This window comes from Ascaphus truei, chromosome 1, assembly GCF_040206685.1.
Source record: "Ascaphus truei isolate aAscTru1 chromosome 1, aAscTru1.hap1, whole genome shotgun sequence".
In the NCBI taxonomy this organism is placed as follows: Eukaryota; Metazoa; Chordata; class Amphibia; order Anura; family Ascaphidae; genus Ascaphus; species Ascaphus truei.
In genome coordinates this window covers 164,530,078-164,766,241 of record NC_134483.1, presented here as the reverse complement: position 1 = coordinate 164,766,241, position 236,164 = coordinate 164,530,078, and the positions used below count along the sequence as shown (strand labels likewise).

The following is a 236,164-nucleotide window of genomic DNA, read 5'->3' as shown; positions in this document are numbered from 1 at the left end:
TAATGCACAGGTTAATAAGAATTTATATTAGTGTTAGGGACCCTTGAGATGTGGTCTGCTGTGTAGTGGCTCAGGGGCTTACAACACTTTGGCCAAAATGTTAAACTAAAAGACCATTTTGTTTAATAGATATCTATACATATATATTTAGGCACTGTACCGTGTATAGGTTTCACTGGATGTGCACTGAGCTCTGTCTGTTTCATGTTCTGTCTCTGGTTTTAAATATATATCGCCATGCTCAGTAGCACTCCTCTGTGACACCTATATGCTTATATATATGTTGTGGTTATTTTGGGGTTTCAATATGAGCTTGCAGGTGTCCTGTATGTTTTACAAATCTTGTTCAGCTGGTCTTAGCTGATTGGAAGGTGGCTCTTCATATCTTGTTGAAGCTCACCCCCTCCCACATTTAAATGGTTAAAAGCTCACTCCATAGCATCTCCCACTCTCAGGGGAACTTGCTTGCTTGCAGCATGATTGTGACAAATCTAATACAGAGTGCTTTTCCTGGTAATGTACAGGTTAATAAAAGCTTCAATCAGACTTAGAACTATATAAACAACAATGATAACCCTTAACAAGCGCTAATCTACAATGTGCAATTAAATCACAATAATGTGAAAAAGCAATAAGTGATAAGAATGTGAACACTCAATACAAGTGAACACCACTTCTGAGTGGTGTATGTGCTGCCAAGGGGACTAATAAACAGATTTTCCAACCTGTGAAACAAATGCAAATACAAAATATAAGTCCCGGCGCTATAAATATCCAAGATACCGTGATCCAAATGAAAGTCCCAGATGAAGGTTTCTGATGGATGGTATAGGATTATACACAGAGTCCCAGGGTGTTGTTAAATCCCTTTAGCGATGTCCGCAGTGATTCTGGGGAAACAGAAGAGATACACACCAATTGCGCAGTATGCAACTACTCTTGACCCCACTCAGAACCAACGGACAAAGAAACCCTACTTACAAGATGTTAACTTGTATATTCGAGGGAGAGAATCTGTAACTGTGTCTTTACTCCGCCTCAGTACACTGGCGACACACTTTATTCAAGCTTGGCTAGTCCCACGAATTCGGGTATACCCGGGTGTATTGAGGTTTGTGACTGTTTTCTGCCCGAGTACATTGGGTTATTTTCCAGGCAGGGATTGAAGCATTTTATTCCTGCTGGCTGCAATACTGCACAGTATATATATATATACTGCATTACAATTCATGAATTTATGCCATCTGGTAGACACGCGAAGCATTGCAGCCTATTAAATCCTAATCATTATCATTTAACAGATCAGCCGCCCGTCAGCCAGGCATGAACCCAGGCTGGGAAGGCAAATGCAACGGGGCTTGTCAGAGGTGAGGAGCGGCGCATTCCAGGTATCTGCCAGGTACATACTGGGTATTTGCTCGAATAAAGTGTGTCGGTGCAGTAGTTCACGGATCCCACGTGACCGGCAGCAGTGATATCCTATTCCATGCAGCAAACAGCACTCACAGGGGACGCAAGCAAGGCATGTTCATGCAGGAACAGAGAGATGACACAATGGTGTAATACGTACACACTTTAATAAAAAACTTTAAAACACAATTCACCCTCACTTACAATATAAGGGGGATGACAATAAGACTCACGAATGCCGTCCGCGACTTGTCTACAGCCTAATGCACACTTGGGAGCCCTCCTGAATGGCGTTCTCTGCAACTCCCAACCGATGACGTCAGCGGTAGGACAGTGCAGGGCGCTCTCACAGCATCAGTGGACTGTGGTGGCTGGACCGGCTCAAACACTAAGCTCCTCCTCCCTACGCGTTTCGTGACTCTGCGTCACTTCCCCTGGTTTATTCAGTCCCCGGCACTGAGACTGCCACAGTGCATACAACAGAAACACAGCAAAACAAAAAGCTGCTCACCTGAGCAATAACTTAATTTAGGTTTTCCCTGACTCAGGGTTGAAGTGGCTTTTCCACTTCCAACAACAAAACAAGGTACTTTGCAGTTTTAGACAAAAAGGAACAGAATGGTTTAACCTGTTTGGGGAGAGGCTTTCCCCCTCTCTGCTTCCAGCAGCCTTCCTGTCTCCAGGCTCTTGGGGAGAGGGAAGAGGAACCAGGAAATGAGTCTTAAATACCTGATTTCTAATTAGCATGACAGGTGACAGAAATCAGGCAGCAGACAAACTCTGGTCTGGATCCCTCATACCTCAGTTCCAGCACTTGCCAAACTGTGGGATTGAGTGCATGTATTATGAGGCTGCACTCCCAGGCCAAACAGGATAGAAACTGTTCAGTATCCTGGGAGCCCTATATATGGAATTTATTACCATCCCCTGGTTTCTGTCACATATCCTCCCACCCAGCTCAGACCTCGAGGGATGAGCGACCATGGATATTAGGGAGTGCATCCTTGACAACCCATCAGCATTGCCATGTTTGTGCCCTGACCTGTGTTCCACAGAAAATTTAAAGGGTTGTAGGCTTAGGAACCACCTGGTCACGCTAGCATTCTTCTCTCTGTTTTGACAAATCCAGGTGAGGGGTGCATGATCCGTGACCAACCGGAATTTTCTCCCCAACAGATAGTATTTGAGCGTCTCTACAGCCCACTTTATTGCGAGACACTCTTTCTCGATTATGGAGTAAATTTTCTCCTGGGGATTTAGTTTCCTACTTAAATAAAGGATGGGATGCTCCTCACCTTGAGACTCCTGGGAGAGTACAGCCCCCAGGCCTACCTCAGATGCGTCGGTTTGAACTAAAAACTCTTTAGAGAAGTCAGGTGTGACCAACACTGGTTGGGCACAGAGAGCTTCTTTCAGGCTTCTAAAGGCCTGTTTGGTTTCGGGGGACCACTTTACTATTAGCGTCCCTCTTGCTTTTGTGAGGTCGGTTAGTGAGGTTGCCTTAGTTGCAAAATTGGGAATAAACCTTCTATAATAACCCATTAATCCCAAAAAGGTCCTTACTTGTTTTTTTCTAACTGGCCTTGGCCAATTTTGTATCGCCTCTACTTTGAGTGTTTGGGGTTTGAGTAAACCTCTGCCAATAGAATACCCCAGATACTTGGCCTCCTCCAGACCAATAGTGCATTTAGCGGGGTTGGCAGTTAGTCCAGCAGACCGAACTGCGTCAAGCACAGCTTGGACCTTTGGAAGGTGGGATTGCCAATCTTCACTATGGATTACCACATCATCCAGGTAGGCGGCAGCCTACCGAGCATGTGGTTTTAAAATGTTATCCATCATTCTTTGGAATGTGGCGGGAGCTCCATGTAAGCCAAAAGGCAGCACCCTATACTGAAAGAGGCCATCTGGGGTTGAGAAGGCTGTCTTTTCTTTTGCCCTTTCTGTGAGAGAAACCTGCCAGTACCCTTTTGTTAGGTCTAGGGTCATGAGATATCAGGCTTTGCCCAGTCTCTCTACCAGTTCATCAACCCTGGGCATAGGATAAGTATCAAATTTTGACACAGCGTTTAGTTTACGGTAGTCATTGCAAAACCTTGTGGTACCGTCTGGCTTTGGGACTAAAACTATAGGGCTGTTCCACCCACTTTGGGATTCCTCAATTACGCCTAGTTTTAACATTTTTTTAACCTCTAAACTTATAGCCTCTCTTTTGGCCTCTGGGATTCGGTACGGTTTAAGGTTAACTCGGACCCCCGGTTCAGAGACTAGGTCATGTTCAATTACGCTAGTTCTACCTGGCTGTGTAGAGAAGACTTCTTTGTTTCTTCTCACTAAATTCTGGACCTCTCGTTTCTGATGAACGGACAGGGTTTCAGCTATGCTAACCTCTGGGTCAGTTTCTCGATTCTCTGACGGACGTGGGGTTACTAGGGTTAACAAGACCTCTCTATCTTTCCAGGGCTTAAGTAGGTTTATATGGTAAATTTGCTCAGGTTTCCCCCTACCTGGCTGTCTCACCTTATAATTTACTTCTCCCACTCTTTCCAAGACCTCATATGGCCCATGCCACTTAGCAAGGAATTTACTCTCTATGGTGGGAACCAGAACTAGTACCCTATCGCCTGGAAAAAAAAATCTGACCCTAGCACCCTTATTATACGTATTCCTCTGTGCCTCTTGAGCTTTTTCCATATGTTCCCTCACTATAGGTAGGACTACAGCTATGCGGTCCTGCATCTGGGCAACATGCTCTATTACACTTCTGTAAGGGGTAACCTCGTGTTCCCAAGTCTCTTTGGCTATATCCCGTAAGCCCCTTGGTTGTCGGCCATACAATAGTTCAAACGGGGAGAAGCCTGTGGATGATTGGGGAACTTCGCTAATGGCAAATAACAGGTATGGTAACAAACAATCCCAGTTTTTCCCATCCTTATCGACCGCCCCGCGTAACATGCTCTTTAAGGTTTTATTGAACCGTTCCACTAAACCATCTGTTTGTGGATGATAGACTGAGGTTCTGAGATGCTTGATTTTTAGTAGTTTACATAACTCTTTTGTTACTTGGGACATAAATGGTGTTCCCTGGTCAGTTAAGATCTCTTTAGGAATTCCGACCCGGGTAAACAGAACTATTAACTCTTTTGCTATGTTTTTAGCAGAGGTGCTACGTAGGGGAATTGCCTACGGATATTGGGTGGCATAATCTAATATTACCAATATATGCTGATGTCCCCTAGCAGACTTTATTAGGGGTCCTACTAGATCCATAGCAATCCGGTCAAATGGTACATCTATTATGGGAAGGGGTACCAATAGGCTACGATACGCTTTGAACGGGGCGGTGATCTGACATTCTGGGCATGAGGAGCAATAATTTGTAATTTCTGCCAGAACCCCAGGCCAATAGAAGCTTCGGAGAACCTTTTCTTTTGTCTTTTCCACCCCTAGGTGTCCCCCCAATGGGTGACTATGTGCGAGGTGTAATACTACATTACGGAATGTCCGTGGTACTAACAATTGTTTAGTTATAATTGATTTCCTTTTATCAACCCGATATACTAGGTCATTCTCTACCTCGAAGTAGGGGTAGGCAAATGACCTATCTAGTTGGCCCGGAGTACTATTCTGGTCCCGTATATTCACCCTTGCTTCCGCTAATGTGGGGTCTTCCCACTGGTCCTTCTTAAAACTCCCAGGACTGACGTCTAGGTCAGCGAAGGTCTTATCCTGTTCTGGGGTGGTAAGTGCCTGTTCAACATCTTGATTTGGGGTATTCCCTACGAAGGTAGCCATGGGGAAGGGAATTGTACAGCACTCATCATCTTTCCCCTTCTTATTTAGGCCCTCGTCTACCTCTATTTCTGAAAAAGGGAAAGGATTTGTTTCTTCTGTTACTTCGTTATGGTCCGCTATTGAACTAGGGGCGCTATTCTGTGAGGATGACCACATTTTTAGAAAATGGGGAAAGTGGGTCCCTATTAACACATAATGTGCCAGTTTGGGTACTATACCCACTTTGAAATCTAAAGAACCAAACTCTGTTTCAATAAGAACCTCAACAGTGGAATATTCGTGATTATCCCCATGTATACAACAAATTGCCACTGTTTGTGAACTGTTTACCTGTTTTTTCTCAATGGGCAACAGGTATTCGGACACTAGTGTGACCATACTCCCAGAGTCAAGAAGTGCCCGAACCCTCTTACCATTTACCTTTACAAATGCCCACAGAGGGTTATTCAAGGGGTCCTCTGGGCTAGGGCCCATACATTGGGACCACAGCGAATAAGGTTCAACGCTGTTGAATTGCATTGGTTCAGCATTTAGTGGGCAGACTTTCGCGGTGTGGCCCCTCTCATAACAATGTACACATTTAGGTACATAGTCTGTGTCCCACTTAGAGCCCTTTTTCGGCTCCCCATGTTGGCTGTCGCCCTTAGTGTGCGAGCCACTGTTGCTGGTGCTGTGTGAAGGCGGTCATCGCTCTTCAGCCCCCCTTAACCCTGGTACCCTTTTACCGTTTCTGGAAGAGTCCTGGAACCTTGGGTAGTGGGGATGCTCCATGCCTATGGGTTGCGGGTGCTCTTCTGCTGCATTGTACCTTTCTACGAGGGCCACCAGCTCGTCTGCATTGTGGGGGTCACTCTGACTGACCCAACGGTGTAGGGCAGAGGGAAGTTTCCTCAAGAACGGTCCATGACCAACCATTCCACGATGTGGCTTGCTGAGTTGATCTCGGGTTGTAGCCACTTCCAAGCGAGGTGGATGAGGTCATACATCTGGCTTCGGGTGGCTTTATCCAACGTGAAGGACCATGCATGGAACCTTTGGGCACGAACAGCCGTGGTTACGCCGAGGCGGGCGAGGATCTCGAACTTCAATTTTGCATAGATGTTAGCTTCGGCTGGCTCTAGATCAAAGTAAGCTTTCTGGGGTTCGCCGCTTAAGAAGGGTGCGATTAGACTGGCCCACTCAGCTTCTGGCCATCCCTCTCTCTGTGCCGTGCATTCAAACGTGAGAAGATAGGTTTCAACATCATCCGAGGGCCCCATCTTCTGAAGGTAGTGGCTTGCCCTGGTCATTCTCGGGACTGGGGCTGCCTCTGCCAGTGGGGTCTTAATGATAGTCCCTCTCAAGATCTCGAGTTCCTGCTGTAAGCCCTGGGCGAACCGTTGTTGCTCCTCTCTCAGCAAGCGGTTTGTTTCTTGCTGGTTTGCATTCGCGATTTCCAGAGCAACATTCGCCTCTTGCAGGGCTGCATTCGTCTGTTGCTGGTTTGCATTAGTCTGTTGCTGGATTGCATTAGCCTCTTGCAGGGCTGCATTCATCTGTTGCTGGTTTATTAACAGTTGTTGCTGGGTTTCATTCGTGTCTTTCTGGGCAGCAACATTGCGTACCAGCGCACTCACCACGTCTTCCATCTTGTTTGGAGAAAGAAAAAAAAACTTCTTTTTTTTTTTGAAAGTTCTTTAACTCGCAGACCTTTTAGTGTTCTGCCCGCATTCTCCACCATATGTGACAAACGGCTTACTCCGGGGTCCGCCGTCTGTCCGGGACTGTTAGAACACGGTCTTTTAGGTTAGGTTAAATGATGAGGCGTCACGTACTGTTCCTTTAAACAGGCTATGCCTGGTTTATTCAGTCCCAGGCACTGAGACTGCCACAGTGCATACAACAGAAACACAGCAAAACAAAAAGCTGCTCACCTGAGCAATAACTTAACTTAGGTTTTCCCTGACTCAGGGTTGAAGTGGCTTTTCCACTTCCAACAACAAAACAAGGTACTTTGCAGTTTTAGACAAAAAGGAACAGAATGATTTAACCTGTTTGGGGAGAGGCTTTTCCCCTCTCTGCTTCCAGCAGCCTTCCTGTCTCCAGGCTCTTGGGGAGAGGGAAGAGGAACCAGGAAATCAGTCTTAAATACCTGATTTCTAATTAGCATGACAGGTGACAGAAATCAGGCAGCAAACAAACTCTGGTCTGGATCCCTCATCCCTCAGTTCCAGCACTTGCCAAACTGTGGGATGGAGTGCATGTATTATGAGGCTGCACTCCCAGGCCAAACAGGATAGAAACTGTTCAGTATCCTGGGAGCCCTATATATGGAATTTATTACCATCCCCTGGTTTCTGTCACAACATTTATATTTAGGCACTGTACCGTGTATAGGTTTCACTGGATGTGCACTGAGATCTGTCTGTTTCATGTTCTGTCTCTGGTTTTAAATATATATCGCCATGCTCAGTAGCACTCCTCTGTGACACATATATGCTTATATATATATGTTGTGGTTATTTTGGGGGTTCAATATGAGCTTGCAGGTGTCCTGTATGTTTTATAAATCTTGTTCAGCTGATCTTAGCTGATTGGAAGGTGGCTCTTCCTATCTTGTTGAAGCTCACCCCTATCCCACATTTAAATGGTTAAAAGCTCACTTCATAGCATCTCCCACTCTCAGGGGAACTTTCTTGCTTGCAGCATGATTGTGACAAATCTAATACAGAGTGCATTTCCTGGTAATGTACAGGTTAATAAAAGCTTCAATCAGACTTAGAACTATGCAACTAATTTTGACAGATATATTATAAATCATTCTTCCTGGTAATGCACAGGTTATTAAGAATTTATAATAGTGTTAGGGACCCTTGAGATATGGTCTGCCGTGTAGTGGCTCAGGGGCTTACAACACTTTGGCCAAAATGTTAAACTAAAGACCATTTTATTTAATAGATATCTATACATATATATTTAGGCACTGTACCGTGTATAGGTTTCACTGGATGTGCACTGAGCTCTGTCTGTGTTTCATGTTCTGTCTCTGATTTTAAATATATATCGCCATGCTCAGTAGCACTCCTCTGTGACACCTATATGCTTATACATATGTTGTGGTTATTTTGAGGGTTCAATATAAGCTTGCAGGTGACCTGTATGTTTTACAGTCTTCAAATCAACCTAGAATGGAATCTGAGGGAATATTAGTGATAGAGAAAGAATATGATCAGCCGCTCAAGCTTAGTAATATTCAAAAATATGTGAGTACAGTAATTTAATCATGGGGTGCACAGGGAATATATGTAACATGTATACAGAAAATGATCTAGAGATGATCACAAGAGATCCATATAGTTGCACTCAAACCATAATAAATTGATATAAATAGACTACATGTCTGGTAGTTATATAAATGATCAGGATTGATTACTGATTCCGAGAAGGGAGATAGATTAAAATTGATCAAAGTCTCAACCCCTTAATGAGGGTTTTATATACAGTATTCTCCATTTATTTGAAATATGTAACAGGGAGTAAATATGATAATTTATAGATCTATGTATCATCCGGTTTGAATAAAGTTACAATAGATCTTGCACCTGACAGCCCCCCTACATCCATCCGTTTTGTTTCTCTTCCCATTGTTGACTAATATTTAGTTATCATGATACAGTATCCCTTGCTTATGTCAAGCATAATTATGTGTAGGATGCCCAAGCGGTTGTGGTATTATAAATGTGCTTGTACATTTTGTCATCTTAGAAAGAAAGTTGGATAATTCTAGTGGACTGTATTGACTTTAGATGCAGTCCCTATAGATAAAGGACACTCCTACATATAATACATCAAGATAGAGAGATGTTATACCTTAGTCGGACGTATAGATCTTATGGGCTGTCCATCTAGAATTAGGTCACTCCTTAATGCACCTTTATGCACATTTACAACTTATTACCCCTGAGACATCCATACACATTTTGCGGCTACTATATATCTGTACACTATATATTTTACCTATACACGATCCAACATTATATATGTGTAAATTGCTATTTTATGTAAATAGGTCCGACTATTTTCAGACATTTCCTAACTGTATTGTTGGATATTTGACTGTCCTAGTCATCAGGCTGGATATGAACATAGCTTTAAGCATATTCTATTTACTTACTATGAGCAGATTTACAGATTAGTTAAATCTGTGTGTATCCCTATGAACCAATAGGAGACACTATGGAGTTGAAACCATTATGTTGCACATCTATGCATACGCTTCCGTTCCACCTCTGAGAAGGGGTATTTAACTATCACTCCCCTGCATTATCTACAACTCCTCCCCCATGAAGAAACGCTTGTGTGGCGCGAAACGATCGTCAGTGTATTGCCGACGTCACGACAATGACGTCAGACGAAGGGGACGGATGCTGATTGACACAGACACTGACGACTGAACCGGGTTGTATATCGATAAAAAAAAAATACTTTTCCTCCTTTGGGGTGAAACGCTCACCATACTTATCTCTTAGCATGTATCACAGTTTCAAGATATAAGCCGTGACTGAATTTGGGTGCAGCTAACTGAGCATAAGACAAACTAGCTCTACGGATACAATAGTTGCAATTAGATACTACAGATGCAGCGGCCGTTATTCGAACACTTCACGTGTTGTATACCTCGGAATACCCATGTCATGGCGCATGATTTCTTCCAACCTTATTGTATTGTGGGGTTTTTTAAATAATATATTTTTTTAAACGGCAGTTTGAACAACAGCTTTAAACTTAATACTGTACTGTACATTATATTAACCTCCATTATAAACTTTGCCTAAAGGGTGGAGATGAGCCACTGTCACTCCCGTAGTCTGCATTATAGTTGACAGGTTATAGATGGCCTGCTACACTTGTAGTTGACAGCTGATGAAGCTGGAAATCTTTTTGATACACGCAAGCTTGTTTGTACCTGTATGTGAAATCAGGCTGTAAATTTTGCAGGTATTCTGGCGGGACAGGTAGCAAGGATTGCCATTCACCAGGTTTCACTGACGGTCGGACCGTTATTGTAAGCCGGTGCTGGCGCTGTTACATTGCTGGTTTGGGATTGACAAATCTTATATGGATTAAACCAGACCTTTCTCCTTTTGAAGTTGCCATGATCAAACATACTGTAAAAATCTGGGACCACATCCCAATACCCTCTTGTATTTCCGGCAAGAGGGGCAATGCGAAAAAAAGACTGATCACTACTTAAGGTTTATCGAACGCTTCCACCCATGGACATCAGGTGAAAATTTGTAAAAATCGTAGTTCAAAATGAAATATTCATATATTTCTGCTACAGTCGCCATGTTATCTGCGGCAGCATTAATTGAAGAAAATATTAAAAATGCATAACTACAGTCAGGGTTTTTATACATGTACGGTGTCCAGTCCAGTCAGCAATTGAGCAAGGATACTGTGGGAATGTAGAAAAAAGCACACAGCTTTGAGTTTTATACGGTTTTAATATGAAGCGCCTAAATTTGATAACGTCTTCAAGGTTGAATCACAATGGACCACTGGGGTACTGTAGACTTGTTTTTTATCTGTTTTTTAAACACCTGCAAATTGACACAATAGCACAGAACTGTACACATTACAATTCATTAATTTCTGCCACCTGGCGAATACGCAAAAAATTGCACCCAAAGAAACCTGAAACCGTTAAATTAAAACAGATCAACCGCGGACACCAATATCTTTATACATTATAGCACTGTAATAGTACTATTGTAGCAAAGCAGTGTTACATCTGTGATGGCACATTGTTTCATCTTGATGAAACTCAGTTTAGGTTGACTAAGTATTTCTTTTTCTATCCATACACTGAGCAATATATTATTATATTGCCAATATGTTTAACTATATAAATGATACTTCTTACAATCCATCCTTTTGTTTTCAATTAAGTTGATCATGGTTTCAATCTGTATTTAAAAGACCGTTTATCATTTCTACTTATGCTGATACTTGATTACATCATTACCATCAGATGTCTCTATTGGAATAGGAGGAGCTATATAATCTACCTGTGTCTGTGTTCAAGCATACCCCTTGAGAAAACGCTGTTTAAGCATGCTATCCCCCTGTTTTTGTCCTATTATGTCTTTTGTTTTTATCATGTAGTTTAATAAAAAATATATATTTTTATATGATCCCGGTGAGTTGTTGAGTGCTTTCATAGGAGTTTGTAGTCCAGCCCATCCCTTGCTACTTTTTTACAGTGCTTGGTCCACTGGAAGGGTTCTGGACCCGAGGAGAATTCATGGATCAAATCCAGGGATGTCCATGCTCCCAACCTGGTCCGGGCGTTTCATCGGAAATTTCCTGCCAAACCGGCTTAGATTGCCCGGAGGTCTCTCCTCAAGAGGGGGGGTACTGTAAGGATTCTACTCGATCCGTGCCGGGTTTTGCTACGGTTCGGGTTTTCCAAGTTGCCTGCCCTTTCTGCTCACTCTGGCCATTTTGGGTACTGGCAGCCTGCTATATACAGGTGGGAGGCGGCTACTGGACTGACGTCATGACGTCTTGACGTTTACATGCCGGGTAGCAGGTGAGAGGCACTGAACAGTGCCGGTTTGTTTGCGAGCCCACAGTAAGGTATCCGATCGCTATATAATGCACTAGAGGCTGTCATTTATATCATTTACCTTAGATTGAGCAAGCCTGAGCTATTATTGCCTATTTAGCCATGACGATGGCCTTATAAGCTTAGCGATCATTGATGCAATGGTTGGTTAATACAATGTATGTATGATCACTTCCATCTGTATGTTATATGTATCTCACCAGCAGCTGATTGTATCCAGTGCATTGGATACGCTTGCGAACCACCCTCTATTAACATTTGTTTGGACTCCTACCAAGTATCCTCTATGCCTGTCATTCTCCTCTGTGTATGAACTATGCATATTAACTAGGGGGCTATAATTTGATATGGACTCGATCCGTGCCCTAGAGCCATTCAACACATTTTAACCATTTCATTGCTGTACTAGGGGGCTATTTCTCACCAATTGTGAGTTATTTTTCCTACTATTTAGCAGTTTGGTTCTATCTCTCCCCCCCCCCCCCCCCCCCTACGTTTCAGTTATAGTATTGAGCACTTTAGTCTGTCTTTTATGTTGTGTCACCAATGTTAGTTGTTCATTATATTTATATCTTCACCATTTATTTTATATAAGAGAAATAAAGCATTATGTTTTAATTTATTCATCATTACATTTCAATGACAATGAGTGCTGTCAAAAGTGCTGTCAAAAGGGTGTCTTTGTGTCCCAGTTTACAGCCTGCTATATAAGGCTGCAGTTCCTAGTGGGAGTTGCCGAGCAAGGTTCTAACGTTTGCAGTTCCTGTTGTCTACACTGTTACGCCTTACCCTTTTGTCTGTTTGGATTCCCCTGTTGCTGACCCCGACCTCAATGCTTTCTGCCTGCCCTGACCTTTTGCCTGTTTACTGGACTTTGCACCACTGCCACCTGCCCTGACCTCTGCCTTCTTACCGACAATGGATACTCTGACAGGACTCTGTCCCTGGGCTCTGCTCAGTTTATTTGCATCCCTACCTCAGCCCTGCGGGTCCGCTTCCTGATTGGAGACGAGCACCGTCACACAAATACAGAGTTTTTATGTTTAAAACTGCCTCTGTCACAAGGACAGACCAAACTGTTGTGTATATGTCTTATTGTATCGCCCATTCATCAATCTCGTGATATGTACTGTATGTAGGGTGACCATTTGTCCCGGTTTTGCCGGGACAGTCCCGGTTTTTGCTGGGCTGTCCCGGTTGCCCGTCCGTCCTGGGAATGTCCCGGTTTTTCTCCCTGGTGCGCGGGGGAGTCGGCGACGATGCGTGGGGGGGGGGATGCGCGGGGGGAGCGAGCGGCGGCGCCGAGGAAGAGGATGCGGCAGCCGGGTAATATTTTTTCCATGTTAGTTACAATGCCGGGGGGCTGGGCTTTAGAGAGTAGAAGCAGGGGATTGGTTGGAGGTCAAAGGATCTCGGGGCGGGGCTTAGTACCGGGGCCGGATGGAGTGAGCTGCTTCTCTGTATGTGTGTGTCCTCTCTGTCTGTCTGTGTGTGTGTGTTCTGTCTGTGTGTGTGTCATAGGAGGAGAGGAGGGAAAGGTATGAGGAGGGGGAGATATGAGGATCTGAGGGGAAGGTATGAGGAGGGGGAGATATGAGGAGCTGAGGGGAAGGTATGAGTAGCTGAGGGGAAGGTATGAGGAGGGATGGGGAAGGTATGAGAAGGGGAGGGGAAGGTATGAGGAGGGGAGGGGAAGGTATGAGGAGGGGAGGGGAAGGTATGAGGAGGGATGGGGAAGTTATGAGGAGGGGAGGGGAAGGTATGTGGAAGGGAGGGGAAGGTATGTGGAAGGGAGGGGCAGGTATGAGGAGGGATAGGGCAGGTATGAGGAGGGATGGGGAAGGTATGAGGAGGGGAGGGGAAGGTATGAGGAGGGGAAGGGGAAGGTATGAGGAGGGGAAGGGGAAGGTATGAGGAGGGGAGGGGAAGGGAATGTATGAGGAGGGGAGATATAAGGAGGGGGGAGATATGAGGGGGGAGAGGGTAGGTATGAGGAAAGGATGAGCAGGGAGAGGTATGAGGAGCGGAAGGTATGAGGAGAGGAGAGGAGGGGCGGTATATGGAGAGTTGGGGGAGGTATGAGGGGAGGAGAAGAGGGGGAGGTATAAGGAGAGGGGGAAGTATGAGGGGGCAGGTATGAGGAGAGGAGTGGGAAGTATGAGGAGGGGAGGGGCTGTGTGTGTGTGCATGTATATTGGGGAGGGAGGTTGAGTGTGGGGAGGGGAGAAAAATACATGGGGGTAGGGGTGTAAGAGAGAGAGGGGAGGAATGGGTGACTGGGGAGTGTGAGGTGGGGTGAGAGTGGCGAGGTGTGTGAGAAGGGGGGGTTTACGCAAAGCCGCCGAAACGTGGGTAGGGGGCCCCGGTGAAAACGTTCTTCCTGGGCCCCGGGAAAGCTGTCTGCGGCCCTGCGTGGCAGTGATGTCACTGACTGCCACGAGAAGAGCAAGAAACCCTATTTTGCAAAGTGTAATGTACATACAAGGTCGGGAATGTCACATTTTTAAAAGTTTTAATTTTAATTAATGCCTACATTTTTTTATTTAATTTTAATTTGTCAATTAATTATTTATTTAATTTTAATTTGTTAATTATTTGAATTAATGTCTTCATTATTTATATACACACAAACACACACTGCAGGGCCCACCTCCTATACACACAGACACACTGCAGCCCCCACCAACGGGACCCATTATGGTGCCGAGGCATCACGTGATGCCACATTGTCATGGCAACATGTCACCGCCTGACGTCAGTGTCTCGTTGTCATGGCAACGGGGTGCGTCACGTGATGTAATTTGTTTTATAAATAATTTTTTATTGTGTCCCGGTTTTTCATTTTGAAAATCTGGTCACCCTAACTGTATGACTGTAATAGATAATGATTTCATAGACAGAAATTAATCTGTGAGTATAAGATACCCTATGGCTAGGCATGGTCTAAGGAATTCATATGACTGTTTGTGAAATTACAAATGTCATACCAGGTCAATTTCAAAACATTGTTTTTCATTGTTTTATTGACCAATAAATGCTCAGGCCAGGTAAATCCAGATGACCTTATAGGAGACACAGAAAAATAGGTATCTTAAATACAAGTTAACACATTGGTTGCTGTATTGTTATTGTTAACACAACTGAGCAGAGTAAAGGCATTAATGTGAAACTCAATGATAAATTACACCAGCCAGTGCAAATTCGGGATCCATTCTCTCTATGGTTCTTTCATCAACTCTTAACCCGGGAAAAAAGAAGAGAACGTACATGCCTCTTGGAGGACAGATTTCCCTGACTTAGTAGACCGGGGCAAAGTATTAAGTAATTATGGCACTAATATCAAAGCTTTAAAGTAGAAATTTATAAGAAATACTGTACATATATAGTGTATTAATAGGGCATATATCCCCCCTTGGCAAAAAGCATTAGCTATAGGCAAGAGAAACATGATACATAAAGCTTGGCCCCCTGCAGACGCACTTACTAGAATTCCCTCCTACTGTCTCTGTACGTTCTCCCTACCTACCAATTAAATTAACAAAACACAGAACCCCAGCAAGCTCTTTTTGGAAACCCCTGAGCCCCACAAAATATATATATGTATATGTGTCAAAATGGAGTGCTATTGAGCGTGGCATATGTATACAACAGACGACAGAGAAGCCCAATGCTACATCCAACATGACAGAAATACACAGTAAAATACTTATATATTCTCTTGAAATAGGGTCATTTAGTTTAACCCTTTGGCCAAAGCGTTGTAAGCTTGCGAGCCACATCAAGGCAGACACCTGTTCGCAAGTCCTAACAGTACCAGATAAAATACTAATATACCTCTATTAGGATTAAAATTCTCATTTAACTCTATTAGGAGGGAGAAAGACCACAGTGGGTCTATATCCAGCAGAATGAGGAACTTGCAAACTAGGGAAGTGGGGAGGGGCGGGCTTAAAACCTGGGAAGGAGGAGCCACTAACCTCCACCAGCTGGAACAGCTGAGAATGGGTTAACAAAACACAGAACCCCAGCAAGCTCTTTTTGGAAACCCCTGAGCCCCCACAAAATATATATATATGTATATGTGTCAAAATGGAGTGCTATTGAGCGTGGCATATGTATAGAACAGACGACAGAGAAGCCCAATGCTACATCCAACATGACAGAAATACACAGTAAAATACTTATATATTCTCTTGAAATAGGGTCATTTAGTTTAACCCTTTGGCCAAAGCGTTGTAAGCTTGCGAGCCACGTCAAGGAAGACACCTGTTCATCATGTTGGATGTAGCATTGGGCTTCTCTGTCGTCTGTTCTACCAATTAAATTGTAAGCTCCTCGGAGCAGGAACTCCTCTTCCTTAATGTTACTTTTATGTCTGAAGCACTTATTCCCATGATCTGTTATTTATATTATTTGTTATTTATATGATATGTATTACTACTGTGAAGCGCTATGTACATTTATGGCGCTATATAAATAAAGACATACAATACAATACAACTCTGTAAAATGTCATCTACAAAAAGCAGGGTTTTTTTGCACTGTATGTGGAGTTGTAGAGAGATTTCAAGGTTGTGGGACACAACTATTCAATAAATAAAAAAACACCCTAGGTTTCAAACTGAACAAATCTTACAAAACTATCCTTTTTGGAGACCTCTCTGATGGCGAAAAGGGAACTAAAAGGCAGACTCCACAAGCAGTTACTGTAATAGTCACAGTAGTGGGAAAAAAAGAATCCTAGGAAATTGGATTAAATCCAGTACTCCTATGCTAAAAGAATTGAAACTATAGATACAATCTATAATATACTTCGACAGATTCATACTTTGGAATTAATTTGTTTAATGCTTATGTACAAGTACAAATTTTGATTTATGTATTTGTGTAACTTTGTTTCTTTTCTTTATATTTATTTGAGTTGGATTTGAGTATGATTGATGGATATAGGATTTATATAATTTACTGTTTATTGACTGTAAAATTGATACTACAAACTACAATAAAACGGTAATGGATTTTTTTTTTAAAAAGAGTCTTAATTTCATAAATAAAGTATGCAATCTACTTTCTTATTTGGTGCACACACAAAATATTAAATAGCATGGTTCTGCTCAATATCTTTTAGTAAAGAACTTCTCTGCTGAGGTTGTTGAGCATACGAGGACTTCTGTCATTTAGGGACTTAGGCCTCGTTCAGGGTGGCGACTTCGGATGGAGGGCGTGCTGACGTGCGTGAGGCTGGTGGTTGAAAGAGGAAGGGGATATCACCTGCCATGCAGGAAAACAGGCAGGGAGAGACCAGCAGGCAGGGGTCCTGGATCATACCACTCAGCCTGTGGAAACGTTATTAGACAGCAGGTTGAGAGCAATTAGAAAGTAGCATTGTTGCAATGTTACTCTGAGCAGTGACAGGGATCACAGGACAGGGATTCCAGGACATCATTGGTGAACATTTTGTTATCTCCACATCTGGTGCCAACTACTTGTGGGCAGTGGTGTTTTTCTTCGGAAAACAATCTATGCTACAATAAATAATCTACCATTAAAAAAGCAAGTGGGGCAAAAAACAACAACATTTATACCCTCCCAGTGAGTATTCTAGTCCTATTTTTCATAATGTATTACTATATGAAATATCTTGTTGATATCTCTAAAAAAAGGGAAAGGGTCTGGAACTCAGTTCCTGTAAGGTTTTCCACAAAAATAGTCCTGCCTGCGGGGCAGGGAAGCTTCCCCATGTATACAGCAGCAATCCCCATCAATTAGAATGTTGTTGTTTAGTTCTCTATAGCAAGTTCCAAATGCAGGGGTCCCACAAAGCAGGGCTGCTCTAATCTTACTAGATTTATTGCAGTGTTCTTCATATCTTAAGAAAAGGAGCTCTGTGCCACACAGCAGGAGATAGCTGCAGACCATTGGCATGCAGGCTGCAAGGGTCAGGGTGAACACAGTTGTAAAGCATATCAACATATCTCAATGTCTCTGAATCAGGGCCTCCACATGAATTGCTAACCTGGCTCTATATTATCATGAATCGTTGATCCAGTCCTTGTTTTCAAATCTGTGATCCTGGTGCATTCTGGTTCAAAATAAAAAATAGAGACATGGAGAATCTAGATCGGTTCACAAATGTGTGGTGAATGTGAAGGTAAACTGGTGATACTTAAATTAATGCATTCCTGCTCCTGACACCCACAGTTCAGGTATGTTAAAAAAAAAAAAAAAAAAATATATATATATATATATATATATATATATATATATATATATATATATATATATATATATATATATGCAAATATAACTGTATGCTCATCTGCATGTCTTAGGCAGGTCTGCAACCCCGCCTTTCCCCATTATCACCCAGCATACAGCACTTCCACTGCAGCAAGGGATTCTGGGAAATGACATGCAAATGAGCACACAGTGTCACTTTTTGCCTCAATAACCATTTTTAACATGGTTCCCTATAGGCTTAAGCTTGCTGCATGGTCACAGCTTTGAGCACAGCCAGGGTCAAGGTGCATACCCAGAAAACCACCCACAGACAGCCGTTTCAACCTTGATGGGTCTCATCAGTGTGGGGTTGATTTTACTGGGAATGCAAGAGAGGCTATGGGATAGGCTAAACCATAACACTGAGTTAAGTTATGGTGAGTAAAAAAAGTGACAAAAACCCTCCACAGGAAAGCAAATATGCAAATATAACTGTATGCTCATCTGCATGTCTTAGGCAGGTCTGCAACCCCGCCTTTCCCCATTATCACCCAGCATACAGCACTTCCACTGCAGCAAGGGATTCTGGGAAATGACATGCAAATGAGCACACAGTGTCACTTTTTGCCTCAATAACCATTTTTAACATGGTTCCCTATAGGCTTAAGCTTGCTGCATGGTCACAGCTTTGAGCACAGCCAGGGTCAAGATGCATACCCAGAAAACCACCCACAGACAGCCGTTTCGACCTTGATTGGTCTCATCAGTGTGGGGTTGATTTTACTGGGAATGCAAGAGAGGCTATGGGATAGGCTAAACCATAATAATGAGTTAAGTTATGGTGAGTAAAAAAAGTGACAAAAACCCTCCACAGGAAAGCAAATATGCAAATATAACTGTATGCTCATCTGCATGTCTTAGGCAGGTCTGCAACCCCGCCTTTCCCCATTATCACCCAGCATACAGCACTTCCACTGCAGCAAGGGATTCTGGGAAATGACATGCAAATGAGCACACAGTGTCACTTTTTGCCTCAATAACCATTTTTAACATGGTTCCCTATAGGCAATATATAGGCTATATATATATGTTGTCTATATATATATATATATGTTGTCTTCTCAAATGGAACCCTCTAATTCAAATTGTATCTTAATTTATTGTCCTCAAGCCTTAGCTATTTCACTGATGATTGCACCAGGAAATAACTAGTTACTAGTGTGTGACGCTGAGAAAATTCTATGAACACTTTATAACTTAAAAGTCTAGATAAGGATCATAATAAAAATCATATAAATCCAACGTATTTGGTAACCAAGGTAAAATAATAAGAATGTTAAAAAAAAATCTTTTACATTGGTGATTTATTTTATAAAGAAGGATCAAACACCACCATTCAAATCTCACTGACATTGGTTAACTTCTGTCATAGGTGAGGCTGTTTCGTTAAAGCCCACACACATGCCTCAAACAGCATTATCTCTCACCTAACAGACAACAATAAAACAATGCAGTGACCCGGCGCTAGAGATAACAACAATACCCCAGTCCAATGTAACGTCCATATAGAATGGGAAAGTTCTCCTAATGTTCCAATTGCAAACGGAGTGGTGGATCAATTGCTAGCTGGTGTTTCAAAATTCCTCCTGCAGTGGAATATATAAGGGAAAAGAAACCATTGCGCAGCCACAAGCACCAACAGACGGCTCAAAAGGGTTTAAAAGTAATCAACTTACAAAAGTTATGTTGCTATGTTCATTTGAGAGAATCTGTGCTTTTACCAACGTCTTCTCCTGGACCTCACGAATCCCCCGTGTTGTCAGTCTTAAGTCAGCTCGCTCTCCTGTTAACTCACGGCCTGATCACTCAATGGTAATCTCTGTGGGTTCCCAGAAAGGAAATGACATAGGAGATAATGGTGCAGATTGCTAAAAAAAACTTTAATAACAGTAAAAAAACAGCCAAAGGCTTACTCACATAAACCAGGCTGTTGCAGAACAACTGACAATGTGCCGTCCGCAGCTTGTTACAGGTGGGGGGTGATGTACACTGGGCTGAACGCGCTCTCACTGCTCTCAGTTCCAGTGCCTGACGCCGGTCTCAGCGCAACTAACTGACGTCACACGATGGCGCCCCCTCCACTCACCTTGCTACCGGACACCTCAGTCTCTCATCTCCTCCTTCCCCAAACGCGTTTCGTGACTCAAAGTGGTCACTTCATCAGTGGTATGGGGGAGTTCCTAACTACTGGTGTTATTTATACCATAAAGGGCGTCGTACACCCCCCTGGACAATTTACATAAAATACAATAAAATGCACCCATAATTTACAGCACGATCACTGCCACTAGGGTAACAAACCCCTGGGATTAAGTGGCAATATATCTGGCAAGAATAAGTGATATCATTTCTTTTCAACTCATAATTGGATCATGATTCAATTGAATCATTATTAAACAGATGTTAAACTTAATACATGTTAATGAATATGCAAATGAACTCAGATTGGTTGATCTGATGGGGATGGAGACCACTTAATCCACCAAAAAGGAGGCCAGATCAAATTCTATATTTAGGCCATGGGGTGACAGAGTTCTCAAAGTATAGATCCAAAAGGTCTCCCTTTTGGATAAATAGTTGAGTCTGTCACCCCCCTCCAGTTGGCTTTTGGGCATTCTATCCCCCTACAGACAGGCCCCTCTGGGTTCTGATTATGTTTGATTTTAAAGTGGTTGGAGACACTATGTGTCTCCAAACCTCTCTTAATATTGTATACATGTTCTGCCAGCCTGCGTTGCAGCGCTCTCCCAGTCCTCCCCACATACTGTAGTCCGCAGGGACATTCCAATAGGTATACACAAAATCTGCTTTTGCAGTTTATAAATGTATCTATATCATACCTATCGCCTGTTACAACTGACTGTAATTGACTACCCTTAAGGCTATGGGAACATCCTATACATTTTCCACAAGTGAAATAACCCTTTAAATTGGCTAGCCACATCGTGTTTTTTTGTTTAGGCCCACTAAGGGGAAAACTGGGCGCTAGTTTATTTTTCAAATTCTGAACCCGTTTATATACAATCTGTCGATGATTTGGTAGATAAGTGTTTAAAATTGGATCTCTAAGGAGAATCCCCCAATGTTTACTAATAATTTTCTTTATTTCAGGGGCCATACTATTAAACTTAGTAATAAACGGGATGAATTCTCCTCTGTGGTCCGTTTTGTTTTTTTGAGGATTAATGAGAGATGACCTATCAACATCTCTAATAGTAAGAAGAGCTTGGTTGACTTTATCCCTATTATAATCTCTCTCAATGAATTTATCTCTGAGAGTATTTAACTGTTCAATACATACATGATCTTGTGAGCAATTTCTTTTAATTCTTAGGGCCTGTCCTTGTGGGATATTTAGTATCCACTTAGGGTGGTGGTGGCTGGACGTCAAAAGGTATGAATTTACATCCACCTCTTTGTGGTATGTTTTAGTGTGTACCAAGCCATTTTCCACATACAGGGTAAGGTCCAAGAAATTTATACTCTTACAGTCACTGCTAAATGTAAATCTAATATTAAAGGGATTGTCATTTAAATACAATTTGAACAAATCTAACTCTTCCATTGTGCCCCTCCAGACACACAGCACATCATCGATGAATCTTTTCCAGAGCACCAGGTTTGCACCATGTGGGTTGTTGTTCCATATGTGGCTTCGTTCCCACATTGCCATGAACAAATTAGCATAGCTGGGTGCAAACCTGGTGCCCATCGCAGTGCCGCATGTCTGGAGGAAGTATTCTCCATCATAGTTAAAATAATTATGCGTGAGAATGTGGTTTATTCCCCCCAGAATGAAAGATTTCAGATTCTCTTCAACATTAACATCCCCCTCTAATGTTTGCTGAATCGCTCTCAAACAATCACTATGTTGGATGGCGGTATATAAGGGCAGCACATCACATGTGACTCATACCAGTTGTTCATCCCATCTCAAGTCCTGAATTAAATTCAATACATGGGAGGTGTCTCTTAAATATGAAGGAATTTCTAACACATATTTTTGTAATATATGGTCCAAAAATTGACTTAAATTGGACGTGAGAGCCAATGCCTGATATGATTGGGCGGCCGGGGGGTCTGGTTGGATTCTTATGGATTTTTGGGATGAAGTAAAACACTGGTATTCTCAGATGTTTGACCGTCAGAAAATCCAGTTCTTTTTTAGTGATGACTTCATCCTCCAATCCCTTTTCTATAATAATGGACAACTCCCTCTGGAAGAGCTCTGTTGGATTACCAGTTAGTTTTTTATAGGTCAAATTATCACCTAGAATTCTACTGGACTCCTCCCTATAAAAGCTAATGTCCATCACAACCAGACCCCTCCCTCCCCCTTGTCCGCTGACTTTATTACAATGTCTTTATTGTCAGTTAAGGACTGTATGGCCTCTTTCTCTTCTTTGGTCAAATTTTGTTTTTTACATTTAAAGTTATTCCCTGCCTTCTCAAGGTCACTTAAAACCATATCTGTAAATGTGTCGATGAAGTTGCCTTTAATGGCTCTAGGGTAGAATGTTGATTTATTTTTAGACGGTGTTAGAGGAGTTTCTATGTTCCCCTTTGGGATTTGACTCCCTGTGTTATAAACTCTGCTCATAGGATCTTTCAAAAAGATTTTTTTCAAAGTGAGCCTTCTCACGAATTTATGTACATCAACATAGAGTTCAAATGGGTTTGGGCCACGGACTGGGGAAAAGTTAAGGCCTTTTTCCAGGACTTTAGTTTCAGCTTGTGTTAATATATGTGAACTAAGATTAAAAATGCTAGTTTTCTTTTCTACCAGTTTTTGCTTTCTTACCTTTTGACGTCCAGCCACCACCACCCTAAGTGGATACTAAATATCCCACAAGGACAGGCCCTAAGAATTAAAAGAAATTGCTCACAAGATCATGCATGTATTGAACAGTTAAATACTCTCAGAGATAAATTCATTGAGAGAGATTATAATAGGGATAAAGTCAACCAAGCTCTTCTTACTATTAGAGATGTTGATACAGTAGGTCATGTCTCATTAATCCTCAAAAAAACAAAACGGACCACAGAGGAGAATTCATCCCGTTTATTACTAAGTTTAATAGTATGGCCCCTGAAATAAAGAAAATTATTAGTAAACATTGGGGGGTTCTCCTTAGAGATCCAATTTTAAACACTTTTCTACCAAATCCTCCACAGATTGTATATAAACGGGCTCAGAATTTTAAAAATAAACTAGCGCCCAGTTTTCCCCTTAGTGGGCCTAAACAAAAAAAACACGATGTGGCTAGCCAATTTAAATGGTTATTTCACTTGTGGAAAATGTATAGGATGTTCCTATAGCCTTAAGGGTAGTCAATTCCAGTCAGTTGTAACAGGCGATAGGTATGATATAGATACTGCACCGACACACTTTATTCGAGCAAATACCCGGTATGTACCTGGCAGATACCTGGAATGCGCCGCTCCTCACCTCTGACAAGCCCCGTTGCATTTGCCTTCCCAGCCTGGGTTCATGCCTGGCTGATGGGCGGCTGATCTGTTAAATGATAATGATTAGGATTTAATAGGCTGCAATGCTTCGCGTGTCTACCAGATGGCATAAATTCATGAATTGTAATGCAGTATATATATATGTACTGTGCAGTATTGCAGCCAGCGGGAATAAAATGCTTCAATCCCTGCCGGAAAATAACTCAATGCACTCGGGCAGAAAACAGTCACAAACCTCAATACACCCGGGTATACCCGAATTCGTGGGACTAGCCGAGCTCGAATAAAGTGTGTCGCCAGTGTACATTTATAAACTGCAAAAGCAGATTTTGTGTATACCTATTGGAATGTCCCTGCGGACTACAGTATGTGGGGAGGACTGGGAGAGCGCTGCAACGCAGGCTGGCAGAACATGTATACAATATTAAGAGAGGTTTGGAGACACATAGTGTCTCCAACCACTTTAAAATCAAACATAATCAGAACCCAGAGGGGCCTGTCTGTAGGGGAATAGAGTGCCCAAAAGCCAACTGGAGGGGGGTGACAGACTCAACTATTTATCCAAAAGGGAGACCTTTTGGATCTATACTTTGAGAACTCTGTCACCCCATGGCCTAAATATAGAATTTGATCTGGCCTCCTTTTTGGTGGATTAAGTGGTCTCCACCCCCATCAAATCAACCAATCTGAGTTCATTTGCATATTCATTAACATGTATTAAGTTTAACATCTGTTTAATAATGATTCAATTGAATCATGATCCAATTATGAGTTGAAAAGCAATGATATCACTTATTCTTGCCAGATATATTGCCACTTAATCCCAGGGGTTTGTTACCCTAGTGGCAGTGATCGTGCTGTAAATTATGGGTGCATTTTATTGTATTTTATGTAAATTGTCCAGGGGGGTGTACGACGCCCTTTATGGTATAAATAACACCAGTAGTTAGGAACTCCCCCATACCACTGATGAAGTGACCACTTTGAGTCACGAAACGCGTTTGGGGAAGGAGGAGTTGAGAGACTGAGGTGTCCGGTAGCAAGGAGAGTGGAGGGGGCGCCATCGTGTGACGTCAGTTAGTTGCGCTGAGACCGGCGTCAGGCACTGGAACTGAGAGCAGTGAGAGCGCGTTCAGCCCAGTGTATATCACCCCCCACCTGTAACAAGCTGCGGACGGCACATTGTAAGTTGTTCTGCAACAGCCTGGTTTATGTGAGTAAGCCTTTGGCTGCTTTTTACTGTTATTAAAGTTTTTTTAGCAATCTGCACCATCATCTCCTATGTCATTTCCTTTCTGGGAACCCACAGAGATTACCATTGAGTGATCAGGCCGTGAGTTAACAGGAGAGTGAGCTGACTTAAGACTGACAACACGGGGGATTCGTGAGGTCCAGGAGAAGACGTGGTAAAAGCACAGATTCTCTCAAATGAACATAGCAACATAACTTTTGTAAGTTGATTACTTTTAAACCCTTTTGAGCCGTCTGTTGGTGCTTGTGGCTGCGCAATGGTTTCTTTTCCCTTATATATTCCACTGCAGGAGGAGTTTTGAAACACCAGCTAGCAATTGATCCACCACTCCGTTTGCAATTGGAACATTAGGAGAACTTTCCCATTCTATATGGACGTTACATTGGACTGGGGTATTGTTGTTATCTCTAGCGCCGGGTCACTGCATTGTTTTATTATTGTCTGTTAAATGAATTTGTGAGTTATTTGTTAGGCAGGGACTCCACGGCAGCTATCACTAAATCACACACAGGTTTAATGTCACCACTTTTATATTAAGATTTGTATTTATACTTATTAACGGTCACAGCGCTGAGCTTTAGGGTATTAATTCACCACACATTCATTACCTCTCACCTGCAACATATCTGCTACAATGAACTAATGGGGAGGGAGTAGTTAGCTTTTTCAATGCCAGAGGAGCCTGCAATGCATTACAAAGATAAATATAGAATCAATCAATGTATAGTGTATACAATGCCATGCATAATCTATATAACTTTGTGATACAATGTGTTTTAACCAATATACTGTACTCCCAACAAGACCTAAACACTCTTGTGTTCGTAAGGCCGTGTTTGTAGTGGTGACGCACGACCAAATGTGCGATTTTTGAAAATACAGTTGGATTTGTTCTTGCAGCGTGACGGCCAAGTTACGTGAGCGATTCAGCCAATGAGGGCTAACCACTCACGTGACGTCACGCCTCCCTGTCGCCTCCCCGAGCGCCTCCAGCCTAGTTCATGTTTCGCGCACCGTCATGGGCTCAGTTGTTGCAGAGCTTCCACGAAAGCCGAGCACCCCCTGAACTGCGGGCACTGTGGTGACTGCGTCCGGACTGTCGGCTGCCAGCGTCGCTCTGGCTAGGGCTCCCTGGGGAAGAGGTGGCTGCGGCCGCTTGACACTCCTTTACGCTTGGAGCAGCTCTCGTGGCCTCTGTTCTGGTGCCCAGACTAGGGTAGATAAGTAGGCTTCCACCGGGTGGGGCTTCAGGAAACTGCAGGTACTGTGGGGCACTGTCCACTGGAATATTACAGCGATAATCAACCAGGAGCGTGCTCCACTGGATATCTGTTCTTTGCTGTTTCCCTGACACTAATGAGATAATGGGGCCATGTCCCTGTCTAAGGGCCTGTCCCTGTAGCAGCCACAAACTTTACAGGGAAGTCGGAGCCTAGCTGGGGCCTATGGGGGTATATGGTCTAGTGCAGGGGCCACAGACACCCTGCACACACACCCTTCCCTCTCCTTATCCCAGCTCCAACTGACGTGCTCCTAGCGCGCCAAATGTATCTATCCTCCTAAATAGGGAATACGGGCAGACCTATAGGCTGTGCAGCGCCGCATGGTATCTGCCCCTGGGCATTATGGGGCTTGTAGTCCCCGCGGAGCATCTTCTCTAATGGCCGCCGCTCCATTTGCGCTACTGTGCATGCGCAAGATTATGCAGCAGGGGCTCACTCAGGAGGTCGTCCCCAACAGCCACTCCTTTCCTAGGCACCAAGACCATGTTTCAGGCCTTCAGGGTTTCTCAGTCTCTGTACTAGTAATAATAACAAAACAACTTCTAAAGACCAAGGCAGGGTCCTAGAAAGAAAAGTTAAAAAAATATCTTTCAAGCTTGGAGAGAAAAAGAGTTGTTCATTTTCAGCTTGCAAAGAAAAACATAGCCAGCATCCCATACACCACACGCTGTAGCAAGAAAAGACTACTATTACTAAAGTACTCAGTTACCAAGCAAGAGCCCAAGCCCAGCTCCATGTCATCTGTAAACCATATAGATGCCTTGGCCTTATTCATCCCCTTGTTTCTGTGCTTAATGAGAACCCGAGGGTTTCCACCATATTGAGGTCTGAGCAGTACATTTTGGCAACCATGCTTGACCCTTGATTTAAGCAACATTGGCCTTATTTTCTTCCACCAGGCTCAGATGTAAACACCTGCAAAGAGCTTCTTGTTACTAAGGTGTCAGCTCATACCTCACATATTCTCGAACAAATCAGAGGAGCAGCTCTCAATTTTCATATGAAAGAGATATAAAATAACATACATATAACCCATACTCCCCCACCCAATCGCAGATCGGGCCCCCTAAGGTGTTCTGGGGTCTGTCTATATGTCTCTGTGTGGTGCATACCTGCTGGCAACAGGAGGGCCTTAGTCTCCCGCGATGACATGGGGGACAACAGGAACAGGTTACTGGAGTGAATGCCTTCGTTCTCGTTCAATGGCGTTCTCGCGCCTTCATCTGTAGTAAGCCCCAGGGACGCGGGGTGGAATCCCTACCACATAAATCCCTCTCGCAGGGATGAGAGATTCCAGTCTCACACAAGGTTATCTTTTAAAACCAGCAGACTCTTTATTCTCTTGGGCAGCAGCAGCAGCCGACAGGTACAGTTGATGCACAGTCCACAAACTGTTCTGCCTTGTGATGGTCCCTGCTGCCACTCTGGACCAAAGGGCATCCAGAGTGGGCCTAGCTCTTCCCTCACCCCCTAAGCACGGTGAGAGGTATTTGGTCCACCTATAACTCACTAGCTATATCAGCTCCACTCATGAGCTGATCACTCCTCTCCTCCCGAACACTAACTCATTCTACTGTCAGACTGACAGAACTCACAGACAGCTCTGTGTCACACTAAATAGGAAGTGCACTGCTCTTTATGATCTCAGCAGGCACCGCCCCTGTGTCTCTTGATTGGACACAGGGTCAGGTGTCCTACCTCCACCATTCAGGGCAAGTGCTTGAAGTGGGGGAAACCCATGATAACTCCTGGCAACCTGCCCTTATCAGGAATTATACCAGGAGGAGGATAGAATTATAGCCCCATTTCTTACCAGGGCTACATACAAATAGTGCAACACAATTTAAACCCAATGAAAAAATTACTAGTTTGCTGGTGATAAATACGCTCACAAATTTGGAGCCTTTTTCAAGCGTTTTCAAAATAATGAGTGGTAGTAGGTGGTGGAGTTCTCAGAGATATTGGGAATTATTCCTAAAGCTTGTAAATTGAGAGAGACAGAATAGACACATAGCATAATTTTGTATGTAACTTTATGAATAAAAGAATAAAATCAGTCCACTCACAAACTGCGCAGTTCCAACAGGCGTTCTGAGCACGCAGGCGCCAGTGATTTAGGCGTTCCGATCTCTCCCTTGTTGCTGCACTGCGTGTCTCCTCCACATCATAATTTCCGGTTTACTCTGGGGATGGGTCCCGGCACTGGATACTCTCCTGGGTGCCTCGTTTCAATTAGCTGGATATCGCCCTGCGTGTTCGTGAGGGAATTTATCACCAGCAAACTGGTCGTTTTTTTCATTGGGGTTAAACTGTGTTGCACTAATTGTATGTCATTTTATCTCTTTCGTGTGAAAATTGCCTTTTCCATCATGTGGAAGGTCTTTTTGAAGCACAACCTCATTGCATATGGATTGTATTTATCCCAAGGATTTCCCCTCACAATATTGTTTAGTTACCTTACATCACTTTATTAGTGTTTTTTTCACACAATCATTCACTGCTTATACTTACACTTAAGTTGCACTCAATTCCTTTTCTTTCTTTATACCTCACAAATACCTAGTCCTTCTCTTGAAACCGCTGAAATAATAGGTGCCAATCCGCGACAAGAAACAAAAACTGCTAAATGTACAACCCTAGTGTAATACATCCAGCAGTCAGCTAGTGATACAGAAGATTACTGGTCAGGCTTAAAGGACATAACTAGTGTAGCGCATGTTCCCCCACCCCCTGGGAGATATGGCGGCTACGGTGTATGTGCTGCTTTACCTGCAGCTCACAGGAGGCCTGAGCCTCCGCTGCTGGGAGCCTGGTAATCGGTAGCGCCTCCACCTGTACGGGATCCAACTATGTGGGATAACCCTGTTACAGGAACCCCATACAATAAAACACAAGCTGGTATGTATAACAGTTTTACTGCATGTGAAAGAACACTGAACACACACACATACACACATCACACAAAAATGAATACCGCATAAGAACAACCAATACATATACACGCTGTCTAAACCAAAACAGAGAATAACTGAAAATAACAGAATACCTCTGCTGGCGGTGCTGGAGGAATAAATAAAGTATATGAACACAAAAGAAGAAAAAGAAACCTCACAAAAAGCACTCAGACTAATATTGCAAAATAATAATACATTTATTGAATCAAAATATAAAGATATATTTTGATTCAATAAATTTATTATTATTTTGCAATATTAGTCTGAGTGCTTTTTGTGAGGTTTCTTTTTCTTCTTTTGTGTGTGTGTGTGTGTGTGTGTATACAGTATATATTTTAACATACCTGAACTGTGGCTGTCAGGAGCAGGAATGCATTAATTTAAGTATCACCAGTTTACCTTCACATTCACCACACATTTGTGAACCGATCTAGATTCTCCATGTCTCTATTTTTCATTTTGAACCAGAATGCACCAGGATCACAGATTGAAAACAAGGACTGGATCAATGATTCATGATAATATAGAGCCAGGTTAGCAATTCATGTGGAGGCCCTGATTCAGAGACATTGAGATATGTTGATATGCTTTACAACTGTGTTCACCCTGACCCTTGCAGCCTGCATGCCAATGGTCTGCAGCTATCTCCTGCTGTGTGGCACAGAGCTCCTTTTCTTAAACTATGAAGAACACTGCAATAAATCTAGTAAGATTAGAGCAGTCCTGCTTTGTGGAACCCCTGCATTTGGAACTTGCTATAGAGAACTAAACAACAACATTCTAATTGATGGGGATTGCTGCTGTATGCATGGGGCCCTCCAGTAACTGCCAACCCTGTGTCCACACACTGGGGATATAGTCCCACAAAGTCCTGAGAGCCCTCGGGCACCCAACCACAATGGTGTCCACGAGTAGCAACTCCCGACCAAATGTGTGAGACAGCGCTGCCCCCACTAACGTGTTTATAGTTGGTGCACTTGTAGTACCTGCCGGGTGTTTCGACACCCGCTAACGCCACCCAGAAGTATAGAGTCCACGGATCCAGCGACGGTGGTGGTCAGCGAAGACGTCCGCCTCCACGTGGGGTGACCTTCCGTGAGGAGTGTATCACCTTTGCAGATAGTCTCTCAATATGGTGGTCTGGTCCCAGACAACCGGATCACCAGTCCACAGCCGCGTCTTGACTGTGTCCCTGAATTGGAGAGCTAAGCGGGCAATGTGCCTATCTAAGGGCAAGTCCCTAGAGCAGCCACAATCTATGTGGAAGTCGGGGCCTAAGGGGTCTCTGGCCTAGTGCAGGAGTCACAGATACCCAGCACATGCATAACCTACCCCTTCCTCATCCCAGCTCCGACTGGCATGGTCTCTAGCGTGCATAAAGTATCCTTCCCTGGTGCAGGGAATGCTGGTGCCCTATTGGCTGCTCCAGCCCATGTGTCCCGTCGCCCATATGCATCCTGGGGGCTGTAGTCTCTGCGGAGCCTGCTCTGGGTAATGGCTGACTTACGCATGCGCAATCTCATCCAAGATGGCGACACCCTGCTAAGGGTGCTCAAACTCTCCCCCGCAGCAGCGGAGTTAAGCGGGACCCAGGGGGAGCCCTGTTATACTAGTATAAATAAACTACTCGGTTGCTAGAATGGTGGAAGATTATTTTAATGATAAGAGACATACGGGCAAGCTCATATACAAACTACGAGGAAACGACAACTCTGAAGACCTTTATACAGACTGACTATGGTTTACTTAAGCTGTCCACTCTCCAGTATGTACTCTGGCAGCCTTCTCCATGATCGACGCAGGAGTTTACTGCCCAACAATGTTAAGACTGGTATTCATCCAAATGAACTACAACATGTTCAGTTAAGACCTTCAACAGGAAAAGGGACAAATTAGCAGTTAATTGCAGTGGGGATGCGCTTACATTCGGTCTCGATGACGATGGTGATGTCACGATTGTGCTCGCCACAAACCGGGACCGGACCACGGGCTGAGGTAGGGGTTATATAATCACCGACCTTAGTCCGCGCAGACTGATCCGGAGTGCGAAATCCATAGTCGTACATAGCAGGGTCAGGATTGGAGAAGGCAGCATCGTCGTTATTCAAGCAGGAGTTTGGCAACAGGTAGACAGGAGTTCCCCGCTTCAGCTTAGGAGCGTGAGTGCGGGAGTGGCCTCTGTGCGAGGAGCTGCCTCGGCCCATGATGCCGGTCTCAGCAGGGGGAGACAGCAGGCTGGCCGAAGTACACCGCAGGGCAGCGTCGGGGAAAACCAACGCTTCAGCACCGACGACCAAAGCAGGCCTCTGCGTGGAGAAAAGCAGCAGGCCTCAGGATACTCAGGAAGTCAGGCCTCTGCGTAGAAGCGTAGCAGCAGGCCTCAGGATACTCAGGAACTACTAACAAAGACCAGAGAAGTTAGTATACAAGGAGACAAGCCAAGGGCTTGTGGCAGAACACGTAACGTCCAGGGAAGGAATTATGCTCGGCTCTGATTCAGTGCCAAAGCCCAGCATATAAAGGGGGGAGATCCAATCACAGGGGGAGGGTATGTGAGCGTTCCTCCAATGATGGAGCACAGGGCAGAAGCTGCAATGAGAGGCAGCACATGTGCCTTTGATTGCCAGAGGAAGCCTTTGAAACTGCAGAGGTCTGCAAGGCTAGAATCAAAGCCAGGAGCGGATTCCTTACAGGTGATGAGGGAGGTGAATATGAAAATATTGTAGCACTCCATTATAAGATCAAAATGAGTAATCGTGTAAATGTATCTTCTGGTGCACCTATCATGTGGTCAGACCTGCTTTCTGTCCAAAACATCAAGAATGCCTTGAGTAAGGAGAAAAGGCACTTCGGATTTCAAAGCAAAATTTTTTTATTCATTCAGCCATGATAGACCGATGTTTCAGCTGACACAGCAGCCTTTCTCAAGCCATATCCTTGAAAGGTTGCTGCATCAGCCGAAACGTCGGTTTATCATGGCTGAATTAAATCGATATTTTCAAACTGAAATCCAATGCACCCTTTCTGTTTATTCAATGCATTCTTGATGAGGAAAACGAACCAGAATCCAAATCTATAAACCGTGTTGCACCAATATATTACTAATCACTCACAAAGCACGCACACACCATTTGGATTGTGGAGTTGGATCGAGAGTGTGAAAATAATATGATTGACTTGTATGTCTTTGGCACAAGAGGAATATTGGGCAGGTGGTGTGGTGGTCATAGTCATTTTGTGGGGGCCCAAACAAGCAAACACTTGTACCGCATTCTCAGTCGCAGACATAACATCTGTGCGTGTATAGTGCCTAACTTGTTCTGTATGTATGTCCTGTTTGATTTAAAAAAATAAAATAAATGTTTCCCCTTGTAAAAAACATATATATGATTATACATAAGTGTCAGCAGCGGGTTACATTGAGACAATTTTTTTCTGCATTAAAGAGCAAGTGTGGCTACAAGAGGGACAGCATCCTTCATTCACTGCATTTCCAACATGATTTGATTGAATGGTCATAGTAGTCTCTTTTTCCAAATAATAGTCTTCTTCTCCGGTCCTACGTGAAATACCATGTTTATGCACTTTGTCTCCAACATAACATATTTAATTTGCTTGAATGGTCATATAGTAGACTCCATCTCCGAATAGTAGTCTTCTTCTCCAGTCAATGAAAACCCATACTTTATGTACTCCATCTCCAACATAAGAAACTTTCTTTAAAGTGGCCTTTCTAAGTAGTATCCTCATTCTACTGTAACTAGTCTGCAATTCACTTTCAGAGTTGCTGTGCATCATTTAAGCTGTCTATCCTCCAGCGTTTCCTCTTAATGAATATTTACCTCTACTGGTAACATTGTGAGTGGCGCAAGAGGCTTTTGCCCAATTTTTGAGTTGGTAGCATGGAAATGATACACAGCATCTCTGATGAAGATGGCACTAAAAAAACAACAATTTAAAGAATATTCCTATCCCAGTGGGGATGAGTTTATAATTTTAAGTGACTATGATGATTTTGATGATGATGATGATATGGGTGATCAGGAAGATTACCATGATGATATCTAAAAGGTGTAGCCTCTCCTCGTTGCTGCCTGGCACGAGTGAAGTTGAAGGGGGGTGTTTCTCGTCATATTGTTTTTCATTGTTTTAAGTTTATTGGGCAGATATATTGTTTTAGTTACCTAGTTTAGTTTGTGCCATCTTTCCAGCTACACTTGTACAATTAAAAGTACTAATAATAAATTATAATTGTTTGTTGTTGTATAGTGCTGCTAGTTTTACATAGCGCTTTACAGAGACATTTTGCAGACACGGTCGCTGCCCAATGGAGTTTACAATCTATGTTTTTTTTGGTGCCTGAGGCACAGGGAGATAAAGTGACTTGCCCAAGATCACAAGGAGCCGACACCAGGAACTGAACCAGGTTCCCCTTCTTCAAACTCAATGCCAGTCAGTGTCTTTACTCACTGAGCCACTCCTTCTCCCTACTAATATGTGCACAGGTTTCAGATTTCTATGTTAATCTGGTGTACTTTACCAAAGAGGGATTAATAATAGCTAGCTACGAAAGCTGTATTTCATAGTTTGCTTCATCTTTTGAGTTACATTTGTACACACAGGACTAAGTATACTACTGAACACTCATTTACTGATTTACTCATTTTTGGGGTGACCTAGTGTGTCAGCCCATTGGCTGTGGGGGGCCCAGCGGGCGGACAAAGCAGTTGGGCTCAACCTCTCGTGGCCGCTGGGTCCCGGCTCTCCCCAAGCTGCAGGCCTTTCCCACGGCGAGCGTCTGACATCTACGCGCCAGGCCTCCCTCATGTTGGCACACCAGAAGCTTTGCCCAGCTTACTTCCGGCGCACGTCGAAGTCAGATGGCCTGGCATGGGACAGTTAGTGATTAGGGAGGCCGCAGCTTGGGGAGAACCAGGGCTCGGCGGCCACGAGAGGTCGGGCCCAACTGCTTTGTCTGGACGTGCGACCCAGTTGCAGCCAACAGCCCCGGACACTTGTCCCGGCTGTCCCCCCTGTCGGCGGCCCTGACCAGGACCTCGGCGAGCTGAGAGGAGGGGGAAAGTGGCACAACACAGAAACTACAATTCCTTTATATATTTTTTTTACCAGAAAACAGGGGGGTCAACACATGTGAAAGGACCATGGATCAGCTCTGCGCACCCCCCTGGTTCAGGTAAGCTTATAAATAAAATAAATTTGGTGGGGATTGCTGCTTTTATTTTTTAAAAGATACATTAGAAACTAGACCATATCTCTTTGGAATCACTGGTGTTTTTTGCATTCGATAATAACAAAATGTATTTATTGTATTTTCCTGAGATATACTTGTAGCCCTGTTTAATTCCTCCCCCCCCCCCCACCCCCTTCTGGGAGATTCTACACCCTAGCTACTGTGTGTGTGGTGCATACCTGTTTGGAGAAGGAGATCTTGAGCTGTCTGCGGTAGAATAGAGACCAGGACAGGCTTTTGGTTCTGTTACTGAAGTTCTTTCTTGATACTCAGCGCCTCCAGCTGTAGTGGGCTCCAGTGTATTCTGGAGATCAGCTCCCACCACTGCATACTTAGTCCACTCTGCCCAAGAACTGACACTCAGGCAGGTGACAGATGAACAAGGGTCTTTATTGTATCACTGCATGGATCTTACATCAGTGGTTCCAGGGTCTCTGAAGATTCCAGACTTCTGGAAGGTGCATACCCTGATAGTAGGGGGTCCCGAGTCTTGATGTTCTCCTCAGAGCAAGACTAACTACATTTGATACTCCCACTTGGAAGTCTCTGGAAGGGGCGGGCTCATGGACTGTACCTATCCCTGATAGGCTTACACAGGCCATGAGTCACCACCTTACTTCCATCACTTACAAGTGAAGCATAAGGGGGTCACTGGCCCATAGATTAACATGTTTTTGCCCTGAACGTACTAGGGGCTTACATAACAGATGCACTATGAGGGAAAGAGAGGTATTGTGGGACATACCCTGTTACATACTGTATTTATTTTCATAGTTGCAGATTGGCTTTCAGGCCAATATGTGAACATTTGAAGAAAAAAGGCAGTGCACTGCCTAGAAAAAACAGGAGGAGGCTCACGGAAGCAAAAAACACTTTATTCCATTAATGGGATCAGACAAAGCCCCCCATTGCCACAGCAGGTATCCCACCTACGCGTTTCGGGCCATATGCCCTTTATCACCTTGTTTTTCCAGGCAGTGCACTGCCTTTTTTCTTCACCTGTTCCTGTTGTTTGCCTTGGTGGACTGCACGCTACTGAATCTACTGCTTTGGACTACTCCTATGGATCCTGGAAACCAACAGTGAGTTATATCTGTGGGTTTCCATACCCTTATTTCTCACTGTATGGGACAATGCTTGTACTGTTTATTGGTGCTTTATAGCATTAGGTACTAGTCCCCTAACCCTATTAGGGCAATTATATTATATACACACAGTATATTGGGAGTGGTCCTGTTGCAGACTCTTATATATTTAAGGGCCTTGTTTATTCTGATGCACTGGCATTCTACAAATCAATATGTGAACATTGTTATACCAAAAATTCAATATGGCTGCTATTTCATCTACAGGCGGTAATGATTCTGTACCTCTACAATAAAGTGCTTCTTTACATATTGTACCTAGTACTGTACATGGTCATGTTTAATACTGTACAATATTTTTTGTTGTTGCTCACCCACTGTGTTGTGCTGCTTAATATGTCAAAAATAAATGAAATTTATAAGAAGTATTATGCCGTTTAAGGAAAATGGAATACTGTATTAATAAAGTATGCTTAATAGTGAATATATTATCGAGTAAAAAATATATATTTTTTCTTAAGTTTGTCTTGACTTCATTAAATGCGGCCAAATGGGCCAATATATTGCAAAGCAATGCATTGTCCTTCTGGCTGCAAATTGGTTAATGCTACAACAAACATACCTTAAAGAGTTTTGTTACCCTTTAATATGTGCATCAATACAATCCACACAATGATAAGGAAGTAATTAGCTAAGTTGCCATTCGATACGTTCTCCTGAGATCGATCGGCGATGATTCGTCCTGAGGGTTCACTAAATAAATGGCTGTCAGTGCAGCAGAAGAGGACCAAAGATGCAAAGTTCTGTGGGGAAGATCATGTGACCTGGCAGTCACTAGATACAATTGGTGCACTGCTAGAGAAAGGGCAGGGATCAAAAAGGGGTGTGCCAGAGCCTGTTTCAGAAGAGGAGGGGGACGTGACTTTGTAAATGGTTGCTATAGAAACACAAAATGCATGTTACATTAGAATACATTAAAAATATCATTAAGAGTTTATTTTTTTTAAATGCTACAAGTATTTTCTCATAGTACAGAACTGATGTATTAAAAAAGCACACATGTAGGATAGTGCTTGGTCTTCCGCTCTAACATAAAGCTACCAAATGTCCCAGCTTGCAGTGGGCTCTACAGAAGCAGATAGTTCAAAATTATTGTATACAACAAGGGGGCGCAAAGTGGGGGGCTTGAGAATGAGGCCTCTGTAACTGTACTTACCTGGCCTTCCAACGGCACGTCTCTATGGCAACTCGGCGTCAAATGACGCCACCGGGTTACGTGATGTCACGACCTCGCGGCGTCATTTGACGCCGGAGCCGTGCAGGGGGGGGGGGCGCGAGCCGAAGGGGAGAGGAGACAGGGGGACGCGTGCAAGAAACTTTGCGCACCCCTGGTATGCAACATAAAACACTTTTTAAAATAACGAGATCTGTGTTAATTTGAGATAATTGATCACAGATGACATTTTGGTGCTGCCCACTACTCTGCGCCCAATATATTGTTTGCTTGTGTCAACTTGTCTAGTTGAACCTTGTGGAATTTTTGGTAGCTTGACCCTAAGGAGGCCAGTTAGCTTCTGGCAGCCTTTTCATTGCTTCAAAACCAGCATGACAATTTGTATGTTTTTCTGCTGCATGCCACTTTTTTTATTTATTTATTTTTTAACTATAAACGACTCAATTTGGTAAATGTGACTGCAGTTAGCATTGCATAAAAGCTACATCTGAAAAATACATAGTGGCTGCCTCTGCCTGTTATATTATTCCGGAATGTAATCTTTGCGGCCTGACAAACCAGCACCTGAATACTTCATGTATTTTAGATTTTAGGCACTTGTCACTAAACGCAACTTCTGTACAGCCTTTACCAGGCATTTTGTAGAAGTGGAAGTGCTTGTGGGCTATTGCAGAAAGGAGAACCCACTCTCAACAAATGTTATGAAATGTGTCTCCACAAAAAAGGGTACATTAACTATTTCCCTGCCAGTTGAACCTGCGACGCCTTGAAACTTTTAATAGCAGCAAAAAGGGTCTTGATGTCAACAAAATTGTGCTCCAGGACTTAAAAAAAAAAAGAAGGTTTAACACGAGAATGAATTGAAGCTTAAATTGATTAATTAATCCTGGAATGAAAATGTTTAAAAGCAACTTGGAGCAGGGTGGCCTCATGTCAGCCTGGAGGGGTGGGGGGTCACATTTCAACAAGATTACGCTTAACAAAACGGCGTTTCTATTGAAAATGAATTCAAGTTTGAACTAGGAATTGAATCTTGGACACAGAACAACTTGCAGGAGGAACTCGAAGCTTTGTAGGAGCAGCTCAGTCTCCTGACAGACAAACTTCAACAAAATTGTGCTGCTGTGTTGTTGTAGTTCGCTTTAACTGAACTTCCAAAAATGATTTTAAGACTAAACCAAATTAGTTTTCAGCTGAGAAACAAATAACTTTCTTTTAGAGGTGAACTTGAATGGCTGTGCTGTACAGCAGAAAGAAGCTCAACCTCCTGACAGCCTGGTCTAAAACCTCATCAACACTGTGCTCCAGTGAACCAACACAATTATTGAAGTGTAAAGCAACAAATAATAGTATTGGACTCGGGGAGATGAGAGCACTCTGTTTTTTTTTGGGAGCAACTTGTACACTTCTCTATAGGAGCAGCTGAGCCTCTAGCCCTGACAGCCTGGGTCCCTCCCCCAGCCTTGATCACAGCAGAGGCTGTCATGCACTGGGTGCAGACTTCCGTATTACCCCCTCCCTGTGTGACAGCCCATGGCATGAAGTAGCAGTGTCCGGGCAGCTGCCCCAGCCTTGCCAAACACTGCAGACCAGAAGCTCCCATGGCCTCCCTGTCCAGCGCGGAGAGGAGAGCCTTCGCTCTGAAGATCAACAGGTGAGCAGCAAATCTGCACCTGGGGGACAGGGCACCCGGGGTGGGGGTTGTCCACATGTGTGTGGGGAGAAGTTGCAGTGTGTTATTGTTAATAGCTCTGGGTGCCAGTGACCTAGGAGACTTGTATATGGGCAAGGGGGAGCATGTTTCATTCAGCCCTGCCACATGTGCAGGGTCCCCTGGGAAGACAGTGTGACAGTGACATGAGTGCACTTGTAAGAACTGAAGATCAACGCTTTCAGGAATATAAATATGAATTATGTTTTATTGTACTTCAAAGTTTATGTATTGCTGTGTGTGTGTGTGTGTTTGTATATATGTATGTGTGTGTGTATATATATTATGGAATATATATATAATCCGCAGCACTCGTCTGTAGATATTCAAAGTTCAATTTATTAATAATATATATATTTTTTTTTATTTAATGGGAGCAAGGATAAATTCCTACGTTTGAGTGTTGACATTTATCAATTCGTTTGTTTTACATACAGTACAAATGTAATCTGAATGTATGCATACTGTATGTCAAGTTTGCCATCAATCCCCAGCTGCTTTAATTAACTAGACAGAGATAGACTAGTGAACATTCAGCCATGATACAGCCAGCATACAGAATATACAGATATAGCAGATGCCATTGTTCCCGCTGATAACACAACCTACAGTATTCCGTTATAATGCAAAGAATCACAGCGTTTCCATAGGGTTCAATGGCAGTGATAACGCAGAATATCCCAGAATATCCCACCACTACACACCAGTGGGAGCAATAACCTTTGCTGCATCTGTACCAAGGTGTGCAGCCGAATACAGACTTCTGTATTTCTTTGTTCCTATCAGTGGCAGAACTACCACCTGTGCTGCACTAGGGCCCACCACCCTTTAGGAGCCCATCCTCCACCTGCAGGGACGCTGGTCCTGCACTAATTTTTAGCATTTTTCCGGCATTTCTAAAATCCCCCTTCTCTCCCCCGGGACCCGACCTGTGGAGTGGTGGCGGGAACCCAGGTTGTTATAACACAGAAGTCAGGCCCCACCGGTTGTCAGGCCTCACTTCCACAATCAGTGCCTGGTGGGGCTCCATCTGTTGCCACCATCGCTCCACAGGTAGGGCCCCGGGGGGAGGTAGGGGGCCATTTATTTACTGGCTCCTGGTTCGGGCCCTGGTTCCTGTGGATCTGGGATAAATTACTTGTGTAGCTCCTTTCTACTACCTGGAAATTATTACAAAATGTTGACCGCGGCAATTTTATTTTTATTTTTTGTTCTGTTGCATAAAACCTGATTCTGCTGTTGAACCTGCACAATTACAATATTAAAAGTAAATTGACAGGGTTTACTGTAGATGATTAGTAAGTTTGAATTCACAAAGTGAGTTGTTAAATTACTCATACGCACAACTTCTACTGCATGACCCACTAACTGCCTACATACTGCATAGGTTATATTGCTACAAACGCCATAGACACTTGTAGACTCATTTATAAATATATGTTGGGAATAAATATTTCATAGCAATCCGTTGTAAAGTAAAATTGAGCATTGTATACAACTGGATCTATTGCATACATCATAATCAAGCCTCCAATACACCCTCTTAAGGTACAGCTCATATGTGGGTGTGTGACACGTAGGATATCTGACTTCATATACAGTAGATACAGTGCAAATTGTTAACTTGGAAAGAAATAGGGACCAAAATATATTAAAGCAGCAGTCCAAGCTGCCCCCCTCTTTAATATGTGCATCAATTCAATCCACACAATAAGTACTGTAATTAGCCAAGTTGCTGATCGATCCGTTCTCCTGTGATCGATCGGCGAAGGTTCGGCGTGGGGGTTCACTAGCTGGCTGTCAGTGCAGCAGAAGAGGACCAAATATGCCAAGTTCTGTGGGGAAGATCATGTGACCAGGCAGTCACTAGATACAATTGATGCACTGCTTGCGAGCAGGTAGGGCTCAAAAAGGGGTGAGCCAGAGCCTGTTTCAGAATAGTAAGAGGGTGTGATTTGTAAATGGTTGCTATAGAAAAAAAAATGCTTGTTACATTATAATACATGAAAAATTCCGAGTTGTTTTTAAATAATAAAAAAAAATAATACAAGTATTTTCTGACAAACTGATTTATTAAAAAAAACACATGTATGATATTGCTTGGTCTGCAGCTTTAAAATCTGCATTCAGATGCATAGTTAGAATTACTTGCATCTCCAGGTGAAATAGCGGCCCCATATTTGACACAGATCATTAGTCAGACACGGTTTAATTTTTGCCAAAAACAATTTGAAATAGAGGACACACCCAGGTGCAGAAGTTTATATATATCTGAAGTCCGTTATGTCCACTTACTGTATACAGTACACAGCCCCCAATATCGTCTTATGACGAGGAAGCCATGTGAGAAGAGGACATGTGCTAGAAAGCAGAGCTAATGTTGTCTGAATGGAAATGGCAACATGGTTTATACCTAGAAAAGCAGAATCCTTTTTTTTTATTTATTTTTTAACCACGTCACTGCCAGAGCCCTGTGCAGCGTAATGCATAGAAATGCATTGCAGGCCCTTGCTAACGACCCTGAGGGTTTTAAAATTTGTGGCAATTAAGAGGGCATTATATGCCATTTGCTGCTGTGCTGTAAGTACTGTAGTAAGTGTTGATTTATTTTTGTCTGATTCAGAGGCCAGAACTGTAATGATTATATTACTTTATTTCAGTATGATCCGTTTTAGGGCAGTTTGCTCCAGTTATATATTAAAAAAACTATTCCTGCACTTATTTTAGCCTGATACAAACAGATGTACAAAGAAGATGTGCAAATATTTCTACCCATACAACAAAGTGTTCAAATGAATAGGAATCAAGCTTCTTTTGTCTAGCCCCTATTGTAAAATCCTCCATCTTCCTCAATTATATTGTCACAACACAGAAGGATGAAGCATAATGTACAAAGGAAATAGGTTATGAAATCTGCATGTGCTCACTCTTCTCACCCCACACAAGCTGCACAGTTCCAAACCACCCTTTTCCTATTTCTCATTACGAAATCCCGTGAACTGCGATGGTTTCAACAGTATCAGGCAGGAGTGAAATAATTACTGCCAATAGAACATGAATGAATGATTTTGATGATAACCCAACTCCTTCAAGATCTGTGATATCTTGCTGCCATGCTGTTCAAAGCCATGCTTTCTCAGCCGTAAGGTCAGGTGATCTAGTTAATTGCAACGTTGTTGTTGTTATACTGTACATTGTTTAAGTGGAATTGAAACCTCAGCCAATACAGGCAGTCCTCGGTTATCCAACTGAATCCGCTCTGGAAGTAGCGTTGGATAGTGAAACCGTTGTAAAGTGAGTCCCATGTTAATCAGTGGCGGTGAGCGTTGGATAACGCATTCAGGCGTCGGATAACGCATTCCGGCGTCCAAAAATGGCTCATAGGGTTGCATTGTAAAGCGTCGGATATGCCAATCGTTGTAAAGTGAAACGTTGGGTAGCGAGGACTACCTGTAATGTGTCACGGGGGACCAGTACTTTTACATCAAAACCACCGGGATCACTAGCACCAGACGGGACAGGGTTGTTGAATAAAATGATGTTCATTTTGGCAAGCCAGCAGACAAAACAAAGATGCACAAAACAAGATAAAATACCAACTGGGGGACCTGGGGAGTAGACTCTAGCCTCGCTAGGTGCAGGGTCCTACTTCAAGAAGGCTTGTCCTGTCCGCTTCTTGTCCGTGATATCAGACTGCTGATCACACAGCAGCCACTCTGAGGCCTCGGGCATGGTCAGCGATGACCCGTGCTGAGGCGCGCTTGTACTTACCTGTGAGCCCCTACAGCCGCAATGAGAGCGGCTTAAGTAGGGGCTCGCCTACGCTTCCGCAAGCGCGCGGAAGCGTAGGTCTCAGCAGAATTTTAAATTTCAGCGCTCCGGGAGCGCAGGGCCGGTCACGTGAGCGGTTCGCCCAATGAGGGCGAACCAGCTCCGTGACGTCACTGGCCCTCCCGCTGACACGCCCCCGGACGGCACGCTGTCTAAGGCCAGGGAAAGCACCCGCTTTCCCTGAGCCTCAGCGCGCCTCCGCACGCCAGCAGGAACCTTGGCCGAGGCCTGACGTGTATCCCCCTTTCCCTATGCCTAAGGGAAACCGCAGGGGACTACGCGTGCTGCTGATACCTGTATGCTCACATGAGGCCTGAGCCTCCGCTTCTGGGAGCCTGTGGTGAGCTCTCTGCCTTTTAGTGCAGCGCCTCCACCCATGAGGGATCCCAGCGTTGGCGGGATGACTCCTCATAGGAATCAATACCGTCAGTAATGAACAGTATCACACCAGATATATATAACTTGTTTTTACTGACACACATATAACAATACTATAGGATATTATGCAATAACAATACACAACACTCTGTGTGGTTTTCCCCCAAAGTACTGAGGGTGCCTTGGGCACCTATACCCTGGTGTTCACAGCAGTCCCGCCCAAATGTGAGGAAGCGCTACCCCCCTTGTGATGGTGCATTATGGTACCTTCCTGGTCTCAGGCCAGACCAGGGTATATTGACAGTAGGGTGATGCTGTAGTAGATCCCTCGCAGCGGGGCCTCCAACAACTCCCCCCACACCTTATCCAGGGAGAGGTCTACGGTGCGATCTCCAGCCATATGATCCTTCTCCTGTGCTGCCACGTGCAGCCTGATCCCAGGCCGATGCTTGCCTAGGCGTCCGGGCACGGTAGTGCAGCTGCAATTCTAAAGGGAGGGTCCCTACCTAGGGCCTTCCCTACAACACTCCACTCATTGGAGGAATCAGGGCCTAACTGGGGCTTTGGGGCAGAGTTCTGGCCTAGTCCAGGGGCTTACTGGTTCCCTGGATGCGTCTGTCCTCTCTGCCGGCTCCTGCAAGACTGCCTGCATGTTTCTTATCCAGCGGAGGATATCAGGAGTCTCTCTTATGGCCGCTCTCGCCTGATTGGTTGAGATGGCCCATGTGACCGAACCGAGGCTTCTGAGAATTATAGTCCCAAATGCCAAGATGGCCGCCGCCACTCTGTCCGATCGCGCGGAGCAGGTCCCCACACGGAGGCATAGTAGGGGGACTCCGCTACACATTTATCTCCAGCTGGTCACAGTCAAGATCCAAACTCCTTCCCAGAACGTCTCCGATAGTCTAGTGCTCTGATCAGCAGCACCCCTTTTATATAGCTCTTGGTGGCTATCCTTTTCATTGGACAGGGGCTGCTGGCCAACGAGAGCACAGATTGAGTGGGTGCCACCAAAGCCAGAGGAGGGGCATGCTAAGGCACTCAAGACCTCCCACTGGGTAGGAGCCACAAAGTCTGCAGGGGTACAAAGGCTCTCCTTTCTGAGACCCACCCCCAGACCTGATTGTCCACTTTCCCACTTGCCAAATGTCTCTAACACCTCCATGCTCGCACCTTTGTCTCAATCCACATTTCTCTGTAGGCACCTCGGCTGATCTAATCACTAAATCTGCCTCCATAGAAATGAACACATGCAATCCACCTTTTACAGGGCTGACACTCAAATCACATTACATTACAGGGCTGGCTCAACTAGACTGGGGGACTACATTAACAGGGAATAAAGTGCTTTACAGACATAGGACATTTTATGTCATACATTGGTTATATTCCCTATTTCTTCCCCAGACATAAAGTACATTTGGCCGAAATAAGCCTTACATAGGTGGCCAAGTTACATGGTTTTAGGGGTAGCTAGCTGTGTTTGACCTTTTATTACTGTATGTGAGACCAGCTACCCTACCGTCACAATATGCTTTACCATTTTTGCGGTTAATCATCTGCTACTGGTACAATCTACTACTCAAATGTTTTCCCTAGTACATTGTTTTTCAACCTTTTCTTGGGAACCCTATAATTATATTGTGACATTCTGTGCAACCCCAACCCTCTCTAATAGTGCTTCTGAAATCAGATGCATTGTAAGGAACCTCAACCCTCTCTAATAGCGTGTCTGAGATCAGAAGCATTGTAAGGAACCCCAACCCTCTCTAATAGCGTGTATGAGATCAGAAGCATTGTAAGGAACCCCAACCCTCTCTAATAGCGCGTCTGAGATCAGATGCATTGTAAGGAACCCCAACCCTCTCTAATAGCGCGCCTGAGATCAGACGCATTGTGAATTTCAAATGACCTGAAAATTGCAGGTAACCCTTTAGGGATGCCCGGGGAACCCAAGGTTTCCTAGTAACCTCTGCTCTAGCCAATTCTTTGTTTGCAATACCGAATAAAAAGTGAAACCGTACATATAAACGTAAACCGCAAACAGGCATCAAACAGTTACTTTTACATTGCATTGGCACATGGTTAAAAAGTGTGTAGCCGAGCTCCCCGCTTACCTCCACTACGGGCGGGGGAGCTGCGGTGTGTCAGTGCTTGGGAGCTCCGCGTCGGCCGCCAGTACAGGATGCTGCCATTATGGAATATCTCACATGTGCAGAGGAAACATGTGGCGGTCAACTTGCCCACGGCTCCGCAAAGGGACTAAAAGTCTCATGAGCCCTAGGCTACGGCCCCACTGTCTGCACTGCACGCGTGCCTGCCAGGCTGGCGGCGCGTGCAGCCGAGTTCCCCTGTCTGCAGTGAGCTGCAGGGGGAAAGACAGAGAATATGACAGGGGGCGCGGTCATGATGTCACCCGGCAGGTTCGCCCTCATTGGCTGAACTGCCGTGGGGCGTGGCCTAGCGCTCCGTTGCTAGTACTGAGCACAATTTTCCAGTCTGCTGGAAAAACTGACAGCAGCACGGCGGCCACCCCTTGCAGTGGGCCCGGTCCCGTTCATGGGTGGCTCTTGGCCTGGCCCCAGTTAGGCCCCGGCCATTAATAGTTTGTGGCTGCGGCTGGAAAGGCCCATAGATAGGGACGCTTCCCCAGTAGCCGATAGTGTAATGGCACCAGTGATGGACGCCACGTGGTGTGCACGGCCTGCAGTCTGGGACCAGACCACAGGCATCTAAACGTAGCCCCCTTTTCCTGTGTCTAAGTGAGCTACGTGTGCTGCCGTTACCTGTGGCTCACAGAAGGCCTGAGCCTCCGCAGCTGGGAGCCTGGGGTGAGCTCTCGTTCTCCTCGGTGCAACGTCACCCAAGTGTAGGGAGTAGCGCTACCTACCCCTGTGGACCGCTGGTGCACTTTACCTCCCTGGGCACTCCTGTACCCAGGTACCGCTGGATGAGCAAAAAGGATCCGTCTGATCCGACGTCTGCTGAATCCTCTGTCTCTCTGGTCCGAAGACGTCCGCCTCTTGAGGGCGCTCCAGCTGGAGGGTGTCCCTTAATGTCTAGAGTTGCCTTTTGGTCTGATCCCAGACCACAGGCCGTAGCTCACCGCGTGGCGTCTCTTTCCTGGTGCTACACCTGACACTATAAGGCTAAAGGGTAGCGGCCCTGTCTGGGGTCTTCCGTATAGCAGCCACAATCTAAAAGGGGACTTAGGACCTAGCTTGGACCGAAGGGCAAACTTAGTCCTAGTCCAGGGGAGCACTGCTCCCTGGGCACTACCTCAATGGTTCTCTCCTTCTTCCAACTAACATTAACTGCCAGCCTCTCCAGTAACTGCCTGTAATTGCCAAACTGCCAAACTGTATCAGCATTCTACCTGCATGTCCCTCAGGCTCCTGGGACATGTAGTCCCTTGCAGAGTCTGTCCGAAGATGGCCGCGCAACTCTGGGGACTGCGCATGCGCAAACTTAAAATAGCCAACGCAACTTCTCACCTCTGCGCATGCGCACAGCTGTAATTTGCCGGGTACACCGCGGAGCTCTGTCGCTTCCATACACCGCAGCCGTCCCCCTCCCCGGAGGCAAGAGGAGACACGGCTACATCACTATAGACATTCAAAGAGACACTCCCACTGGCACTCACTGAGAGGCGGACGCCTTTTGTGAGAGATAGGACGGACCGCGTCGTGGGCTCACTCTGCGGTCCAACGGATAACCCTCTACAGTTTGACCAGGGCAGGGCAGGCCTTAGACCAGGATAGGTACCACGTGCACCAACGGCGTGGACACATATATACATTTTAAGTTATGGTGGGTGAAAAAGGCAACAAAAAACATCCACCGTTGGCATATAGCCAATAAAGAATATCACTTGTGAGCACATTAACATATCTTAGGTCTGCAACCCTGCCTTTCAACCATTATCACCTAGCATACAGTGCTCCCACTGCAGCAAGGGATTCTGGGAAATTACATACAAATAAGCACACAATGTGTCACCTTTTGCCTGGAAAATCCATTCACATGGAGCCCGTGTGTATGTATATATATATATATATTGTGTGAGTACTGCATGTGGGGCCTGTGTGGTTATTGTGTTATGTTATATGTGTCAGTAAATATAGTTGGTTATTCCTGTGTGCGCCTTTATTTACTACCGGTATTGTTCCTGCGAAGGGTTATCTTTCTGCGCTAGAATCCCTCCCAGGTGGAGGCGCTGTGTACGAAAGAACGCAACCACCTCAGGCTCTCAGTGGCGGAGGATCAGGCCTCCTGTACGCCAGACAGGTACCCAGCACGCGTAGTTCCCTTAGAGACAGGGAAAGGGGGCTACAAGTGTAACATTTTTACATTATTTTGAACCTCATGTCTGAATCTGAACAACAATTGGGTGGCGTGCAAATGACTGTAATAAGACAAAGATTCAATCAAACTAAACAACTTTATTTTACAAGCAGCGGTCTGCAGATCTTTCCAATGTTGTTGTTTTTTTTTATTTATCTTTAAATAATGCTCCATTAAGGAGAGAAAAGCATTTTGAAATATTAAGTGTCCGGGAGGTTACAATGGAGCCCAGTGCTGTCCAAAGGTTACAGTGGTAACCCCAGAAGCTAAAAATGAAGAAAATCATGATTTTATTTAACAATCCGCCGACATCCAGGAGCCCTCTTTCCTGAGGCCCTCTGTGGCGTGTCATATTCCTTTTCCTTCTACAACACAATAAACAGGGCGGCCTGGTCTATACTATTACTTTATAAACATTACTTATCTACTCTCCCCCGAGGCTCCTCTCCTTTTTGACTTCTGGGAACCTAACTTTCTAGAATAGTCCCTCCTCCTTAAATACCCTTCTGTGACGTATGGATCCCCATAGCAACCCAAGATGGGGGTCCAGCATACGACAGCCATGTTATTAACCCCTTAGGAGGTGGGTTACATAGGTTTCCTTTTTCCTGAGAGTTTCTTGCAGAGTCATCATTAAAGAACTAACTAAAAACTGGAAAGGAAGTTCTCTTAGTAGCATTTAGCACACTGCTTTTTTTTGTTCTTACAACTTCTGTCATACACGTTGGAGGAAATAATGTGTTTTTTGCAGCCTAATCATTCAAAGAAATTGGCAACCATTTCACTGTCAAGCAAACTACAAGCAGATTTGATGCTACTGTGCATGGAAAAGAAAAACAAGAATTACAGTACAGGACATACATTGGTTTATTGTAACATTTAGCAAAATAAAAGATTTTTGTCAAATAGAGCATCATTGATTGATTGCCTTTTGAACCCTTTTGCTGTTATTGCAAGCCTCTGTGACAGCAGAAGGGTTAAACATTGCCCTCTCGGCTTTACAACCCTTTGAGTGTCGGCAGTCCGCGATCACGTGACTATGGCGCGTACCTTAACCCAGAAACGGAAGAGGCTTCCTCCTCTTCCATTTCCCTGCACTACAGATGACTATCTCCCCTAGAAAACAAGCTTTCTGTGGGCAGGATGTAGCCACTACATCACGGGCCCCTGAGTTCCAGACCCCATATCGTAGAGGCTATGTCTTGGGGCATCCAAAGGGGTACGCATCTGTTTCTTGCTAAAAAGTGGCTTCAGAGATTTCGAACTACGCAGCGTGCTGAAGATCTCACCAGAAGTAAAAGGGCTTCAAAGATGCTCTTTAAAGTTGTAATCCGTACTTCAATTAAAAACAAAAACACATATTTTTCTTGATGCTTATAGGACTTCTATTCTGTCTCCCGCTGTACAGTGGTGTGAAAAAGAAAGTACAAACTCTTTGAATTCTATGGTTTTACATATCAGGACATAATAACAATCATCTGTTCCTTAGCGGGTCTTAAAATGAGGTAAGTACAACCTCAGATGAACAACAACACATGACATATTACACCATGTCATGATTTATTTAACAAAAATAAAGCCAAAATGGAGAAGCCATGTGTGAAAAACTAAGTACACCTAATGATCCAATAGCTTGTAGAACCACCTTTAGCAGCAATAACTTGAAGTAATAGTTTTCTGTATGACTTTATCAGTGTCTCACATCGTTGTGGAGGAATTTTGGCCCACTCTCCTTTACAACGTTGCTTCAGTTCATTGAGGCTTGTGGGCATTTTGTTTATGCACAGCTCTCTTAAGGTCCAGCCACAGCATTTCAATCGGGTTGAGGTCTGGACTTTGACTGGGCCATTGCAACACCTTGATTCTTTTCTTTTTCAGCCATTCTGTTGTAGATTTGCTGGTACACTGTATGCTTGGGATCATTGTCCTGTTGCATGACCCAATTTCAGCCAAGCTTTAGCTGTCGGACAGATGGCCTCACATTTGACTCTAGAATACATTGGTATACAGAGGAGTTCATGGTTGACTCAATGACTGCAAGGTTCCCAGGTCCTGTGGCTGCAAAACAAGGCCAAATCATCACCCCTCCACGACCGTGCTTGACAGTTGGTATGAGGTGTGTGTGCTGATATGCTGTGTTTGGTTTTCGCCAAACGTGGCGCTGTGCATTATGGCCAAACATCTCCACTTTGGTCTCGTCTGTCCAAAGGACATTGTTCCAGAAGTCTTGTGGTTTGCTCAGATGCAACTTTGCAAACCTAAGCCGTGCTGCCATGTTCTTTTTAGAGAGAAGAGGCTTTCTCCTGGCAACCCTTCCAAACAAACCATACTTGTTCAGTCTTTTTCGAATTGTTTGTCATGAGCTTTAACATGCTAAGTGAGGCCTGTAGAGTCTGAGATGTAACTCCTTGGTTTTTTCGCAATTTCTCTGAGCATTGCACGGTCTGAGCTTGGGGTGAATTTCCTGGGAAGATTGGCAATAGTCTTGAATGTTTTCCACTTTTGAATAATCTTTCTCACTGTAGAATGATGGACTTTAAATTGTTTGGAAATGGCCTTATAACCCTTCCCAGATTGATGGGCAGCAACAATTGCTTCTCTAAGATCATTGCTGATGTCTTTCCTCCTTGGACACACACCTGAATGCTCCAGACCAGCAAACTGCTAAAACCTCGGCTTTTATAGAGGTGGTCACACTAGCTGATGATCAATTAATCAAGGGCATTTGATTAGCAGCACCTGTCTGCTACTTAGCATCTTAATTCCTATGGAAGCAGTAAGGGTGTAATTAGTTTTTCACACACAGCTTCTCCATTTTGGCTTTATTTTTGTTAAATAAATCATGACACGGTGTAATATGTCATGTGTTGTTGTTCATCTGAGGTAGTATTAACCTAATTTTAAGACCTGCTAAGGAACAGATGGTTGTTATTATGTCCTGATATGTAAAACCATAGAATTCAAAGAGGGTGTACTTTCTTTTTCACACAGCTGTACATATAGCACCGTAGATCTCTGCCTCTATTCCCGTAACGTGGGTAAGGCTTTTGCTGTCTTGCATAAATGGGGATTCAGTTCTCTTAGATAAACGTAACACAAATATGAAATATGTTGAATATAGTTTTTATACAATTTTTTTTTTTTATTGCTAGGATTTTTCTCAATAAAATAAATGTGAGGAAGGCGTGGGAATTGCGCCTGTCAAAGTGCAATTCCACTATCTAACAGAGTAACACAAATATATCACTTTGCGTTTTGTGTGCTGAGATAATGGTGACCCTTGTGGCATTCAAGAGACGTCCTTTCTTGTTGCTAGTTTCTACGGGAGATCATGTGTGCAGCTATTGGGTAGCTGTTAGCGCGCTGGGAAAGTTAGAGGAGGCCTTCTTCTTCTGTACCCAACTTTATTGGGCACCACACGTCTGTATGATCACTATACAGACAATCACATGGCCAAGGTGTTAAAAAGTCTGTGCAGCAGACGTGAGATATGTTATAAAGTAACAATCCCCCCCTGCTCGCCATAAACCAACGTTTCCTCTGTTTACCATTGGGATGTCCTTTTGCTTCTGCTTTTTTTCCCCTTGCATTTTGGAGATCTCATTTGCTGAATAAACTGCCTGGGAAGAGGGCTCGTACGTTAAAAGTTTTCTATATTCTGGCTACAAAAACTCAACACATCACAACACCAGCTATCTAGAGTGGGATTTCAGAGTTGTTGAGTTTTCTGAACAAGTTTGATATCGAGTCATGAAAAATGTATAATAGCGATCGTTTTTATAAACTCATTGTTAGTGAATATTAGAGGGGTCGAGGATACAGCGAGCAAAATAAGGGGACTGGGGAGAAACCAAATACAGATTTTTAATAGACCTGATGTGATAAGAAAACATTTCTGTGACAGTAACATATATTTGGTGGGCGGAGCACCAAGGAGCAGACGATGTGAATCTGTGAAAAATACCTCATCAGGACTGCTCAGAAATATGTGGGAATGACCTTTTGTGTTTGGACTTGTGCTGGGCAGTCCCTTCATAAGGTGGCATGTCATGCCTGGTATAGAAGCTGTAGGTTTAGACATGTGCTGTTGATTTTTGTTTGTAAGAGACAAGTAAACAGCTTGGCTTCTGATATCAGCTGAGAGATAAGGGCAGAAATATGCCATCAACTGCATACGCAACATTTCATTACTGTAACACAGTATCATTTCCTCTTGAATGATTGCTTGGTATCTGTTTGATACCCTTTATTGTCCATTTATTTTTGCTCAAGTAAGACTGAGAAATGTATGGGTTTTTTTTTTGTTCTGCAAAAAAAAAAAAAAAATTCAGCTAGAGCAAGATAAGGCTGAGCGCGCTCATGCTTGTTGGAGAGCGCTCCAAGCATGAGCACCGGGTGTCCTGTCATTCGCACGCGCGTGGGTGGGGGGGGGGGGCTGGTGCGCATTGAGCGCACTGGAAAGTTAATTTTTTTTTTTACATAATCGCTGGTGAGCGTGTGTGCCCGCACACCAGCGCTAGCGGGAACACAGCCTAATGCTTGACCACAGTATTGTAACCCAACTCGTTGGCCTAGTTACAGTAGACATGAGCTGGTAACGTGCCAAAAATTGTGTATACACCGGTTTACTCTGTGTTTTCCTGAACGTGTGTGACAAAGCTCTGTAAACGCATCATTAAGGGGTAAGGCTCTGAGTAAGGCAGCTCAAACTAATTACACTTTGATGCAGCTCTTTTATGATGCACAAAGCATGTGAACCACTTGTCCGACAGGTCTTTATTTGGGATTTCTGAATATGACGTGTGTTTTGGCAGGGAGGATGATAATTAATTACATACAATCTCCTGAAGCCCATTGCACGGAATGCCATCTTCTGGTATGGAAACTACATTTGAATACATGGTTTGCATGAATGACAACTGCATGTTCTATTCTGCATTGTGGTTTCTTGGGGATGCCAGAGCTCACCAATAGATGCTGTTGAACTGAAATCAGATGTGGGCAATCTCTAATTACCTAAAGAACTGCATAGCTGCCGGTCAATTCGTTCTCCTTCTATTGATCGGCAAAGTTTGGCGACATCTTTAAATATGGGGAATGTAAATCGTTGCTATAGGAACAAGCATGCTTGTTAAAATAGAATACAAGAAAATTGGTCTTTCAAAGTTGTTGTTTTTTAAACAGAAAATGCTAAAAGTATTTTTTCTTACTACAGAACTGATTTATTAAAAAAAAAACACATGCAGGATATTGCCTGAACTGCAGGTTTAAGATGACCTGTTCAGCTTCCTTGGCTTCCCGCTCCTCCCAAGAAAATCTAAAACCACTACGACAATACGATGTAAGCAAGTTTTATTGTGCTGCCAGTGCTTTCAACACAGATAAAGCTTATTGAAGGGAGAGAAGCAGAGAAGATGGCAGGAAACAGAGAAGAAAATTGCATTGTAGCATTTCTTTGACATAAAAATGTCTCAAGATCATAGTCCATATATTTTTTTTTTAACATCATGCAGCAATTAAAAAAGAGAAGTGCATTTTGTAGTGATCACATAAGAAAAACTTTAATCTGATTTTTTTTTTTTGCCTCTAAGATTTGACTTTGTGGTAAGACTTAAGAAGTCCCACACAGGGTAATGGTTCGTAATGTTGAGTTGCAGATATGCTAGTTGCTTGCAGTTTATAGTATCTTTTTTAATTGTCGCCCACGAAAGTTCAAAATAAAAAAAAAAGCTCATGTAGAAACTACATGTATATAGAACTTCCATACAGGTATATTAAATCGGCAATCCCATTCTCCAAAAAAACCCCAAAAAGATTCAAACGAATTTTAACATCTTTAAAACCTACGCCTTTCGACCCCGTTGAACAACACTAATTCTTTTAACACCAACAGAGAAAACATTACAGTGGGGAATCCTCTTGGGTGTTTGCCATTTATTGCAGGGTAAAGCACAAAAAAGACATTCAACGTTCTGTCATACACAGTGTTAAAGGTGATGTTCACAGATTCAGTATAATTATACAGTATTTTCTGGGTGACCTCTAAAAAAGTATGAAAGGTGTACAGGCATAGCCCGGTTTAAGGTCACTCACTTTAAGTACACTCGCGAGTAAGTACATCTCGCTCAATAGGCAAACAGCAGCTCGCGCATGCGCCTGTCAGCACGTCCTGAACAGCAATCCCGGCTCCCTACCTGTACCGAAGTTGTGTGTAAGGGGGAGACTATAGAGCCTGTTACACATGCGTTATTTACATCAGTTATGCACGTATATGACGATTGCAGTACAGTACATGCATCGATAAGTGGGAAAAGGTAGTGCTTCACTTTAAGTACATTTTCGCTTTACATACATGCTCCGGTCCCATTGCGTACGTTAATGCGGGGTATGCCTGTGTTACATACACGTTCCGGTCCCATTGCGTACGTTAATGCGGGGTATGCATGTACCTGTAAAAAAAATAAAGCGATAATGCAGCGGCCATAATTTTACGAAATCACGCGGTTTATACCTCGGAATACCCATATCATGGCGCGGGATTACTTCCAACCGTACCGCCTTAAGACGCGAGTGCATAAAATGGCATTTTAGAGTTCTTGCTTATAAACACCTGAAATTGACACAGTAGCACAGTACTGTACACATTACAATTCATTGCCTTTAATTGCACACAATCCATAAAATTCAAACAAAGCAACCGCAATAAACACGCGTGCCTGGGGCGATTGGCCTGTTCATGCCGAGTGGAGTACAGCAGCGCACACAAACGGCGCCGTAATGCCTTAAAATTACAGCCGCTGCATCTGTAGGTTCAGATATGAAACCCCAGAGAAATGCACATTTAATGGCTATCTTTTCAACCCCACTGCAATACCACCTTGTGTAACTTAGGCATAACTTTGGTATCCCCAATGTAATGCAGCATTTTGGCACATGCAGATAAACAAAACGGATCTCCCAATTATCATTGGTATGAATATTTGTATCTCTAACATTGCCTTTTCATGGTGTTTATATGACCGTTTAATAGAACTGTTGAGTTCCAGTTTCACAGGCTAGAAGTTGTTTCCTGGTGTCTGCGTGGTGCAGTGTTTCCTTTTGACTTGGTTGCTTCATGTTGGGGTTGCTTGCTTTGGCAACGCAGGTAGAGACTTGAATGTACGTCTGCTTAGTTATTTCACACCCCGCTGCCACTTTTAACGGTGTAATATTTCACATGACAGATCCACTGAGCTATTCACTTTTTGTGCAATAAGAATGCCGTAAATAATAATATGTGAAATGCGCCACCAGAAAACCATTAAAGAAAAAAAAAATCATGAATGCTGGCTGGCCTTCTTTTACCTCATTTAGCTAATTTTACACTTCAGAATAGGTTTAAAAAATAAAACACGTTGGAGCCACTTCCTGTCCTTTAAAAAAAAAAAAGTTTTTAACTGTGTTACTGCAGGAGGTGGCTCCTGAAATGATTACAGTTGTGCATGTATGCATATGTGTACAAGTGCAAAGTTCTACTAGATATTTGAACCCTGGAGAAATATTATTTTGTGGATTGTTGTAGTACCAACAAGAAGAGTTATTCATTGCATGCAATACTTTTGAAACATATACATGAAGAAATGCCCAACCTGTAGTCAATTATGGGAATTGTTTGAAAACAATTAGATTGTAAGCTCTTCAGGGCATGGAATCCTTTTCCTAAGTGTCATTTTTATGTCTGAAAGCACTTCTTCCCATTTTGTGTTTTTTGTTATTTATATGATTATCACGTGTATTACCGCTGGGAAGCGCTATGTACATGAATGGTGCTATAAAACAACAAAGCGTCCCGATCGCGCTGACTGTCCAGATAGAGGAATCCAAGAGCTATGTCAATAAATATCCACTTCCTTGCTGCTGATGCCACTGAAGGTGTTCCGTTCACCCTATGGGTGACCCGTGAAGATCTTGAACAAAATGAAAAAAGAGGCACAGTGTAGTGGAATGAATGGAAAAACAGGTGTATTTAAGACACACATATAGTAACTCACATGAGATATAATTAAAAGCAAGCTTCTCGCAGTTCAGGGTGAGAGCTGGAGAAGTCCAAAGATGGTCTACTGATGGGCCCCAGTGAACCGGGTACCGGACGTCCACTAGCCGCACACAGGAGGAGGAGGAGATCTGTGGGTTGGGGCATCTTGGATTTGCTTCCTTTTTTTTTTTTTTTTTGTCCTGTTCTTTCATGGTCGTTCTCTCAAGCAGTACTGGAGTGTATTGCTTTTCGTTTTGAGATCCATTAGATATACAATCCAGCATAACCAACTGGAGTTAAACTATTGACAATACGAGGCTTACTTTTTGAACCAAGGTTAACCAAAGTGCCTGGCAGCCGAGAATAGTTGAAAATGGCGTCCGCCTACTTCCACAAGCCCACGCTAATAGTGCAGTTGACACAACGAAGGGCATTGTATTCTTCTCAGTTCCATTAAACATTACTTGTTTTCTTTAGACGTCTCCGTAAAATACAGGTTCTTAGTTTGAGAATGTTTTGTGGCAGTTTTTGGCTCTAAAGGTTGATTTTCAGATGCTATTATTTCAGAGAATGCTTTCTTTTTTGCAGCACTAGTTTTTGTTTGTTTGTTTCTTTCTTTATAGATAAGTGAAATGGATAAATAAAACCAGGTTTACACAATATTTTAGCCTGGCTTTGCGTCATTTACAAACACACACAGCACCTGTAAGCTCAGAACTATCTATCTATCTATCTATCTATCTATCTATCTATCTATCTATCTATCTATCTATCTATCTATCTATGAGGCAGGGTTGCAGACCTCTCTAAGACATGCAAATGAGCATACAGTAATATTTCCATTTGCTATATGCTTTACTGTGGAGGGTTTTTGTCACTTTTTTTACCCACCATAACTTAACTAAGTGTGGTGAAACCTATCCTAAGTTTAATTTTGCAAAGCCAGTATAACCAACCCCACACTGATGATACCCATTAAGGTTGAAACGGCTGTTTGTGGGTGGGTTTACTGGCTATGCATCTTAACCCATGCTGTGCTCAAAGCTGTGAAATGCAGCAAGCATAAGCTTACAGGGGACCATGTTATATGGTTTTAAAGTAAAAGTTGGCATTGTGTGCTCATTTGCATGTCATTGCCCAGAATCCCTTGCTGCAGTGGAAGTGCTGTGTGCTGGGTGATAATGGTGAAAGGCGGGGTTGCAGACCAGTCTAAGACATGCAAATGAGCATACAGTAAATATATATATATGTGTGTGTGTGTCTGTGTTAGGAGTGCTACTAGGATTGTGACCTCATGTAATATAACAAAAGACAAAAAGGCCCAGTGCTACATCCAACTTGACAAATGATATAATTAAATACTTATCTGTTTATCTTCTCCTAAGCAAAGGTCATTTAGTTCAGTTCTTTGGCAAAAGTATTTTAAGCCTACAACCATGTCACGGTATGGCCCATCTGCAGGTCCTAACACGCCCAGTATTTTCCCAGGTGAGTGGTTGGATACTGGTGGCTGCATCTGTACATGCAAAAAGCTCTCATAACTGCTCTTATGGAGGGAGAGCTGTTTTAATAGACTGGTCTTTCACAGACTTTGCGTCATCCCATATTGCTAATTTTTTGTCAGCGCGCTACTTATCTGAGACTGCCTGTCTCAGTCCTTGGACAAAAAACACTCCTTAGCCTTAAGGGAATCCTTAAGGCGGTGTCCATGCTGCTTGCGCGATCAAAACAATACAACTGGATCGGAGCGTCCAAACTGTGCGGGCGCGGGTAGGCGCGATGCGTGCGGAGATTAACATTTTTGTCACGTGCGTGGTTCAGCCCTTGCCACGCCCCCATAGCGCAACTCTGCAGACCAGGAATTGCCCCGGCTGCAAGCGAGTGTCACGGCACTGCGTCGCGCGCACCCGCGCCGTCAGCATGGACGAGGCTTAAGAATGCCCCCAATTGCACAGGGACTCCCCTTCATGTTACCGGAATGCTGCCACCGCCCCGTTTTCACCCTGATGATATCAGAGGCTCGGCTATGCCAGCCTGTGCTGTTCTAACACTGCGTTAAGCTCCGCGGCAGGGCAGAACACTGAAAACATTCAACTCTGCAGCGAGAAAGCTAGTGGAAGGGAGAAAGTGAACTATCTCAAGAACGTAACATACACCAACTTTTTTTTAGATTTTGAATTGTAAAATAAGCGCAGGTTGTTATAAAAACAAAAAAATTATATTTTCCAAAGCACTTCTACCTTCAGCCATGTATGAACACGGCAGGATACTGTATATATCATACATGTTCCAACGTGAGGACCAGTCACAGGCAATTTGTTTCTAGAAGTCGGTTACTTTTAACCTAATTTCACAAAAAAGTACAGTATGAAGTTTTTTGATGATATCACCTTGGAACTGAGGTTGATCTTAAATTAAAAAATAAACCTCTCATGTGGGTGGGATTCCTAATTTTTCTACTTTGTACATAAAATCCGTGCAAAATATAAGCATTACTCTCCAACAATTCGATAATAATTGATGTAAAAATAAAGTTGATTTGGTCGTTTATCATTTTCAGTAGCACCAATCAATCGGTTTTAGCATCTTGCCTATAATGTATAATTGTAAACGTGTATGTATGTAACGGTGTTTCCCCCACCCTATGGGAGATTCCCCTGTTACCAGGTGCATGGTTTGTGTTATCTGTTGGCTCACAATCCGGTGTGATCCCTGTCTATCTCAATGGTAGAGACAACTGCCTACATTTGGTGGTGCAACCCCTTAAAGAACAGTGGGAGGAAAGTACAAGGTCTGGACCCAGGATTGGGCAGAACACAGGCCTTGTCCCACCTCCTACCCTGTCACTCAAGGGAGCTGCCTCTGTGGGGAAACCCCATAATTGGTCCTGTCTCTGCCTGCGCTGGTACCAGGGCTTGCATGACAGAGAGGGCAGACTGGTAGCCAAACCAGGCATGGATATATCTATCTCTATCTATATATCTATATCAACAATAAGCGTAAAATCAGCAGGAAACTTGAGAAAATTATACTTTTAGTGTAGGTATTGCATTGAAAGTCTATCTGTCTGCTGGAATCTTTGATACTGTGCAGGAAATAGACATTGAATGCTGCTTTGTGAGTCTTTTCTTTGTGGTATTTGGCCTCTACTGATAATATACAATTACAGCACTATCTTTTTGTTGTTGCACATCTCAAACTAAGGTTCTGTGTGTTTAAAAACAGTTCTGTTTATGGCACACATGATGCTGCAGGTATTTCAAAAGATACAGTATTTCCTGATAATATTTAAGTAATAATCCCTGAAGAACAGGCCATTACTGGCCAGTAATGCCCTGTTCTTCGGGGATTATTACTATTATAGGCTAAATGTAGGCTTTTTTCATAAAATAGACACTTTTGTATAGATATATAAATCAGAACTATGCTGATGCACCTGTGTAGGAAAAAGAAGTAAAGTAGCAAATGAGATGGGGGGGGGGGGGGAGGGGGGAGGGGGAGAGAAGAGAGAGAAAGGTGGGGGGAGGAGGAAAGAAGTTAGGATGGGAGAGAAGATATAGATGAGGGGGATTGAGGGAAGAGAGGGGTGATGGGGTAGAGGGTGAGGTGGGGTGAAGGGGAGGAGAGAGATCTGGGGGGGAGAGAGGTGAGGGGGGGGAAGGGGAAGATGATGTGAGGGGGAAAAGAGGCGAGGGTAGGGGGGGAGGAGGTGAGGGAGGAAAGTGATCAGGGAGGTATTGGGAGGAGGGGAGGGGGAGAGGTGGGAGAAAGGGAGGGAGATGGGGAAGGGAAGTGGGGGGACAGTGATTTTAACTACAAACTAAATAAAAGCCAAATAAAAATTACCATAGCTATAAAAGTTGTGGAAAAAATATTACTTTGTTGCAAGTAACAAAGTTACTAGTTAGGACCCACCAGCTTCTGACAGCACTAGCGGGGGGGGGGGTGTGTGTGTGTGTGTGTGTGTGTGTGTGTGTGTGTGTGTGTGTGTGTGTGTGTGTGTGTGTGTGTGTGTGTGTGTGTGTGTGTGTGTGTGTGTGTGTGTGTGTGTGTGTGTGTGTGTGTGTGTGTGTGTGTGTGTGTGTGTGTGTGTGTGTGTGTGTGTGACTGCATGTGCTGTGTGTGAGAGAGAGACTGCATGTGCTGTGTGTGAGAGAGAGACTGCATGTGCTGTGTGTGAGAGAGAGACTGCATGTGCTGTGTGTGTGAGAGAGAGACTGCATGTGCTGTGTGTGTGAGAGAGAGACTGCATGTGCTGCTCACTCGACTGAAACAGCCCTCACTAAAATAACTAATGACCTCCATGCCTCCACAGACAGAGGTCATTACACTCTGCTCATACCACTTGACCTCTCTGCTGCATTTGACACTGGACCACCCTCTTCTCCTTTACATTCTCCATACTCTTGGTTTTCGTAACAAAGCTCTATCCTGGATCTCATCCTACCTCTCCCATCGTACTTTGTGTCTCTTCTGCTAATACCTCCTCCTCTATCAATCTCTCTGTGGGGGGTACCCCAGGGCTCTGTCCTGGGACCTCTTCTCTTTTCTCTCTATACAGTTTCTCTGGGTGACCTAATCACATCTCTTGGGTTTTAATATCACCTCTATGCTGATGACACACACATTTACTTTTCAACCCCTGACCTTACACCTGCTGTACAGACCATAGTTTCTGAATGTCTCTCTGTGATATCATCCTGGATGCCCTCCGCCGACTTCAACTTAACATGGCAAAAACAGAGCTCCTCATACTTCCTCCCAAACCTGGCCCTACTACCTCCTTCCACATTACTGTTGGAACTACGATCATTCACCCAGTAGCGCAAGCACGCTGCCTGGGGTCACACTCGATTCCTATCTAACATTCTCCTCTTGCATTCAAAACGTATATAAAACCTGTTGCTTTTTCCTCCGCAATATTACAAAGATACGCCCTTTCCTCTGTTACTCGACTGCTAAAACGCTGACTCAGGCCCTCATTCTCTCCTATCTCGATTACTGTAACCTCCTGATGCCGGCCTTCCTGCCTCTCACCTGTCTCCCCTACAATCTATCCTAAACGCTGCTGCCAGAATCACTCTACTCTTTCCTAAATCTGTCTCAGCGTCTCCCCTGCTGAAATCACTTTCCTGGCTTCCTATCAAATCCCGCATCTCGCACTCAATCTCCTCCTCACTTTTAAAGCTTTAAACTCTTCTGCCCCTCCTTACATCTCAGCCCTAATTTCTCGCTATGCACCATCCCGACTCTTGCGTTCTGCTCAAGGATGTCTTCTCTCTACCCCCTTTGTATCTAAAGCCCTCTCCCGCCTTAAACCTTTCTCACTGATTGGCCCCACACCTCTGGAATGCCCTTCCCCTCAATATCCGACTAGCACCCTCTCTATCCACATTTAAGACCCACCTTAAAACACACTTGCTTAAAGAAGTATATGAGTAGCTCAGTGGCTGAGACTATACACGATTCATAAAGCTTGGTCCCTGCAGACACTTATAAGAAGGCCGTCCTGCTGTCTCTTCTTCCTGCCAATTAGATTGTAAGCACCTCGGAGCAGGGACTCCTCTTCCTAAATGTTACTTTTATGTCTGTAGCATTTATTCCCATGATCTGTTATTTGTATTATTTGTTATTTATAGGATTGTCACATGTATTACTACTGTGAAGCGCTATGTACATTAATGGGCGAAGGAGCGGCTCAGTGAGTAACGACACTGACTGGCACTGAGTGTAAAGTAGGGGAATCTGGTTCAATTCCCGGTGTCAGCTCCTTGTGACCTTGGCAAGTCACTTCATCTCCCTGTGCTTCAGGCACCAAAAACATAGATTGTAAGCTCCACGGGGCAGGGACCTGTGCCTGCAAAATGTCTCTGTAAAGCGCTACGTACAACTAGCAGCACTATACAAGAACGTATTATTATTATTTAAATAAAGACATAATACACAGCAGACATGTTGTGAGAGCCAGGTTTCTGTTAGAGTGAAGAGACAGAGAGCAGAAGAGGTAATGTACAGCCATAGCCTGGTTAGTCAGCAAGCGGACAGTGCAGAGTGTACAGGAGAAGGGAAGATCGAAGGAAGGAATAGGTATTAAGTTAGATGGGTTAAACCACTTAGCAAAGAGGGAGCAGAAGGCAGGAAGGCGTGGGCAAGAGCAGGTGTGTAAAGTATATGGCTTGATCATGATTAGGAGAGATCTCCCCAGCAGTAAGATGGAGTAGAGCAAAAGGGGGTGAGCAGAGGATTTGTGGGGGTGCTTTTTATTGAGGTGTGCAGAGCTGGGATAGAGGTATGTAAAAAGTGGTCTGGTGTCTGGCCACAGGTAAAGGTAGAGGGATGAAGAGATGAAGAAATGTGGATAGAAGGAGGAGAGTAGGGAAATGGAAAAAGCAATGGAGAAGGCATATTGGGATACAGCGCAGGTAGGAGAAAAGAGCATTCCCAGTATAGTAAGTAAGTAGGTATAGTAAATAGACCCCCAAATATCCAGGATTTTACCTTTTTAACCCCTTTGGTGCAAGATAAGTCAACACCACACTGATGTCGAACCTCTTGCACAATAAAATGCCTAATACAGTAACTAGATTAAACTGTTTAACTGGCAATGTGAACCCACCGGCGTTATCGGGGTTTGGCTCGACGGCTAATAGCAAAGCTATTGGTCACCCAACACATCGAGGTTTGTAGTCACACGGCCATATTTGTAGTTCTGTTTATGTGAAAACCGGCACACAAAAAATAATACACACTGTCTGGAGACCCTAGATGTCGAGGGCCATGAATGTGCCCTGGGAATGCCTGGTTCGGTCAAGATTAAAATAAATATATCCATTGGTGTGGGGGGGGAGGGAGGGAAGAGATGGGAAGATGCCTCTTCTAGGCAATTAGTGTGGGTTAGACAGAAAGTGGATGCCACACAATGAACAGGGCGGGAATGGCTAAAGTTGTTATACGGTGCTAGATCCATAAATTCAGAAGAGAACATAAAACAGATCCATAGTGTTTCTTCCTTAAAAACAGGCAATGTTTATTACAAGTACTTTCTAACAGACATATGTAGACCCTAATTGTTTGGTTTTTCATAGTAGATATCGTATCGATATCGTAGATCGTTTGGCATCATCTCTGATGTGTTCCATAATGTTTAGGGGCCGTAAGGGTCAAAGTAACCACCTTGAACAAGCTGCAGATTGTTGAGCGGCCTAAAGAATACCATTTACTATATATTCTTTATTTAGATATACCGCATTGGCCCGAATATAGTACGGCCTCGCACATAATACGACCCTAAAGTTTTGAAATTGTTCTACATGAAAAATAAGTCAGTGTATATAATACGAGTACAGTTTTTGGAAGGACATTTTTAGGAAAAAACATAGCACTATATTCAGGCCAATATGGTAAATTTTTCAAGAGAAGTTTTGGGGAGGTGTAATGGTACTTCATGCTTTATGAATTTTCGTGGAGATAAAATTGGTGCATACAAGTATACGCTAGAGCAGGGGGGCGCAAACTTTTTTCCCTGTGCCCCCCAGCCGGCGGTCCCCTCACCTCCGCTCCCCCCCCCCCTCAGGCGTCATGTCACGTTGCCATAGCAACGTGACGTCACATGACCTCACGTCGCGTTGCCATGGCGACGCGTGTGAGAAGCTGCCGGAGCCAAGGTAAGTTAGGTTTACAGAGGCCCTGCAGCTCCCCCGGCACTTAATTTAAATGCCTTCGGGAAGTGCGCGGGGCCTCTGTAAACCCCGCGCCCCCCACTTTGCACACTGCTGCGCTAGAGAACATACTGACCAGCATCTCTTTGTAGCTATTTTTAGGTCCCTCATGGCATTAGAGACACAACGCCAAGATCTTAGACAAAGATAAATGATTACATTGCTGGAACAGGCACTCAAGTTGAATAAAAAATACTGCAGGGCTGTAAAAGGTTATACTATATTGTAAGTTCACTGTGCTTTGCATTTGGTTTGAGAATAACACTCTGGGACAGTAGAGTAACTTGCACCGAAGTGATACAATCTCAAATTATTTTACTATGTGGAATTGGGGCACTATTAGACTGCTTTCGGGCTGATCGCATATTGGTCAAAATATGTGGGGGACCTTTTAAAGAAATATTAGGGCGATCTTTACTTATGACCTTGATTGGCACTGAGATCAAGAGAAGCTTGTTCGGGGAAAAAGTAAAATATGATTATTTTTTTTTGTGTGTAAGTTCTGCATTTCTTGTACTACCAAAGCGCCCAAGTCCCATGTCTTCACAAGCTACGTACATTGGGCTTTGAAATGGCTGCAAAGGACAGCGAAAGTAACCGCCCTATACAGTATATAAAAGGGACCTGCCTTTTGCTTAATCTATGAATAGTCTTCTTTACAGGGTTAAAAAAAGGCATGGTGTGATGAGGAATGTCAGATTATTTATTATGTAATATATCCTGATGAAGGAGAGCTCCCGGAGTTCCAGGGTTGTCTGCATGATCATGACCAAGACGTATTATTGGGGGCATGGCTGATATAGCTGGTAGCCAGGAACAGAATAAAATGATTTTAGCTTCATCAGGTACCCCTGGTTGGAATGCATAGGCCTTTCTCCCTGGCTGTGTCTCTTATGTAGAAAAATATATATGTAAAAATAATCCCATCCTATGCAGACAGGCTTTTAAAAGGGAAAATAGTGCAGTGGACTAAACCATGTAATCTAATTAAAGTAATGGCAAATTGTGCTTTAACCTTTTTAACCGTATATTTTCTGATTGGCATTTTTTTTTTTAATATACATAAGGTATTCTTCAGCGGAAATCCGGAAACACGTCTCTCTTCAACATGGCACTGGACCTTTGCCACAACGAAGCTTGAGCACCCCCATCACCCCTTCCCTCCAACTAGTGAGTACTATGACTGACATGACTGTGCTGCCATGACTTACCCATGCCTCAAGCTGGACCCCTCTCCCATTCCCCATAAACACACCATATAACTTCTTGGGATAAATTAATGGCCACAGCTTTATTTATTACAACAGATAAACATGAAATATGTATCCCCAACTAGTGACAAGCCACATTACTACACCCCCATCTCCCGGAGCTCGAGGGATGCCCTCAGCTATTGCTCATCTAGCCATTCAGTACCTTAGTCTGAATACACAGAGCCCCCATCAGAAGGTCACTACCTCACCAACTCAACCTAGTCAGGAATGGCACGGCCTTCCATAAATTCCATCACCACTATTCCGGCCGCAGCAGCCTGGAATGGTACTGCGTTCCTCCAACTAAAATACTTCCGAGGTCTGCAACCTCTCTCCAGGAGCCAATACTAACTGAGTTCCCCTTCCAGAGTAACATTACTCCCGCCAACACATATCATAGCTGAGACAAAAACAAAGCAGAATCTCGATCTTTCTTTCCAACGCTGACATCCCTCATGCCTGGGTGGGTGGGACTTAGCTCCAGTAGATCCTAGAACAGTGGTCTCCAACTTTTTTTGGTTAAGGAACCCTATGTGAAATTCTGAGGAACTCCAACCCTTTCTATTAGCTTGTCTGAGATCAGATGCATGGTAAGGAACACCAACCCCCTCTAATAGCAGATGTATTGTAAATTCTTCTGCATTTGGTACAATTTTCAAATTACCTGAAAATTGTAGGAAACCTTTTAGGTCCTGGCTGATTTGGAGGATGGCTCCTCCTTCCCAGTTTTGAAGCTCACTCCCTCCCACTTTTTAAATGGTTAAAAGCTCACTCCATTGCACCTTCCACACCCATGGGAACCTGCATACAGTTTGATTGTGACAAATCTAATAGAGTGCTTTTCCTGGTAATGTACAGGTTAATAAGAGCTTCAATCAGACTTAGAACTATGCAACTAATTTTGACATATTTATTATAGATCATTCTTCCTGGTAATGTACAGGTTATTAAGAATTTATTTTAGTGTTAGGACCCTTGAGATGTGGTCTACTTGGAGGGGCTCAAGGGCTTACAACACTTTGGCCAAAGGGTTAAACTAAAAGACCATTTTATTCAAAAGATATCTTTATATATATCTATAGGCACTGTACCGTGTATCTGTGTTAATGGATGTAGCACTGAGCTCTGTCTGTGTTTCATGTTCTGTCTCTGGTTTTTAACCTTTTAGGGATGCCTGGGGAACCCAAGGGTTCCTAGAACCCTGATTCAAAAACACTGTCCTAGAAGAAAGAGGTAGCTAGGATTCCCCAAGTACCCTGTACTTAACCCCTCCCCCTGATCTGTCATCACAGCACCTTAAGGGAGGGGCCTCCTAAGCCATAAGTCATGCCACCCCTTCCTTACAAGTCCAGGGATTGCTTTCTGTTCTGTGATGGAACAAAGATTATTCATGTTATTGTAAAGAGTGACATTTAATAAACAGTGGTTCTTTTAATTTTTAGAGCAAAGGTCTTTAAAGTAGGAATATGCACTGCTCGTTTAACAAAAAAACGGGATATATATATATATATATATATATATTACCTCTATCAACCGGGGCTGCTCTGTGGTCCCCTGACATCCAGAGCAGAATATCTGCCACCGCCTAAAACAAAATGGCAGCAGGGCCAGAGTTTGCTCTGGCAGGCCATTAGAAAGCTGCAATGTTATTGGGTGCAACGTCGCAGCTTTCTATTGGTCACCCCGTAGCCATATTTGTCTTTTTTTTGTGTCTATACCAGCACAAGAAAAGTACAAATATATTGGGAGCCAGGGGTCCCTAGACGTAAGGTGCCAGGGATGAGCTATGTCAGACCCCCAGTTCAAGAAGGTTAACAAAAAACACATTCAAAGCAAGATTGCGGCTTTAAAACTGATTTCCAATAGATTTATGCTACAAGAGCAGGAGAGACCCTTCTCTATATATGTAGAATATAAAGGTTTTAATATCACTCTGTAAAACAGGGGTGGGGAACATCCGGCCCGCGGGCCGTATAAGGCCCGCAAAATAATTTTGTCCGGCCCCCGGGAAGCCAGCCTGCAAGAATGGTTTAAAAAAAAAAAAAAACTCCCCCTCTCCTGATTGGCTGCCCGTGCTGTCACTCTGCCAATATTTTTTTTTTGTGGCCCGCCTCTTCCTACATGGAGCAAGTGTAGGGTGCAAGCCGGGCCTTCGCTTCCCTCAGCACTGCCCCCCTCCCTTTTCTCCTCCAGTAATGCCGGGCTCCTTAGGCTCTGTCCCTCCCTTTAGGCTCCGCGGGTCTGCCAGTCCCTCATCTGCACTGGCTACCTATGCTGCTCCAGCAGCCCATCCACGGGCCCCAGGTAACCCACATGCCCCCTTATACCCCCTCCCAGGCACCTTAAGGGGGGAGAGCCATTATTTTTGTGTGTGTTTGCAGAGGTGGGCTTATTGTGTGTGTGTGTGGGTCACTGTGTGTGTGTCACTGTGTGTGTCTGTCTCTGTCACTGTGTGTGTGTGTGTGTGTCAATGTCACTGTGTGTGTCTGGCACTGGCACTGTCACGGTGTGTGTCTGGCAGTGTCACTGTGTGTGTGTGTGTGACTCACTGTGTGTCTCTGTGTGTGTGTGTGTGTGTGTGTCACTGTCACTGTGTGTGTGTCTCACTGTCTCTGTGTGTGTGTGTGTGTGTGTGTCACAGTCTCTGTGTGTGTGTCTCACTGTCTCTGTGTGTCTCACTGTCTCTGTGTGTCTCACTGTCTCTGTGTGTCTCACTGTGTGTGTGTCTCACTATCCCTGTGTGTGTCACTGTCCCTGTGTGTGTCACTGTCCCTGTGTGTGTGTCTGTCTGTGTGTGTCTGTCTGTGTGTGTGTGTGTCTCTGAGTGTGTGTCTCTGTGTGTGTGTCACGGTCACTGTGTCTGAGTGTCACTGTGTTTGAGTGTCACTGTGTTTGAGTGTCACTGTGTTTGAGTGTCACTGTGTTTGAGTGTCACTGTGTTTGAGTGTCACTGTGTTTGAGTGTCACTGTGTTTGAGTGTCACTGTGTTTGAGTGTCACTGTCTGTGTGTGGCAGCAGCCGCCTGAGGTGATGAAGGACCTGAGTATCACCAGGGCGGCGCGGGTAAGCAGCGCTCCGGGGTGGAGAGGGTATAAGAGAAGTGGGGATGGGGGGGGGGGAGGGGGTATAAGAGGCTTGGGGGATAGAAGAACGAGTCTGCAGAGGGAGAGATGCCTCACTACCGCCTCTCCTCCTCCTCCCCACACCGGGCAGCAGCTGTGGAGGAGGAGGGCACCTGCCCCGCAGTGCCACAGTGTAAGATGAGAGGGAGCTATGCAGGGCCCTGACAGGGGACGGGCAGGAGGGCCCTGGGACACCACCAGGCCTGACGCCTAATCCCAGCATCATTGGTCTCCTTGACTTCAATACATGTTGTATGATTAACTTTTGCAGACACCCCCCCCCCCCAATGATCTGTGCCCCATAAAATGACTCAGTGTGATCTAAGCTGTCAGACCGTCCCTCATGCATCTCAAATTGCCACTTCTTGCAACTGATTGTCATTCTTGTTTAGAGAGTGTCTGAAAGTGAGTGTATGAGTGAGAGGTCTGAGTGTGTGATTTCCCCCCCCCCCCCGCTCCGATTTTGTGTGTGTGTGAATACAGACACCAACCCACAGTCAGTCATAGTCACCCACCACCCAAGTGTCAGTCAGTCAGTCACCCAAGTGTCAGTCAGTCAGTCACCCAAGTGTCAGTCAGTAGGTCACCCAAGTGTCAGTCATTCAGTCAGTCACCCAAGTGTCAGTCAGTCAGTCAGTCAGTCACCCAAACCTGGAAAACCAGTTGCGAGTAGCAACATCATCAATACCAGCTAACATCACACGCCTCACCACAGAGAAGCCGTTCCAGCCATCACATTAGGGGTGAGTTAATTAAATGTTTGACCAAATATAGCAGGCTAATTTTTAAGTTGATAATTTTGTATGGCCCGCGAATGATGTTATAAATATCCAAATGGCCCTTGGCAGAAAAAAGGTTCCCCACCCCTGCTGTAAAAGAAAGTACACGCCTGTAACAGGGACTTATCCATGTTTAAATAAAGCAGCCTCAGAGCTCTGAGAATCCAGCAGAGAGAAAGTTCATTGCAGCCACTCAATTAACTTGTCTCCACCTGGACTAATGATTGCTCTGTAAAAAGCCTCATGTGTGACACAGGAGAGACATTCCGTAGCTCACATTTGGGCTGCCATAAGGAGAAGGACACAAGGTTCTGCAATGAGGAGAGTCTTGAAGCACACAGGACTGTGTGTTGACAGCAAAACATGAGAGGACAAGACCTCAATACCTGGACAGGGACATTTCCATAGCACACAAGGGTGCTGAGCCAGGAGAGCAGAGAGGCCTTCCCCTATAGCTACAACAGAAACAGATAAAATACTTTCTTGTTGGACTGTTGTGTGTGTGTGTGTGTGTGTGTGTGTGTGTGTGTGTGTGTGTGTGTGTGTGTGTGTGTGTGTTTGTTTGTGTATATATACACAAACACACACACACACACCCCCAGGAAGAAGATCCCTCTGGGAATCGAAACGTCGGATTTTTGGGTCTGTTTCAATACAGTATTTTGCTTACTTACCTCTGAGTGCTGTCTCTCTTTGCTGTTCTGCTGCCCTGCTGGATGGTAACGTACTCTATATATGTATATGTGTGTGTGTGTGTTTGTGTTTTGGGTGGTAACCAGCTTAGGCCGCAGTCCCAGTGTGCACTGTAGCACGCGCGCCTGGCGGGTGGGCGGCGCGTGCACAGTGCTTCACCGCGATCTGGGAGAAGATGCCGGAGATTGCGACAGGGGGTGTGGCTGGGGGTTTCCAGGGGCGTGGTCATGACCTCACATGGCCGCTTCGCCCGCATTGGCTGAACCACCAGCGGAGGCGTGGCCACCCCTCCGTCGCAACTTGTAAATTTAATTTCAATGTCTTTGTGAAAAATTGTAGTACAGCGCGACTGCATATTCCGGGCAAAGGTGCATACTGGACCCAGCCCCATTGAGGGGCGGTGTTTGTTTGCGCAGTGCACGCCGAGGCGTGCGCTGTAGATGGCACAGGTACCGTGCCCTTAGCTAGCCCCTCAGTTAGAAAGGGCTGGAGTAAAGGTTTAGTTCTTCTCCAAAGTGGAGTAGGCCTTTATTTTGTTTCTTTTTGTATGTTTTGCCTTGTTAAAGGAACAGGCACAATAAAGCCAAGACCTATAATTTCACCCTAATCGGACTCCATTAAATGTACCCGTGCACACATCTCTTACAACGCCCTACAACCTGTGGCACATGAAACAACGTACATTTCACTTTGTCTGTCGTATTATGGAGGTTCTTTAGAGCAAGTGAGCAGCACCTAGGGACGCAGGAACAAGCATGGTACCGCTTTATTTTATTTTGTGTGTGTGTGTGCAATATAACAATATCATAGTCTAGCTAGAATCAGTAATTACCTCTGGGTGCTTTGGCATTGGGTCAAATAATGTTTCCAAATAAGGTGATGGGGTTCTATAAATCAGCGATTCACCACCAGGGGGACCTGCAAAGCTTTGTAAGGTTAAGGTGCTAAAGCCACGAGAGACACAGTTCCTTTTATAGTCCTTTGGTGTCTGCATCAAATGTCACAGGCAGATTTGTGAGGTTTCCTATGTTTTACGCAGGTTTATTTGATTGATTGACAAAAAGACAAAGGATAATAAAAGCAAGAGACACCATGTTTATATATTTTATTATTCTAGATGTCTTAATCAACCCCTCCTTCACTCCTCCCAGTGCTCACACATTGTTTTATGATATGAGAGGGACACATTTGGAGAAAAATATATTGATGCGTTGACACATTAAAAACAACTGGTTTTGTGCCAGAATGAACTTTTTATGTGTTTTCATACATACTGTAGGTGGAAATTGACTTGAATGGTAGTTAAGGTGATCACGGATATCTCCGTTTAACCTTTTTGCTGCAGAGGGGCGCCACTTCTTTTTGATTGAGCCGTCCGGTCTGCCCGATCATCCAGGTCCATGATAAGAGCACTCTAACAGTTTATGAATCTCGTCTACGGACAGTTCTCAATACTTGTATCACTCCAATAGGAGTTTCCATGCGACAGTGCCCCAATGTGCGCCAATGAGTAACCCCCTGTGGGTCTATTGCCAATCACATGCTTGCTCTTTCTATTGACAGATTTTGGGTCATATGTTAACAATAGGGATGGGCGAACCTGTCAGAAGTCATTCTGCAGAGTTTCGGTACTGGTTTTACCAAAATCCGATCCGCACATCAGAATCAAAAGGCGGATTGAGCAGTAAAAAAATACTCTGCCATAGGATTCGGACGGATTTCGTGGACGCCACTAGCAGATTTTGTCTTATATCTGATTCTGGATTCTTACAAATCTGGTCAAATCCCTGAAATGGGGATTTTTTTTTTCACTAGTCTCAAACTCTATATATATCACCTCAAATCTCTCTCCAAATAACAACATAGGGAGAGAAACCAGGGCTCAAAAAGGAGCACACCTGAGGTACATGGGAGATATACAAATGACTCACATCTCACGCCTCCTAAAAAGGATTGCCATAAGAACTATATTGAGTTGACATCTAAAGCAGCTTGTGAGGAATGGAACAGGATTATAACTCACGAGCACCACTGCCACAGCATACTTTTGAGCTCTACTTCTCACACCTGTATGTCATCCAGTTATTGGCATATCTCGCAAGTATCTCCAGTGTACTCCTTTTTGTGCACAAGGAACATTGAAGAGGCAATAGCAACCAGGAAGTAGAAGTAGTCCTCTTTTATTAAAGGATACTAGGAGGAGGGGCTACAGGTTTGAGCAGTGAACAGCTCAAAAGTATACTGTGACGGTGTTGCTACCTATCAGCTGGCTTAGCTCACTCTGCTAGAGCTAATCATATTGGGCCTGACACGTATACTCCATTCCTCAAGGTGCCTTAGGCCATGCTCATGGTGGCGGCGCAAGTGACTGCGCGCACTCCTGCAGCCCCAGCGATCTATGCACTTGGTTGCAGGAGATTGGGGAGGTGATGTGGGGGCGTGGCGAATGCGTCACAAAGCTGGTTCGCCCTCATTGGCTGAACCATCTCACGTGACGCTAACATCACACGACTGCAGCCCGAAATGACAAATATACTTGTCTGGCCAAAATGTAGCAGCATCAACGCGCTACTGTACATCGCCACCAGGGGCAGCGGGCACTTGAGGAACTGCAATAGGAAAACAGGTAGGAATTCCGATGCCGCTAACATGAGCGCAGCTTTAGACTTGTCAACTCAATATCGTTCTAATGGAAATCCTTTTAGGAAGTGTGGGATATGTCATTTAAATATACTGTGCATATTTCCTAGGTACCTCAGGTGTGCTCCTTTTTGAGCCCAGGTGTCTCTCCCTATGTTATTTGGTTGGTTGGATTTTCTGTGATGGGGGAAAAAAAACAAATCTGCTTTTTTGTGGCTGATCCGCAGAATGCCTCGGCTGAAAAGAAATGGCCATTCCGTGTCGGATCGAATTCCGGGAAAAATGTGGCCTATCTCTAGTTAGGATTTTATAGTTTTCAGCCGAACACTGTACTGTACTTCAGACACAAAAATTTTGCTCAAATAAGCCAAGTGCCATGGATTTGTTTTCTCCAGTGTCATGGGGCTGCAATTAGACCATTTCATGTTTAGTGGAGTTCTTCTGCCTTGGCATTAATGGATAAGGTTCAGAAGGTCCATTTGTACTGCTCCAGCGTCTCTCGGAGAGATAAGGATGCGCCTATAGTGCCGTCGAAGGCGACTGCGACACGACGGGTGACGTCGCCACCGGCGAAAGTTATATTCCGGCCATTTAATTGGTTCAAGGGCCGTCACGTGAGGCGACAGCCCTTGAAAAATCAAATTTTGCCGGCTAACAGTTTTTGCGATGGCGACATTGCTCCATCGCGCTTACTATAAGCGCACATGGCGGCAATGCGTTTTTCGGGCGACGTCGTTGGCACTGTAAGCGCAGCCTAAGGAAGCTCTGAGCTGAGTCTACAGTTGAAATTATTGGATATTTGGCAAACTTAGGTTGAGATCCATAAAACTCTTGTTAGGTTAGCACCACATTAAGTGAATTATCGTAACATCACTAAATATGTATTTTCAAAAACCATTATATTAGACCATAGAGTTAATTGTAACAGATGTTGGTGATGACATGAAAACTATATACAAATGAGGCCTGATCATGGCATCATCAATACACTAGATTCTGTTAAGCTTAAAGCTGGATAGGGTGGCCAGACGTCCCGGTTTAGCCAGGATAGTCCCGTTTTTTAGGCCTCTGTCATGACTTTTTTGGCCACTGTCCCAGTGACCAATCAGCGTCTGCCACACGTGCGATCGGCACTTCCCAACCGCGAATGCGCGCATAAGCAACCAGCAAGCGCTCATCGCGCATACGCAGTCGGTGCTCGTCATTCGCCCACGCACAGTCACAGTTGTTCACGGCTGCGCAAGAGCGACATTTGTCCCGGTTTTTGCTAGGACAAATATGGTCACCCTAACACTGGGACTTAACTTTACATTACTGTTTATGTCATAACTAAAGTTGGCGTTATTCAAATTCAGACCCTAAACTGCTTTTGAAGTCTGGGTGGTTGTCAAGCCGCAGTTGGTCCTGATTTAAATACCTGGTTTTTTTTCCCTAGCCTTATCGCCATCTCCTCTCCTTTCCATTTACACTCCAGCAAAATACCTATTTTGGGGTCTGGATCAGAGTAACGCCAAGACATTTTAAAATACACACACAAACAAGGGAAACAAATGTATTTGTGCTCACCTTCCTATACATCTAATTACTTTCTAATTTTTATGAGAGAGATAATAAACCACCAAATGTTATTGCAAATCAGGTACAAAGTTGTAAGTATTACAAACACTATTGCAACATCTTGCTCTAGAACAGCGTTTCCCAAATCAATTTAGTTACACAGAGCAGGTATATCTCTGTTCACAAGGATACAATCTGCAAATGCACCAAACTAACCCTGATAAGAGTATTTGGTCAGTAGCCTATAGTCAATATAGTGTGAGCTCTTGGGTATAATGGCTTCAATGACTGAGACTTTACTTATTGTTACCTCCTGTGATTTTATCTATAGCCATTATATCCAAGAGCTCACATTGATTATAGGCTGCTAACCAAATACTCTTATCAGGGTTAGTTTGGTGCATTTGCAGATTTGTATCCTTGTAGACAGAGATATATCTGCTCTGTGTGACTCTTGGTACCTTATTTCTTTTTCTCTCTGTTTCTAGAGTTTTTAACGTTGGCTAGCAACTCTTATTGAATATCAAATGCTTTGTTGGCAATGTTTTGTAATGGTTTATGTGGTATTTATTTATTTGAAACAATATAAAATATATACTTACTTTTTTTTCACAAAATATACTTTATCTTCAATACTTTGGGAGTACTATACTGGGAATTCATACTGTTGATTAGTGCCATAGGACTTTAAGGAAAAAGTCCACTAGTCTCATGCACCCCATTTCAACAGGTTTCAATATTATCTGGTTGTTTATTAGTGTAGTGCTGTTTGTCCCTTTCTCTTTTTAAAGTTTTGTTATTTCTTTCTTTCTTTTTTAAAAAAAATATATATAGTTTAAAAATCAGTACACAATTAGACACCTCATAAATATGTATTATGTAACAACGATCAAATGGGGATGGTAAAGAAACAGTTCATGTTTTGAAACAAAAAAATCATGGATCTTTAGTAAATCTGTCTCGGCAAAGTCTTATCTGGATTGTTGATATGACAGAGGGACCGCGGCTGTGTTTCTCTATATTATAAAGTGCTCTTTAAAAGCAGAAATTAACATGTAATGTCATAGTTATCCTGCATGTAGAAAGAAAAGAGATTTATAGAATGGTTTCAGTGACTTCCTTTTTGTTAAACACTTTGTCGTCATTTTATTCACTTCCGTTAGCAGAAAGTTTGTGGTGAGGTGTTTTTGTTTCGTCGAGCTGTTCTGTCTGAGCTCGTGGCTTTGTTTTTTTTTTTTTTTTTCACGATCATAAAAACCATAGCTGCTTTAGCAAGATCCGGCACGGTAATATTCAAATCTGTTTCCTGTAGCCGCCATTTTGAATGATGCCTGGTACAGTTGCATGTCCTTACGAACGACATCTTTTGAAAGGTACGGTGCAGTAATGACGATTGGTGATAGATGGTTATCTCTAATAATGCTGGATTGTTTATAATTATTTAGTTAGGGAACTTGTGATGTTAAGTGAGAATCCTGAATTCTGTGTCAAGATGTGCAGATATCTCATGGCAGTTTTATGGTATTTTTTTAATAACTTTTTTTATTTTATTATTGATTCTTTTTTAAATATGACTAACACAGTAATCTAAATTAAAAGGAATATTTTAAAGAATGAGCACATCAAAATGAAACTACAGTATAGGGACGTTCCAAATTACTATTAATTTTAATTGTGCAATTTGTTTTTAGTATTATTTTAATTGCTTGTATTGTTTTAATATGAAATGTATGCTGCATTAGGATTTTTAAATGTGTATCTGGGTTTCTTTGTGCCGTATTAGAAGAATGTGATAATGATGTTGTAGTTACGGTACTCCCTTTTGTCTTTAACCCCTTGAGTACCAAAGGACGTAGCTACTATATCATGGGGCGAGGGTTCCATACACTGGGACCCTGCCTGTTTTACTAAGGTAGATTGCATCCCATGGATCTTCACTGATGAGGCATGGAAGGGGATAACAACTCTGCTCTCTTGTTCCATCATCCGTGACGGAGCAATCACGCGGTCACGTTACCGTGAGTGCCGGAGGGGCCATGGAACTCCTGCAGTTAAAGGGATAGTGGCATGTTTAATCCGTTAATTGTAGCTGATTAAAAAAAAAGTAGACTTACATGGAGGATCAATACATGGAGGCTCAATGTTGTGCTACTACCGGTGATTTTAATTAAATAGACAATCCAAAATGGGATGGAAGTCAATTAAGGACAGCTATTTATATAATAGGTTAAATGTCTATTTAAGCTGCCTGGCAGAACTTTAACATTTTTTTTAAACACATCGTTTCCGTGGTAAACAAATGATTGGGAAGGTTTTTTTTTATCGTCTTTAATGTTTTTTGGTGATAACATGTTTAGCAGTCACCAACATTGATTAGATTAGCTTTGTTCCTTTATTTGTATAGTGATTATGGTGCCATCATTAGTTAAACGGCTACACACATATTGCTGTGAGGCTTCAGTCCCGTTTTCCTGATGAGAAGAGATTAATGTTCATTTTTCGCGAGGTATAAAAAAAGTTACTTTTAGGATTATTGAATCTTTCTAAGGCAGCACTTATAGTGCCGGCGACATCACGCTGCGGTCGCTGGAAAAATCAAATTAAAGTGACTTCCAGCGAGCACGCCGGCGTGCCTACTATAAACGCGCACGACGGCATCGATACATTTGTTTTGATGCGACGTTGCTGTCGCCGGCACTTTAAGCGCAGCCTAAGGCTGCCAAGTACACTAACTCGTTGTTGAACTGCCCCTTTATAGAGATAATCAGTGATGTTATGGCTATGGATTATAGCCAGTAGAGTTTCATTGCATAAAATTCTTTATCTTACTCAGATATATATTGCTCTCTATTAATATATATATATATTTTTTAAACAATATTTGTATTTGCATATAGAAATGGGGTACAGAAAGTAAAAAGGGGAATAGGGTGGGTGATTAGGTAGGTATAAAAAGAATAGGGTACGGGAGGGGCACTAGTAACATTTTACATACAGCATGTAGAACATCACAGTATGACATTATTAGCCCAACAGTTCAGTGCCTCATATGCAAGCTACTACAGTGCAGAGCCTTGTGTCTATCCCTGTCCCTCTCGTCTCATTCAGCCAGCGTTCCCAGACTGCCAAGGAGCTCTATTTTTAATAATGTTTGAGAACCCAAAGCCTAGGTTATTCATGTCATGTTTTCCTTGGCTGACCTGCACTGTAAGCAGCTCTTCATGTTAATCCTTTAGTGTTGTTTCCTTATGAGAAACAAAATAGGTCTTTTGTCTTGATGTAACCTTTAAAATAAAGATGCCAATGTCTGCTTACAAATGTATGGCTGATTAAATAATTAAACAAAAAGGAGGAGAAGAGGCAGAGCACTACAACAAGTAGCCAGCAAATCAATGATCAGGAGAGTGTGTGTCCCATAAAAAAATAGTTATTTAATGGTCATGTAGAAAAAAGAGGGCCAGAAAGCCCCACCAACGTTTCACGCTACACAGAGTGCTTTGTCAAGGTATAAATATCCAACTTTATTAACATATTTATAGAGACAAGCTAACATAATTAACCAATACACATAGCACAAAATAGAACCGCCCTACCTGATTGCTAACAAGCCCATGGTGTGTCTAAAAAGACTCCTTAATGCATCTGCGGGCATGGAGACCACAAGCCCCGCCCCCAACAACCAATCCAGAGCCAGGACAGATCCAATATCCACCGTGGTACGCGCTTGCGCAATAACCACACTGTAGATAGATCCGTCCTGGCAATAGAGGCCGCCCACGGCGGGAAAAGTGCGGCGCCACTCCCGCAGATAGCAAGTTCAAAAATCGTACACCATAAGCCGGGCGCAGTGCGCTCACATGACGCTCATAAGTCACGCCCCTAGCAACCAATCCAGAGCCAGGACGGGTCTGTCATCCACCCAGGCACGCGCTTGCGCAGTAACTAACTGTGGGCAGATCGGTCTTGGCAATGGAAGCTGCCCATAGAGCGTGTGGATGATAACGTCAACGCGTGCCTCACAGGGGCTGAAAAGTTTCCTCCCCTCAGACTGCCATAGCAGGCACAATGTAACACACACCAACGCCGGTATGCGCATGCGCAAAACCAAATCAGAGGTCCGTGAGACATGGCCAGCCCTGGGTGTCAGACAGGGAGAGAAATTAACAATATGAGTATCTCAAGAAATATGATGGAATGTGCTTATCATGTAGAACACTCAGAACAATTAAAAATGTATATGGTAACAAAGTAAAAATAATATTGAAAAAACCTACATCTATCTTATCAAACTTTTATTAGAATCTCTGAATAGAAAAGGTAGTATACAAAATATGACTTTACGATATGTACATGCATACTAGACCCTAATTTAAGGAAGCTGAAAGTAAAATAGCATAACAAAAAGTAGAGATGGGCAATGTATAAGCATATGGGAAAAGACCCTAAATAAGGGTCAAGCTATTAATAAACTAGCATTGTCAAAACTATTCTAGTATTGTCCCATATAATTTATCATTAACTCCAAGTCTAACCAAAAAAAACCTAAAAAACCTAGCTGGTACATCCAATTTCATAGACAGTATATAAACAAATATGTGGGAAGAATACAATCTATAGGTTACATAGAGTGTATTCATTTTTATCAAAGAAAACATCCATAGTGATGAGAACAAAAATATCTATAGACCTGAATGAAAAGGTGGAGCAAATTTCATATAAACACATCCATTCATGCTAGGTTATAGAGAATTCAAGGACCTTGCACATAGAGAACTAAAAATGTCTCAATATATATCCAGACAATATCCACCATGAAGTATAATGAGGTCAAAAAGAATCTAATGAGATGGCAAAAAGGGGTTTATTTATCTAGAAAGGGACCTAGGTCCCAGTCTTTATTTAGACCAGACGGTACTCTAGTCTTCATGGTGAATATCCAGAATAGTTCACGTCGATTGAGTGCATTCAGTTTATCACCACCTCTGATAGAGCATGAGACCTGCTCAATACCCATATAAGAAAAGCCTCCCAAACCACCCTGACTACAGCATGAAAAATGATGAGACACTGGGTGCAGTAAATCACCTCTCTCAATTAGCCGCACATGTTCCATTATTCTAACCTTAAGGGCTCAAAGTGCGGCCAATGTATTGTTTACCACAGCGACAGGACAAAAGGTAAACGACAAATTTCGTATTACAATTAATAAATGTCCTAACCTTAAATTGTTGTCCTGTCGCTGTGGATGTAAACTCTGAACCAGTGCTCATATATTTGCATACAGAATTAGAAATTGTTTTAGCTCGTCTAAAAACAAATTTGGGACCTTCATTGAAAATATCCTTAAGAGCAGGATCTACTGATAATACATTCCAATGTTTTCTGACGATATTCTTGATCTGTTCAGACTGAATGCTATATTGAGTGATAAACATAGGAAATTGTGTAGACATATTTGTCTTCTTGTCTATTGATTTATTCCTAAATAAAGTTGACCTGTCCATGAGGGCCACTTCCTCATATGTTCTTTCTAAGTCAGCCCTATTGTACCCTTTTGCTACAAACCTTTCTAAAAGGTCTCTCGATTGTTTGTCAAAGTCATCTACGGTGGAGCAATTGCGTTTTATACGTATAAATTGTCCCTTTGGGATCCCTTTTATTAATGGTCTGGGGTGGCAGCTGTCGGCTCTCAAAAGTGTGTTGCGAGAATTACTTTTTCTGAAAGTGTCACTTTGTATATGTTTGCTTTGATCAATGAATAAAAGCAAATCCAAAAAGTGAATGTGATGATAATCAAAATTGTGCGTGAAACGTAAATTTAAATTGTTATTATTAAGGTAATCAATAAATAAACAGGTCTTTTGTCTTGATGTAACCTTTAAAATAAAGATGCCAATGTCTGCTTACAAATGTATGGCTGATTAAATAATTAAACTGAATTGGCAAAGGGAGTTCAATTCCATTTTATAACGATCCAGGTATAATTTTTTCAGACAGGCTAGATTATTTTTCACAGCTGAACAATACTTTTGGACAATGTCCCGAAGACTTGTTGTTACTGATCAGAATGCAGTAATTCAAAACACTGATTTCACACCTCTTATAGATGCCACTTCCTAGTGTGTTTGATGGACAGGCGGGAAATATTTTAATTCGCATTCACCAGGCACAACAAATTGGCATCACCTAATACTGGTATAATTGATTTACATTGGACCGTTTCAGGTGCATTGAGGTAAACCTTCATTTGTGGAAATGGCAAAATCCTGTTTTTATCCCTGCAGGGAGGATCAAATAAATGAAACTTAAATGTTTGCAGTATGAGTTGTATGAAAGTCGCTACTGCTATTTTCTAGTAACTGGGAACCAGTGGGTGGTGCTAATCCGTTTATTTGCTCAGTGGTGGGCAGTGTTTTGCTTGGGATTGGGCATAGAATGTGGGAGTTTTTGTGAGTCACACTCTCAGACTCCACTTATTAGAAGTTCCAGATTCCTCATCCTGAATTTCTATCAGTGGGGTTTTTGTAGAGAAAAATGTGCTGGGATCCTAAGCAAAAAAAAAAAAATGAATTTACATTAAACTGTAACAAGTAATTTAGCTTTAAATATAGAAATGTTGTAGAAAAAGGTATGTTACCGCTGCCAGTAAGTACTCCAATCCCATGCCTCATATTTTCATAATCACTATACAGGCATACCCCGCTTTAAGGACACTCGCGAGTAAGTACATATCGCCCAATAGGCAAACAGCAGCTTGCGCATGCGCCTGTCAGCACGTCTTGAACAGCAATATCCGCTCCCTACCTGTACTGAAGCTGTTCGCAAGCGGGGAGACTATAGAGCCTGTTACAAATGCGATATTTACGTCAGTTATGCGCGTACTGCACCGACACACTTTATTCGAGCAAATACCCAGTATGTACCTGGCAGATACCTGGAATGCGCCGCTCCTCACCTCTGACAAGCCCCGTTGCGTTTGCCTTCCCAGCCTGGGTTCATGCCTGGCTGACGGGCGGCTGATCTGTTAAATGATAATGATTAGGATTTAATAGGCTGCAATGCTTCGCGTGTCTACCAGATGGCATAAATTCATGAATTGTAATGCAGTATATATATATATACTGTGCAGTATTGCAGCCAGTGGGAATAAAATGCTTCAATCCCTGCCTGGAAAATAACCCAATGCACTCGGGCTGAAAACAGTCACAAACCTCAATACACCCGGGTATACCCGAATTCGTGGGACTAGCCGAGCTCGAATAAAGTGTGTCGCCAGTGTATATGACGATTGCCATACAGTACATGCATCGATAAGTGGGAAAAAGGTAGTGCTTCACTTTAAGTACAATTTCGCTTTACATACAGTACATGCTCCGGCCCCATTGTGTACGTTAATGCGGGGTATGCCTGTACTGTGTTTTTGTTGAGCCCTAAAAAACAAAAAGATGCCTGAACTCTTCCTTTAGCCCTGCTAACTAGATACTATTCCTCCTTATTTGACACATTCGCAGCAGGCACAGAAAGCAAAGCATGAAAATGCCCTGGTTTACTAGTGATGGCACTGCCTACGATATACTGTCGGTTTGTAGGGGAACCCAGTTTTAATCTCATTGCAGACTCTCCTTGGGTAAATCATCCAAGGATATTTACCCATGTACGTTTTTGAGCCTATATTTTTAAATGAACATAGTGTGCCCTTTAAGGCTTAAAGATTGCGGTCTTCAAAGCTTTTATTATGTACAGGTAAAGTATGTGAATCCTTGCGCAATAGAGCGACTTGACATTTGGCACTCGGAACATTCTCTAAGCCCATTGTTGTTGTTGTCTTTTTGATCTGCAGCCTCCATTTTATGACGCAGTTGATCCAGTGGATTTTGAAAGCTTCCTGATGACACACACCAATAACCTGGATTATGAATGTCTGCAAGATCTTGGAGACTTTCCTGAAGATGATTTGCATCTGGTCTTTAAAGGCAAGGAGTGCAGGACCTTGCAGCCTTCCCTGCCGGAAGATGGGTAATAATGTTTGATATTTTCATTTTGTGTCTTGTAGCGCAATCTGTAATCTCACAGCGTTTACGTGCAATGTAGAAAGCCATGGAAATGCTATATGGAAGGTGTGGGCGCAACTCAGCCCACTTGTAAATAATTACGACTTCATCAGTTGTGCCAAATATTATTGTTGTATAATCACAGACAACACACCACGTTGTTGTTGTTGATGACATCATACTATATAAACACAGTTGACTTGAGTAAACTCCTTTTTTTTCGGGCTCTATTAGGAGCCTGTTCCCCATGCAAAGTCCCAAAGCATGCAGAAGGCGTGTATTCCCTGGGGATACTATCAGTAGGACCTCCTACTGTCGGTCGTGCTAAGAGGACAATTCTCCACGTTGCGAATAACAGGACATTTGTTTAAGAATCCCAGAATTAGGATAGCTGCACTTCTTATGGCCAAGTGCAGATTTATATACTTCCAAAATGGCAATTACCGCAGCTTTAATCACATTTGTGTCAGGGGGGGGGGGGGGGGCACGAATGTTTTACCACACATTACTGGTCACCTGGCAGCAAAGGAGTTCATTGTTTATTAAATCAATTACCCTAAGTAGTAACTTCTGGAACAGTTTTAATAAGAGAAACATCTTGCAGCAATCAGCCCCACAATGTTTTTATTTTTTATTTTATTATCATACCTGAACAATTTAGTCCCCTAGAAGAACGCTACTGCAGTCTTACTGGCATTGCACTGTCATGCAATGGATATTCACTAGTCTAGGCAGAAAAAATACCAAGTGGCTGCAGCATCCATTGAATAAGTGGACCACTGCAAATCATAGTAGCATTCCAGTCATTCTTTGGCTTGTGAAAACGATGCAACTCATTTTAATACCACAGAAGTGGCAGCTCAATATTTCCTGAATTAAGAGCTGCCCATAGTAAGATGGTGGTGGTCCATTGAAGTAAAATAATATTTAAAAAAACAAAACAAAACTCCTCTAGGGGGTAGTGCTGCTTTAAGTTAACCCATTGTAAGACCAATACAAAGGACAGGGGTAAACATACAATAATGTTTTATATTGTGGGTGTGCAAACTCCTATTTTCCATATTGTTTCCAGATAGATTACAGTAGTGTTTAAGAGCCGTGGTTGTATTGCCTTTAAAAAATGCTTCTACTGCGCCTGATTTTCAAGAAATTCTAGATCGAATAAATAATAAAACAGAGCTCTGCCTTTTTTTTTTTTTTTAATTACATTTTTATCTTTAAAAGGAAAGTGGAGTTATTAATTTGTAAATAAAAAAGTAGTGGTATGCCAGGATTATAAGTAAAATAGTGGTATTCTATTATTATAGAAAAATAGTAGTGGTACTCTAGGATTATAAATAAAGTAGGAGTACTCTGTGCCTCTTGGCACCAATGCCCTTCGACTGCCGTGAAAGAGCCCTGAAATAACCCCTAACATCGTTCATTCTATTAATTACATGAGGTCCATTGCTATTCCCTTTTCAAACGTAGCCAGTGTTCTGCTGCATCTCCACAGCGTAGCAGACGTGTGTGCTGTACATTCCCTGTGTAACAAAGTTCAGGTCTCTTGTTTTCAGAGGCATTCTCCTATTTCGTTACCTCGCAATACACGATTCCATGGTGTTGTTGGACTGAGTATAAAGAAAGCACAGCAATACATTTTACTGCAGGCTGAATTCCAAATGCTGCACACTAACATTGGTGTGTGCAGAGCAACAACGGCCTTTCTTAGTCAAGTTGCAACTTGTCAATTTTATATGAAACTGCCGCAACAGAAATGTGAAAGAATGCACATAAAACATTACAGCCTGTTGAATGTCGGACATGCCTTCTAGGAGTCAACCCCTACAAATAGATCCTAATATAAACATATTGCTTTTTGTGCACTGAAGTAGCTGTCACTCATAGTCTGTCATCTACTTTGCTAAATCTTTTCAGAAGTGCATTTTGTTCCAACACGTTTCTTTTTCCTATTCCATCTCCCCAGAGTTGAGTTGGATCTACACGTCAGAGATTGTATTCAGACGTATGTACGGGAGTGGTTGATTGTCAATCGCAAGTAAGTGAACACGACTGGGAGTTTACCAAACCTAAAGATGAAAAAAGCTTGTTGTCGTGTCTGTGTGTGTGTGTGTGTTTTTAAACCAGAAATTAATTCTGCTAGATGTTCTTTTGGACTAATTTTGATTTATAGTAATTGAACAAAGAAGCATCTGAGACATCCAGTCTTAGGATGGGCAAACATAGATGGTGACATGAAGCTGCTGCCTATAAAATCAGTGACAGAGTGATGGTGCAAAAAACAGGCGCTAAACACTGGAAGTGGTCACTAACTATAAAGTGACAATTGTAAAAAATGCAATAAATCAGCAGTGAAAGTGAATTAAGTCACGTAAATAGTGCCAAATAACGTGATAAAATTAAGCGTTGCCTGCTCGGACCCTCTGGCAGGGACTGTCTTCACTGGTTATATAAACTGCCTTATAAAATCAATAACATGAAACTATGGTTGGTGGCCATTTTGGAAAAGGGCAGGACATTTCGTCTTCAATAAATAAAATAAAAAACACTTCTCTAAAACAGGTGTGTTCTCCTAGTCTAGGACTGCTGTCATTCTACCCTAGGGTTTTTGTACCAGCATATTATCACCATATATACATTCTCCTTAATTATTGTGCCTATAGTGTAACTGACCGCTGCAGTAAAAATATCATCCCAACAGGGGACGGTTTTTGGGACAATGAAAACCTTTAACATTTTGGGAAATGATCTTAATTGACATTACAATGTAGGTGAATGGTTGCGGACAGTCTTAGTGACGAATGAGATTGAGCCTTAGTTTTAGGCGTGATTCCTTTGTGTGAATTGGGGCTGAAAATAATGAGTCCAAATGACCCTAGAACTCATCTGCCCTTGGTGAGAAAATAGGGATGGGGGGGGGGGGGAGATCAAGGGCTTCCATGCTTGGAATTACACGGGAGAGGGGGGTGGGGGGGACTGCACTGCACGAATCAAGCAGGTGGGGACATGTATCCAGTCTTGGGGCTGCTAAGGTTTCAGCACCGGAGTGCATGCAGCAAACAACAAACCTGAACTTTGGACAGATAGACATTTTAAGTATTTTACAACATCTTGAACCTATAACAGGCTTTAGTCTGTTTCTAGAGGAGCAGGTTCTGTGAAAACTAGGGTTTGTGGAACCTGGGCTACTGGCAACTCTTTTTGGGGGGGGGGGATGCCTTCACTTTAGTGAAAGGCTGTTTTTTTGTCTGATGGAAACTGGATAAGTGGTCTAGTTTATAGGTTTGACTCTGGTTGCCGTTGGGCTGGGTCTGCTCACTCGGTGCTCATGGGCTATAGATATAGAGATATAGATAGATAGATAGATAGATAGAGTATTACATTTACTTAAATTGGAGATTCACTAATTTCACCCAACACAGAACCACAACATGTGATGGGTTAATGAGTCAGAAAGTATGAACTGCGTTACAGACTTTGCATTTGTTTAACCTAGATTTGTCTGAACAAGTACAGTATATGGAAAACTCAGACATTGCAAGCTAAATAAAGTAGGAAAAACAGGTTTCTGCAGTATTTCTGTGATGTATGTGCCCAGTGTTGAGGTGGATGTTTGTCACTTATTTTACCCACCATAACCTTGTGTGTGTGCTTAATAAGAACATATTGCCTTCATTAAAAAGAAAGGTATGGATGGCTCCAAAAAAAAAATATATATTTTGTAATGAATACATTTGTACTGTATTTTGACGCATTCAGTGATGCCTTAGGCTACGCTTATAGTGCCGGCGACGCGACGGCCGCTGGAAAATCAAATAGAGATGATTTCCAGCGATCGCAACCAATCCGTCGCTCTGTCACGTGGCGCGTACTATAAGGGCACGCGCCGGCGGCAATGCATTTGTTGTGCCGGCGCTATAAGCACAGCCTTAGAATTTATTAACCAAAAAGTCACACTGTGGTGCTGCATAACATAACAGTCACGTTAATGGAGGTGGGTGTCTTTCGCAGCATCTCCCAAAATATTGAAAGGCTAATGAGTGAAGCCTCCTATAGAGACTTAAAGGGGGGACTTCAGCCTTTATATATTGGGTCAGGGGTTCCCTTTGCGAAATCCCAGAATCACCTGGTTTTTATTTTTGTTTTTTTTTCCCCCTCTGTGGCTTTTAAAGCTGCAGTTCAGTCTTTTTTTTTTTTTTTTTTACATTTATTTTTTTACTTCAATAGTTTTATGTGGGCAATCTCTAATTACCTAAAGAACTGTATAGCTGCAGGTCAATTCGTTCTCCATGTATTGATAGGTCGAAATTTGGTGACATATTAAAAGCTGGGATTTGTTTATAATCTGCTTGACTGGCAGTGGAAGCTCATGAATATTCATGAGTATTCCTGCACTGACAAGTGCTAGAGGGCGGGCAGGGCTGACAAAGGGGTGTGCCAGGGCTTGTGACAGGACACGAAGGGGCAGTGCCTCAGCAAATGGCTGTTAAAATAGAATACAAGAAAATTGGTCTTTCAAAGTTGTTTTTTTAGAAACAGGAAATGCTAAAAGTATTTTTTCTTACTACAGAACTGATTTATTAAAAAAAACACACATGCAGGATATTGACTGAACTGCAGCTTTAAATGTTATGTATTCTTATAATAATTTTATTTAATAATAATTTAACTTAATATATCGCTTTTCTCCTATTAAGAATCAAAGCGCTTCACAATTACAGTATAGTGCGCGGTTCGAAGCACATAGGATATTACAGATACCGTCCCTACCTAGATAAGCTTACGATCGATGTTTTGGGTGCCTGAGACACAGACATTCTGGTAGCTTTGAGGGTGGGGATATATAGAGTGTGTAGGTGTGACATTAAATGAAGGATTTATCCAAGTTCGTATTCACTTTATAATATTCTAATTTAAAAAAAATGCATTTGGACTGAAATATTTTTATTTCGAAGGAGGGGGCGGGTTAATGTTCTCTTGGCTGCTCCCTTTTGTGTGCGTGTGTGTGTGTGTGTGTGTGCGTGTGCGTGCGCGTGTTCAGAAAGATCTTGCACAGCCACAGTCACACCCCTCCTTATCTTTATTGACTCTCTGATAAGAACATGATGGAATAAGGGCACAGAAGACACTTGATTGACACAAACATCCCTATTCAAAGGCCCCTAAAAAAATTACACTTGTAACGAGTTTTCCCCAAAAATGAAAGCTGCCAAACCAAAATGTGTTTATGATAGCTAGTATTTTTAATTTTTTTTTACAAAAGGTTATTTTCTTGCTGGCTATGTGGTATTGTACCTGTGAGGTTACCTTTCAGTAAACAACTCCAGACAAGTGTTATTCAGCCAAATCTATTTAATTTTTTTGGTGATCACAAATGCTGTCATATTTTATATTTAGGAAATTATGGCCCTGATTCAATGTGTATAGAAGATATGCTAAGGAGAAATGTACAAAATAATCCTACTTTTCACTGCTTTTCAGTTAAAAAAAACCCTTTCAAAATCAGCTGAAACCTCAATCTAGCAAGTGAGCTCATACACTTTGCTGTTATTCAGGCATGATTTGTTACTTAATTTGTCTCGTGATGCTCAAATTGGTCAGTTTAATGAAGAGGAAATAATAGGTGGAAAGCAGCAGCATTACATGTAACAGAAAGACTGTAAGATAGGAAAAAACAACAAACAGGATGTGACAGTAGTGGCCTGAACACTTCCTCTGTGACAGTAAGGCAGAGCTCATACGCTCCGCTTGCTTGCGAGAGTGCGAGTTCTTACCTTGCTGCACGGTTGGAGCAGAAGCGATCTCTGCTCATAGTGCTGGCGGGGGCATGACAAAGCTGGTTCGTTCTCAATGGCTGAACCAGCTCCCATGATGCTGACGTCACGCGGCAACGCGTGAAAAGACAATATTTTTTGTCTCTGTCTATCGCGCCCGCTCCGTCGTGTGTGTGTGTGTGTGCGCGCGCAGCATCCTCATAGGCATTAGCCAATTTTGAGGTTGGCGCACGAGTGCACAATCACAGACTGTATAATCTCAGCCTAAAAGAGGAAGGGTTCTGCTACAGAGAGAAGGCGGAAAAACGCAGGTACTGAAGGCAGAGGTAAGAGCAGATGGGGGCAGACCACACACAGAGGGTGGCAGAGAGTCTGCATACAATAGGTGTATAACGCTTGCGCTACCCACGAGCAAGACAGGACCTCGGTACTGAGGTGGGGAAGTATAGAACTACGCACCCACAGCAGCGGAAACGTGCCTGGCAGGCGGATTGTCAGCGTAGCCGGGTTGGAGAGAGTGGGTTAGTCCTGATACTAACTATGTTTAACATTAACTATACCTGCATTATACGACTGACCTCAGGACACCACATTAAAGCCTGAGCAACATAAACAAAGAATCTCATGCAGCAGAGACCAGAGTTAAAGGGATACACACCCAGGCAGGAAATCTACACTGCACTGAAAACCACAAAACCACAGATGGACTCTTTTTTCCCCGATTCCAAGAGGAGAGAGAGAGACTGTGCTGAAGCAGATCAAGAATTCTACGGTGGAAGCACATTAGACCATCCGGCCTCTGAGGATCAGAAGGGCCTATATATTGGGACAGTTTTTCCTTCACTTTTGGACTTCCTATTCACTTATGGACTTGTAAGGCGCTGGTTTCTTCTTTTTTATGTGTTAGTCCTCATACTTGCCAAGGTCTTGGGATGGAGAGGTCAGAATAGTATAAGTGTAACGCTCGGCCTGCCAACAAGCCAGACGAGACCCCGGGACTGAGGTGGAAAGGGATAATACCACACATCTAACAGTAAACGGGGGCACGGCCGGAGTGTGGAAGTAGCGTAGATGGTCCGGGTAACAACAATAGAAAGAGTACCGTATTTGCCAACTCCAGCGGGGCCTGCCACAGCAAGGGGAGGAGCGGCCCGGAGAAGAGCCTGATGGGAGAGAAGGGCCTGGGGGGCGGATCTGACGGGGAAGAGACAGGGAAGCGCGTGGAGTGTGCGTTGCGTCATCGGGGGCAGAGTCAGGCACCCGGCACCAGAAAATGGCAGCCTGGGGCGCGCGCGACCCGGAAGTGTGGGGGCAGCGGGAGAGGGAGCTGCAAGGAGCGAGGTACGCCGTCGGGGAGCCTGGGCAGCATGTAAGAGAGGTAAGGAGGCGCTGGCAGTGGGTATTCCCGCAGCGCAGATCCTTACAATAAGTCCATATAGCCGTGGTCTGGGTTGGAGAGGCACATATAGAAGCACATGCACACCGCTGGTAGGTGCTGGAGGAGGGTACTCATCTGCCGGTGCGCTGTGCCCTCTCCTTGATAAAGGCAATCTATTGCCGAAACGTTGGACCTTTGGTGGCACAATAAACTGCACCTTTAGCAAGACCGTGTGCCTGCTTCCATTCCTTTGCTGGGTTGGAGAGGTACACAGAGTCGAGGGCAAGCCGGGTCGAAGTCCAGAGGGGGTTCAGTAGTCAAGCCGGGTCGGTACACGTAGAATCCATAACCTGCAAGAGAGGCTGAGACAGGAGCAAGGCACAACAGACGCAGGAGCACAAGGCTACAACTAGTTATGCTCAGGAAAGATTAGAAGTGAGAGCAGGGTTTAAAACAGGAACCAATAGCCAAGGAGGCAGAGCGGAGGCGCGGCCTCTGCGGAAGCTAGGATAGGCTGTAGGAGATCTTGCCACGCATCTGGGGAGCGGTGCACGGCGTCATGTGAACGTGCCGCGCGCGAGAGAAGCGCAGCGCATCCGAGGGGGTGGAGCTAAGCTCCGTGGCCACATTAAAAGAGCTGTGCATGCATGCTCTGTAAACAGAGCGGGGGTGCGCACACAGGTGCCAGAGCGGAGGTCCGTGCGGAGACGGGTAAGGAGGGAACACGTCGCAAAGGACATGTTCCCCGATTCCTTACAAGGTGGAAAAAGCCTGATGGGAAAAGAGGTAGAGCACTTGGGGGATCTATTCACGTGCAAACTGGCCTTTTGGTAACAGGAAAATCCTGATGGGCCCTTAAAGTCCATACTTGACAAGTGTACTTTAATGACCCGGGAGACGCCCGGAAATCTTGGGGAAACTTTGAAACGTAACTAAATCTCCCTTTGCAGTCTGTGCGAGAGGCTGCAGGGAGAGGCAGTCTGCTTAATGCTTATATGTATGTATGTGTGTGTATATAGTGTGAAAGCAAAAAAAAGGCAGCGCACTGCTAGAAAAGCAGGAGGAGGCTCACAGGTACAATGAGAAAAGTTTATTCCATGATTGGATCAAACATAACTCCTAGACAGCACCAAAAGCATCACACCTGATTAATAAAATTAGACAATTATGGTTCTCTTTTTACACGTGTTCACATTATCTTAGTATTTTATTTGTTTAGAGTTGGTTTATTTATCTTAATCTTTTTACACATGGAGGAGTAAATGTTTATTTATAGTTGGTTTATTGAGACAGGTTGTTCTTGATTTGTGTATTGTCTTTATAAGGTTATGTGAAAAAGGGGATCTGTGAGGTCATTACTTCATTTTATTTTGGTTATTGTATGTTTCTTTTATTTATTTTCATTCACTGTTTGTTTTTTTGTTGTGGTGAGCCAAGTGACAGACGTCACGATTTACATTGTATAGGAGTGTCTATGTGAGTGTTCATAAAGCTTTCTTTGTTGTCTCCAGGATTAGCTAACTAGAGCATTTGTTTTCAAGACTGTATATTTACTTGGAGGCTTGGAGATGAATGTTTGGTCGCAATAAAGCTTGTTTTGGTTGACACTCACATATTACCCTATCAGAGCCTCCGCACGAAGGAGCGAGAAGCGGATTGGCTTATGCCCCGTGACGTCACTCACTGGCGCGAACGGGATCTGTATTTAGATGCCGGCTGTCTTATGCAGTATTATACACCTTGAGAAAGGGCACATGGCCCGAAACGCGTGTGATGCTTTTGGTGCTGTCTAGGGGTTATGTTTGATCCAATCATGGAATAAACTTTTTTTCATTGTACCTGTGAGCCTCCTCCTGCTTTTTTGGCAGTGCGCTGCCTTTTTTTTTGCTTTTCTTCCTGTTCATCTCGGTTAGTGGATCAGCACGCCGTTTGGAAAAACCGTTACAGGACCGCACTGAAGGATCTGAGAGAAAAGCTAAACAGTGAGTTACCCCTGTGGGTTTATGCTATTATAAAAGTCAGCGTATGGGAAATTCTATGTACTATATATGTGTGCCAGTGAGCACTAGGTACTAATCCCTGTCCCCTGCAAGGGATGCTGTATGAATACCCAAGACACAGTGCAGAGGTCCAGGCGGAGATACATACACTTATGTACCTCTCACTCGCCCCTGCCTACCGTCAATTACCCCACTCACACTCAATCCCCCCAAAACAATAAATACCAAAAAACACCACCCCCCTAAATACATATAACTACCCCCAATACATAATAAAAATACACCGACCCCAATACATAATACAAAATGCACCACCCCAATACATAATAAAAAATACACCTCCCCAATACATATAAAAATACCCTCATCCCCCCCAATACCCCCATCACCCCCTCCATAATATATAAAAAAAAACCCTCCAATTCATATTAAAATACTCACCCCCCAATACATATTATAAGACACCCCCCAATACATATTAAAATACTCACCCCCCCAATACATATTATAATACACCCCCCCAATACATATTATAATACACACCCCCAATACATATTAAAATAGTCACCCCCCAATACATATTATAATACACACCCCCAATACATATTAAAATACTCACCCCCCAATACATATTATAATACACACCCCCAATACATATTAAAATACTCACCCCCCAATACATATTATAATACACCCCCCCATACATATTATAATACACCCCCCCAATACATATTAAAATACTCACCCCCCAATACATATTATAATACACACCCCCAATACATATTAAAATACTCACCCCCCAATACATATTATAATACACCCCCCCAATACATATTATAATACACACCCCCAATACATATTAAAATACTCACCCCCAATACATATTATAATACACCCCCCCAATACATATTATAATACACACCCCCAATACATATTATAATACACACCCCCAATACATATTATAATACACACCCCCCCAATACATATTATAATACACACCCCCAATACATATTATAATACACCCCCCCAATACATATTAAAATACTCACCCCCCAATACATATTATAATACACCCCCCCAATACATATTATAATACACACCCCCAATACATATTAAAATACTCACCCCCCAATACATATTATAATACACCCCCCCAATACATATTATAATACACACCCCCAATACATATTATAATACACACCCCCAATACATATTATAATACACACACCCCCAATACATATTATAATACACCCCCCCAATACATATTAAAATACTCACCCCCCAATACATATTATAATACACCCCCCCAATACATATTATAATACACACCCCCAATACATATTATAATACACACCCCCAATACATATTATAATACACACCCCCCCAATACATATTATAATACACACCCCCAATACATATTAAAATACTCACCCCCCAATACATATTATAATACACCCCCCCAATACATATTATAATACACACCCCCAATACATATTATAATACACCCCCCCCAATACATATTATAATACACCCCCCCAATACATATTAAAATACTCACCCCCCAATACATATTATAATACACCCCCCCAATACATATTATAATACACACCCCCAATACATATTATAATACACACCCCCAATACATATTAAAATACTCACCCCCCAATACATATTATAATACACCCCCCCAATACATATTATAATACACACCCCCAATACATATTAAAATACCCTCATCCCCACAATACATATAAAATATACAGACTTAGCTTGTAAATGTCAGGCCAGGCCCGGTGGCTGCAGGGGGGCACTGTTGGCTGGCGCTGCAAGTTGGGCCCGACCTCTGGCCAGGCGTAGCTGCCGGTCCTCTCGCGGCCTGGGCCCGGCTCTCCCTCATCAGTAGGCCTCTTCCTCACTCTGTCCCATGCTGAGCTTTCGACGTTAACGTGCGCTGAGCTTCCCTCTCATGCCGGCGCACCGGAAGCTGAGACACAGCTTAGGCCTTGACCCCGCTGCCGACTACAGCGCCCGCTGTGGCGGACGCTGCACGGACGAGAGTCCTCCCCTCAATGGCGCCGGGCCCGCTGCGAGGGGGGTCTGCAGCGCTGGGGTGAGAGCTGCGCCCGCTCTCAATAGAATTGAGAGCAGGACTCGCGTCGAGCGATACGGCACGCCCCCCGGCGGTTCAGCCAATGAGGGCGAACCTGCCGGGTGACGTCATGGCCGTGCCCCCGTCACTCCCCCGCCACGCCCCCCCCCGGTCTCTCTTCCTGCAGTGTACTGCAGACCAGGTAATCGGCTGCACACGCCGCCAATCTCGCGGGCGCGCGTTCCAGCGGAGATACCGGGGCCTTAGCCTTACTTCTGGCGTGCTAACTTCAGAAAGGCCCGTCCTACATATATAGATATAGATAGATAGAGAGATATTTATATATCTCAAAAAAAAAACAGTGCTAAACACACATGATGTAATAAAATAACTAATAAATTTAATAAATGATCATAAGATAAAAACCATGATATAGTTACAAGTCCAGTCCAGGAGATGCAAAAAATGGAGGCAATCCAATACACAAGTTGTGTTATAAAGCCAAAAATGCAGGTGTGGGGGCTGCTGTGTCCGGGAAGAATCACTCCCCAAGTGCACAACCCTTGTGCATTACCAGAAAAATAGGATTTATTATAAAAAATAGAGGAGAAGACAATGCTTACTTGGGCCTTGTCTTCCCCTCTATTTTTTATAATAAATCCTGTTTTTCTGGTAATGCACTAGGGTTGTGTACTGTTTCTTGTGATATACAGGCATACCCCGCATTAACGTACGCAATGGGACCGGAGCATGTATGTAAAGCGAAAATGTACTTAAAGTGAAGCACTACCTTTTTTCCACATATCGATGCATGTACTGTACTGCAATCGTCATATACGTGCATAACTGATGTAAATAATGCATTTGTAACAGGCTCTATAGTCTCCCCACTTGCGCACAGCTTCGGTACAGGTAGGGAGCCGGTATTGCTGTTCAGGACGTGCTGACAGGCGCATGCGTGAGCTGCCATTTGCCTATTTGGCGATATGTCCTTACTTGCGAGTGTACTTAAAGTGAGTGTCCTTAAACCGGGGTATGCCTGTATATTTATCTCTGCAAAAGTGAATGCATATATAGACCAGTGCATGTATGCATATGTCTTGTAATCTTTTTAGTATTAAAGGTAATAGGGTTTCAACTCTAAGACCACCGGGAGCATTTGCAATGCCTGTCTTTTTTAATACACTGATTTTTGCAGTCAGGGCCTGCTCTTTAATTGACTATTATGAACCACAACGAGGTGAAAAATAATGAATGAATAGGTCAGTGAGCTCCGAGGGCCAGATCCACAAAGTTCCGTTGTGACCGTATGGGACATTAACCTAATTAACGTCTCGTTGTGGCTCAATGTGCATCTCCAAAGACCAATGAGACAAACTGTAAGAGAGCATTTTACTAGTTGGCAAACCTGAACACACCCGAGATACCTGGGAAATATGCTAAATTGAAACATTTCAATATACTTTGCATATACAAATTAGTATATTTCCCACATATCTCCGGTTTGTTTCTGGGTTTCCTTACATGTCTAGCATAATAGACTCCCACTCCTGCAAAATCCATATTTCTGATCGATGCGAGTAACGCCACCTTTAGTTAAGACATACCTAATGCCATGTTATTGGCAGCTAACACAACGTTGTGCTACCGTGACATTAAGCCTATGCTAATAAACAAAGGTTGTTGTGTTTGCCTATGTAACCCTTTTTGTGAACCGGCCGACCCACCCAATCTCACATTGGCCCCTCGTGGTCTAACCGGTCCCTTTCCCTGCAACACACCTGCTCCTAAAGGGTTACTGGTACTGCATAACACCTGTGGCTCCAGGAGATCTGAGCCTCCGCTAGCTGGGAGCCTGGGGAAAACCTTACCATACCTGGTGCAGCGCCTCCACTTACCCAGGATCCCCCGTTAGGAAAGATAGCCCTGGGTAAGAAATACAATAACACACGTAGATGATAAACCAAACTAACACTTTACTTAACACACACACATAACCTCATTACATAACATAACATAACATAACATGACATCACCTGATGCTCTACCCGCATCACCTCAGCCCAATGTCTGGTGTTCCCCACCCAGTGTCCTGTGATCCCCCACACCCAATGTCCCGCAATCCTACGGAAGGTCGTGGGTGACTGCGCAGTCACTAAATTAAGCTAGGGCCCAGTTGGTGCACTTATAATACTCCAGAGGTACCTTCCGAGCACTCCGATGCTCTGGACCCCAACTCTCTTCTAAAAGGGTCAGACGTCCGTCTGATCCTTTCCAGGTACTTCTGCCGGTGGACCCCAACGAGGGTCCCACCGCTCCACGGGAACTGCAACCGGATCACGGCAACACCAACCGCATGGGAACAGCAACCGCCGCTATCCCTTCCTATGACTAACTACTCCTAGAGTGACAGCAACCCTAACCTAGGGCCTGTCCCTGATGAACCGCAACCTGGGATGGCTTGGGGAAAACTCCTAGGGCCTGTGGAACCATAACCTGCCCCCCTTCCCCTAGCTACCCAGTCCTCTCTGTTACTAACAACTAGCTATTAACTAGCTACTCCTAAAGCACCTGCAGCTGACACACCGCTCACACTGTCAGCCTGCAGGGATCCACACACGCTTCACACACACTGCACGCACTGCGCCCAGCACATGCAGCGACAACACACACAGACAGCTGCAATCACACACAGCCACCTGGATCCCGCAGCAAATCCACTGCTTGCACACTGTGCCTCTTTGCCAGTGCCCACAGCCCTCTCCGCTGTGGCACTGCCAAACTTGCACCTTCCTCACCTAAGGGTCACCTCCCTAGCTATGGCCGTCCCTCTTCAGTTACCCCCTGCCCTTCCCGGGAATTGGGGCCTGCCTGGGGATCTAGGGAGAACCCTTACCTGGTACAGGAGCCACGCGCTCCCTGCACCCTTCCTACTCCTTCCTTCTCCTCTGCCTGACTGACTGTGCAAAGCCCGGGAAATGTATCTATCTTCCCGGGCTGAGCTTCCTCCAGCCCTATTGGCCGCAAGGGAGCACCTGACCTCTCTCTCCTCATGCCTGCCCTCGCGCGATCTCTCCCTAGCTCTGGGGATCCTACCTGCGCATGCGCGACCTGTCTGAAGCCTTCCCTGCGCTGGCCACCTACTGCGCATGCGCGAACTAACGCGCAATGGCGGCGCACTCTCCTCCAGCCGCCGAGCCGGTGGCAACGCAATCGCGGCCCTAGCGACGGCCCGATCGCGTCCCCGGCAACCGGCCTGCGCCGCAACAACTCGCGCTGCTCCCTGCTCTGGCCCCCACCCTCGCGAAGTGCCGGCGGGTCCGTCGCAGCCTCCGGCGGCACCCGCTACCACACGGCCTTCACGGAGGGGGGCCAGAAAGTGAAAATTCACCTCGGGGCTACACCTATAATTAGCTTTGTGGATATGGGTTAACCGAATGTCACATTGAGTCCTGACATAAAGCAGCAATACTGGTTTAATTTAAATATATAAATATTATTATGAGGATTGAAAACTGGGGGGGGGGGGAGTGAGGGGGGTCTCCAGAGCTTAACTGTGTTCATATCAGCTCCGTGGACCCCCTGCTTCCAATTAATCTTACATCGGTAGGGGTTGCAGGTATCTCTTTTCAGTTTAAATGTCCCGGTCATGTGGGCCAATAGGAAGCCGGACCGGATGACGTCACAGTTTCCTATTGGCCTGCGTGTCGCAGGACATATTTAAACCCCACCATTGTTAGTCACACAGTTTGTGTGCCTGCAGAGATACCGGCAACGCGACGAAGATAAGTATCTCTGGAAGCAGGGGGTCCCCGCAGCTGAAATTAACACAGTTCAGCTCCCAAGACCACTGCTTCAATCCTGTTGTGTGTGTGTGTGTGGGGTGGGGGGGGGGGGGTGTATGTGTGAACCCTGTGTTGCTGCTTTAATGAAGCTTTGTGAATCTGGCGTTGAGTGAGCTATAGTAATGTTGCTGTGTTATGTAAAACTAAGCATCTAATTAGGAAGTTTTTTTTCTCTTCATATAGTAGCTTTCAGTAGGGAGGGAACCCATGTCATGCCGTATAGCTGTTTTGCCAAACTTCAACATTGTGTAGGCATGTTATTTACTGTATATTACAACACATTATCTGTGAATAAATGTTCTCCAAATCAAACTTACATTTTTCCAGATAAAAAAAAGCTTTGTTTTAAACACGCATGTCTACATTGAACACATTGGGGTATGTTCCCCAGTTTTCATTGTATAAAACTGGTGTAAGCTTTGATGAAGCCCTCAATACCAATTTGCACTATAAATGTAGATTATGCATATCGTCGTCGTAGCGGTAAAGCTCATTGAGTGCATTTTTGGCAAAAATGCACGAAATGCACTTCCTGCTTTGGATTTTCTAGATATTTCTACTGAAAAAAATCATAAAAGATGTATCAAAATACCTTCCTTTTTAAATACAGACAGATTTTCCTGTCAAAAAGAACACGCAATCACCTTTTCCTCAGTACGCAAAGAATGTAGCTAATGACTTTTACCTCTACAACACCGATATGCTGTATAAGAATGATGAGGTTGAACTGTGTCAGAATTCTGTGTTGCTTTGATAAAACAAGGTCACGTCGTGGAGGGAGTACAGCATAGTCATGTAGTAATAATGCTGTGTTTTTATTACATTATTTTACACTCCTAGAGAGCTTGTAACCAATTAAAATGCAAATACAATCATGCGTGTCATAACTATACTCCCAAAATATCATATAAATAATGGCTGGTATGACAAGCCATTGATTATTTTATGTCATGATGCTCAGTTGGTGTTACAGGTCATTAAAGCATGATGATGAGACATCAAAAATAATACTGTTATGCTGATACTTCATTAGTTTGTCCACTGCTGTTTGACATCATCATTTTTTGTGTGTGTATGTAATATATATATATATATATATATATATATATATGTATATATATATTTTGTGACAGAAACCAGGGTATGGTAATAAATTCCATATACAGGTCTCCCAGGATACTGAACAGTTTCTATCCGGTTTAGGCTGAAAAGTGCAGCCTCAGAATGCATGCACTCCATCCCACAGTATGGCAAGTGCTGGAACTGAGGGATGAGGGATCCAGACCAGAGTTTGTCTGCTGCCTGATTTCTGTCACCTGTCCTGCTAGTTAGAAATCAGGTATTTAAGGCTGATTTCCTGGTTCCTCTTCTCTCTCCCCTAGAGACTGGAGGCAGGAAGGCTGCTGGAAGCAGAGAGGGGAAAAGCCTCTCCCCAAACAGGTTAAATCATTTTGTACCTTTATCAAATTGCAAAGTTCCTTATTTTTGTTTTATTGGAAGTGGATAAGCCGCCCCAATCCTAGTCAGGGAAAAACCTCAGTTAAGTTATTGCTCAGGTGAGCAGACTTTTGTTTTGCTTGTGTTTCTTGTGTATGCAGTGTGGCAATCTCAGTGCCTGGGACTGAATAAACCAGGCAGTAGCCTGTTTAAAGGAACAGCACGTTACGCCTCGTCATTTAACCTACCCTAAAAGACCGTGTTCTAACAGTCCTGGACAGACGGTAGAGCCCCGGAGTAAGCCGCTTGTCACAATATATATAACCCCTACACTCACAGTGTGTTTCAATATACACTTTTCTACAGCTGATTCCTCCACTCCAACTTGATGAGATGTTACGTTTTGACGTAAAAATAAAGACTTTTCTTCCTAAACTGAGTGTCAGGAATTCAGGGAAAGGGGATTGAAGAGAGAGAAGAGATGGCTATTGCACATAAGTATAGCATCAGATTAGATTTCTCCCCAAAAAGTGGTAACTCTGTTGATGAGCGATGGAGCATCAATGCGTTATATGTGCCGGTCCCACCTGGAACTTGAATAAACTAATAGCAGCTATAGATTAAATAAGTTAAAGCTATGTGCTTGATACCTTCAAATCAATCAGGCACATACTGTATGTATATTTTAAGATCGTTTTTGGAATTTTGTTTTCAATTTTACTTAGGGTAGTGAAGGATGATGTTATTGCCAGTCTTGTTTCCACAGGGATCAGATTTATGAATGTTTATTCCATGTCTGGGGAATGATGAGGGATTAATAAAATAGGGTCAATAAAACCTAATCAAAATGATCGTCCGTCACTCATTCCCCAACTAATATTCACTATCGCTTAAAAAGCTTTAACTTCTCGTGTTGTCTCAAGAGTCATCGGCCATTCATCAGGTGCACCCTAAACTTCAGATTACAAAGTGGGTCTGAACCTTTTAATTTATTCACAAATTAATTAAAGCTGACGAACCTCAAACTACTGCCACATCCATGAATGTCATTCTGAAATATCCTTTTTACTTTATCAATTACATTAATGAGCTGTAAGGTGTCTTTTGGACTAGCACTGTTTAGTAAATATAGACTTCAATAACTTTATAATGTAATGTTTCCCATTTTTATTTTTTTAAATAGAAATCAAGAGAACTCGGGGACCAGCAACTTTAGCAGGAGCGGGTCTAGGAAAGACTTCCAAAAGACTCTTCAAAAACAGACATTTGAGTCAGATGAAACTGAATCTGGACCAAATGACCAGGTAATATATTTTGGCAGATTTCTTTTCAACACACATGGTGGCCACAATTAAGATACTTTGTAGGAAACCTCATGTTATTGAATTTGACATAACACGGTCTTTTGATTTAAGTGGCACTTTTCAAAGTGTATGAATACTGTAGGACAGAGCAAATTTGCATCATATCAGGTACATTTCACCTCAAAATGCATTTGTTTCAAAAGCGGCAAATGGAATTTGCCGTTCTTTCGTAGCTCTCGATTCTTCATCCACATTGTATAAAGACTGAATCTCCCATCACAAGATAATGAGTACTGAGGGGCATGGGCCCTTATTCTAACACTCTACATTGTCAGTGATGTGTCTGACCCATGTGTGATTTTAGGCCAGTGGAATTCCACTGACAGTCTTGTGTGACGAATCCGGAAGGACCACCCTTACTTCCTGGTACTTTGACTTGCGTGGCCTACAGCCAGAAAATCGTCTGAAGAGCTTGCTTCAGCTTGCTAATGTGGAGGATCTAGACAGGCAAAATGAAGAAGCACGCAGAGCCAACAGGCAGGCAGAACTTTTTGCCCTCTGCCCACCAATGGATGAGGTATAATTGTTTTTGATCCCCGACTGTTGTGTTTTGTTTTTTTACGCAAAATATGTATCAGAGTGTGGCATGACTTTTTAAAGATTTTTTTTAAAGGCTAGGAACAACTTCTCACAGGATTCCCGCCCACCCCTCATTCAGGGGCCAATAATGCATGCAAATGTTTTGCTGGCCCCATTTGGCTTGTATATGTATAACACGCATCCGCTGGATTCAACCAAAGAAAGGCACTCTGGGCTATATTGACTAAGAGGTTCTACTCCATAAGGCCTCTTCCAGTGCCAGAAGACTGCTTATAGCTCATTAACATGAATGGGTTGCAAAGTGTCTTGTGCCAATGGACGGTGTCCTAATGGCACTGCTTGGTAAATATATATTGGCTTGCCCTGGGCACGTCCCTGTTTTTGCCTCCCCACCTCATTGTCGAGTGTCCCTACGAGAAATTATGACATCCTAAATGGAATTATTCATTTAATGAATTATTGAAGAAGCTTAGTGTGTATACTTATAGCCTGTAACCAGGTATTTGTGTACTGTGTTGCATTGACCCTTTTGAACATTGCTGCATGTACAGTATGCAGCTTGCTTCATACGCAGGAGGTTCAAACGCAATAATGCATCACTGCATTTTTTTTTTTTTTTTAGGAGGATGCTGTAGAAATACGTCCGGTGCCGGAGTGCCCAAAGGAACACCTGGGACACAGAATAATGGTCAAGCTGCAGAGTGTGAAGTACAGTGCTGGGACTTTACCCCCTTCCCTTTACTACGAATACAACAGAACAGCACTCCAGATGCACAGCGTGGTCATATGCATTGTAACCTCTGAAGTGCTGCTTTCTGGTTTTATATTGAGTTTGCCCAATACATTTAGGGTGATGAGTGGGCATCCACTCTGTGTTGGTTATTCACTAAACTGTTATTGTGCCGATCGGGACACGATCGTACAGAAACTCACATTTACTCTCTCTAGGAGTTTCGTTTGCTGCTGTCCCAATCAGCACTATCACAGTTTAATACATAACCCTCTTTGTTTTGTTGAGGTAGTTTTGGGGGGAAAACAAACACACTGTATTTATTAGGGAGACTCCCTAAAACTTAGCTTAAAATATCTTTTTTTCTACTTTCCTTATGAAAAATTGGTCTCCCAACCCAACAGAATTCAATAGAAGATGAAGAGATCATTTCCCTCCCATATTGCCATGTACAAAGAAATGTCTATGTTGTCCAGTGTGTTCTTTACATTCATAAATGGCACAAAACACACATCCTGTAGCTATTGTATGAATCCAGATCACTGTGTTTAACTTTCTAAATGCATTCATTTGTCTCATGTCACATTTCTGTAGAGTCTTTAGCTCCACATAGAAACGTATGTTTAGAAGAAATTAAGTTGCACCTTCATATAATTTAGTGAAAAATACACCATCGACTGGAAATGAATTAATTGTGAAAATAAAGGATAACTAAAAGAAGAGTTTAATAAATGTAAATGCAGCTCAACCCCGTTATAACGCGATCCGTTACAACACGAATCCGCTTACAACGCGATGCAAGCGTGGCTCACAATTTTTGTATTTATGAATACTTTACAACACGATTATTGGTGTCTTAAATACTTTATTGTTCAATGCACACAATTGCACATTATTTCTAACGCGATCCGCTTATAGCGCAATGTGATTCTTTGGACCCAAAGCACAGTGTTTTAAGGGGGTTGAGCTGTATATTTTTTGGCACCTGCATACATTTCAGATACATTGTTCGTATAAATGGCTGGCTAAAGCCTGGAAGTGTTTTGACTTCCTTGAGCTTCTCCCTTTAGTGGAATGTTACTCTATGTAGAGCAGGATTTCCTCTCCTCTATCAGCTAAACTGCCGCTTCTTCACCAGTTTGTCCTTCTGACCAGTGGCGGATTTCCCATAAGGCTGAGTAAGCTATAGCATGGAGTGCCAATTTTCTGGGGGGGGCAGCAATGTGTCTGTGAGTCTTACCTTTTTCGTAGCGGGCCTACTTGCGTTGCGTCGTCATGGTGACCCAAATGGCAAATATTGCTGTGATGTTACATAACCACGCATTGCCATGATAATGCGGCATCAAATGACGTTGTGACGTCATGATGTCACTATGCTAGGGTGGAGGGCCGCCCCCGAGCCTATGGGCAGTAAAAACGTAAGTCTGACACTACCTCTGACACTGTTAGGCCGGGGGCAGAGGAAATAAGACTGGCATGTATTTTGCGTTTAGGTTTCACAGAAACTAGAAACATTTGTAACTTGCTTTTATAAGTGAGGATATTTGTTAATTGAAGCAATTACATGTTCAGGTTCTCAACAAAATGTTTATTTGTGAGCCAAGTTGTATTGTCACATCTAGTAGCGTAGCTGTGGTAGCAAATCACTGGCATAATAAACCTGTTTCTCTATGTAATGTGTGTCCCTCTTTCCTTGGCAGGTTTGACATTGACATTGAGCCACTCTTTGCGAGTATTGCACTGTATGACTTAAAAGAGAGGAAAAAGGTAAGGAAATATTGCCACTAAGCGGAGTACGATGAATTTCTTTGCTAATGGAACAGTCTGCAATGAACAAGTTGCAGAGGGATCCATTCACACAGTGTTTTACAGTGCAGTATTACTAAAGTAAAATATAATCACAATAATAAAATGACTGGGTAAAATCTTGGTGAGGTATTAAAAAAAAAAAATCATACACGTATACATACTTTATTATCATTATTATAACCGTGCTTTATTTCCTTATATGTATATACTAGGACTGGGGCCTTAGTCAACCTCCCCTGTAATGTGTATTCAGCCTGCAAAGAACCAGGCTGGGGTCGGACAACGTGGCAGGACACGTAGCTTATAAATAATAGTACTTTATAGGTAGGGAACACAATAATCACATGCAGTTGCCTTCAATGTCAGGAGCCACAGACAACACCCAAGGAAATACACATACAGTATTATAACAAACCTCGCTGTGCAAATCTCTCACTTGTTCACTCCCGGTGGCCTGTGTGGTAACTCTGGATCACTGTATTTGCCGGAACAGCACTGGAGCTCGTGTAGTGTTACAGTATGTAGTTGAAATGGCTGCAGGACTGTTCCTTTACAATGGGTGTCATGTCCAGGGCATTTAAAAGGATACTGATTGTGTTTTGTAGGAGCGATCTCCCAGCTGCTTTATGACTCACAACTTTGAATGACAGCTTGTACAGGTTCTCTCTCTCTCTCTCTATCTCCCTATCTCTATCTCTCGCCGTCCTGCTGGTCTCTTAGGCTCTGCGACTTTGCTGTCTTGTCTACCTGGCTCCTCGGGACATGTCCTCTCTCTCTCTCGTGGGTCTCCTCCTCAGCTCACTCCTTCCTGCCTGTGTATCGCCACAGTCCCGTTGCCATGACGTCTCAGCTCCTCAGGATCCAAATGGCTTATTCCTTTCTTCTGCTCTCAGCCATTGGCTGGAGAGTATGTCAATCAATACACGTGACACTGTGGTTTGAAGAGCAGGTTAACTCCATTTATCCACCGGGGCATTATGTATATATAAATGTATACCAAGGGGTGCTGCACTATAATTATTTATTTATAAGGCATCTACTGTGCGCTACAAAGGTGCAGAAAAAACATACGTTAACATTACAACATAGAATAATAAATCACAATATAATACAATACACTGTACCATCCTGACACAAAAGGTGAAGAGGTGTCAAATGACTTTATAATATATAGGAAAGGTGGGGACATGCACCATGTAAGGTGTAATGGGGTTAGCGGAGAGATATACAGTATATTGGGTCACAGGTAATAATATTGAAGTGCAGATCAGAGTGTGCGTGTAGGAGTGTGCTTAGAAATTAGAGTGCATATGTATGGAGGAGGTGTGTTGTGGAGAGCTCTAAGTGTGAAGACTACAATCTTGAACTTGATTATGTATATTATGGGGAGTCCATGTATATTGCATAAAAGACCGGCAAAGGAGGAGTGGCGAGTGAGGTATTTGAATCTGACAGAAGCATTTAGTATTGATTGGAGTGGCACATAGATGGAGTAAGAGGCCAGTTAGTAGTCGAGATGGTGTGAACAGGATATGTTACCAAACAAGCGCTTAGATCAAATATATTTAACATAAAATAACACACGCTGTGATAGGTGCAAGTGAAATTGTTTAAGTAGAGATATAATAATCAGAATAATACTTTGCTGCTCAAACCCTTGAAGGATTGGACTCCTTCAATCCCACACAAACAGTAGTGCAGGAAAAATGGGGAGCGCAGGTGTATGCAAAATAAAACACATACAAATATAGTGCAATATGTTAACACAGTGAATATAAGGGGAGTCTTGAATTCTGTATAGTGCGTACTCACAAATTTTCTATGTATAATAGGCATGTCCCAATAAAATTGGTAATGTGCTGTCTTTCTGTCCTCTGTCTCAGCCTAGGTACACTTCTGGAGTCGGGTCACCTTCCTTAGGTAAGTAGACAAATACAACATAGTGTATACTGATAAAAAATGTTTATCACTCACGCAACGGTGAAAATACACTCCCATGGTTTAAAAGGTATTAGTGCCTTAAGAACCATCAAACAGATCTGCGACTGACCAGGATCTCTGGGCGTTCTCTCTGCTCTCTGCACAGTCTGCACCGCGCCTTCCCGTCCCGCACTTCCGCAGAGTGTTCCGGTCTGGTCTCGGGCAGGATTGCGGATTACGTCACCTGATGAAACCGGCAAGCCCGATGAAACTCGTTGAGTGACGAGAGGCACGTAGGACGTGACGTAATCCGCAATCCTGCCCGAGACCAGACCGGAACACTCTGCGGAAGTGCGGGACGGGAAGGCGCGGTGCAGACTGTGCAGAGGGCAGAGAGAACGCCCAGAGATCCTGGTCAGTCGCAGATCTGTTTGATTGTTCTTAAGGCACTAATACCTTTTAAACCATGGGAGTGTATTTTCACCGTTGCGTGAGTGATAAACATTTTTTATCAGTATACACTATGTTGTATTTGTCTACTTACATAAGGAAGGTGACCCGACTCCAGAAGTGTACCCTAGGCTGAGACACAGGACAGAAAGCCAGCACATTACCAATTTTATTGGGACATGCCTATTATACACAGAAAATTTGTGAGTACGCACTGCACAGAATTCAAGACTCCCCTTATATTCACTGTGTTAACATATTGCACTATATTTGTATGTGTTTTATTTTGCAGTAGTCGAGATGGGACAAACTGAGGGCGAGAATTAAGACGGTGGTTGCATTTTATGGTAAGGAAGACCTGAAATTCTGGCAATGTTGAGATGGAAGTGACAGAATGTGGTGAGGAACTGAATGTGGGGATTCAAAGAGCTAGGAGTCAAAAATAATTTCTAAGCAGTGGCTTGAGATAGCTTGGATGGTGGTGTCTATAATTATGGTTGAGAATTTGGGTATTGGTCCAGTTTTGGAAGGTTACAAAAAAATAAGGAGTTTAGTTTTGGACATGTTTAGTTTGAAATAGAGATGGAACAACATCCAGGAGGAAATGGCTGACCGTGATACGAGAAATGAGAGGCGAGATCAGAAAGGACAGGTAGATTTGGGTATCCTCTGCATATAGATGATATTGGAAACCAAAAGATCGTATAAGTTTACCATGGGAAGAGGTATAGATGGTGGAAAAGCAGAGGTCCCAGAACACAGCCTCGTGGGACCTACACAGTGGGAATAGAGAAGACGAGTTGCCAGAGGAGACTTTATAGGAGCAGTTGGATAGATACTGTAGGATATGAAGCAGGAAAGCGCATCTCCTTGTAGAACAATAGAGTGAAACATTTGATGGGGAAGGGGGTTGTCAACAGCGTCAAATGCAGCTACTCTATTCCAGTAGAATTGGCAGGGAGTACTGACCGTGGGACTTTGCTGTAACAAGATGACGGGTCATTTTAGCGAGAGAGAGAGAGCTATCTGTGTGCAGTGGTTTTAATGGAATCCAGATTGCAGAGAATCAGGTGGGAGTTGGAGAAGGGAAGTCCAACATACAGCTGTATACAATTCATTCCAGCAGTCTGAATGCAGAAGGTAGAAGGAAGGCAGGGCAGTGGCTGCAGGGTAAGACTGTGTTTATGTTCATGTTTGAAAGTTTTATTTACATTGAGGAGTCTGAAGGAGGATTGTTACATATTGTACTCACCGCTTTGAGGATGCAATGAAAATGATACATGCAGCACTAACCATGCCAGGAGGAGACAAACAAAAAAACAGCACTAAAATAACATCTTTCAAAAAGGTTATAAAAATATGTTCTGTGCATGCATGGGGTCTGCAACTGATATTACTGGCATTGCATTGCATTGGATCACTTCGGTACTACTTTCCGTACATTTTAAAACCGGGTTGAAAAAAAAGACACGTCCATCAAGTTCAATCTGTGTTAAATTTTGATGACGGATACTTATCCTATATTTGTATTTACAGTATATTTATCCAGAGGAAGGCAAACAAAAACCCCGGTGAAACACCATCCAATGAGATCTCATAAGGGGAAAAAATTATTCCTGCCTGACTCCAAATATTGGCAATCAGATTTCTCCCTTGATCAACATCCTTCCCATGTTTACTTAGTTGGTATATCCCTGTATACCTTTCCTTTCTAACAAGTTGTCTAAACTTTTTTTGAAGATATCTATTGTATCTGCAATCAGTCTCATGGGTAATGAATTCCATATTTAACTGCCCTTACTGTATGAAACCATTCCTTTGTTGCTGGTGACATCTCGTTTCCTCCAACTGACCTTGTGTAGTTTGTACTGCCCTTGGGATGAGTACAGCAGGGCCCCGGGCATACGGCAGGTTCCATTCTAAGTGCCCGTCGTATAGTGAAAATCGCCAGAAAGCGGAACCGGCGATTTTCAGTTGTGCGCATGCGCAAACCGGCATTTCCCAACTTGTGCGCATGCGCAAACCGGCATTTCCCCCCCATGTGCGCATGCGCAAACAGTTCTGCGCGCGCAACCTACGTTTTGCGCATGCGCGCTTGCGGAAACAGCCCGTTCTGCGCATGCGCGACCTCTGGGCAGACATGGCGGCCCCCTTCTCGGTGCCGCCGTATCAGCGGATCGCCGAGAAGCGGGGCCTTGCTGTAGTTCTTTTGAAAGCTCCTTGTATTGTCCCTGAATATATTTGTATCTAGTTACCATATCTCCTCTTAGATGCTTCTTTTGTAATGTAAACAAATATAATTTAGCTAGCCTCTGCATGTAAGATTTTTCATTACTTTTTTATAAATTTGGTGGCTCTTCTCTGCACTTTTTCTATTTCCATAATGTCTTTTTTTGGAGTGGTACCCAAAACTGTACTACGTACATATTCAAGGCGTGGTCTTACTAATGCTTACTAATACCAGTGGAATAATTATGCTTGCTTCACTTCCATCCATACCCCGTTTAATGCAAGATACAAGATGGGATCTTATTTGCCTTTGCAGCTACTGCCTGGCATTGGTCACTATTATTAAGCCTGCTGTCTACAAGCACTCCTAAATCCTTCTCCATCATGGATTGACCTAATTTTGACAAATTAAATTTGTAAATTGCCTGTTTGTTCTTGTTTCCCAAATGCATAACCTTCCATTTCACTGTATTAAACCTTATCTGCCCAAGTTTCCAGTCTAACCAAGTCCTTCTGGAGAGATGTTATATCCTACTCTGATTTTACTGCCTTAACAATTGGGTGTTATCAGCAAAGATACAGACTTTGCTCTCTATGCAAACCCTCGTCATTAATAAACAAGTTAAAAAGCACTCACTCAAAACTTAAGCCAAACCTGAAAAGGTTCAATTTATGACAACTCTCTGTCGTCCTATCCTTCAACCAGTTTTCAATCCAGGTGCAAATCTTTTTTTTTTTAGATCTCTGAAAGTTTTCATTGTGACCTGAATTCAGAAGTGTTCAAGGGATTCCTGCGGACTCACACGCCCAGTATAGCCCCATCCAGCCAAGCGAAATCTGCGATTTTTTCAATGACCTTTCCCTCTCCAGATATATACTTGGTTGTTAAGGTAAGAATGCAAAGTGAAACAGTACTGTGGATGTACAGTATGCAATCTCCAAATCTCATATAGCGCACTTATAGGTGAATATGAATTAACAGCGGCAAATTAGGAATTAGGACATTAAGTTGACTCTGAGGCATCTTCAGATGTTGCCACACTGACTTCACTTTTTTTAAATCTATGCTCGGCGTATTCTGAGGCAATATTACCATTTGATTCCTATGAAAACTCTTGAGGCATGCCTGGGTATGTTGAGGTAGCTGGGAGGAAAATTAGTCTGACTACATCTGTATGCGCAACGACAAAAGTGATGCAATTGTAGAGTAAAAATGCACCACTCGCCAACCAAAGCAAAAGTAATTTTTTGGGGGCGTTTCACGAGTAATTTTTTTTTAATGTAGAACGAGAAGGTTTACGAGTATTGCACACTTTATTCCATATTACTGCTCTATGGCTCCATAATGATTATTTATAATTATTTTCAAAGTTGCTGCGTGCTCTTATCAGCAGATGCTGCAACTGCTCTCGTATCTTTATATACCCCTGATGTAGTACACCAGACGCCAATATTTTAAGAAGCTTTATTTCAGGTCAACATTTCAGTGTTCTTATCACACCTTCTTGGTTTATAGAACGTTAACAGCATCAGTTATTCCGGTAGCACAGAGTGATCTGAGGAATCCTTGTAGAAGTAGTTGGAGGAGTTGCTTCGCTTAGTATTAAAATGCGATGAATTAATATTTTAGCCTGTAATTGCTCGTCAATGAAATCTAGCAGGTCGGAGGTTCCATTAACCTCTTTGCCCAATACATCAGGGTTATACAGAATGTACAATAAAATACTTAAATACCAGTTTTTCAGACATTTGACAGCAGCACAGATCAATGCACAAGACATTTTTTTTGCAATGTGTCACGGAGCAAATTGCAGAATTTGCTTTAAAGTGGAACATAGTAATAAATATTACACTACGTTCCAAAAAAAATTTAAACCATTCAAATATTTAGCACATCGCTAAAAAATACAAATTGCTGAAAATCCATTGGTTCAGGAAACGCCTTCTGAATTCTTGCTTTCTCGCTATTACATTTTCCTTTGTGGTTTTTTTTTTAATGCATTGACAATAGTATTTTAGCTGTTTAATTGTATTTAAAATTGCAGTAAATGAAACATTATCATTTAACACCGCTCGTCTCTCAGTTCTTGCTCTTTTAGAATCTGTAACAGGAACATGTGATTATTTCAGGAAATCTATACATTTCTTGCCGTACGATAAAACTTAACATAGCCTTACCTTATGGTCTTTGTAGACGATCACAACACGGAAGGTTTGGCCCCCCGGATCCACTGTGGGGCACCATGGTGTCCCCGAAAACTTGTTTTGATAACCGTGCAGTTAACAACGGAGTAGGCTTTTATCATTCATTTGAAATCTATTTAACAGACTTGGTTTTGGGGTGTCTATTATTTCTTGGCAGATTGAAAAAGTCCTTCAACAAGGAGAAATCGGAGAGTGCGCTGAACCATATATGGTTCTAAAAGAGAGTGATGGTGGAAAGGTATGATGAAGACAGTACACTTGTTGCATTCCAGCGGTGTGCAAACTGGGGGGCGCGAGATGTTTTTGGGGGGGGGGGGGCGCGGGCGGTTGCAGAGGTCCCGCGCTCTTCCCCAAGGCATTTAAATTAAATTTAAATTAAATGCAGAGGGACAGCGCGAGGCCTCTGCAACCTCTACTTACCGTGATTCGTCCAGCTTCAGGACGCGTGACCATGGCAACGCGCCGCCATTTGATGCCGCGGGGTCATGTGTCGTCACAGTTGCCTTGGTAACGTCGCTGCGAGAGGTAAGGAGGGAGGGCTCAGAACGGAGAGGAGCAGGCAGGAAGGGCGCAGCAAAAAAAGTTTGTGCAATAGTCCGTGAAGAATGGCATTACCTGGTGGTTAATGCTGGAGAAACTGAAGGCCTGAGACAGAGTATCTGTGGCCCTTTGACCCAACCAGGTCATTGTTCTGAAATAATTCTTAATACTATAGGCTAAATACTTTTATTTGAACATTTCAAGTGATTTTTATGTTTTTGAACGGTGAAGTGACTACATCCCTGTTTTGCCTCAAGCTGCAGAGAGCAGGCGACTGCTTTCTTACACTTTTGCCGTACGTCTACAAAATTACACAGTCGCTTTTTAAATTTTAACCAGCAATGTAAAAAAAAAATGCTTGACGGTGAAGCCGCGTGAGGTGTTGAACAAAGCTGCGAGTGACCTTTTCTCCCTTCTAGTTTTTGCCCAATGCAGAGGTGGTCATGCCAGACATGACAGAGGCATTCTACGCAGTATTGGTAGTTGCTGCATGGAACAACCCCCCAGTAAAAATGTTTGAAATGAGCACTAGAGACTAGTATGTGTGTAGCAAATAATAATAATAATAATGGACATAAGGCTAAAATATAAAATACAAAAAATCTACTGTGTTACTCAGAAGTATGAAAAATTGGCACCATAGGTGGGCCAAGTTATCATTATCTTTCACAAACTCTGACATGCCCAGCAGTTAAAGTGGGTAAAGAAAAGTAGTGTCTGATATAAAAGATTCACATTTATTAAATATTGAGCAGAGCTATCAAAGTAGATTTTCTTTCTAAAATAATTGTTTTTCTTAAAAAAAATATATATATATATATATATATATATATATATATACATACGGTGGAGGTTTCTTGTTGCCTTTTTCACCCACCATAACTTAAAACGTGATGGTAAACCCTACAGTCTTGAAAATGCAAAGCCAGCAGTACAACCACTGATGATACCCATTAAGGTTGAAACATGTCTGTGAATGGTTTCTCTGGCTTTGCATCTGATTCCATGCTGTGCTTTAAAGCTGTGTTAACAGCGAGCATTAGCTCATATGGACTCCATGTAACAATGGTTTTTCAGACAAAAGGTGACACTGTGCTCATTTGCATGTCATTTCCCAGAATCCCTTGCTGCAGTGGAAGCACAGTATGCTAGGGATAATGGTGAAAGGCAGGGTTGCAGACCTGTCTAAGACATGTGAATGTGCTCATAAGTGATCCTTTTTAATATATATATATATATATTGTGACAGAAACCAGGGGATGGTAATAAATTCCGTATATAGGGCTCCCAGGATACTAGACAGTTTCTATCCTGTTTGGCCTGGGAGTGCAGCCTTATAATACATACACTCCATCCCACAGTTTGGCAAGCGCTGGAACTGAGGGATGAGAGATCCAGACCAGAGTTTGTCTGCTGCCTGATTTCTGTCACCTGTCATGCTAATTAGGAATCAGGTATGAAAGACTGATTTCCTGTTTGCTCTGGTCTCCCCACAAGAGCCAGGAGGCTGGAAGGCTGCTGAACTACAGAGGGGAGAAGCCTCTTCCCCAAACAGGTTCAATCTTTCTGTTCATTTGTGTAAGACTGCAAAAGTACCATGTTTTGATGTTGGAAGTGGAAAAGCCACTTCCAACCCTGAGTCAGGGATATCTAAGTTAAGTTATCGCTCAGGTGAGCAGCTTTTGTTTTGATCTGTTTTCTGTTGTATGCACTGTGGCAGTCTCAGTGCCTGGGACTGAATAAACCAGGCATAGCCTGTTTAAAGGAACAGTACGTGACGCCTCATCATTTAACCTACCCTAAAAGACCGTGTTCTAAACAGTCCCGGACAAACGACGGAGCCCCGGAGTAAGCCGTTTGTCACATATGGTGGAGAATGCGGGCAGAGCACTAGGGGGTCTGCGGGTTGAAGAACTTTGAAAAAAAAAAAAAAAAAAAAGTTTTTTTCATCCTCTGCAAACAAGATGGAAGACGTGGTGGGTGCGCTGGTACGCAATGTCGCTGCCCAGAAAGACGCGAATGAAACCCAGCAACAGCTGTTAATAGCCCAGCAAGAAACTAATGCAAACCAGCAGCAGACGAATGCAGCCCATCAACAGCTGCTAATAGCCCAGCAAGAGATTAATGCCAACCAGCAACAGGCGAATGCAAACCAGCAACAGACGAATGAAGCCCTGCAAAACGCGAATGCAAACCAGCAAGAGACAAACCGCTTGCTGAGAGAGGAGCAACAGCGGTTCGCTCAGGGCTTACAGCAGGAACTCGAGATCCTGAGGGGGACTATCAGTAACCTTCCACTGGCAGCGGCAGCCCCAGTACCGAAAATGACCAGGGCAAGCCACTACCTTCAGAAGATGGGACCCTCGGATGATGTGGAAGCCTATCTTCTCACGTTTGAACGCACGGCACAGAGAGAGGGATGGCCAGAAGCTGAGTGGGCTGGTCTAATCGCACCCTTCCTAAGCGGCGAACCCCAGAAGGCTTACTTTGATCTAGAGCCAGCCGAAGCTAACGTCTATGCAAAATTGAAGTTCGAGATCCTCGCCCGCCTCGGCGTAACCACGGCTGTTCGCGCCCAAAGGTTTCACGCATGGTCCTTCACGATGGATAAAGCCACCCGAAGCCAGATGTATGACCTCATCCACCTCGCCCGGAAGTGGCTACAACCCGAGATCAACTCAGCCAGCCACATCGTGGAACGGTTGGTCATGGACCAGTTCTTGAGGAAACTTCCCTCTGCCTTACGCCGTTGGGTCAGTCGGAGTGACCCCCACAATGCGGATGAGCTTGTGGCCCTCGTAGAAAGGTACAATGCAGCAGAAGAGCACCCGCAACCCACAGTCGTGGAGCAACCCCACTACCCGAGGTTCCAGGACTCTTCCAGAGACGGTAAAAGGGTACCGGGGTTAAGGGGCGCTGAAGAGCGGCGACCACCTTCACGCAGCACCAGCAACAGTGGTTCGCACACTAAGGGCAATAGCCAACATGGGGAGCCGGGAAAAGGCTCTAAGTGGGACACAGACTATGTACCTAAATGTGTAAATTGTCATGAGAGGGGCCACACAGCAAAAATCTGCCCACTAAATGATGAGCCCATGCAATGCAACAGCGTGGAACCTTATTCGCTGTTGTCCCAATGTATGGGCCCTAGCCCAGAGGACCCCTTGAATAACCATCTGTGGGCATTTGTAAAGGTTAATGGTAAGAGGGTTCGGGCACTTCTTGACTCTGGGAGCATGGTCACACTAGTGTCCGAATACCTCTTGCCCATTAAGAAGAAACAGGGAAACAGTTCACAAAGAGTGGCAATTTGTTGTAAACATGGGGATAATCATGAATATTCCACTGTTGATGTTTTTTTTGAAACAGAGTTTGGTTCTTTAGATTTCAAGGTGGGTATTGTACCCAAACTGGCACATGATGTGTTAATAGGGACCGACTTTCCCCATTTTCTAAAAATGTGGTCCCCCGCTCAGAATAGCGCCCAGAGTTCAATAGCGGACCATAATGAAGTATTAGAAGAAACAAATCCTTTCCCTTTTTCAGAAATGGAGGTTGACGAGGGCCCAAATAAGAAGGGGGAAAAGGAGGAGTGCTGTAAAATTCCCTTCCCCATCACTACTTTGGTAGGGAATACCCCAAATCAAGATGTTGAGCAGACACTTACCACCCCAGAACCGGATAAGACCCTCGCTGACATAGAGGTCAGTCCTGGGAGTTTTAAGAAGGCCCAGTGGGAGGACCCCACATTAGCGGTAGCAAGGGGAAATATACGGGACCAGAATAGTACTCCTGGCCAACCAGATAGGTCACTTGCTTACCCCTACTTCGAGGTAGAGAACGACCTAGTATATCGGGTTGATAAAAGGAAATCAGTTACAACTAAACAATTGTTGGTACCACGGACATTCCGTAAAGTAATATTACACCTCGCACATAGTCATCCATTGGGGGGACACCTAGGGGTGGAAAAGACAAAAGAAAAGGTTCTTCGAAGCTTCTATTGGCCTGGGGTTCTGGCAGAAATTACGAATTATTGTTCCTCATGCCCAGAATGTCAGATCACCGCCCCGTTCAAGGCGTACCGCAGCCCATTGGTACCCCTTCCCATAATAGAGGTACCATTTGACCGGATTGCTATGGATCTAGTAGGACCCCTAATAAAGTCTGCTAGGGGACATCAGCATATATTGGTAATATTAGATTATGCCACCCGATATCCGGAGGCAGTTCCCCTACGTAGCACCTCAGCTAAAAACATAGCAAAAGAGTTAGTAGTTCTGTTTTCTCGGGTCGGGATTCCTAAAGAGATTCTATCTGACCAGGGAACACCATTTATGTCCCAAGTAACGAAAGAGCTATGTAAACTCCTAAAAATCAAGCATCTCAGAACCTCAGTCTATCATCCACAAACAGATGGTTTAGTGGAAAGGTTCAATAAAACCTTAAAGAGCATGTTACGGCGGGCGGTTGATAAAGATGGGAAAAACTGGGATTGTTTGTTACCGTACCTGTTATTTGCCATTAGGGAAGTTCCCCAATCATCCACTGGCTTCTCCCCGTTTGAACTATTGTATGGCCGACACCCAAGGGGCTTACTGGATATAGCCAAAGAGACTTGGGAACACGAGGTTACCCTTACAGAAGTGTAATAGAGCATGTTGCCCAGATGCAGGACCGCATTGCTGCAGTCCTACCCATAGTGAGGGAACACATGGAGAAAGCTCAAGAAGCACAGAGGAATACATATAATAAGGGTGCTAGGGTCAGAATTTTTTCTCCAGGTGATAGGGTACTAGTTCTGGTTCCCACCGTGGAGAGTAAATTCCTTGCTAAATGGCATGGGCCATATGAGGTCTTGGAAAGAGTGGGAGAAGTAAATTATAAGGTAAGACAGCCAGGTAGGAGGAAACCTGAGCAAATTTACCATATAAACCTACTCAAGCCCTGGAAAGATAGAGAAGTCTTGTTAACCCTAGTACCCCCAGGTCCGTCAGAGAATCAAGAAACTGACCCAGAGGTTAGCATAGCTGAAACCCTGTCTGTTCATCAGAAACGAGAGGTTCAGAATTTAGTGAAAAGAAACAAAGAAATCTTCTCTATACGGCCAGGTAGAACTAGCGTAATTGAACATGACCTAGTCTCTGAACCGGGGGTCCGAGTTAACCTTAAACCGTACCGAATCCCAGAGGCCAAAAGAAAGGCTATAAGTTTAGAGGTTAAAAAAATGCTAAAACTAGGTGTAATTGAGGAATCCCAAAGTGGGTGGAACAGCCCTATAGTCTTAGTCCCAAAGCCAGATGGTACAACAAGGTTTTGTAATGACTACCGGAAACTAAACGCGGTGTCAAAATTTGATACTTATCCTATGCCCAGGGTAGATGAACTTGTAGAGAGACTGGGCAAAGCCCGATATCTCACAACCCTAGACCTAACAAAAGGGTACTGGCAGGTTCCCCTCACAGAAAGGGCAAAAGAAAAGACAGCCTTCTCAACCCCAGACGGCCTCTTTCAGTATAAGGTGTTGCCTTTTGGCTTACATGGAGCTCCCGCCACATTCCAAAGAATGATGGATAAAATTTTAAAACCACATGCTCGGTATGCTGCCGCCTACCTGGATGATGTGGTAATCCATAGTGAAGATTGGCAATCCCACCTTCCAAAGGTCCAAGCTGTGCTTGACGCAGTCCGGTCTGCTGGACTAACTGCTAACCCCGCTAAATGCACTATTGGTCTGGAGGAGGCCAAGTATCTGGGATATTCTATTGGCAGAGGTTTACTCAAACCCCAAACACTCAAAGTGGAGGCGATACAAAATTGGCCAAGGCCAGTTACAAAAAAACAAGTAAGGACCTTTTTGGGGTTAATCGGGTACTATAGAAGGTTTATTCCCAATTTTGCAACTAAGGCAACCCCACTAACTGACCTCACAAAAGCAAGAGGACCGCTAATGGTAAAGTGGTCCCCCGAAACCGAACAGGCCTTTAGAAGCCTGAAAGAAGCTCTCTGTGCCCAACCAGTGTTGGTCACACCTGACTTCTCCAAAGAGTTCGTAGTCCAAACCGACGCATCTGAGGTAGGGCTGGGGGCGGTACTCTCCCAGGAGTCTCAAGGTGAGGAGCACCCCATCCTTTATTTAAGTAGGAAACTAAATCCCCAGGAGAAAAATTACTCCATAGTAGAGAAAGAGTGTCTCGCAATAAAGTGGGCTGTAGAGACGCTCAAATACTACCTGTTGGGGAGAAAATTCCGGTTGGTCACAGATCATGCACCCCTTACCTGGATGTGTCAAAACAGGGAAAAGAATGCTAGAGTGACCAGGTGGTTCCTAAGCCTACAACCCTTTAAATTTTCTGTGGAACACAGGTCAGGGCACAAACATGGCAATGCTGACGGGTTGTCAAGGATGCACTCCCTAATATCCATGGTCGCTCATCCCTCGAGGTCTGAGCTGGGGGGGAGGATATGTGACAGAAACCAGGGGATGGTAATAAATTCCGTATATAGGGCTCCCAGGATACTAGACAGTTTCTATCCTGTTTGGCCTGGGAGTGCAGCCTTATAATACATACACTCCATCCCACAGTTTGGCAAGCGCTGGAACTGAGGGATGAGAGATCCAGACCAGAGTTTGTCTGCTGCCTGATTTCTGTCACCTGTCATGCTAATTAGGAATCAGGTATGAAAGACTGATTTCCTGTTTGCTCTGGTCTCCCCACAAGAGCCAGGAGGCTGGAAGGCTGCTGAACTACAGAGGGGAGAAGCCTCTTCCCCAAACAGGTTCAATCTTTCTGTTCATTTGTGTAAGACTGCAAAAGTACCATGTTTTGATGTTGGAAGTGGAAAAGCCACTTCCAACCCTGAGTCAGGGATATCTAAGTTAAGTTATCGCTCAGGTGAGCAGCTTTTGTTTTGATCTGTTTTCTGTTGTATGCACTGTGGCAGTCTCAGTGCCTGGGACTGAATAAACCAGGCATAGCCTGTTTAAAGGAACAGTACGTGACGCCTCATCATTTAACCTACCCTAAAAGACCGTGTTCTAAACAGTCCCGGACAAACGACGGAGCCCCGGAGTAAGCCGTTTGTCACAATATATATATATATATATATATATATATATACACACGTGTGTGTGTGTATATATATATATATATATTATATATATATGTATCTATATATATATATATATATATGTATCAGTACCGTGTTAGCCGAGCTTCAATAATCAAAAAATAAATAGATGATACCGTTCTGTGGCTAACGAAATGCTTTTATTTGTGCGAGCTTTCGAGATACACTGATCTCTTCCGGCGATGTTACAATCCAAGTTGGAACATCGCCGGAAGAAGATATCAGTGTATCTCGAAAGCTCGCACAAATAAAAGCATTTCGTTAGCCACAGAACGGTATCATCTATTTATTTTTTGATTATATATATATATATTCTGGGTGTGAAAATAAAAACATCTAGTTGTACTCCATTTCCCCAATGCCATTACTCTTCGATTCCTGCATACGTCTTTATATTTCTAGTTCTAACAATTATATTCGATGTACATTTTCTCCAATTAATTTCTAGACCAAAGAAAAAATTGAAAAGCTAAAATCTCAATCTGAAAACTTTTGCCAACGTTTGGGGAAGTACAGAATGCCATTTGCCTGGGCACCTATAAGCCTTGCAGGCTGCATTAATGTTACAACGCTGGACAGAGACACGCTGGATTCTGAAAATGTCAATGGTAGGTTTTGCTGTGAGCTAACTTTTGTTTTTTGCAAATCCTTCCCTTTCTATCCAGCAGTGTAGATTTTTGTTTACGGTATTAGTTGTGTCCTAATACTACTGTAAGTGTAAGCAGCCCAGTGTGTTAATGTTACAACATATATCTGCTCATGCGGCACAACAGTGACAGGGGCTGAGCAGATATATATTAATATATAGGGCATTAGAAGGCACAACAGTCTCAACACCAATCTCCATTTAACTCCTTCACTGCCGGTTGTAATAACAAAAATGTTATTTTCTTATATAGCGCTGGCGTACACAGCGCTGTACATGGAATTTTTGCAGACTCAGTCCCTGCCCCGTGGAGCTTACAATCTTTTGTTTTTTGGTGCCGGAGACACAGGGAGATAAAGTGACTCACCGAAGGCCAGAGCCTTTACTCACTGAGCCGCTCCTTCAGTAAGTGATGTGAGACCCGTTAGTAATGACTTGGTCACTCACACCTTGATGTCACTGATTAGCACAATGCAGTAGTGTCATACGGCAGAATAAAGGGACAGACTTTGATGAGGTTGGGTGCCACAGAACCATAACTAATATAGAACTGGAAGCAAGGAAATATATTTGAAATGTAGTCTTACTACTTTTTTTTTTGTTAGACAAGGCGATAACAAGATGTGATCCACTAAATTCATTGCTGCCATTGCCCTCATTCATTATACTGTGAAGCTGCTTCCCTGCTCTGGAGAAGATCTTTTGCCCTATTCATTGGAATGGTGCTAAACACTTCTTCACCCCAGGGAAATGGCTTCACTGCATATTAAATAGGGGCCTAAGTGGAAACTTCACATGGCAAGATACTGGGTATGAACATGTTATGCATGTTAATTTGTGCTGCCTCCTTTTTGTGCAACAACCCTCAAACGTTATGCTGTGTACAGTGTTTTTTCAACAGCGGTTCCTATGACCCTGGGCATCCCTAAAGGGTTCCCTGCAGTTTTCAGGCCATTTGAAAATTGTACCAAACACACAAGAATTTACAATGCATTTGATCTCAGACACGCTATTAGAGAGGGTTGGGGTTCCTTACAATGCATCTGATCTCAGACACACTATTAGAGAGGGTTGGGGTTCCTTACAATGCATCTGATCCCAGGCGCGCTATTAGAGAGGGTTGGGGTTCCTTACAATGTACCTGATCTCAGACACGCTATTAGAGAGGGTTGGGGTTCCTTATAATGCATCTGATCTCAGACACGCTATTAGAGAGGGTTGGGGTTCCTTACAATGCATCTGATTTCAGACACGCTATTAGAGAGGGTTGGGGTTCCTTATAATGCATCTGATCTCAGACACGTTATTAGAGAGGGTTGGGGTTCCTTACAATGCATCTGATCTCAGACACGCTATTAGAGAGGGTTGGGGTTCCTTACAATGCATCTGATCCCAGGCGCGCTATTAGAGAGGGTTGGGGTTCCTTACAATGTACCTGATCTCAGACACGCTATTAGAGAGGGTTGGGGTTCCTTATAATGCATCTGATCTCAGACACGCTATTAGAGAGGGTTGGGGTTCCTTACAATGCATCTGATCTCAGACACGCTTTTAGAGAGGGTTGTGGTTCCTTACAATGCATCTGATCTCAGACGCGCTATTAGAGAGGGTTATTGTTCCTTATAATGCATCTGATCTCAGACACGTTATTAGAGAGGGTTGGGGTTCCTTACAATGTACCTGATCTCAGGCGCGCTATTAGAGAGGGTGGAGGTTCCTAACAATGCATCTGATCTCAGGCACACTATTAGAGAGGGCTGGGGTACCACAGAATTTCACAACATAATTATAGGATTCCTTAATCAAAAAAAGGTTGAAAACCACTGAGCTAGGATATGGTAGGGCAGAGTCAGCAACTCCCATGCTTTCGGGCATATCAGTCTGCTGCTTTGCAATAAAGAGCTACATTCAATCGGCAGTCAAACCCAGGACATACTTGAAAACGAGAGGTAATTCAATGTATTACTTCCTGGTAAAACATTTTATAAATAAATAAACCAGATAGTGTATGGGACTGTCTGGTGAACCTGTTATGTGTGAATGCACTTGAGTGATTTCAGTGTTTATTTTTTTCCAGTGTACATAGGTTAAACCAGCCTATAATCCAGAAAAATATCAGGAAAAACTGTTTGTTAAAAAAAAAAAAAAATATGTATACTTTTTTTTACTACTTATAAAATAAAGGCAAAATCTCAGCCACAGACAGGAGATCCTTGTTGACCCAAACAAGAAGACTCTCGGAGAGAAGCAACATGCTGGAAGAGAGCTGTACCCCGTCACCCTTCAAAACATCCACGCTCACCGTCAACACCTTCTTTAAGCAGGTACATGATTTAAAACATGGGTGTACTGGTCATAGTGGCTTAAAAGTCGCAGTCCTGTGTCTGATTTTTTTTTAATTATTTTTTTACAAATCCTTATTTATTGAACAAAGAGTATTCTGGAGGCCAGGGTCATGTGTAGGATGATTAGCCCAGATAGGTTCAACTCGTTCCTTTTACAAGCACAACAAGTTCTTTGTCTATCTTTACTTTATTGAGAAAAAGCATTGATTTACAAAGGCACTTGTGGATGATGGTGTTGTGAGAGAATGTGTCTATGGTGAGTGCGCTTGATAGTGGGGAAAGGTGAAAAAGGATAAGTCCTGCCAGTAGAGCAAATTACAGGAGGGGTACTCACTCAGCCAGTATAGAAGTGGAAAAAGGAAGTGCCAGTGTATGCTGGGTAGCAAGATAGCCTGGGGACAGACCATCTGTAAGCAAGGTAGAGGGGGAGAAGGCAGACTAACCCATTCTGACAGGCTGAGGTTGCTATAGCAACTCACTGAAATGTCTAAGTAAACAACAAGTGTAGCAAAATGTTGCTCTTTCACATGCAGCAAGCTGCTGGAAGAGGGGAAATAACAGGCAACTGAACAAGGGAGAAATGAATCCCATAAACTGGAAGGGGAGACAGAGGAATATGGAATCTAGGTCCAGGACACAGAGACAACGCCCTTTGGAATGTATTTCAGAATGTCCTTCAACATGCCATAAAAACTAAAAGGGAGAGTCTTTCTTTTTTTAATGTGTGTTTCTTAAACAGAAAATAAAAATGTTTCCCCGAAAAAAACAGTCTAAGACCAACCATATAGAAGGGCGATATTTGACTTAAACCATACGCACTGTGGCTAAATAGAATGATGTGCAATCCAATGTTATAATATACAGGCATACCCCACATTGACGTACGCAATGGGACGGGAGCATTTATGTAAAGCGAAAATGTACTTAAAGTGAAGCACTACCTTTTCACACTTATCGATGCATGTACTGTACTGCAATCGTCATATACGTGCATAACTGATGTAAATAACGCATTTGTAACAGGCTCTATAGTCTCCCCGCTTGCGCACAGCTTCGGTACAGCTAGGGAGCTGGTATTGCTGTTCAGGACGTGCTGACAGGCGCATGCGCGAGCTGCCGTTTGCCTATTGGCCGACATGTACTTACTCGCGAGTGTAATTAAAGTGAGTGTCCTTAAACCGGGGTATGCCTGTACTGTGTATTTGTATGGCTGAAAATGTACCCTACATCCTCACACCCTTACTAAGTCCTATTTTGTTTCTGTAGCCACCCCACCACCCCCTTCCCTTTTACATTTTTGCACCCCTATCCCTCTTTTCAGGGGAAAAAAAATCTATAAAATATAAAGTAATTTTTTTTTTAATGTTAATTATGGCAATAAATAAGTAGTGGTACGCTGGGTTTCTAAACAAAGAAGTAGTGTTACCGGTAACTTCTGAGTCCCCCAACTCGGGGGTCTTGGCCCAGTCGAGTTTTTTTTTTTTTGTGAGGTAACCAAGCAACATCCTAATCATATGCAAATAAAATGCACTTCCAGTGTCTGTATGCAAGTGAGGACAGAGGGCCCTCACAGAACAGCATTTAGAATGAGCACTCTTACCACTTTGTGTTAGACCAGCGCAAACATTCTTTCCATCTTCATTACTATGAAGATTTAATGACACAAATGAAAATATTTAAAAGCATTGGAGAATGCCTCCTATTGTAATTTGCGGCAGAGCAAGTTATTAGTGACATGAAACAGAAGATGTAGAAATACATTGTATTCAATTATCAAATGCAGCCACGTGTTAAGGGTCCAGCAGTACAATTTTCAATTTAATACGTTTGGGGGGGGGGGGGGGAGGAGGGGAACTGTAAGTCATCAGAAAAGTCATTTGTTGCGCCTCATGAATCGATTTTAGTATGAATAATGTAATAAAATAACCCGCTCGTAAACAAACCAGCACAGAATGCTTCATAAAGCTGTAAAAGTGGGATAATGTACAACAGGAAAATAAATGACCACATCTCCAGTAAGTAATGAAAACTGTCAGGATGTGTAACTGTAGGGTAATGGCACAGCACAAAGTAAGCATGTTATGTGACGTACCTTTTCATGCAAATATTAGGTTTAATAATAACAGGAAATGGGTATTTTTAGGAGGACGCCTGCGCACAGCCATACGGGGTTTGTGTGCTGTGCTTGCTGTGTTACAGCAGGCAGCTAACGGGGGAAACATTTTGTAAGTGGAACAATGACATGAGATACTTTTTTATTAAGCTGTGTGTTCCGCGGATTTAGTAACACACACCATGTCCCAACTCCGGACCGTAACAGCCTGGTTTATTAAATATCGATGTGTTTCGAACTCGTTACTCGCCAAGAAACTCCGTACTAGACCGCGTGTAGTAACTTGGGGAGGACACCCATCCCAGACCTAGACCATCCGTCTTACACGTTTGGATTTATACAAACTTTCAGCACACAGTGACATCTAGGCCCACATTAACCGATTCTGTGCCGCAGGACAGGGGTTCCCAGCAGGTGGTTTGTGAGGGGTCTCCAAGGCGTTGGCCAAAAATAAAATGTAATGGCGCAGACCAGGCGGTATAGGGAGTTCCTAAGCCAATGGAGGAAATACATGCTTCGTAAGGTCCCAAGCTGCATCTCAGTGTGTGTGATACAGTTGTCAATTAAAGAGGCAGTCCGCACGGCACTATGCAAAATAATGTAAAAATCTTTTTTTTATGAGAGAGACACGTTGATCACCTTTATTGAAAAACTAATTACATAAGCTGCCGATCGATTAGTGTGTTAAACCTGCTATAGAAATCAAAGGATGCTCAGCATTTTAAAACACATTAAAAATGGCATTAAGAGTGTAATACATTTTGTTAAAAAAAAAGTAGTATTATTTAATACTACAGAACTGATTTATTTTTAAAAAACATACATGTAGGATTGTTGCTATAACGCAGGACTTTCCAAAGTCGTACCCCACAGTGTATTGTGTCAGGTGTTGCAAGGCATTGTGGGGGCAAGCCTTTGGAAGGTCTTGCAGTGATTTAGCGCTTGTACACACTGGTGATTTAGCTGCCTGTACACACGGAGGTGCGGTTTGTGACCTTATTAAGCGTGCGCTCAGGACACCATACTGCCTGGGATCAGCCATGAGGTGCAGTTGTTTTTCTAAAGTTACTTACATGCAAACTCCATTTATTTCTCTCTTACTAGGAAGGAGACAGACTAAGTGATGAAGACTTATTTAAGCACTTAGCAGACTACAAGAGATCTTCTTTGCAAAGACGAATGAAATCCATACCAGGTGAGGGCTCCAGTTAAATGTTCAGAAACAGACAGGAAGAAGAGAAGCGGGCTTTAGGGACAACATATATATCTAGTAATGCAACCTTATTTGCTCTTTAAGGAGTTAATATACTTACAAATGTAGCAGGCTTCATTGTCATCTCTGATGCGTTACAGTAGTTGATATCTTTCATATTCTGCACCACCACTACCATTGAATACTATGGAAACTGTGATATTCTGCATTATAATTGTGATATATACTGTTATCTGGGGGGGGGGGAGGGATGTAATGTGTAAATTACTTTACCCTCAGAGGTTTAATGTTTGTGTCCCAAGACATATAACATAAAGGCATATTCAAAAAACATTTCTTACCACTTCTGAATTGGAATAATAGTTTAAATCAAAGATGTTACTGTACATCTTTCCATCTGATCACCAAATGTTAAGCACAATACACCTGCAAACATGTCTAGTTGATGTAGCCGGGACCCTCTTTCCACCCTTTTCGGTTGTTATGGGTGGGTATGCTGCAGTTAAGGAACACTCCGATAACGGAGGTTCCGCAATAGGGAGCCGCCATGTTGTGGTTGGCGTCAGCGCAGACTTAGCCTAGCAGAGGTTGCGCATGCGCAGATCGAGGGGGAGGAAAGCCCGCGAAGGAGGTAGAGCACGACGGGTCCCAGCAGCCCCTGCGGGTCCCCGTGATGCGCCTGGACCAATGAGGTGCGAGGCCAGGAGGAAAAGTAAGTGGTTGCGCGCACGTGAGGGCAGAGTTGGTGGGAGAGGAGAGGAGAAGGAGCTTCGGTGTGGGGAGGCAGACTGCCCCCCACCCAGGCCACATACCCCAGGCCCAGTTAGGCCCTGAGTTCCCGTAGAGACAAGCGGAGCTAGGGACTGGCCATAGTTAGGTTCCGGTTGCCGTTATTGCCACACTATCACCACTGGGACAGTTCTAAGTGAGCGGGAGGTCTGGGCTCAGACCCCGCTATCGAGCCGCAGTGTGTCTGGGTGGGATCGCCCTAGACACCTACGGGTGACGTCATCTACACCTCGCTGATCCTTTGTGAAGATTGTAGCCGCACCGGGTACTGGAGTGCCCGACAGGTAATTCTAAAGTGCACCAACGGTACCATCTTTCACTCAGGACACAGTGGCTGCGCAGTCACACTCATACACATTCATTGACTCACTTGAGGGTGGGAGAACTATTCCCAAGGGGAACTGGACACGGAGTGGGATCACCCGGTGAAGGTAGACGGGAGGGTGAGCGTTCAGCGAGACGCCGAGTATAGTGTCTCCTCTAGGGAGGGACACCTGTTGGTATAACATATATAGTTAATGCAAGTAAAGTTGATTGGTTAAGGGATATTGCTGTGTGTGTGTTATGTACATAAGTGCTGCGAAGACCCACTTCCCCTCGGGCGGATGCTGTCGCAGCTGGAGGCGCTGCACCGAGTTATAGGCATTGTGTGTACCCCAGGCTCTCCGTGGCAGAGGCTCAGACCCTGTGAGCCTACAGGTAATACAGCATATGGTAGTGGCCTGTGTTCGCTAGGAACCAGGGCTACACTAACATTAGACATAACCATGACATACTATGTATGTTAGAGGTAACTTTAGCATTTTCTGCCATCTAGTGACAAATGTACACTTAGGCCACGTCCATAGAGGGGGTAGCAGTGCTGAGGCGCGCTGACGCTCGCCTGCTGAAATCTGTGCGATTTCATGCACATGCAGGCGAGCCAGCGGGCGCGATCGGGAGGCTGAGGGAGGCAGGGCAGTGACGTCGCTGGGCCAATCGCCCGCGACGCACCGACATCAACGTCACGGCGCCGCCGTCACCACTGCCTCGCGCTGATTGGATGTTTTCAGCCGACAGCGCTCTGATTAACAGCTTGGCTGTCGGCTGAAAAATCCAACTCCTCAGCACGCCTGCGGACGCTCGCGTGAGCCCCCATCTCAAGGCATCCTCATTGAGGATGCAGTTGCTCAGCGCGGCGCGTCCGCACGGCTCAGCGCGGCCTCCCCTGCTATGGACGCAGCCTTATACTTCACCAGCTTTATAAATCGTTACTATATGGTACTCTACATACAAAATTGACATGATTTAGTTCCTACAGTGTCAGAGAGCTATCACAAAACACAGTTGTGCTATTACATGCACATCTCTGTACTGAAAAATCAGTATGTATTGGCCAAGAGATGGGATTCTGTCCTAGAAAGGTATTAGGGGGAAATGCAAATAGTCTCAAGTAAAAAATCACTATGGCCACAAAGGAGGTAAGAAGGGAGTTGTATGTGGGTGATATGGATACATTTATAAACATTTGGCTTGAATGTGAGACCTCTGGTGATTGAGGGCTGAAAATATGCACATATGCACAAATTCCTCTAGATAATCTTAGCCACAACATTTTTGACTAGGACTTTACACAGAATGTGTGTACTACGCAGTAAAAATATCCGGTAGGTAGTAGGTAGTATACCTTTTGTTGGACCAATAATGGTTTACAGTGTAAAAGTTTGCATCATTACAGGGTTCTCATTCAGATACAGATGCAGCCACCAGTATTAGATCACTTGTCTTGGAAAATCTGGGGCAATCTCACAGTAAATGCATCAACACGCCTCAACATTTCTGTGAGATTCCTAATGGCCCATCGTACTAACACAGCGGGGGGACCCAGCAGTCCCATTCAAACTGAATGGGACTGGCAGGACTCCACGGTGTGTTAATCCGATGGGCCATTAAGAATTTCACAGAAATGTTGAGGCATTTACTGTGAGATTCCTTAGTTTTTACCCAGGCAAGTGATCTAACACTGGTGGCCGCATCTGTACCTAATTGTAATGTAAGTAGCTGAAGAAGAACCATGTGAGGTTCAAAACTAGCGCACTCTAATTACTTGTTGGTACAATAAAATGTGTCATGCTGTCTACACCTGAAGAAGAACAGTTTGAGAGTCGAAAGCTTTTATATACTGTAAACCATTTTTGGTCCAATTAAAGGTATATAGTAATACCTATTTTTTTTCCTTTTTTTTCACGTCCGCCATTTTGTAACTTTGCTTAAGTGTCTTTACTCGAGTAACTGCTTTTGATCCTAGACATGTTGAGTCTGCATTACTTGCTTCTTCTATTTAAGGTGTGCTTAAACTTGAAGTCTCCCCAGTCTGTGATGGACTCAGCTGTTGCCTTACTCCTGAGCTGCAAGCCGTGAAACCCTTTCCTGAAGGCCGAACTCGTCCAAATAAGGAAATACTTGAGTTTCCTATTCGAGAGGTTTATGTTCCACATACCACCTACAGGTAGGAATCAGAATCTTTACCAATTCACTGCTCTATATCAAGGAATTCTTTTGGTTATGTGAGTATTATTTTAGCTTCTTGTTAAAGCTGCAATCCTTCCCCCAATTATTCTTTATTTGGTACTTACCTGAACCAGAGGGCCCAGAAGTAGGTCCAGGACAGTCATATTATGGGGAAACTCCAGATGCAAGAGCTATGCACCTGCGACCGTGTCAATGCAATATTCCCCTTATTCATCGGCTCACTGACCTCATGTTGCATGCGGTACAGGAAAAATGTATTATTATAGCTGCTGTATCATGGGCTGAAGAGTTGATCCCTGCTGAGGTTAGTGGAATAAAATTGAGCAAGGGAGGTTGCTGCTTTGACTCCTAACTATTGAAAATGTTAAATCAACTAATTTCTTTCCCTGCAACATAGCGACATAAGGAAAGGATATGCATTTACGCCCTATTTACTAAACTGTGCTCTTGTATAAGAAACCTTCCGACGGGCAGTGTCTTCTGGCGCTGAAAATTGTCTTATGGAATATTACTGCATGATAAGCATGAGCCTTACAGCAGCAATCCCCCTATGTTGTTTTTTTATTTTATAGTTTGGGAACTGAGGTCTCCTGGAGCTGAACCGCTCTGTTTTCAAATCCTAGGGAACTGCCAGTTCCTGATATATTAACTCGTGCAGTAACAGTTTAAATCTCACTCCAGGGTGGGAAAAAATGGCTGCCAAATCTCAGACCAATAGGAAGCCACATCGTCATTGGTTGCGGCTTCCTATTGGATGGCCATTTAAATTACCTTTTTTTAAAACGAAGAAGGAATACTGGTAAGTTCACTGGTAAGTATCTCTGGAACAAGGGAATCCCCGGAACTGAAAAAAAATCTATTCTGGTGGATCTCCGCTGGCTCCAGTCTTGTAAAGAAAGAGGGGGTTAGTTAGAGGGGAATTCTACATTAATCATTAATACTGTATGCTGTTTGGTTTGTGGCTATTTACAGTATTTGTTTAACCTGTTTGCTTCTGAAGGAATCTTTCACTGTATTATTTGCTTTGTATTTCCTTTCAACGGTAGCAGAGGTTAAAGTTAACTGATAATGAAATATTAACTCTGGACCCTTATGTACATAGAATGTGGTGTCTGTATTTTTAACCACTCGATAGAAAACATTACCCTCTTTTATCTAGCGTAACTGGTTTTATAGGAAGTTGAATATTTCACTCTGAGGACTGGTCTCACTTGTACTGACTATATTATAAAGTAGCTGTCCTTGCAGGATAGTATATAGCTGCTCTAAGAAAAAATGTGGCTTCTCGGGGTGATATAGCTGGGCCAGGGTAACCTAACTCATAAATTCATTTTTACTTTTTGGAGAAAAAGATAGTACTGGCTAAGACTGGGTTTATAGTGCTGGCGACACAACCGATGCGATCGCCATAGGCGAAAGTTGCACTTCAAGTTTGAGCGGCGTCGCTTGCGACAAGGCCAGTGATGTCACTAAGGGGGGCAGAGTGCAATAGGTGCTCTATGATTGGTTTAGAGACAGTCACACGTGGCGACTGTCTCTAAAAAAATCAAATAACACGGACTATAAAATTTTTGGTCGCTCCATTTCCGTCGCGCCTACTATAAGCGCATGCGACGGATTCAATGTATTTGTTTTGGAGCGACGTCACGTCGCCATCGCCAGGCACTATAAGCGCAGCCTAAGGCTTTGCCTATAGTGCCGCCGACGGCGAAACGATGGGTGACGTCACCCATCGCCGTCGCCACCGGCGAAAGTTATGTTTCGCCGGTCGGCCGCATCGCGGGATTCCCGTAATTTGATTTGTTAAAGGGCCGTCACGTGACACGACGGCCTTTGAAAAATCAAATTGTGCTGGCGGTGGGTTTTCGTGATGGCGGCGTCATTTGTCGCCGTCGCCGTCGCGTGCACTATAAGCGCATGCAGCGGCGGCAATGCTTTTGTTTTTGGGCGAATTCGCGTCGCCGTCGCTGGCACTATAAGCACGGCCTTAGGCTTATCTAAGAATTTAAAACTAGAGACAGAACATGAAACACAGCAGAGCTCAGTGCACATCCAGTGAAACTTATACACGGTACAGTGCCTAAATATACATGTATAGATATCTATTAAATAAAATGGTCTTTTAGTTTAACATTTTGGCCAAAGTGTTGTAAGCCCCTGAACCACTACACGGCAGACCACGTCTCAAGGGTCCCTAACACTAATATAAAGTCTTAATAACCTGTGCATTACCAGGAAGAATGATTTATAATAAATCTGTCAAAATTAGTTGCATTGAAAGTCTGATTGAAGCTTTTATTAACCTGTAATACCAGGAAAAGCACTCTGTATTAGATTTGTCACAATCATACTGCAAGCAAGCAAGTTCCCCTGAGAGTGGGAGATGCTATGGAGTGAGCTGTCTGTTTTATCTAAGAATTTGAATGTAATACTTTTACTTTTAGTAGAGCCTCATGGTAATAATGTATAGTAATTATACTCGTTTGCTGTAACAGGGACATTGCAATCTTGATTTAATGCAACATGCTTGAAGAGATAAGTAAGTACTTATTATCCTTACATGTCGTAGGGTATTTTCAAAAATATATATTTTGGGTACTTGGGCATCATAACACTTAATTGAGTTATACAGGCATACCCCGCATTAACGTACGCAATGGGACCGGAGCATGTATGTAAAGCGAAAATGTACTTAAAGTGAAGCACTGCCTTTTTTCCACTTATCGATGCATGTACTGTACTGCAATCATCATATACGTGCAGAACTGATGTAATAAACGCATGTGTAACAGGCTCTATAGTCTCCCCGCTTGCGCACAGCTTCGGTACAGGTAGGGAGCCGGTATTGCTGTTCAGGACGTGCTGACTGGCGCATGCGTGAGCTGCCGTTTGCCTATTGGGCGATATGTACTTACTCGCGAGTGTACTTAAAGTGAGTGTACTTAAAGCGGGGTATGCCTGTATACAATTTAGACTGCCTGTGGCCTTTCACAGGAATAGTGCCTGGTAGTACTGTAACATAAATCGTACATTCATAATCCCCCCCACCCATCTCCCTCCATTCTCCCCCCCCCCCTCCATTCTCTCCCCCCCCCATTCTCTCTCTGACCTGCACAGACGCACACAGCCACTGACCTACAGACACTCACACAGACAGACCAACAAAGACACTGACCACACACAGACACCCACACAGTCACTGCTGGCCTGCACAGACACACACACACACAGTCACTGATACACACACACAGCCACAGACACACACACACACAGCCACAGATACACACACACAGCCTCAGATACACCTCCCCCCACACACACACACTCTCCCCCCCCCACACACACTCCCCCCCCCACACACACACACACACACTCCCCCCCCACACACACACTCCCCCCCCACACACACACTCCCCCCCCACACACACACTCCCCCCCCACACACACACCCACACCCCACACACACACCCCACACACACACTCCCCCTCCTCACACACACACTACCCCCCCCACACACACACATCCCCCCCCCCCACACACACACACACGCCCCCCCCCACACACACACACACGCCCCCCCCACACACACACACGCCCCCCCACACACACACACTCCCCCCCACACACACACACTCCCCCCCACACACAAACTCCCCCACCACATACACACACTGCCCCCACACACACACACTCCCCCCCACAACACACACACTCCTCCCCCCCCACACACACACTCCCCCCCACAACACACTCCTCCCCCCCACACACACACTCCCCCCCACACACACACACCCCCACAACACACACACTCCTCCCCTCACAAACACACACACCCCCCCACACACACACACTCCCCCCCCCACACACACACAGACACTCCCCCCCCACACACACTCCCCCACACACACCCCGACACACACACACACACCCCGCCACACACACACCCACACACTCCCCCCCCATACACACACACCCCCAAACACACACCCCCAAACACACCCCCCCAAACACCCCCACACACACACACCCCCCCACACACACACACACACACACCCCCCACACACACACACCCACCCACCCACACACACATAAAGTGGAGTACAGCAACGGATGTGAGTGAATGGGGGGGGGTGGCGGGGGACAGAGGAAAGGCCTGCTTTTTGAGCCTCCCGCTGCACCCACCGCCCGTCAGCGATCGCGCACCACCACTGCCCGCCCCCACGCCCATCTCCCGCACCATGCAGACCGGGGGCAAAGGGAGCGCCAAGGGTGCAAGGGGGGGGGTGCGAAGGGGTGAGCGCCAAAGGGGGTGAGCGCCAAAGGGGGTGAGCACCTCTGCCCCGGGTCCCTGTGGCTGCCCGTCCGGCGGGGGGACACCGCGCAGCAGGCAAAAGAGCCAGGAGCGGGAAGGCAGAGACACACTCACCGTGTGCTCTGCACAAGCGTAAGCCCCGCCACCGCTTCCTCTGACCTGCCTGCGACCAATCCCCTGCATCCCGGCCGGCATTTTAAGCCCCGCCTCCTTCTTTCAAACTCATGCGGCCCTTCATCCAATCCCCTGGCAGCATTCACTCACACAGAGAATACTTACCAGCTGCCGCATCCTCTTCACCACCGCCGTAACCGGGACACATTGGGTGGGCCGCACAGATACTCATTGTGGGCCGCGAGTTTGACATGCTTGCTGTACAGTATTTCTATCCCAGTTGATTGTGTTCATTTTATTGATTTATTTTTGCCATGGTGACATAACATACTATATATTAAATATATTGTTTGCATTGATTACCCAGTTGCCATTAGATTAATCTATAGTTTATAATACATAAAAGCATATCTTGCATGGGGAAGATAATTGAGAAATTGTGTTGTTGTTTTTTTTCTTTAGGAAGTGTGTTGAAACAGTAAAAAAAAATTAAAATAATACAAAATCTTTCTGAAGATTCATTTAGCAAAATGTTCTGATTTATGTTTTATTGTATTTCATAACCGTAAATGCTGGAGATGCCAGAAAGACCTGGTTATAATACATCCCTCCCTCCCCCTCTCCCCATTAGTAACCGATTTTGACCTGCAGTATATGACAAGTATATGGCAAAAATATGGGCTAGCCCAGGGGTGCGCAAACTGGGGAGCGAGATTTTCTGGGAGCGGGCGCGGCGGTTACAGAGGCCCCACGCTTCCTAGAAGACATTTAAATTAAATGCCCGGGATCGTGCGAGGCCTCTGTGACTTCACTTACCTTGGCTTCCCGCGATGCATCGCCATGGCAACGTGACATCACATGACCCCCCACACCGTGATTTGACGCTGGAGCTGAGTGGGGGAAGGCAGGCATGGGGGCGCAGGGGAGACAGTTTGCGCACCCCTGGGCTAGCTAATAGTTTATTTTTTTTTCTAAGCAAAAAGCTTATAAGAAGGAGTAGAAATGATGATGGAATGTGCTGCTTTGGCAGAGATTAGAATAAAAAAATTCCTGACCGAAGAACAATTAATCTATCTAGGGCAAAGTTCTTTGCTCACTGGTATTGTTTTTTGTTATTTTGTGTTCTGCTTTGTCTAGATTAAAGGGATCCGTTGAATGGGTACTGAATGTATTCAGAAGAAAAATTAAATAACCGTGATATCACCATGTGAAGTCAATTTTCTGCACTTCACTTTATTGTAGTTCGCACAGAAACCCCCCCCCGCCCCCCCCCACTTTTTCCATTTGTCCCAGCTATGTCCAAAATTGTCTTCATTTGTAAATATTCTGACTGTCAATAATAAGCTAGTATAGTTTGGCTAGATCTCATCAGCAAAAAGACTGTTTTAGAGCAGCAAATCTGTTGATTTGAGTAATGCTTTTTCACAGTTACAGCGGAGATGAGTGGGTATCTCTCAATATTTGGAGGCATTAACGATTCCACCCCTGATACGGAAGAAGGTAACTGATGGCAAGGCAGGCCAATCCGTCAACGCCAGAGGGTTCAGCAGTGCATAGCTCTTCAGTGCGTTTTTGGCCTCCTTGGCAACATGTGTAACTTCCTTGCTGGTTAAAACATGTTTCACACTCGACGGAAGCTAAATGGGCTGGATAAATTACAGTCCCAGTTGGTAAAGCAGATTGCTGGGTTTCTTGCTTACACCATAACATTTTATAGTGTACTGCTGGGCAGGTATATTCTAGATTTAAAAGAGAGAACCTGATTCTGATTACCATTGTCTGCCAATTCAAAGTAGCAATTCATGTTCAGGAGGTAAAACTCCTGTTTTCGCTGAGAAAATAATGTTGCTGCATTGTAAAATGGTTCAATAAATATCTCCTTGAGCTTCCAACTTCCCAAAGCTCCATTTCCATTGAGAAGACCAAAAAAAAGCCATGTTAATATTATACAAAGCTACTCAACCCCCAATGACTTGAGGAATCACTCCTGAAATAACACAAGCAGCGCAAATTTGACGCAAAGCAACTTTATATTTTGTACAATAGGACAGAACAGTTTACTATCTTTGGTGCTAATTCCAAAAATCTCAAGGCAGCCAATTGCACCGCGTTCAACACAAAACTTTGATTGACTGAAATGTTAGCTCCCCTTGAGCTGCCACTTTGGCCTACATTAAAGGAGCATTTTCCCATGCCTTTTTTTTACATGGATGAGAAGTAGGGGGCCCCAGGAGCAGAAACCCACTATTTACCTGGTTCCCAATATACCACTGAAAATAGTGCGGGTACTGTCCCCTGCAGGTAAAACAGAATTGGCGGTTTAAATTTCCCATGTCGCGCGGGCCAATAGGAAGCTGTGACGTCATCTATTTAAGAAAAAAAGCGGGAACCCAGAGGGAGAACTGCTTCTTTCAATCAGACAGAATTAACTTAATGCCTCTGTGGGATCCATGATACTGCACCGACACACTTTATTCGAGCAAATACCCAGTATGTACCTGGCAGATACCTGGAATGCGCCGCTCCTCACCTCTGACAAGCGCCGTTGCGTTTGCCTTCCCAGCCTGGGTTCATGCCTGGCTGACGGGCGGCTGATCTGTTAAATGATAATGATTAGGATTTAATAGGCTGCAATGCTTCGCGTGTCTACCAGATGGCATCAATTCATGAATTGTAATGCATTATATATATATATATACTGTGCAGTTTTGCAGCCAGCGGGAATAAAATGCTTCAATCCCTGCTTGGAAAATACCTCAATGCACTCGGGCAGAAAACAGTCACAAACCTCAATACACCCGGGTATACCCGAATTCGTGGCACTAGCCGAGCTCGAATAAAGTGTGTCGCCAGTGTATATACTATATACCGCAAAATGCTTTTATAGCACACTTAAATATTCCTTTCATTTGGCAATCATTTTGAACATTTTAATGCGACTGAAAATAAAATAAAATAAATATCAATGACATTTTCTACTAGGGCATTAAGAATTGCTTCAGAAAATCAACTTATTATTAAGCGGCCACTTTGCTTGTGGATGAAATTATGTCATTTCTGTTCGGCATCCGGAAGGAAAATCCACATCAAATTACTGGCACCAGTTAGCAGTTTTTATACCTTCAACCAGGTTGACACTGTTAACAAAAGCAGTAAAGATTAGAGAATTCATTTATTTTTTTCTTACATACAGTACAATCCTAAAGTTCATTAGATTCATGGCACCTTCCTTTTGATGTGATAATAGGCATCTGATTTTCAGGACACTTAATTTTAGTGACAAATTAGCCTCTTGTAATATCAAAAGGTACGGAAACGGCCTTCAGCTCGAAGTGTATTAAAGTGAGGTAACCATGATTTATTTTTTACATTTTTTTTTTTATATGCAAATTACTTTTCAAATTTGTATTGGTTACTCCGTTAAACCTTAATCACAATCAGATGAGATACAGCTTCAGTAGGAAACCAGCTTTCCTTTTTATTCCACACTACAGTATTATGATTAGCCGGGAATTTGGTACCCTATTATTACATACAGTAGTTACATAGTAGATGTGATTGAAAAAAGACATACAGTACGTCCTTCAACCTGTCCAAGTGCAACCTGTGTGGGTGTCGTGTTGTTTCTATATATACCTGCTCCAACCCCCTTCCCCCCCCCCCCTTCCTTTTTCTTTTTACTGTAATCTCTTGATGCGAAGATAAAAGCATTTGGGGCTACAAAAAAAAAAAAAAAAAAGTGCCACTGATCATATAAGTTCATGTAGTATACTTAGCATTGCACCTTATTGGACAAACACAGTAGAAGTAAAATTCTGTGCTCAGACTAAATTAAATGCCGCCAACCCTTAGAGTATTTTAACTCTGGGTCTCAGTGCGAGTCTGAAAATGTAGTATTTTTCTGAATAAATTGAATCACACATTGGAAAATGCTATTTCAGCATGGAATTGGGGTGGGTAATATAATTGCACCCAGTAACATCGCCTTTGCCAGTCCCCCCAATGTCCCATTCTGTTTGTAGAATGTCAACTGGGATTCCGATTCTTTTTGTGATATACTGTACTGTTGATTTTGTGTGCTGAGGTGTACACAAGCATATTGTAAAGATGGTACTACCATGGTCAGTTCACTAAACCTTCATTTTCCCCCGAGTACTTACTGTGACAGGTATGTACATCTGACAAAAAGCTTCTTTGATTTAAGTACTTCTATTCTGATGCCGTTTGCTCTTCATTTTCCTTGATTCAGTCTGCAGAATAGGATTTAAACTAACAATGTGCATTTCTGTTTAGGAGTCTTTATTCTTCACTGTGATAACTGTTTCTGTACTTTCCCCCTTCCCCCCTTTTCTATGCTAAAAGTAATCTAGCCCAAATGCTGAAAACTGTTTATTTATACTGGAGATTAAAAAATAAAAAATCTTTCTTACAAACGTCAAAGCCTAAAAAGGATGCTTGTATGAAATGGGAAACATTTAACACAGAAATAATACTTGCCTTTGGGCGTGATAACATTATAATAATGTTTTTAACACTTTGCCTGCCAGCAGAAGGGTTACTGTTGGAGCTTTTATGGTAGAAGTACCAGTTGCTTGGACATGACATCATACCTAATTCATTATTACATTTCACCTACAACCAGTTACTCTTTTGATGCCAGAAGGACATGCAACAAATATGACTTACCTTTCTCAGTAATCTTTCAATGATTGCATCTTGGGCATCTATCTGGCCTTGATGGATGTCCACCACTGCCATAAGTGCATCAATTTGTATGCTCTGGCTCCGTAAAGACTGCAAGAAGGAGGGCATTTGCTTTTTGTACTACTTAACATTTAGGGCTGCTATGGCTTTCTACCAAAAAGAAAAGTTTAAGTGTTTTGAAGGTCTATATAACTTTGGTTGTCTCAAAGTCCTTGTGTTGTCCTATATTGGCATTCTTATGTGAAGCGTTGAATACACTTTTCGTGTTAAATAGCAATGAAGTAATAATCGCAATAATAATAATACTCCTAAAATGTGAAATAATCATAGTAATATCTCTAAACAGGCAAGGAAATGAGCTAGATTTTAAAACAGCTTAGATAAATCACAGACGGTTAAAAAAAAAAAAGCATACACTCAAAATCTACCTGTAACTAAATATGATAAAAACACTGGCATTCCTACCAAAATATTAGATGTGCTTAAAAATGAATCCCTCTCCATGCTTGAGTTCACAGCCTTCTGCATCTTTTTTTCCAAAGGCTTTAGCTTACTGTCCAGGGATGCTCGGTGCCTCTGCAATTCAGCAACATCTTCATAAAGTTCCGTAACAACCTGGTACAGCCTGTTATAACTGCCTATGAAGTGCCTTGCTTTTGTGTCCAGATCCTCTCCAAGCTTTGCCGTTTGGATCACCTGCCCAAATAGTTGGGCCAGAGATGTATTGAATATATCCAAGTGCTTGAGGATGCTGTTAACACGCTCTCTTGTATGGTTAACCTCTCTCTTTAACCCCGATCCAAGCTGAAGAAGACTTTGTGAGAGTAAATTGACCTCTCCCTTAGGGTAAGGCAGCCATTGAGGACGTTGTACTTCAGAAGTGCCCTGGATTGATATCTCCAGAAAGCACACTGAACATAGCAGGAGGTATGTACAGCTGCGTCTCATTGTCACACTTCAAAGCTCTTTAGACCAGAGGCGAGAGGAGTGCAGTGTTGGACCTTCTGCAGAAGCACAAGGTCTTAGTGTAAGAGACAGGAGGCGAGACAGCGTTTTCCAAATTCCATAGATTAACCCATTGCTCGCTAACAAAGCTTTATTTTGACAACTTGAAACTTGACTGGCAGTTTTTTTTAAACTTTTATAGTTAGTTGGGAAATCTCTAATTTTAAGACTACCTTGTTCATATTCACAAAGGTGGATTTCTATTAATTTGTGATGTGATGCAACACTTTTTTTAAAAAGCAGCAACCCCAGCCCCCCACTTTTTTTACCACCTATTTTGTTTACATCATTTCCACGGGGAGTCCCCCGGAGTTGGACTGCGCTATTTTTAGCTCCACCAGCCCCCCATATTCACGTACCGGTGAAGTTACTAGGTTTACATCTCACTCTAGGGGGAACAAAATGGCTGCCAAATTTCAGGCCACATCATCATCGGTTACGGCTTCATATTGGACAACCATTTAGATCCACTTTAAAAACCATAAAGTAATGCCGGTGACTTCACCAGTAAGTATCTAGGAAACGGGGGGTCCCCGAATCTGAAAATAGCTCGGTTCAGCACCCCTGGTTCACCAAAAGCGAGGTGATAGGGGGAATTGGGGCTTTAAAATATACTCATGCAACTTGAGCTCTGTTTTGTTTGTGAACAAAACCTATTTTTATTTGCTGTGCTTCTCAGTGAATTATTATGCAGGAATAAGCACATTTTAAAGATAAATTAGAAACCAAGTGAGCACTGACTTTTAGGAGTTAGGTTATCAGTGCCATACAATTCACTAGGGGCCATCCACTTTCCTCACCATACTTCCCCAAACCTAGTCAATACTGTTTCATAGAATACACGAACTGTGCAACGTAGGAAATGTCCTTCTGAAGACACAGTGCACGGCTTCGATAACAAGTGTCATAATAAGCTTATGGCAATTAAAAAAACCTGAAACCAAACCAATACTTTTATTGCCTACGGGGCCTGAAATGCCTGTAATTACATATAATATCCAATGCCAAACAGAAGGCTGGAAATGGTCAACATAATTCTCAGAGGGCTTTATATTGGCATTTTAGGGGTCAACTCTCCTCTCCTTTTAAGTTTCCCACGCCTCCCCCGTTCCTCCCTGTCTTGTTTAGTTGTAGAAATACTGAACCTGCATTAACAAGTACAGTAGTTTTCATTTTTGCCTGTGCTTTTCTGATGGTCTATTTATTGATGATCTATACGTGTTTTTATAGCTATAGTTAAAGAGTTTAAGGATAACCACATTTGGGGCTCTGACACGCTCAAGTTGCTTACCAATAATGTAAAAAGGCAAGTTTCGTCCTCATCAAATATCTACTGATTAATGCCCACATGATCAGTTTCTGTGTTTTCCATCCAGCATCAGAATTGCTAAAGTATCAGCTATTTCCAGAAACCTGCATATATGAAGAGTCCACATTAACCTGCTTCAATTCAAATATACATTACCACTGTGTTTTTTCAACCAGGGTTTCTAGAAACCCTTGGATTCCTCGAGCATCCCTAAAGGACACTGTAATTTTCAGGTAATTTTAAAACCGTAGCAAATAAAGAAGAATTTACAATGCATCTGATGTCAGACACACTGTTAGAGAGGGTTGGGGTTCCTCAGAATTTCACATACTGTAGGGTTCGTTAACCAAAAAAAGCTTGGAAACCATTGCATTACCATGTGTCCCATGAAATACTAGCAGTAAGGACTCACTAAATGATAACTTTGTGTTTCTTGTAAACACAGATAATTATATTTGAGAAACAATTTGACCGTGCTGGAATTGTAGGGGATTAGCATAGTTCTGACAAGCCTTGAACTTTCCCTCGCTTGGCACGAAAATAAATCTGCATGCCACGGCTAAGGATTCTATCCGCCAGCAACATCCCTGTGTAGATACATGAAAATGAAACATTGTCCTTACTGATAGCTTCTGATTTGTTTTATCGCATTGGCTCTAATGCTAAGATTTTAGGGCTGCTGAAAATGCAAGTTGCAAAAGGGTATAATAATTTATTATTTACAGTTCTTCCAAGGTAACCTATTTTATATATATATATATATATATATATATATATAACAAAGAAAAAAGCTGCGCCTCTAAAGAACATATACAATAAATATATATATATATATATATATATATATGCTATAACAATATGATGTAAATATGGATGAATATCTTAATAATATAAGCAATATATACACATATATGGTATTGCGGACCTATAATAGTATCAGGCCCACAAAAACATGAACAATAGTATATATAAAAAAAGGCAAAAAAGGATAAACCAGTCCTCAAATAGTCCAATGAATGGTATAGGTGCTGGTATGCAGGGTCTCCGGCAGCTCTCAATATGGACCAACCACGTCCACAAGATATCTAAAAAGGAAAAAAGAGGAGAGAGCGCACGCCCATAGCGTATAAAAGTATTTAATGAGGGGGAGGGGGGAGAGAGGGGGGTAAAAAACGCACTTACAAAAATGCTATAAAATCAAGCATATGCTTAATTTTATTGCATTTTTGTAAGTGCGTTTTTTACCCCCCTCTCTCCCCCCTCCCCCTCATTAAATACTTTTATACGCTATGGGCGTGCGCTCTCTCCTCTTTTTTCCTTTATATATATATATATATATATATATATATACTCCATTTTTATTGATTTCAAGCTTTAAAAGGGTTTGGGTAGGAATTGAAGAGGAATTGAGGGTGGGGGGATGGGTAGAGTAAAAAGAATGTTACAGCTCTTGAGTGGTTACAACTTTCAAAAGAATAGAGCTTTTACACATTTTAACATGTACACAAACGGTCACCCGGTAACAAAGGGAAACCCTGAGAGCACCATCGGGAGACACTGCACATCTGGGTACTCAAGGTGGAAGTAACAAATGGGGTGAGGGGAGGGCTTGGCTAGGAAGTGGTACACAGGAGAATAGACAGAGAGTTAATCCTTGGGGACCCTATGTTGTCCAGCCAGGGTTGCCAAATTCTTTGGTATCGAGAAGAAGTACTTTAAGTAGCTAGTAAGCGTCTCCATCTGGCACATGAACCAGATTTTATTATGGATAATGGGCGGGAGGGCAGGGAGTTGATTCCATAGGGCCGCAATGGCGCATCTCATGGCCGTGCTAATGTGGGAGAGTCATTTGCTCACTGGTCTGGATACATTTTTGTAGGGGGCGTGTTGAGGAGAAATAACCAGGAGTCAAGGGGAACACTTATCCCCAAAATTAGTTTCTACATTCACTTTTGTCTCTCGTGGGTTTCCAAAGCCTTAGAATTAACCCTAATATTTTCTCATTTTTTCAGTTTCTCATTTTACTTTATTTCCTGAATAAAAAATATTTGCTAATATTGTTATATGCCAGTCATCATTAGTATCTTTCAGTAATCCTTTGTTAATATTAAAGCTGCAGCTCAGGCTTTTAAAAAAAAAAAATTATAGTTACTTTTTTTTTTACTTCAATAGTTTCATGTGGGCAATCTCTAATTACCTAAAGAACTGCATAGCTGCCAGTCAATTCGTTCTCCGTCTATTGATCGGCAAAGTTTGGCGACATCTTTAAATATGGGGAATGTATTTCCTCTGCTTCTGTCACTCAGTGGAAGCTCATGAATATTCATGAGCACTCCTGCACTGACATGTGCTAGAGGGAGGGCAGGGCTGACAAAGGGGTGTGACAGGACATGAAGGGGCAGTGCCTTAGCAAATGCTTGTTAAAATAGAATACAAGAAAATTGATATTTCAAAGTTGTTGTTTTTTAAACAGAAAATGCTAAAAGTATTTTTTCTTACTATAGAACTGATTTATTAAAAAAAACACACATGCAGGATATTGACTGAACTGCAGCTTTAAGGGGAATACTGAACTAAACTAAGTGTGAGAAACCGGCAAATCTTTTCAGTTATTCCATTAATTTTGCCGTGTCAGCCTGTAATTCTCTTTTCTTTTATAAATAGTGTAAGCTAATCTACTAATTGCAGTAGGCTTTCTGTATATAGTATGTGATGAGCATGTATACGCACTAAATCCCATTATTTTATACTGTACTTAAATACAACCTACGGTATAAAGAAACAGTAAGGACTTAATCAATATTTTGTCATTGTAAATTAAAGGTAAGATTTTGTTTTGTATATCAAATCATTGATTGGCAACATTTTAAACCTTTTGATATACCAAAACAGCACTGAAAGCTCTAAAGGAAAGAAAAAGCATGTTCCTGCAGTTGTGATATTCAAATAAGCATCTACAATTTGAACAGTGAAGCTAAGTGCAGGAGAGCGCAATCTTTTTTTTTTTTATTCTCTGCGCCCCCCTGCCGGCTGTTCCCCTCTCTGCGCACGTTCCCGACTCTTACCTTGCCGCCTGCGTCATAACGTCACCGTTGCCATGGCGACGCGTCTACAGAAGCAAGGTAAGTGCAATTTACAGAGGCCTTCGCCGCTTCCCCAGCACTTAATTTAAGTGCCTTCGGGAAGCGCGCGGGGCCTCTGTAAACCCCACACCCCCGCAGACAGTCTCCCAGTAAACACCGCACCCCCCGCAGCGGATCTCAGGGCACGCCCCCAGTTTGCACACCGCTGGCTTAGTGAATACTAATTATTGCACATTCGTTGCAATTTAGCACATTTTAGAATATATTACCAGGGGTGCGCAAACTAGCCCTCCTGCATCCCCCTGTCTGCACTGCCCCCCTGATCGTGACCACATCCTTACCATGTCTCCGTCATCAAATGAGACAAGGTAAGGGACGTTACAGAGGCCTCACGTGATCACCCCCGGCATTTAATTTAAATGCCTTGGGGAAGAGAGCAGGGGCCTCTGTAACCGCCGCTTCCCCCCTTAAAAAGCGTGCGCACCCCTGCATTAGACAACATTGTACAGAAGCAGCGAAGTTTGCTATAACAGTTACTAACAGAATTGCACCTGAAAACTCTTTGGTGAATATGTAGGGTGCAAAATAGTTTATGCCTTGCAGAGAATGTAGCATTACAGTCCATATTTACTAAGCAGTTCTATTCCGTTGGACACCTCCCAGCACCAGGAAATGTGCCTTCCGGGGCCAGCACCACTTAGTAAAAATGGCTCACATTCTCGGTTCATTGTTATTTTTCATAGTCCTACCATTAGGCATTTTCCCATTTTCTTGTCAAAACCTTAACTATCGTTCTAAGTTTAGTTTCTGCCAGTAAAACAGCTGCACAATGCCTGTTGTAAATTATTTTACTGACCGCTTGTTGTGTTTGGTTCTCCAGGAATCTCCTGTATATCTACCCACTGAGATTAAATTTTGCAAACCGACTTTCATCTGGAAGAAATATTACAATCAAAATCCAATTCATGTGTGGGGAAGATGCCAGGAGCGCTATGCCGGTAATAAAGCCACTGCAGCATCAGAAACCTTGTATTTTCTCTTTGCTGTTTTCTCAAAATATTGATTGAAACAGCATTTATCAATCTAGAAATGTACAGTAACTCTGCAGGATTGCGGATAATTGTCTTAACGCCTGTGTTTAAGTACTATGTTTGGGTACCTTCACTGGTGTTTTGGTTCTAAATACATTAAATGTCCACATTTTGATTGTGGTTTAAAAAAAAAAAAGTCTAATTGCAAAAATGTGTTTTTTTTTTGTTTTTTTCACATACCAAAATTTGATCCAAAGTCCGACTCAGATTTGGAATCAAATCGCAAATTCTGGAACCGCTCGACTCAGGATTTAAATTGAACAGTCGGATTCCAGATTTCGAAACCCCGAATCGGCCCATCCTTATTAAAATCTTGACTTCAATGCACATTAATGACATCAGTAGAAAACATGTACACCTATTCAGTAGCAATTATCCGTCATGCGAGAGAACTTTACTTTGGATGTGTTTTTATGACTACACAATGCAATCCTTGTTTTTTCCTGTAGGCTTTCCAACTAAATGCTGTGTTAGCCTTTTATGTGCATGTACTGAAAACTAAACTTAAGCACCAGTGGCATAAATACGAAAAGACTTACCTAGCCGGTGTTGTTGTTTTTATGTTTTTTTTATTTAATTAGGTCATCTTTGGAAAGTCTAATAGTGCAGAGTTTTTGGAGGAGGTATATACTGCAGTCACGTACCACAACAAGTAGGTTTACATTGTTTCCTTTAAACCTGCAGACCAAGCAATATCCTACATGTGTTTATTTTATTTTTATTTTTTTTAATAAATCAGTTCTGTACTATGAGAAAATATTTGTAGCATTTTTAAAAAAACAACAACGCTGAATGACATTTTTAATGTATTATAATGTAACAAGGATTTTTGGTTTCTATAGCAACCATTTACAAAGTCACATCCCCTTCCTCTTCTGAAACAGGCTCTGGCACACCCCTTTTTGAGCCCTGTCCTCTCTCTAGCAGTGCACCAATTGTATCTAGTGCCTGCCTGGTCACATGATCTTCCACACAGAACTTTGCATCTTTGGTCCTCTTCTGCTGCACTGACAGGCATTTAGTAAACCCCCGAGCCGAATCTTCGCCAATCGATCACAGGAGAATGGATCAATTAGAAACTTGGCTAATTACTTATCATTGTGTGGATTGTATGGTGCACATATTAAAGGGGGAAAAATAATTTAAAAAAATAAAACCGGCAGCTTGGACTGCTGCTCTAAAGGTGATAATAGTGCTTGTGTATTTCTGAAAACATTTATCAGTAATTATTTTCTGAGAGGTATGCTATATGTTACTAGTATCTCACTAATGTATAGTGTCTCCCAGGTGTAAAACGGGAGCAATAATGGCATAAAGAAACCTAATCAAATTCAAATGTTTCATTGAAAGCTACAATTGTTTTATTGACCGGGACATAATGATGACACGCTGCTTTTATTGGCAGTGACATAATGATGACACGCTGCTTTTATTGGCAGTGACATAATGATGACACGCTGCTTTTATTGGCAGTGACATAATGATGACACGCTGCTTTTATTGGCAGTGACATAATGATGACACGCTGATTTTATTGGCAGTGACATAATGATGACACCCTGCTTTTATTGGCAGTGACATAATGATGACACACTGCTTTTATTGATGATGCCTGTGTTGGTCAACTCTTTCAAATTAAAAGGTTATGATGTCCCCCTTTTTTACTTCTTATTTTTATGTGTAAAGCATGTAACAATGTGTAATTCTACATTCTTACCTAAGCTGGCAATCGTTTGGTGCTCCTGATATAAATCTGTCAAAATCCTGATTGTGTGCCTAACCTAATGGCCGCTTTCTGACTCAATGCTGCAGTCTGTGAAATGCTGCAGCTGATGTGTAACATTATATTACGAAGTGTAACACATTATTGTTACAGCTTTCAGAGTAATAGACAGTCTGCTGTTTGGAACACAGCAACAGATTTGTTTGTGATACTTTGTTGCCAAAGTGCAGAGCTCAAAAAGGTGTGTGTCAGAGCCTGTTTCAATAGAGGAAGTGGATACGACTTTCTAAATGGTTGCTGTAGCAACCAAAGGATGATCAATACATTTAACAAATCATTTAAAAAAAGGCATGAGTTAAAAAAAAAAAATGCAGACAGTTATCTAATACAGGGGTGGCACAAACGTTTCCCCATGCGCACCCTTGCCTGCTCTCCTCAGCACCTCGGGGTCCTCCCCTGCTCGACCCCGGCGTCGCATGACCCCTCGGTGTCATTTGACGCCGGGTTACCAGGACGACGCATCGCTGGAAGGTAAGTGTACTATAGAGGCCTTGCGCGGGTCTCCGGCATTTAATTTAAATGCCTGGGGGGAGAGCGTGGGACCTCTATAACTGCTGCGCCCCCCACCAAAAAAATCTAGTGCCCCAGTTTGCGCACCGCTGATCTAATACTACAGAACTGATTTTTTTTTTTTTTACTGGATTTTTCACATTTTGTTGCTTTAATTTCTGCTACTAGTCATGTTGGGGGCATTAATGAAATGGAAGTGCTGTGTCACAACTGGAATTTTGTCCTGACTCTTGAAAACCATCTCAAGTTTATTCAAAACTATGTAACCACTTTGCCTTACTTGAGCTAGATTTTTGATCACCTGCATAACCGACAATTTACTCGCCTTTCAGTTATAAGGGAAATAAACCTGCTAATAATAAGTACCACTGATGCACCGACTCTAAATAACCGCGTAACGAAAAATGAAAATATTTCCGTCTTCTCCGTGCGGAACAATGGAAAGTTCTTGTGAAAAATGTGCTTCTGAGCAAAATTGTATTCGGAGATTATTTTATGTCTTTGTAGAGCTCCTGATTTCTATGAAGAAGTGAAAATTAGGCTGCCTGCGAAACTCACGGAGAAACATCACTTATTATTCACATTTTACCACATCAGCTGTCAACCAAAACAAGGCGCCTCTGTGGAAACTCTCTTGGGATATTCAGTAAGTGATGCTGTCATTTCTCTCAGCCCAGCACCAGCCTTGAAGGCAAAATCCAAAAGTGAAACCGCTCGAAAGAGGAAATAAACCCATAATATTGATAACATTCGCAATGTAAAAGTCATACAACTTGAGCTAGTTGGTCGGGAAGATGACCCAAGACATACAGTTGCACAGGGTTGTTCCACTCCTACAGGTCAGGGAAGCCCCTGCTTCAGCACAGGTGGCTCAATCAGAGACAGTCTTTGACTGAGCCTCTGAGCCACCTGTGCTGAAGCTGGCCTTTCCTGAAAACCTGACCTGTTGGTGTGTTTGCTGGAGGAGAGGAGTTGAGCACCCCTTTAGCACAGTACAAAAGGAATGGATGTCTGCATGGCCCTGGATGTGTAATGTGAAGACACAAATATGTTACTGGCTTTGAAAGTAGCCTGCTTTAAACAGGTTTCTGCTTTAGGGACCGGCAGTGCAGTATTTAGCAATGCATCGCTGGTCCATCAAGTAGTGAAGTTTGTAATCCTGTCTCTTTGATGGATTTTATTTAAACAATAAGAACCAGACACGGCTTACCTTTCAAAGTATGATGTGTGAAAATGTTTGTAATAACTAACAAAAAACGTAGACCTGGAACAGCTTCTAATCTGGTATCGCGTTGTCATATTAACCCATTACCAATAACCTAAATCTTCAAATATGGTCTGTGTGTAGCCGGAGGCCGGTTTCTTCTGTAGCTGCTAGATACTGCAATTGAGTGAACAGTATCACAAAACAGAAGCTTTACTTTAAAAATTAAAAAGAATCCCGACAGGTATACTCAGTACCCTGCATTCTAGTGCACAGAGCATGGACAAAATATTAGTTCAATTAAATTATTTTCACAAAGCAAGCAATGGTGATGTCATACAGTAGGTGCAGGCTATTGATCAGTGACTGCAATTACCCCTTTCTGTTATAGGAGTTATAAGATTGATTGAGCCTCCTGTGCTGAAGCTGGGATATCCTGAAAACCTGACCTTTTTGGGGGGCAAGAGGGGCTTGAGGACTGGAGTTGAGCCCCCCTGTGTTATAGAATAAAATAACTACAAATAACACCTAAATAACTCCTTCAGCTCCTAACACCGTATGGTAGTTAATGAATAATTATTTATTATTCTGAAGTAAATCTAAAGGGGGACGGTATTTTGAAATGAGTTAACCCTTGGCTGTTCCTAATGTGTTACCCTGTGCCTGTCACCCATGTAACATTACCTGCCCTTGGCAGAGGAAATGTGCCCATTATTTGCTGCAGAATGAGTCGCGGTGAGCAAACCATCATGGCTATTTATGACTGTATGTTTTACAAAGTGCAAATGATAGCTACAGTACATTAATGATTGCTCCTTGTTTCTTAGTGGCTGCCAATCTTGTTAAATGACCGTCTTCAGACTGGACATTATTGCCTTCCTGTGGCAGTGGACAAGCTGCCTGTAAACTATTCAATGCACTCTCCAGAGGTCAGTGATGGCGAGGAAGGAACATAGCAAACAAAACTTAATGGGGAATTCTTTGGCAGACAGTGATACTTGTTCGTGGATAAATCCCATTGTAAACCTTGCAAGTCTTTTACTCAGTGTGTAACAATTCATTTAAATATCCGTACTAAGAACTAAATAAGAGACGTGTGCGTTTATTGAAGCTTGTGTGCATACACGATCGCTGAAGCCCATTAGTAACATACAATATGCTGCCCATGGGCTCTACAATTAATTTGAGCCCTTTCAAGCAGAAAAAGCAAAGGGAATAAACGACCTGTTCATAGAATCTTGTTATCTTCATAACCAATAAGCTACTACAGTATAATTCTGCACTTGAGTAAAATGACAGAAATGTGAGAGGGAGACTTTTGCACATGAACCCCTTCAGTTCCTTGTGAATGTATGTTGAGTGCAGTGGTCAACTTGAGGTAATATGCCTGATTTCAAGAAATTGGCAAACTGCTAACACATTATTTTATTTCTTTATTTATAAAATGTTTTACCAGGAGAGTTTGTTAAGCAGGATAGCATGATCAACAGTATCAAAAGCCTTTGCAAAATCTAGGAATACTGCACCAGTGAGTTGTCCCCGTTCCATTCCACACTGGATTTCATTGCAAACTTTTAGCAGGGTAGTTACGGTGGAGTGTTTGGGGCGAAAGCCAGATTGGAATTGGCTAGGGAAATTTGTATTGGTGTAGTAATCGCTTAATTGGGAGTGAACACATTTTTCCATGACTTTGGATAATATTGGGAGAAGTGAGATTGGCCTGAAGTTGGAGACAGTGTTTTTGTCCCCACTTTTGAAGATTGGGACAACTCTGGCAGATTTCCAGGTCTTAGGGATATGGCCTGCAGACAGGATAGAGAAAACACTGCAGCGACGTTATTTTCACCTCATTTTGGAAATGATGATACCGTGCATGTATGTTTAAAATACAGAGGTGTGAGCTTTTCGGCAGGAGGCAGGATGCGGGGTAATCTAATTGGCACCACCAATTCCCGGATATTGTGATGCTTTTACTGCTAGAAATTAAGTCGTAAAAATGTATTTGCATATTATGTGTGTTTTGTCAAGATGCCTGTACAATTGAAGATAACATGTCCCCTACGCATTTTAAATGAACACCATACCAAGTAAGAATGGCTTATTTTTGTGTTTCGCGTTCTTTGCAGAAAGTGCCGTCCCAATCCCCACCTATAAAATGGGTGGAAGGACACAAGGGAGTATTTAACTTGGAAGTTCAGGCTGTTTCATCCGTACACACCCAGGTAATTTACAATGGTACAATACCTGGAGCTGTCATTTATAAAAAGTACAAAGGTGAATAGCATCCAATTGTGTAAACGGGTGTTGCAGGAAGACGTTCTGGGTTTTAGATAGGAACCAAAATCAGGAGAAGCATGTCGGCACTTAAAACAGCAATCATCTATCTATGTTTAAGGATTTGTTGGTTGGTTTTATTTCAGCTCTGTAGGGTCTGCTGATCTAGAGCATATCCGTTTTACCTGTGGATTTGAAATATTGTGTCAAAATATTGCCCCTAGTACCGGCATGGAAAAAATGGCCATCTGTAAGCAATACAATCCGCAACAGTAAACAATGTCACCATTATTGATAGGCTTACCATCAGAGCCATGGACTGGGCCATGATTTTTAAGGACAAAGTTCCTTAACCATGCTCTAAATTGCAACAGCTCGGGTTCAATCATGTTTTTTTTTTGTTTTTTTTTCATTAAAATAATTTTTACAAAAATGCTAGGTTTCTGTACTACGATAGTCTACTACTTCTTCAGACCCATACAATTGCATTGCATTTGCAGGACAATCACCTGGAAAAGTTCCTCACTCTTTGCCACGCTATTGAAGGTCCTGTGACCTTTCCTATTCGATTGCTGGACCAGAAGATCACAGAATCCTCTCTAGAACACGAGTTGAAGCTCAGCATCGTCTGCCTAAATTCTTCCAGGTTGGAGCCGCTAGTGTTGTTCCTTCATCTTGTGCTAGATAAACTTTTCCAGCTTACTGTCCAGCCCATGGTTATTGGAGGCCAAACAGGTATGTCTTTGAGATCAGCAACTTTAATGATACTGTACTACTTTACATTTAACTTCTTTATTTGAATCTGGGTTGCAGTGGAAAAGCCATCATTCTATAATCTGCTTTACATAGTAGTTTTTACCAACGCAACCCATGCACTGAAGAACCCACAATCTCGTGTCTAGCACAGGGAGATAAAGTGTCTAGCCCAAGGACACAGCAAGGTGGCACTTTGTCCCACAGACCTCTTTACAGTGTTGTTAAAACTAGGCTACTCCTTTTTTCCTATGTCTAATGCAGCACAGCCCTCCGCAGGTTTTAAAATGTCAAGTAGAATAAATACATTATCACTTGCTTTTCAGCCAACTTTTCCCAGTATGCCTTTGAATCTGTGGTATCCATAGTGATCAGTCTTCATAACAGTAAGGACTTAAGCAAGGATCAGCATGGAAGAAACTGCTTATTGGCATCCTATGTGTATTATGTATTTCGACTCCCGGAGATTCACAAGGACATGTTCATAGCAGGTACATTATTCCTCTTCCCTCATTCTCCGACTCTTGGCAATTCTGTGAAGAGTTTTATATAGGATTATGACTAGAAAATACTGCATCCTTGGTAAGTTGTAATACAGTCGCTCTTATCTGAACAACATATATAAGAACAAAGACATTTGTAGCCTGGGAATATTATCCTGTGGTGTTCATCTTATTTTTAACATTAGTTCAAACGAGACATACAGTACAACTACAGTACTGTACATTTTCTTAGTAACATTTCAAAATAAAATATGAGACCTTCTCTTTTGTTTATTCCCTGTTAGGAAAACATCTGTTGGCAATGCGTGACAGATCTCTCCAGTACTGAAGGGAGGAAAAAACCCTGTAATTTTCTTTAAGTGAAATGTATAGATATAGCCAGCCTCATTGTTCCTAATGATAGCACAGGGCCACCGCCGCCAGCTTTCCCGGGACCCAGGACTAGAGTTTCCACCGCCCCCCCTCCTCATCCCTCGGTGTTGGTGTTCTTGTGAGGGCGTGTGTGTCCCCCGCTGCGCTCTTTCACACAACCTCGCACTCGCCCCCGTCTATTCCCCCCTCTCCCCATATATTTCTGTCTCGCTCTCCCCACCTCACTCTCATTCTTCCTCTTGCTCCCCAGCTCCTCCCTCTCTTACACCCCCTCTCTTCTTCCCCCGTCCTCCGCTATCACTCCGTGACCCCCCTCCATCTCAATTCCTCCCCCCCCGCACACACAATTACAAACAATCCCCCCCTCAATTACCCCACTACACACACAATAATTACCCCCCCAACACACACACCGATACACATTGATACCCCCATACCTCTGCAAAATGCAAAAAATAATCACACACACTTACCTCGGGGGTGGTCTCAGGCCTCTGGCGCAGCTCCAGTCCGTCCGTTAGTTGGACCCAGGGAGAGATGCAGGCCCGACAGGAGAGAGAGAGGCCTGCAGCAACTCGGAAGAGCCTGGCCCGGTGGCAATCTGAGGTCCGGCAACCGGACGCAAAAGTTTTTTGGCCGGGCTCAACTTCCAGCTCTAGCCGATCAGGCACCCACAGCCACTGGGCCCGGGACAGTTGTCCCGGCTCTCCCCCCCCACCCCCAGTCGGCGACCCTGGATAGCACAACATATCCAGTTGTAACTTAGAATATCACAGAGTTTCTGTGGAATTCAGTGGCAGTGATGGTACAGAATATCATAAGCGATTCCATCATAACCCAACTGAGGGAACAATGAAGCCTGCTACATCTCTATTCATATTTTTTAATTGAACACTATAGAATATATTGTTAGATCTGGTTTGTACATGATCTTTAGAGCTGTCACAAGTGTCCTTTTCTGAGGGGTTCTTCAAGTAAATTCTGACCCATCTAAAGAATTATTCACAAGTTTTATAGAACTCTTGTGTTTGACCATAAAAAAGCATCACAACTTGCCAAAGAATCTGTTTTTCTCCAGGATCACCAACAACTCTTTGAATGAGGGGTATCTTGTAATCGCTTAGGTGCAGCAGGTATTCTGCCAGAGACGCGCTATTACACGGTTGGACGTTCATCCGCGGCCTCTGTTGGTTCTAAGCTAGTACAGTCCCGGGCATTGAGCTCCAGTAATCCGGATATCGCTGGGGTGCAGAGCGCTACAGACGACGAAGTAAAAAACATAATGTCCTCAAAGGTGAGACGAAGACAACAGAATCTGATCTTTTACTAAAAGTTTTCTTTTAAAAAAAAACAAATGAGCCAAAAATGGAAAGGTTTTCTGAAGACCCAGACATACCTACTTAGTCCATTTTTTTTTTAATGCTAGCTACTTTAATTGTAACATTTAATAACATAGTTGGTGGTGCAAAAAGACATAGGTGTCCATCAAAATCAACTTTCTCGTTCGTGTAAGAATGCTGTTGAACCTCCGGCAGCCGTATTTGCTGCGAAGATGTGTAGATGTGTCAGAGATTGTGATCTCTCATTGGGCCAACACAATAATTCTGCATAAATTCAATTATAGTGTATATATAGATTTCAAAACCCATAGGTCTTACCCGTGAACTTACATTTATATACATTTACAGATGTGACTTTCCTGGATTCACGTTAGGTGATTTCTCGTCCACCACCTCACTTATCCTGCTGATCTCCCCTGTTTTTTAAAACCTCAGGACTTTCAGAGAAACGCCATGATGCCATCCGAGAGTATCTGCAACACACATGCTTTAAACTGCTTTATTACAGCAGGTCCTTTTAAATAAGCTTTGGATAAGTCTTTTATGGGATTCAAATCCGTATCACTAAGCACATCCAACATAACCGTGCACGTTATAAAAACCAGAGAGTGTGCGAGATCGCTGTTCTAGAAGCACTGTGGTCATTTTCCTGCAGGTTATGGATCGCAACTGCAATCGTATGTCCTCTTTTATTGAAGCCAGTAATGAGCTGCAGCCCGCATGTGCCAGCACTAGACCATCTAGTAAAAAGGTACTGTAATTCCTTCATCCCGGAGTTTAACATCCAAGTCGAACTGGAGGGCTATCAGTAGCCCCCATGATATGACTTCTGATAGATATCTAGGCAGAACAAAGCTGTATTTTTCTACAGGATGTAATGTTTAGAACCAAAATAATCACATTATGGTAGTAATTAGCATAACTCGATAGCCCAACCAGAACCTAACCCCTTCACCCTCCCCCATCCCCCCACAGTGAACTTTAGAGCATGGAAGAATAAAAGATGATATTTTTCAGATAACTGCCTGTCAAAAGATGGGCGAATTTACTGAAATGCGGTTCACATGTTTTGTTTTCAGAACTTTAAAAAAAGTGAACTTTTGAACGGAAGATTTCTAGATAAATCTTTGTAGGCAGCAAAACAGCTACAACTCGTATCTCTTGATAATTTTTATTGGCACAATTTTTTCTAACTTTATTCAAACTTTGTTTTTTAATTATCGCTATTTTGCTAACTTTTAAAAAAAAATGTTACTGGTTGTTTTTTTGTTTTTTTTCAAACCCTCAGTAATTTTGCAAACGTTAGAAAATATGGGGAAAACGGTCTATGCATGTTCTGTGTATCTTTTCAAACTATCCCTATGCCTGTCCCATGTTATTTGTTTGAATCTTTCTCCCTATCTCTTAATAAAAGAGAAAACCAGATGATGAACTTTAGCGCATGCGTGTATTCACTTCCACTTCTTGGCGCCCCATGTTATCACTAGCTGCTTTCCTTCTGCTTGCGGCGTTCCCCGTGCGCCTCTGTGTTCTGGCATGTCATAATGTACTGCACACTCTCTCAAGCGATCTGACGTCCTGTGAAATATGGCACCACAGTCGTAACACCTGTCCACCTCTCTCATCTCTCTCATCCTGCTTAACGCTGTGTGCTCCAGTTACTAAACTAAGAGAAACGTTTAAAAAAAAGGCCATTATCATTGGCATCTTGTGATATATTTTTTGCTGTTATGATATCAGTGCTACCATGTTACCGATGTAAAGTGCCATTGTTTCTATATAGCTGTATTATGTTTTAATCATCATCTTAGATCATATTTTTGCATCCTGGTATATACTCTTGGACATTGCTATTACATAGTGAGGAATTTTTGGACATTTTTGCAAAATTTCCGTTGTTGTTATTATTAGCCTTGAAAGTGAGTTTCCCACTTGTTTGTTCAGTTTTATATTGGATTGGTGCCTGCTCTGCGTGCTGCATATGTCCTCCATTTTGGAATATTTGGTTCATCATCCTGTATTAGGCTTTTACATTTTGAAAATGTTTTTTTCAAAGGACGAAACTTCATGCATTGACAGAGTAGGCAATTCAATGAACCTATCTTGTTTTAGCACTTTCATGAAGAATTGGCACTTCAGATGGTGGTCAGCACTGGCATGGTCAGAGAAAGCGTCTTCAAGTATGCCTGGTTCTTCTTTGAACTGCTGGTAAGATATGGGATGATACTGTACCCTACATTGTAATGACTGCTTTATACCTTTTGTTATTTAGTCAGAGATATACAACATAGATAATATCAAACCAAAATACCGCAGTCATATTTGCGTTGATTAATTGAATAAGAAAATGAGTAATTGTTTGTAACGTTAAACATTCTACATTTTTTTTATTATTTTGGTTTTGCTCACAGTCAAGAGATAGTGAATAAATATTGTTTGCTCTTAAAAGTTCTGTAAGAATACAGTTCTAGTATCTGTATTGTTTTCTCTGCACAGCTCAACATTAGCACAGTAAATACAATGGGTTCTGGAAGTCCGCTAAGTCTGGCTAAAGTTTTAGTTGAGCAAGTTCAATTGATATTGTTGAAGAGTAACATTATCTAACCAAGATCCAGAAGACGAAGTGGGCTTTTAATATTTCATTGAATAGAACCATATCAATACACATGATAATAAATGCAGCATGTAACAAATGTAAGTGAATACTATTGTTTTCTAAATTCCTTCTGTCGTCTGATAAGCTCATGTACAACTACAGCTAGGAATAATTTCGATATTATTAGAATTGGCCTCTCACTTGAATCTAATAATTAAGATACATGCTTGGCTTTGTTTTCTTGTTCCCTGTGTTTAGATCAAAAGTATGGCTCAGTACATTCACGACATAGACAGACCGGATACATCTAGGAGTACTCGCTTCTCCGATCGTTTCAAAGATGACATTTCTACCATTGTGAACGTGGTCACTTCTGAAATAGGCGCACTTCTAAGCAAACCACAAAAGGTACTGTAGGTGCAGACATAGGAACCCCTACCAATACTAAGAAGGAAGTGCTACTATTTTAATGGTATGGTCAATAAGAACATGCACCTTTCCTATCGGTATTATCTTTAAATATTTTTTTTTGTCATTCACATTTAACAAACACAACTGGTTAATGAAGGACTCAATCTAATCTCTCTGAAGAATTGTATCTAAGGATTGGCCATGTGAATAATTATAATGGCTGTATGTTAACGTTTTCAGTTTGAGGGGAGTCGGCAATGTACTGCTGGTCCTGGCACTAGAAATAAGGCAGTGTTGTGTCTGACTAATGTACCTGTGTCCCCTTAAGCCTCTGTAAACATGTATATTATAGCTTTTAATAATGTTTCTTAAAGATGTACAGTAAGTAGTTTTGGTTTGTGTTTTACATAAACGCTTGTTTAATATGGTAGGAAGTGGGATAATACACAATTCATGATTCATTAACTCGCTTTTAAGAAAATGAAAGCTAATACATCATTAACTTTGTGCTTCCCCACTTCTCACTATATAAAAGATAACACTAGCTAGGTAAGGGAGACACAAGGAATACTGTATGGGAGTGTACTACACCCACAGCCTTCTTATTGGCTTGGGCCACCTTCCACTGATTTCCAATGCAAGTGACTAAATTGCAGTTGCTGAAAACAAATACGCAGGCAAGGACATGTTTGTACAGTTTTGCTCTACCGAAAAAATCTTTGCACTTTTGCACTATTCTTTTACATTGTAATTTGTTGTTAATGTTCACTTATAGATGCTCTTTTTGGAGTAGGGCAGTGTTATAGTGAAAATGCCATATACGATCCAAAGGTAACCTATAAACAAGCCAATGCCTCCTCTTGTTAGCTCCAGTTTGTTCATTAATTGTTTTGTTTTTTTTAATGTATATAGGAGGCAGAACAGGCAGAGAAAATCAACATAAGCCTGGCATTTTTCTTGTATGATCTATTATCTCTGATGGACCGAGGCTTTGTTTTTAACCTCATCAAGCATTACTGCAATCAGGTACGGTAGCCTTTGGCATTCTTTAGCAAGCATCATTATACATGACATGATTCCACAAGAATCCTACACTGAAATGTCAAATGAAAGCCCACGCATTGTACATAGCACCACAGTTGTATAATACTTCCATGCATTACATTTCATTAGGCTGCGTGCGCTCACTTGCAAGGTATACCGCAAATGCTGATCATCACTGTCAGATAAGGAACCACTTGGTGAGCCAACTCCTGCTTACTCCCATTTTAAATCATTTAGGACTATTTCATCCAGTCGGATACGTTTATTTTAACCTTAATAAGTCTGACCACAAACAGCAACATCGATTTGACACAATTGTATTAAGACTGTATCTGTCTGAACCCAAAAAACAGGGGATTTACAAACATATTAAACACTATATGATACATCTGTATGAGGATTGTATCAGAATTATATCTGTCTAATTCAGAATTTAGGAGACACTATATATGTGTACGAGAGAACATCATTATAATCAGTCTGGTGATTCACATTGTGATCTATTGGGTTAAACACTATCAGACGGAGGTCTGTAATAACTCAATACCCAGACAATCATTCCATTGGGAGTGTTATGTTCACCATTATATATAATATATTTCCCAATAGAGTCAACTCCAGTTATGTTATTTTCTTTTTTTATTCCTTCCTTTGTTTTTAATTACCCTGTGGGTACTCAAGAGGATATGCGGCTGTTAATAGGAAGTATGCATTACTCACGATAGCAGCGGCACCGTGGAAACCAACTAACAATCAGACCTCTGCAACCGGATAGGTGCTGGGGGGTTACTATGGATACGGAATGCATAAATGTCCATGATCACAGGAGTCCCGCTCACCCCCGAAGTTCTGTCTGAACGAAACGCGCGTCGGGTATCTGTGATGTCAGTCATTGTAACATCACTAGTGCGACTGAGACACAGGTCTCAGAGACGGAGCATATTGATTTTAATGCTGCAGTACTAACTAGAGTGTATGATAGGCCTCCTACTAGCTATCATAACTTAACCCAATGTTACCACCAGCACATGACACAGTTAAAAGGGAGCTTCTTCAATCCAGATAGCTCTAGTGCAGTGCTCAGTTGTAGTTATAGCCACTGGCAGTATGTAGTGGTCTGTGGGCACCTTTCATGGGAATACAGCTCCAGAAAAGTATCACCACTTCTGTTTATTTCACTAACCACTATATATTTATATACTCACCCTTTTTTAATCCGGCACAGTTTTCACCTATTTAATATAAAGTTTATTCACTTACACGGGTTGTTGCATTGACCCAGACCTTCATACACTACCAGTGACCATATATGGAGCATTTATACCAGTGTCTCGTGTGTTGTTACACAGTCGCAGCTACAATTTAATTTAATCCCTTTTTTAATCAATTGGTTCTCTCCTTAATAGTTTGCTCTCCCCCTTTATGTTTTATATTCATCCATTAAAGGTTATATTTGAATTATTATTCTGTGAGGTCTTTCAAAATGTCAAAGGTAATGTTAACTGATCGTGTCAATACCACGATAACAATGTTGGTACATAAATGACACTTTTACATTTTTACAAAACCATGTACATTAAATTAGTTCCTAATTGAAGTCCCCAGATTCAAACTAATTGTATCCCCACAGCAGTGAGGTATTTCAGGCTACGATCTTAATAGTTTTCATTTGCATACATTTAAGAGGCTTACATATCAACGCACCGAAAAACTGCACCAACTTTTCCACCAAACTTGTACCAGATATACTGTAGTCAGCTTTCCGCTCCAATTTCTTACACTCACAGATCAAGGGAGTGGCTTTTTCATTGTATCCTCAGCATCCCGGTTTCCGTTGTTCCTCTCATTAGGAAAACAAAAATGGCCCTCTATATATGAGGGATGTATATGAGGGATGTATATGAGGGATGGCCCTGTATATGAGGGATGTATATGAGGGATGGCCCTGTATATGAGGGATGGCCCTCATCAAATTCTAGATTTCATTTGACTTTTACATAAATCAGAATCAAGATTAACATACAGTACAACACAATAATACTTCTAACCAAATGGACATACTTGTTTGTGTTACATTTTCTAATGGTTTATGCTGTAAAAAAAAAAAAAAAAAGTAGCAGATTTTCAAAGCAAGTGAGGCTAAAAAATTCATAAACGCAATAGCACCCTACAGACCTAGTACTTACGCTAACCTTTACCACACTCTAACACACTCACACTGAACTTATTAAAGGGTTTACAAATGCAGCCTTTAATGAAAAGGACAGTGAAGCCTTAAGAAGCGGTTTATTCTTGCTTTTGATATATGTGCATTATTCCGTTTATCATGTTACTGAATATGCCTGCACCCCTATGTAAAGCACTGGTCTATCATGTCGCTGTATATAATCCTATTAAACAAATGCTTTCTTCTTTTCTAGCTGTCAACCAAACTAAATTCTTTCCCAACCCTAATTTCTATGAGACTCGAGTTCCTGAGGATTCTTTGCAGCCATGAACATTACCTCAATCTTAACCTCTTCTTTGTGACATCGTCCTCTACGCCGGCCTCCCCCTGCCCTTCCCTATCTTCAGAGGTACATGTGACAGAGAGTGACACTGAATTCTAAGAAGGGGTCAGCGAGCTCTCCATTACATGGGCAGCCTTAGTTTGGAAGAGTTTAGTGACCACCCATTTTAGACACCATCGTGGTTACAGTGGTTTAAGAAGGACTGGGGAATTATTGTCTCACAGGCCTAAAGATCTTAAAGCTGCCGTCCACCTTTTCAACTTGTTGTGTTTTAACATAAAGTTGTAAAACAGACTATACTAATTGTCTGGTAGCAGACAGAAACTCACCCAAGTAGTTGGAAGCTAGTTACTTTCAGGTGAAAGATACAGGTTTTTCTTAGTAGAACTATATGTTCCCCCCCTGTGTCCCAACCACTAGTAGTCCAACAACCATCTTTACAATATTGTTACCATCACACAAATTTTTAGAATTAACTTTTTTTTTTTTTAATAAGCTGTCCCCAATGGCTAATTCTCCCTACGGAGACTACCACATATTTGCTGTAAAACTGATATATTTTTTTCCGACTTTCTCTCTCAAAAACTTTCACTCCATGCAATGCAGGTCAGTGGAAGCGGAAAGGGTCTCCCGCATTTTCAAATCTCACATATTGGCCAATGTGAAGCTATTTTTAGTACGACCACCTTTAATATCCTATGTAAAGAAAACAATCCTTGTGTACATCTAGTGGTCACGTAGCAAAGGTTGTGTACAAGTAATTTAAGGAAACAGTCTTTTAGCCAATAGAACCAAGTACTTAAATCTTGTTTAAATGCATTGAAATAGAGACCTCCCCTCTGAGTGGTTGAAATGAAACAATACCTTCTGAATGGGTCTTACACTCGGGTGGGTCATTTGCTAGTCCTTAGAGGTAACGGTGTGTATACTAGGTTGAAATCGGCGCCCCTATAACTTTATTAAAGGCTCCCATAAATGCATTTCTTCAGTAAGACACCATTTAGTATTTGAAAGAAGAATAATAAACTCACGTTATATCTTCTCCACCCACTCATGGAGTCTCCGCCACAGCGTTTTGCAAAACACGTAGGAGAGTTTTTGTGCTTCCTTTTTATTGATGTTCCAAGAATAAAGATTTTTCTACACTTATTTTGACCCTGGCTTATCCTATGGTTGTGCGCTGCTTTGATTTTTCTTGTTGATCCTACATCTAGTAGTCTCTTACTAATTACCTGAAGGTGGCAAATTTGTTTCAAGATTGGCAATTTGACATTCAAAACCCCTACATAATCTGGGTCCGAGCTATCTGAAAGCACCCCTGATTCCCTATTCTTCCACTAGCTCACTTTCGATCTGCAGGTGAAGGTGTGCAGTCAGTTCCCAGAATCTCCTCGACTTCCTTTGGGGCCGGCAACTATTAGAATTGGGCTCTTATTTGGCAAAAACGAAACACAGAACCCTTTTGAGTATCTAACTAAACTCTCTCATATTCCTTACAGAACTCCAGCTCCTGCTCCAGTTTTCAGGATCAGCGCATTGCGAGCATGTTTGACCTCTCGGCAGATTACCGCCAAAAGCACTTTCTAACTGGGCTCCTCTTTACAGAGTTGGATGCTGCACTGGATTCTGAAGCAGAAGGGTATAGATCATAAAGTACTGCAAACTCCATACACACACATGCACACTATTCATTTTCTTTCGCCAATGGCTATGAGAGAGACCAGAAGAAATCACAAGGGATAAATAAGGACAAGCATACCAAATAAGGTCACACGAAGTCCCAAATACAAGGAAATGGTAGAGGGATATAGGACAGATGGAACAGGACAAATCCCTGGGGTCTGAGCTGCTTCTGTAGGAGTCAACCAGTTCCAGGGGATTTCTAAAAAAAAACGCATCCCCCATGAAGCGTAATTCATGGAGAAACTGTAAAAATGCACACTCACAAGTGTAGGTAAAATAAGCATAGTTTAACCTAATCACAGGTAAGACTCAGCAAGCATTTGTGTGGGCGTTTTACATATTTACATACAACTGTGCTGTATAATGTTGTGCAAATATAGATTTGGTTAAATGCAGATACAAAAATATATTATTCTTAATTTTCTCACATTTGTCAAATTGCCTATGTGCTTCTCTTGGCAGGATCAGTAAGGTGCAGAGGAAAGCTATCAGTGCTATACACAACCTACTGAGCTCACATGACTTGGATCAGCGTTGCCTGAGGGCAGAGATTAAGACCAGAATAGCTGCTCTTTACCTGCCGTTGGTTGGTATTATTTTGGACGCGCTGCCCCAGCTGCATGATTTTTCAGGTAAAGAATGTCCTTACTTCCTCTTGCCTGTGTCTGACCATTAACCTGTCAGTTGATACAGTGCGTTTCACATATGGACTAAACCAAACACAATCAGGTTATGGTTGCATACTGTAGATGTGTCCAAAAAACTCTCGCATCATACAAAGTACAGCAAATATAGGAGAATGCATGGCATGTCTTCAAAGGGCTCCCCAAAACCTGTTTTACTTACCCAAACATCACCATTTATACAGTGGTTAAACTGCAGGGAATTCAGAAAAAGCGCACACTGAATGTGACATTTTTAGCTTTATATCCATTTTAAACTTGGGCGTTTCCACATAGGTTTTGTCCCAAATAATAATAATAGCATGTTCTTGTATAGCACTGCTAGTAGCACTTTACAGAGACATTTTGCAGACACAGGTCCCTGCCCCGTGGAGCTTACAATCTATGTTTTTGGTGCCTGAGGCACAGGGAGATAAAGTGACTTGCCCAAGGTCACAAGGAGCCGACACCGGGAATTGAACCCTGCTCCAAACTCCGTGCCAGTCTTTACTCACTGAGCAACTCCTACTTCATGTCTGTGAAGTTTATTTGCGTGGGCATGTTTTAACTAGATACATTTTTTTGCATGCTTAAGGCAGCGGTTCTTTCATCATTTTGAAAATATAAAAATGTTTACCGCAAATTAAAACAATAGACGTTGTTATGGTTTAATGAATTATTCCTTTTCTTTTTATTTAAAAAAGACCGCATCAGTTAGAAAGTATTTGAAATGGCAAGCTTCTTGGGGCAGTAACCTCCATATCTAATTAAGTAAACCTTAGCTGGGTAATATTCACTGTATGGAGTTGTGGAGTGTCCTTCCATGCTCCTTACATACCCACTCTAAGGAAGTGGAGTGTCCTTCCATGCTCCTTACATACCCACTCTAAGGAAGTGGAGTGTCCTTCCATGCTCCTTACATACTCACTCTAAGGAAGTGGAGTGTCCTTCCATGCTCCTTACATACCCACTCTAAGGAAGTGGAGTGTCCTTCCATGCGCCTTACATACCCACTCTAAGGAAGTGGAGTGTCCTTCCATGCTCCTTACATACCCACTCTAAGGAAGTGGAGTGTCCTTCCATGCTCCTTACATACTCACTCTAAGGAAGTGGAGTGTCCTTCCATGCTCCTTACATACCCACTCTAAGGAAGTGGAGTGTCCTTCCATGCTCCTTACATACCCACTCTAAGGAAGTGGAGTGTCCTTCCATGCTCCTTACATACTCACTCTAAGGAAGTGGAGTGTCCTTCCATGCGCCTTACATACTCACTCTAAGGAAATGGAGTGTCCTTCCATGCTCCTTACATACTCACTCTAAGGAAGTGGAGTGTCCTTCCATGCTCCTTACATACCCACTCTAAGGAAGTGGAGTGTCCTTCCATGCTCCTTACATACCCACTCTAAGGAAGTGGAGTGTCCTTCCATGCGCCTTACATACTCACTCTAAGGAAGTGGAGTGTCCTTCCATGCTCCTTACATACTCACTCTAAGGAAGTGGAGTGTCCTTCCATGCTCCTTACATACTCACTCTAAGGAAGTGGAGTGTCCTTCCATGCTCCTTACATACCCCCTCTAAGGAAGTGGAGTGTCCTTCCATGCTCCTTACATACCCCCTCTAAGGAAGTAGAGTGTCCTTCCATGCTCCTTACATACCCACTCTAAGGAAGTGGAGTGTCCTTCCATGCTCCTTACACACCCACTCTAAGGAAGTGGAGTGTCCTTCCATGCTCCTTACACACCCACTCTAAGGAAGTGGAGTGTCCTTCCATGCTCCTTACATACCCACTCTAAGGAAGTGGAGTGTCCTTACATACCCACTCTAAGGAAGTGGAGTGTCCTTCCATGCTCCTTACACACCCACTCTAAGGAAGTGGAGTGTCCTTCCATGCTCCTTACATACCCCCTCTAAGGAAGTAGAGTGTCCTTCCATGCTCCTTACATACCCACTCTAAGGAAGTGGAGTGTCCTTCCATGCTCCTTACATACCCACTCTAAGGAAGTGGAGTGTCCTTCCATGCTCCTTACACACCCACTCTAAGGAAGTGGAGTGTCCTTCCATGCTCCTTACACACCCACTCTAAGGAAGTGGAGTGTCCTTCCATGCTCCTTACATACCCACTCTAAGGAAGTGGAGTGTCCTTACATACCCACTCTAAGGAAGTGGAGTGTCCTTCCATGCTCCTTACACACCCACTCTAAGGAAGTGGAGTGTCCTTCCATGCTCCTTACACACCCACTCTAAGGAAGTGGAGTGTCCTTCCATGCTCCTTACATACCCCCTCTAAGGAAGTAGAGTGTCCTTCCATGCTCCTTACATACCCACTCTAAGGAAGTGGAGTGTCCTTCCATGCTCCTTACACACCCACTCTAAGGAAGTGGAGTGTCCTTCCATGCTCCTTACACACCCACTCTAAGGAAGTGGAGTGTCCTTCCATGCTCCTTACACACCCACTCTAAGGAAGTGGAGTGTCCTTCCATGCTCCTTACATACCCACTCTAAGGAAGTGGAGTGTCCTTACATGCTCCTTACACACCCACTCTAAGGAAGTGGAGTGTCCTTCCATGCTCCTTACATACCCACTCTAAGGAAGTGGAGTGTCCTTACATGCTCCTTACATACCCACTCTAAGGAAGTGGAGTGTCCTTCCATGCTCCTTACATACCCACTCTAAGGAAGTGGAGTGTCCTTCCATGCTCCTTACATACCCACTCTAAGGAAGTGGAGTGTCCTTACATGCTCCTTACATACCCACTCTAAAGAAGTGGAGTGTCCTTCCATGCTCCTTACACACCCACTCTAAGGAAGTGGAGTGTCCTTCCATGCTCCTTACACACCCACTCCAAGGAAGTAGAACATAAAGGTTGATTTATTTTTCTGAGTACTGTACATATAAGCGCATTTTTTTTTCTTAAGCATAAGACACCTGCTGGTGCTGGAAGACACCTTGCAGCTCGTTGGCTTGAACTGGCCTACAAGATATCTTCCTGCACTGGAAGGTGTCTTATGGCAGAAGACTGCTTGGTAAACACGGCCCGTGATCTTCACCAATCCCAGAGGTAGAAATGGCAGTAATGGGTATTATGGTTAGGGCCCATGTTCACTAAGCAGTCTTCTGCCATGAGACACCATGAGGCGCTGGAAGACACCTTACAACTCATTGACTTGATTGGGCTGGAGGGTGATTTTCAGCCCCAGAAGGTGTCTTTTGGCAGAAGACTGCTTAGTAAATCTGGCCCATAATGTTGATGCCTAAACCCTTTTTTTTAAAATGAAAATAAAGAAAAGCAATTCTTAGTTGTGAGTGTTTGGCAATTATGTTATTTTTGTCATTTCCAGTGGAAAGTGTGAGATAACCAGCCTTATTAGCCCTAGTGATAACAGGATCAGATTCTTGAACAACTCTATTATTGACATAGGACCAATTAGGGAAGAGGATGGGGGAGGAAAATGTCAGATAAAGTTAGTAAAACCTGCCTTAAACTATAGGTTATGATTATCACAAACCTTTCCAGGATACGGTTTCAAAATATTTAAATACACTTTGATACTTATTTTTGTCTCCAAAAAAAAAAAATCATCTACCTATAACCGATTTATATTTCTATCATTAACTTGATTTGGACAACATGTTATATAGAGGATTAGGCTGCGGCAAAGCAGGGAGCGAGCGCACTGGCGCTCGTGCGTGGGGACGTCGCGCACTCTGCTGGGCCGGGCGATTTATGGCCAGCTAGTTGCACGCATGGGGTTGTGTCGGGGGGCGCAGCCATGACGTCACGGAGCTGGTTCGCCCTCATTGGGCGAACCGCTCACAGCACAATCAAATTTGCTTGCTTCGGCAAGCAGCTGAGCGCCGTGCATGCGCAGGCGCTCACTCACGCTGGCCACACACATTGCAATAATGTGTTTCATCGCGGCCAGCGCGCGCACCCGCTCAGCATCACCCTGGACGATGCCTTATAATGATGAATCTATCAAACCTATTTGACCTAGTTTATATGAATAAAGTGTACTGCAGTAGATATTGTCCATAATGATTTTTATAAACGTGCAGAATTTGTGCTGGGGTTCAGCACTTTATGTAGCATTAAGGTAGTGTTGGCCTTATATTCCATGTAAAGAGAAAATGTAAAATGATTCTATGCCACATATTACTTACTGGTTGTATATAATCTATAATGTAGAATATGATATTTGGCTGCCCAGATTTCGGTCCGGTGTTTCTGAATTAATATCCTTTAGGATTTTTATTTTTGTGTTTTACTATACATTTCTCTTCATTGAAAGTGTCATCATCCGTATCTTAGTTTTAGACACTCGGGGTGGTAAGGTCCGTAACGCAGATGAAGAACCGGAGTCTCCAGGCACAATCAACCCGAGTGTTGCAATGGCTGTAGCAGGAAATCAGTTCAACCTGAAAACGTCTTCCATGCCCCTTTCTTCAGTGGTAAGTTCGGCCTTTCGACAGTAACCTTGCCAGACACAACTAGCATGGGTCAGTTCTACACTTGTCCCCTCAGAGCCAGCAATAGATCACAGGTACAAATGGTGCAGTGTACATTAAATCAATCTCGATCGATTGTGCCATCAAGAGGCAAAAAAAATAAAAGAGTTGCCCTATAATGTCACAATCAATCCACAATGATTTATTGTAAAGTACAACTTGTACCTTGTTTGTACAGAATCTGTGTGTGACATCAATGTCTTCTTTTGCGACCTCAATCTGGATATACACTCGGGTTAATAGATTCAGATGGACGCTGCACTTGGTTATATCTGCACCATTTATTTGGAAGTCTTTTTCTGAATGACCCCCATTCTAAGGAGCGAGATTATTACTCTAGTCACTCACATCAGGGAATATACAATCAAGGACAAAGATCCAAAGACACTAAACAATGCTAGCCTTACTGCATTCCCTGAGTAAAACATACAGTAAGACTATTACTCATTTGTTCTTTTAGGCCTCTTTGGTATTGTATGGATTTACTTGGCACATAAACGCACAACTGCTTCTGGCTTTTTTTTGTGTGTGTGCTTATATTTAAAGCAACAAGGCAACATTTAAAAAAGTTGGAAATTGCGTTTATCCCTGCAAATGGGGAGAAAGGGATATTTTTGCTGTATAGTGCAGACTTTACGGTTGGCACACCAAGCTTTCTGTTTGTGAGAAATGGCGGCGTATCATGGTTATAAAATAATAACACAGTATGCCATGCTTTGGACTACTCTCCAGCCCTTTAAAATGTACACCACACTAAGTGCTGAATCAACAAGAAACCTGCTTACATGCTTCCTGTGGATCCTGAAAAATGCCGAGCAGGGGGTGATTCAGAAGTGGATTGCCTACCTGCCCACCCTGCAGCTGAACAGGATCCTGGACCTTCTTTTCATGTGTGTCTCCTGCTTCGAATACAAAGTAAGTAATCAACACGATTTTAGTTTTATCTCTAAAGGGTCGAGCAACACATTGGCGGATACTTTGTTGATGTGGATAGCTATTTGGAAAGTATTGAAGCAAATATATAATGTCATTCAGGCCGGTGTTTTAGAGAAGGGGGCGTGACTTTTATTCGCAGGAACACCTCCCATGTACAGATGCCGTTCATTCACGACACATCTCGGTTTCATAGAAGTGCATTCTGAGCCTGACTCGCAATCAAGAAACTGATTATATATATATACACTATATATTCCACATACTCCTAGAGCCTAACCATCTTTAGGAACAAATACTTAGCCCAGGAAATGGAGTTAACCAAAGAGCATTAATGTACTCCATCTCAATGCTTTGTAAATAAAACTTTCTCCCTTTTATGAAAACAATGCTCACTCGAAGTCTAAGCACCTACATTTCTCATCAGCATTGTCTGTCTCTGGAGACACAATGGCTAATATTTTTATTATTCTGATCCCTTGCTGTATTTTCTTCCAACGAACCCTTCCTTAGTATCTCTTTTTTCCTGATTAGTACTTTGGTATAAAATATTCATAGCTTTCAAAACTGGAGCTGTCTCTCATTTTAATTTGGTCTGTTGCTGTTACATACGCCTGTAACATATATTATCTTTTACTGTGCATGCCATGTCTTGTATACAGTATATAATGTATACCCTGTTCACTTAATGTAACAATGTATTTGTTACATGTATCTGTCATCATAACACTCTGCCCAGGACATACTTGAAAACGAGAGGTAACTCTCAATGTATTACTTTTTGGTAAAACATTTTATAAATAAATAAATGACATGAGTTATCCATTAAACCAGATTTTGCCTGGATCCAGTGTGACAAACCCTTTGGGGACATAGTGCTAGTATTAAAAAAAAAATGTATATGTATATACATATACCCTCTTCTCTAGGGTGATATATATATATATATATATATATATATATACAGTGATCGACAAATCACCAAAAAATCTACTCGCCACACAAAAAAATCTACTCGCCACCTAGTACCAAACGTGTGCTGCTTGAGCCAATAGGAGCTCGCCACGATGTTAAATCCACTCGCCCGGGGCGAGCAAATGTATAGGTTTGTCGAACACTGTATATATATATATATATACAGTGGTCGACAAATCACCAAAAAATCTACTCGCCACACAAAAAAATCTACTCGCCACCTAGTACCAAACGTGTGCTGCTTGAGCCAATAGGAGCTCGCCACGATGTTAAATCCACTCGCCCGGGGCGAGCAAATGTATAGGTTTGTCGAACACTGTATATATATATATATATACAGTGGTCGACAAATCACCAAAAAATGTACTCGCCGAACAAAAAAATCTACTCGCCACCTAGTACCAAACGTGTGCTGCTTGAGCCAATAGGAGTTCGCCACGATGTTAAATCCACTCGCCCGGGGCGAGCAAATGTATAGATTTGTCGAACACTGTATATATATATATATATATATATATATATATATATATATATGTTTTGGTGCTTATCCCATAAAGCAATAACAGACCATACGATACCGGTTGCAACACGACATCAAGGGACAGCACGCAGGTAAGTAAATCAAAAATGTTCTATATTTGATAGAAGACACAAAAACCGACGTTTCGGTCCCCCAGTGGGACCTTTCTCAAGGTGGTGCACCACCTTGAGAAAGGTCCCACTGGGGGACCGAAACGTCGGTTTTTGTGTCTTCTATCAAATATAGAACATTTTTGATTTACTTACCTGCGTGCTGTCCCTTGATGTCGTGTTGCAACCGGTATCGTATGGTCTATATATATATATATATATATATATAGTGTTCAACAAACCTATACATTTGCACGCCCTGGGCGAGTGGATTTAACATCGTGGCGAGCTCCTATTTGCCCAAGCAGCACACGTGTGGTACTAGGTGGCGAGTAGATTTTTTTGTTCGGCGAGTAGATTTTTTGGTGATTTGTCGACCACTGTATATATATATATATATATATATATATATATATATATATATATATATATATATATATATATATATATATATATATACAGTGTGTGTATGGATATATGTAGCACCTGTGTATGGATGTATGTAGCAACCACCCTGGTGTCTACAAGAGCCAACCCACCCAATGTGTGAGACAGCGCTGCCTACAGTAACTCAAAGGTTTATAGTTGGTGCACGTTGTGAGGTTCCTGCCCAGGTGCTCCAGCACACGGGTATGGCCGAAAAGCAAAAGGAATCCACAGATCCAGCGACGTTGATGTCACAGAAGCCTCCGCCTCTGCGTGGGGTTGAACTCCGGTAGGAGGGTCTCACGTTTTATAGTCTGTGATAGTGCGGTGGTGGTCCGGCCCCAGACCACAGTCCGCAAATCACTGTGCGGCGTCTTCAAATGGCACTATACGCTAACTGTATACAGCTACAGGGGACATGTCCCTAACTAGGGGTTTGCCTGTAGCAGCCACAATCTGGTTAGGTGAGTGATGCCTATCTTCAACCTAAAGGGTTAATCTGGATGCCACTGACACCCAGACCCTACCTTCCCTTTCTCTGTCTTGGCTCCAACTCTCAGTTCCTGTAACTGTCAGAACCCCAATTGTCAGAATTGTGAGTGCCATGCATCTCTCGGCCCTATTGGTTGCCTGGCAACATGTGGTCTGCAGCCCCTGAGGCTGCTGGGACTTGTAGTTCCCCTGCTGTGCTATACTCCTAATGGCCGCCGCTTGCGCTTGCTACTGTGCATCCCCCCGCACTCTCCCCAGCCTCTGCTTCCTATGGAAAGGCAAGGGGACAGACAGGGGACCAGGGGGACCCAGGATATATATATATATACAGCTCAACCCCGTTATAACGCGATCCGTTACAACGCGGATCCGCTTATAACGCGATGTAAGGGTGGCTCCCAATTTTCGTATTTATGAATACTTTACAACACGATTATTGGTATCTTAAATACTTTATTGTACAATGCATACAATTGTAAATTATTTCTAACGCGATACGCTTATAGCGCGATGTGATTCTTTGGACCCCAAGCACAGCGTTATAAGGGGGTTGAGCTGTATATATATAATTTCACTTTATTTTTCACTATACAAGTCAAAGCCCTTAATAATATATTATTTTAAGCATCAATGTATTCACTGTAGTCTACAGTGAAATTTTTTTTTGTGTCCCTTTAAAGTCACTATTTAAAAACTGTTTAATAATATAAGGCGCTCTTAATTGGAATAGTGTTATTTTTTTTTGCAATTGTTCTATATTTTGAATCGGCCATAAGGCTACATCACTATCCACTTTCACCCAAAGAAACCACTCTTAATGATACTTGGTTATATGGGCAGTATTAGTAAATGACTTGCATGGGCACATCATTTAATAGCGGAATGACAGAGGAATAACCATTTAAAAGCCGTTCTGCACTGACGTGTAAATACCACTTTGATTTCCACCCTTATATTATTTCTGTCATTCCCACAATACCATTGTACTGTTTTGAATGTTTTATTTAAGTTAATGTTGTAAAATTTACCAATAAAAGCTTTGAGTAATAAAAAAAAAAGTGGTTCTGCATGTTCCACCTCTGCAAGATAAACACATTGTGCTCATGAACATAATATAGAGGTTACCTCAAGGAAGAGAACTTCATGATTTTGCATCTCTCGATTCAGTACAAAAGCAATAAAATCAAATTTTTTCAATTATGACAAATTCAGATATAATGTCACTGACATTAATTTAAATGTTAGGATTAATACCAAAAACATTTGGCTGAAGGCGAAATGCCTGGTCCTATCAGATGATGGATTTCTGCGTGACTTTTTATTCTGCGATCCCTTCAGCGCTAACATGCATGAGTACAGTCCAAATGTTGTTTGTTTAGGGAAAGCAGTCGTCGGACAAAGTGAGCACCTTGGTGCTTCAAAAGTCCAGGGATGTGAAGGCTCGTTTGGAAGAAGCTTTGCTAAGAGGGGAAGGAGCCAGGGGAGAAATGATGAGACGCTGGAAGACAGGTACATGTAACCTACCAGTAATAATACCCGGCTTACATTGAGGTCTTGGTTTACAATATTTCCCATACAATTTATCACATTTTCTTCCATTAAACTAGTTTTTACTTGAATGAGGATAGAGTGATTTAAAGATAATATAATTGATACAAAGACACAGGGGGAATATAGTGCTCACTAATAAGTAATGATATAATATGAAATAATGATTTGCGTCCAATAATGCATAGGGTGCAACCAATGAGCTAGATAAATTGTATATCACAATTAGAGAGTATGGTGATTAGACCCCCACTCTCTAGCTAGAAGCCCATTTTTGGATGCACTCCAGGACTATTAGAACATAGCATTTCATGGATAATATTAAAAAAAGGTTTACACACTAATAATTAATAAAGAAACAACATGTGTGGTGTATTAAAAATAGGGCGGGGATGGACCAGGAGTGGTAACGTGAACCCAAAGGTGTATTGCCTGGTTGAGGTAGTTGCCACACTATAGTGGTAATATGATGTGCAATGTTACCACCTGAGTAGGATAATGTATCCGGCTGCATGTCTCAATAACAAGTGTCTAATATAATTGATATCCGAGTGTGCCTAGGATAAAGAATATTTAGAAAGCTTATTTTTTTTCAACATATATTATAAAACACTGCACTGATGTTTGTAAGACCTCAACCTAGGTTTGTAAGAAATAATTTCCTCTCATTAAAAATTATGTATATATTTTCCTTGGTGCCATAATTTTGTATTCTCACATTATTTCTACCTTTGAAGCTACATAGTTGAGCATAGCTTCTTAGACACTGCTCCGCACTCTATTGGTGCAATATAACAATGATGAAGAAATCGCCAGAGTGACTTGATCTTTCTTCCCTAGCGGGGAATGACAGGTTTGCAGGACTCAATGAGAACCTGAGGTGGAGAAAAGAGCAGACCCAGTGGCGCCAAGCTAATGAGCGATTAAATATGTGAGTATGTATGTACAGTATATCTTTATTTATATAGCGCCCACAGTGTTTCTCAGCACTTTACAAAGGAGATAATACAATAAGTACAACAAATACAATCGGACAATAGGGCAGGGAATCTCTGCCCCGGAGAGCTTACAATCTTAAGTGGTATGTTGGGAGACTGTATTACAGAGACAGCAGGTGAGGGAATAAATGTAGTAGACGGCAGTGCTTTGCCACAATGGTTGGTAGGAGTGACTGTGGGTGCGGGACTGTAGTCATGAGTGCAGGCTATTAGGGTGCTTCATTTCAGTAAGAGGTGAGTTTTAATGTTGACTTGAAGGTGGGGACAGAGGGTGCTTGGCGTATACTGAGTGTGAGGGTTCCACAGGTAAGGGGCAGGGAGGGCCTAGCCTTAGAGTGGCCTGGAACTCTGCATGGCATTGTTGTAATGTTGTCAAGCAGTGCACAATATGAGGCAAATGGTGTGTCAATGCCGTGTAAAAATAATTAGAGATATATTGAAATCCGTTCAATTGTGTGATGGTAAATAACTTATTTTATACAGACCGTGTTTTTAGCAAGCCCATTTTGCAGTTACGAAGCATTTAGATGAGCAGTGGATCTTGTCTTGCTCAGCAATGTGTTGCAGACTCCACAGGCAGCAAAGGATGTAACTAATTAAGCCTGGTGTACCAGTGATTTCTTTACTTGTACAAATAATATCCATAATGTGTATTGACTTGAAGCCCGACCCCCTGTCTTACTTACATTTACTTCTTTATGGTTTTCTATACGTGTAGTTAAACTGCAGAGTACTAATCCCGCTACGCAGATAATCGTACCCAGCAACTTGCATTTCCTTCCCAAAGATACGGAGGGGCCTATTCTATAAGCTTTCATAAAAAAAATTGCTGGGCCGTTTACGCAGCTACGTTTTTGAGCGTTGCTATCTCGGTATTCAGAAAGCCTCGAATACCTGTGATAGCAAAATGCCCAAAACTGGCGAGGAGACAGCGACGTGATGTTTGCCTCTCTGCTATTATCCACCGCTAAGGTAATGAAGGGGTTAACTCCACCCGCAACCCCCCGCAATGTCTGAACGCCCACCAAGGGCCAAATACCACCTTCACCCACCCCCGCTACCCACAATAAACATGGCACTGGTAGTTAACCCCTTCATTGCCTCAGCGGTTAGCCGCTAAGGTAATGAAGTTGCCTGTAAATGCATTTTTATTGCATGGGATTCATGCCGGGGGTCTCCGGTGCTGATATTAATTGGTATCAGCTCCGAAGACTCCCAGCATCAATCCGATGCAGGAAAAAAGCATTTTTTCGAAGTCCTCTCTTGCCACCTTCTCAGCAACTTCTCCCCAGCGTGAGGATTTTGGGAGAAACTCGCCATTCTAGAGCCACGATTCGCCTTGATAAGCTAATCGCGGCTTCTAGAATTGCACGAGTTTCAGAACCTGCCGATAAGTGGCTTATCGCCGCTCACCCAGCAATGTGTTGTGGACGGCTGCAAAAATTGGCGATTTTATGCCTTTTATCGCCCACTTATCGAGGCTTACTGAATAGCAGTAGGCATTTTGCCCGAAAAGGCCTCGATAAGGCACTTATCGAGGCTTATAGAATAGGCCCCTGAGAATCATTGGAAACATTACATTAAAGCGCAACTGAAATGATTGAAATGTAATTTTGTTTTGACAGGACAAAGGCTGAAATTGATCAAGAAGCCATAATGTGTGGGAACCTGGCTACTGAAGCCAATTTGATTATCTTGGATGTGATGGAAATTATAATACAGGTAGGAATGTTCTTTGGTGAGCTATAAACTAGTGTAGTGTAACTGAACCCACAATTCAAAATGCACAAGAAAATGTATATGATTTGTCTGTGTGGAAATAGCTTGTAGTTGCAGTTTATTACATTTACCATCATAGTGTCAAATGTTTTTGTTTCTCCCGTTAGTATGAATTACCTCTTCAAACATATATTATTTGACAAATCATGTTTACAATAAACTAAGAAACCTCTTGCCGCATATTGCTGTAATCTGTATCAGGATGCAAAAATAATACAAGAGTAACAAAAGATAAAAATCATTTGAAGCTGATGCAAAACAGGGCAGTATAGTGGAAATAAAGATCCATATCTTATATTACAGTAGTTTGTCACATAGCATATTAAAATAACAAAGCCAAATGAAACACTTGCTTTTGAATCAGGCAAAGGGGTTTTACCTCTAAATTGATTTGCCTTTCAAACACCTTTAGCTTTATGTGCCACTATGGTAGACTTAGAGGTTTATTCTATGTAGTCCAAAGAGTGATGGGCGGAAACCCCCCATTAACTCGCATTAAGCCGCTTCAAAGCTTTCGCCAAAGTCGTTCCTATGCGCCATCCGAAGTTATATTTTTGATAGTTGTGTGTTGGTGATTCCATAGCTGTTCTTTGCATAATGTGTGTGACTGTTTCTGTGACTGTAGGCCAACTCATCTATGGACTGCAAAGATAACCTTCTGGGAGGAATCCTGAAAACTCTTGTGCACTCACTGAGTAGTAATCAAAGCAACACCTACCTGTTTCATTGCTTTGCCACCATTCGCGTGCTTATTGCCAAGGTACAAAGTCAACCATTTTCTATAATATTCACTATCGTATTATGCGAACTGTACACATGAAGAAGAGACTTGAACCTCTGTACACTCTATTACATCTATGAAGAACTTTGTAGAGCCCTAGATTTGTTGAGCTTATGCCCTTACTACATAACGTAGGACTTAAATTGCAAAACCAGCTTAAAAAAATGACATATGAGGGGCTGCATTAAGCATATAAAGAAAGGTGAGTGACCCAAACTGTACTTCCCGTTGGTAATAGTGTGTGACATTCTGTGTTTCCCTCCCTTAGTTTGGGGACATTCTGTTTGAGGAGGAAGTGGAGCAGTGCTCTGATCTATGCCAGAAGGTCTTGCATCACTGCAGCAGTGCCATGGAGAGCACACGCAGCCAGGCCTGTGCCACGTTGTACCTGATCATGAGATACAGCTTCAGCAGCACCAGTGTAAGATGATACCTTCACGCTTAAGGCCTTGCCCCTGCTGCCTACTACAGCTTCCGCTGTGGCGGACGCTGCACGCACGAGAGCCCTCCCCGCAATGGCGCCGGGCCCGCTGCGAGGGGGGGCCGCAGCGCTCGCTCGAGAGCTACTCCTGCTCTCAATAGAATTGAGAGCAGGACTCGCGTCGAGCGATTAGGCACGCCCCTCGGCGGTTCAGCCAATGAGGGCGAACCTGCCGGGTGACGTCATGGCCGCACCCCTTGTCACTCCTCCGCCACGCCCCCCTCCCCCCCCCCCCGGTCTCTCCTCCTGCAGTGAGCTGCAGACCGGGGAATCGGCTGAACGCGCCGCCAAAAGCGCGGGCGCGTGTTACAGCGGCGTGACCGGGGCCTTAGCCTTAGACGCTGGGGAGATATTAATCAACATTACCAGACAGCCAATAGCAGTTATTCATTTTGTGTGCTGTTTCCTATTGACTCGGTTACTGACTGTTCTTAAAATATATAGAGCAAGATGCTTTCAGACTTGTTAATGTCTGGGTGGAAGTCCTGCTTTTGTGTTCCACAATAATCAGCTTGTGTCAGTTAAGAAATTATTAAAATAAGGACATATCCGTTTCCTTTAGGGAGAATGTTTGCATTCATTTGGCGGGAGAGTCGGTGTCGGACATAAGTGAGGGTTGAATAATTAGTAACAAATTTGGAATATATCTGGGAACTGGAAAGAAAATAAGTGTGAAGTTGGGGACATTTACCACATCAAGAGAAAATGCCGGTCATTGGTCCTTAGTATATAAATAGCTACAGGCTGCTCGAACTTTACATCCAATCGGACAAATGATGCATTTCCTCAATAGGCATTATGTGCATTATAGTTTGACAAAAATTAGATGTGAGCAAAAATCCACCTTAATTGTTATTCTCTAAACCAATGGTAGGCAACATGGAACTGTATACTTAAATGGCCGCATGTGCAAGCCTTGAGCCCTAAAAAAGTACCTACAGTATATGTAGGTGCCTTCCACCTCCAGTGAGCTGCATAATGCTGGCGTGCCAGTAACTCCTGTCCAGCTCCCCTTCTTACACTGGGAACTATTGATTAGCACAGGAAATGAGCGGGCCAGTATTTATAAGCGCACTATCATTAAGCAGCTGAGGGAGCAGGGAGAAGCTACAGTCCATGGGAACAACATCCCCGCTCCCTCTGCACTGGCGAGAGAGGATGGGGGTTCCAGGTAAGTCCCAGAGGGCCGCCCCTGTGGCCTCCTGTTGCACACCAATGCGCTTTCACATGATGTATACTCTATAATGCAATATAAATTAACTAAAGTTGTTTTGTTTTTTTAAATACCATAGATAGACCTTGTTATTTGTAATGGCCATTCATCCATTTCATGTAAGTAAAAACAGAGCGTTGTGTTTTGATTTATTCAGAACTTTGCCAGAGTGAAGATGCAGGTTACTATGTCCCTGGCATCACTGGTAGGTAAATCACAAGACTTTAATGAAGTGTACCTGAGAAGATCATTAAGAACTATCCTGGCTTATGGAGAGGAAGATGAGGATATGCAACCTACCCCTTTCCCTGCCCAGGTAACGTGTACACCTATTATAACGACCTGTGGTTTCATTTGCCAGAAATGTATTGAAGCAAAAGAGCTTTAACAATGTTTCTATATGCAATGGATTGCTTACAATTACAGGCATACCCCGCATTAACGTACGCAATGGGACCGGAGCATGTATGTAAAGTGAAAATGTACTTAAAGTGAAGCACTCCCCTTTTCCCCACTTATTATTGCATGTACTGTACTGCAATCGTCATATACGTGCATAACTGATGTACTGTAAATAATGCATTTGTAACAGGCTCTATAGTCTCCCCGCTTGTGCACAGCTTCGGTACAGGTAGGGAGCCGGTATTGCTGTTCAGGACGTGCTGACAGGCGCATGCGTGAGCTGCCGTTTGCCTATTGGGCGATATTTCCTTACTCACGAGTGTACTTAAAGTGAGTGTCCTTAAACCGGGGTATGCCTGTGTGTTACTTCGGTAAAGATTGAGTCCCATATTCATTAGGCGGTGCTTTTCCATAAGGACCAGTAGACACCTTGCAGGCCATTCGCTTAGTAAATATGAGCCCACCAGCCGTCACAAAACCACGTGGTCGTGCTATTGATTGCAGGGAATGATATTGTGCTGATTCACACCCATGTTTTGATCCCTTTAAGTGAAGAAGCTAATACACTCTTATAACTTTTTTTGTGTAGGTAGATGAGTTGTTGAGTAATCTCAACAGTATACTGTCAGACACTGTAAAGATGAGGGCATTCCAGGAGGATCCAGAAATGCTGATGGATCTAATGTACAGGTACATGTCTGGCTACAGCTGAATTTGCCGAAGAGTAGCTTAGGGGGGAAAAACACATTGAAGCAGGTGAATCCAGTTTAAATCCGAGTGTCAAAGCTCCCTGTGCATCAGGCACCAAAATTAGATTGTAAGCTCTTTGGGGCACAGACACATTGTGCCTGCAGAAGTCTATATACAGCACAGCATACACTCAGTGCTACATCAGAAACCCATTATTTTGCCTCTTCTACTCGCCTTGTAATGTAAATGTAAAGTTTTATCACCAGCGAGTAAATTATTGTTTATTTTTAAATAAAATTAGCAAAAGGGCCACCACGTTTACCACAAAGAGCCAAGAGAAAGGGAAAAGGTAACAAATACCGATTTGACATTTGCCTTAGAATTGCCAAGGGTTACCAGACCTCCCCGGACCTGAGGCTGACCTGGCTGCAGAATATGGCAGAGAAGCACGCCAAGAGGAAATGTTACACCGAGGCTGCCATGTGCTTGGTACACGCAGCTGCTCTGGTGGCAGAATACCTCAGCATGCTGGAGGATTACAGCTACCTGCCTGTGGGCAGTGTCAGCTTTCAGGTAACAATATCGTATTTCGATGATGAACTTGTGCGTTTTTGAATACAGGGACGTTCAGTTTCTAGTGAATGTAGTTGTCGTTTCAGCAGATTTGTATTTTTAACAGATGCGCATTGTTCCTTTGCATTGCTGTCCTCTATTAGAACAAGGGGGATAATGCATATCTCTCCTGTTCTCGTCACCCGTATTAATATGTATTCATGTTTTTGTGGTGCACTTAAGAAAGAAAGGTGTACTGTATCTAAGAAGAAAAGGTTTATCACCAGTACGATTTTGTTTTGTTTTTTATACATTTGGTGTTATTTTTTTGTGCTATATTACTCCAGTTTTCCCTCAAAGAAAACATTGATACATGCCTACAGAACCAACAACGGCTAGCAAGGAACTTAACAAACATCTGCTGCATGTCATTTCAGAACATTTCCTCTAATGTGATAGAAGAATCGGCAGTTTCCGATGACATTCTGACTCCGGATGAAGATGGCGTGTGCTCTGGAAGGTACTTCTCAGAAAATGGTCTGGTTGGGCTCTTGGAACAGGCTGCTGAACTCTTCAGCACAGTAAGTTTTATGTATACTTATTAAATATCTGCATATCATTTCCAAACATCGTGAACCATGAGGAGCCCAACTGACACTAGCTGAACCGCAAGCAAGCGGCTGTATCTAAAAGCTCATAGAAAGACCTCCATTATAAATAGGAAAGTTATTTAATTACGGTACTTAGTGTGGCTTTTCTACTTACACTGAGAATGTTACTGGAAATCCTTACACCCACCACCTCCTCTCGTCTCCTGCAATCATTCTTCTTCTTTCTTGATTGTCAGAATTACACACAAATAAAGTGGGTGCAGTGGAGGAGGAAGCAACGAGACTAATTTCCTATGTGTCCGCATCTTAATGTTCCTTGTTGAAAGAGAAAAAAAATCCATTATTCAAGAGAAGTGTAGATTTATAATTGATCGAAAATGGACAATGATGGAAAGCGTGTTTTCACTTTCTTGACAACCTAAAAGCAATTGTTATGTTGAATTCTAATAACAAGGACTGCATTCTTGTTACTGGCTGTGTGATGTACAGAGCAGAATATTCTCTTGCCAAATGTAAATTTGTTGTAGTTTGTGTTACCTTTTATGGGCCCAACATTCAACTTCTACAGTATGTAGGTGAAATATAGTGTACCGGGTTTTCAGATATCACTGTTGTTTTCACAGTGCACATGGAGAATAAATCTGTGAGGCTTTGAAAGCTCTGTCCATTGCATTTCATGTTGGTTCCTAGTAGAGTTCATACAACACATTCATCTTTTGGCATGTGTGGCCCTGTTCTTCATAGTAGAAAACCACCAGCTGGGAAGCTCCCTCATTGTAATCGGCCAAACACATCGGTTGACTTTTCTTTCACCCTTTTATGTGGAACAGACTGACAAAATGGGAAGCATTAATGCTCTGAACCCCACACTTTGTATACTCTGGAATAAAAATACATTAGTGGGTTGCGGTTAAATTAGTGTGCATAAGTAGTGGTACTCTGCTTGTGTGCGAAAGGGGACACGTTTCTAATCTTTTCAAAATGATTTATGCTACTTAAGTGGAAACTCAAAGACCCTTATTTTAAAGCAGCACTCTAATGCGAAAAAGTGTCTCCATGTGAGCATGGCCGTCTCCAAGAGCAGGATTTACCACTAGTAATCCCCCCAGCTCAGGAAGTATTAAAATAGCATCCTGGCATTTTGGGGAAATAAAAGTGTATGCCGGGAATTACAGCAACTTCACTGCCAGAAAGCCAATGGAGAAGGGGAATGTTACATGTCATATTTACATGACCTGTTCACTGGCTTGTTAAAACCATTTACCCAAACTGCTGTTATCATGCATGTCATTATTTGCTAAGCCATTGGGTTGTCCCATTGGTAAGACCACAGCGGTCATGCTACTAGGTAAGACCAGGATGGTCATGCTACCAGGTAAGACCAGGATGGTCATGCTACCAGGTAAGACCAGGGCAGTCATGCTACCAGGTAAGACCAGGGCGGTCATGCTACTAGGTAAGACCAGGGCGGTCATGCTGCCAGGTAAGACCAGGATGGTCATGCTACCAGGTAAGACCAGGGCAGTCATGCTACTAGAAGACCCCTGTTTCAAATTTGATAGTTGTTTTCAATATTTTGGGAATGTATGGTGACTTGATCCTATGAACTTTAAAAATATTATTGCTTTGGTACAGTTTATATTTTTATATAAGCTACCGCTGTCTATATTATGCAAACATTTTTACATGTTAAACTCCTGTGGAACCCTTGGGTTCCTTGAACATACTGTAAAGTTTGTTAAATGAAACTAATCATAGGACAATTACTTTTTCATACATACAGTATCTACTTTTTTACTCTATAAAGATGGGACATTGTAGGTTCACACATGGCAAAATAATAGTACCCAGTACCACCACCCTTCTACCCATGCCCTCGTGTTACTTACGTGCTCTTTTTCTCTGTTTTCTGAAGGCGGGATTGTATGAGACTGTAAATGAAGTCTACAAAATTGTCATCCCGGTTCTTGAGGCCCACCGTGACTTCCGCAAACTCACCTCAACTCACGAGAAACTGCAAAAGGCCTTCGACCGCATAATAACCAAGGTACATTATTCCGATTTGTTCACTAGAGCAGCCATTTCATCTCTGTATCATTTGGGTGGGGAGGGGGAGGTTCTTGAGGATGAGGCTTATGTTCACCAAGCCATTAATCAAAATATGCACCACACTTATGTTCAACAAGCTCTAATTTGCAACGGGTGAGAGGGTTTTGACATAAACGTTGTGGTCCTATTATTGTAAGAACAGAATCCATATATAGGATTATGGAGAAGGGAAGTTAGGTGTATGTGTGTCGTTCATTTCAAGTGCTACCTATTCAAATTAAAGGAATATCCACCACAATTGCAATGTACAGTATATTCCTCATAGACCTCAACTCTTTTGTTGCCCCGTTTGTCTGCAATGTGGTGGTCTCGGTCACGCTCTTGTTTAGAGATTGTAACTTCAAAAAGGTGCAATCCCACATAGTTAGCCAGTTGAATGTGTTAGGGGCCTCAGAATGAGGAAGTGTTTGTCAATCAAGTGTTGTCTTTACCCTGATCCCACCCTGTCCTTATCAGAGAGCCAGTAAAGATAAGGGGAGTCAGTGAGAGAGGGGACTCAGGCTGTACAAGCTCTTGCTGATCTCACAGTGACATCACACAAAAGGGAGCAGCCAGAGGAAATCTGTCCCTTCCCAAGTCCAACTTTAACAAATATCTTATTTAAAAATACTTCTATGAGCAGATTTGCGTATTTTTTTTTATACATTTCTCTAACCAAGGTGGGACCTCTTAAACATGTCACTGGGATGAGATTACTTTAGTGCCCCTATGTCCTGTTCTGTTAATCAAGATCATTGCCGCTTGCACTGCACTTTTTAGTTGTTTCATAATAAATCGCTCTTGGTTTGTATGCCGCTGGAGAACTAATGTGTCTTATTGCTACACATCAGGGTCAGAAGCGAATGTTTGGTACATACTTCCGTGTAGGATTCTATGGATCCAAGTTTGGAGATCTAGATGAGCAAGAATATATTTATAAGGAACCTGCAATCACCAAACTTCCGGAAATTTCTCACAGGCTGGAGGTAATATTGAAATGTTTTCTTAGCCAAGGTCCAGAGTAAGGACACTGTTTAGAAACGATACCATGCGATTCCTTCCTTGAACATAGAGAACTTTTTTTTTTGTTGAGAATATCTTTTTTTATTCAGGTGTATACATTTGCAAGTCATACATATAGGTACATGTATTGGTTTTCCCACCGCGTTATATACATATACAAATATTTGTACATATCTATACACAAATACCCCTATACATACATGAATCACATAAGATAAATAGAGAGAGGCTACAGATATTTTATATAATTTTCTGCTATGGACCCATACAGTGAGATCTTGGTAAGTATCACCTGTTTTTTTCCTTTTTCCTTTATAACTCGGACTTCTAGAAGCCCTGAGCACTCCATCAAAACTGGGAGCGCTTAATAAACTAATCGCCAACAGGCGGTAACAATGTTTGGATCATCTCTACATATTTTGTTTACTATGTTTAATTTGGTCTCTATTTTTGGATTATGGGTTTTAATTAAGTTGTTTTATTTCTTTCTTTGAGGTGGGGGGTGTCTATTATTGGGAGTGTTCTTCTACCTCTGGTTTCTCGAGGAATTTAGTCTGGTCCTTTGTTGGGAAGAATGTTATGATTAGGTCCCATTTATTTCGGAAGTTAGTCCCTGGATTGTTTCCTCTCTGGTTTTCATTAATTTTGTCTATGGTAATGAGCTTGATTAATAGGGATTTAATTAGTTCCATATTTGGGGCTTCTGGTTCCAGCCATTTCATCATGATCGCCTTCCTAGCAGTTAGGAGGATCATCTCTGTTGGAAGGAGTGCTTTGTTATTTCTATTTATCCTAATTTGCCATGGTTAGAGAACTTTTTAATACCTTATACAGTACTTCTTTTCTTGCCTTCCACTGACATTGTGTGAAGTGATTAGACATTTGCATGCACAATAAGTCCCCGTCCCAAAGAACGTACAATTTAGTTTTTCTATCTAAGGCACACAGAAATAAAGTGTCTTGCCCAAGGTCACCACTAAGGCAAACGATGGATTCCAAATCAGCTTCACCAGGCACTTAAAGCTCCTTGAGACTTGGCATTTAATATATACATAGAGGGGGGCGGATGGGGGGGGGGAATAGATTAATACTAGATCTATATATTGTAACTACATGGGCCCCTTAAAATATATTATGACTTGCAAATACATGCAGATAATATTGTTGTGGTAGGGCAGATTTTTTGTTGTTGTTGCATTATATACAATTTAATAATTCTAGCATTTAACAATCTCTCTGAATTATTAAATAAAAAAGGCAAAGTAGAATGATGAAGAGTGACATATGCATGATTACCAATTGTGGTCTCCGGAATCCCAAGAGTTCAATGCAACAAAGGTTGAAAGAAACTGCTGTAGATTGGCAGGGATTCTTTTCACTCTACTCTTAACAAACTGTAAGATCCTTAAAGGAAAGGGTTAAATCCATCAGTGTGGAATAGATGTTCTGCCCAATAATAATAATGTGGAGTTAACCAAACAAGAATGCGTTGGATGACAAACCATGCCAATCACACACGTGCGATTGCTATGCAGAAGAAACACTTTAAAGATTATTATTATTAACATTTATTTGTGAAGTGCCAAAATATTCTGCAGCGCGGTACAATTTGTTGCTACAAGAATCGTTCAGTATACCAGGGAAATCCCTGCAGCTAAGTCTACATTGCGGGGGTCCATGGCATCTGCTGTAATACAGACTGCTTGTGTTTACGTTGCAGGGATTTTATGGTCAGTGTTTTGGAGAAGATGACCTAGTGGTAATTAAAGACTCGGCCCCTGTGGACAAGACAAAATTGGATCCTGCCAAGGTACAGCAGATATGTGCAGCAGCTGCTAATTGATTCATTTATCTGTTAAGTAATAGATTACTAGATTCATTGTAGTATATGTAGCAGTTATCATTATAAGTACTTGAAGGCGATTGGCAGATTTGCGCTTCTAAAAATGTGCTTCAGTAAGAAGGATTGGAGGGTGGGCACTGCTAACCTGGCAGTAAGGAATTAAACGCAATCTCCAAAAAAGTGAGGTTTATTCACATCGGACAAACACACACCTCTCCAAAAAAAACTGACGCGTTTTGTACCACGCAGAGTACTTTGTCAAAGAGTAATTGGCTATAGTTCCTTGTGATCTATATATAGGTGCTTCCGTCTACTGATTAAACTATGTGAATCCAGGTACAGCAAAAAGTTGCACTCCTGCAGAATAATCTCATAACTTGGTACCATATGTATGCATGGAATACCTAGTTTAATACTGAGTAATATTCAGGAATACCTAATGGAAAACAAAATTATTAGTAATAGTCAGTATGGATTAATGAAGGCTAGATCATGCCAAACTAACCTGACTGGTTTCTTTGAGGAGATAAGTAGGAATTTAGACCAGGGTAATGCAGTTGATGTGGTCTACTTAGATTTTGCAAAGGCTTTTGATACGGTATCACACAAGAGGTTGGTGTACAAAATAAAGAAAATTGTACTCAGTAAGAATATATGCCCCTGGATTGAAAACTGGTTAAAGGACAGACAACAGAGGGTTGTCATAAATGGAACTTTTTACGGTTGGGCTAAAGTCGTGAGTGGAGTACCTCCGGGATCGATACTGGGACCCCTGCTTTTTAACTTGTTTATTAATGACCTTGAGGTTGGCATCGAAAGCAAAGTCTCCATCTTTGGTGATGATACTAAATTGTGTAAGGTAAAAGAATCAGAGCAGGATGGAATTTCTCTTCAGAAGGACTTGGAGAGACTGGAAAACGTGGGCAGGTAAATGGCAGATGAGGTTTAATACAGATAAATGTAAGGTTATGCATTTGGGATGCAAGAATAAAAAGGCGACTTACAAATTTAATGGGGATAAATTGGGGGAATCCTTGATGGAGAAGGATTTAGGAGTGCTTGTAGACAGCAGGCTTAGCAATAGTGCCCAAAGTCATGCAGTAGCTGCAAAGGCAAACAAGATCTTATCTTGCATCAAACGGGCAATGGATGGAAGGGAAGTAAACATAATTATGCCCCTTTACAAAGCACTAGTAAGACCACACCTTGAATATGGAGTACAATTTTGGGCACCAATACTAAGAAAATACATTATGGAACTAGAGAGTGTGCAGAGAAGAGCCACCAAATTAATAAAGGGGATGGACAATCTAACTTATGAGGAGAGGCTAGCTAAATTTGATTTGTTTACATTAGAAAAGAGGCATCTAAGAGGGGATATGATAACTACAGGCATACCCCGCATTAACGTACACAATGGGACCGGAGCATGTATGTAAAGCGAAAATGTACTTAAAGTGAAGCACTACCTTTTTTCCCCTTATCGATGCATGAACTGTACTGCAATCGTCATATACGTGCATAAATAACACATGTGTAACAGGCTCTATAGTCTCCCCTCTTGCGCACAGCTTCGGTACAGGTAGGGAGCTGGTATTGCTGTTCAGGACGTGCTGACAGGCGCATGCGTGAGCTGCTGTTTGCCTATTGGGCGATATGTCCTTACTCGCGAGTGTACTTAAAGTGAGTGTCCTTAAACCGGGGTATGCCTGTATATACAAATATATTCGGGGACAATACAAGGAGCTTTCAAAAGAACTATTCATCCCACGGGCAGTACAAAGGACACAGGGTCATCCCTTTAGGTTGGAGGAAAGGAGATTTCACCAGCAACAAAGGAAAGGGTTATTTACAGTAAGGACAGTTAACATTTGGAATTCATTACCCATGCAGACTGTGATGGCAGATACAATAGATTTGTTCAAAAAAGGGTTGGACATCTTTTTAGAAAGGAAAGGTATACAGGGATATACCAAATAAGTATACATGGGAAGGATGTTGATCCAGGGATTAATCCGATTGCCAATTCTTGGAGTCAGGAAGGAATTTATTTTTTCCCTTATAAGATATCATTGGATGATATGACTCTGGGGTTTTTTGTTCGCCTTCCTCTGGATCAATAAGTAAGTATAGATATAGGGTAAAGTATCTGTTGTCTAAATTTAGCATAGGTTGAACTTGATGGACGTACGTCTTTTTTCAACCTCATCTACTATGTAACTATATAACTATTTAACCTACACCAGTACAATGATCTTATTTTCATTTGGGATGGCGATGAGCACTCTCTACCGACCTTTATTCAATCACTTAATATGAATAATTAAAATTTACGTTTCACTTATTGTCACACTAGTTTTGTTGTATATGTATTATAATGTGGGTGTCACAAATATTATATTGGTCGCACCTTTAGACCCCTTAGATCTCCAATTATCGAACATGTCTGTTTAATCAAGAAACAGAGATGTGATGCATCCGGTTGTCTGTAATTTTTTCACTTGCCCCTTAGGAGGTATAGGAAATGTTTCATTCATGAGCATTGAACATGTCCAATCACATGCCAGAGGTGTGATAGATTGAATAAATTGAATCAGAGAGGCATGTATTGGATCTACACCCTGATACTGAGTCCCATAGGTATAAATATCGATTGTGAACTCAAATAATTTTTAACAGATTAATATAATTTCAGGGTCTGATTTTTTTTCTAATGCATCTCTCTATCTTACTCTGTATATCTATTATTACATTTGTTATCTGTGTCATTTACATTCATCTCTGTTCAGCACTATTAGATCTCACAGAGATTACATTATAACAGTATCTTTTTGATCAGGACTATATGTATACTTGTCTCAAGCATATACGGTTATGTGACCACTTCAAGAATAACTTTATACATTTCATTCATTTTCTATATTGTATAGAAGGATTCTTCATTATGAGATCAAGAGGGTGATCCAGGGGAATTTAACCCCCACCCCCCACCCCTTTGCATTTTCACCCTTCAAATCTCTATATAGATTAAGTAGCATATATATATATATATAATCAAAAAATAAATAGATGATACCGTTCTGTGGCTAACGAAATGCTTTTATTTGTGCGAGCTTTCGAGATACACTGATCTCTTCTTCCGGCGATGTTACAATGAATGAAGCAAGGATTACTTGCTTCGAAAGCTCGCACAAATAAAAGCATTTCGTTAGCCACAGAACGGTATCATCTATTTATTTTTTGATTATTGAAGCTTGGCTAACACGGTACTGATACCTCTATATATATATATATATGCAAATATAACTGTATGCTCATCTGCATGTCTTAGGCAGGTCTGCAACCCCGCCTTTCCCCATTATCACCCAGCATACAGCACTTCCACTGCAGCAAGGGATTCTGGGAAATGACATGCAAATGAGCACACAGACCTGCCTAAGACATGCAGATGAGCATACAGTTATATTTGCATATTTGCTTTCCTGTGGAGGGTTTTTGTCACTTTTTTTACTCACCATAACTTAACTCAGTATTATGGTTTATATATATATATATATATATATATATATATATAATACTGAGTTAAGTTATGGTGAGTAAAAAAAGTGACAAAAACCCTCCACAGGAAAGCAAATATGCAAATATAGCTGTATGCTCATCTGCATGTCTTAGGCAGGTCTGCAACCCCGCCTTTCCCCATTATCACCCAGCATACAGCACTTCCACTGCAGCAAGGGATTCTGGGAAATGACATGCAAATGAGCACACAGTGTCACTTTTTGCCTCAATAACCATTTTTAACATGGTTCCCTATAGGCTTAAGCTTGCTGCATGGTCACAGCTTTGAGCACAGCCAGGGTTAAGGTGCATACCCAGAAAACCACCCACAGACAGCTGTTTCAACCTTGATGGGTCTCATCAGTGTGGGGTTGATTTTACTGGGATGCAAGAGAGGCTTATGGGATAGGCCAAACCATAATACTGAGTTAAGTTATGGTGAGTAAAAAAAGTGACAAAAACCCTCCACAGGAAAGCAAATATGCAAATATAGCTGTATGCTCATCTGCATGTCTTAGGCAGGTCTGCAACCCCGCCTTTCCCCATTATCACCCAGCATACAGCACTTCCACTGCAGCAAGGGATTCTGGGAAATGACATGCAAATGAGCACACAGTGTCACTTTTTGCCTCAATAACCATTTTTAACATGGTTCCCTATAGGCTTAAGCTTGCTGCATGGTCACAGCTTTGAGCACAGCCAGGGTTAAGGTGCATACCCAGAAAACCACCCACAGACAGCTGTTTCAACCTTGATGGGTCTCATCAGTGTGGGGTTGATTTTACTGGGATGCAAGAGAGGCTTATGGGATAGGCCAAACCATAATACTGAGTTAAGTTATGGTGAGTAAAAAAAGTGACAAAAACCCTCCACAGGAAAGCAAATATGCAAATATAGCTGTATGCTCATCTGCATGTCTTAGGCAGGTCTGCAACCCCGCCTTTCCCCATTATCACCCAGCATACAGCACTTCCACTGCAGCAAGGGATTCTGGGAAATGACATGCAAATGAGCACACAGTGTCACTTTTTGCCTCAATAACCATTTTTAACATGGTTCCCTATAGGCTTAAGCTTGCTGCATGGTCACAGCTTTGAGCACAGCCAGGGTTAAGGTGCATACCCAGAAAACCACCCACAGACAGCTGTTTCAACCTTGATGGGTCTCATCAGTGTGGGGTTGATTTTACTGGGATGCAAGAGAGGCTTATGGGATAGGCCAAACCATAATACTGAGTTAAGTTATGGTGAGTAAAAAAAGTGACAAAAACCCTCCACAGGAAAGCAAATATGCAAATATAGCTGTATGCTCATCTGCATGTCTTAGGCAGGTCTGCAACCCCGCCTTTCCTTTTGTATATATATATATTACTCTTTAATTGTCACAGTATTTGCTTGATACACACCACATACGTGCTATATATGCATTATATATACTACTGATGTGTGGTCTTTATTCATCTTGCGACACATTTGTTTTATTTTTCTTGTTATTTATATTTTTCTTGCAATCCACATTAATTATTCCCGCACAACTAATTGTTATAATCTTTTATTATTGATGCCTTTACCATTCACTTCTCCATCCATTGGTTTTATTTATAGTCATAACATTTCTTGTTTCTTTGTTGTTTAGATACATTATTGCTATGTTAGATATTTGTTGTCTTTATTATTATTTGTTATTGTTTTGTATGTTTTTTTTTACATAGTCCCTATGTGATCTGATGTTGGTGTTCCATGCATATATTTATATGGTACCTATTTTTGCTGCACCTGGATTCACATAATTTAATCAGTAGCCGGAAGCTCCTACATATAGATCACAAGGACAAGGAACTATAGCCAATTACTCTTTGACAAAGTACCCTGCGTGGTACGAAAAGCGTCAGAGTTTTTTTGGAGATGTGTGTTTGTACGATGTGAATAAACCTCACTTTTTTGGAGATTGAGTTTAGTTAATTACTACCAGGTTAGCAGTGCCCGCCCTCCAAGCCTTCTTAGGCCTCGAACATGGTCAAAAAGACCGTGCTGAGGCGCGCAGAGGTGAAACATTATCCCTATCAGCGCAGCTTTAGACAGCACTTCCGCAGGCGTGCGGAGGCGTGTGGAACTCAAGCCGACAACCCAATTTAAGTTTTCCCGCTGAGGGAAGCGCAGGGCCGGTCACGTGACTGCCAGAAGCCAATTGCAGTGACGTGCGCCGTGACGTGGCGCGCTAGCCCCGCCTCCCGCTCCGCCTCCCACCGGCACACAAGCGCGCTCGCTGACGCTCATGCAGGGACAAGAAAAATCTCCTGCTTGAGTAGGAGAGCATGAGCGTCAGCGCTGCCCAGCGCCGCCCCCTGCACCATGTCCCAGGCCTTACTTTCACTTTGTATCCCGGCTGGAGCACACCACGGAGTCAGAGGCAATCAGCTGCTTTTCTTCCTAATGTGAGTACTATCTATTTTGGGCTTCTTTAGACCCAGTGTGGTATACCGGGGATAGTTGGGGGTTGCGGGGGCAGGGGAGCACTTTCTCATCTGTCTGTTCTCTTTGGGGGGAGCGCTCCGGTTGGGACAGCTACCCCCTCCCTGCTATATTCACCCCCTACCCGGTTACATAGCCACACGTGCATTGGGTTTTTATGTGCTCATTTTTTCATTACAGCATTGTCTCATACCATTATACTTCTTTATTTATACATTGATAGATTAATTTCTATGTCTGATTAATTTTGTAGCATCAGTTCTGGGGTTTATTCTCCATTTTTTTTCATTTAAAAATGTACTTCAACACACACGGTCTGAAGCCGTTTTACTGCTCAAAATGGATAAAAGTAACACACAGTTTAATTGTCACCCCTAAAAAAAGCACAATAGGTTTGTGGGAGCTTTGGGTAGCAGATCAGGCAGTTACCCTGCTTTTTAATGCATCTCCACTTCTTCTGCATACAGGCCTACATCCAGATTACTTTTGTGGAGGCATACTTTGACGAGTATGAAATGAAGGACAGGGTGACCTACTTCGAGAAGAACTACAACCTGCGCCGCTTTATGTACACCACTCCTTTCACCCTGGACGGGCGTCCCAGGGGAGACCTCAGCGAGCAGTACAAGAGGAAAACCACCCTGACCACGATGCACGCTTTCCCCTACATCAAGACTCGGATCAATGTCATCCAAAAAGAGGAGGTACAGTGACGGACATCTCCGAGCACCGCGTATACCCGTGGCTTTAACATCAGCTGTGATGGGCATCTCTGTTACATTCCCCTAGAGTGGGTTAACGCAGCAGTTCCCGTGTTTATTTTTTCCTTGCTGGAAAGTGGGGGTCCTCCTCAGAGCTGAAATGAGCTTTTATGGCCCCTGGGGACATGCTTCCCGAGATGCTGTCTGCTAAAGGTAGCACCTGTAGCGTCCCCTCCATGGACTTCCCCATCCGATGCGGCTCCTTATTGGCCCTCGTGATGCGGGGGATGTTAAGACCAGGAAGTACCAGCGCTACCTTTATGGGTAAGAATCTCGAGAACCAGGGAGTCCCTACAGCTTTCCATCCAGGCAGAAAAGTTGGTCTGATGGGGAATAGGAATGAAAGCGAGCATTTGCCTGGTCCAAATATTTTTTTCAGAACAATAATATATTTTTTGCCGGATTTCCTTTTTAAATAGCAAAGAAAAATAGCATGTTTCTTAGTGTCAGACTAGGCTCCATTTACATTGGTATATAATGCCGAGTAATCATTTGACCTGCAAGCAATGGCTTGTTTACTTATAGACGCTGTATAATAATAGTTAGTCTGATATTGCTTTTTTCTAAGCATTGATTACCTGCTGCAATGATCACACGTGCATTATTCCTCTATGGCCTATAAATATTTCCTTGTCTTGTAATGGCATCCAGTTAGAATATGCATCGCTGGTATTCATGAAAAATAATCAATCCACAATAGTCCATTAAAATAAAACTACCTTTAACTCACTTTTTAAAGAGCTATAAGACAGAAAGCCGTTTTCGAAAATAGTGGTTTTGCTGCCTAACAGTTAAATGTTCCTTAAATGCAGAGTATATCACAAAAAATCAGATTACTGTATATTTAACTTGACAATAATTTTTTGTGTCTTTCTGGGAAAAAAATGTCTCAAAGGATTGCTATTGTACAACTTTATGTATTTTTTTTTAGTTCACTTTGACTCCAATTGAAGTAGCCATTGAAGACATGCAGAAGAAAACACTGGAGTTAGCTGTTGCAACGAGCCAGGAGCCACCAGATGCCAAGATGCTTCAGATGGTGCTTCAGGGCTCTGTGGGAGCCACAGTGAATCAGGTAGTGAGAAGCTTCATTTCCACTTCACTCATCAATGCAAGTTACTCAGTGTTTAAGGTTTTAACCACAAATGATCTAAGTTCTGGTGGGTAAAAGTGACGTGACAAAAATCCTCCACCGTACAGTGCACAGCAAATACAAATACCCCTTGTGAGCACCTTCATATGTCTCAGACATGTCTGCAACCGTCTTTCACCATTATCTCCTAGCATACAGTGCTTCCACTGCAGCCAGGGATTCTGGGTAATGACATGCAACTGAGCGCACATTGTGTCACCTTGTGCTTCATGTTCCAACTTCATATTGCAAAGCCAGTATAACCAGCCTCACACCGAAGAGACCCAAAAGATCGAAACACTTCTTTAACCCAGGCTGTGCTGAAAAAGCTGTATAATACGGAAGGCATACGCTTATAGGGTCCATGTTCAAATGGACAGGAAGTAAAAGATGACCCTGAGAGTGCTCATTTGCATGTCCTTTCCCAGAATCCCTGGCTGCAGTGGAAGCGCTGTATGCTAAGAGATGATGGTGAAAGGCAGGGTTGCAGACATGTCTGAGACATGCAAATGAACCCACAAGTGGTATTTTTATTTAGTGTTAAAGGTGAAATTCAACCTACTTAGTTTTTTTTTTCCTCCCCTCTCTATTTTGATATAGGAGACCAGTGTGAGTACTAGCAAAAAACCTCTTCAGCAGAAACAAGTCTTGCCTTTATTTTTACAGCTGTCTAAAGCTGCTGCTGCTTTAATGACATAACTGACAGCCGCTGGGCTACCTCCAGGATGCTAGGTTGGACGGCACTGGCAGCTCTCAATAGCCAGGGTTGTTCCAAATGAGAGTTCGGAATAGTGCAATGATTATACCTCCTTAGTACATATTCTTATTGGAGTTTTGTTGACAAATAAATCAAAGATGAGATGAAATACATTTTCCCACTTACCATTTCCCAGTTTACCATACGGATGTAATAAACAACTTACTTAAAAACAGAGTTGTGCGAACCTGTCGAGATTCGCTTTGCTGTTGTTTTGCATTGCAGGTTTTGAAAAATTCAATCGAATTTTTAAAGCGAAATGAATCGAAAATGCAATGCCCATTGACTTTTAGCGTAAAGCGAACGTGTTGCAAACTTTTAGATCGAAGCAGTTTTACCAGTCGAAAAAAGGGTGAAATTCACTATTTGAGAATTAAAAAAGACTCAATAAAATGTTTAGTGAGGATAACAAAGACTTCTCACAGTATGAAATGACACATAATGAAGCAGAAGATCTTCTGATAATACAGATTAGAGACCAGTAAGGGATTCAATACATCTCTAGACAACGCAGCTGCAGTATTATCTGCAACAGGCTGTAAATAGCCTTTTTTTAATGGATTTTGCCTACTTTTGTAAGTTAATTTTTTGGGAAAAGCAAGGCATACAAAAAATGCTGAATTAATTTGCCAATAATTCATTTTTAACACGTATTTAATAGTGCCCAGCACAGTTGTGTAGCTAGACATTTGCAGGCCCCCAGGCAAAACATTTTTTAGGGCCCCATTAATATTAATTCTGCAATTTTTTCTTCCAGCCCCCCCCCCATCCTCTCCCTGATCCTCTCATCATCCCACCTCATCTCTCCCCATCCCTCCTCATCATCATTTCTCCCCTCCTCATCTCTCCCCCCTCCTCCTCATCATCTCTCCCCCTCATCATCTCTCCCCCCTCCTCCTCATCACATTTTCCCCCCTCCTCCTCATCACCTTTCCCCCCCTCCTTCTCATAATCTCTCTCCCTTCTCATAATCTCTCTCCCTTCTCATAATCTCTCTCTGCCTTCCTCCTCATCTCTCCCCTCCTCATCTCTCATCTCTCCCCTCCTCCTCATTTCCCCCCCCCTCCTCCTCATTTCTCCCCCCCTCCTCCTCATTTCTCCCCCCCTCCTCCTCATTTCTCCCCCCCTCCTCCTCATTTCTCTCCCCATCTCCTCATTTCTCCCCCCTCCTCATTTCTCCCCCCTTCCTCCTCCTCATCTCTCCCCCTCCCCCCCCTCCTTATCTCTCCCCCTCCTCCTACCTGGTTAATGGCCTCGGAGACAGGCGGGGGGAAATGGTATGCTGCGGCGGGCCTCAGGTGTTAAAGAATTAGCCGGTAGTAGAAGAACCACTTGAGGCAGAGCAGGACGGCACGAGGTAAGAAGCGCTCTCTAGCAGCAGACACCGGAGGTCCTGGGTCAGACTGTTAGAGCGCTCCTCCCCTGCGCTCCTCCCCTGCTATCCTCCTCTGCCTCAAGTAATTCTTCAACCACCGGCTAATTCTTTAACACCTGGGGCCCGCCGCAGCATACGATCTCCCCCCGTCTGTCTCTACGGGTGGAGAGCGGGCCCCCCAAGAGTGCAGGACCCCGGGCTGCCTAGGCTATGGCTATGTCCCTGGACCAGCACCAGGCTCTAGCAGGAAACTCGCGCACCGGGTTCAGTTACAAGCAGAGGATCTGGGTAGATATCCGTACTCTAACCCCTTTGCTGCTTGTGGGGCAATTTCATTGTATTGTTACAAGGACAGAACATGATCAAGAAAAATGCACTTCCAGTTTTACATTAATAAACATCGCCTTATAGATTTAGAAGTACAGACCTATGGTTGTTGATGTAAACATTGAATGAATAATAAGATTTATCTGTCTGAAAAATGGTTTCGTTTTGGTCAACCATGAGGACCATGTTCTATGTTACTTTGTGTAGCGTTGCACAGAACCCTTTTGCTGCCATTACAAGGTGTTTCAGGCCTCTCTGGCAGATCATGGATCCTTATAACACGTGTAACCTGGAGTTGGTTGACAGGTATCCTGCTGCATTGTATTTTTTTCTCTCTAAATATTTGTGCTGTTCACAACAGGGACCACTAGAGGTAGCCCAAGTGTTTCTGGCTGAAATTCCTGCTGACCCTAAACTGTATCGGCATCACAACAAGCTGAGGCTGTGCTTCAAAGAGTTCATAATGCGGTAAGTTTAACGAATGGGGCATATGAGTATTGGCATTGGTTACAGCAGGGGTGCGCAAACTGGGGGGCGCCCCCACCCTGCGCAGAGTTTGCAGAGGCCCCGCGCGCTTCTCGAAGGCATTTAAATTGAATGCCGGGGGAGTGGCAAAGGCCTCTGTAAACTTCACTTACCTTGGCTCAGCTGGCTTCTGGAGACACGTTGCCAAGGCAACGCGGTGCCAAATGCCGCTGCGGGGTCACGTGATATTGCGTCAGAACTCCGGAGCCAAGGTAAGGGGGGGGGGGCGCGAGAAGGGGGGGAGCTGGCAGAGGGGCGCAGGGAAAGATTACACACCCCAGGGTTACAGCAAAGAGCTCTGTGTTGCAAGGTGTCTCACAAAGAGCATATGGGTCACTGTCTAACTGCACTTTTAGCTACTTTATATATTGCAGCTCAAAGCTGCTTCGTGCTGCCAGCTAGAGGGATCTTTACAATTTCCTACCGCCTCTCTATTGAGACGCGTATGTAAAAAGCAGTAGATATGCTGGCAGGGAGATGCTTTTATACCATTTCTGATTTTGCAGCGCTTATTGTATTATTATAATTCCCTGCACTGTGTTCTTTGTGAAGCGCTGAGTACACTTTTGGCGCTATATAAAGACATACAATACAATTTTTTCTCTGTCACTAGGAGGCTTGTAGTGTTGGGTTACCTAATCGCAATGGCACAGTGTATTATGAGCAGGAAGAACCTAGTCTCAAACTCCATGCCAGGAGTGTCCTTTATCTCCCTGTAGAGGATAAAACTCAATCAACTAGTACTTTGTACTCTGAGCAAACACATTTTAGTGGCTTTTTAAGCGACAGCAAGTTATTCCACCTTTGAACTTTCCTCTTATGTGGACGGGACACGCTCCCTTGTCCAGAGTCTCCCAAACAAGCTTTGTGCACATTTTTGAGATAACCGTTCTTTGGCCGGGATTCATCAAGCTGCGATGCGGGGGTTATCACGCCCCGATCCGGCAGTAACCGCAATTCATGTCAATAGCAGTTACTGCTGGATCAGGGTGGGACACCCCCACATAGCAGCTGGATGTATCCTGCCTTAGTAAGAAACAGTGAAGTTATGCTAGATAAAGTAGTGACATAACCCCTGTGAGTGCTAAGCAGCCAGGGAACACTGAAGTGTGTATGTACATATCACACTGTCCTCAAGCCATTGCTAGAAAAATACTGTACACAGTTTAACAGAAATTACACCTACAGTAGAAAATCATGAGTATAGTTTCTCATCTTCTTAATGTATTTTTATTATTAATGTGTTATATTATTATTATTATTATTATATTTTCGTATTAAAATTAACACCACGCATCGAAGCCTAGCTTGTAAGCTCTGTCCTAAGATCTCTTCCTATAATCTCTAGATACAGGCATTGTATCTAATAATATGGCATGGTGTTGATTGATCATAAAATAAATGTCAGTAATATGTTTATGTTCTGTTTAATTTAATATTAGCGATTGTTCTTTCCTTTCTCTTGAAAATATCTGGAACGCTTTATTTCATTGGGTACAATTGCACATTTAATAGCCACAAATGAATTATTTTGTCACCTATTGGTTTGCAATGACTTTTTGTTTTTTTACCAGGTGTGGTGAGGCAGTAGAGAAAAACAAGAGGCTTATTACTTCCGACCAGAGAGAATATCAGCAGGAGCTGAAGAAGAATTATAGCCGACTGAAGGAGAACCTCCGGCCCATGATTGAGCGTAAAATCCCTGAGCTGTATAAGCCTGTGATAAAAACCCACGGTACTGGAAGGTGAATATTGCAAGCATAAGCGACTGTCATAAAATGGTATAGTGTTTCATTAGCGATGCTCGCCGTGGTTCCATGAAGAATGTTTCCACGGAACACGTTGCAAACATTTCCACTCCAGAAGCAGCTGAAGGTTCACGTACTGTATAAGTTTACCTATTATAATTATTGAGGAAGGAATTTCTGATTTTGTTTTTTATACATGGCCCAATTAATTATCTCAAAAAGTATGCTGTTAAGAACAATATTGTTCTCTACCCTTTTGGAGAAATAGCAGTCATTTTTAAATAATTTCAATGTTACCGGAGTATGGGATTCAAGTTCAACTAAAGGCATCCCACACTACAGTGTCTCGCCATATTAAAGCTCCAATATCATTGTTAAAATATATGGATGTAGCCCTTTTTCCCTCTAGCATGAAGGGACTACTGGTGCTGGCATTACCTGTAGGCTCACAGAGAGCTGAGCCTCCGCCACTGGGAGCCTGGGTTAACAAATATATAAAGTGTCAGCGCCTCCACCTGCACAGGATCCCAATTATATGAGATAACCCCGAACAGGAACCAATAATAACAGCTCACAGATTATGCAATAACCTTTTACAGTCATATATAAACTAATCAACACAGAGGATATGACTACTGGTTACAGCCATCACAGTTATCACTAGCCGCGCAGGGCTTTGTCCCACCACCGTGTACCCCACACCGTGTCCACAATACCAGAAGAGTCCCGGGGTCACCTCACCCTCTGAGTGTCCCCAAAAGATACCCTCCCTTCCAGGCGTGATCAGCGCCTTACTGTACAGTAGTGTTGGTGCACGTTTGGTGAAGAGGTACCTGCCGGGTGTGTCCACACCCGGGCGCGCTGACAAGGAGAGGGAAAGGGATACGCCGATCCTGCGATATCCTCCGCCGGCCGAACACCTCCCACTGAAGTGACCCTTGCGGTGATGTTCGCTCCCTCTCTTCTGTCTGGTCCCAGACTGCAGATAACAAGATACTTCAGAAGCAGCTCTGGCCCTAATCTGGCTAACCACTAAAGGTAGGGTCCCCAACTAATGGGGCCTTCCCTAGAGCAGCCACAATCTAGGGTTAGTTGGGCCTAGCTGGGGCCTAGGGGGTCTCTGTCCTAGTGCAGAGGGTCACAGACCCCTGCACATACACACCTTCCCCTCTCTGAGTCCCGGCTCCAACTGCCTTCCTTGTTTAAATGTGCGGAATGTAACTGCCGCTGAAGATCTCTGCCGCGCGATTGGCTCCCTGGCATCATGTGTCACAAGCCCCTATGCCGGCTGGGGGCTGTAGTCCCTTCCAGAGCCTTCTAACATTGGCCCCGCGTGCGCCTGCTCCACTGCGCCTGCGCAACCTTGGTAATGGCCGCCGCAACTCTCAGCTCGCTCTGCGCATACGCAGCTTTACGTGACGTGGAAATGACATCAATATTCTTACAACTTTTACGTATGGTCCACGAAATCACTATAATTTCATAGTGCATGGAAGTTGTTGCTTTGCGTTTTAAAGATAGACTTTTGAACCTACATTAAAGCGGTAAAAAAACGTAATAAAAATTATTCCAAAAAATGTTTGCTACGCTGTAGCAGACATGGGGGGGGGGGGGCTTTTAATGCATTGAAAATCACATACTTGTTCTTGGGTGCCCCTGGGGCTTTAAAGGGTCAGTCTGTCCTTGGAGACATGTTCCAAGAGATAAATATTGTTGACAGACGCTATTTTTATATAATTCAAACAAGCATAAGCATTAAAAATATATATATTGCTAAAACTTTTCATGTCTGCACAGCAATCACTGCTTTGGAGTGTTTTATACAACCTTCATCTAATCTGTTTAGTGATAACGCTGTTTGTAAACTGCTGCATATGCCAGGAGATTGTTTACCAAGAGTCTGTCTCTTTGATGTAAGTGTTTGACTAATGATGGCACCATCATTTGGATAAGGGGAAAGAACAGTAGATAGTAGATTACATTTGAATTAAGTGGACCTGGATAAAATGTGAGGGTGACTTATTTTTACCCAAGAAGCAAAAATGTCACCTCAGGAGGAATTCCATTTTTGTAAGGAAGCCAATTGCATTGATAAGATGTTTGAACAAAACGACCCCTTTAAGGGCCGGATGCTATGCCTCGTTAAGTGATAACGGATATCTTCAAAGCTCACTAACGCAGTGTGAAGTGCTGTATTCAGCCATAATCAGCCCTTGTGTTGCTAGAATATTAGTGCTAATGTTATGCAAAAGCGGTGTTCCCTATCCACAGAGAAGAAGAAGCAGGCACACGGTCTTACTCAAAAGGAGGTTTAATATGCCATAAAGTCCAACATTTCGGCAGTCAAATACTGCCTTTCTCAAGGTGAAGGCCTTCACCTTGAGAAAGGCAGTATTTGACTGCCGAAACGTTGGACTTTATGGCATATTAAACCTCCTTTTGAGTAAGATCGTGTGCCTGCTTCTTCTTCTTTGTACTGGAACATTTGGGACTACAGGAGCTCCCCAGAACCAGCACACCGGCAGCTAAGTACCCCACCTCTATTACCATTGATATTGAGTGCGTGTCTCATCCTCTGTCTATGTACCCTATCCACAGAGCTCAGTTATATTTCCGAAGGGATTTAACAAGACATTAGGACAAACCTGAAGATTGTGTTAGCTCTGCCCAGACCCTCGAATAGTACCTAAGGCTATATATACTACTCTTCTCAGTGTTCGTCAATGATCTCCCTACAGCTTGTAAGGGTGCTTCAATACACGTGTAGACAGATGACACAATCCTATATGCACACAGCCCTAACCTCTCCGACCTTGAACACATACTTCAATCTGACTTTTTGAGACTTGAAAACTGGATTTCCCAAAACAAACTGTTTTTAAACACTGACATGACTGTAACAATGGTATTTGGGACCAACGCTACATTTTTAAAGCTTACAATGACTGAGCTCCAGATCAAAACCAACGCTAGTACCTCCCTACCTCCTGTTACTAGTTTTAAATACCTGGGCATATGGTTTGATTCCCATTTAACATTTGGGATGCACATTGATACCCTGGCATCCAAAACCTATGCCAAACTAGGGGTACTTTACAGGAGAAAATCCTCCCTAAGTCTGCTGGTCAGAAAGCGTATTGCACTGCAGATTCTAATGCCTATTATCGACTATGGAGACATAGTATACGGCTCGGTACCCCAAACCCACCTTAGCAAACTTGACACCCTCTACAATTCAATGTGCTGTTTTGTTCTCCAATGCAACTATAACACACATCACTGCAAAATGCTCAAGAACTAGATTGGTCATCACTTCAGTCTAGGCACAAAGTTCATCTTTCCTGTCTTGCCTTCAAATACTTTCTGGGCAAGCTACCCGTCTATCTGAACAAGCTCCTCACCCCTACCACATGCAGCACTTATCATCTGAGATTTGACTTCAAAAGACTGTTCATGGTACCAAGGTTCAACAAAGTATCCGGCAGCTCCTCCTTCTCTTACTGTGCTCCCCAAAACTGGAACAATCTACCGGAGAACTACTCCATAGTTTTTCCATGATAACCTTCGTGAATCAAAACCAGTCTTTTCTTAAATATCCAATAGTGTTTAAATGACCAATTCCATTTCATTTGACACAAAGGGAATGTGCAAAAGTAAGTGTAACACTGGTTTGATCAGATAACTTAAAGGGGATAATTAGAATCAGGTGTTTAAATAATTAGGTAGATCTGGTGAATTTGGGAGGACCCACCCTATATAAAGATCAGAAACTTTGTGAGTTTGGTCTTCCCCATACAGGTGTGTAAACATGTCATGCCACGATCAAAAGAAATCTCTGACCTCAGAGGAGCAGTTATTGATGCTAATCAGTCTAGAAATGGTTACAAAACCATTTCTAAGATCTGGGGCTCGACCATTCCACTCCCAGGCAGTCTACAAATGGAGAAAGTTCAAGACCACAGTCACTCTATCCAGGAGCACTCATCATACCAAAATATCTCAAAGAACATCCAGGAAGTCACAAAGAACCCCAGAGTAACATCCAAAGATCTGCTGGCCACTCTCAACTTGGCTAATGTGAGTGTTCATGACTCAACAATCAGAAAAAGACTGAATAAGAATGGTGTTCATGGAAGGATAGCCAGAAGGAAATAACTGCTCTCTAAAAAGAATATTGCTGTCCGTCTGAAGTTCACCAAAGAGCACATAGATCCACAAGACTTCTGGAACAATATTCTCTGGACAGATGAGTCAAATGTAGAACTAGTAATGTACCGAGTCCTATAGGTATAGGGCAGCAGGAGAAGAGGACCATGTGAGTGGAGCAGGAGCAGCACAGGAGGATGGCCGGGGAGGAGCATGCTGTAGCAGCAGCAGACACCAGTAGTCAGAGAAGACTTTCCGGTCAGACCGCTGGCGCGCTTCTCCCCAGCCATCCCCCTGTGCCGCTCCTGCTCTGCTTACATTGTCCTCTTCTCCTGCTGCCACCGCCTGCCGTCCTTTTCTGTGAGCTGCCGTCCTCCTCCTCTCAAACCGCCGCCGATTGCTTTTTTCCTCTTCTGCTGCCCTGCTCCTGACATTCTTTGTCCTCTTCTCCTGCTGCCCTGGAGGAGGGGGGGGGGGGATTGAGAAGAAGACCGAGCGAGCGGTGCAGGATGAAAATACCCTGCCCCAGGTTCCAACGCCCTGGGCCGGGGCAGGGTAATTTCCAGGTAGATTAAATATGGCCAGGTAAACTGGGTAATTTACGGGTACCCGGTACATACTAGGTAGTACTTTTTGGCCTCAATGAGAAACATGGTTGGCGAAAACCAAACACTGCATTAGAACAGAAGAGCCTGATCTCAACCGTCAAGCATGGTGATGGGAGTGTGATGGTTTGCAGCTGCTTTGCTGCCTGAGGACCTGGACGACTTTCCATCATTGACAAAACCATGAATTTTTCAGAAGATTCTAGAGGAGAATGTCAGGACATCCGTCCGTGAGGTGAAGCTGAAACTAGAGTGAGTAATGCAGCAAGACAATGATCCTAAGCATACAAGCATATCTACAAAAGAATGGCTGCGGAAGAAGAAATAACACGTTTTAGAATGGCCTAGTCAAAGTCCAGACCTAAACCCCATCGAAATGGTATGATGTTACCTGAAGCAAGCTGTTAATGCAAGAAAGCCCGCAAATGTCACGGTGTTAAAGCAGTTCTATAAGGAGGATTGGCCCAGAATTCCTCAAAACTGATGTGAGAGACTGACCAGCAGTTACAGGAAACGCTTTATTGAAATCATTCATGCTCAAGGGGGTGCCACCAGGTATTGAATCTAAAGTACCGAATCTCACATACTTTTTTTACACATGGATATTGAAAGTTGAATCATCTGTGGATAAATAAATGTTGAAAAAGTATCATGTTTTTGTGTCATTTGTTTGATCGGGTTATCTTTATCTTTTATTAGGACTTAGCTTAAGATCTAATAACATTTAGGTTTGAAATATATGAAAATCCTAAGGGGTTCACAAACATTGTCTCACCACTGTATAAATTTGCCCGCAAACTAACCTTGAAACATGTGGAGACACCTGTGCTCAAAAAGAAGCCTGCCTGAGATACCTGGGATATATGCAAAAGTATATTTTAATGACTCCTATTAGCATATCTCACAGGTATCTCAAGTGTGCTCCTTTTTTAGCCCAGGTGACTCTCCACGTGTGGTTTGAGGGGATTTGAAGCACACCACACATCCCTCCCACATACAACGTCCGTTACTGATTTTAATAACATAACGCAATGCGGCCTAAGTTAACGGAGCCATGTGGATCTGGGCCGAAGTCTTTAGCCTTCTTTCTCAGTGAGCAAAGAAAAGGTTCTGGCGCAAACTACGGGGAAAATAAGTGTAAACGAAGTATACGTGTTGGAAGAAAATCTCCCACAAACCAGCTCGTACAGACAAAAACTTCCTATTACAGGAAACTGCAATTCGGCTTATTGAATGTAATCCTGGGAAAGGATCTCCTCATAAAGAAAAATCACATAGCATAATAATGTTTACTGTGGTGCAAAAATCAACATACAAAGGGAAAGGAAACATTCCCACTTTCCCTGGTTTTTCAAAGCGGTGAGTGTTTTGGGCACTCTCACCCTCTCGGATTGTCCCAGTGGTGCTCCAGCTCCAACCGTATGTGTATACTGCCTGACCGTTCCCTTCTGCTTTCACGTTGCAATCACAGAGGTGCACGGAACTCAGGATGGCTGCTGATTGGTGGATGTAATGTGCTGGTGGTATTGCTGCTCCTGCGAAGTGTCACTCGGAGGACACAGTCCCAGGAGCAGCAATGTAATCAGCTATGTGATTTTTCTTTCTGTCTTTATGAGGAGATTCTTTCCCAGGATTACATTCAATAAGCCGAATTGCAGTTTCCTATTATAGGAAGTTATTGTCTGTACGAGCTGGTTTGCAGGAGATAGTTTTCCATCACACATACTTGGTTTACACTTCTTTCCCCAGTAGTTTGCGCCGGTACCTTTTCTTTGCTCACTGTTCTTGTACAGTTTGTAAAGACCATGAGGTATAGGCTGGACTTCTAATGGGGTCATCATTCACTTCATTCATGTTTTATGCACTTATATATCACTATTGATGGTGCTTTTTGGTTGTTTTTGTTCGCTCAGTAAACATTTTAAATTTTTGTTCCTGGATGTCTGTCTGGAGAATAAAGCGTTGATCAGTAATCTTTTCACACAAAAAAATTCTATATTACTATACGGTTTACCACAGAACAGCCCATCAAAATGTTTAGCAAGATATTTTCATTAGATCGACATATTACTAATATCCTATTGTCACGGGTCAGGGAGACGTTGAAAGCAATCCAGATGGAAACACTGGATGTTAAACTGTAAATTCATTACGGATCACTATAAAGTTAATTGGAAAAGCAATTGACAATAATGAAACATTATGGGTGTCAATCAAAGCTATCAGTTCAGGGTCATAAATGTAAATTACTGACAAAGTAGGTGGCATTGGGAAAAAAAACCTCCTGTTACATTATTTACATCGTTTTGAAGTTTGAAATATCAGCCTATCGTGGGTTTTTTTGGTTTTTTTACTTGTTATTATTTTTGCATAGTATTACTGAAGAGAAAGAGAGAGGGGGGGACTAGTGAGGAGTCACAGAGTAAAGAAAAATAGGGGGGGGGGCACATTGTGTTGATGGTTACAGCCATTGTTACAGTGCATTCATTGATTTCTTTATACATTGAGACAGAAAATTAACAAGGTACCTTCTCTAAGTTTCACCATCGTTTTCCCACGTCATTGCAAATATACTGTCAGGGGGTCTAGCGGGATTCCCAGTAGGATAACCATGTTCCCATACCCTCAGATACCGGGGTAACTGACATCAGCCGAGTTTTTACAGTATGTACTTTATTTTATATGCAATTTTTTTTTATAATAGTGTTAGTTATAAATGCTGAAGATTAAAAACTGTGTTACGTGAAAAGAATACATTTCATCAAATATTTGGCTCCATACAGGCTTTATTGCCTACGAATATATATATTCTGTTATTTTTTTTATCTCTGCAGTATAAATGTGGCTTTACTTGAAGGGAGCTATACAGGGCCGCCGACAACTTCCATGCGGCCCAGGACTAGAGTTTTACACCCCCCTCACCCCTTGCTCTCACCCCCCTCTATTTTTCTCCCCCTTCTCACACCTCACACCACCATCCCCCATGTATCTCACCCTTCCCTGTCTTACACCCTCTCCCCCTCCCTATCATATACACCCCCTCCCTCTCATATACACCCTCTCCCCCTCCCTCTCATATACACCCTCTCCCCCTCCCTCTCATATACACCCTCTCCCCCTCCCTCTCATATACACCCTCTCCCCCTCCCTCTCATATACACCCTCTCCCCTTCGTACTTTTACTTGAAGAGTGATTACATATTTTGTAAAGAAGCCAATTACACTGATACGTTTATTAGATTTATACTTTCTTTAGATATTTTTCTTGAAAACCACAGGTCTTTTGGCTTAGAAAAAGGTATTGGATAAGGGTGGGAAAATAGGTATGGGGGGGGGAAGGATAGGTATAAGGTAAGGGGGAGGGAAATGGATACAGGGTAAGGGAGATGGGTACAGGGTAAGGGGGGATAGGTGCAGGGTAAGGGGGAGTAATAGGTAAAGGGATGGGAAATCGGTATAGGTTAAGGGGGGAATGGGTATAGGGTAAGGGGGTGGGAGAAATAGGTACAGGGGTGGAAAATTAGGTATACATAAGGGAGGGAGAAATAGCTATAGGGTAAGGGGGAGGGGAAAATAGGTCCAGATTGGAGGGGGAATATAGGTATAGGGTATGGGGGGAGAATAATTATGGGGTAAGGGGGTGGAGGTATGGGGCAATGGTGAAAAATAGGTATTGGGGAAAAAGGAAAGGGGGATGGAAGGCAGAAAAAAGTCTGGGGGGAGGTGGAGAGGGCAAGCGGCGGGGGAGGGGGGGGGCTATGGTAAGGGGGAGTGACGGAAAGAGGTATTGGCTGAGGGGAGTTACAGTACCTTGGTATGGAGTGGAGGGCTGGAGGAGGAAGCAGAAACAAGGAGGGGGCTGTGAAGGGGCCTGTAAAAGCCCACAGAGGGTCCATGTGAAGGGGACTGCAATGACCCATGGAGGGGCTCTATGAAGGGGCTTTGAGGTGGCCTGCAGGGGGCTCTGTGAAGGTTGTGGTTGCTCCTCAAATTGTAGGGGCTAGAGGAGGCGGGTTGAGAAGGGAGAGAGAGCCCTGGACAGTAGCAACGGGCGCTGGGGTGTTAGGACAGAGTAGAAATAAGCAGCTGCACAGCCGGAAAGATTCAAACATGTTTTTCCCGCCTGTGCATTTACTTATATCAGCTCTTAGTTGCCGCCCACCAGGAAGGCCCTGATTTGCTCTACAGCTAAGTTAGTCATTTGTGTTTCCCTTACTGACTTGTTGGCCGGCGGGGCCCGTGCCCAAGGTTGCCACCACTCCGGATTTGTCCCGGAGACTACTGGTTTTGGCGATATGGCTATGGGTTTAGCCTGTTAATCTCCGAGTGACAGCGGGGTGCGATTGTGTTTCACGGCATTCTCCTGCATTTCCCCCTGCATGTCCCATGAACAGTTGCCATGACAACAGGATGCTACGTGATGGCATAGCGCCACGTGGTGCCCGATGCCATGGTAACGGAATGCTACGCGGCGTCACGTTGCCATGGCAACCTAAGGTAGCGCGACATCGCATAGCATCCCATTGTCATGGCAACGTGGCATCATTTGATGCCGTGCAGCCATGTCACGGGAGTTGGAGGAGATGCAGGAGAATGCCGGGAGACGCCGCCACCACAAGAGAGAATATTTATTTTTACAAAAAATTCTCCAGGTTTGCCTTCAGTAGAAGGTGGAAACTCTGTCTGGGCCCCCTGACTTACCGGGCCCAGGACAGGAGTCCCGGCTGTCTCCTCCTGTCGGCGGCCCTGGAGCTATAATCAACCTCCCAACTTGTGCACCTGATGCATGTCAGTCTGGTTGATTCCCTATTCAATATACCTGTAGTAAGAAACAGGATAACAAACTAACCAGTAAACAAAGTGTCAACGTCTATTCAGTTTGAATGGAAGTGGATTTATTGAATGTTATGTATTAGTATTATATAGGGCGTTTGACACTAGGTGGAAAATGCTGTTTTGGAATCATCGTAATGACAACATAGTAGTTTACTGGTACCTAATAACCTAAGTGATATATTATCATTTTAGTCTTGCCGTACTAGACACAGGGGGCATGGATTAACTATTTTTTTTTACAAGATTGGAACTGGGGGGTCCTCCAGAACTGAACCATGCTACCTTTGGCCCCTGGGAACCCCCAAGTTCCTGAGATTCTGGTGAAGTTACCGGTATTGCTTCATTGTTTTTTAAGGGGATCTATATGGCCATCCAATAGGAAGCCACAGCCAATGTTGTTGCAAGTTCCTACTGGCCAGAAATGTGGCAGCTATTTTGTTTCCAGAAGGAGATTTAGACCTGGTAAGTATCTTGTATAGTGGGGGATGGGGGTTACCAGTGCTGAAAATAGTTTGGCTCAGTGGGACCCTTTGGTTCCCATGCTGTAAAAAAAGAGGGTAAAAAAAAATAAGTGGGAGGAACTGCTGCTCTTTAAGCTCCTGGGACGTACAACCAGGTGCATATTAAATTATATTTACTCTCTTCACAGCATTAATTCTGCTGATGTTTATACCACCTCAGGCGCAACTCCACCCCTCCTCCACATCAAAATCCTAAAATGTGCTAAATAACTTCATTATAGATGTGTCCTGTTAAACTCCTCCCTTACTGTGGGCTATACCTCCCTTGCCATTTTAATATTGTTACCAGCGTGCCAGTGAATAAGGAGAACGCAATTGGGATGCATGGGATGCATGGTGCTCTCTTTAGTGATTGGCTGTGGCCCCGCATTGGACCCACTGAGGACAGTAGTATAGGAACCGTGGGTTTCACAAAGATAAGCCAGGGGTACTTACACAATGGGAGATCTCCCGGTCCTATGACATTTGGCCGCTGCCGTTTCGCCGCAATCAAATGACCACCGCTGATTAACCGCTACTCACCCCGCCGCTGGGGGACACCGCTAATGGCCGCTTCGCCGCTATGGTAAATCACTAACCTTGCCTTTTGCCCTAAAAACCCCTAATGTTAACCCCTAATACTACCGCTACCCCCTACCCTAAAAACCTTAACCCTTTACCCTAAAGCCCTTACACTAACCGCTAAAACTTCTACATTTAACCCCCTACCCTAAAACGTACCTTCTCGTCGGCGCGGCTGTGACGGAGGATCCTCTTGCGGCTAAACACCCAGTGGGGAGTCCTGCACCGACCAAGTGTCCCATTCTGGGAAGATCTCCTCCCTCTCCCCCCACACAAGTAAAAACATGTGTTTTTATTAGGAGGTTATTAGTGCTTGGATTGTGTTTAAAAGTGACACACTGAATGCTCATCTGCATGTCTTTACCCAGAATCCCTGGCTGCAGTGGAAGCGCTGTGTGCTAAGAGATAATGGAGGAAGACACAGTTGCTGACCTATGTGAGACATGCAAATGTGCTCCCAAGTGGTATTTTTATTTGCTGTTGGCAAGTAACAAATGCTGCAGTGACGATTCTAATAGGATCACAGTAGGTTGTAAACAGAATGAGGATTCCCAGAGTTTGTGGGTTGTGTACCATTACATTCATGTTCACAGATGGCTGGAGCTGTGTGAAGGCATTCCAGGCATGCAAGGAATGGCAAACAAACTCGCTCTGTGCCTTGTTCTTGCCACAGATAAAAATGTCTCGTTAATCCAGAATGCATTTGTAGACCTACATTTTCGTCAAATTCAAAATAGATCTACCTCATTGAATAAACGACATAAAGATCGACCCCCTGCACCATATAAACTTTATAACAAAAGGCTTAGACATGTCCATTTACTGCACATACCAATTACCATGAGCTTTAATCTTATTTTGGGATATCATTTATTCCCTCCTTTGTTCCGTGACTCCACGCATTTGGGGATTTTATCCCGGCACTTCGGTGCTTTTTATTGTGTTTCGTCGTTTTTTATATATTGATTAAAATATTTATTATTTTCAATTTTGTGACCTTGGGCGGTTACCCAATTTTGGGAATAGGCTATTTTGTGGCCTTCTATGTAGTGATATCGCACTTACTTTGTCACCTGCCTTTTGAGTGCAACTATAGGGGGCTTTATATAATCCTGGCTGATTATTTGTGTGTTCTTTACTGTTTATTCTCCCTTGCACCAGGCTGATCCTATACTACTGCATGTGTGTCTGTCTGGGGTAGCGACGTGTTCCCAGGTTATATTTATAAATTACACTGTCTATCTATGTGCACAACAGCCAGGAAGCACATGCACAGTAAATGTGTTTAGGGTTGGGGTTAACGTTAGGATTACCTGCGGCGGCCAACTGTCCCGTGGTGTAATGGTTGCAGCAAAACGTCCGCGGCTAATTGTCTTAACCCATTCCACGGAATCATGACCTCTTTTTAAGGGGTTCCATAGTTTTCAAAAGGTTCCAAGTCCCGGCATCAAAGTTGAACTTTTACAGTCGCCTGAGTTTTCTTCATGCAGGGTTGATCATCCGCTGCTGCCATTGGGGTTTGCATTACGTGGTGAAACCAGCTGCTTCTGCAGTGTGCAAGGAATTCCATGCTGCTAATTCATCTGAATCCAAAATGCAATGATGATTAAAATGATGTACTTACAAGGGGGGGAACGTGTGTGCATATATGGCACTCTTGTCCTTTAGGCCCTTATTCTATATTATTTGAAGTGGATGTTTTTGGCTTAAAATCCCGCACTTTATTATTTATTTTTTCAAACTGTACAGTATGTTTTGCTATTTTTCTGAATTCCTTGTCTTTTTCTGTTTTTTTTAGGGGGTTGATCCATAGATCCAGCTTCAGAAACAATCAGTTTTCTTCGAGCAGTTGATGAATTCCTGTCGCCAGGCAGATGAAATAAGCCACGTGGATCACAGAAACCTTGCTCTTGTCTTTGCAATCTAAACCCAGAGCCCTGTTAGAAAACAACGAGCGTTATAAACCTCAGCAAAGTACTTGTAAATTCATACTTCATATAAAACATTTATGTGACTTGATGAAGCTTAACTGAATGGTGCACAAAGTACTAAGAAAATCATGATGGGCATTTTGAATGAATGAGGATCAGCCTCTTATCTATATATTGCACAATTACAAAAGATTATTGATTTAAAGCGTTAATCCACAACATTTTTTGTTTTCTGTTATTTTACATTTTACCACAACCAGCGACCTCCCAGTTCTGCGATTTTTTATATATCTGGAGTTTTCTTGTGCTGGATTTTGACAACAAGAAACTACAAATACTGTAGGGTATCGGCTTCACCGGCTGAAAGCCGCAGAATCGTCTCACAATGACGTCTCAGCATTTTATTAGTCATCAGAGCGATTCTGACCCCGGCATTCATTTTGTCTCCCCCGGGCAAGTTTACTTGTCTAGTAGAAGAAAACGGAAACCCTCAAATGTCTCGGGAACCAGGGGTTTGGGTAATTTGGGGAGAAAAATAGCAGAAGGGGGAAAAAGTGATCAACGTCCTGTAGATTGCCGCGTTAAATTTGGAGACCGTCACACATCGGCAAATGCTTCCTCGTTTCATAGCCATATTTACTTCCAGTATTTGTATATTGTAAAGATTATAAATGGAAAAGGCTATCAATGGCAGTAGCAAATGGAATACATTTGTTTTCCTTTTTTTATGTCTGCAAGGTAGACTATAGAGTTGTAAATATGACTGTGTAAACTTATTCGCTTTGAGGATTTCATTATTTTTCAAAGTGCTGCTGAATAAGTATAAAATAACTGCAGGGGACATGCGGTAAGTTAGAAATATTTTATTAAAGCATTCTCTTTTCACTATAGCACGTTTCTCTCTATATACATATACAGTATACATATATACATACATAACCGGTACAAAGGCTTGAAGTGCTAATTGTAGTATCATATATTTTTTTACATTTACAAATGGAAAGCATATTTCACATCAGTATTCTTAATTTTACAAACTTTACCAAGATTACAATCGGAGATCAAGATGAAAGATCCTTTTTTTCTGTACTGTGTTGCTGTTGGCTCGGAAGTACAGTTTAAACTGCGCAGCAATGTACGGAGAAGCCATTAAGCACGCAAGAAGGCAACAGCGCCTTTTACATGCAAACAATGTGTGTGCTTGTATGTTCTATCAGCAACAATGTTGTACGTCTAAATAATCAGGGAGTTTTGTAGTGAAAAGTTGTACACCTCGATATTTGTATTGCTCCAAGAAAGCACGTAACTTATGTCAAAAATAATGATAATGTAATAAATAGTTTTGTTTTTTTCTGTATACAGCGGACACTGATTTCAAACCGTTAGTGTCTGAGCACACCTTTTTCATCTCTAGCTTATTATCTTTAACGTCTTGAGTATGTCAAATAAAAGTTTGGCGTCCAGTGAAGTGCTTCTCTTTGCCTGACTTTAAAGTTCACGCAAAGTGCCATGTATAACATACGAAAAGACAAGCCAATATGCAGATTTTCCCTTGTGCACTGGCTGTGAAAATAATATGCCACATTGCCTTGAAACTCAGTAGTATACACATAACATCCTGTATGTGTTGACCTCCCATAAATACTTTTGTTGAGCCATCTATGCATAGATTTATACTTTTCCATTAAAATAACCACTTTATGAAAGGTGATTTGATGCAGCAATGTAGTGAATCGACCGACCCCCTTTTTATCTAATTTAAGGCACTCACATAACAGCAAGAAGCTCAAAGTTTCAGCAACTGTATTGGGTCCTGGAGAAATGTAGATTTGTGTAGGTTGTGATATGTTTTAAGGGACCAACAGTAGAGTTTTTTTTAATGGATACAATTACAGTGTGCAGAGCTTCTGAAAGTGTACTAACAGATTAATCTCAATGACAGTCGAATAAGGCTTCATTTCTGTCAGTAGAGTACTGTGTGAGATATCAAATGTTGGCAAATACACATTAAAACATTTCCTCATTTGGATCCTTGTTTTTCTTTTTGGTAGCAGCACTTTTATTGTACGTGTGCCTAATGGCTGTTGGAATGTGACTGTATTAGCATACATGTATGTGTTTTATACATTAAATAGTTTTGGGGTTTGTCTAATTTACATAAGTTGCCCCTCTTAGTTGCAAAACATTGCACCTTTCAGTGAAAAAAAGATATTAGCAAACAAAAACTTGCCGAGACAAGAAAACACTCATTCGCAACACCCATTAATGTCTTCCTACCTGAAGAAGTAAGATCTGTAGACAGTATGTGTCGCAGGACTTTTAACACTGTTATACCGGGATCATTCACTAGGCAAAACACAGTAGTGGAATAAAATGGAATTTGAGTAAACCCGCGTACACACAGTGAATACACAAAATACAGACGAAAGACACACTTACTGTGGGTCTGGGGGCAAAACCTAGGTTAAAATAAGTGCAGTGCGCCTGCTTTGGAAGCTTACTCTGACTGGGATATCCAACCGGGCTTCCTGGTCCTCTTTCCAGCTAAAAGTCTTAGCCGCGAGCACTACATTCTAAAACGAGAAGTTGGACCTCATGTCTGACTTAGCCTCAGCTAGGCAGGCTTTCTTAGCTCCAAAAATGAAGCCGGCTGCTCTGCTATTCGTAACAGGGCAACTTTGAAAAGCCCGCCTTTGCATTACTGGCCCAAGTCACAGGATCGTCTGGTTCTCTGACTGGGGCTTCTACTTACATACCTTCCGTGGTTCTATGTTCAGCATGAAAGTAGGAGGAGCGATCAATCAGAGCATGGGAATTCCTTCCCACCAGCCAATAGTAATAGGGGCTCGTCCTTTGGCTGACGTCAGAGGAGGGCGCGCCAAGTCGACTCAGGATGCCCTGTGGGCAGGACATATAAGTTTGACCAATAAGAAACGTGCTGAGATTCTGCCGCTTCCCCCAGTCAACCCATTGCCACCTTGTGGGAAGGCTCCCCTGAGTCTGGCAGACCTGAGTGTCCTCCACACAGGGGGTCTCTATTTTCTCCAGACATAGTACTCCGCCCTGCCCCAGCCACTTAGCACATAGATACCTCTCAACATCCTGTCTCCTCTTTGAACTACAATGTCTACCCAGACTTCCTGGCACATATATGGATACATACGCTGACTGAATAGACATTTATAGTAAATGCACCAAACATGATAAAACATTTTAATACATGTTATAACTTGGGGAGACCCTTATCTATGCAAGACATAGGACTGGGATATCTGGGCTTGAAAAACAGGAGTCTGGGGGACACTGGGCAGCCCCGGTGTAATTCAACCTGTGTACTGGCAAATCATGCCTGCACGTTGGGGAGAATTAGGGGACTACCGGTATCTTTGGCCCCCAAGCTCCTACAAACAAAACTGCATTTCGACCCAAATATCCCACCTAAAACTTAAACAGAGAAAGTTTCATTAGTCTGGGGCAAAGGGAACATGAAAAGTGGAAAAGCAGGGGATACTAACTTTTGCATGTTATTTTACCTGGCCTCTGACTTATGGTGCTATGTAGCTGCCACGGACCCCACGGTTTCAGGGGTAACCAGGTGGGATTAACCTTTATTGTATAGCCTGGTTACCCCCTACTGTCACAGTATGTATTTAGGTGGTACCACACGGCCTCAATGCCCAATGCATATGACCCGGTAAATGTATTTAGTTGAGAGTGTACTGCCAATGACGAAAAATGTGAGAAAAAGAACTGTGGTGATGGTTCATCATTACGGAGTCCACTGAAAGTGTGTCCCAAAGTTGTATCCCACAATACTGTGTGTAGCACTGTGAAAGGCATTTTGAAACATGACTTCAGTACACCCAGTGCTGACTGTATTGCCACCGTGGTCATTTTTCTCACATTGGCATCACGCACTAAACTAAGAATACATTTACCAGGCCACTCACAGCAGCTACTCCAATTCATTCCAACCCATTTGAGAACCACTGGAGTAAACCTTGGTTGTAAAGGAGAACATCTATTGGATATATGTCTGTATTGTAAACTGAGAAAAATGTAGTAATAATCAAATACCTACTAAAAAGGGAAAGGAAATTAAATGGGAAAAGATACAACACAGTGGGAAATCAGACAGGTGTCTTGAAGTTATTAACTGCATAGACTCATCTCACTCTTCAGGATCTATAAAAAAAATCTCCAAGTATTCTCCTCTACGTCTGTCATGAAATACCAGACAATTTCACAGGGAGTGCAAGCACCAGACAGAATGAAGAGGTTAAATACATTAGGTTTGTTCTGACCAGAGCCAATAGGGAGCAACACAGATACAAAAAAATGGTCATGGCTTACCAAGATGGGGTTATATGGGACTCCTATCTGACTAAGTGCTGGGTGCTGTCAGAGCAAACTTACCCAGGATGCCTCCATGGCCCGTCTGTCTCAGAATATCCCAGTGCCTGGATCACCGCTTCTCCGTCCACAATTCATATTTCCAGCTAGTCTCTTGACACGAGACTAACCACGAATGAGACTAACCAACAACTGTGGTACTCTGATCAGCGTCGGCTTACATAAAACCCCAGTCTCCGTCCCAAAAAATGGAAAAACGGGTGTTGACCAATCAGAGAGGAGCTTGTATTCACTGGGCCAATCAGAGGCTATGGGGCTCGTCCATCTCTATGGCCTCTGATTGGTCCAGCGAAGACAATCTCTTCACTGATTGGACCAATCAGGACCTGGGGCTGGTACCGTGCTGTAGGTCAGCCCAAAGGGATGGGGACTCGGGAAATATGAAATGGCCAATAGGAAGCGAGCTGATGGGGCTAAGACTCAGGCACAGCTCCCCGGGTTCAGCTCCATACCTCCTGCAGAGCAAGATGCCTTACTGCAGGGAGAGAATAATACTCCATCCTTAGAGAGTGTACTCTCCCAGCAGGTGAGGGCGAAGCAGCCCAACTCCGCTTTGTCTAACAACACTGCACCTGGCCCAATACCATGGGCTGTCCTTAGATTCATGTATGGTGGCCTCGCTAAGTGAACTATGGGCCCAACATCCCACAGAATATACACAGTCAACACAAACACTGAATAAAAAGTTTTTTATAACTAACTGACTGGGGTACACATAGAAACAGGGATGGCAACCATTTTGGCTGCACTGAAATGGCCACACTGACCTTATACATGGGCTGCCAACTTGACAGGTAGGGGCAACCAGCGGGCTTAACCTTTAATATACTGAACGAGGCTGCCCCTACCATCGCAGACCCCCTTAGCACCAATCTCTTGTCCGTGTTCGCCTCTTGCATTGTATTCAAGACTGTCTCCTCTCTGCCCATCTTATGTCTACTGCTCTCTCATGCCTGAAACCCTACTCACTCGATGTCATAACTCAAGCTTCCTTTCCTCACATCCACTAAGCTCCATCTCACCCTTACGTAATGTATAAAAGTTCTCTCTATCTCTCGAAATTTGACAATTTTGCCCTAAAATGTCTGGTTTATCAAAAACATTTAAAGGGATTGTTTATAAAAACGTTTAAAGGGATCGGTTTATAAAAAACATTTAAAGGGATTTATTAATTGGGATTGTTCTGTTATGCAAATGAGAATCTCTGATCAGTTTATCACAGCTGGTGCTTACCATCCACAATTATGGAGCAGGGATTGACACATGGTTCAGCTGCAACCTGACTGTCCCAGGACTTGAGAATCTCTGCTGGGAAGATGGGGGAGAGAACATGGAGTGATCTTTAACCACCTCCTAAATCAGGAACATTAGCTTCATGCACGCTCAAGCTTTGAAACTGGAGTAGGGATGACTCAAGGTTCTTAGCAACTTCTTACACCAAAAGAAGTGCATACATAGAACAGTCTCTCAGTCACACATGTGCGGAAAAATACATTAAAATGCACTGGAGGAGCAGCAATAAGATGAAAGAAATGGATCTTCAGATGTATATAGTTTGCTTTCACATTACTTAATGCAACTGGGCAGACCATGCGGGTTCAGTTGCTCACTGTGGTCAACTTGGATCTTGCCTGACTTTTTGAGCCCGAGTCATTCAGGGGTTGGAGCAGTGTTTGTTCCCCTAGAACATGAAGGGCCTGATTAAAGAGGCACGCCTGTCAACACTTTTTTAAAATAGGTTTGAAGCAGGGGGGTCTCCAGAGCTGAACTGCGTTAATTTCAGCTCTGGTGACCTCCTTCCCGAGTTACCTCGGAAGGGTGTGCCAGTAGCAGCACAGATGAAGCCATCAATATGGCGGCTTTAAATGTCCCGTGTCCTGTGATGCATGATGTCATCCCTTGCGGCTTCCTATTGGCCCACATGACGCGACCATATAAACTGCGCAGTTATACCGGCATCACTTTTCCATGTTAAGTATCTCTGGATGCAGGGCGTCCTCGGAGCTGAAATCAACCATGATTCGAACCTATAAAAAAAAAACATAAAGGTGTCACCAGGAGTGCTCCTTTCAACCTGGAGAGTCAAGGACAAACCCAGGCAGGGGGCAACGCAACTGCCTAATCCATCTTCTATGACCTTATTGTGTTACATTAGAAATGAAGAAGAAAAAAAAAATTGGTGCATGTTATGGTAACTTCATTTTTGTAGTTAACATTTTTTTTTTTCAACTTGTTAAAAAAAAATAATAAGGAGCCGTGTTAACATTTATAACGGGAGGGGTTACATTCCAGATCATTCATGCAAAACATGTTTGCCGTTTGAAGTTGTAAATATGCATTAAGTTGATATCAGTGAAATACTGAAAACATGACCATATTTTGCATGGTGATAGAAAGACAGTGTTGTGAAATGAACACTAATATTCATTGAGAGCAAGAAAAGAGTTCTGTCTTTTGAGTTTGTGAAAAAACTATCCAATTACATTCAAAGAAGAAATATAAAACCAGCAATGTAATTGACCTTCTACTATGAATGCATCACCCGTCTAATAGTGTCGCTCTCTGGGCTTTTGAATTTGTAAAACAATTTCTTCATACAGCTCCTGCATTTTTCTCATCTATTGGAATAGAAATATGTATAACTGAAAAATGTATGTAGTAAAGAAAGACGTGTGGGTAGATGTTTTTGTCCATTCTTCCGTGTAGTAAAGTAACAAATGAGAAGAGGAGTAGGTAGTATGACACCATTGTATTAGACCAAACGATAGTTGATAAGTTACGAGCTTTCAAACCTCACAGGGTTCTTCATCAGGTTTGACAGAGATACAGACACAGAGGGTATTATATACAGTTGTAACCTAGTCCCCCCCCCCCTATCTCATCTAGGGCTCCTTTGGGGAAAACTGCTCTGGCTACTACTCGTTTTGTGGTGCTAGCATACCTGCTGGTTCCAGGAGGGCTGAGTGGCCGTGGTGGGAAGGGGCATAGGACAAGTTTGAGGATAATGTTTGTGGTTTGATCTTCGTGTACAGCGCCTCCAGCTGTGACAGGATCCCAGGATGTCAGCTCCCATCACTGCACCCTTTAATCCTCCTACCCAGTAACCGACACCCAGGCAGAGGTCTAATGAATAAGCAGCTTTTATTGTCATTCTCACTCTCCACTTCTCCTCTTTATCTCCCACAGTGCAGGACATTCTGGATGGTGCAGGCTCCATCTCTTGGGGCACTCCTTCTGGGTATTGTCTAAGCCAGCAGGCTTAGAATGGCATGCTTGCCCCGCAATGGGGAAGTCTCAGAGCCCTCTTACTCCCCTTAGGGAGAAGAGCCAGACTTCATCATATCCTCACCTCACACCCTCTCCCTCTGGAGGGTAGAGCAAGACCTCTGCTTCCTCTCTCTTCAGAGGTTAGCTCAAGACTAGCTTTAGATCCTCCCCAGAAGAGGCTGGCTCATGGACTGTACCCACCTTCAAGGGGCTGTACACAGGCCATGAGACACCACCTTCCTTCCTCTTCTAGGAAAGAAACGGGGGGTTACTGCCCATAGATTAACCCACTATGGCCTGGAATTTATCAGGGCTTATTTAGCAGTTATCCTATGTGGGGAAAAACAGGTAAGATGGGACATAAGTTGTTACATCCTCCCCCGGGTGAAAATCCCAACGACCCCGCTTGGGTCTGAATTTGTTGCACCATCCGTCATCCTGACAACTGCAGAATGACCGACAACAAATACATTCACAATCAGTACACCACGATAGTACATACAATGATAGTGCATAGATATCAGAACGTACCATCCCCTGTAACAGTGATAATAGACAATTAACACAGTAAACCCACTAACGAATTATAGTAATTATAATATTATAATATATGGGCATGATGAAGCCACTGTACAAATGAATGGGTGAAGGGTGGTATCGGGGCAGGGTGGCTTAACCCCTTAATTACCTTTGCGGTTATAAACCGATACAGTAATTAAGGGGTCAAGTGATATCAGAATGTATTTGCAATGTATTTTTCTGGCAACGGAGGGACCTTGTTGGCGGAGGGGTTTCATATTGCTGTGGTAAGTAGAACTGTATTTATTTACTTATGCTAGTTAATGTGTTTAATAATGGACAAATAAGCTATTATCCATATCTGGATAATAGTTATTTTGGCCATTACTGTACTGTATGTGTGTTTGGTGATGAGGGGGGTTGATTTATTTTAATGTAGGACCATGTTTATTTTTTTGACATACAGGGTTGGTACCTTAGGTGTGCGGGGACCTCTGGAGACCACCTGAGGACCCCCGAACGCCCACGGGTACCACCTGCGGACCCACACATGGGGGACACCTGTGGGGAAGAACTGGGGGCCCCACAGCTGTGGGGGCCCCGCAGACCCGCAGGGACAATCCGAGGGCCCCAGACCCCCGTGGGAACCCCCCGAGGGCCTCAGACACCTGTGGGGCTGACCCGGGGACCCCTAGACCCCACCCGTGGACCCCATTTGGGGCCCATGGTGACCTGCGGGGACCACCTGGAGGCCCACGGCACCTGGTGGGGACCACCCAGAGGCCTCTAGACCCAGGGGTACTGGTGCACTTTGGGGCCTGCGGACACCCGTGCTGTGCTTCCAAAAAATTAATATATGTACTGTATGTTAGGGGTTGTTGGGATGTGTGTTGTATATTGCAATGTTTATTTGGGGGCAATTGTTCCCAATAAACATGCTCTTATGCCTTAACCTCTTCATTGCCTTAGCGGATAGCCGCTAAGATAATGAAGCAGCATGAATGTATTTTTAATAATAGTGTGAGGGAACGGGGTCTCCTGAGCTGAACCGCATTGATTTGTGGCTCATGGACCCCCTTCTTCCCGAGTTACGGTCCCCAGTTTGGGGCATCGGGTGCTAGTGTTGCCCATTTTATAACGGTCACGTCGCGTCTTGGACGCTATAAAGATGGCGGAGACACTGGCTCCCGATGCCCCATACCGGGGCCTGTAACTCGGGAAGCAGGGGGTCCCTGAGCCAGAACTCAATGCAGTTCAGCTCAGGAGACCCCCTGCTCCCGTACGCTATTATTAAAAATACATTAATGCTGCTTCATTACCATAGTGGATAGCCGCTACGGTAATGAATTATTGTTTATTGATATGTGTGTTTTACTCATAGTGTAGATGTGCAGGGGGTCTCCGGAGCATAACCACGTTGGTTTGAGGTCCAGGGACCCCCTGCTTCTAGAGATAGAGGCCCCGTTATGGGGTGCCGGTATTCCCTCTGCTTTGTTTGCAACTCGCGGTCACGTGATCGGGACTTCTCAAAGCAGAGGGATACCGACACCCCATAACTGGGCCTGTATCTTGGGAAGCAGGGGGTCCCCGGACCTGAAACCAACGTGGTTCAGCTCCGGAGACCCCCTGCACATCTACACTATGAATAACATTTTTATTAAAAAAATATTTTTTTTTCTGCCGAGAGAGTGGCGGATCTCTCCCTCTGCAGACACATCTCAGCAAGGGAGCCCTTCTCGGCAGACAGAGCGTATCGCCATCGGCTACTCGCAATTTTTTGAAATGTTGCTCTCGCAGGGATTCGCCAGGGATTCGCCAGGGATTCGCCAGGGATTCGGGTATTCCTGCATACTGCGAGGGCAACACGCAAAAAACATGGCGAGTTGAAACCCCTGCCGAGAGTGTCTTTTTGACCTTTACTACATCGAGCCCTCAGTGTCTTAATTTACTGAACTGCTCCTTCTCCCTTAATCTACTTCTGCTAATTTTAACACTAGCCTGCCAGCATCCATCCTGTCTTATCAACACATCCTCTAAATATCCATTGTAACCGAAAAACATCGCTCTACAGAAGGGGTGCGCAAGTTTTTTTGTTGCACCCCCTCTGTGTGCTGGCTCCAGAGCTCGCACCACCATCCAGCTCTGGACCCCCCCGTCCCCAGTGACCTGGCTTCAAATGACGCGCGTTTCCATGACGACACGTCACATGACCCCGCAGCATCATTTGACGCCGCTTTGTCATAGCGACGTAACCAGAAGCCGGCTGAATCCCGGTAAGTTGAGGTTGCAGAGACCTCGCGCGGCTACCCGGCATTTAATTTAAATGCCTCGAGGAAGAGCACGGGGCCTCTGCAACCGCCCGCGCCCCCCCAGAAAAATCCCGCACCCACCAGTTTGTGCACCGCTGTTCTACAGTACTGTACAAAACACCTTCATGATAAAAAACCCTGTGAGGTTCAAAAGTTTGTAACGTAAACTATTTGTGGGTCAGATGTGAGGTACAATGCTACCTTCTTGTTCGCCCTTATTTGTCAATTTATTACTTGGAAGACAGGACCAATACATTTACCCATTCAACCTTTTCTACTAAGAAAAACCTGGTTGATTTCTAGGTGCCAGGAGTAAAAAAGAAACATATTTTTAATATGGCTTCTTACATGTTGTTTTAAACACAGAAATGAAAGTGTACGGTATGTTTTGATCTAAACTGATTGGGGAAAAAAATATAACAACCCTCAATTTTAAATAATATTTGATGACACTTTTTTATGAAAATGATGGAATGGTAAAGACCAGAGGCTTCTACTCTGCAGTACACAGGGTCCCTACAAAGTGATACTTAATACACCCGTGGCTTCAGTTCTATTTCCGATGTTGCTGACTTCAAGAGAAAACAATGACAGTATTCCCTCTAGAGGTAATCTAGAATAGAAATGCAATAATACAACTAAATCTAAGGAGAAAGGTAAATATATATGTAACCTATAAAAAAATGTGCGAGGAGGATGAAGAAAAGGTTCTCTTAGTTTAATATTGAGGTACAGAATAGAATGAGATTGGGAACCTGTGGAAGAGACTGTGTTTAGCAGTTCATAAATACTAAGGGGCCTATTCTATAAGCCGCGATAAGCCACTTAAGGGGGCCTTTTCGGCCAAAATGCCTACTGCTATTCTGTAAGCATCGATAAGTGGGCGATAAAGGCATGAATCGCCAATTTTTTCAGCCGTGAAAAAAAGAGCCACTTATCGGCAGGTTCTGAAACTCGTGCAATTCTAGTTGCCTCGATTAGTTTATCGGGGCTAAATGCGGCTCTAGAATGGCGAGTTTCTCCTAAATTTCTCACGCCAGGAAAAGTTGGCGTGAGGCTGGGGCGAAGCTGCTTGAGAAGGCGGCGAGAGAGGACTTGGGGGAAGAAAATGCTTTTTTCCTGCATTGGACTGATGCCGGGAGTCTCCGGAGCAGATACCTATTAATATCAGCGCCGGAGACCCCGGCATGAATCCCATGCAATAAAAATGCATTTACAGGCAACTTCATTACCTTAGCGGCGAACCGCTAAGGCAATGAAGGGGTAACTACCAATGCCATGTTTATTGTGGGTAGTGCTGGTGGGTGAAGGTGGTATTTGGCCCTTGGTGGGTGTTTAGGCCTTGCGGGGGGGTTGCAGGTGGAGTTAACCCCTTCATTACCTTTGCGGTTAATACCACTAAGGAAATGAAGGGGTTAACTCCTCCAGCTACCACCCGGTAGGCCTAAACATCCATCCTTGGGGCTACTACCCCCTTCACCCAATCACTCTACCCACAATAAAAAAAAATACACACAACAACCCTACTACACACCTCCTCTACCCCCTATATCTCACCCCCCCCCCCTCAACACCAACACATACAGTACAGTAATGGGCAAAATAACTATTATCCACATATTGATAATAGCTCATTTGCCCATTACATAATCAAACATTAGCCAGCCAGCATAAATAAAATAAATACAACTTTCTACTTACCCCTGCCATCATGAAGGACATCCTCATCAGCATACTGCAGGTCGATGTCCTCCGTTGCCAGCAAGAGTACATGAAAAAAACACCTAATGTCCTCTAACCACTTAATCACCTTAGCGATTATTAACCTCTATAGTAATTAAGAGGTTAACCCACCCTCCCCCGCTACCCACCCGGGTGGCCTAACCACCCACCCAAGGGTGTAACCCGTTCATTGCCTTAGCGGCTAGACACTAAGGTAATGAAGCTGTTTTAATATAAATTTTAATGCTCATGTAGATGAGCAGGGTGACTCCGGAGAAGAACCGTGTTGAATGGAGGTCCGAGGACCCCCGGCTTCCCAAGATACAGGCCCTGTTATGGGGTGCCGGTATCTCCTACGCATTTTATTCCCACGGTCATGTGACGCGAGAAATTTAAATGCATAGGAGATTCCGGCACCCCATAACAGGGCCTGTGACTCGGGAAGCAGGGGGTCCCCAGACCTGAAATCAACACAGTTCTGCTCCGGAGACCCCCTGCTCATCTACACTAGTATTAGAATCTTGCGATCGCTGGCAAGATATGCGCAGGGAGAGGCGCCTCTCTATGTGCTGCAGGCTCTCTGCAGCTGGAACAAATCACCGGGTGAGCCCTTTTGAGAGAGGCGATCATCACGTCGCCGGCTACTCGCCCGTTTTGGGAATTTTGCTATCACAGATAATTGAGGCTTTCTGAATACCATTATAGTAACGCTCAAAAAACTAGTGGCGTAAACGGCCGAGCGATTTTTTTTAATGAAGGCTTATAGAATAGACCCTTAAGAGTTATATTCTGCTAAGCAGTGCTATGATATGCACCTCTGAGGTTGTCACTATGAGGCCTCGGACATGGTCCCGCAGACCGTGCAGGCAAACAGACTGCCATAAGGCAGTGTTCGCGTCCATGCGGCGTGCGGGTGCATGCACACGGAAGCGGGAGGGGGCACGCCTTGCGTGAGAAATCAGAAAAACTGATTTCTCAGCGCGACAGATAGGTCACGTGAGCGGTTCGCCCAAGGAGGGCGAACCAGCTCTGTGACGTCACTAGGAACGCCCCCAGGAACACCCCCCATGGCCCGTCCACCATGGCCAGGGAAAGCACCCACTTTCCCTCAGCCTCCGCGCGCCTCCGCACAGGAGAAGACACCATGGCCCCAGCCTAACAGTTGTACAGACAGTCCTCAGTTATCCAACGGAATCCGTTCTGGAAGTAGCGTTGGATAGTGAAACCGTTGTAAAATGAGTTTCATGTTAATCAGTGGTGGTGAGCGTAGGATAACGCATTCAGGCGTCGGATAACGCATTCCAGCATAGAAAAATGGCCCGTAGGGTTGCATTGTAAAGCATTGGATATGCTATTCTTTGTAAAGTGAAACGTTGGATAGCAAGGACTACCTGTACTATAAAAAGTCCTGCAAAGCATCTGGTTAACGTAGAAAACAGAAACAATTAAAAATTATTCTATATTTCTTCTTTTTATTTATTTTATTTATTTATAAATTGTTGTACCAGGAAGTAATGCGTTGAGAGTTACATCTCGTTTTCAAGTATGTCCTGGGCACAGAGTTATGATGACAAATAATACATGGTTACAAATACATAGTTACATTAGGTGAACAGGGTTATACATTATATACAAGACATTGCACGCACAGTTAACGATAATACTTTTCGTAAAGGTCACCTACATTTAACAAAGCCCCTGCCATTATTTCAATTTAGCCCTACGGGGACTTCCCCTTCAGACTTCAGTTGACTTATTCATGAAAGTAAATTGTTGGTTTCCAACCAAATGCCACACAATGTAAACAGGGGCAATGTACACAGAACCTCAGAATGGTGACCTCTGTCTTCTCTAAACAAAGGCAGATTGTTTCTGACCCTCCCCCTGTCAGTGTTCCCATTGAGCCGAATGGTATAACGCCCTCCCGAAGTTAAGATATTTTAATCCAGCTTCATGCTAAATGCAGAAAAGGTCAGAAGTATCCTTCACTCTCAGTTTATTTATTGAGTTTGTAGTCACCCATTATTAAAATAGATTTCATTATAAAAGACCTATGTGAACAGTCCAGTCGATAAACTGTCGGTCACCTGAATAACATTCTGTAACACATTTTTTTTTAAAGTATCCATGTTTGCAGTACTTAGAGGAATAAATGTACCGGGAAGGTAAAACACAGGATTAGTGATACCGTAAAGCAAAAGGCGTTCTACTGTTGGTATTAAAAAAAGCTTTGGAAGAAGGAATCCAAGCCCCGAGTATTCATTGATTCAGATACAGCGAGACATATAGAGTATACCAGAGTAAATTCAAGGGTAATAGGAATATATATGTGTAGCGCTCTTTCCCCCACCCTATGGGAGATGTGGCGGCTACTGAGTGTATGTGGTGCTTTACATGCGGCTTACAGGAGGCCTGAACCTCCGCTGCAGGGAGCCTGAGGTGTACCTGGATCATCCGGTGAAAACCCCTCCACAGGAACCAATGCAATAAGTACACACAGCGTATATAATAACAGGTTTACTGACATGCAAATGGTAATATGATAACACATATAACTCAGGCCTCGCACGGCCTTACCCACACACTGTATCCCACTGTCCAACCACTTAGTCCGCACCCCGGTGAGAGTGTCCCCAACTTACTGAGGTGCCCTGGGCACCTATCCAGCCTGGTGTCCACAGTAACCAACCCACCCGGAAGTGTGTGACAGCGCTGCCCACAATAAGTGTTATAGTTGGTGCACTTGTAGATGGTATGATACCTCCCGGGTGCTCCAACACCCGGTACCACCTGCTGATGATGGAACCGTCTGATCCAGTGCCGTCAGCGATGGCGTCCACCTCCACGTGGGGTGGTATCCAGCTGGAGGGTCCCACCTTGATAGTCTCTATATGCGGTGGTGGTCTGGTCGCAGACCACAGGCCGCAACTGCTGCGCAGCGTTCTGCTGTGTCCCTGACACTAAAGATGATAATTGGGCAGAGTCCCTATCTAAGGGGCCTGTCCCTGTAGCATCCACAATCTTACAGGGGAGTCGCAGCCTAGCTGGAGCCTATCTGGGTCTCTGGCCTAGTGCAGGGGCCAAAGACACCCTGCACACCCTCACCCTACCGTGTCCCAGCTCCGACTGGCGTGGTCTCTGGTGCGCCAAATGTATCAATGTTAGAGCAGGGGAATCTGGCCACGCGATTTTCTAAGCTTAGGCACCTGACTAGCGGCCCCTGTTCCTTCTGGGGCTGTAGTTCCCCTGCGGAGCTAACTTGTAATGGCCGCCACTCACGCTTTCTACTGCGCATGCGCGAGGTGCACCAAGATCACCGCCGCAACTAAGAAGCCACTGCACATGCGCAAGACATCCCCGCGCATGCGCGTGCCTATTCAAGATGCCGTGCCCTTGGCGGAGCTCTGGTGACTGGATCACCAGCAAGCACGCCGCTGCACACCCAGCACCTCCCCAGCACTCTGCAGTGGTTCCCCCGCTATAGTGGAGGTAAGCGGGGAATCCAGGGGGGGCCGAGGGGGAGCCCAAAGGGAGACCTGCCAACATTCTCCCCCTGATGAAAGAACCAATGTCGCCGTTTGGGAACGACATAACCATAAACACAACATAGTTATATAATAAAAATGCATTGAGGCATATACAACTTAACACATTGTCGTGACTTTACATCAGATTGTACATCTCGGTGAACATGACAATCACAGATTTTATTTTGCTCCAAGACCACTGCTGCTATTGGTAGTGGGGTGCTGTGACAGAGTGAAGTCAACTCCTATCAGTTACGCCTGGGAGACATATGTCTGAGTGCTTCATCCAGCACTCATAAGGGTTAACTCAGGTGGAAGTTAGGTAGTCAGGATGTAAGCTGACACCTGAGAGCCAGCAAGGTAGAAAAGGATCTTGTTACTAGCAGTAGCTGGCTCTCTCAGACCAGAGCACTTGGATATATGTGCTGCTAGCCAGACGGATACAGCACCCTACTTACTGCAACCAAAGTAAGATTTGTTTCATTTGTTTTCATGACTGCTTAAAAGACTCTTATGGTTTGGTTATGGTTTAGCCAGCCAGCCTGCTAGATAGGCGTGCTGTGTTAGTCAGTTTTTCTCCCAACATGGAGCAGGATTTATCTGTTTAAAGGGACAGTGTACCCGCATGTTATGTTGCTGTGGAGAAATAAAGCCACTGAACGTTTTCATTTATCCTGAAACTACACGTGTGGACTGTTCCCTGACCTCGGCTACAGGCCGTCCTGTCACAGGTGGTGTCAGAAGTGGGATCGGATGGGCCCTGTATCTGAAGGGCCACACACCCACAAAAAAAAAAAATAGAGAATTTTTTTTCTCAGTTCCTTGAGCAACAGCTCCAGCTAGCAGAGAAACAAGCTGAGCAACAGGCCCAGCTAGCTGAGCAACAGGCCCGGCAAGATGAGCAACAGGCCCAGCAAGATGAGCAACAGGCCCGGCGGGAGGAAAAGCTACTCCAACTGCTAGTCGAAGGCCCAGCCCCAGGCAGACCAGCGATTCCAAATAACCCACCGGTGATGCTGCCTAAAATGAAGCCAACCGAAGACCCAGAGGCATTTCTTCTCACTTTTGAAAGGGTAGCCACGGCCAACGGCTGGGCAGTTGATCGCTGGGTAACTACACTGGCTCCACTCCTCATTGGGGAAGCTCAGGCAGCCTACCAGGCTCTTCCAGCAGACGAGGCCATGGACTATCAGCAACTAAAGGCTGCTATTCTGGATCGCCTAGGCCTCACTCCAGAGACCTACCGACAGCGGTTCCAGACAGTCAAATATACAAGCAGAGACAGACCCCGGGTCGTAGCCCACCGCTTAGTAGACTTATGTACCAGGTGGATACAACCAGAAAAACATACCAAGGCAGAGATCCTTGAACAGTTTGTGCTCGAGCAGTTCATACAGATACTGCCCCCCTCCTCCCGCTCCTGGGTAAAAAGACACGCTGCATTTTCCCTGGATTCAGCGGTCCGCTTGGTGGAAAACTTCCTGGGCGACGACACCCAACAGGATAGCTGGGAACAGTCCGTGCAAACACCAGTTGCTTCCGGTGATGCTAGAGGCAGGAGAGCAGACAATCGAGGGGTCTACAACCCGCCAGCTCGGGAGATCCAGTCAACCCGATCGGAAGACCCTTTCCCATCTCGGAGGGTTCCTGGTACAAACTCCCGCAGAGACGCCCGTCCCGGGTCCGAGGCCACTCGATCACTCAAGGGAGGCCGCCACCCATAGTATTCCCCGAGAACCTGGACTCCTGTCACCCACCCGGTGGAGAGGATAACCCCTCCAACCAGAAGGGAGGATCCCATCCAACAGCGGAGAGGTCCAAACACCGAGCCCCGTCGAGAGCTTCCGCTGACGACCGTGGTTGCGGACTCAGGAGATGATGAGATGGACTGTTCATATGGCAGAACCACTGCCACAGCTTGTCTCTGAGGGGACCAAAATATGTGGTTAGTCCCAGCATCTCTGGAGGGGACAAAAGTAAAAGCCATGCTGGACTCGGACTCTGGAAAAACCCTGATCCTAGAGGGCCTAATTCCAAGCAACAGACTATCTTATGACTCTCCTTGGAATATCGAATGTATCCATGGGGATACAAAGAGATACCCGATGGCGAACGTTCTACTGCGTATCCAGGATCAAGAGGCTAGCCTACTAGTGGGAGTTGCTCCCTGGCTACCTGCTCCTGTTCTACTTGGTCAAGACTGGCCATACCTCGAAACATTGTTGGCCCCTACTCCAACGGAGCCTACTTCTCTGGTACCAGAGAAGCCCGGAGACTTGTTTCCTTTTTCCCCAGAGATTTTCCCCCGTAGACACCATGTCCCAAAGACACGTAAACAGAGACGTGCGGAAAAAGAGGACTGGTTAAGAAAGGCTGGGACTCTTGGTAACATTAGTCAGCCCAAAGGACTGCAGGTCATGGCCGGGGATGACCAGGGTGGGGAACAGATAGATACGGGAATTTTGCCAGACCTGGATCTTCCTGACTTCCGTCAGAGGCAGAGGGAGGACCCAGCTCTGGCTAGACAATATGAGAAGGTGGTACAGGTCAACAACAAGATGAATGATGAACAAGGTGTAAAAGTGTTTCCACATTTTGAACTGTTGAATGACATCCTATATCGTGTGAATAAGGTTACACAAACAGGGGAGGTCATTCGACAGATGCTAGTCCCTAAAGGGTTGATTAAAACAGTGTTCACCCTAGCCCATACTCTCCCATGGGGTGGTCATTTGGGCAGAGATAAGACCACGGACCGCATCTCGTCCCGGTTTTACTGGCCAGGCATACATGGTGACATCATGAAACTATGTGAGACAGGTCCTGAATGCCAGTTAACTAGCCAAAAAGGACAGAAGCCGGCTCCCTTGGTTCCTCTGCCCTTGGTAGCCGTCCCATTCAAGATAATTAGGGTAGATCTGGTCGGACCTTTAGAACCCTCTGCGAAGGGACATAAATTTATACTCGTTGTAGATTATGCCACTAGATATCCTGAGGCCTTCCCTCTGAGATCAGCCACTGCTAAACAGGTTGCTCACAGGCTGTTAGAACTGTTTTCTAGGGTAGGACTTCCCCAAGTAATGTTAACTGACCAGGGAAAAAATTTCATGGCAAAGTTAATGCAGGATGTCCTGAAGTTATTGGAGGTAAAATCCGTCCGGACCTCAGTCTACCATCCTCAGACTGATGGATTGGTAGAGAGGTTTAACCGTACTTTAAAAACCATGCCTAGGAAGTTTGTGGACACTGAAAAGCGAGCTTGGGATGAACTTCTCCCTTTCCTGTTGTTTGCGGTACGAGAAGTTCCCCAATCATCCACAGGCTTCTCCCCGTTTGAGCTCCTATATGGACGCCAACCTCGGGGTATTCTTGACCTACTGAAGGAATCCTGGGAGGAGGAGCCCTCCCCCTCCAAGAATACCCTTCAGTATGTCATAGACCTTAGAAACCGCCTAGACATGATAGGTCGGTTTGCTAAGGAAAACCTCAAATCTGCTCAAGAACGTCAAGAGAGGCAGTACAACCAAAATGCTCGCTTGAGGGTCTTCCAACCTGGGGACCAAGTGATGCTACTACTACCGAAATCAGAGAGTAAACTCCTTGCGAAGTGGCAGGGTCCTTTCCAAGTTCTCCGCCGCACTGGGGAGGTGAACTATGAGATCTCTCAACCAGGGTCCAGGAAGGGTAAACAAATCTACCACGTGAACCTCCTGAAACCCTGGAAAACGATGAGATCGCTGTTCATTCACCCTCGGGAAGGAGAGACGGATTTGGTTCCACAGCTTCCAAAGGGTAGTACGTACAATGACCATCAGGTTCCCATGGGAGGGCAGTTAACAATGGAACAAAGGGCAGACCTACTAGATGTATGTGACCAGTTCAAAGATGTTTTTTCTGAGCTGCCAGGGCAGACTGATTTAGTGTCCCATAGGATTGAGACAGAACCTGGCGTAAAAGTACGGTCCCGTCCCTACAGATTGCCAGAGGGCCGAAAAGACCTGGTAGAGAGGGAGATAATAGACATGTTGGAATTGGGCATGATCGAGGAGTCCCACAGCGAATGGTGTAGCCCTATAGTGTTGGTCCCTAAACCAGATGGGAAGGTGAGGTTTCGCGTGGATCTGCGAAAGGTAAATACTGTATCCAGATTTGATGCATACCCAATGCCTAGGGTGGATGAATTGCTTGACTCGCTTGGTAAAGCAGAGTATATCTCCACCCTAGATCTCACTAAAGGATATTGGCAGATACCTCTAGCGGAAGAATCCAAATGCAAAACTGCCTTCGCCACCCCTCTCGGTTTATACCAATTCGTCACTATGCCATTTGGGTTACATGGGGCTCCAGCCACGTTCCAAAGGTTAATGGACAAGGTACTACGACCCCATAGGGCATATGCTGCGGCCTACTTGGATGACATTGTCATCTATAGCAGACACTGGCAGTTTCATATAAAAAGGTTAAGGGCAGTCCTAACGTCCTTAAGAGAAGCAGGGCTCACTGCAAATCCAAAAAAATGTGCCCTGGGTAAATCCACTACAAAGTACTTGGGCTATGCCGTTGGGGGAGGGATAGTAAGGCCACTAGCTAGCAAGGTGGCCGCCATAAAGGAAGTCCCCACCCCACAGACAAAGACACAGGTCCGCGCCCTTTTGGGGTTAGCAGGGTATTACAGGCGGTTTATCCCCAATTTTTCAGAAATTTCTGCACCCCTAACAGATCTGACAAAAAAGAGTGCCCCGACCCAAGTTAAATGGTCTTGGGAGTGCCAAGACGCCTTTGACATGCTTAAAAAGTGCCTGTCAGAGGGCCCCGCTCTTCGGAGCCCAGATTTTAAAGAGCCCTTCATCATCCAGACGGATGCCTCAGAGGTAGGACTGGGAGCAGTGCTGTCCCAGCAATTTGATGGTGTTGGAACACCCCATACTGTTCATCAGCCGGAAGCTGTTCCCAAGGGAAGTGAGGATTCCGTCATTGAGAAGGAGTGCCTCGCTGTAAAATGGGCAATTGAGGCCTTGAGACATTATGTCGCTGGAGTACACTTCACCCTGGTCACTGACCATGCGCCCTTGAAGTGGTTAAACACCATGAAGGACGCAAACTCAAGGTTGACCAGGTGGTATATGGCTCTCCAACCCTTCTCTTTTGATATTCAGCATAGACCTGGAAAGGACCATGGAAATGCTGATTTTTTGTCAAGAGAAGGAGTGGAGGGTCGGGCTTCAGTCGTGTGGGACACTAGCCACACACAAACAGGGGAGGTATGTGACAGAGTGAAGTAAACTCCTATCAGTTACGCCTGGGAGACATATGTCTGAGTGCTTCATCCAGCACTCATAAGGGTTAACTCAGGTGGAAGTTAGGTAGTCAGGATGTAAGCTGACACCTGAGAGCCAGCAAGGTAGAAAAGGATCTTGTTACTAGCAGTAGCTGGCTCTCTCAGACCAGAGCACATGGATATATGTGCTGCTAGCCAGACGGATACAGCACCCTACTTACTGCAACCAAAGTAAGATTTGTTTCATTTGTTTTCATGACTGCTTAAAAGACTCTTACGGTTTGGTTATGGTTTAGCCAGCCAGCCTGCTAGATAGGCGTGCTGTGTTAGTCAGTTTTTCTCCCAACGTGGAGCAGGATTTATTTGTTTAAAGGGACAGTGTACCCGCATGTTATGTTGTTGTGGAGAAATAAAGCCACTGAACGTTTTCATTTATCCTGAAACTACACGTGTGGACTGTTCCCTGACCTCGGCTACAGGCCGTCCTGTCACAGGTGCCCCTAACGAATCATAGGCTACCCGGTAAGGAGGGTACCTTACACGTTGGCTTCTGCGAGGCTCCTCTGCAACTCCCTCTGCGGAGTAGTAATCGTACACTTGAGGCTCAGTCTCTCTCATTGGGGGTAATACAGTCTCTGAAATGTCTCTGGTGGGTATAAAACAAGGACTCCTGGAGTCCAGAGGAGGGCTCATTGGAGCCAGTAGGTGTATGCAGCCTGGGCCCATTACCCATTGCTCCTTCAGGAGTTGCCTCTTGTTTTTGATCTGCACTACTAGAGAGTCCTTCCATATGATCCTCTGTTGTTTCAGTTACTGTCTCTGAATTCTCATCAGATCCTTCTGGCTCACCGGCTAATGGTGTAGCCTCTATTTCTAAATTGTCATCACCCACTTTCGGGATAGGCAAGAAATGGCTGCGGTGCCAGACCTTTATCCTGCATCCGGGTCATGTATGTGGTAGACAGTGAGGCCCCGCATTTGAGATTCTACTTCGTAGACCCCATTGCGCCAGCAGTCGGACAGTTTGTGTTTGCTGGGGATCCCTAGATTGCAGAGGAGAACGGCGTCTCCAGGACGAATTTCCCAATGGCGGACCATAAGTTTGTAGCGCCTTTTGTTACCGGCATTTAAATGAGCTGATGCTTTCTCCGCTAATTGGTAGACTCGTTGCAGGCTTTCTTGGAGACGCTGTACATACTTGAAGTGCGTCCTGTTGGGTACCCCGTCGGTAGATACCTTCAGACGTATATCAACAGACAGCCGTGCTTCTCGCCCGAACATTAAGAATTAGGGAGTGAATCCAGTAAATTCATGGCGGGTACAGTTGTAGAAAAAACATAATATACTGGTGCTTAAATAAACTGTGAACCTTAAAGTGCTGTCTGACCAGAAGATGCAACAGTTCTTAATGTCCAAAACAATCTCCAATGAGATCTTGATTGTAGTCTCATGACATGTGGAAATAAGAAAAAAGAAAATCTATAGTGCAACACTGACACAATTGGATTGTGAGAACACTAAACAAAATACTACATGAAACAACATAAAACACAGCATAGCTAAAAAATTAGTGCAATTTAATAAACACAATAAGACAACAATGCCTAAAATCGAGGAACACAAAACTGAGGGATCCTATCCAGATGGAGTAAAACTGGAATCCTACTCACGACAAAGTTGAAGATATATAGCCTTTATCAGCAGTTCAATCACTCCCTTGGTGCAGGGTTCCTATGAAGAACACTCCACGAAGTGCTTTCCTGGCTGAGATGCCGCCGCCACGCTCACTGCTGCCTCGATTCCAGACCCGCTGGTCTCATCGCAGTCTAATGACGTAGTTGGGCATGCGCAGTCACCGGGAGTCCTGGAACTGTACCGCAGATACAGATATCGGCCGCAAGCCTCTAGGGCTTCTCAGAGTGTGAATATTGGAGGAAATCTTGACAAGGTCCAGACTATCCTTACTGCTGACACACTATAAATGTCCTCAATAGATTGCAATCCACCCTACGCGTTTCGTGACGGTAGTCACTTCGTCAGGGGCATGATGGGAAATAAAATTGAGCGTATATAAATACACTAATGCAAATCTATCAATTAATTCATCAAAACTAATAATTGCTATTCTGATTAAACAAACCACATATATACAATACAATACTCAGAACAAAAGAAAATGAAGAATGAAAAATAAGACTAAGAAACTTATGATAGTGTCAGTGTGTTTAACCAAAAAATACATATATGTGTAGCCATGCATGTAAAATGGTCTGCAGTTGTCTCCCCTGCTGGCAGTAAACCTGGTAAGTTACAGGGATGTAACAGAGTAATCATGGAGGTATGCCCTCATATCCTGGTGAGGTGCCCTATGTATGGGTGGGAGTGGCTACAAGCTCTGTGTCCACAGTTAGTGACATCAGAGTTGTGACAGCTCCTGAAGTATATAAGGCATAGCACTGCCCAAAATTAGGTTGGTTGCTGAGTTGCTGAGTGTTGGGAAGATAGGACCCACTAGTGCAGTAACTAGTGGTCCCCTTGCACATTAATCTGGAGAAGAGCCACACTGTGTCCAGGGACCTGGCACAGGGGTGATCTCCCTACGGGGAGAGGGGATCCCACTCCATTGGGAGGGCATACCTGGCAAAGGGACAGCAGAGAACTATGTACGGCTGATACAGCTGGCTATGAAGGGCAGCTTGCCCACATAGCAACAATAAAGATGCCCTGTTCAAAGATACCCCCACTGTGTGAGTGTGAAGTTACTCTCCAGTGGAAGGCACCACCCAGAAGGAGTTCCTCATCAGGACATCTCCCTGCGGATGCATAGATCCTGATGAGGTGGAGGCGCTGCACATGATGTAAGTAGGACTTGCACCCACTATCCAGCTACCTGTCTGGATTGACAATCCTGGAATACCATCATGCGGGAGACTCAGGAGTCCTGTTGCCTACTGGTGCACCACCAAACACGACCATGTAATGGGGCTGGTTAGACCACATGGGCCAACATGAGATTGGGTGGGTTAGACTATAGGTAACAACCGTAACAGTTGGAGGCGCTGCTGAGATATATATATATCTGTCAACAGGACAGACTTTTGCTAGGCACACTGGGAAACAGGGAGAGTGTCTGCTGCCACTTTGTGCTGCGTGGGACAGAGCGAGGGGTAGTCAGGGGAGCTGCTGGAGCTGCAGACCGCACAGAGGACCTGGTATCCTGCAAGGAGTTGGTGGGGCTGGAGCCGGGCTATAGCTGTCCTAGTCACCTTGGGGTAGTGCTAGTGGTAGGACGCCTAAAGGAATAAACTGGTAACTTAGGGCAGGAATCCTGGAGAGGGTCTGCGCTAGACTAGCCAACAGTAGGTAGACGCCCAAAGTACTGCATGGCAGAGCCAGAGTACTCTAGTTAATTCCAGTCCACTGACCGAAGGGAGCACAGACTGGGAGGAAGGAGATACAGCAGACACAGAAGGAGTGAGCCTAGCCTGAGGTAGTGCAAACACGAGTCAGATCTACATTAGGTACACAAGGTGGTGCATCAAGGCATTTTTATTGTATCGGTGTGGCAGCTGCCCCGCAGAGAGGAGCTCCATGAACAATAAAATAATATATAGTAGCCCAATGGCGATCGCAAGAATGAAGGATCCGCGCGGTGCGGAAGGTCCAAGATGGCGAACGGAGGCTGAGGGAGAGAGCACACATGGCATGTGTGCGAGTGAAGGGCAAGCTACAGAGGAGACTTGTGTGAGCCTGCTGGAAGAACAAGCTACAGAAGAGACTTTTGTGAGCCTGTTATGGAGTGGTGCGAAAGCTGTGATTGCACCGTGTTGGTCCTGCCTAGGACCTTGGGGCAGTAACCCTGAGGACAGTGAAGAGGACATTGTCGTGAGTTATGAGGAACATAATGGATTGGATTGTCATTCGACGTACAAACAGTTAAAAGCTACCTCATTCGATAACCAGAGTGACATTGCTAACCAAAATGGCGGTTCCCGCTTCCCTGGGAGACCGCGTGGGCCAGTTGCAGAAAATATTGCAAATTCTCAACTTGCAGAGAGTTGGCCAGGATAGGCACCAACGGGAAAACTCCACCCTGGGAGTATGGCGCGAAAACTAGAGCCGCGCCCACATGGACTATGACTAACTCAGCCCCTGTGCTGGGTCATGAGACTACATCGAGGAACCTCCCTCCAGTTTCCACCAGGGGGAGTGGTTTCCGGTTGTGGCGGATGCGGATGGAGTTAGCTGGGGAAAGGGTTGGCAAACCAGCCCCTGCACTTCAGTTGCGAGGAGCCAGCAAGCTGAATAGACCACTAGTGAGAGTGCCTCCGTCTAGTGACTATGGCCTGCAAATTTGAAGAAGGGTCACCGATATCTACCCATCCCTACTCGGCTCCAGGAGGCTTCCTGATATTACGAGTAGCGGGTATGGAGACAGTGGCATGCCTGTGCCTGCAGTGTCAACTGCCGGGCGGGGCTGTGAGCTCTACGGCGCGATGCGCACAATGTGGACTGCAGTATCTGTGGCCAATGCCGACATTCGTGCCGGTCCAAGTAGTGGAAACCGTGGGAGATATTGCCATGCTGGCTGCGGAACTCCCCGGCGCGCTCTGGAGGGAGTCTGCTGATCCCGGAGAAAGGGGATCGAGCCCGACTATTAAATCTGAGCCAGACGAGAAAACTGACCACCGACTCGGTGATAAAAAGGGGGCTCACCGTCGATCCCTGAGCGGAATGCCCCGGCCTAACGCTAAGTTGGAGTCCTCGGACGAGGACACCGCCAGTCCTATTGCAATGACCGCCCGACCCCCCGTGAGCTACAGTAGCAGAACGGTTAAAACAGTGCCACTCACCTGTGTCGGAGGTGAGAGGAGCAGAGTGTCGCCCGTGCAGCGGCAGCCCGAGAGGCGAAGTCTCACGGCCGTGGTGACCAGCGGTTCCGATGGCGGCAGATCCACCCCAACACCACAGAGCGGTAAGCAAAGTCCCTGCTATTACCAGGTTCCGAGGGTGGCAATGCCGGAGGAGGGATGGAGCAAGGCCCAACCGGTGCCACAGAGGAAAAAGGCGTTGCCGGATGTAGTCGTGGAGGTAGAGGTCTCGCTTGGGGACCCAACCCAAGATGGCGGCGAGACACGTGCGTGTCAGGATGTTGTTTCTGGCGGGCAGAGCGGACCTGATGGGGAGATGACAGCGCCTCTTCGTTCGAGCAGTGTCAGCCAATCGCCGAAGTTGAAGAGGAGCAGCCGATCGACGCGGAAGCTGAGGAGCAGTGAGACCGGAGAAGCGGAGAGCCCATGCGGTGGCACCGGACCAGGTAGCGGTGAAGAGCGGGTCGAAGCCCCGCGGATACCCACTGTCCGGCCCTATGCCCAAACCCCGGCCCTAGTCAGACCCAAGGCCCTAGTTAAAGCCCCAGCCACCTTTTCGTTTGGTTCCACTTCAAGCTTAGGGGTGTCAGGGGATTCCCGGGTCACGTCGGAGGAACGGACTGAGGGGGGCTTGGACTGTGGTACATCTGATGATGGTTCGGTGGGTGGTGGGAGGTATTTGCGGCAAGTGTCCGCGTCTAGTGATGGCTTAAGTGTTGTTAGTGTCACCCTAGAAAGTAGGCCCAAGGGGGTGGGATCGCAGTCACGGTCTACCGGGACCTCCGGAGTGTCTTCCTGGGGGGAGCTAGAAGAGGGGGAGTCAGTGGAGTCAGCTCAGGAAGAGATTAGGGAGACCCGGTGGTGGGCCCCCTTATTTGAGGGATACGAAGCCTGGCTATATAGGGCACGTTTCATTTTAGACAGAAATGGGGTGGTGGACTATTGGTGGGCCAAGGGAGAATTTACCGAGGAGGAGCGGTTGCAAGCCATACAAGCCCAATGGTACAATATTAGTCGAGGGCTAATAGAGCCATTGGGGCCCAGCGGGCTTGAGGATCCGGTGGAACCGTACGAACCCCTGTCATGGGTGCTGCCCGGGAGAGCGGGAAATACTAAGATGATAAGGGCCAGTCGAGCAGAATGGGCCATTGTGGCTAAATTTTAAAACTCCCATGGTCTAGAGTACCCTTATGTCCCCGAACCCCTCATGCAGGAGATAGAGGATCACAGGGACAGATGGCTCAGAGAAGACATAGAGTTGTACCTGCTCAATAAAAGGGGTAAAATTACTGGGCGCAGAGCAGAAGAGAGGATCTCTCAGCTAGTGCAAGTATGGAGCATCGGGCGCAGCATATATATGCACAAGGCTGTATATAGACCCGAGAGTGGCTTGCCCCGGGAATATAGCATCACCGTGACCAACGTGGCAGGAAGAGAGGTGAAGAAACCAGATCCTCGCCATTATTATTAGGAAGACAGAATAGTGAGGTCTGTTTCTAACCTTGTGAGCCCTCTGCTGGTCAGTGAGCGCTATACAGTTAATAATTATGACACAAGAATGTTGTTTGATTAATTATGTGTTTCATTTTACAGTGCTTCCTGGAAAAAGGTACACCAAATTTAGGTCCCAGCCGGGACGGTGGGGATTCACCAGGGGGAGATTGTAGCCATGCATGTAAAATGGTCTGCAGTTGTCTCCCCTGCTGGCAGTAAACCTGGTAAGTTACAGGGATGCCAGCAGTAATCATGGATGTTTGCCCTCATATCCTGGTGAGGTGCCCTATGTATGGGTGGGAGTGGCTACAAGCTCTGTGTCCACAGTTACTGACATCAGGGTTGTGACAGCTCCTGAAGTATATAAGGCATAGCACTGCCCAAAATTAGGTTGGTTGCTGAGTTGCTGAGTGTTGGGAAGATAGGACCCACTAGTGCAGTAACTAGTGGTCCCCTTGCACATTAATCTGGAGAAGAGCCACACTGTGTCCAGGGACCTGGCACAGGGGTGATCTCCCTACGGGGAGAGGGGATCCCACTCCATTGGGAGGGCATACCTGGCAAAGGGACAGCAGAGAACTATGTACGGCTGAGACAGCTGGCTGTGAAGGGCAGCTTGCCCACATAGCAACAATAAAGATGCCCTGTCAAAGATACCCCCACTGTGTGAGTGTGAAGTTACTCTCCAGTGGAAGGCACCACCCAGAAGGAGTTCCTCATCAGGACCATCTCCCTGCGGATGCATAGATCCTGATGAGGTGGAGGCGCTGCAGATGATGTAAGTAGGACTTGCACCCACTATCCCAGCTACCTGTCTGGATTGACAATCCCGGAATACCATAATGCGGGAGACTCAGGAGTCCTGTTGCCTACAGGTGCACCACCAAACACCACCATGTAATGGGGCTGGTTAGACCACACGGGCCAACATGAGATTGGGTGGGTTAGACTAGAGGGAACAACCGTTACATATGTATAAATGGTTATATTGGTAAATCAACGCAGACAATTATCTTGAAATGATGGACTGTCACTGGACTTCCTTATTGGAATAACAGTAGTGAGGACCTATGTATAGCCACAAAGAAGATAGCTAGATCCCTGTCAAATTTATATATACAGAAAAAACTCAAACACACCAAAAATTATAGATAATCACCACCTATCACAAAAAAGAAAAAGAAAAAACAAACAGTTATAGGGGTACACATGTTTACTCCACTCCTTCTTCTGAGAACCCTTTAGGGTGCAGAGCATGTTGAGGAGGGTCCGGTTGAACCTCTCCGGCAGAGCAACTCCCTCTGGATGGTAAGGTGTTGTTTGGGATTTGGTGATGTTCAGTAATTTCAGCAACTCCTGGATGTTACTTTCAAAGTCCCGGCCTTGATCCTTGATATAGGCAATTGATCCTTGATGTAGGCAATTGGGTAGGCCGTAATGTATAAAGTTCCGCTCCCACAATATCTTTGCCACCATGATGGCCTTCTGGTCTTTGGTTGGAAAGGCTTGGGCATAACGGGTGTAGTGGTCTGTGATCACTAGTACTGTACATTGCCGATGCCTCGGGCATCTGGTTCGATACATAGGAAGTCCATGCATACAAGGTCCAGAGGACCCGAGCCCTTCAGATGAGACATTGGAGCGGCTCTGGTAGGCAGTATCTTCCATTGGATGCACCGTGAGCACCGGCGGCAATGGTGTTCTACCGACTCTCATCCAAGGTCAGAAGAACCGGTCTCATATTAAGCCAAAGGTCTTGTCCAGTCCAAAATGCCCATGATCATTGTATAATGATCGAAGGACTATATGCTGCTGGTTCCTGGGTAGAACCAGTTCCCTTCTATCCAGGTGGTTATGGTATTGCACCACCCAAAAGAGTAGACCCTTGTTGATTTCGAATTTGTCCATTTCCCGCATTAGTACTGCGACTGTGTTGCTGGATGGCCTGGCGGATAGCTCCGGCCACTGGATCCCATATCTGGTACTGTACCAGATCTTTCCAGGTGATGATCTTGTCTGGGGTGATATTCATTCCATCTCGGTGGCAATAGATGGCAGGGATAGCCTTGGATTGGCATCCCATGGAGTCTGCGAACCTTAGTTCTGAGAAGGCCACTCTGTCTTCCTCGATGGCTGCAGTCAAACACATAACCCGCATCCCTGGTCAAGGTATTTCTTCCCAGAGGTCGTCGTCCAGTGTGGTACCAAGTCCCGGTCTTCTGGATAGAGCATTGGCTCCGATGTTCAGGGGTCCCCGGTTTGTACTTCAACTGGTAGTTCGAGAGGGCCACCAGCCATCTGTGGCCGGTGGCGTCCAATTTGGTGGATGTCAAAATGTACGTTAACGGATTGTTGTCTGTATGCACTTCGAACATAACTCCACACAGGTAGTCATGGAGTTTGTCCACAATTGCCCACTTGAGAGCGAGGAATAATTCTCGCTTGTAGACAGGATAATTCTGCTCACTGGGGTTAAGCTACAACTGATGTATGCTACAGGCTG

At 43.5% G+C, this 236,164-nt stretch overlaps 2 protein-coding genes across 6 annotated transcripts; one reads left to right on the top strand and one right to left on the bottom strand.

Annotated features, from left to right (window-relative positions):
* Window positions 1–38,089: 38,089 nt before the first annotated feature.
* On the top strand, window positions 38,090–208,288 carry DOCK8 (dedicator of cytokinesis 8). Of its 5 annotated transcripts, none has more exons than XM_075597441.1 (48): window positions 38,091–38,276; window positions 63,686–63,788; window positions 80,503–80,678; window positions 82,680–82,751; window positions 98,420–98,540; window positions 98,905–99,117; window positions 99,763–99,848; window positions 101,571–101,637; window positions 107,019–107,168; window positions 108,641–108,721; window positions 116,603–116,762; window positions 118,997–119,124; window positions 122,363–122,453; window positions 125,586–125,748; window positions 141,180–141,297; window positions 141,972–142,042; window positions 144,191–144,329; window positions 145,715–145,816; window positions 147,014–147,109; window positions 147,662–147,896; window positions 148,241–148,405; window positions 149,914–150,083; window positions 150,785–150,880; window positions 152,242–152,337; window positions 152,984–153,133; window positions 154,049–154,162; window positions 156,601–156,756; window positions 158,190–158,329; window positions 158,836–159,005; window positions 163,346–163,485; window positions 164,275–164,457; window positions 168,378–168,507; window positions 169,387–169,477; window positions 171,170–171,266; window positions 171,949–172,083; window positions 172,373–172,525; window positions 173,956–174,114; window positions 174,790–174,890; window positions 175,271–175,463; window positions 175,880–176,023; window positions 177,969–178,100; window positions 178,993–179,127; window positions 180,885–180,974; window positions 187,504–187,740; window positions 188,729–188,872; window positions 191,750–191,856; window positions 193,488–193,658; window positions 206,129–208,288. In XM_075597441.1, the coding sequence occupies exons 1-48, from the start codon at window positions 38,224–38,226 to the stop codon at window positions 206,181–206,183; spliced, it is 6,279 nt and encodes a 2,092-aa protein (XP_075453556.1). In that variant the 5' UTR covers window positions 38,091–38,223; the 3' UTR covers window positions 206,184–208,288. The 5 variants fall into 5 exon arrangements, with proteins under 5 accessions (XP_075453560.1, XP_075453556.1, XP_075453549.1 ...); XM_075597434.1 differs by having other exon boundaries at window positions 118,985–119,124; XM_075597445.1 differs by lacking the exon at window positions 150,785–150,880 and having other exon boundaries at window positions 38,090–38,276; window positions 118,985–119,124.
* Window positions 132,210–135,922, bottom strand: LOC142493400 (uncharacterized). Its single transcript, XM_075597420.1, has 4 exons — window positions 135,368–135,922; window positions 134,885–134,992; window positions 134,359–134,448; window positions 132,210–133,335 (listed from the first exon to the last, which is right to left on the bottom strand). Exons 1-3 carry the CDS (start codon window positions 135,848–135,850, stop codon window positions 134,398–134,400), a joined length of 642 nt encoding a protein of 213 aa, XP_075453535.1. The 5' UTR covers window positions 135,851–135,922; the 3' UTR covers window positions 132,210–133,335; window positions 134,359–134,397.
* Window positions 208,289–236,164: the final 27,876 nt, after the last annotated feature.

What these genes read in the sequence shown, in the direction of transcription:
- LOC142493400 (XM_075597420.1), bottom strand. Translation starts at nt 135,850, where the DNA reads ATGAGACGCAGCTGTACATACCTCCTGCTATGTTCAGTGTGCTTTCTG. An exon ending in TAAGCACATCTAATATTTTG is followed by an intron (nt 134,993 to 135,367) that starts GTAGGAATGCCA and finishes TCCTTCTTGCAG; the next exon opens with TCTTTACGGAGCCAGAGCAT. An exon ending in TTGAAAGATTACTGAGAAAG is followed by an intron (nt 134,449 to 134,884) that starts GTAAGTCATATT and finishes CCTATTCTGCAG; the next exon opens with ACTGAATCAAGGAAAATGAA.
- DOCK8 (XM_075597434.1), top strand. Translation starts at nt 38,224, where the DNA reads ATGGCCTCCCTGTCCAGCGCGGAGAGGAGAGCCTTCGCTCTGAAGATC. An exon ending in CAAGGACATGTTCATAGCAG is followed by an intron (nt 148,406 to 149,913) that starts GTACATTATTCC and finishes GTAATCGCTTAG; the next exon opens with GTGCAGCAGGTATTCTGCCA. An exon ending in TTCAAAGAGTTCATAATGCG is followed by an intron (nt 191,857 to 193,487) that starts GTAAGTTTAACG and finishes TTTTTTTACCAG; the next exon opens with GTGTGGTGAGGCAGTAGAGA.